This window comes from Cyprinodon tularosa, unplaced genomic scaffold (genome assembly GCF_016077235.1).
Source record: "Cyprinodon tularosa strain WSP-4 unplaced genomic scaffold, ASM1607723v1 ctg193, whole genome shotgun sequence".
Taxonomy (NCBI): domain Eukaryota; kingdom Metazoa; phylum Chordata; class Actinopteri; order Cyprinodontiformes; family Cyprinodontidae; genus Cyprinodon; species Cyprinodon tularosa.
Genome location: NW_024038694.1, coordinates 272,289 through 560,646, shown reverse-complemented (window position 1 = coordinate 560,646; position 288,358 = coordinate 272,289). Strand labels below are relative to the sequence as shown.

At 39.0% G+C, this 288,358-nt stretch overlaps 8 protein-coding genes across 16 annotated transcripts; 5 read left to right on the top strand and 3 right to left on the bottom strand.

Moving 5' to 3' along the window:
- The first annotated feature begins 53,614 nt into the window (after positions 1-53,614).
- On the top strand, positions 53,615-77,341 carry sema6dl (sema domain, transmembrane domain (TM), and cytoplasmic domain, (semaphorin) 6D, like). 5 transcript variants are annotated; one of them, XM_038283377.1, is made up of 20 exons: positions 53,616-53,793; positions 59,501-59,669; positions 60,084-60,195; positions 63,331-63,391; positions 63,591-63,653; positions 63,748-63,849; positions 63,974-64,064; positions 64,313-64,432; positions 65,672-65,760; positions 66,518-66,735; positions 66,813-66,944; positions 67,546-67,701; positions 69,591-69,764; positions 70,051-70,191; positions 70,379-70,456; positions 70,583-70,641; positions 71,173-71,229; positions 71,697-71,879; positions 73,327-73,568; positions 73,681-77,341. In XM_038283377.1, exons 2-20 carry the CDS (start codon positions 59,549-59,551, stop codon positions 74,806-74,808), a joined length of 3,327 nt encoding a protein of 1,108 aa, XP_038139305.1. In that variant the 5' UTR covers positions 53,616-53,793; positions 59,501-59,548; the 3' UTR covers positions 74,809-77,341. The 5 variants fall into 5 exon arrangements, with proteins under 5 accessions (XP_038139306.1, XP_038139305.1, XP_038139307.1 ...); XM_038283376.1 differs by lacking the exon at positions 53,616-53,793 and adding an exon at positions 54,324-54,577 and having other exon boundaries at positions 73,681-74,808; XM_038283378.1 differs by lacking the exon at positions 71,173-71,229 and having other exon boundaries at positions 53,615-53,793.
- A 35,629-nt stretch (positions 77,342-112,970) lies between these two features.
- LOC119782421 (E3 ubiquitin-protein ligase RNF128-like) lies at positions 112,971-115,702 on the bottom strand. 2 transcript variants are annotated; one of them, XM_038283384.1, is made up of 2 exons: positions 114,270-115,702; positions 112,971-114,227 (listed from the first exon to the last, which is right to left on the bottom strand). In XM_038283384.1, the coding sequence occupies exons 1-2, from the start codon at positions 115,328-115,330 to the stop codon at positions 114,149-114,151; spliced, it is 1,140 nt and encodes a 379-aa protein (XP_038139312.1). In that variant the 5' UTR covers positions 115,331-115,702; the 3' UTR covers positions 112,971-114,148. The 2 variants fall into 2 exon arrangements, with proteins under 2 accessions (XP_038139312.1, XP_038139311.1); XM_038283383.1 differs by having other exon boundaries at positions 112,971-115,701.
- Positions 115,703-123,244: 7,542 nt separating this feature from the next.
- slc24a5 (solute carrier family 24 member 5) lies at positions 123,245-137,226 on the top strand. Of its 2 annotated transcripts, none has more exons than XM_038283388.1 (9): positions 123,245-123,571; positions 125,293-125,472; positions 126,717-126,800; positions 126,898-127,001; positions 127,156-127,256; positions 134,128-134,411; positions 134,526-134,705; positions 135,686-135,787; positions 135,862-137,226. In XM_038283388.1, the coding sequence occupies exons 1-9, from the start codon at positions 123,409-123,411 to the stop codon at positions 136,182-136,184; spliced, it is 1,521 nt and encodes a 506-aa protein (XP_038139316.1). In that variant the 5' UTR covers positions 123,245-123,408; the 3' UTR covers positions 136,185-137,226. The 2 variants fall into 2 exon arrangements, with proteins under 2 accessions (XP_038139316.1, XP_038139315.1); XM_038283387.1 differs by having other exon boundaries at positions 134,499-134,705.
- On the bottom strand, positions 136,741-150,522 carry myef2 (myelin expression factor 2). Its single transcript, XM_038283386.1, has 17 exons — positions 150,413-150,522; positions 146,629-146,831; positions 145,763-145,815; positions 144,948-144,955; positions 144,753-144,846; positions 140,009-140,200; positions 139,779-139,932; positions 139,645-139,694; positions 139,493-139,553; positions 138,969-139,070; positions 138,751-138,792; positions 138,580-138,675; positions 138,426-138,497; positions 138,252-138,296; positions 137,681-137,859; positions 137,245-137,296; positions 136,741-137,081 (listed from the first exon to the last, which is right to left on the bottom strand). The coding sequence occupies exons 1-17, from the start codon at positions 150,520-150,522 to the stop codon at positions 136,918-136,920; spliced, it is 1,677 nt and encodes a 558-aa protein (XP_038139314.1). The 3' UTR covers positions 136,741-136,917.
- A 4,500-nt stretch (positions 150,523-155,022) lies between these two features.
- On the top strand, positions 155,023-157,712 carry ctxn2 (cortexin 2). Of its 2 annotated transcripts, none has more exons than XM_038283397.1 (2): positions 155,023-155,353; positions 156,261-157,712. In XM_038283397.1, the coding sequence occupies exon 2, from the start codon at positions 156,330-156,332 to the stop codon at positions 156,573-156,575; it is 246 nt and encodes an 81-aa protein (XP_038139325.1). In that variant the 5' UTR covers positions 155,023-155,353; positions 156,261-156,329; the 3' UTR covers positions 156,576-157,712. The 2 variants fall into 2 exon arrangements, with proteins under 2 accessions (XP_038139325.1, XP_038139324.1); XM_038283396.1 differs by having other exon boundaries at positions 155,027-155,380.
- A 5,533-nt stretch (positions 157,713-163,245) lies between these two features.
- slc12a1 (solute carrier family 12 member 1) lies at positions 163,246-181,786 on the top strand. Its single transcript, XM_038283392.1, has 26 exons — positions 163,246-163,755; positions 164,447-164,596; positions 164,831-164,906; positions 165,477-165,572; positions 167,007-167,146; positions 167,239-167,349; positions 167,447-167,558; positions 167,694-167,821; positions 167,908-167,992; positions 168,145-168,302; positions 171,933-172,040; positions 172,125-172,248; positions 172,987-173,088; positions 173,378-173,533; positions 173,617-173,716; positions 175,280-175,391; positions 175,559-175,699; positions 176,240-176,346; positions 176,454-176,536; positions 177,896-178,021; positions 178,617-178,745; positions 180,316-180,427; positions 180,550-180,636; positions 180,748-180,883; positions 180,967-181,034; positions 181,152-181,786. Exons 1-26 carry the CDS (start codon positions 163,498-163,500, stop codon positions 181,285-181,287), a joined length of 3,141 nt encoding a protein of 1,046 aa, XP_038139320.1. The 5' UTR covers positions 163,246-163,497; the 3' UTR covers positions 181,288-181,786.
- dut (deoxyuridine triphosphatase) lies at positions 172,491-192,378 on the top strand. Of its 2 annotated transcripts, none has more exons than XM_038283395.1 (7): positions 172,491-172,505; positions 187,173-187,391; positions 187,628-187,719; positions 187,806-187,850; positions 190,071-190,145; positions 191,171-191,241; positions 191,926-192,378. In XM_038283395.1, the coding sequence occupies exons 2-7, from the start codon at positions 187,225-187,227 to the stop codon at positions 191,980-191,982; spliced, it is 507 nt and encodes a 168-aa protein (XP_038139323.1). In that variant the 5' UTR covers positions 172,491-172,505; positions 187,173-187,224; the 3' UTR covers positions 191,983-192,378. The 2 variants fall into 2 exon arrangements, with proteins under 2 accessions (XP_038139323.1, XP_038139321.1); XM_038283393.1 differs by lacking the exon at positions 172,491-172,505 and adding an exon at positions 184,849-185,018 and having other exon boundaries at positions 187,247-187,391.
- fbn1 (fibrillin 1) lies at positions 192,365-277,133 on the bottom strand. The gene is made up of 66 exons (XM_038283391.1): positions 276,844-277,133; positions 276,382-276,674; positions 269,116-269,198; positions 267,303-267,401; positions 266,522-266,617; positions 263,926-264,021; positions 254,967-255,164; positions 254,025-254,150; positions 252,512-252,637; positions 251,001-251,153; positions 250,650-250,889; positions 248,949-249,101; positions 248,748-248,867; positions 248,421-248,546; positions 246,100-246,222; positions 245,152-245,274; positions 242,896-243,048; positions 241,633-241,686; positions 241,355-241,480; positions 241,136-241,261; positions 240,918-241,037; positions 240,548-240,685; positions 237,385-237,435; positions 237,147-237,272; positions 236,835-237,062; positions 236,617-236,742; positions 234,763-234,891; positions 232,400-232,525; positions 231,330-231,455; positions 231,115-231,237; positions 230,375-230,500; positions 229,775-229,900; positions 226,622-226,744; positions 224,255-224,377; positions 224,046-224,171; positions 221,943-222,065; positions 221,734-221,856; positions 221,456-221,623; positions 220,240-220,308; positions 220,029-220,154; positions 217,349-217,471; positions 217,097-217,255; positions 216,952-217,023; positions 216,749-216,874; positions 216,511-216,633; positions 211,850-211,975; positions 211,641-211,757; positions 211,431-211,556; positions 211,228-211,347; positions 210,460-210,585; positions 207,337-207,489; positions 207,166-207,228; positions 206,944-207,063; positions 206,725-206,844; positions 206,527-206,649; positions 205,916-206,047; positions 204,761-204,886; positions 204,071-204,277; positions 202,196-202,321; positions 201,904-202,026; positions 201,369-201,485; positions 197,581-197,709; positions 197,373-197,492; positions 196,731-196,962; positions 196,473-196,650; positions 192,365-193,841 (listed from the first exon to the last, which is right to left on the bottom strand). Exons 2-66 carry the CDS (start codon positions 276,570-276,572, stop codon positions 193,455-193,457), a joined length of 8,712 nt encoding a protein of 2,903 aa, XP_038139319.1. The 5' UTR covers positions 276,573-276,674; positions 276,844-277,133; the 3' UTR covers positions 192,365-193,454.
- Positions 277,134-288,358: the final 11,225 nt, after the last annotated feature.

Below are 288,358 nucleotides of genomic sequence, written 5' to 3'. Positions count from 1 at the left end.
CAGATCAGGCAGGAACAGAAACAGGTGGCAGGATCCAGACTTCCAGGCATCCACAGGCTCCCAGGAGGGTTCAGAGTCTAGTCCCTTGCTCACACTGGCTCCGGTGCGGTTACCGAGCCGACGGAGACCGCAACTCCCGCACACCCCCTCTCACACCGCCCTTTTGACTACGGTGCGGTGCGGCTCTGCGGCTCCGGCAACAGGTCCGGAGATTTAACTCGCGACAACAGAAGTTCACTTGAGTTCACGTAACTTCACGCGATAACACGGCCCAAATAAGGATATTTGCGAGAGCTTGTTGCGGAGGGCTCCGGCACACCGCAAGGATAGCTTTCTTGCTGAATTTTCTGCAGCGCCGGAGTGTCTCGGTAACCGCAGCTGGACAGCTCAGCAGCCGGTGAGAGAGGTTTACGTCTTTTTAATGACTTGGAATCACTGCGGCGCCGCACCCACTGCACCGCAATGGTAAGACCGGAGTCGGTGTGAGCCTGGGGTGACTGGGACCAGAAGCACAGGAGCAGGTCACGCACAGGAGCAGACAGGATCAGGTGCAGACAGGCAGGCACAGTGGAAGAGGGTAGCCGAGACAAGATGTAGGAACCGGAACTTGAAGCAGAACTTTAAACTGGTCTCCTCCCTGGAGCCAGGCTTACTGGATAAAAACTGAACCTCCCCCCATAATGAGCCCATAATGAGCCAAAATCCCAGAGGACTCTGTGGGGGAGGAACAGTGGACAATCAGAAAACGAGACAAACACTAAAACCCTCTTTCCACTGGCAGCTAGGATCCAGGACATGAACCATAAAATAAAAAATGAACAGAAAGACTGACAGAAAGTCAAGCAATGATCTGGCCCTGAATGCTCAGGCTGAACTGAATATAACCAACAGGAAACAGGTGAGAGGAATAAATTATAATTGAGACAGGGAGGGAAAATGACAGGTGAAAGGAATGACTAATTAAGGGAGAGCAAACAGGCCAGATCATGACAAAAAAGCCAGTAAGCAATTATACGAATTTGATTGCTGCAATCTAGATAAACATTTTTCCATTGAATATTAACAGAATATCAATTGTTTTCTATATACCCTTTTTAAGAAAATCTAAATGTGAACAATATTCTTTAGTTTTTTAATTGGTACTTCTGTTAAAGTAATTTGTTATCTTATGAGAGACGCCTCCCTCATTTTTCATCAGAAATAAGCTTCTTGGTTGAATAAAAAAATATCTGCCCGAGGTAAGAGCAATGTTTAGGCTTAACTGCACTTTTAATTATTTAGATTATTAATATTTCTTTTTCTTTCTTTTTTTAACGTGTCCTGTTTGCCAATGTAGACTTAGACTTAGACTTAGACTTAGACTTCTTTATTTGTCATTTTGTATGCACAGGGTGCATACAGAACGAAATTGCGTTACATACAGCTTATGAACGTTGCATTGATATTTCAAATGGCACGAGTTATAGAAAAATACAAAAAGTGCAGCAGTGGTCAAAGTGTGAACAGTGCAGAGGATAAGAGACAGTGTGCAAGTTGCAGTGGTTCAGTGCAAAATGGCATTTGTGCAAAAAATGCGTTATTGAAAAATACAATGAGATGAACAATTTAAAGGGCTAAAAGTTAAAAGTTCAGCAGCATTTGATGCCCGATAATGTGCAATAGGTGCAGAGTTCGGATTGTGGATCAAAGGTTCAACAGTCTGATGGCAGTGGGGAAGAAGCTGTTGCACAACCTGGTGGATCTGCAGCGGATGCTGCGGAACCTCTTTCCAGAGGGCAGCAGGGAGAACAGTCCATGGTGGGGGTGTGAGGGGTCTTTGATGATATTACGGGCTCGGGACACACAGCGCTGTGATGAAATGTCCTTAATGGAGGGAAGAGGAGCCCCAATGATTCCTTCCGCTGTCCTCACCACCCTCCTCACATTCTTCCAGTCAGAAGCTCTGCAGCCTCCACACCACAGAGAGAGACAGCTGGTCAGAACGCTCTCTATGGTGCTTCTGTAGAAGGTTGTGAGGATGGGCGGGGGCAGGCGGGCTCTCCTCATCCTCCGCAGAAAGTACAAGCGCTTCTGTGCCCTCTTCACTAGAGATGAAGTGTTTTCAGTCCAGGTGAGGTTGTCCGTGATGTGCACCCCCAGGAACTTTGTGCTGCTGACCACCTCCACAGCTGAGCTGTTGATGAGCAGTGGAGCATGGTGGGGGCGGTTTTTCCTGAAGTCGACGATGATCTCCTTCGTCTTCTCCACGTTCAGGATCAGACTGTTTTCACTGCACCAGTCCACCAGCTGCTCCACCTCCTCTCTGTAGTCCCGGTCGTTGTCGTCCCTGATGAGGCCCACCACCGTGGTGTCGTCCGCAAACTTCACGATGTGATTGGTGGTGAACCTGGGGACGCAGTCATATGTCATCAGGGTGAACAGCAGGGGGCTCAGGACGCAGCCCTGAGGGGAGCCCGTGCTGAGGGTGATGACATCAGAGGTGTTCTGACCGACCCGGACTGACTGAGGTCTGTTGGTGAGGAAGTCCAGCAGCCAGTTTCGAAGGGGTGTGTTGAAGCCCAGATGTTCCAGCTTTCCCACCAGGTGCTGTGGGATGATGGTGTTAAACGCTGAACTGAAGTCCAGGAACAGCATCCGCACGTGGGTGTTCTTCTCCTCCAGGTGGGCCAGGCTCAGGTGAAGAGCAGAGGAGATGGCGTCCTCAGTGGAGCGGTTTCGCCGGTAGGCAAACTGGAACGGGTCGAGTGTTGGGGGGAGACTGGAGACGATGTGTTCCTTTACCAGCCTTTCAAAGCACTTCATCATGATGGGAGTCAGTGCGACGGGCCGGTAGTCGTTGTAGCAGGTGACTTGAGGTTTCTTTGGCACTGGGATGATGGAGGCAGACTTGAAGCATGCTGGCACTGTGGCTTGCTCCAGCGAGGTGTTAAAAATGTCCGTGAGGACACCAGCTAGCTGACCTGCACACTCCTTGAGCACCCGCCCAGGTATGTTGTCGGGACCTGGGGCCTTCCGCGGGTTGACCCTCCTCAGAGTCTTCCACACGTCGGCTGTGTCAAGGCAGAGAACCTCCTCTTCCTGATGTGGGACAGCCTTCACTGCTGGAGTGCGATTTAGTGCCTCAAACCTCCCAAAGAAGTTATTTAGTCCGTTTAGGAAGTCAGCATCAACTTCATCCACCGGGGCAGGGGGCGTGTTGTAGTCTGTGATCGCCCGTATGCCTTGCCACATGCTCCTGGTGTTGTTGGCGTCGTGGAACAGATGCTGGATTTTCTGGTTATGGTTCCGCTTTGCTAACCTGATGGCACGGTTCAGGGTGGCTCTAGCTGTCCTCAGTGCCTCCTTGTCACCAGACTTGAAGGCTGAGTTCCGTGCTTTTAGCGCGTGGCGGACCTCCTCAGTCATCCAGGGCCGTTGGTTGGCTCGGGTGGTGATGGTCTTTGTTGTGCTGACGTCCTCGATGCAGTGGTTGATGTAGGCTGAAACAGTCATGGCGTACTCATCAACATTGATCTTGTTGTCATCATATGTTGCTGCTGATTTGAACATGTCCCATTCAGGGCATTCAAAGCAGTCCTGGAGTGCCTCCATGGCCCCCTCCGTCCAGACCCTCACCTGCTTCACTGTAGGTTTTGCTCTGATCAGCAGGGGTCTGTATGCAGGAATTAGCATCACAGAAAGGTGGTCTGAGGAGCCGATGTGGGGGCGGGGGGCTGCTCTGAATGCGTCTTTTATGTTTGTATAAACTAAGTCCAGAGTGTTCTCTCCACGAGTAGCAAAATCCACGTGTTGATAAAAATGAGGGAGAACAGTTTTCATATTCGCCTGATTAAAATCTCCAGCAATGATGAAAACGCCCTCTGTGTGTGTAGATTGCAGCTCAGAGACAGTCCGATAGAGAACACTCATGGCCTCCTTTGTATCAGCGCTGGGGGGGACATACACCGCTGTGATGGTAACAACAGTGAACTCTCTGGGCAGGTAAAAGGGTCTGCAGCTAACAGTCAGAAGCTCTATGTCCGGAGAGCAAAAACTTGTGACTATTCTAGCATTTTTACACCAGTTGTTATTGATGTAAACACAGAGTCCGCCTCCTCGGCTCTTACCGCTGAGTTCTTTGTTTCTGTCGGCGCGGAAAGTAGCTAGCCCCTCCAGGCTAATGGCGTTGTCCTGGGTTGATGATGTGAGCCACGTCTCTGTCAGAATGAGAGCGCAACAGTCCCTAAACTCCCTCTTTGCTGAGAGCTCGAGTTGAAGATGGTCAGTTTTGTTATCCAGTGAACGTACGTTGGAGAGCAGGATGGATGGAAGCGATGGTCTGTGGGGGTTAGCCTTTAGCTTGGCTGCTAAACCTCCGCGACAGCCGCGTTTCCTCGGCCGGCTGCACCGCTTTCGCTTGGCTCTCCTCCAGCGTGAGCCGCTCGACGGGTCCGCTGCATCGCAGGCCTCCGGGGCTTGATCCCGGAGCACTCCGGAGTCACGTAAACAGTCGAGCGTAGTGGTGGTTACAAGTCCAAATACACTGCATGATCGTAACTCCAGCAGGCGCTGGCGGTCCAGTGATGATCTGCTAGGTAGATAAGCAGTTTGCAGCGGGTTTGGCGGTATATTTTTATGAAAATCTCCGCAAGTTGGTCGGAGCTGTATGCCAGCCGCTGCCGCCAGGGGCGCCGCCATTATCAGATGTAGCACTGAGAGTTGATGTCCCAAAGCTGTATAATAGCCCAACAGATTTGCTTTCATAAATAGATCATCATGGTTGTCATAAAGTTCCACTTGGTAATTATGGATGAAATTTTATTACTAGTGGCTTTGGGTAAAAATCATAATCAATGGACACAGAGACAGAAAGGGGGAGAGAAAGGGGGAGGTGATAAGACTCAAGGGGACAGAGAGGAGGGAGGGAGGGAAATTAAAGACAAAAGAAAGAAAAAACAAACGCAGACAATACAGAATAACTACCAGAAATCTGCTTCCACACCTGCAAGAACAGAGGAAAATAATTACATGTTTCAATAGTTTTTAATTTAAAAAACAATTGATACTAGATAAGATTAATAATTAGCTTATATATTTGTCAAAGAAACAGATCAATTTTCATGCATCAGTTTTTTCAGCAATAATTACGAAGAGACCAGAAAGAAAAATGCTTGAACTTTAAATGGGTGAATGCACCTCATTACAAAAGTTATGAAAAAAGGATTACACCCAATAGTTGGATGATGATGATCAGTATTATTTGGTTGTGATGCGACTTTTAGTTATATATGTATGATCCACTCTTCTAAAGACATTGTTAATCCAGCTCTTGTTGAAATGTTAGGAATCTGCATGATTTATACCCTTTCAAGATTTATTGAGGCAGTTGGAAACATTTAGAGGCACACAAGGTCGGAATAACACAATGGAAAGTAAGCTAGTAAGGCTTTATCTACAGTCACATCAAAGCTACCAGTCATGGGGGATTTAAACAAACCTAGAGTATGTCATGGCTCATTACTGGCATGACTTGAAGAATTAAAGCTGCTGTTTAATGTGTTTCAGCCTTGGTAAAGTTTAAAAAATACAAACATCCTCTCTTTGACAATGACCCAGAGTTTGATGCAGTTGCACAACAGATTATGTGTCAAGACTTGTCAGATAATTTAGTCTGAGCCAAACTATCAAGCATGTTGCACAGAATATAACTTTTTTTTTTTTTACCATGAACTGCTTTACATTCGAGTGTGCACACATTTCACATTAATTACATTGTATTTCCCTTTTTTTAATCAATGTAGATGAAATATGAAAGCTGAAGAAAAGGACCCCTGAACTACAGAGATGAAGATTAATGTATTAAATGTTTGCTCACCGTGACTTCATAACTTAATCTTTTTTAACACAGTCACAGACCACATTTACTATTTGTATAATAATTCAAATTTGACATACTTAGCTTTTCAATCTATGTAGGAGTTGGCAGAGATCTTCTTACTGTGTTTCTCTAACTGGATGGAAAGTTCTCGCCATTAGAGAGGTCAGACCTCGGCAGTAAGTCTGCTAAAGCACAGATGGATGAGAATGCTCAATAGACGCGCTCTGTCTGAATGAATTAAATACAAAAATTTTCTTAAACTCTGCAGATATAAATTCAATAAAAACTAAAAATTGTTATGCATTAAGTTTTGATATAGGAAAATAGTTATTAGATAGCCATTTAAATACAGATAGCTACATTATTAGGCACACTTTTTTATATTTGTTGTACCCTGTTTTGCCTTTTCTATATAAACATGGAAGCTATTGAAAGCAGCCATCAGCAGATGAGTACAGTGTGGCCCTCCAGGGATAGAATGGATAGAATAGAATTCAGGGAGGCAGTGCATTTAAATAATGCTCATTTGGTCCTAAGAAAATATCCCCAGATCCATTGCACCACAACCATTAGTATGAACATTTGATTCAGTACAGGCAAATTAAGCCTCTACTTTGTTTATGCAAAAATCTAACCCTAAAATCAACAATCCTCAAATCGTTCAACCTTTTTTAACCTGTTACAGGCACAGTTTTCAGTTCAGAGCTGAGATGAACAGCACCTTGTATACATAAGCAGTTCTGGCCCAGCTGTTTTTAGAATTAAACTGTTTTGTTGCTACACCTTGCTAGACTCCTGATCCACCTTGATCTTAAACCAATTGGATGTTTTCTTCTTTTCTTGATAAATATGAAGAATAGTTGGTCATGAATATTCTTCTAGTCTTCTAGAAAACTTCATATCCAGGTGCCTAAATGGAACTTTTCACGCTTGACCATGACCTGGATGACTGAGAATCTTAACAGAGTTCCCCCTGCTATCCTGGAAGGATTAAATAGGTATGGAAATTAGATGAATAGGTGTGTTATTACAGTATTGCCTTTCAGCAAATAAAAAAAAACCTCTGATCTTTCAACTTCTCTCTTAGAGATCTAACCACGGACTAAATAAGAAAATTGGTAGGATAAAAAATATGGAGATGAAACAAAAGCTAGATATACTAACTCCCTCTTTTTCAGTTTGTTTTTTATGTTAATGTCAGTAGCAGATAATTTGTGAGAGATTGATTTTCAATTTAAAAAGTCCTTCAACTGTTCTGGTCCATTCAGAGCTGCAGGAAATAAGAAGCACCTTTCAGGCCACGTCTGAGACCAGATCCTATTAGGCTTGCTTCCTAATGACATCATCCTGTCTGGGCATGAGCTACGTAATGGACTATTAGCTGCTTTTAGACATGAAAACATAACCTTTATCTTTCCTCCAGCACAACTCTACAGACACTGAATAATAACACCTGAACAATATTGTCAGAATGCCTTCAAATTACTACAGTAAGAATATGTCTATGTTTTGGTAGTCTTGTTCAAATGTGATTAATTTGACTTGCATTAGGAAATTATTATCTCACATAACTAGACTGCAATGTTTAAGCTTGAGCAACTGGGGTTTTAACAAATGTTAGGTATTGTTAGGATCTTCAGCAAAAATATCCCTCAGAATTTGTCACTTTACAACCACACCATTTATAGTTCAAGATGTGACAGGACAACCCAGTAAGTAAAGTAAAAAAAAAAAGAATGATACAGTTTACTACATATATCTTTTTTTCTTTTTTTTTGTTTACAGATATTGATTGGTAAGTTTGAGTAAAACATATCTCCTTTAGCATTCATCAAGTCAGTAAGGTTTTTTTTTTGACATTTTAACAGCTCTACAAAACATAACTTTTATGACAAAACTCCTCTTACCTCAAATAAATATATGCAATGTTGAATTTTCCCCCTTCTCTTTTTTACTATAGATGGGACTAAGACCGTATAAATATATGTGACTACTCTAAAGCAAAATATCTTTTGCTCAATATTTACTTACAACCCTGCTTTATTAAAACGAGCAGAAAATATATAATCCAATACAATAACAAATTGAACATCAGTGACAATGCACCTGTCTATTTAAATATGCTACAATATGAGTTGATTGATTGATTGATTGATTGATTGATTGATTGATTGATTGATTGATTGATTGATTGATTGATTGATTGATTGATTGATTGATTGATTGATTGATTGATTGATTGATTGATTGATTGGACCTCAGTCATCTCACAGTTGAGAAATGTATCGGCTCAAATAGTCAAAGAGGAAGAATGGGCCAAAGGAAGAAAAAGGTGCATGGGATACATACAGTATATACAGTGCGTCCATATATGACAGCTTTTTTTTTTTGTAGTAGGATCATTATAAAGGGTTATTGCATAAAGTGTTCACAATGGTATTCATATAGATGGATATTTATAAATATAGTTATTGCACTGGGTGTTAAATATGGAGAAACAGGTTATTGTACAGGGTATCAAACAGTAATTGCGCATTATAAATTGCACAAGTTATTACTGTTGTAGTGTAGCATTGTAGAGTCTGGTTGCAGCGGGAATGAATGACCTGCAGTAGCACTCCTTTTTAATAGGGTTTAAAAACCTTTCACTAAATGAGCTGCTCAGCTCCTCTACAGTCTGGTGTAAAGGGTGGAAAGTGTTGTCCATGTTGGATGCAAGCTTGGACAGCACCCTCCTCTCAGAAACATCCTCCACTGAGTCCAGAGTGCAGCCTAGGACAGAAGCTGCCTTTCTCATATGTTTGTTCAGTCGCTTTCTGTCCTGCTCTGCACTGCAAGGGGCCCATGGAGTTCATGATGAACAAACGATACTCCAGGTTGTTCCCCTCAGAAACACAGCCTACAATGGCCGATTCGCCAGAAAACTTATAGAGATGGCAGCTGTGTTGTTGATGAAGTCCGAGGTGTGAAGAGGAACAAACTGGTGCCCTGGGGGGCCCCGGTACTGCACCTAGCAAGGGATCAAAGCCTATCCTTGTTGGTATAATTTCTGGTTTTATTATGATAAACATAAAATGTTGAATTCCATACCCAAACTGAACCATTTTTCTTTTTGTTTCAAATTCAGATGGTTAGAGGTTCAGAGGTTAAAAACGACACACAAAACTGTTGCACTTCAGCTATTGAAGTTTTTTTTTAAACCATAAATTTCACTTTGACTCCTGCTAATTGCTTTTGTTTTCAACATACAACAATAACACACACTTTCACAGAAGCGCACTCGTTAGTCATTCTGTCATAAACGCAGCGTCAGCATGAACAATAAACATACCTCATCCAAAAACAAGCATTTTTGTCAGTCTAAAAGAAAGTGTTGGCAGACAGCACCTCTAACAATGTAGTCCACCAAATCCACACACACAAACTGTACTAGATATAACACGGCAAAACACAGCTTCTTTACGCCTGTCTGATTATAGTAGATGATAAAGTAGTGGAGAATTAGCCTATCCAGCAGAGCATCTAAAGCTAAAACAAAAGGAGATTTATGAGAGAGAGGGATAAAAAGGGATGAAAAAACCAGAGGGTAGGAAAGAAATGAGAGACAAAAGAAAGAAATGTTTTGATCAGCTGGCTCTTCCTGCCCAGCCATGAAATCCTAACTAGAGGAAATATGGACATTTCACACACCTATGCACAGTAGTTAAGTATTCTCTTCTCTGATGTTCACACAATGCGCAGAGAGACAGCTCAGCGTGACGCCAGATGGTCTGAATTCTCACACACACGTCTGTGCACACACACTTATAGGACTGTGATACTGGTGAATTTCCCCTGGTATGCATGTTTAGACTCCATGCAAGTAAAGGGGGGCTGGTTCCAGTAGTGGCCCAATGCATAATTAACAGGCCAGGTTTGGCACCTGGCAGCCTCAGAGGTCGTGGCGTCCCCTCCATTAGCCCGGCGCCAATCAGCCTCTGGATCACCTGAGCATGTCCTTGTCCCAACAGCAGATTGCCCAGAGGACATCAGTCACATTATACAGCCCAATCAGCTACTGAGGCTCACACAAAGACTTAAGCAAAGACAACAAGAGATAGAGGACAGTGGTGGTGTCTCCCAAACGACGCCGAGCTGCCACTCAGGGCAGACAGAGGGCAGGACAAAATACACTCTGCACAAGGATGTGACCTTGTACATGTACAGGCACCCCATCATGAAGCAGATCTAACAGTCTGATGGACACAAACTAATTCCACCTTAATATTGTGGAAAATAAATCAGGTTCTTAGCTCTGTGCAGGTTATATTATTCTGTCTATTAAACAGGATTTGTTGCAATAATTTCTGTGATGGGTGGAAATATGTTTCTTTTAAATGCCATTCTCATCTAGGTCAGTCTAATTGTGTTTGTGAAAATGCCACAGTATGTGTCACTAGTTTAATTTATCTTAGACATTCCGTGGCATTTTGTTGAGACGTGTCGAATGAGTTTCCGCGACATCAATAAGAAGTGTGTGAACTTTTGCTGGAGGACCTACACCCCACCTCTGCTGATGAAGAAATAGAATCTAATGCAAAACTAACACCTCTGTCACCTCGGTGATATTGCCTCTGGTGCAGCAACACTAAATATTTTAATCAGTAATACCTTCAGTCTGATGTAAAATCTAAAACATCTTCAGAGGCTCAACAAACAAACGAAGAGTTTGCTCTCAGGCTGCAGCACTAAACCTCTGGGCACCCATTGACCTGGAATTGGGTCCCACACACAACACTGAAAGACTCCTTTGAGAGAGGCCGCTGTGACAGACAGGAGTAGGAGGCGTTTTAGGAGAAGACCAGGCCGGGGTTCCGAGTTGAGAGTCCCTTAGCTCCTGTTTCCCAGCTTAGAGTGATAGGCTCTAGAGAGATGAAAGCCCCTCAGTCACTGTGAATTAAGCTCTAGACAGGTCTCACAAAACTTGATGTGCGAACACAGGGCCTCCTCCAAACACTACAGAATGACCGCTTTCAATTGGCTGGCCTTATTGTTGTTTATAAAGCCAGTGGTTGACTTCTGCTGGGCAATAATAAACTGGACACATGCCATTGTTAAGGCTAAACTGAAGGCTTCATTCATGATGATCCAAAGCTATTTCTCAGTTTTCAAATGTAACTAGAGTGACACTCCTAACCCTAAAACATAAACACTATAGGATTATTTCAAATCGGGTGAAATAAAACATTACATCATCTCCCTGTAAAATCAGTTTCCTGCAAAAGTCTATTTTCTTATGTTAAGATTTAGACATACTATGGTGTCAGGTTAAAAATCTGTAAAAAAAAAAAAAAAAAACTTCACAAAATAAATTTCCACATTTAGTAAAAGAAGGGGTGAGGTGTTTCACATTATCTGCTTATGTTTTTTGTAGTTTTTTTTTTATTTATTTTTTTATTAAAGACAGATCATAAGTAAAAATCCATCTGAAATAAGTTTTACTTTACTTGTCTTCAATGGAACTTTTTGTTTTCTTGAGGAATAGGTATGATTTGACAAAGAGGTCCGTTTCTCTCCAGCTGAGTTCACAATGTGAAGTTATGGTTCATCTCTTTTATCAGAAAAAAATATCTCTGGATGTGAGCTTGAATCGGTGATCTGCAGAACAACCCCCCCGCCCCCCAACCCCTCCACACACACACACCCACACAACACATACACAAATGGCTATCAAAAAGTGTCTGAAAATCTTGAAGTGTGAATACTGAAACCATCACATTTTGCCCTCTTCTGCTTATGTATTAATGCTTTTAGCGCCGTCTCCTTTTTATCGTCCTTTTTCTCTTCTTAGTGTTCGCTTATTTGATAGTGTGTTAACACCTGTACCTTGCTGTCAGATCGACAGATTGATATGCCTGTCAGCTGTGTCTGTGATTCTGCTGCAGCAACAAATCTTTACTTATCTCCTTATGTAAAGCATGACAGGTATTATCATATTAACCTTAGTGTAGCATGTTTAAGTCTTGTACAGCCTTTTTTTTTTTTAAGATGACATAGTGTGAGCTGCTCTTTGACGCAGGGGGTAGCACTGCTGCTTTGCAGGAAGGAGATTCCGGGTTGATTCCCGGCCCAGGATCGTTCTGCATGGAGTTTGCATGTTCTCCCTGTGCATGTGTGGGTTCTCTCCGGGTACTCCGGCTACCTCCCACAGTACAAAAACATGACTGTTAGGTTAATTGGCTTCTCTAAATTCTCCTTAGGTGTGAGTGTGTGTGTGTGAATGGTTTGGTTGTCCTGCTTGTCTCTGTGTTGCCCTGCAATGGATGTACCCCACCTCACACCTGTGATGGAAAATGAATGGATGGATGGATGACTTAGGCCCCGTCCACACGAAGTCAAAACGAACACGAAACGCTGATATTTTCCAAAACGTTTGCCGTAAAGACGGAGACGTAAAATAAATGTGAGCGTCCACACGAATGCATGAAAACGCTGCAAAATGTATGCCAGGCCTGTAAGTGGCGCTGTGGTGCCAAAGCAAAAATAAGCGACGAAATGTTGGGCATGCGCACTAATATTTACACATGGTTGCCCTGCGGGTCCATTTTCGTGGTTAAGTCAAATTCAGGTGCTGAACTATGTCGTCGATATTGCTCTGTTCTTCCTGGAGATATTCCAGAAGAAGAAGATTCTGTTGTAAGCCCGACAGCAGGGTGAGTAGCATTAGCAGCAACGGCGCCATTGTTGTTGTGATACTGGTCGCGCATGCGTGTTAAGAGGCGACGCTATGACGCATGCGTGTAAAAAAAAATATGCGGTTAGGGCGTAAAGATGGAAACGCGAAAACGGCGTTTCAAAATCTTCCCACTCTGAAGGCTGAATAAAAAAAAGATCGTTTACAGACCCCCGAAACGCCGGCTTCGTGTGGATGAGAGGCTGGTTTGGTGAAAAATTTGTGAGTTTAGGCCAGGGTTCGTCTTCGTGTGGACGGGGCCTTAATGTGTGGTTGGCTTTGGCAACTCTAAAACAATGGGAAAGCCGAGTGAATATGCCAGCCAAGGAGGCAAGGTCTGAGTTGGCCTTCATCAATTAAGAAATTATAGCAATATAAAATAGCCTCTTTACCATATAATGTAAAGCATTTAGGCAGTCAAAGCTAAATTTGAAATTCTGATTTCAATGCTGGAAGACGATTGGAGTTTATCTAGGCATCAACAAAATTATTTTTCCTAAAAAAAAGTTACTTAAGTATTTAGTAGCTTATAATATCCGATTACCTGTTTGCAATGATCTAATAATAAAGACAAAAATAAAGTTTTTCTTTCTCACTTAATCACAAAACTTCATTTATAACCTACTTTAGCATATACTAGTGTTGCCTTTGATTCACATTTAAATATTAAGTTCTGAAAAACCTAAGTGTGACAAAAGAATAGGAAATTAGAAAATGGGACAGAGGAGGAGAGAAAAAGAGAGATAATATCTGTGAATTATCTAATGTAAATAAGCATGGATGCTATTATCAAGGCCTTTTAAAGAGATTTTAACCAGTTAAGTTAGAATATTATCAGCCTTTATGTTGTAAGGTTCATATGTATCGATGCTGTTTATCTAAAATCTCTCTTAACTACTCTTTTTCACATTTTTCAGAGTGGCAGCTGTGGCTTTAAACATTTGACATCCACATCCAAACAAACATCCACATTTGTGTGACCGTTTTTTTCTATAATCTTTTTGCTGCTGTAAACACCAGAATTTACCCATTATGGGACAATAAAGGGATTTTCTATTCTATTCTCTTCTAAACTATGACAGCAATAAAACAATCTGACAATGTTGTTTTGGTCATATTTCACTACTTTTAAGCAAACTATGTTGTTTTGCTGGATGAATTCTGATGACTTCAACTTATCTCAGCAGGACTTTGGAAGATGCCAAAGGATTTAATCTACGTAGACATAGCAGCATTCAGCCGCCTGCAATGGAAATACCCACATGAAACAGAGAAGGTAAATAAATATATTTCAGGAAAATAAGATCTTGACAAAAAGACTAGGGGACCCATGAGCACAATTAGCCGGAGGTGTCAAGAAAAACCAGTTAGCTACATTAAAACCTACAGGTTGCTGATAAATCGTGTTAGGATAAAAAATAGTCTATCTGTTCTAATCTCATAAATATTACATTAAATCTGTTAAATCTAATGTGATTTTATTTTAAAGCAAACACGTTGGTGAGGACCAACCTTTCAGCCTTATACCCACCTCGGTGCTGTGGGTCTGTTCATCTTCCGATATTCTGTTGAGGCACTTAAAATCATGACCATTTTGCAATTCCAGGATATTCCATGTAAAAATCTGGTGGGCTCTGTTGGAAACCTGACAATGGGTTATCACTGGGCCTATAAGCTGTATAATGATCCAAAACAATTCTCCATTGGCCATTTCAGTCACCAAGCCTAAATCCTATTGAAAAACTGTGGGTTGAGCTTGACAGAAAGTTAATAAATGAGGAACTGGGACTCTGTATGATTTAGAGCAGTGGTCTCTAACTCAAATCTTTGTCTTGCAACCTTTAGGTGTACCTGTGCTTCACCACACTTAACTCAAATATTAGTATTAGCTTATTAGCAGAGCTCTGTAGAGCTTAGCTGCAATCTTGTGGGGCAGTTAAGCCATTTTATTAGGGGGAGAGACATAAAAGTTGCAGGACACTGACCCTTGAACATTTAAGTTTGAGAACACTGATCTAGAGAAAATGCATAGAGAATAATGTATTTCTCTAGGCTTCAATATTGTAACATGTAAGAAAAGACTAATGCTATCCAGTAAGAAATACGATTGTAGAAAGTGTTAACTGCAAAGGTGCAAATAAATGTATCCTCAGTGATTATGATTAAAAAAATTAAGAATAGGGGATTTTTCTTAACTTAAGAAACATACTCAAATAACAGTAACAAAGGATAAACAATGACTATATTAAAGGCTATGGATACATCTATATGAATAAGATCTGCTAATTTAGAGGGCTAAATAACCAGAGTAAATCTGTCAATTATGATTAGAATAGATTTTAAGCATTGGATCTGAGCATTACTTATAGACAGATGAAACTTTCAATATCTGTTTGACATTTGCAATTATGTTTTCTCCCAGTTGGATCTGATGAGTATTGTCTTAGTCAATAATTTTCTCTACATTTGCAAAGTAGGCACCTGAGGTTCAGATTCAGTGTTCTGTGATTAACTACTCAGACTGTGCACAAAGTACTGGGCTCAAATTGTGCTTCTCCTGTTTTTTTTTTTCACCCGTTTGAGAAATTAATTTTATGTAATGCAACTATTACTACTATGCACATTTAGACCTCCAAGATTTCACTTAACCAATGAGCTCAATCTCCTTTTCATTACTCTAATAGAGTTGGGCATAACTAAAGATAATGTAACTATATGATATTTATAGTGTGTTCAGTTGTTTGCACTGGAGGAAAACTGCAGATCTTTATTTTCCTGTTTTGGTCATTTTAACCCATATGGCCCCAAATTTTACAGTCACAAAAGACAAATATAAAAGTCAAACTAAAACAGGAAAAACCAATGTCTGGGCATACAGACCTTAAGTGGTGATTACAAGAAAAACTGCGACTGTTTGTATCATGCTTTGTATACTAGATCACAAGTTATCACAACAATGAAATGTCAACTGACAAAGTACAAAATCCAAACAATTTCAGTTTTAAACCACATAGAAACAACTGTTTAAGAAAAATGAAGGATACAGATATTTTCAGAAAACTAGTCAGTGTGTTTGTGGCAAATTGATAAACCTATTTAAACATTTTGAAATAAATAATAATGGGAGTTTGGTTGCAAATCTATATGAAAAAGTATTTGCCAAGTTGGATTACGACTCTGGACATTAAACAAATGTCAAAGGTGAACCTCCACTTCTTTATGTTATACCAACTGAGACAGTTTTCTTCCAGGATTCCCCTTTGTTTAGCTCTACCTATCTTCCCATTAGCTATGACCAACCTCCCTGTTAAAGGAAAAACACAGTTTTTTTATTTTGGGCGCACAGGTCCAGGAGATTGTGTGTCAGATCCGAGAGCATTGGTACTTGCAAGAGGTGTCACGCAGGTAATGTAGACTGCAAACTGCTGCACACAGGTAAGACCTTTTCTATGAAGATATGGAGACAAACTGAGGTTCAGTGGTTGTTTGGAATAATAACAGAGTTCACATTAAAAGAGATCCACAAGCAGACAAATTTAAACAAGAATTATATTCCTGGTTTGGGTCTAATATATATATATATATATATATATATACATATATATACATATATACACTTTATTAGGTACACCTGTCCAACTGCTCGTTAACACTTAATTTCTAAGCAGCCAATCACGTGGCGGCAACTCAGTGCATTTAGGCATGTAGACATGGTCAAGACAATCTCCTGCAGTTCAAACCGAGCATCAGTATGGGGAAGAAAGATGATTTGAGTGACTTTGAACGTGGCATGATTGTTGGTGCCAGAAGGGCTGGTCTGAGTATTTCAGAAACTGCTGATCTACTGGGATTTTCTCGCACAACCATCTCTAGGGTTTACAGAGAATGGTCCGAAAAAGAAAAGGTCAGAGGAGAATGGCCAGACTGGTTCGAGCTGATAGAAGGGCAACAGTGACTCAAATAACCACCCGTTACAACCAAGGTGGGCAGAAGAGCATCTCTGAATGCACAGTACATCGAACTTTGAGGCAGATGGGCTACAGCAGCAGAAGACCACACCGGGTGCCACTCCTTTCAGCTAAGAACAGGAAACTGAGGCTACAATTTGCACAAGCTCATCGAAATTGGACAATAGAAGATTGGAAAAACGTTGCCTGGTCTGATGAGTCTCAATTTCTGCTGCGACATTCGGATGGTAGGGTCAGATTTTGGCGTCTACAACATGAAAGCATGGATCCATCCTGCCTTGTATCAACGGTTCAGGCTGGTGGTGGTGGTGTCTTGGTGTGGGGAATATTTTCTTGGCACTCTTTGGGCCCTTTGGTACCAATTGAGCATCGTTGCAACGCCACAGCCTACCTGAGTATTGTTGCTGACCATGTCCATCCCTTTATGACCACAATGTACCCAACTTCTGATGGCTACTTTCAGCAGGATAATGCACCATGTCATAAAGCTGGAATCATCTCAGACTGGTTTCTTGAACATGACAATAAGTTCACTGTACTAAAATGGCCTCCACAGTCACCAGATCTCAATCCAATAGAGCATCTTTGGGATGTGGTGGAACGGGAGATTCACATCATGGATGTGCAGCCGACAAATCTGCGGCAACTATGTGATGCCATCATGTCAATATGGACCAAACTCCCTGAGGAATGCTTCCAGCACCTTGTTGAATCTATGCCACGAAGAATTGAGGCAGTTCTGAAGGCAAAAGGGGGTCCAACCCGTTACTAGCATGGGGTACCTAATAAAGTGGCTGGTGAGTGTATATATATTAGTTATTGGGAAATATTCTCAGGTGTGCAGCTATAGGTGTTGGCCCAGCCATCAACAAAGATCCTCTCTGTGACAGGAAGCTCACATACATCAGACAAACAGCAAAACCCCAGAGACCGTAACACTTTATGGCAATAGTCCTCCAGATATTCATGGTAGCTTCAAAAAAAGAAAAACATTCTGAACCTTTCAGTAATCATTTAAGAAAATTAGTACTGCTCAACCTGTAGCGTTGTGTAACTTGAATTCACAGTGCTCTGGCCGCTCCTCCATCCTACATGTTGGCCCTGCTGTGGTGTGGAGTTTTTGTGTTTAATTTAAAAGTTCCTTTAATCCTCTGAAAAGTCCTAAGGCAGTCGGCTGGTCAGTCTTGATCATGTGATAAAGGGTCTTTTACTTTGAAGATTTAAATGTGGACTTATGGTAAGTGCAAACACATGGAAAGGTTTGCAGTTAAGATTAGCGAAAAGAGATTGTGCAGAAGAGAGATATGGATCACTATTTAAGAAAAGCATTTTACATGATTGTGAGGTTTTGATCTTTGAATGTGAGGTAAACATGCGTGAGTTTGCAGTTTAAGCAAAACTGATTATTCAATATAAAAGAATAACTACTCTTAATCCCTCTGCAATACTGGATATCCTACACCATGAAATTATTGTAATACAGGCAGATGCTGTACCTTCCAAAAATATTTAGAGATCTTCAAGTCTTTCACAGTATTTTCACAGTTTATCATACAAGAACCAGAATGTACTGCATGTATCTGTGTAAATATATCTCATAGACCAAGGCGGATTTGTTTTTAAATGGAAAGGCCTTATAGGTTTATCAAAGTCCTGCCTCGATACTGTGACCGCTGTTTCTAATATAAAGCAGGTTGTTATTAGCCAACCAGAGTGTGGGTGAAACATGATGTCTCTATAATATCAACAAACATAGATCATATCTTTACCAACTGAACTGATCTGTGTACTGAAGCATTTCCAACACCTGTTGGCTCTAGTGATCCTAATGTAAATACAGTTGTGAGAAAAGTAGAAGTTAACAGGGCTGGACCACAAATTATACTCAGATGGACATAGAAACTTTTCAGGGAAGATTTCTTTTTTTATCCAGGATTTGAAAAATATACATCAGGACAGTGTTGGTTGGTTGGTTGGATGGATGGATGGATGGATGGATGGATGGATGGATGGATGGATGGATGGATGGATGGATGGATGGATGGATGGATGGATGGATGGATGGATGGATGGATGGATGGATCCTGTCATACAATCGTTCAAAACCTATTCTCTTAATTATATTTAAAAGTTATTCAGTCTTCCATCCATCCATCCATCCATCTTCTTCCGCTTATTCGGGGTCGGGTCATGGGGGTAGCAGCTTCAGTGGGGAGGTCCAGATGTCCCTCCTCCGAGGGAATCCCAAGGCTCTCCCAGGCCAGCCGAGAAACATAGTCCCTCCAGCGTCTCCTGGGCCTCCTCCTAGTGGGACGTGCCTGGAACACCTCACCAGGGAGACGTCCAGGAGGCATCCTAACCAGATGCCCAAGCCACCTCAACTGGCTCCTCTCGATGTGGAGGAGCAGCGGCTCTACTCTTGAGTCCTCCCTGGATGACTTAGCTCCTAACCCTCTCTAAGGGAGAGCCCAGCCACACTACGGAGAAAACTCATTTCAGCCGCTTGTTCTCATTCTTTCGGTCATGACCCAAAGCTCATGACCATAGATGAGGGCAGGAATGTAGATCGACCAGTAAATCGAGAGCTTCGCTTTTTGGCTCCGCTCTCTCTTCACTGCAACAGACCGGTACAGCGCACGCTTCACAACAGGCGCCGCACCAATCTGCCTATCGATCTCCCGCGTCATCTTCCCCTCATTTGTGAACAAGACCCCAAGATACTTAAACTCCTCCACTAGAGGCAGTACATCCTCCCCAACCTAGAGAAGGCACTCTACCCTTTTACGGCTCAAGACAATGGTCTCGGATTTGGAGGCACTGATTCTCATCCTGGCCGCTTCACACTTGGCTGCAAACTGCTCCAGTGAGAGCTGTAGATCACGCCCTGATGAAGCCAATAGAACCACATCATTTGCGAATAACAGAGACGCAATCCTAAGGCCACCGAAACAGATCCCCTCAACACCTTGGCTGCGCCTAGAAATTTTGACCATAAAAGTTATGAACAGAATCGTTGACAAAGGGCAACCTGGTGGAGTCCAACCCTCAATGAAATCAAGTCTGACTTACTGCCGACAATGTGGACCAGGCTCTGACACCGGTCATACAGAGACCTAACAGCCCTTATTAAAGGACCCGATACTCCATTCTCCCAGACTACCCCCCGAGGGCTAGTCTTCATCTAACTAATTTTTAAGCGACTACATAAGTTAATTTTTTCAACAGAAAGCTTTCTAGTAATCTAGTTGGTTAAAATGATAAAATCACGGTCTACAAATCCTCTTTTGTAAATGAAATATATAGAGGAATAATCATTAATCTGTCATAAAACCATGGTTTTCTTTGTGTCTTTGTTCTCCCATCTATAAAAAGGAAGTATGTGGTTAAACAAACATTTTTTTATCTATTACCTCCAGTTACATTTTAGCAAAACTGTACTTTCACCTCATAATCGTTGCATCAGCTAACAGTTACATTTTTACAGTGTGACATGACTGGTTAGTTCCTTCTTTAAATCTCTGTTCATTGTGTTGTGTACGTGCAGCATGCCTTAATATATGTTGTGTCACCCGATGGCCTCCTGAGCCGGGGCTTTATTTACCGGCTCGCTTTAGTGTGCAGCAGGAACACAGCTGCCACAGATCACTACACGACCTTAATTATGTTATCAGTCAGCTCCTGGTGTAAATATCCCAGAGAAATGTATTTGACCCAGTGGAGAACACTGACACACAAACAAGTCACAAACCCAGTGAAATGTACTCAGGACTTTTGGTCGCCTTTGGTTTCAGTCTCTTTCTGCCTTCTGACTTATGTGTGTTTAATCAATATGTCAGAGAAGCCCTGATGTGTTTCTTATTGAAAAAGAAAATCTAAATGCTGCAGCGGATTTCAAACAAAAATCAACAACTGTGAAATGTTTATGAGTAAAGGTGAAACAGAAAAGACTGGAAAAGTATAGTTCAATCACATAATAAAGTAGAACTGCTGCAGGCAGAGCCGTTCAGTTATCAGGTATCCCACATAAACACACAATGAAGCATCTCAATATACTTCAATTTGAGAGACACTGTAAGAGCCTGTGTATCTAAAGAAGAAGATGAAAAACGGAGCTCGGCTGTATCAGGCAGCCCCAAGCAACGAAGCCCGGATCTGTGGGATAAATAAACGTCCGGTACCACAGAGAGTTCAGGTTTGTTTTAAAAGGCTTTCAAGCCAAGACTGTTGTTGTACCTCAGAGGGGCCTGCCCAGACCCATGCTGCAATAATAACTCACTAGAAGTATAACTTTCAATACTCTTAACCTTTACCGCTGAACAGCAAATCATGATGGGAAGGTTATTATAAAGCATGACATAGCATAGAAAAAAAATAAGACTCAGTTAAATCAAAGTGATTTATTTCTTGTTTTTTTTCCATGTCTGTTGCTCTTTAACTGAAAAGATGTGCAGTTTCATACTTCAGTTCAGTTTATTTATACAGCGCCAATGTACATGTCACTTTACAGAGACAACTCAACCAGATCACCCAGTCAGATTTGCCCAAAGTTTTCTATCTAAGGAAAACCAGTTGATTGCATCGACTCATTGACTTGACAGCAATCCTCACATCAAGCAGGCATGCTACAACAAGTGAAGAGGAAAAACTCCTATTTTGTAAAAAAAAAAAAAAAAAAAGAAAAAAAAAAAAAGACCTCCAGGAAGCTCAGGCTAAATTAAACCCTGTCCTTTTTGTTGTTGAATTACAGTCATGAAAAAAAATAGGATTTTATCATTGTACATAAGCATACATAATTTAAGTAGAAGAAAACCTGGTATGAAATGATGAATAATATGCAATTATGAGTGATGAAAAAATTTAGAACGCCTTTAATTTATTCCCAAGTTAAATTATTCAAAAACAGTTTAAAGGTAGATAAGATAGTTTGCGATTTGGAGGACATTAGGAAGAATTCCCACCCTCTCTCCGAGGCTGCCTAGGTTAATTTATCCGAAAAACAAACAGCAAGATGCTGCATGAAGTCTCCAATAACCCTAAAATGTAATGACAGCACTTACACCAGATTCTATGGGGTTGCTGTGAAAGGACAACCTATATTCTTACTGGAGTGATGCAGGGATGCATTCGCTCTACGAAGGCTAGCTCTGAAATGTTGCGACAATGACCAGGAACCCTAAAATATCATATGGATGAATGAGTCTAAAGATACATTATCTGGAAACCAGAACAAAGAGCTGTTTGGTTTAAACTACATTTGGCATTCTAGGATAAGTGCCACATACTATCTCTATCATGCAGTGACAAATATTCCTGTCCCACCACTCTAGGATCCATCATATGTTCAGCTGTGTAAAGTCTAAGTAAATGTTACATTATCTGAAAAAAATATTATAAGTTAAATTAAATTAGAACCAGAAAAATGAGAGGGGACCTAATCATGCCAATAAATCCATCAGGAACTGGTGAGAACTACCAAACAGACAATTCTGGGTCTAGTATAGGCCCAAAGTTGGATCTACTGGTGACTAAATATGGTCAGCACATTCTCAACAATAAGGTGAGGAATCTGGGAAACTTTCCTCAGACCCTCAGTTGTGCTTGAAAGTTAACTGCGACACACACGCAGACGACCTGGTTTCTGAGCATTGGTTTCTATACTGGCTTAAGACTGCTGTACCTGTTGACAGGTGTGTTGGTTCACTGTTCATGAGCAAGGTATTTGAGCATTTTAGAATTTTATCTAAATAAAAATCCAAAATCAATATTTTATTTTACTACGTTGTAATTTAGTACATTTGTATTTAATCTTACTTTTTGGGTTTTGTGTTATTTGAATTACCTGTCTGAATGTATTGTTTTCTTTAATGGGAGGGTATGCCAACTTTGAAATACAACTGTACATATATGAGAGACTGGAAGCATTTCACTTAAATGCTAAACATTTTCTTTAATATGGTTTACCATCGATATTTAAATAATTACGTTTATGGAGGCTGCATGCACAAAGCAGCCAAATATGACCAAAATCTGATCTTTTGCCCATATGCAACTCATACCTGACATTTTCAAGTCTGTCTTAATGGCTCAATTCCAATCTTTTCAACCCCCATATGTGGTACTAAACTGGATGGTTTTCAGATCATTTGCAGTCTGAACATTCATGTCCATTTTTATTAGTCTTTTACAGCTCCCACTACACATCCACACAGACGTTGCTTTGAAACCAGCCATTGTAAATAGTTGTGCTGGTATCCCTTACCTTCCTTCTATGTTAATGAGTGGGTCGGGATACTGCGAGCTAATATCACTGAGAAGTTGGATACTAACAGGGAGACACTTGCATAAACTATTGTGTTTTATGTTTTGTTTTTTTAAGGAAGCTTTAATAAACACTTCTAATGACTTACAAAAACAGTAGCCTGGCCAACCGGAGCTTAATTCAGTCTAGTAAACAGCCGCTGACTTTTGCTGGACCAATTACAGCGCAGGAGGCTGGACTTTATGATGCGGACTCTCAGCGCCAAACTTACCCATAATTCAGCAATGCTTTTATGCGAGCATAAAAACAAGCTGGCAATCGCAGCAGAGCAATATTGCAAAGACAACTGAGAACCTAATAGAGAGCACACCTTATATCCTCAGATTATTTAGGCAAAACCAGCAAAACCGTTCAATGTAACATTTTTTCATCGGATTGACATGTTTCATGGCCTACAAAATCACAAAAGCAGAGTGTTTTGCTCTAAGTTTTTGTGTCCTGTGGGTTGTTATCTGATTGGTTCTAACCTGGTTAGGCGGACCTGTTAGTCACGACTTTGAAATCAAGCTCTACAAGCTCTTTACCAGAAGAATGCATCATGTTTACACTGTATAGGTTTGGCTGGCCAGGCTACAAAACCAGTGTACCACTTTGTGTCATCAATGTCAGGGGTTCTTAGCCCTGGTCCTTAGGGTACACTGGCCTTCATTTTTTAGATGTGTCTCTATTTAAACACACCTGATGCAAATGACTGCATTACCTCCTTCGAGGCCAATAAATGTCTGTGTGGATACCTTTTCATTCAGTTCAGGTGGGTGAAGGCAGGGAAACACCTTAAGCATACAGAACAGTTGGTCCTGAGGGTTATGGGTATATTCACAACAGCTCTGTTTAGTCCCCTTTAATTGGACCATAGCATGTTTGTCCTTAAAGTTTGGTTCAATTATGGAGGTATAAATGTGCAATCAAACTTGGGTCCACCAAAAAACCAAGGTCTCTGCTTGGTTAAAGTCAACTCTGGCGCACTGTGAATAGAGATGTGAATGCCAAGTGGACTGTAGACCGATCCAAAAGCTGTAATTGTGTTGTAATAATACAAATTAAGTTATTCATATCTTAAAAATACCTTGCTGGACGTCTGTGCGGACTTAATATCAGTGCAATTAAGTCTAATGTGCCACTTCTCCCTCCTCGCCGCCTAATTTGAAGCCATCACTTGCCTTAAGTATAAAAAAAAAAAGACGTCTCTGCGGTCGTCTGTCTTATTTTTTTTAAATGCTGATCCATTGTTGAAAGATATTTATCAGGCAAACTTACCAAAAGAAAGCATAGTGTAATGGAAAGTTCAGTCACAGGAGTTTCTGTAGTGTATTCATTCGTTTACATAGTTTAATGATTATCACGTTCGCCTGACACATGAAAGGTCCCCGAATTAAAACTAGGTGGGAAACGCGATTTTGTAAAGGAAAGCTATGTTTACATCTTTAAACTTTCTCTCCCTGGCTCTTTCCTGAGAAGGGGCAACTCAGGATAGACTCTTTAAATGTTACTTCATAATATAAATGTATTAAATATGACAACAGATTTTGACATAATTTGTAATCTCTCTCAGACAAGCGAATTTGATTAGGGTTATAGAAGGCAACGCTTACCAAGAGGGCTTGTTTCTTGTGGAATTCGGCCCTGAATCACAGTTTGAGAAGCATTTATGCCAACATCATCACATCATACACGTTTGTAAATGAGCAGATATCCATGGCTAAAGCCTTCTCAAAATATTACATTATGATTTTAGATCAAGGACACCTCTCTCGCTCCATTCCTTGATTTTTGCCTTGTACATGATGGAGATGACTTTTTATCCTGACAGATGAACAGCTCTTATTAGATAAACTGCTTTGGAAAACATTAGATCTCACATGCAACAGGCAGAGTTTAACAGACTCACACATCATCAATAAAAATAACCCTAACAATAGCAATAACACTGCTGAAATCTGTTGTCGTTCTATGATGTTTTCCTTTTTGTGGACAAGGAAATACTTTTGTGTTGTTAATCAACTGTCTTTCTACAATGGTTCTTGGTGTAGTGCCACTGCGTGTTAGGGGGTAAATAGGTGGGTCAAAAGTATTTTTTCAGTTTGACAAAGTGCCTTGTTATTACAAACCGCACTAGATGAAAATAGTAACAATGTTTCAATTCGGTTTCCCAATAATCTGAGTCCACTGGACTATAAGGTGTGAAAACAACCCAAGAAACCCTGATCTACATCCTCCCTCTATGCTTATGGTGATGATGGTAGTGGTCTCTTTTAACAAGCAATTTTAAAAGACAGCACCAAAAAGATTGGTTTTATGAAAAAAAAAAAAAAAACACACACACAACTGAGCCTTAAGAACACATGTTTCAATATAGCCTTATATGCATGTCTATCCATTCTAGATTCATTTAATCTTAATGTTATATTTAAAGGTCAGATCCATTTTTAAAGAGGTTTTGGTGAGCCACTGAATCAGACAAGAACTTCCAATGACCCTCAGGGGTTCAGATTAGGCTCAGCCTCTGTGAGCTGCAGCCTCCGTTTTGGTGTTACTAGCTTCGCTGCAGTGACTTAGTAATTACAATGCGTGTGACCCTCTCCCATCCTGTGCTGTCCCGCCTAATTGTGGTTGTCACCACGACTTCCATTCAGCAGCAGATAAGAAGCTGCAGGATGCCGGAACGTGTCGATGGAGGGCCTTTTCAAACCGCAAGCATCAGGAAGATAAATGTGTTTACTAATAACTCTTTCACAGCTTCCATTTAGGCTGTTCAGCACACGCTGGCTGATGACTCAATCTCATCAGCACAGGACAGGCCTGCAGGTGTGACATTACTGAGGTCTGTTCAGCATATGATAAAAGACGGTGAGGCAAGCGTTTTTTGAAATTTGATTAATGGGAACAAAGTGGACACACTGTTACATCATACTAAGAATAAACAGCAGGTTGTTCTCTCACACATCATACAACATATATGAAGCTGCTAAGTGGGCCAGTCTGTATGGATAATTCCAGCTACAAGTGAGGAACAATGAATTTCAATGTCCATATTTCTACTCATCGTGGTCTATCAGCAAAATGCACCATTAAACTTTAGGATTACATAAAGAGCCTTACATAAATCCTGAAGGGAGCTAAAAATACAGAACCTGGGAGCCATATTCCCATATATAGAACTTCCAGTGAATTATTCAATATGGCTGAAATCTGACAAGAAAAATACACAAATTTACGCAACTGAAGTGCACTGCCTGCCTGCCTGCCTGGCTGCCTGCTGAGATTTGAGGCCACCGCTGTAAAGTGGTTTGAGCAAAGTTTGCAGCTGCAGTTTTTAGTAGGTAGTAAAAGGTAAAACAGAGCTGGAGATAAGCAGAATGTTTGGCTGTAAGAGAGAGGAAAGACCAAAGGCAATAAAAGATTCATGCTTTGTTTTCATTTGTTCTATCTGGTTCTGTTTGTCCGTGATATACTCACTCACCACATTATTGGGTTCAAATGTTTAAAAGCGTGTTAAAACAGATTGTAAATCATCCAATCAAATGGCAGCAACTGAAGGCATATAGAAGCTAGACATGGATCAGTCCCTCTAGTCACTTAACACAATTTTCATCCTAGCTGAGCATTATTACAGACAGCTCTATCATTTTATGGCTACATCCCACTTATCTTCTGATGGCTATCTACAGCAGGATAACGGGCTGAGCCACAGTTCAAATGATTTCAAACAGATTTCCTGATATTAATAGTGACTTAATTGAACTCTGACGGTTGCCGCAGTCACCAGATCTCTGTCAAATAGAGCACCTTTGGAGGTGGTAGAGTGGGAGATTTAAGTCATGGATATGCAGCCGGCAACTCTACAACTGTGTAAGGCTATTGCATTATTAATAACCATTGACTCACATATGAGCTTAAGTGACATCCCATTCCTAATCTATAGGGGTTCAGTATGACGTTGGTCCATCCTTTACAGCTATAAGAGCTTCTACTCCACATGGTTTTGGAGTGTGTTTATGGGAACATTTGACCATTCTGCCAGACGTGCATTTGGGAGGCCACGCACTGATGCTGACTGAGAAGGCCAGGCTCTCAGTATCTGCAGTAATTCATCCTATAGCTGTTCTATCGGGCTGATGTCAGTACTCTGTGCAGCCCAGTAAAGTTCATCCACACCAGATTCTGACATCCATGACTTCATGGACTTTGATTTGTGCACAGTCATGGCGAAGAGCAAGGGGCCAGCTTCAAATTGGTCCCACAAAGTTAAGGGCATGGAAATGTCCAAAATGTAACAATCTTTGAAAGATGAAGCATTGAGTGTTTCTTTCACTGGAAGTAAGGGGCTAATCCCAGCTCTTGAAAACAACCACTCATCATAACCCCCCTTCCAGTAGACTTTACAATTGGCATAATGCTGTTAGACAATTACCATTATTCTGGCAACTGCATAATCCAGCCTCGTCCATCAGAATTCCAGATGGAGAAGTGTGATTTGTCACTCCAGAGCTGGAGTCCAGTGGTAGTGTGCTTTATACCCAATTGTACTTGGTGACCTATGGATTGAATGCAGCTGCTTGACCATTGAAACCCATTCCATGAGGATCTCTGCTCATGGGCTAATCTAAAGGACACATGAAGTTTGGAGGTGTTGTGGGATTGACTCTGCAGAAAGTTGCCAACCTTCACACTATGTGTTTCAGTATCCGCTGATCCCGCTCCATCAGTTTACTTGGCCTTCCACTTTGTGGATGAGTTGTTGTTGTTCCCAAACACTTCCATTCTTGTATGATGAGGCTGATAGTTGACCGAAATATTTATGAGAAAAGAAATTTCATGACTGGATTTGTTGCACAGGTGGCATCCTATCACAGTTCCAGTCTGGTATTTATTAAGCACCTGAAATGGAACCCATTCTTTCACAAGTGCTTGTAACAACAGCCTCCATGCTTGCGTGCTTGACTTTATACACCTGTGGCCATGGAAGTGATTGGACAGCCTGATTCCAGTCATTTCTATGGGTGAGCAAATCATTTTGGAAATATAGTGTATTATTATTATAAATATTATGTTATATATTCATTAATTTAGCTGTTCTTTTTTAAGCTCAACAGGGGGGGAGAACATATGTGTTCTCTAAGTAACTGTCTGACCTTGTCACACCAGGAATGAATTCATCAGCTGTTGGCCTTTTTCAGCATCAACTTTTATTTATGCAAACATGAGTCTCTGGCCCAGAGGCCACTGAGCCACTCAAACGGCTTCTAAACCAACACAGCCGCACAGGAAAGTAGTCATTGGAGATTTATATCAATGTATTATGACTCAAACTTTCATGTACAGATCATATTTATATACAAGTCAGAGAAATGTGGGGAAAACCTGCAGTGGAAAAGAAAACTGTAGACTTTTGACATTTAGAGGTCAACTTTTCCACAGTTTTCGGATGGATGGATGGATGGATGGATGGATGGATGGATGGATGGATGGATGGATGGATGGATGGATGGATGGATGGATGGATGGATGGATGGATGGATGGATGGATGCCTGATAAAAATTCCAGATAAAATGCATTAATCAAAATAGTTAAATCAAAGAGTTTTTATATATATTGAAGAAAGGTCTCAGATCATTTTTGACAGAAAATCTGGGGATAATTATAATAAATAAGCAGGAAAGACATCTCTTTATTATGTAGAATTGCCAGGTTTATTTTCAGAATTTGTTCTAACTCAGAGATACTGCATATTCCTTTTTTTCTATGCTTTTTTTTCACTAAAGATACACAAATACAGATAAATACCTTCATCTTACATTGCAAATATGAGTTCTCTGACTTTCTTCTGAGGCTTTGTTACAGGATCTCAGCAGGGAAGTAAAACGCAACAAATACCAACCAGGATGTCCTGACAGAAAAATAGGAAGAAATCTGTCACCACACTATTCTGGCAGTCTATTGACTCACTGTTGTGTATGGCCTTTTATGAATAGCAAGATGACCCTGGATCTGTTTCTCATACCCAGAGGAGAGCTGACGGATTGGATGAGCGGTACACCACTTGGCCAAACTTGAAAGCTCTGTTGCTTGGAGGATGTTGGGTCTGTTTGTCACTTCTCAAAACAGTCTGTTTGGCTCTGTTTGCATGTACAAAGTGGATGTGTCCATTCCTGTGAGGGTTGAATACTCCAGTGCATTTTTGGATTGTGGAAAAAGTTCCTAAAAACAAAGGCTGGACATAAAGCGTTGCCTTTGATCTAGTTTGTGGTTGGTTAAATGAGGTATCTAGGAGAAAGTCTGAGAGAAACAGCGTCTCTCATCTGAATACAAATAAACTTTAGATTTACCTGTCAACTCAAGCCTGATGAGGGAATGCAATAATAAAATATAACCTTGTCGTAAGTTAAACTTTTGGAGTTAAACAGGCTGTATATTGCTGTATAAAAGTAACCTAAGGCAAAACAGAATGTAGGACTGGAAAAGAAAAGATTTTGGGAACATATCAGGAACTGTAATGGTTGCCAGAATGGGCAATCCTCTGAAAATTTCCATCTGGATCTCATCAAAGGGAGGCAGAAAGTGGCTTGCATTTGCTGCGGTGACTGGACTCACCACACACACGCACACACCTACTAACACACACACTATGAGTCATCCCAAGCAGGAAAAGGAAGTGGTGTAGTGCTGCAAAATCTATACCACTACCTAAAATAATGCAAAAATGTCAAACCTTGTAAAATTCCAGCTCAGAATTGCAAGAGCATTCCTGGGCAGGGCATGGTACGATTTACAAAAATCTGCCCCATTCAAAATGAACTACAAAACCTTAGAGACCATTTTTTGATCTTTAACCTGTAAATCGTTTGTGCCAGATTGAAAACAAAAGATCTAACTGAAAACATATCTCTCAATTCTGTTAGATGTGAACTCAATCACTCCGTTCTGACCTCTCTCCACTAGTTGTCTATGCTTTTTAGTGTAAATCTAAATATTATAATTTTTAGTTTTTTGTTTCTTTTTAATGTTGGAATGATCTTGCACTACTCTAACCTTCGAGGGTCATCATCCTTACTGACCTTCTTGGTTCCTCAGTTGAGCCAAACAGCCAATCAGGCAGGTTCGAAGCTCTAGGAAGCTCATGGGGGGTAGGGCCTTCTTTATTGTTGCCCCTCAACTACGGAAGAACACATCGCTGCTCTTTCACTGTCTACTTTTAATACTTTTCTTAAAAGCCATTTTTATTCTTTCACTTTAAACATCAATAGCACTTTGTCCTACCTTGTTTTTCTTTTTATTTTATTGTTATGCCATATTAATACTTTACTCTTTCAACATATGGTTATAGTTTGGAGTTATGTGCATTTCAGCTTTGGTTGTTGAATTTGGTGTAATTCCTATAGTCCATCAACTACACCCCCTGTTTCCACATCTCAATGGATTTGTAGTTGTTTATTATGCATCACCTGCTAGACACTAACTTGCATATAAACAAAAAACTGCACTGTGTATTTTCAGCTGAATGGCTTTAGGGAGATGTTTGATGAACTGTTTGTGGAATAAAAATGCATCATAAACACAGAACAAAGTATAATTGAAATTACTCATGTGAACCTCATATGGAGAACAGGTATAAATATAGACCCAGCCATGCATTCCTCTGTAATCTTTAATAGAAACATTGGTGCCCACTGTAAGGCTGCAGAGCTGCGGCCAGTAGAGGACCGGCTGGTGTAAATGATCATTTGTCAGGGCAGAAATTAGAGAACAGAGAGCGAGACAGGTGGAAAACATCAGCTCTGTTTGCTCTTTGCCCCAGCCACTTGACTTCAAACGCTGCACTCCGCTGTTTTTTTTAATAGAAAAGCCTAACAGAAAGATAAGAAGGGAGATAAAGAGAAAACAGATTGAAGTATAAAGCTTGTAATAAGGACAGAGTCCTTTCTGTATGAGAAAAATAGACTTAAGGAAATGGAGGCGGATAGATGCTGCCCCGCTCAGCACGGTACCTCCCTGACGGAATAATAATGATTGTATGGATCATCAAAGTGTTCCTTCCTCCCTACTTGCTGCTTGCTATAATTAGACCAGGTCTCTCTCTGACAAACCACCACCTACTTTGGGAACCCTCTGCCTTGAGCAGCTGCAGACACATGTTCAGATTTAGAGCCCCCACCCTCCCTCTGCACTCAGAGTGTGGGACCGGCTAGTTGATGGGAACCCGGTGAACTTCAAATCAGCTCTGTTTAGCATCATTACGAGAACTAACAACCCAGCTAACAGCCACATGGCTCTAACTACTGACCGGATCCAACATCACAATCATAACTCTCTCATCCACTCACATCTGCTGAAAAACACACACTCACACAATTCCAGCCTTCGAGGAGGGAGTAAAAAGCCCTACAGTTTAAAAAACAAACTGTGTGAGCTGCAGCAGAGCAAATTCCCATGTATCTAATGTGAGTGTGTATGCGTGTACATATGCATGCACTTGTGTGAGAGAAGGAGAGGAGGAGTTTAGGCTTTCTATAGAGCAAAAGCAAACAGTCCATAAAGAGGCCTGCCACTCTCCCATTTCAATGTAAATGAGACTAACTCTCTTAGGAGGTTAAAGAACTCTCTAGGGGCCTGGCAGCTACCACTGCTGGGGTCACACATGCACAAACACACCCATATGTGCACGAGGAATCACACTAGTTACAAACGTGCACACAGACACAAACATGGAGACGAATACAAAAAATCTGAGGCAAGAGGCCCAGATAAAGAGCTCAGAGAGCCTGTCAGAGTGTCAGCTCCCATTAGGCCAAAGGCTGTTGTGTGTGTTTGTGGCGGGTGTGTGTGTGTGCAGGCAGTTGTACGATTTTTTTTTCACGTTAATTCAGCACACACACACTCTTTTTCCCCCTCACACATCCTCCCTCAGCTGCCCTGCATGGCTGACATGCTGTTTCAGACAAGACACACAAAAGACGACGGAACCCGCCTGAAAAGACAAACATCTCCTACATTTCCTACATTGCACACAACGGGGGGAAAAAAGAGGGGAAACAAAACAGGCACCAAATGATTTCAGTTGAGCACAGGTTTTGCTGGCAATCTCAGCACTCTTAGAGAATCTCTTCACGATTAACTGCTCTAGTTCGAAAGACAAAAACACAGAGCAGAACATTTAATGTCTCTAGTTTGAGACACCGGCGTTCTGCATCTACATGATGTCACGTATTTTTAATGCTCAGTTTGGCTCCAGCTCTGTGTACTGCTGCAACAGTTTAGATTTGATTTCATAATTACATGATGCCAATTCATCCCTTCCTGTTTTCCATATCCTCTTTGAAGACATGTGGTTCCACTTCTCTTTTAATTGCTGTTAAGCATTTTCATAATTCAAGAAATACAGACCCCATTTATTGTATTTATGATTTTTTTTTTCTTAAGATTAAATATCACATCCTATTTTATTTATTTATTTTTATTTCTGGTGCCCATTTGGGACAAACAACCCAAGAGTAAGTCATGTGATGCAAGTAAAACATGATTCCTGATGGACTGGTTAAATTATATTAGACAGGCTAAAAGAAGGCAGAATCACTCCCTACCAAAATGCCAAAAAACAAAACAAAAAACAAAAAAAAACAAATGTACCTTTAGTTTCCTGATATCAATCTTACAACAATAAAATCTTACATATGGGAGGATTTTTTTTTTCTTTTTTTAATTTAGAAAGATTCCAACAAATCTCCTCCAGTATTTCTTTCCTTTTTTATTAGCTGGGTGCAGATTTTGGCAATAGTGATTAATTTTTCCTTTTCAATCCAGAGCTGTCTTTGTTACTCTAAGGTTAAAGGATTGTCTCCTGTGAGGTAATTGTTGGTCATTCAGAAAGTCTCAGGAACTACTGATTTTAACATCTAAACTAATAATGTTAGAGATCTTCCCAAACCTTTTTTAAGGCACTTTTGAAGGTGAGCTTTGTACCTTCAGACTGTTACAGGGTTTAATACGGATAACAGAGCCAGTTTTGAGTGAAAGCTATAAGCAGAAAATAGAAAACTATTTCACAGTCTTGATTGTTAAAGGCATGCTCCCTATGTCCCACAGCAGATGGCTCCATGTCATACAGAAGAAACAGCAAAAGTGGTTCAAAATAAGCAGCATCAACCTGCAGGCAAAAGGTGGAGAACAAAGAGAGACTTTCTGGGGCCGGTAAGATGCGGGAATGTGAAGATGCAAACCTAGAGTTAAGGGCTTGCTTTTACTCACAAAGCCTTGAAAAATATAAGCTATTACAACTTAAGGAGCGATAGCACAACAACACTCTGTGTGCATTGGGGGGACAAAGAGTGAGCACGCAAGCAAGGAGGAGAAAATCCTTCTAATCCCATATTCATTCCTAACTCCCTTGAATGACGATGCACACACCCATATTACTCCAGTCACACATGTCCTGACTCAGCTGACTCAGCCAGGTGTGTCAGGGATGCAGCCTGAAGCACAGGCATGCTGAGACAGCGATGTTGTCTGTCATAATCAAAAGACTCTATACTGCATAGAATGAGTTGAATTAATTACTATTTTTTTGTTTCTTGGGTACTGCCGTTAAGATCTCGTCCTTCTTTCCCTTTCATGTCCAGATCACAAGCTAACAGCTGTACCTAAAAACAGTCATCTGAATACACAGAATGCTTGATGTAGGGGAACTCCAGCTTACCACAGAGCATTCATCTCCTGCACACATCAGGCTAGTCATGCCACTGACACACAGATCAGTCTGCCTCTGCTGCCTAATCACGACTTCTGCTCAAAAGATTAAAAAAACCACAGGCCCAACCCCTTGGGCTAAAGGGTGATTCGCAAGCACATAGTCAGAACTTTGTTTCTTACACATTAGCTCATTTTTCAGCTCCATATGCTTCTCAAATCCAAAGGTCTGCCTCAAGATGTTAAACACTGGCAGAGAGACAAACAGAGGCACAAACATAGAAATATGATTTCCATTATGGTTAATGACATGCTAAATTTACTCATAGATAGATAGATAGATAGATAGATAGATAGATAGATAGATAGATAGATAGATAGATAGATAGATAGATAGATAGATAGATAGATAGATAGATAGATAGATAGATAGATAGATAGATAGATAGATAGATAGATAGATAGATAGATAGATAGATAGATAGATAGATAGATAGATAGATAGATAGATAGATAGATAGATAGATAGATAGATAGATAGATAGATAGATAGATAGATAGATAGATAGATAGATCTATTTCATGATCACTTTTATCAATTTACAAAATGAAAACTGAGTAAACATAAGACAAATGTTAATTCCATCAACATTAAATGTGAATACCCCTTCCTTCAAAACAGCATAAATTCTTACAGGTGAACTTGCAAGAAGTCAGGGGTTCTGCAGGATTATACCTTCACCTAGGTGGTCATAAGGGCACAAAAGCACATGTACTTCCTGCGGAGGATGAGGAGAGCCCACCTGTCCCACCCATCCTCACGACCTTCCACAGAAGCACTATAGAGAGAATTCTAACCAGCTGTCTCATGTGTGGTGTGGAGGCTGCAGCGCCGCAGGCTGGATGAAGGTGAGAAGAGTGGTGAGAACAGCAGAGAGGATCATCGGGGCTCCTCTTCCCTCCATTAAACACATTTGTTGCCCGTGCTTCATGTCCCGAACCCGTAACATCATCAATGACCCCTCACAACCCCCCCATGGACTGTTCTCCCTGATGCCCTCTGGGAAGATGCTTTGAAGCATCTGATGCAGGTCCTGCAACAGTTTTTTCTTCACCACCATCAGACAGCTCAACTGTGGAAAAAACTCTAAATCATGTCACAGACTCCATCACACTGATAACACTAAAGCAAAACTCTGCATATTTGCACCATATATTATGCTCTGAACTTCCATATCAATGCTTTTTTGCACCATGTTTTTTCACCCACAATTTTTACATTTGATCACTGCTGCACTTTAAGAAATGGAAATGTTCTGAAAGCTGTACAAAACCAAATTCCGTTTTGTATACACTGAGTATACAAAATAACAATAAATGTTGTCTAAATCTGAGTCTAAATAAACTGGTGCTATGGTCATCGATGTCATGTGTAGGTTTAAACAGTCATTAGCTGAAACACCTTTGTAGGAGCCTCAAAAGGGGGGGAGGAAAAGCCAAACTCTGTACCAATGTCAAGTTGTGAGAGACAGTTTCATGTCTCAGGTTATCCACTGTAGGAAGACTAAACCCAGCAACAAAAAACAAGGTAGTTACAGTATACTGCATCAGCAGTCTCTCCCAGACAAATATTTCAAAGCAGACTGGTGTTTCAAGGTGTGCTGTTGAAGCTCTTTTTAAGTAGCACAAAGAAATAGGCAACAGTATGGGTTTTAAGCACAGTCGTCAGCCAAAAAAACCTAGTAGGTAAAAAGACATTGCATTTATTTCCTTCAAAATTGGGAGATGTCGAACATTGCCATCAGTTGACATGGGTTTGTTTCTGACAGATGATCCAGGCAAATTTTTTGTCCCATTAAATGTAAAACTGATCCGAATTTAATGTCTGTCAATGATATTCTCACATTTGGCTTTACAGATCCATCCATCCATCCATCCATCCATCCATCCATCCATCCATCCATTTTCTGACACGATTATCCCAAGCCGGGTCGCGAGGAGTGCTGGTGCCTATCTCTTGCTGTCTAGGGGCGAGAAGCGGGGTACACCCTGGACAGGTCGCCAGTCCATCACAGGGCAAAACAGAGACGAACAGGACAAACAACCATTCAAGCACACACTCACACAAAAGGAGAATTTAGAGAAGCCAATTAACCTAACAGTGATGTTTTAGGACCTTGGGAGGAAGCCAGGGTACCCGGAGAGAACCCACGCATGCTCAGGTAGACCATGTAAACCCCATGCAGAGAGAACCCGGAACCTTCTTGCAGCAGTGGCAGCAGTGGTACCCACTGCACCCCCGAGCAGCCCGCTCTGCAGAAACAGTTTGGTTTAAATTTAAGGACACTATCAAAAATACAATTTTGAATTTTCACAGAAAACAAAAGTAGACTCCATACTGACTCCATCATTTTATCTGGTCCTCTGATTGATATGACCAGATGTTATCATTTAACCACTGGTTGTCTAGGCTGTATCCTAAACGTGATTTGTGCTGTAAATATACATGGCAATCATTTGGGGGAAAACAGTGTCCTATCAGGAAAAAAAAACATCCATCCTAAGTTGGATTTGTTTTTTAAAAGTTGGCACCGGAGTGATGTTTTGTTTTAAAGCACCTCTTTTCTGGCTGAACTTTTGAGTTGGGACCATCCATCTTTCTGTGAACAGATTGTGGATTTCAACAGGGAGAAATTTCAATTCTGGCTTCCGTAAAAATAAATGATGAACCCCACAACCCCTCCCCCCCACCCCCCCACCCCCCCGCCCCATTTCCACAACTCGTTTACACTCATCTAACTTACCACACAACTCCATCTCTCCACCCCCCGGCTTTACTGTCACAACAATACCTGTTGTTGCAGATGCTGGACTCCATACACAAGGACAAGCTATTACAAAGAAAGCTTCAATTCAGCTGTGTTTATAACAAGGGCAAGGCTGGTGCAGAGAAAACATGCTAAATCAGCAGCATTTGCCTTTTAGAGAAATGAGAAAGCACAGGGCACCGGCCAGCAGCATCCTCATCCCTCGCCTGTGACGTGGAGATAATTGTTTAGTGGGCCCCTGTCGAGAGCTGCTGTCTCATTTCCATAGCTCCATAGCATGATATGGTATAGCTGATACAATGATCCATGGAAAATGGCAGAGAGTGTAACACCCCACTGACAGCTACATGCTGCTAAGTTCTCCTCTATCAAGCACCGGATGTGTGAATTAGAGGGATTTTAGAGATAAAGGAAAAGGAAAAGACTAAAAAATAAAGCCGGCAGAGAAAATCCCTGAATATAAAAATGGGATTTCAGAGGATAAAGCTCATTGGTATGACTTATCATGTCCTGGGATCAGTGACTGCAGCCGTAACCTTTGGTAAATGACTGCTTGGTACGCCACGCAGCCCGATAGATGATAAAATTAATGTCCCTTAGCAGAAGTGCTAAGCCACCCACAAGTTCAGCTTCTGTAAAATTAAAATCTCGCCCTTATAAAGTACATTATAGGATTGAAAGATTCTATATTTACACCTTCATTATGTAAGAAACTGGAATAAACTTTAATTTATGTTAGAAAGAAAAAACACAGCCACAACTCGTGTAGAAGGAATAAAGAAATGTCTTTTAAACCTTTTTGATATAAACAACCAAAGCATGATTGGTATTGTTTGTGACAGATAACCTTAAAGTAGAGCATAATTGTACAGAAGGGTAAACATCAGAGATTATTTTCAATCCTTTACAAATATAAATCTGAAAACAAAAGCAAGGATGACTCAACCCATATTAAGCCTTTACTCTCAAATAACATCAAGCACAACCAAATCTCTGTAAAAAGTAACCTAATTAGAGAACAGAGTCCATTGGAGTGTAATTTAATCTCAGTATAAATCCAGATCAAACCATGAAAGCCTTGGAGGGTTGTTAGATAACATTAGTGAAAAACAGCATCATAATAACCAAGAAAAGCAAAAGGCAGTTCAGGTACAGATTGGACATGGGCAATTCATAATGGATTAACTACTGTCATAGCTGCCTCTTTTTATTTGTAATTTATGACCTTATTTTGAGGAATGCAAAATGCCAAAGTCTGAGGTAAGTAAATGTTGCAGTTTCTCTAAAAAAAAAAGGGAAAGACTACAACCTCACTATATGCAAGCTCTGTAAAACAAAGCGGAAATATTTTGAAATTTTTTGAAACACAGGGAACCATAAAACCCATTTCGCCCAAGAAGGATGAAAACCAGCTAAAGGTATCAATGTTCTCTCCTAATTAGGAAAAGGGGAAGCTGATTATAAAGTTCATTTCACTGAATGATTTGCATCATTGACATTAATGCTATTGAGCTTTCCTTTTTTTGTGGGATAAAACATCCCACCTCTTAGATATTTTAAAAACACTGTGGTGCCCACACTAACCATGGATTTCCTGATGCGTGGTAGCTTGTGTGTCGTCTGCAAGAGAGAGCATTAAATGAGCATTACAGTGGAGCAGATATGAATAAACTGTTGAAGAATGTATCACCAGAAAGGCAGACCATGAAGAAGGATGGAGTTTTAGTTACTGACAAAGTGAACAAGGTCAGCATTTTATGTTCTGAATAGGCAAAATTCTTTTTTTTTTTATGTATGCTTCTGTTTATGCTTACTTTTGGTTATATGATCTCTGTTTTGGTGGAACTAAAATGTGTTTATCTCTTTGTAATAAAAAAGGGTTATAAAATGCTATGTTGTGATGTGTGGGGGGAAAGTGCAGGCGTGGAATGGGACATGTAACATTAGGGGGGCTATTTCTGATCACCTCTTAGACTTCTGAGTCGAAGTGCCTCTAAAATCCATCCTCATAAAATACAGCAAAATACTGCAGACACTCAATCCTTCCAAGAAATGGACATGGTCCATACAATGATAGGCTACCCAATGAAACAATTAATGAGGGAAGCATGTAGGCATGGTAACTGTGGAGGAGCTACGGTGATGTACCGCTAAGAACAGAAAAATCCAAAGATGAAGGGCTATTAGTTGAACACTCTCTAAATCTGTGGAGGAAAAACATCCTGAATAAACCACCCCCCTTATGAAATATGATGGTGCTGGCATCTTATTATGGCCACACTTCTCTTAAGGGGGGGCAGAGAGGTTAACTTAGCGTTGATGGGATGATGGATGGAGCTAAATATAGGGCAATCCTAGCAGGGAACCTGTTAAAGTCTGCAAAAGACTTTAGACTAGAGCAGAGAGTCAGGTTCCAGCATGACAGCAGGTATAAACATCACGCCCGAGCTACAAGCAAACGGTTTCCATCAAGGGAAATGTATGTTTGAAAATGGCTAAAATGTTGATATGTAACTGAAATTCTGTGTGAAAGAACGAGTTTAAAAAATCTCAGATCTGAAAGGCTAAAACAGACTAACCCCAAAAGATTTACAGCAGTCTTAGCACCATAAATGCCGTCTACAAAAGACTGACTCAGGGGGCATGAATAAGAATGAATGTTGTTCTTATCACATCCACCAGTTTTTGTTTGTTTTTGTTTTTTTCAAAAAATGTTATTAATTTATAATTTATTGTGAAAAAAGGAATATATCCAAGCAGTGCAAATCATTTTTAAGGCATTGTGCAAACGGTTTCCATCAAGGGAAATGTATGTTTGAAAATGGCTAAAATGTTGATATGTAACTGAAATTCTGTGTGAAAGAACGAGTTTAAAAAATCTCAGATCTGAAAGGCTAAAACAGACTAACCCCAAAAGATTTACAGCAGTCTTAGCACCATAAATGCCGTCTACAAAAGACTGACTCAGGGGGCATGAATAAGAATGAATGTTGTTCTTATCACATCCACCAGTTTTTGTTTGTTTTTGTTTTTTTCAAAAAATGTTATTAATTTATAATTTATTGTGAAAAAAGGAATATATCCAAGCAGTGCAAATCATTTTTAAGGCATTGTAGTTTAGAAGGAAGTTTTGATTTAAGATCAAGGTATCGGGATCAGAAACTAGTGTGAGAGGTTGTCTGTTTTTTTTTACATGCAGGAGGCCACTTGTCTGCAGTGCCTGATAGGATAGAAACCCATGGCTAAGCTGCTTCAGCATCCCCTCCACCAGGAAAAGTGCAGAGGAAAGGTTTTCCCTCTAATGGAAGCCATTAATTACCATACACTCTTATACTTTCTAGCTATCATGACCTAAAGCCAAATCCTTCTAGGACAGGGGTCTTCTGGTCTGTCTCTCTGTCTGTCAGTCTGTCTGGGGTCTGCATTAATTGCCTGTACACACTTCAGAGCTGACTTAAGAAACTGGCTGATGTTTTCAACAGATGAATGGTCAGAAAGGCCAAAGGTCAAGTCCAGCTATGTTGTTGTGACTCCAAAGCCCTATGTGCTCACACAGCTTCCTCTCCTCTAATCCCAACCATCTGGATTTGTATGCTTACATGCACTTTTGTGTGAGGCTAATAGAAAGGAAGAAAACAGAAAAACTAAAGATGGATCGCGTGAGAGTTTTGCATTTCAAGCAGCGGATAAAACCAAACAGTTTAGCAGAAATTAGTCTGATTTGCTTCATTTAACACAGTCAACCTGTGGAAGACATAAAACTTTATATTTTATTCAGTATTATCTGGCATTCTGCAGGAGCCCAGAAATCTATAGAAATATTCATTTGGCACAACAGGGAGGACAAATCAATCCCATAAAAACAGAGCACTTAATAGAGTTCCATTAAAGGGACTCTAAAAGCTAGACAGAAATGGCCACTCCACTACTGCGAGGGCACCAAGAGGACACGCTGTTTTCACCAGGACACAATTTAGACTGAATAGTCATGCTCCATTTTCAGTCAGCTCTGACAACTGCTTTTTTAAATGACACCTGATACCATCACGCCCCCAACACTTCCCCCACGCCACCGTCACTGAGCCATGGTCTGTGTCAGAGAGAGATGGGAAGTGTGTGTGGGGGCCGATTCTGTTACTGTGCAGTGTGGGGTTTAGGAACGCCAGGGCTGCAACATTTCAGTCCAGTCGTCCACACAACTGACTCCAAGTGTTTGCTCGCTTTACAGTCCACTTTGCATGTCTAAGCAGACATCTCTTTTGAGGTTTCACAATTTAGTCGAACCAGATAAGGGGGTCTGTTTATAGCACCACAGATGAAAGAGTTTAAACAAGCAGTTTACGGCATGGTTAAAGCTGCATGCATTAATGGTTGCGTTCACTGATGCATGAGTGCATGGGTCTTAGAAGGTCTCTCTCAGAGTTAACTACATGCAGCCCAAAAATGTCAGCGCTCTTTTTAAAAGACAATAAATATCTGCAAAAATCAACACCTTTGAAATGTTCAAGAATTGAAAGGACAGAGGAAGTAAAAATGCATTCTGAAAATCAGTCCAACTATTTTCAGTTATCTTTACTATTTTTGGCTCCAGTACAAGAACAATGATCACTAAGATCGTGGTTTAAGACTCCACTTTTTTGGTCTAAAATGATAATGTTTATAAAATGAGAAAAATAACTATCACTGCCACAGAACAAAAAATATGCCATTAAGGGAAATAAAAAAATCTGTTTAATTTTCGGTATAATTTCTAAAACATTCAGTATGATACTGTACATACTAAAAGTGTATGGAATCCCAACACCCAAAAATAGAGTACGCTAAAAAATTATTTCTTGGTTATTGATTTATAAAACCATGTGCACCACAAAACCAAGCTGTACCTCAAAGTTTGCGTCAGATTTTCCACCTCATGTTCAGTCCTCTTCATGCCCACCTTCAGCCAAAAATAGTTCATACAAAGCACCGTATGAATGTCATTTCACATTTTAATAAGAGAGCTAATCAAGGTATTTAATGGCTACCAATAAATAACTACCAACCACAACCAAGATAGCAGAATAAAGTGCAGTTTAATGAGGAGTTGGTGTGCAAGGTGGAAGGTCAGATAAATGCTTGGTAGCCACCTTGAAACAAGAAAGTATTCTTAATGACACCTTTAGAGTGTGATGTGATCTGATCATATTAACAAGGACTTCCAGACAGCATTGCGCTTATTGCTGACTGTCATAGCTCTGATTTAAGGATAAACTCACAGAACTGCCTTGTTCCTTAAAGCAAATTCAGGCAGAGAGTAAGTTAAATGTTCATTGTGCTTTACACCTGTGGGGGAATTTGCACTGGTAAGAGCTTCCATGGATGGTTTACAGCCATAATTAATAAACAAAAAAAAACAAAAAATAACAAAAGGAAATCTGGAAAAGTAGCACACCTATCCATAAGATTTAATTTGGGCAGAAATTGGTTGCCTTTCGGTTATATTGTCATTTTTAGATATTTTACTAATCTTTTACAGATTGTTTAGGATCTTTATTAAAATGACTGCAGCACTAGCCTTGTCCATTTTTAGCCTAAATATTCAAATTAATATATTTTGAGTTCTACATGTACCCTAGATTCATATTTAATTGTGTCTATATCACTGATCCGTCATCCGGGTCAGGCCAAGGTAAATAGACTTTAATTCAGTGTTTCTAAAGACATTTTGACACCTCTCCAGGAGTCTTTTTCTATTCTTTTGGCTCGCACCAGAGCAATCTGTAGCTGGAGCTCTAAGCCTGTTGGTGGTCATATTTATTGCTTTATCATTAGAACCATTAGAACAAGCTACTCTTTCTTTCCTGTATTTAAGTTATGTGCACTGACCCCCTCCTGTTTAAAATCCTTGATAAACATGTATGGCATGGGCCCGTCAGTCTCTCTAATACTGGACCCCTCCCAACATAGATCAAATAGTAATGCTCTAAGAAGTATTCTCAGCTGATTAAACTATCTTCATAGATAGAGAAAACATTGGTATTTCGTGAAAATGCATTCCACCCAAATTCTCCCATTTATTTTTTAATGAGAATAATTATACAATCAGGCCACCTCAGTCTCCATCTGTGTCTCCAACCTGTGCACCCTCTGTACGGATGGGTCAGAGTTTGTCTAAGAGACCACACACATTTTCATGCCAAGTTTTTTTTTATGGACCACAATATTTGCTTGAAAGTCTGCATATGCATATGTTTTGTACTTTATAAATGAGATTCTGGAATGTGAAACTGCTGTTTAAAACAAGGAAGTGGGTCAGTAGCTCCACAGCTGCAGCTAGCATTTATTAAACACCAGAAACATATGAATAAATACAAGGGGCCCTTGTAAAAAATGTGATGGACAAAAGAACACTAACTGTGTAAGAGATTTCATTGAAAATACTTGTTCTTTTCATGGTCTATTCACTGTATGCTTTAAACAATCAAGATTAACATAGGTTAAGACATTAGAGCACAGAGCAGACATAATTTAAATGATTTTGAACAGTAGCCCTTTGAGTAAAATCCCAGAAACTTGAAGGTATTTTGACAGTATGCAGTTTAAATGTTATGACATGCCCTTAACAGACTAGAGGGAACCGTCTTACTGCCTTTGGGCTTTAAAGGGCATGTTAGTGTTAAACCCGAGCAATAAAACTTCCTTGAGTTGGCAAAACATTTCATGGCCTCTTTGATGTGACTCTAAAATAATATGTCCCGACATGAAAGCTCATTCAACACACTGCATGAATATGTAACAGTTTCTGTTTTCACAATAGCTCACAAAGTGAATAAATTGGAGATATCTGGCTTACAATTTCTCTCATACAAGGTTAAGGCAAAGATTTTATTTTTTTCCCTCAAGATTAAACTTTTCCAGTAGAGTTAAAAGGCCTTTTCTTCTTTGCAGCTACACAAACACAAGCTTTGTTTTATTCATATAAGTTAATTGGTTTTAAAGCTGTTTAAAGGTAAAATGTAATAACTGTTTTTGTGTTGGAAGGGTTGTCATTGTTTAAAAATAAGAAATTCAGAATAATAGATATAGTTCATAATGTAAGTGATGGCAAAATAATCTATTAATCTCACATTTGTATATTTCACACTTAGTTTTTAACTATGAGATTAAGTAACTTTCTGGTCCAAAAAAAGTTGGAGCTGAACAAAAATGACAGTAACAGGGACGAATGCATACTTCACACTTTTACAGACAGACAGATATTCAATGCATAAAGCCATTACAGTATGGAGCTCCATAACACAGAGCTATGACAGATTTCTTCTATGATAGATTGAGGTATTCTACAAAGCAGTTATCACAGATCCTTCTTCCAAGCATCATTTAGACTTTATAGTGAACACTGCTCCAAACCTTAACAATTTGTATCTCAGCTATCATTGGAACAGCCTTTTTTTTGTCTTGCAAATTGCCTTTTATGCATTAAAACACATACACATTTGGATATTTCTGCAAATAACTGTATCTAGCTGCACACTTCTTTAACTGTCTGATTAAACTGTTTTGAACAGTTAATTTCTGTATGATATGTTTTGCAAATTTGACCTTACTGCACAGTCTCTTATTATATACACCTAAATATTTTTTTAACCATCCTGTGTATCTGCATACTTCAATTTGCATTTTACATTGCTGTTAAGACACATCAGATCCCCCACTCCGGGACAATGAAGGTTATTTCCGCTTTTTTTTCTCTTCTATTGATTGGCTTATTGATTAACCGATCTACTGTCATTAGAGACAAATTCAGGCACACTTTGACGTAAAATGTTAAGGACATCATAGAGCATTACCTTTCTCTTATTCTGTTGCTTTACAAACTTTTTTTCACAAAGGGAATTTCACTACATGAATATGCGTAAAAAGATAAGATTATAAACATAGGTTAAAAATCTGTACATGCACACTGAGGGATCTCACTAGACTGTTTATAAACCCAGCTTAAAACAATGTATGTAACTATTCAACATTATTACTTTAACAAAGTAATTTGTAATATTGGTCAAAACTGGAGGAAGCATTTACAAACATTATACCTGCTGAGTATTATAAGTTAGTTATTATCACTAACTTCAGCTGTAAGATTAAGTGATATGATTTAATTTTTACTAAAGCTTTGACAGAACGTATTTTACTTATTCACTGTACTTCAAGAGAACAAATTATGTATAAAATCTGGCCTATTTTTACAGTAAAACGGCTGTGGTTTATGAAAAATATTGAATCTTTTTACTCAAAATGAGGTTTTAAAAAAAAACATCTTTAATTTAGAGTTAGCTTGACATCAGCTTATGATGATCACAGTATCTGGCTCAGTTCTCAAGAATCCTTCCAAAAAAAAGGTAGATAAAAATCATGAGTCACTCAACAAATTAAAGGGAAAGAATTTGATCTCGTATTAACATGCACGCACAAGTTATGGGCACAACACAAATTTCCCTGGAAAAAACAGACTCTTGCGTAATTAAATATCCTCGTTTATCAATGTTTTGTGATTCCCTGAGGAGGCATGACACAGAAAGCGGGGAGGCAGAAGCCAGAGCAAGTTGAAGCTGGTCGAACCCCTTTGCATGGAGCAAGGGATGCATTAACCCTCAAACAGTTGGTTGAAGGACTGAATGTGTGCATCTAAGTAAGGAAGATTTCCCTGTTGGAGTGTGTTAATTAGGCTGAAGTTAGCAGGGCCTGCTGCAGCTTGTGTGAAGCCTGACCTGGAGAGATTACCTTCTCCAGCTGCTCCTGTTAAAGCTCCCTGTCCTAATGGCACCTTTATTACAGGGACAGGAGATGCTGGCACTCTCTCCTTGTAACGGCGGAGTCCAAAGGTCTGTCACAGTCAACTAACTGAACACAGAGCACTATTAATATCAAGAAGCAAGGATAAAAAAAAAAACAAAGTCATAATTCACTTTTGTTCTCAGAATATATGACACCGTATTCCAGTCATTCAGTATTTCACAAATTCACCTGGTTCTGCCTGAGCATGTTGTCTCAAAACTGAAGGGGTCGTGTATTACACAAGAAATGGAGCTGATCCAGTGGATGAGGTCCATCGCAAGGAATAGCGTGACTTATTATAATGCAGGCATGCTTGTGAACATTTGCTTTGCTGTAAAATGCATGTGCATTCATATGGACAGTTGATGTGAAAGTGATAGGAGCTATGGACGGCTGCATAGCAGCTCCCCAGTTGTGAAGACCCACCATTTGCTATTGTCATGCAGGCGAGGTCATTCTTGTCATTTGCGGTAACAGGCAACAGCACAAAAGCACTTACAAACACACTCGCACACCCCTGCTGAGTATGTGTGGACACCTGGTCTGGATGTAAATGCCCACGGCATTCCTGAGATCTGGGAACTTAAATCCCCAAGATTAGCCTTTAAAATCCCCCTAAGGGTTAATCAGCAAGTAACATCACATCCCTGCAGCAGAGTACACCCACACAAGTAGAAATATCTGCAAGGATATTTAAGACATACATATTAATTAGTTTTATTATCTTATGACTAAATAGTTGCTTCACAATGCTTCTTATGGTTTGTTTAGCTAATAAAACTATAATCCTAAATACATATGTTTTTGCATCGGTAGAAAAAAATACCAGTGTGGAATGTTTGGACGGCAGGAAAGATGCCATTTGCAGTATTTAACGCATTTTGCTGACATGAGACGTTTTCTACATTCGGCTTGTGGAGAAAGTCAAGGATAAAGGGCTTTTCCCTCAAATCCCAGATAGTCCCAGAGCACCAAGGAGGACTTAACTGGTGAGTGACAGCAGGGACAGGAGGCTGGGAAAGAGCTGAGGTCCCTACCAAAGCTACTGTCATGTAAGCAGGTAGAGAAATCTAGGCCAGTTGTTACAGTAGGTGCTCTCTTTTGCAGCTCTTTGGGTAGAGTTGCAGGAAATTCCCTGATGTTACCGATAATCAGGAGACGACAATGGGGCTACATGGAGCAGAAAGATCTCGCAGTCAGTCTGGTTTGGTGCAGTTGCCTTTGGGGCCCCCCTGACTGGCACCTTGCAGCTGCCCTCTGTGCATGTGTCTGTCTGTATCAAAAGTTGAAGTCAGCGCTCAACTCCCAGCTGTTCATTGTACAGTCAGTTTAACACACAGCACCTGTCTGCATGTGTAAGTCGCTGTGAATGTCTGTATCTGTGTGCTTTCAGGACAGACTTAGAAATTGGGGATCTTATTTACGCTTTAGAATTAGTCACATTTTTCCTTCAAAATAGTTATATTTTTCTGTTTACTGGATGAGCTGAACAGTTACAGCTATGTTTAGAGGATTTATTAACAGGGTTTTGCCGATGGATTTTTACTGAGGCGTTAAGAGATCAATGCTGTAATAAAGGGCAAAGTGTGTGGGAGGAAGCATTCATTATCGTTATCAGACATAATAAAGTTTTGCCCCTGAACGTTGGACTCCCTCCTTCGAATGTCACCGTTAGCCATAGTCTGTCTAAATTGGTAGAAATGTACCTTAATGGTGTCAAGGTGGCAGAACATAATCAGGGCCCCATCATTCACTTTTTTCATGTGAAACAGGGTGGCCATGTCACCGTGAACTGAGTTCACTACTGCCTCACACAGCTCCCCCCATGGGTCAGACCTCGATGGCCCAGCGGATTAAAACATTTAGGTGGGAAAGGCTGTGAGATCAATAAATAATGAGTCAAAAAATGTCACGGGTGCCACTCAATCATCAGAATTTCACTGATACGGCCTCCAGCTCATCTGCTGCAGCAAATTGCCCACAGCAGCGGCTATGAATACGATTTACATTCTCATTTCCCCTGGAAATTTTCAGATAAACACAATTACATCACATCAGGATTTATTTCTCCCATTTCTGTGTATTTCCTGGAGTTAATGTGGCAGCGACGTGGTTCCAATATCAAGGCAAGCTGGAATATTGTAATTTTCTGAGATTCAGAGCATAAAACAATTTTAGCAATACAGATCTGCTTTTGTCTCCCCTTCAATCTAAGCGGAGGGAGCGATGTGGGGAAAGAGAGCGCAGGTCATTTTGGGACTTACAGACATGTTTCCCACTGCCCTCCTATCAAAGCATTACACAACAGGAAACATTTAGCCTGAATCTAGACCCTTCTGTAGCTAGTTATAAGGACTTGCTATTGACCTATAGCTTAATTTCACCAACAATCATTTCAGTTCTGAAAATGCAATAAACATATGACTGAAATTCAGGTTAAATATTTCCACTTCTTTTTTTCTCTTTTTACATTAGGAATATATATTACATTTTAAACAAGAATCAAGCTGTATAGAATATTTAGTTTGTCTGAAAGAAAATTTCTGGTAACGTCTGTCTGATGAAACAAAGCTTTGAGAAGGCATTAATTTCTATAGATTATCCCAAGGCTAATCTGGCTGGCCAGATTAATAACTCAGGGTTAGTTTTAATCATTACTAATCTCAAACTGCTCCCATCAAATGTTTTTGATAGTAGAGGCATTCTGGACAACCCTCCAAGCTGATTGGATGAAGCAATACCTAATGCCCCATACTAAAGTTTGGTTTTGACCAATCATAGAAACAAATGAAAATGCTAGCAGATGCTATTATAATCACAACAAACATGCATTTAATACTCTTGCTGTTCCTCTTTCTGACTAAACAGATTTGATAGCAGTGGCTGCTATATTTATTTAGTTGTTTTTTTGTTGTTGTTTGGCTTCAGGCTTGCCAGCTCTTTTCTGGTCACAGCCATAAGTCTAGCCTTAATGCCACAACCTGACCAGGCAAATGTTTGGGGTATGCCCCAAATGGTTAAAGCTGAAGTTGTACAAGATGGATTCTTGTGTTTATGAGCACACATATAACAGGAGGCGTCTGCTTCCAGGCAAGGCCACCCAATGGCCAGTTTTCCTCAAATTGTAGAGATCAACTATTATCCTCCTTGCATATGTTCAATAAAATATAATCTATCTAAATAAATATCTCGCCAATGTGAAGAGCCCTTTTTTTGTTTCTATTCTATGAACTATTCAAAATGTTTTCACTGCACATCATATGGAAAAGCGTAGAAAATTGAACTCTGTGATAACAGAGACACAATAAAAGCCTGAAAATTTTGCTTACATTTAACTTGTAAAGAATACAGGCAAATCTTTGCACATTATGTACTTGTGAATCATTTAAAGTCATGTACGTCATTAGAAATTATGGAAATATCTCTAAAAGTAAAAATAAATTAACCTCCCAGACATACCCAAAATATCCAGATAACCATGCACAGTCCCTACTTGGCTCTTTGGCTACTAAATTCACAATGGGCCTCTTATATGGAGTCCAGTTAGTTTTGATTAAATGTGACAAAACCAGCTGGCCACTTGATGTAAAACTGGGAAAATCAGGTCAAGTTACATGGTTCATGCAGGACCTACATGGGTCCTGCTTTTTATCAAGAACTGTTCTAAACCAAAAGTCAAGGTTACCTTTTTTGGGCCAGTTTCTTTCTTTTATCTTCGACCCCAAACGAAAATATATACCAAGCTTTAGGGCTGACAATAATAATTTAAATTTTGTGTCTTAAATTACAATTTCTATCATATTTCTATTATACTTTTCTTAGAATGAGACTAAATAATTTGTAATGGTCATCAATCTAAATGATATTTAAGTGTTTGAAATATCATTTGTTAATAAAAAGATAGCTTTCCAACTATATATCCTGCTAACTGGGATGTTTACTTCACTAATAATCAATTTAAAAATTCTTGAACAAAGACTTCCTGCTCACACAGGAATGCTTTGTAATATGAATTACTGATTTGCCTAAACTCATGCTCATAGTGTTCCAATAACCTCTGCAGACTGTGCATGCTCTCGTGCAATTCAAGTCTGTTAAAGTATTCAGTGGTTTGTTACCACTTTTCAAGCATTAAATACAGCTTTTACTCTTTTATATCAGATTCATATTGACTTTGAGCCTATTAGGATATCTGCAGTGGTTTATCTTTTATAGAAAAAGTAGGTCTTTGCTTATACATGTGTCTTTGGTACAGTGTATGCTCTTAAGCAAAATTACCAGAGCCACTGACCAGATTTTGACATGGGTGGCCCCGATGGAGCAGGGTGAGTAGAGGATTCAGTGAAAATGTCTACATGTAGACTAGAGGACAAGAAGCATCTTAGCAGAACTGCATAGTCAGGTGACAAATGGTGCCCCTGGCCGGGCGAGCGCCAGAAATGGTCTCTTAATCAATCAGAGGTCAGCATGTAGGCTCAGTCCAGACTGCCTCCACAGTCAGCCATCTGACAGAACACTTCATGCCAAGCCAAGAAGCAGGAGCTCACACTCCAGCCAGTGCAGCAATATTAAGGGTATTGTTTTTTGCCTTTTTTATCCTCCTTTTTAAGATTAACCTCAGCAGCTTTGTCTAATTAGTCCTTCTGCTATTATTATTATTTTTTTTCATTTATATTCATCAGCTGTTTGGTTTGCAGCTTAGAGGTGGTCACGGTTAAACATCATTCTCCACTCTGGCCTGAGCCCTATCTAAGGCCTGCAGACCCGAACCTTGACTCACAACCATCTGGGTGAGCACTGAAGGCAGTAAATAACGGACGGGAGGTTAGCACACCTCTCTTGTACACTCATCTTAGGGCCAAGCCCACACATTCTGGTCTGCACCCTTGGGCCAACCCACTCACACCCCCTGGGGTTGACCTACACACTGCAGAGTCCCACAGGGAGCTAATCAGAAAAGAGGGAGTAGCACAGACCTTCTGTCTTCTGTCCACCCCTCCACCCTCCATGCACATAACTCTACTTTCCCACCATCTATCTCCCCATCTCTCAGTATCAACACATTCATCTGTCCACTCTTACTATCTGTTTAAGCCTCCCCGGTTTAAAGACCTTTGTGATTTACCCATCTGTTTCACTTTTATAGCTGCCATGTTTGCAGTTGTGTCTCCATTTAATCATTGCATCCCCTGCTACTTTGGAGATTATTGTTTTGACTTCTTAAATAAAAGACATGAGGAGATTTCAAGTCAAAGTACCATGTTGTTTGTCCAATAATTAACTTTTAGTGCCTTGCAAATGTCTCCAGATTTTATTGTGTTACTTGCAAATGGCTATCAAATTTTATGACAGTTTAACACAACAGAGCAACATAATGTAGCTCAGAACCTCAAATGAGAAACCTTTGAATTTAACAAGTAATTTAAATGTGTTTCAAAAATTTTTACCAAAAAAAAAAGAAAATTGGAAACAATCTTACAAGCATTCGTATTAACACTCGCTAGGTTAATGCTTTAAAAAATATATTTTTTTAGGTATCCTTTAAAGGGGTCATAGAATGCAAAACCGAGTTTACATGGTCGTAGATGAATAAAGATATTTCAGTGGGCAAAATGGACGTACAGAGAAGTTCAAACCCCATCGACACCTCCTTTCTCTGAAAATCTCAGAATTCTAAACTCCTACCATAAAACGGGTGAATTCAAAAGAAGCACCGAATTGACGGTAACAGACATCCCAAGTTTCCCAGGAGTCTCCTTGCACTGTAGTCGACCAAAATCCCAGAAGACTTTGAAAATCCCCCTAGACATTTTTTTTAGGTATGAAAAGTAGGACATGTCCAGGAAAAAGAGGACGTCTGGTCACCCTACCTTATCAACAATTTCCATTTTTCAGTGAGTGAGTGCTTGTTGCTATGATGCATCTTTGCTCAGCAGGTTTGCTCATTGTAAACCAACCAATCAGCGCACATACCATCTAAATATTCATGAGCATGCCATAAAAGGAAGAAATCCTGACGTTTCATTCTAGGTCTTTTAACCAGGCTTGCATTAGGGCTCATAGAACCGCAAATATGCCATTTTCAGCCCAACCAATGTTACACACCCTATTCAGAGACCTTAAGGACCAGCACCAAATACCCTATATAATCATTCTATGACCCCTTTAAGAGCTTTTAACATTCATAGACTGACATTTTATCGCTTGTGTGTCTTTGGAAATTACATCAAGTATAGTCATAATACCAAATGCAAATATATGGAACAATTGTTGCAAAATGAAAATTAAACCAAACATAATTTTCCATTCATTTCCAAATTGTACTTTAAGGTGAGTGGATAAGAAATATGAACACTTGCAAGGTAAAAACTGTGTTTTTTGGAGATGTTCTTCCTGAGGAGGAAACAAAAAATCAGAGTTAAACAAAAACAAATACAGAAGCAACTGAAATACTATCAGATTGCCATTGAACAACAAATGAAATGGTCAATTCCCTGCAATACAAAGAGCAATCAATAAGCCAATTATTGCACACCCACAGGTCCATATATTTATTCATCCACTTTGACAGATACGACCTCCCTTTGCGGGGCACATTGATTTATCTATGCGATATATCCTCTCGTACGTAGAATCTCATGCTGATTCAGTCCCCGTAGGAGAGCGGGATGGCACACGGATGTAAGCAGGACTGACAGCGACACCAGAATGATTAGATGGTGCAGAGAAAGGCAAGAGGACACTGACTGAAAGTCACATAAACAAAGAAAGAAAGCACATCAGCCAAGATAACCTCCGTGAGTTCAGACAATATTTGAGAACAACAGCATGTGGCACCTTTGAAGAAGAAAGGCCCTGTAAAAGAACAGACAGAATGAAGAAGCGAAAAATGAGGAAGCGAGGGTGGAGCAAGCTAAGGCAAAAACATGCCAAACCAGGATCAGCAAGTATTGAGATGCAGATCAGAGTATTGGAGCGAATAATGGGGGATGTAAGGAGCGTGTGGACAAGGAAGTTCATGCGGGGTAGATTCTCACACATCTGCTAACCTGCTTCTCTAACACTGTGAAAATGGGCTTCCTTTGTCTGGTCTTGCAGACTGGACCGGAACGACTTGTCACTTTAGGTGACCACTTCACATTCACATGTAAACTAGAAGATACTCACACTGATGTTTACATAAACACAAAAAATGCATAAGTTGTAAAGCTGCTAAAAAAAAAAGGTTAAATGAGAAGATAGTTTAGCTTCTAACTATTGTTGTCTTCATTTAAAATAAACCTAGTCCTTGGGGGATGAGCCCAAGGTTAGTTCAGTTTATTTTATTTATATAGCACCAATTCACAACACAGTTCATCTCAAGGCACTTTACAGTTCACCAGATCATACAGTCAAATTGATTCAAAGTTTTCTATCTAAGCAAAACCAGTTGATTGCATCGACTCACTCATAGTTGATTAAATGGGTCAAATATCTTCAACCCTAAGAAGGAAAACTGTTTTATGAACCCATTAAACTATGTTAATGTTAACATTGGGTGCTATTTACAGAGATGGCGACAGTTGCATAGGAAATGCTGGCAGCAGCTAGTGAGACTCCTCTGAAAATATTGCTTCACTGCCACACAGTGATGTTAAAGTCCCTGAAATGCAACATTTTGAACAACATCAGATATGTACTAATATGAGAGAGAAATGTGGTCCTATTAGTCACATTTAGATCATTTTAGCTCACATTAAGATTATAAACGTTAATTTTGGTCTTGCCTGTTAACTTATCATTGTTAACCTGGTGTAAAATGTTCGGACCTATATCCTTTTTGAGAGATCATAACCTATCCCATATTTTAGAGTTGTTTGTGAATATGCAAACATAAGTGTGAAAATCAAGATCTTCTGATTTACCTTTAAATGTAAGAAAATCTTTCAATTCAAAAAAACTTTTTTGAATTTATTAAGATCGTAATATTTTTTATTTAGAAATGAAACAGAAAAGAGTAACTGGAAGGCATTGGTAAAACATTTACCATATATATTATTTTCTTTCAATTAACTAGTTACACAAAACTAGTTTCAAAAAAGAAAGCGCCTAATGTTCAAGGAGAAAGAAATTTGAGCTTTTTATCCAAACATGTCCTAAACTGTTTAACTGACTTGACAAAACTCAGCTGAAATGATTTTAACAGAGAACCCTTCTTTCTGGATTGGAGTGGGGGGATGGTGTTTAAAGATTACGGAGGGGGGGGGGGGGGGGTAATATAGGGTCACACAGCACTGAAATGGGGAGGGGGGGCAATTTTCCTTTCTCTCTTGGCTTTAGGAAAGAAAGGGGAGGAAGCCAGAGCAAGACATAGAGAAAGAAGCCCAAACCAACCGAGGCGAGATGGATGACTGGGGGAGGGACTGGAGCAGGAGCGCTGCTTATTGGTAGGCTGCACTCCTCGCACTGGATGGATTGACTTCGCTCGGGTCGAATTACACCATTTGCCGTGCATTAGTTTGTTTTCCTCCCAGCCAGAAGAAGTTGATTCACTACGACGCGCAAGAGATTTCCCCGTTTTCTGGATTAAACCCTGCAGCGCGTAAAAGGATATAAAATAAACATTTCCGATGAGGTGAGTCCCTTGCAGATGAGAAGTGGATGTACTTTTGTTGCGCCACACTGTATGGTGAAAGTCGATGGGGGAGGAGGGGGGCTAGAGAGAGGTCTTTACCTTTAAAACTAATATATATTCCTCCTGTCCGATAAGCAGTGCCGATCTGGGAAAACTGATGGTTGCAGGAGGAAGATAGTGGGATTATCTTTAGTAGAGGTCGCAAAATGAATCTGCTCAGCTTGGAAGCGTCTTTCCATAGTCTGTATAAGTGAGGAGGGATCACATTGGCTTAGATGGTTGCTTGTAAACTTTAGTGATATAACATAATTAACAGGAACCAATTATTGGAAATGTTAAAGGTAAATAGACCACATGGGTAGTCTGGTCAATGTGAGTCATTGTAGCTGTTTTTGCGCGCTGCTGGATAGTATAGGGGAGCATCAGTCCTGTGTGTGCCCTTCTTCTGGTTTCCAAAGTTAATCGTAGTGGAAGGGGCTGGTGTGTGTGAGAGAGAGAGAGGGAGGGGGGGCTGTGTGGTCGTGGCAGAGCTTTGAAGATCACTCATCAGAGAGCCAGGGGGGCCCCGGGAACGGAGCCCTAGTCAGAAGGCTCCTGAATGTGGAGATCGGAGCCGAAAAATCAGCCAGCGCATCTGGATGAAAGAGAGGGGAAAGAGTGGGGTTCTGGATGGAGCTGAAAACAACAGGAATATCAGGCTGGGCTTTTTTACGCACATGGATTATCAAAGGAATATAACATTCATTCGGAGTATCTCATTCGCGCGTCAATTCGGCTGTTTAAGGTAGGTCTGGTGTGATGTTTTTTATTTTTTTGTTTTATCAATAAGAATCTAATTCATTGGGTTTCAAATAGCCCTGTGCGCACATTAATTATTCTTTATTTAAAAAGCCAAATAACATAAAATACGCATGTAATGAAAGTAATCCTAGTTGGCAATTTGCTGTAAAACTAACGCCTGGTTACAGCCCTTTAAATCCGTGCGTAATCTTATCTTCAAACGTCTTTTTCATTCATAAAAAGTCATTATTATATTTTGTATTATTAGTTTGAATCATACTATTATTATTTTTAAGTTAATATGATTAAAGTTTTTTTCCCCTAATTTTATTTTTATTAAACCAACTTCTGTTGGCTGTGTACGCATGACGGGAATGGCTGTTAAACAATAAGAGGAGATGGGCGGACAGTTACCAGGAAGGTGTTTCCTTTTCTGATGCCTCTGCTATTTTTAAAGCATTTTTTTCCTAAGCCATCTTCTTGCAGAATAGTAAACAGCAGAAGCGCTCCGACCCAAATAGGCGAGGAAGCCAAGCTGTGGACATGAATAAAGCGCAGTTAAAGAAAACCAAGCCCCATCACCGCTGTCACTCCACCGCTGTCCCCCGCGTCTTTGTTGTTCTTTTGTACGAGTCCAACATGTGGACTAAAGGGCTATGAAAGGATTTACACGGACAAAACTCGGATGCCTTTATATTCGGGTTTGCACAATGCATCCATTAGAGCAAAGGGTTGGATTTTGTAGCCAGGACTGGGATAAAAGATTCACACTGAAAGTGTGCAAATTAAGAGTGAGAGAAGAAATAGTGGGATCTTAAAGAGGAAGGTTCTTGATTATTTAAAAAAATCTATTATATAAATGGGGTAAATTTGATTAAAAAGCAACAGGAGGTGTTTTTTTTTACATGATTATATTTTTTCTACATTGACAAGATGCCTCTTAAGTTTGAAATAAACATGATATTAATGCATGATCTAAGCGCAGGTTCTATATCTGCCAACCTGTGTTCTCTTTTAGAAATAAACCCAAATCCCTGAAGGATCTGAACTCTTGCCACTGAGATCACAGAGCTTAGCTCATACAGTAATTACAAACTGGATGTAGGAGTGGAACGCCACCATGGCCAGTTCAAACATAACAAGCCACAGTTTTTTCCTCTTTTTCCAACAGCACAGCTGGTTGAGTGTCCGCCCTTGCCTGGCTGGACACAGGGTCAGGGCTCGGTGACCAGAACGACCACTGTTAACCTCCTTTAAAGTCGGCAGTAACCCCGGAACGGCCGCCATTAAACCATCCAGTGATCACTTTTAACCCTGTATGGTTTCCCTTATATCAGTGATTGTTTGGGTTAAATAGACAGAGCGGTAAAACTGGGACCATGTGTGAAACATTTGGCTCCAGTTTATTTGTTTAGTCATAACAAGTCCCCTAAACATCCAATAAACATGGATCTGCTGGGTGGGGGGTGGGGCTCCATTGTGTTCTAGTGCCCAAAGCCCCCTTTTGTTTCTTGGTCACACCTGCAACTTAAAGCTTTTGTGTAGAACTACTGCTGAGAGCAGCCTTTCTCCTGTTTCACTCCTCTGCTCACCAAACTATTGAGGGCAAGTTAGGAAGCATGCATTGAGGGAGGCAAAGCTTCCCTTAATGACAAATTTCTGAAGCAACAAGTCAACCAAGCAAGTGAGAAGTAATTATGGTTTTAATAGCTGCTAGTTATGGGTAGTGCTCTCACTGCAGTAGGAAGGGAAAAGATAACTTGTTTGCCTGTTTGGTAGCTGCTCTAATCATCTGGCTGATTCAACCAGGCTTCATCTGGATTAATTTCCCGAGGCAAACGAGTCAGCAGACGAAAGCCAAGTTATAGGATGTACACAGCTTCAGGCCTAAAGTCACACATGCCTGCATGTGTTTTAAACATGCATAGTGTGTAGAGAAATGCCAAAAACTAAACTCCTGAGTTATCTGATTTCCTGTTTTAAGTTCACAGCTCGTGTTGTGCGAGATGACAAGCCGAGGAGCCCTTAGCAGCAGCAGGAGCAGCTATTGTTCTGCTGGGATTACATCCACCCAACGCATTCACACTCAATTTACAAAATCTCACGCTCTGCTGTTGTTTTCAATCCTTTTTATTATTCCCAGTTCCTCCCAGAAGTACCTCCCTGCAAAAAAAAAAAAAAACACAACATCCATGCAGTGCCACATTAGAGGTGAGGTTCTTGTGCCAGTGAAAACCCCTAGCTAAGAGGAGGATAAGTGTTAATCTGTCCCTTTAAGCTTGAAAAATTAAAGCTGGTGCTGAAACCACCATAACTGGACCAGAGACCCAAGTCACCCGCTGTCAGCAGAAACAGAAATCCGACAGATCCCTTCCCCCCTCTCAGCCCCTCTCCCCATGCTAGAAACTGTGGACCGGAGCCAGCGATATCGGCAGTGAAAGTGCGTGGTTGTTGGACACTGAAAAGCCTGTAATAACAGAGGCAGAGCGAGGCAGCGCTGAATGGCACTGAGTTGCGTGACAAGCCGAGCGTCTCTAGACTTCTATGTGCATGCATGCACATACACACCTTCCTGAACACAGACACATGCACACCCTGAAGGGTAGGGACCAGAAAGCGTGAAGGCAACTGAAAACAAACTGCCGTCATAAGAGCATGAGAGTTCATTTTTAATCACTGACCTTACACTAAAGTTTCTATGGAAAGCTTTTGCAAAACTCATTGGCTGCAGCTGTAAAAGGAAGATTGTATTTTAGGTTCAGCCCGGAGGGTTTTTCTCATGGATTGTTTAGTATAAGAAAAAAAAAAAGGTGTGAGTTGGAGTGCTTTTGAAGAGGCGACAAAGAGAAGGACTGTAGATTTTTGACAAGTCAGGAAATGATCTACCTGCGGATACCGCCAAGTTTGGGATATGTGAACAGCCTGCAGTTTTCATGAAAGCATTATAAAGTATAACTGCAGAGCTCAGTTTATTTACTTTTTATAGCTCCCCATTTTTTTTTTTTGCCATCGAGCATTTCGTATCTATTTCTGTCCGGTGTTTTTTCTTTGGAAACTCAGCAGTTTATTGCATTCGATTCTAAAATAGCACAAATTTCAATGGATGAGCATCAAAACCAGGTAAAAAATAAAATAAAAAAAATGATGTGATGCTTTTAAGGAAAACACATGCAGATTTATTTGTGGGGCAGTAATATTACTTCTCATTTACATTACGATTTTAACAGACGCTTGGCAAACCTCTGCGGCTCGTTTATGAAAACATCTCTTTGGTCCCCATAAATCTACCAATTTCTGTTGAGACATCAAACCCCTAATTTAACTATTATGTGGACTGATGAAGCTTAAGCATCATCTCGTATAGGCATTGCATTACTCAGAGTTAATGACACCGCTCTTTCAAAGGCCTCAGTATCCCACAGAGTGCTGAATAGCCATGATTATACACTGCTTATGACTAAAACACATGGGCTTTACTCCGATTCCAGCTAACGACCCTCCTCTTTGATCATCCAGCAGTAACTGTTTAGATCAACAGAGAATTAGGGTTGGAAAGCATCATGTTTTATATCAATGTGTTAGAATAAAGGGGGCTTTATGTGCTCTGCATACCCACAGAAGGCTTTTGTTCTTATAAAAAATCTCACCGTCTAATTGGAGAGTTGACAATCACGTGTCATAGGTTACTCGAAATATGCCAGGAGCGTGCGCATCAAATATGCAATTCTTGTGACAAGATGAAGTAATCAGATTTTGGTTTACAATGTCTTAACTTGGCTACAGTGATTGAGGTAAGGGCTATAGATTTTTCTTTTCTAGCTGCTGATCAGAGATGTTTCCTGTGTGGATCAATCAAAGCGCTAATGGCTTGGCGGGGCTGGGCTCACAGACAGCAGTGGAGCAGGTGTGCTTTGGGGCTAATTGAAAAATGAGTCAATACTTTGTGTGCGGGTGTGTGTTTTTATGCATTCGTGCTCCAGCGCTGTCTTTGCATTATAGCATTTGAAAGCATGATTCTGTATGTGCAGCCTGGGCATCTCAGTGGGCTCCCCCTGCTAATCCATTCCCATGCCTGTGTGACGTCTCCCAGTAAATTGTTTATATCCGTTCAGGCTTTACCTCCATGAATAATTTGTTTTCCTTATAAATATTTGAATGTACATCAGTCATTAATATGCACAGACACAGTCTGTCCCCAAAGTACTCTTCCATACACCAACTTACACACTTAAACTCCCCCCTGCCACAACCGTGATAAATTATTGCCAGTGTAGCCATTAACATAATATATCTGCAATCAGGCACGATGCAAACCATTGTCTAATAAAATTACAGCTCATCAAAACGACCCCATATGTTGTAATGCGGAAACAATTGAGGGAATCACTGTGCTGCAAGATTAAGAAGAAAAAAAAACAGAGACCAACCCCCCATAAAGGCTGGAGTGATCCCTGCCAGCAGAGTGCTGATAAAACTCTGCTAAGGTCAGAGCAGAGGATGCGCTACCAGAGGTGATGAAGCTGCAATGTGGTGATTAGTGCAGGGTCTGGCCAAGTAAAACCAATCAGAGCACAGATGTACAGCGACAGCAGGCCCACCGCATTTCTCAAAGGGGGGGACTTCCGCTGCATCCAACACACACCGAGAAGCCCCACCAGTAAGTTGGCTGACCTTCCCTTAGACAGCAGATGCAGCGAGAGGTTGTGGGTGAAGTGGCCAAGCCTCGCCACCGACTACCCAGTCATCAATAAATCAGAGGAAGTGTTAAGTTTTTATCCTTATGTCATTAACCAAACTTTAGAAGCTTTTAGCATGCGGTGTTTCACATGCTTCTCATAGGATCAGAGTTGACCTCGCCATGGAGCTAGAGCATAAAATCTATTATACGTTGAAAAGTAACAACCATGCATTTTGTTAATGTCTCCAGGTAACATCTCCAGGATTGTGAAACAGGAAGTGTCGTCTGTGAGCAGCCATGGGCCAGGGAGCTGCGCTTCTGCTCAGCGAGCTTCTGCTGTTACTGGCAGCTTCACAAACTCTCCTTGCAGTCAGCTTCCCGGAGGACATCGTGCCCCTCGACGTTGTTGATGCTCACTGTGAGTAGAAACTGGCTGTTGTTCATATCACCTGCTGAAGCAGCCCTCCCTTCTGCCTTCTGACATCCACTTTCTACTCATTTAACCTACCACACTGAATTAACACCAAATGCATGAAAAACTCATCCTTGTTGCTGTGTCATCAGTTCACACAGTATGGCGCCATATTCATAAAATCACTCTGCTGTAGGGGAAGTTGTAAAAATGGGGGCATTTTATTTCCATTTCCATCATGCACTTGTACAAAAAAAGAAAAAGCAAAAACAGCAGTTAATGATATAAGGGTTTGAGAACTTGCACATTATATTATTTGTTTGCATCATGTTTTCATTGCAGATCAATGTATTAATTAAGTTTAAACTGAAGCAAGGGGTGAGATTTAATACGTTTCTAATGGGTGTGATTTCCCTGCAGTCACACGGAGGTACCCTGTGTTCAGAGGCAGGCCCTCTGTCAACGACTCACAGCATCGCCTCGACTTTCAGCTGATGACCAAGATACAGGACACGCTATTTATCGCTGGCAGGTATTTTTAACGCACACACCTTTTCTATATTCCAATCTGTCGTCTTTCCCTTTTAAACCCCCCCCCCCCCAAACATCAATATATTCAGTCACTGCTTGGCAAGTGAACACAAGCACCAGGGTGAAAAAGCTCTTAGTGTTATTGGATCTGTGGCTTCAAGATCTGATGTATATGGCTGGTATCGATTCAGTGAAGGCGTCCATCATGGCGGTCTGACGTGCTTTCAGGGATTTTTTGGCATCTTTACTTGTCTTTTTTTTAATTTATGGGCAGTAGAATTAATGTGGCTCCTAGCACTAACATTGTAGCAGGAAATTACTTAAACATCAACAATATAAAGTGTTGCTCCACTAAAATCCCTGCAGCCACCAACACATGTTTGGTGTCGGGTGGATTCTATTCCTGACGGTTTGTGTTTTCAGTAAAAATGAAACAGGAAGTTTTTGACCCAGGGTTGATCATAAGTCATGCTGATGGCTCTTTTTGAAAATACATTATTAACATGAAAGTAAGTGCTAAATGTTTGCTGTCTTGCTTTAATCAAAGTGTTTCAATATTCTATATTCATCCACTAAAAAAACACTTGAATTATTACCTTTTAACCATCCACAGCCTCCTTAATTAGTACTGATGAACAGAACGTTCCCTCTTAAACCAGGCACCAGGACTGACATCCCTGCTGTTATTTGATCTAATTTATTGATCCTTTGTTAATGTGAATGCTAGAGCACATCCAGGGCCTTAAGAGAGGTCACATTGAAAATAATAAAAATCATTCTTTAACCTCTGTGTTTTTATATGTATATATAATTTTAACAATACTGGACATACAGGTGCTGGTCATAAAATTAGAATATCATGAAAAAGTAGATTGATTTCAGTAATTCCATTTAAAAAGTGAAACTTGTATATTATATTCATACATTACATAAAAACTCATATATTTCAGATGTTTATTTTGTTTAATTTTGATGATTACAAATGACAACAAATGAAAATCTCAAATTCATCATATCAGAAAATTAGAATATTACTGAAGACCAATAAAAACAAAGGATTTATAGAAATGTTGGCCAACTGAAAAGTATGAACATGAAAAGTATGAGCATGTACAGCACTCAGTATTTAGTTGGGCCTCCTTTGGCCTGTATTACTGCAGCAATGCGGCGTGGCATGGAGTCGATCAGTCTGTGGCACTGCTCAGGTGTTATGATAGCCCAGGTTGCTCTAATAGTGGCTTTTAGCTCTTCTGAATTGTTGGGTCTGGTGTATTGCATCTTCTTCTTCACAATACCCCATAGATTTTCTATGGGGTTAAGGTCAGGAGAGTTTGCTGGCCAATTAAGAACAGGGATACCATGGTCCTTCAACCAGGTACTGGTAGCTTTGTTACTGTGTGCAGGTGCCAAGTCCTGTTGGAAAATGAAATCTGCATCTCCAAAAAGTTGGTCAGCTGCAGGAAGCATGAAGTGCTCTAAAACTTCCTGGTATGTGGCTGCGTTGACCCTGGACCTCAGAAAACACAATGGACCAACACCAGCAGATGACATGGCACCCCAAACCATCACTGACTGTGGAAACTTTACACTGGACTTCAAGCAACGTGGATGAAGTGCCTCTCTTCTTTTCCTCCAGACTCTGGGACCTTGATTTCCAAAGGAAATGCAAAATTTACTTTCATCAGAGAACATGACTTTGGACCACTCACCAGCAGTCCAGTCCTGTTTCTCTTTAGCCCAGGCAAGACGCTTCTGACGCTGTCTGTGGTTCAAGAGTGGCTTGACACAAGGAATGCGACAGCAGAAACCCATGTCTTTCATACGTCTGTGTGTGGTGGTTCTTGAAGCACTCACTCCAGCTGCAGTCCACTCTTTGTGAATCTCCCCCACATTTTTGAAGGGGTTTTGTTTCACAATCCTCTCCAGGGTGCGGTTATCTCTCTTGCTTGTACACTTTTTTCGACCACATCTTTTCCTTCCCTTCGCCTCTCTATTAATGTGCTTGGACACTGAGCTCTGTGAACAGCCAGCCTCTTTAGCGATGACCTTTTGTGTCTTGCCCTCCTTGTGCAAGGTGTCGATGGTCGTCTTTTGGACAACTGTCAAGTCAGCAGTCTTCCCCATGATTGTGTAGCCTATAGAACTAGACTGAAAGACCATTTAAAGGCTTTTGCAGGTGGTTTGAGTTAATTAGCTGATTAGAGTGTGGCACCAGGGGCCATCAATTTTGAACCTTTTCACAATATTCTAATTTTCTGATATGATGAATTTGAGATTTTCATTTGTTGTCATTTGTAATCATCAAAATTAAACAAAATAAACATCTGAAATATATGAGTTTGTATGTAATGTATGAATATAATATACAAGTTTCACTTTTTAAATGGAATTACTGAAATCAATCTACTTTTTCATGATATTCTAATTTTATGACCAGCACCTGTAAGTCAGGACACATAAGTATATATACATAAGATGGGTCTTAATGTTTTTTCATGATTACAAAGTGTTCCAGTTCAAGTTTATAAACTCTCATTCAATGAGAAAACGTAAGATTTTAACACCTTCCTGGTCTCATTATTTTTTATATAGTTTGACTGGCAGGATGGTCCTAAATTACACCAAGTTCCAGTCAGCTTCTTCTATAAAATATGAGATATGGTAGAATATGCTGGACATTTGCTAGTAGTCGTTGAGGCGTGCTGTAAACCACAAGATATTATCTTGTAGACAGTAAAGTTCTTATTTCTAAGAAGTAACATGTTGCAGTAGTTATCTTACATCATAATTTAGATTTTTTTTTTTTACAATTAACCCAAGACATAACTGGTCAATCATTGTAAAATGCCACCTAAGATTATCCCTCCAACAATATGAAATAAAATGAGTGTATGTGCTATAATATAATTTGGAAGTACAATGCAAAAACTAAATCTGCACTAATGAAAATTAGTAGAGAATAGTTAAAAACTATGTAAATGAGCTCATACTTATCCATTGCATGTACTTTCTTTAAAGACTCAAAAACGATAAAGGATTCTTCCATAAAACAACCATTTGTTTTCTACCTCTCTAAGGGTATTCCCTGAGGTTTTTCTGACTGAAGTATGTGTGTTGTGTTGTTGTGTGTTTGCAGAGATCAGGTGTACCTCGTCAGCTTGAGAGAATCGTACAGGAATGAGATCATTTCTTACCGGGTAAGATTCTCACCACTAGCTGCTTTCTCAACCCACAATCTCTAAAAGGGCTCCACAGAAAATACTGAGCCATTCATCATCAACCGGACAGGTTGTAAAATGAGAGAGTGGAAAATGGGGAGGGGGGGTGTATTTGAGTGCAAGTCTGTGTATTTTGTTTGACATGCACGTGTCTAATGCACCGTGTGGGTCTTTACAGAAGTTAACGTGGCGATCAGGCCAAGGTGACAGAGACATGTGTGCTGTGAAGGGAAAACATAGAGTAAGTATGCAAGAAAAAAAAGGTTTTGGCAATGTGTCTATCATGAGAAAAGAAAGGTGCCAGATTTTATAAAATGTTGTGTGTTTGATTTCAGGATGAGTGCCACAATTTTATTAAAGTTCTGGTTCCCAGAAATGACGACCTGGTGTTTATCTGCGGCACCAATGGCTTCAACCCCGTGTGCAGATACTACAGGGTCAGTTTTAGTGTTAGAATCACATTCGACAGTGCTCATTTGACTGATTTATGCATCACTTGAATATGCGTTTGTTTCCCCTATATCTAATGTGATGTGTGGGGGATTTCTTTGTTTCCTTTAGCTGGATAACCTCGAGTTCGATGGGGAAGAGATAAATGGTTTGGCGCGGTGCCCGTTCGACTCCAAGCAAACCAACGTGGCCCTTTTCGCTGGTACGGGTCTAACACACACCCACCCGCAAAAGTATTTAGTCTTGCAGAAGAAGGAGTAATGTGTTTCTACTTATGTTCTCATTATCACCTCTGTGTCTCTGCCACAGTAAAACTGCCTGCAGTGATAACAGCTCAGCCAATTAAGCTTTATAAAAGAAAAGAAAGAAATGCAGCGAAGAGCAGTGATATGTGTGCGTTCTCTTTTTTTTTTTAAAGATTTTTTTGTCTTTGAATTTTTGCCTTTTTAGAAGGAAAGCTGTATTCTGCAACGGTTGCCGACTTCCAGGCCAGTGATTCTGTCATCTATCGAAGTATGGGTGATGGATCAGCCCTGAGAACCATCAAATATGACTCAAAATGGCTCAAAGGTAAGCCCACAGCCCTTTTTACTTTTCTATTATATGGCACAGTACAGGTCGATTTCAATTAAATGCAATTTTATCAAAAGCTAATGGGAAACCAGTAGAGAAACTGAGATATTATATTAGTTATTTCTCAAAGTTCACTATGTTTCAAGGCATCATTATATTAATTTTCATTCTAATTGATTCCAAATAATACAACTCCGCTTCTCGAATGTTAATATCACATTTGGCCCCAAAAAGGAACTTTTAAAACATAATACCAGCCTATTAAAAAGGATGTTTATTAAGTGAACACAATATGCACTTCTGTTCAGGTCCTTTAATGATATATTACTGCAAGAAAACCGCACCAAGCTGCAATGATCAGCATCCTATTCTGCTGAGGTGCTAAGAAAGCCCATTTTGGTAGAATCTGTAAGCTTATATTTTTACATGGAGTAACAGTCATTTCCTGTTTAAAATTATAAGTTATCAGTGTTTGATACTTATTTTCCCTCTGGTGTAACTGAGATAAATTTCTAACAGGTTTTATAGCATGCTAAGCTCTTTTACCTCAACGCACTTAAACACTTCCTTGTTTTATAAAAGTATTCTGGAAGTTCATTGTAAAATCTAAGACAAATTAACCAGATATGACATTGTGTAACTAATGCTTGCGATATTTTAATAACCCATGGACAGGAATTACAGATTCTTTTTGCATTTGGTATGGCTCTGTAAAATGTAAGATGATATAATCAAATTAAAGGAAAAAGACACTCCTCTAGTAAATGAATAAACCTTAGAGTAATAATTAAAATCATCTCCAAACTCCTTGATCAAACATAAAAAAATTAAAGGTGGTTTATGTCAATGGCTGATTTCCATCCAGCTGAAGGAAATAATGTTGAAGAGAAGGAAACTTATTCAGCAAAACCAGTTTACTTTATAAAAAAAAAAACTGCCATCAGTCATCCTGAATTCTCTGAAAATACATGCATCTACCTGCCAGGATACTAAATGCCCACAGTGCCATTGCGTGTACGTACGTGACTGTCAGAGCTTTTTTTGGTGTGATAGAGAACTCTCCTGCCTTGCCAAGCTTCACTGGAATATGGGTTGTTCTCTCCCAGGCAATCTAGGTCACCTCTGTCATATACGGCCGTGTACAAATCTTTGAAATATTCAACATGCACGGCGGTGGTGACGGTGCAGAAATACACTTTAACTCTCTGGCTTCATCTCTCCTTTTTTCCCCCTCAGAACCACATTTCCTGCATGCAGCAGAGTATGGGAATTATGTGTACTTTTTCTACCGGGAGATTGCCGTGGAACACAGCAATTTGGGAAAGGTAAGACAGTTCAACTGCTGAGTAAATCACCTTAAATATTCCTCAAAAATAGTGTGCAAGAATTTCTTTCATTGACGGATGTGTTAGAAATGCTGCCCTAAAGGAGCCTTGGGGGTGATGGCTGTAAATCACATCCCAACGCAAGGGAAATTTCGACACCCACCAGTTACTGGGAATGTCTTCCTAATGTAAAACCATTACACAGAAGAACGATTTACCCCCTACAGACTTTGTGTCTCCCTTACACTCCATCACACACAGTCTTGTAGAGGGAATTAGGACAGTCCGGGTTTGAGGCCGGCTTTGCGTTTGAGCATCTTATCCCGGGCTGGGCTTGCCAAGCCACAGGAAACCAGCATCTTCCATCAGTCACCAGCTACTAAATATTTTAACTCTACTAATGCTGGGGTGTCACCTGGCTTCTGATGGAGGTTTGCACTGGTAAATTATTAAAAACATCTAAGCCAACTCTTTCATGTACCTCATTTACGCTCTCTGCCTCTGTAATATATAAAATCAAACATGCTTTCACACGATGCTGCCTTAAGTACATTTTTAAATGTTTGTTTCAGTTTTAAGCGAACAATCTCCTCACTCTGAGTTAAATATTCGCGTGTGCGTTAAGTGATTTGTGCTGAGTCGCTACAGGATGGAGTTATTTATTATTCAGCAACCTGAAGTGTTTTTAGTGACACTCACGGAGATGCCTTCCTTTTCCGCTCGCCTCAGTCCTCTCTCCAACCTTCTTTTCTCGCAGGTTGTTTATTCCCGAGTGGCTCGAATCTGCAAAAACGACATTGGAGGGTCACAGCGGGTGCTGGAGAAGCACTGGACCTCTTTTGTGAAGGCCAGACTGAACTGTTCTGTGCCGGGGGAGTCCTTCTTTTACTTTGATGTCCTTCAATCTATCACTGACATCATCGACATCAATGGCGTTCCCTCTGTGGTGGGCGTTTTCACAACACAGATGAACAGGTGAGCCTGAAAAATCCAATTCAGGAAGGATATTTCTTAAATTATCCCATTCTTACTAGTCTGTTGTCCCTCTGCAGTATTCCAGGATCAGCAGTGTGTGCCTTCTCCATGACTGACATAGAGAAAGTATTCATGGGCCGCTTCAAGGAGCAGAAGACCCCTGACTCTGTGTGGACGCCGTTTCCGGAGGAGAAGCTCCCGAAACCCCGGTTAGAATTCGAGCTTAAAGCAATATTCCCACTTCTCAAAATATAATTTCAACAAAAGGCAGAAATGAGAAATGAAACGGTTAATGCATGACACGAGTTACTGAACATTGAATTTCTGTGAGCAGCAGCTGCTAACCACCTCGATTCTCTCTTTCTTAATCCTTCTTTGTCATGTTTAAACCCAGTGAAATCAAATCTTTTTCCCAAACAAGCCACCAGGTTATTAGCTTTGATCCAGCGCACACATTTGCCATCTGCTGGTGATTAAATTATTAATTTGGGATAATTAAATGCATTGAATATTTAGCCAGTTTACAGTTGGCACTTATATTGCCAGCCATGCCCTGCATCCAAAATACAAAGTCCACGTTGCACCTCATTACCCATGTAAATCATTGATGAGGTATAATCATGCATATGTATATTTTATGATTCCAGCTGAGACCTTTTCCATAGCCCAAAAGACACCTGCCACCCCATCATATCCCCACCCCAGACTCTCTCTGCACTTTGTCATTCATTTGTTTTCCCTGGTGTTTGATGGTATAGGCCCGATCTTTGACCTATTGCCCTCTGTGCATGTGCACTCTTCATATCTTAGACCTGGGAGCTGTGCGGGTCATGGTCCAGCTGCATCCTTTAAGAGCTCTGTGGAGTTCCCAGATGACACCCTGCAGTTCATCAAGTCCCACCCCCTTATGGACACAGCTGTGCCTTCGATTGGGGACGAGCCTTGGTTCACCAAGACACGTGTTCGGTAAGTACACATGGAAAAACATCTGTCAGTGGAAAGACAAGAGCCTAACAGATTTATGAGGGCATACGTCAGTACATTACACAGCACTGTTTTGTGTTAAGTACTGACAAATTTATATTTTGTGTGTGGCTATCTCTAACCTGTTTTAGACATTTTTATTCTTTTTTTTTACATATGTATTCTGGCCATTTATTAATGGAACTATTTGTAATTCAGGCTTTAAAATGTTCAAGCCTAAAAGACAAGTAACAGCAGCACACAGAGTCCCATTTCTTTATCTTCTTTACATAATGGTAAACAAGAGAGAACAAGAATTGCAGCAGCTATGCATTAATCTTAAAGCAGATGACTACCATAGATACTCAGCTAAATATCTATGGTAAAAGTAATGATTTCAAAGTTTAAAACGACTGGAACTTTGACAAACAGTGCTGGATGGCAGTTTAGTACACAAAACATGCATATAAAAACACAGCTGTGACCAAACTTATGCCTTTATAGACTAAATATCTCGACTCTTTTGTGCAATTAAATATTTGCAGCCCAATTTTTTTCTTTTTATCCCCAAACAAGAGGTGTTAATGAAAGTCTATTCTATTATATTCTATTAAAGTTGACAAAACCTTCACCCCCTAATGACGGGCATATACTGTCGGATATTTTAGATCATTGCACACAGCTACAGCTCACGATGTATGTTCTCACACTGTGCGACCTGACGCTCTGATGCAATATGCTCACACTATACGTCTAAAAACCACGTCAGACTCAGCTCCGCAGTGAGTTGATGCTATTTGGAATCGTTTATCCGGAAGCCAAATGAGTGGAAGAAGAATATGAAGCTCACTAGAGGGAAATATGCTGCCTTAGCAATTTGTGCAATTTTGTGTGCTGAAAGCCCTAAAAAGATAAGGCAACGACGTATTTGGACAAAGACATGGCTGAGCAAACGTGGCTACTACCGTCTGTCCATTTTACAGAAAGAACTCCATTTCACTCACACCCACACCATGCTTTTGTGTTTACGTCTGAGAGGAAGAAGAAGAATCCTTGTTTGCGCATTGGGCTATTTGCCCAAGACGGCCGACTGAATTTCAAACATGTTTGATTTTCTTCTGACCTCACAATTCCTGGTGGTGGTTGTGAGAGGCTGACTGCCCCTCGTTACTCCCTGTACACTACACGACGCATGATCAGGCTGAAAGTCTGCCAGACCGCAAAAATTCTAGCACAACTGGAAAATCGGCCCGCAAAGGGCAAAAATCGTACAGTGTAAGCCCAGCTTTAGACAAACGATAACACCTGTTATTTCCACTGGGTTGTATTTACTTTTATGTGGGATCTGTGATTGATCCCTATGGAGGTATAGATGTGTGTTGTGACTTTCCTGCCAAAGATGGTAATGTTTGACCCACATGTGTTTTCTATAGATCTAAGGTATTAATAAATTCTTGTTTAAGAAACAAGAGAAAGATCTGCACTCACTTGTTATTCAAACACTGAAAACAATGTAATTTTTTTTTTTATTATTTAACCTGTAGTTACTTTATTAAAAGCTATCTTTCTCTAAGAAAAGTGGTGTTAGGTTATAGGTAATAGTACGGCATAGTAATAGGTTACTATGTCGTTTTCAGCAGCTGATCAGTTAGATGACAACTATTGGGATAATGTTGCTCAGCATGTGATCCTAGACAGGAATTTAGGTACATTTTTTTGATTTAAGGTAATTGCACTTGGTTTTACATAAAGTTTTCATATCTGATTTACACCCATTTAACAGTTCTGATTAAACCTACTTCATTGGAGCTGTCTTCATTACTATCTTTAGAAATTAAATATATAATAATTATAACCATATCTCCAATGTTTCTCTAATGCTATTCCCAAAGGTACAGACTAACAGCGCTGGCTGTAGACAGTCAAGCAGGACCTCACAAGAACTACACTGTGGTCTTCATTGGAGCAGAGTCTGGGATTGTCCTCAAAGTTTTAGCGAAGACTTCCCCTTTATCCCTAAATGACAGCCTGTTGCTGGAGGAGATTGACGTCTTCAATAAGGCCAAGTAGGTCTCTTCTGAACTTCTACTGTCTCAATGATTTCCTTTTCTGTTTCTTTTCCTCTTGTGTCTTTCGGTTTCTTGAGTAAGAAAATCTTGAAATGAAAACACACGACAATGTTTACAGTGCATGTGATTATCTCTAGATAATCTAGATTATCTCAAGTGCTACGTGTAGAAGGTTTAATGCCTATTGGGCTTTGAGAGAATGTTTCACCTAATAGTGTTTCAGTTTTCTATGATTTAGGAAGAGGATTGAGTTGTCTGACAGGTGTCCACTTTCTCTTTCCAGGTGCCCATCTAACCGTGCGGATGACAAGCGTGTCCTCTCGCTGCATGTGGACAACAACACACACAGCCTTTATGTCGCCTTCTCAAGCTGTGTCATCCGTATTCCTCTGAGCCGCTGTGAAAGGCACTCGTCCTGCCAAAAGTAAGTGACACCGCTCTTGTTGAGAGGTTATACTGTCACCCATGGGTGTTTGACCTCATTGCGGTGTTTTTTGGACGAGGATCACAGCAGTTTAACTTTATGCTTGATGGTTAATGTTCAATTGTTAACAAAAGATAACGTTTTTTCAATAATTATTAAGCCGGGTGTGGCTGTGTTTGTGTGCCAGGTCATGCATCGCATCAAGGGATCCTTACTGTGGTTGGAAGGCCCACGGTGCCTGTGAGAGAATACAACCTGGTTTATTGTGAGTTCAAGCTTAGGCTGCAAAATATAAATGAAAAAAATATATTCAGAAATGGAGAAAAAAAAACTGTCCGACTTATTGGCAACTCTTATAGTAATCGCCAGGTGTTCTGCTATGTATTTGAAGGAATGGATACGAGCAAGATGTAGAATATGGGAAGACTGCCCACCTGGGAGACTGTCAAGGTATCTCTCTCATTTCCATCCTGTTCCACTGATCGCGGACAAACACACGCTTTTATGCTCACACTTATACACTCTGTACACAAGTAAAACACAAACTCATCTCTACATACACCATGAGCCTGCACACCCGTAACCACTCCAGTAACTTAACCCCTTACATGAGTCTATTCGCAGTATTAACACACACATCTACATACAGTACATGGCCGTCTGTAACAATGGCTTTCTGTGAGGCCCAAACATGGACATGTACAGTGAAAAGGTCATGTTCAGCTTATGCAGATGATAATTTCTACTCTTGTAATTGGAAAATTATAGTCTTCAAGCATCTTACTTAAATGTAGTTTTCACCTCATGCGTATCAGCTAAACATGACCGCAGCTGAACCTCCGTATTGATCAGAACCAGAGGGCTTCCAGTTTTTCCAGGAAGTGCTAAATATCTATTCTCATAGAAGATTGTGAGCATTTGGTTTTATTTGAACTTCTGAATTCCCTTATAATTAATTTCTTGTCCTTTTAATTCTTTTAGTGTTTTTGGGCACTACCTCAGCGCCAGGTGTCAAATCATTTGGCGACCCTACCTCTGGTTAGTTTGATCTTTTACTCAACTGGTTTCTTTTCTTGAGTTCAGTGAGTTCAGTTTTTCTTTCCCTCATTTCTACTTTTCATCTCCTGCACCAAAAAACTACTAACGCTTCATTATCCACCATCTCAAAAAAGGTGATCCACATAGGTGCTCTCCCCACAGCACATAGCCACTCATTGCATCATTTCCTTTCCTAATACATCTGTCTTTCCTTAAGCATGCCAGCAGTTCATCTCTTAGCCTCCCCAATGTTGTGTACCAACTCCTCAAAAACTGTGATTTCGTGTTTTTCTACCTGTTTAAAAATACTTAGATTTGTAATGTTTGGTCTTTATATGTAAAAAAAAAAAAATAAATAATAATAAATCTTTTTTTCTCTCAAAAATGCTCTGCTAATGTCTACTAACTAGGGTGACATGCTTTCCACTCACCTGCACTATTTGTTAACCGTTTGTTTGTCACCACAGACATGGAGTTTTCATCTGCATCAGTCACTGTCCAGCCCAGTGAGCCCATACATCCCCCAGTACTCATACCCAGTAAGAGCCCCAGCTCAGGGCCTCTACCAGAGCACTACGGCTCAGGCTTTGTGCTACAAGATGACCCAGCCACATCTCATTCTTTAAACTCTCTCCCAGGGGGGCCAGAGGGTAAGGCTCATAGGAAGACCATCAAACTTCAAAATCTAATAGTTATTAGCAACATTTTTTTCATAACAGAACCATCTTCCATTGCTATTGACACCCTTGGTAGAGATAATGTCTAAAGCTATTTTTTAATGCCTCTTCTTATGCAATAAGAACAACTGGCATTACAAAAAAGGAACAATTAGGCAATTTCTAAAAAAAAAAAAAAAACTGTTATATTTGAGTACATATGTTTGGTCTTATAAAATAAATTTTTTACCAAAAGGGGTTTCTTTTTTGAAGTTCATCTTAGCCTTTATAATGTTGCAGTGGTAATCAATAATTTTCTGTTTGTGCAGGGTATAAATATTTCATGACACAAAGCCCAATTTCTCTTAGCTTCTCTTTGGAATGGAATGGAAATGTAAGAGAACATGTCTGTTAAGTAAAAAAGATGTATGCTATATTTCACAAGTCAACAAATGGCTCCAGTTGATAATCATCTAAATGTTTGTATAACAAAAGTCAGATCAGAAATTAAAGATTGATACAACTTAACTTAACAATATCCGAAAATGAGAACAGGGAAGCAGTTAAAAAATGTTTGGGGGTTTTCTTCAAACAACAATTTTCAACTCCTACATGAGAATTGTAGAGAAAGAGGCTTATTTCTAATGTTTATCGTTACCAGGGATACCAATAACTGTGGAAGGTGCTCTATGCACATAATTTCTGTATTATTTACATTGCTTTTTCTATGTAACCTCTTTCATTTCTGTAAATCCTTGTGTTTTTATTTTAATTTTTTCCGTGCAAATGATTTACTTCCTATCATTTATTTATTACTACTACTATCCTTCTTTGTTGTCATGAACTCTGTTTTAAAACCTTTCTTTTTTTTATTTTACCATTATTTCCTCCATAGATATGTTAACTAGCTTTAGTGACAGTTTATCATGGCTGGTAGATCATTGACTGGGCCCCCTGTCCCAGACCACTGCTATGGCTGTACAGTGAATGACTAACTCCCTTCAATGTCTGTGGTTACTAACAAACCTTCGTAGAGCAGAAGCTTCACAAATAATTTGGATGCAAACATTACTTTTCTGTCCTGAACGATTTTCCACAGTGAAAAATAATTTTTCTTTGGCTCCATCACAAATTAGGGAGCACTTCTTACCTGTGGATGCTGTATGCATGACACATTCTCTTCTTAAAGGCTGATCAAATCAACACTTTGGAACTAATACGCTCTTTCTGTAGATGGCGAAATGGATTTGGGTGCAAAACAATGACTGTCAGTTTTCACCACCTTTGTCCTTAATCTGGTTTGAACTAGTTTAGAGATTTTAAACGTAGTGGATTTGTGTATAGTAGCTGCTCTGGGTATATTCTGGAGTAAATGTAATTTAACAGTCCCAGGGACCAGTGTTTGTACTGGGGTGTTCACAGGTGTATTACTGTATTTTAGGTGTATCGGATATCTATACAGGTGAAAGCAACCAAATGGTCCACATGAACATCCTCATCACCTGCGTCTTCGCTGCTTTTCTAATGGGGGCTCTCCTGGCCGGGCTCATCGTTTTCTGCTATCGGGACTCTGTCCTCCATAAACCAAGACATGCCCACAAGGACACAGAGTCTGCACCCTCCTGTTCTGACTCCACTGGAAGTTTTGTTAAACTTAATGGCCTATTTGATAGCCCTGTAAAGGTAAAACCAGACAATTTAATTTATCTTCCATCATGTTTTGGCAACATGTACTTCAAAATTTAACAAAGCTGTGTCTGATCTTGCCTTTTTGCATCCACTTTTATGTTCTTAGGAGTACCAAACCAACATTGATTCTCCAAAGCTCTTCACCAATCTGCTGAGCAATGGTAAAGACATCAATACGCCCAATGGTGACACCAAGACCATGATCTTGAGGGACAGCTGTCAGCCCCCTGAGCTGGCCGCTCTGCCCACACCAGAATCCACCCCTGTTCTCCAGCAAAAAGGCTTACAGCCCATAAAAAACCAGTGGGAAAAGGCTCATGGAAAAGTCAGCGGATCCTGTAAAGAGGTCAACCCATCAGCCAAGGGTCCACAGTTCCTTTCTTCACCTGCACCTACTAATACAAATCCCAACCACCCTCACCTTGCTCTGGGACACTCCAATATCCCCAGTGCAGTGGTGTTACCAAATGCCACACATGACGAGCCTAATCTGGACAATTGTGATGAAACTTTACCACATTCATCTGAAAAGAAACTGAAGAATCCAGATTGTAGGGGTAGCAGAAAAGAACAGAAGAGGTCTGTAGATGCAAGGAATACACTAAATGATCTTCTAAAGCATCTCAATGACTCTGTGGCCAATCCCAAAGCCATACTACAAGAAGAATCGGGGCCTTGTCCAAGGCCTCACCTCACACTGGAGCCCATGGAGGAACTAACTGAAGTACCCCCAGCCGTGCCCAGTCGTGAGGCTTCATTGTACTCTCCCTCGTCCTCTTTACCAAGACACAGCCCCACCAAAAGGGTTGATGTGCCCATGCCCTCTACACCCACTTCACCCACAGGAAGCTTGAGCATGGGGGGCACCTTGGAAAGGCAAAGAGGGAGTTACCAACTCCACCGGAGTGCCTCTCACAGGCAGTCCTTATCAACCCCAACAAACGGAGTAACCATGGGGGTATCTGTGTCTCGTCAGCACAGTATGAATAGGGGAGGATATATGCCCCCAACGCCCCCCTCAAGACTTGACTCTCATGGTGCAATGGTGGCACCCGGGATGCACTCACCTCACCTACCTTCTGTTTCCAGACAGAGCAGCTACAGTGGGCATGGCTCGCTTCCCCGAACAGGGCTTAAAAGGACCCCATCATTAAAGCCAGATGTGCCACCAAAACCCAATGGGTTTCCTCCACAGACTCCACAAATGAAAGTGTCTAATAAATACAGTTATTAAATTGGACAACTGTGGACATATCTAAGTAAGCTCTTGATCAGTAGAGCTTTGTGCTCAAGGGCTTGGGCTGTCTAGATGGGATAAGGCTTTGTGTGTGTTTGTGTATCAATTTGAGGTGCTTGTCCTCTTTAAATGATACGCCCATTCACTCGCATTGAAAAAGGGAAAACACCACATGGCCAAAGAAACCTACTGAGGCTCCCTTCAATCCCATCTGCTTCCCTGCACCCAGTGGCCACATGGAAATGAATAGCAGACAATGGTGAGTTTGCTGCTCACCATTGTTCCTGAACTTAGATGCTACCTGTTTCCACGTAAGGTACAAGGTTGCTCAACAGGTTGCTGTGACATACGTGGAGGGGCAAAAGTGGTGGAATACTTGGAGAATTGTTCTCAGTTGTTACTGCCCTTGAGCACTGTCTTCCCTCAAATGTGAACTGAACAGAGAAGAGGTAGGCGATAACTATGGTTGTGATGCGCCTGGAAAAAAGGAAAGTTAATTTTCATAATGTGCATTCTGCTTTGGATGCATCTGACCATTAAACAACTGAATAAAGTAGCAAGCAAAGAAAAAGAGGCAAATGCTTGAATGTGTCTTAGTTGACCAGATAAGCAGATATTTTGAAAGGTCTTGGGAGTTGCCACAAGTCAGCAAAAGCACCTTACAATGTGTTGGAAGACCTAAGTCACTGTCTTTTAATCCAATTTTATAATCTGAACCAAGTCTGAACAGATTTTTGTGTCATTCATTCATGATCATTTGGTCGGGTTTGGCTAAGGTTAGTTATGTTGGGATTATGCAGAAGCAGGGACTTTGTAACTCACTGGGAAATTTGACTTGACATTTATTGCTATGGGTTTAAGACAAAGTATTCATCATTAATGCATTGTTTTCTCAGCCTTGCTAGAACAGCTATGTGTGTGGACATTTGCTTGTCTCTGAGTATGTGTGTTATACTGTAAACAGAGGTGGAAAAGTACTGATCTAAGCACTTCAGCACACTGTTTAGACTAAAACATTGGGTTAAAATGTTTTCCAAGACTGAAATGTATGGTATTCTTTATTCCCCATATGTAGTAATTCTATTGGTCTTCTATCTACTAGTTTTATTAAAAGTATGTTTCTCATTGAAAACTTTTTAAACAATATTTTCTACCCTGTTGTTTTCCTTCTGTAAAATCTACCACTGTGAAAGTAACCAAAGTCTTTTATTTAATGACATTTCAAACAAATATTCAGTTAAGCTAAACCCCCTTATAAAACATGTCTACCAGACGTTTGCTCCTGCAATAATACTATTGCAGACTGACAAAACTGATCCTAGAACAGTGCAACAATATGATACTTGTGTCACAAGCTCCACAGCTTATGCTCCTGGTGCGCTTTTCCACCAATGGCCAGTGTACAATCAGCTCAACATTGACTAATATGTCCAAATAAGTCATGCTGGTAATGACAAGGTCCTGTATATACTTAAATAATATAAATAAGGAGTTTAAGTATTTTTAGGCAAGTGAACCTGAATCTGTGCATTGTGTGCCTTATTTACAAAACAAATTAGTACAGTATATGTCGAAGGCTATGTCAGTTGGTCCTCTGTTCATATCACATGTTTTTTAAACACGTTTTTTTATATAAACAATCTGAAATTTAGGACAAGGTCGTCAAAAGAAGCCATTAACTAATTAATTCCACCCAGGAGTTTAAGTCTCAAATAAGTCGAGCGAAAAATACTTATTAGGTTTCAATAATGTATTCCATTTTACTGCCAGTATTGCAAAGATTTGTGATATCCACAACAAAGTGATGCCATGAACTGAATGTACTTTCATAACTATGGGGTGTAGGGCGGTCAGCTGTTCCGCCGTCGTGTGGAAGCCTAAACACAGCCCATCATTCTCACAGCCAATGTATTAACAAAGACTTCAAGTGTTCTGATGAAAGCTCTTGGCAATGTAATTTCCAAAACCTAAGGGGAGATAGTTTTTTTTATTTTCTAAAGGCCAGAAAGGACAAATGTGGTTTCATTTCTTGTAGCAGTGCTTACATTATTTGGTTGACCTCTGCAGTCATTTTTTGAGTGTCAGTTGCCTGTTTAGCCCAAAGCCACATTTTGTTTACAAGTGGTGATTGTATGTAGAGGCTTTCTCCCCTTCATCTAACCAGTGTTGGGGCTTTGTTTTCTACACATGCACAGTGACATCACAGACATACACTCAAACACTGCTCAACTGCCTTGTACATTGCAATATGACCTGGGTCTTTTTGTTGCAATACAAACTAAAGCCTTTATATTTCAGTCAGTCAGTCTTTGATGTCTGTGCAGACCGACCATGCTATCTCACGTACGTTTATTTAAATGCTGTCCATCAATGCACAGCCGGCTGTATATTTTGTCTCAAGAGTATTTGGGCGTGTAGATATGTTGTACTGTGAATGTGTAAATAATTATGCTTTTTCTGGTTTCATATTTTTGTTGATTTTTTTTTTAACACGGCACGTATAGTTGAAATAAAACATTACTGCACAGAAATAGTGTCCCTGAATCTTATTAGCAAAATCATTTTCAAAATTGTGCTTAATGAAACAGGATACCATTAAATAAAATTATACATTTTTTAGCAATTTGACATGTTTACTGTAACATGAATAAGTTAATCATCAAATGAAAACAAGGGACTGAAGCTTTTTATGCTCCAATCTCATCAGGGAAATGATCAAGTTTGTAGATGTTTAATGTTTGAGGTCAGCATAGAGTTTGTGAAGCAACACAGCATGTGGGAATTCCTCCAAACTGATATGTTCTTCTGCTCACTAAACATCTGGACAAACTATTTCTTAAGGCCTAAGAACTAAGCCCCAAATGAGCTGTGGAGGAATTACAGTAAATGCATTTCAGATCATGTACTGATAAAATCTGGAGCATGACTTTGCAAAAATGTCTCTGATAGGATAAATTGTAAGTAACAGTTCAAAAGGCAAAATGGGTGGATAACTATCACTTTCAATCCATAGATTCTGACTAATTTAAAAATAATCAAATTATCTTCATTGACGTATCAATATTAAAGGTATAGTGGAGGATTTTCACGGAATTTTGAATAGATCCGCCCTCTTCACTTTAAAGTAAGTTTAAGAAGTAATTCAGTTTGTAGGTTTGCCCAAGTGAGTTTAAGTTTTGAAATTATAAACTTCAAAAATTAAGTTGGAGCAACATGATTCAATTACTTAATTTGCAGCACCATTTTATTTTTAGAGTGCAACTTTTAAATCTTCACCTCAGTGAAAGTAATACGGTGGGCTTTGTAAATACAAACAGGGAAGCAAAATATCTGCATTCATTTCAAGAGCTGAATATCATAGCTGAAAGGCAGTGGTGGACCAAGTACTCAACAGTAGTACTTTAGCGAAAGTATTGATACTCAGTCAAATCTTACTCTACTATAAGTAAAAGTTACTCGGTCAAACATCTTCTCAAGATAAATTATTTAAGTACTCACTTTTGAAAATACTTAAGTATTGAAAAGTATATGCATTTAACCCTGTAATGCCAACCGTATGTATCAAATATGATACATACGGTTTCTGAAATGTTTTGCGTCTGACACCTTTTGCATAATTTAATGGCAAAAACTTTGCTCAAAATCCTATTGTACACAATCAGATATACCTGATAACAGAGGGCAGAAGACTACACAAAAAATAATCTTGACTTATCGCATAGTAATAAATTATTAATATCAAAAATTCTTTTTACATATTTTGCTTAAAGGCGAAATAAGGACTTCAAACCAAAGAAAAGTAATTTTCTGTTTTGTTTTATTCTTGGATCAGGCTTAAAAGCGTTAAAAGTATTTAAGTATTCAAAAATACAAATAAGATTTTGTAATATTACGTTTCTGTCCAAATATCGGAGCAATTTTAAAGGACCTTTTAACGTTTAGAAACAACTGGATGTACTGATGAGTAGAACCACTCTGCTACCACATCTGCATCACATTGTGGCAGTTTTATGCTGAAGTTCTTCAGCATGAAAAAATGCCACAATGTGATCCAGATAAATGCCACAAAATATAGAAAAATTTATTTTGACTATTAATTCATTTAAAAACAAGCCTAACACTTTCTCCATGGAATAAAGGTTTAAGGTTCAATCTATTATCACAAAAAGCTACAACTCTGATAGGAGAACTAATCCTACTGAACAACTTGACCACAAGGCAACAACTAACACCTAAATAAAATGTAAAAACTACAAATAATATCTGCACTGAGTTTCTCACGTTTGTGGAATGTCATGCCAACCTCTACAACACTGGTGTCAAAATTCGGTCCTATTCGGTACTAACAGATTTCTATCAATGTAGTGGAGAAGAAAGTACAATATTGTAGGGGGGTGAAAGTTATAAGTACCCCTCCCAAAAAAGATCCTGAAGTAAAGATGCTCAAAAATGGTTCTTATGTACAGAAATCAAGTAAATGTACTTTACTACTTCCCAATACTGCTGAAAGATAACATAAAAAATCTGTAGAAAAGTACTGTATTACTTTAGAAAAGACAGCAAATAAAGCTACATTTCTGATACTAAAAATCTCTTAGCTTTACTGTAAAATAATTAAAAACCTGTTCCTTTAAAAGCATTTAAACATGTCAGTTTGCAAATACATTTTCAGAAAAATAAAAGCAACAGATTGTTTTATGGTGTGACGACTAAATGTCTGTAACCCTAAAGGTTGGTTGCCATCACGGTGCCCTGAGTCTTAGTTACCAAGCCTTCAATCTCCAGTGGATTGTTTGTAATATGCATTTTTACTTCCAATGTCATTTATTTAAAGTAAGAGATGCTGAGGTTGTTGCATCTGTATCATTTTTCTGACTATACTTAAAGAGGAGCAATTCAGTTTGTGAAGGGAAAAGGGAAAAACTTGCAAGCTGCATATAAAACATTGTGATTTTAAGCATAAAAAACAAAAGATCATTTTAAATTACAATTCATTAATTGTCACACCAAATATTGTTGCATTTGCCGCCGAGGAAACATGATGGAAGTACCAACTATATCACTTCAAATAAAACAAGGACTCCTTTATTCCTCAGCAGTTAAATCAGGAACAAAATAACATTTCTTCAAAAATGGAAGAAATCTTATCAAATTTTTAATAAGGATGGATGTGTCACAAAATTGAACCCTAATAATGCAAGCACTACTCGTCACCTGAAAGCCTACGTACAATTTATTTTATATTTCTATGTGTTTGATTATGAACTAATTTTATTTAGTTTTGTCTTATATTTGTAATCATCACCCTGAGTTCATGGCAAAAGTTGTATTTATTGACTGAATCAATATTTACGAATTATTTTTTTTAATAGCCCTCTGCCCCAGCAGCGGAAGGCAGGCACTTAAGATATATTATAATTAAAAATGACCAGAAAACATGTGTTGTGGAGGAATAAACTGACCTAAAACTCTGTAAAAGCTGCATATATATTTGCATAACAATTCTCAGCAAAACTCTGTCTTCTGTTGTTACAAAATAATCATAAAAAATAAGCTGCATTTGCAAAATCCACATAAGTGTTATATTATTATTATTTTCTATTTTTTCTTCTTTTTTTTTTTTTTTGTTTTTTTACACCTTTATGTGGACTTTGTAGTTACTTTATATAGGTCATAAAGTGTTATCACTAACAGAATAACTAGGTTATGGTTTTATGTTTGTGACAGAAACCTTAATCTCTTTCACGTTCTGTTCTAAACAATATGCTGACAGACAGTCCTTCCATAGAGGAGAAACCTGCTTTGCGTACTAATTTTCATAAACAGCACTGTTGTTGTTGGCTTTACCTCCGCAATGGAAATCCAAAGAGGAGAATGACATAGTAAAACAGAATTTTTTAGCAGTTAAACAGACATTTCCATGCTACATTGTCAAAATCTATCTCATCATTCTAGAAAAAGAGGGTTTTGTGTTTTTTAATCTTTTATGATAAACTCATAGGTTAGTTAGGCCATTGTCAGATGTAACATTTATATGAACTTAGTAGCTGTTCTTTATATGGTTTTGACTTTCAGATTTTTTGAAAATGTTGTAAATTTAATTTTTTTCAAATTGGTAAGTGAGCTAAAACAGAAAAGGAGAAGGAAGACGATGTAGGTCAAAGTGAGTTTAGGGGCAAAGTGAGGGAGCACCTCCTGTTTTTTTTTACAGGCTGCTGTTGAAGCCCTTCGGGTGCTCGGCCGGGATGGCGGGGGTTGCGGCTCATCACTGCCGTCTGAATGTTGACACAAGTACTCCTTCATTTGCTTTCAACAGGACCTCCCGAAAACTCACACCTCTTAGCAACCAGCTCATTCGTTTGCTCTCTCGCTAACACACACACAGACACACATATAAGGGAAACATTCGCCCCTCTGGGTGTTCTAGTGGGGGTTGAGTGTGATTTGCTTGTGAATGGGGAACACAAAGAGACGCCTCTTGCTATTCTGAGGTACATCCCATCCTCTCAATTTATCAGATGGTCTATTTGAATTAGTAGAGGCAAATCAAACAGAGCCAATGATTCTGTAGCCATTTCATTCATTTGTCCGTCCGCCTCGCCACACTTAGTCTCATTACCAGCTCCACACAGCATGCGCATGTTGTAATGCAGACGTTTCAGTGTTGACAAGTGTGTACTTTCTACCAAAATGCTTTAAAGCAGTTTCAGGACAAAAAATAAGAACACATCCCATCTGTTTTTATGAGAGGAAAGCAGCAAGGTCACTCATTTAGATGGAGCTAGATGAAAGGGATGGCATATTACAGGTTGAGTCTAAAATCTGCCTTACTTGGAAACATGTCACACAAACATAGGAATAAAGAAGGCACGCAAGCTCCAAAAAGCTCATTCAAAAAAAAAATACCACATTTCCACTTTTTGCCTCTACCCTCCCCAATTCTACATGAACAAATGACGATGATTAGAATAAAACTCATACAGACTACTGATCCTCCTCTTGCTCTCTTTCCTCAGAAGGCCCTAGGAAAACCTGCAATTACTTTTAGATGCTGCAGTGACAGTAAAACAGTTTCTTTTTGAGCTTAAGCAAGTAAACTCACTTTTTTTAGATGCATTAAAATCTGACTCAGTGTCCAGGAAATACTTTATTTGAAAGTGGCACTAAATTACAGGGAAGGAGATGCCAGAAGTCCTTTGGAGCCGGATTGAAAAAAGAAAAACTGACACTTTTGCTGAACAGTTTCTGCAGTCGCAAAAAGAAAGAAAAAAAAACCTATCACAATCTAATCCACCTTCCACTGACAGTTGGTTAATGGCAGCCATTGCTTTTAAAAGTGACTTTAAAGGCAGTCTGGCTGCAGGCAGTGAGGAGAGGAAGATCGTTCAAAAAGAGGAATGGAGAGCATAGAACAAAGAAACAGTGCTGCATGGACTTTTACAAGTTTAATGCAGACATTTGAATGGTAAATAAACCACAAACAAACCCATCTAACGAAGGCAAATAGCACTGCTGACATGCACATTTCTTACTTTCCCCTTAATGAGTGTCATTCGGGCAAAAACAATCAGTTCCTTTGACTTGACGGATAAAATCACCGAAGCAGAGACATCAGAAAAAAAACTGGGAGAAGGTTCTGTGTGGTTGCTTTGATTTTAACAAACAGTCTCAGTAATTGGAAAATATCAATCTTTATTAGATGTATTTCTGAAAATAGTAAATTTGGAGAAACGTGAAAAACAAACAAGCAACAACAACAAAATGTTGAATACTCAAGCTAACACCATGGGAAAGTAAAGAAGTTCTCAAAAGATCTGGTCCTAAACCAAATGTAGTCTTAGATGTGTATAACAGTTACCCATATGCTGCTGTGATTTTAGCTTGACTGCACCATGACAGACTCAGTTTGCATAGAACATAGTCTGTAGTTGAAGGCATTACAAAAAATGTGTGAAAATGGCTGCCTAAAAACATGCCAAAGATGGACAGCACAAAACATGATTCATGAAATGTTTGGGAAAGGTGCTTTAACGTATGAAAGGAAACAATTAGGAAATTATTTTCTTTATCAGTTGGATTAAAAACAGTTCTATCAAGGAACGTGCTGCACTTTTTAAATTATTTTTAGTTATTAGAGACATTAAAAGAAATATTTAATCTCTTAACAAAAAAAAATCTAATGGGCTGCTAAAACATTAAAGAAAAATGGAAACCAGTATTGGCTAGGAAAAGCCAATGCATGTTAGAGTGATTGATTGTTTCGTTCAACAGACTCATGGTCCACAAAGAGATGATGCACAACAACATGACACTAAAATGGAAAAATCTTATAAAAGACTTTCATATCAATGTTTCCACTGAGCCGACTGCTATCGTAGTGCACTGAGAGACGGATGTAAAAACATTTCACTAGACTGTTCAATGAGCAGCTCAAACGACACAAATTTGTATATCAGATTAGATATACATTTAGTAGCTTCTTAGTCCTGGTTAACTTGGGTAAATAGAGGATATGATGAAAGGCTTCTGAAAAAGACAAAAAAAAATCATATTGAAGCAGTTATTTGGTTGGAATTTTAACTATTAGATGTTAAGGTGCAATGCAATAAGCAATGATGTATACCAGGTGAAATGAAAGAACCAAGAGACAAAGCTTGAGAGCAGGAAGAGGGAGAGTGAGATTAATATCTGTCCAATGTGCTTTTTTTAAGATTCACAGAACCTGCCCCAGCACCTGCAAGCAAAGGTGCTTATCAGTCAGTTTTAATCTGCTCACCAAGATGTGTGAATGTGTTTGTGTATGATGAAAGAGTGGGTTTTGGAGAAGAGCTGGGCGAGCAGAGCATGCCACAGCAAGCCTATCAAGCATGCACACACAGGCTGGGACTCCAAACACCTCACAGAGTTTGGATCTTGTGGTGAGAGATATCCGGTGTCCACCTAAGTTAGGATTATCACAACACACTATCTATAAGATAACACCACAATCATTATCTGTTCTATTAAGATATAAAAAATCCCCCTTTTCCTTTTCTGGGTCTTTCTCTGTCCTCAAGTGAAGCCAATGCAGACCATTTACAGTGTGGGTGTTCTGAGAGCTTTGCTGGTAAACCAGTAGATTATCCCACTTGCTTTATGACTACAGCCTACCCTACTATTACAGGACTTTGTCATTGGGAAATTACATATTCCCAGACAAACACCCAAAAGACTCAGAGACACGCCTTGCCTTGAGGGATGACAGGAAGATTCATGCAGGCAATGGACTATCATCACTTGTAAAAACCTGTGCCATGGGAAAGCACAGGAGCACAAATAAAGAGCTTTTAATGTAGCCCGACCCTCAATCAGATAAATTGGGAGAGTGAGCTAGATGCCGAAATAAACAGCTGACAGCATAATAATTCCTCATCTAAAAAAGCTACACTCTGCACCACTGCACTACCCAAATGAATACATATAAGCATAGTGAGCAGATTGAAAATCCCTATTTAATAATAAATGAAAAATATATTAAGACCTAATTATGTCCAGTGGATTAGATTAAGTGGTGCAGTTGAAAATGTTTCCATCCGACTTTGTTACAAGGTTTAATTAAACATAGACCTGATATGCTGTTTGATAGAAAGATAAAGTTAGCTTCTTCCTGCATTAACTGTTGGAGATAATTTATTCTCCAATCAGAGGAGAGGAGAAATAAACTGTTAGGTCTACCAACACAGATAGTTTACACACAAGCTGCTGTATCCAAAACCTAAGCCTCAACTCTGCAGATGTCCCTGAAACAACCTCACTTATCACTGAGACAAAATAAGAGCTACACACTGAGGCAAATAGACATCTAACATCCTCAGACAGTTTCCATCTTATATCTCTTTAGCTGCAAACATAAACTTGCCCTAGCTGCACTGCCATGAAGTCCAGATCAATGTGTAATGGGCGCCACACTGAGCAGATGAGCCCCTTCTCGCTATTCCCACCCTCTCCGAACACTGTCTCTTTGTGCTGTTAAGGGACATCTACAGCCTCAGACGGTGCAAAAGACTGAGGGTAGCGTAGCTGGATTGAGAAAAAAAAAAAAAAGCAAGGACATGGAGGGAAGGAGGGGAGAGAGGATGGCACAAAAATGAGGGGAGAGCTGAGCGCCAAGATGTTGCACAACAAGCCTTAGTCTTTCCAACAGGCAGCATTATCATTCAGGGCAAAAGCACATCGACAAAGATCCAAAAACGCTGGGTGCACAGGATAGAGCTTAATTCCACCTCCATCCCACCTAGCACATACCCACACATAATCTCAATAATCTAAACTGCAGTCATTATGCATATATATATATATATATATATATATATATATATATATATATATATATATATATATATATATATATATATATATATATATATATATATATATATATATATATATATAGCTGTTAAGTTCCAAGGTGGAAAGGACATCTTTCTTTGTAGAGAAAAGGGAGAAGGAAAATATTACTGATAATAACCTTATTTCAAATAATCCAAACTAACCCTCTCAAGCCGACCACTAGCAGGGCTTGGTCTAAATGCTGGCCAAGGGGCAAAATCTGCACGCTGTGTTGGAATAAATGGGATCCATTAGTGGGAACAGCATCTGACTTTCTTTTTCAGAAAAAAATAGTTTGAAACCTAATGTCCTCACCAGGAAATCACTGCTAGCTCCCAAAACCCTGCTTTTAAAATATTTTTCATGCTAAATCTTCATGCTTCAAGTGCTTTTAAGAACTACATAATGCAGGGAAAATGGACAAAACCTTTAGGCCCTCACTGTATGCCCTTGAGTGCTGCTTTTACAATACTAGCAAGTGGAGTAGCGAATCTGGCTTGGCGTTTGTGCCTCTGCATGATGTGGAAAGTAAAAAGACTGTCGTCTGGCCTTAAGAAGACTTCAAAAGGCCCAAAGCAGTATGAGCTGCAGCACAAGTGACAGACACTTGCAGGGGGTCACGAGGCTTGTGTGCATGCGTGCCGTGCACTGTACTCGTGTGCTGCTGCACAGGTGCTTGCGTGGAGGCTGCGAATGTGTGTTGATGAGTGAGTGCAAAGGAAGGAGAGGCCTATTAAAAAGCTGCCTGAGGAGAGGACTTTCAGTTGGGAATCTATGGGAGGGCAGAGAGGATTGCAGGGCCATTGTGTGTCACAGTTTCATCCTGAGAGCTGGAATTAGAGTCTTTCTCCTCTGCGCGGCTGGAAGACCCCTACCAACACTGAACTCATATTTAATTAGAGCAGCATTTGAGAGACAACGAAAGAGGAGGAAGATGGAGATGCAGGAGCACGGCTAGGACGATAATAAAAACAAAAAAATATATAATGACAAGAGAAAACCAAAGAGGAAAAAAATCAATTCACACCTTTCAGAAAGCAATTCTGATCAGAGCTATGATGAGATGAATACAAAATTATGTGATATCTGATTAAGGTTGACAAAAATGGTAACATCCCACTGACTGAAAAAAGAAGCAACAATGATCGAATACATTCAACTTCCTCTTCAATTAGCCACCACTCCATCAGCATTACTCACATATAGGCAGTGTAGAGGTGCATTATATGCATGTGTGAAGGTTATATTCCAATCAAATTAGGTAAACAAACATTAATGGATGGTAATGAATGTGAGCATTATCTCAAAAAGTGGGTGGTCATTAATATTGATGTTTTTAATCCAGTGCATTTAGAAAAAACAACAACAAAGAAGCATCAATACATGTACGAGCAAACAAGTACGAAGGTGTACATTCATCAGCAATAGCATGACTTAATGGACGGGTGAGGGAGATAAACACAGGCTGTTATCTCACCCCTCCTCATCATCCACCCTAGCAAAGTTCATTTATGTTAAATAGGTTGACTGTAATGGTAAACAACATGTAAGGCTTTAATGCAGTAAAACTCATTCTGCTCAACAGTTAATGCTATTAAGGCCAGCTGGCACGATATTTTGTCTTTGAACCTGACCTTATTGCACTCCGCTGAGTTTCTATCTTCCTGCAAACGGGTGTTTAATGGAATTTCTAATTCCATGCTCACGTAGCAGAGAGGAATGTAGAATGGTAAAAGAAGTAATTATATTTGGAAACATCTGCCAGTTACGCTGAGGTGATCAGTATTAGTGTTTAGAATCCTTCAGGCGTCAGGATTGAGAGGAAGTATCCTCATGGACCACGAATTACTAATGAACCAATCACAGCGGGCCAGTCTTTTAAGGCATCTAGACATGGTTAAGGTAACTTTCTGAACAATCCTGTGGCTATGTGAATGACATCTAAACAAGAGTGAGACTTTCACTGATGATTTTTCTTAGACAACTAGGCAGGAGCTAGGTGTACTTCGTTAAGTGGCCTTCCTGCGAGTATAGCGGCAGAGACCATCTTAGAGGAGATTTTATTTACTTTAGAAATTCATATCATGCTGCTATCTCTAAATTCAATAACTAAGTTTTAGATCAAAGCTGCACATCAAAAACTCTTTCACCATTGGCACTAAATACAATTGTGCATTGGACCTGCCAACACACATGGAATCAAAGCACTGGCATAATAATTAGAAGATTTGTTTTTCTGAATATGTGCTTTCTTCCTTTATAGGTTTAAGTCTTGACGTATTGTTTTGTGGAAAAAGAAAACTAAGAAATACAAATTTAGTCCATCTATGCTGATGACATTGGTTGTGACAAACCAATTTCTTCCTCATGCCTCTATTTATTGCTACAAATTTATCACATGCATACATATGGATGTGTGATTGAAATGCAATAATGGTCTTGATATGTCATTTGTCACAGATGATCTGGGTTTTTCTCTCTTTGGAAGCCTGAAACAACCTACCGTAATTTTCGGACTATAAGCCGCGACGTTTTCCCAATTTTTCAACCTTGCGGCTTATATAACAATGCGGCTTATCTATGGACTTTTACAGCTAACAGCCACTAGAGTAATACCCAAAACTATGGATTTTACCATCCACCATGTTGACGTCACATTTGCTTCAACACACAATTACGGTAGCCGCGCGCAGGGGAATGCGGAGGTCCTCCGGAAGAAGACTTCTACCACAAGTGGTACGAGACAGAACGACAGCGAGAAAGACGGACATTAAACGTTAAAAATCCTGTGGCTTATAGTCCGGTGCGGCTTGTATATGTACAAATCATGTAATTTAGCTTCTGTGGCTTATATTCAGATACGGCTAATAGGCAGAAAATTACGGTACTTAGAGCTGTCGTGTTTTGAAACGTCAACCCAAGATGGCAGATATGGGAGAGGTGAGAAACAACAGTGACACACTGGCGATTTGAACTGATGCTTCATGGTGAGAAACATTGCAAAGTAAACAAATGGATAATTTCATTACTGCGACAAGTAAGGCATGGAATGGGCAAAATTGAAAGGGTGCAAAAACAGCAAATTAACCAGCGGACATGTTGAAAACAGCAGCATTGATGTTTATTGTATTTTGTATTCAAACATTATAGCCCACATTTGACAAAATAATGTTTATGTTATTTAGAAGATATGTAGAGGAATGAATGTATCAGGAAATGTTACGTTTTTTCCATCACTGATGAACCCCAGGGTGCAAACATGCGTTAATAACAATTGTTACGGTAGTCATTATATAGTGCAGCTCTGGTTCTTATGTGTCAGATACACAGGATTTGGCACCTGCATTGCTGAAGTAAGTCCATCCTTTTTAAACTGCAAATGTGAGTCCCCATCAGTAGAACGGTTAAGTTTGTAGTTCTTAGCCAAGCTTTAGCTTTCCACTCTCTGTAGCTAATCTGAATCAAACTATAAATCTTTTTTTTCCCTCAAAGGAGTCTCTCTATCTTTAAATATAACATTAGAATCTGAGCAAAGCTAAATACTGTTTGGAAGCTAAAACATTTACAGTTAAATTGTACAAACATTTACAAGATCAAGATTTGTAACAGACATCTGGTACAAACAAGTAATGCAGCCATTATTTCCTATTTCTGTTTGTCTAATTTTTCACTGATTCTTAAGCATCTTCTCAAGCCATGATCATAGATAAATACTTGTTACAATAAAAACAGGACTTTGCAGTAATAAACACAAAGATTTGTAAGAAATGCATCACTGCGCATGTAACTAAAAGGTCTACTGTTCTGTCTGTTCTAAAATGCACTAACAGGTGCCTGTGTTTGGGTTTTCCCTCTCCGCCACATCTTAATCCTGCTGCCTGCCTCGTTCCAACTGATTAATCTAATCATTCACTTCTGACAGGCCCATTTCTTACCCTTCCACGGACACACAATCTCAAAGTAAGTCATGATAGCCCACACGCACACATGCAATCTTAGTCGAAGGGCAAGAAAGCCGAAGGGAATGATGAGTTGGCCAAGTCACTCACAAGGAAAATGTGCCATCATAACCTGCAGTTACCACAGTTACAGATCACTTCACATGGATGCCCAGAAAGGCTGGCTTGTTTAATGTAAAACACACACACACACACACACACCATCATAACCAAAGATGATCAGTGTGTAAATGTCCCTCAGGAAAAGTTTTGAAAATGCGAATAATGAAACCGCATTTATTCCCCCGGGGGATTTCAACACAAATGCCTGGAGAGCCCCGAGCTCACAAGCAAAGAAACAAATGCAAATGCAGGAAGCTGGGGGTTTGAAGCTAAAGTCCTCATCTAGGGCCTGAACAATATTGCCCTTCACCTGCTGAGATCTGAAGCAGTAATCAAGAGGCGCAGGGATTCATAGCGACTATTTCTAGGCTGGAGACCTTGCCGAGTCTTGCTGACACCCTCAGGCTGTAGATAAGAGTGAGATTGTGTGTGTGAGCCTCGGTACATGTAAGTGAAGGATGTCTATCCTCCCAGCCCCTGGTGCCAAGCCGTCTCCCTCTCTCCTCTTTCTCTGTTGCTTCTCTCCCATTAATCTGGAATTCCAAACGGTTCCTCGATGACCAGCCTGCTGTTCAGGTTGTTGCCGTTAAAGTTGATTTAGTTGAGCTGGCTGTGCCTGAACTGAGAACAACTCTTGTTCTCAGCGGCTGTAAATTATGTTTATTTACGAAGACGATCAGGAGAAAGAGAGAAATGTGTGGTGCTATTTCTTTGTCCACATTGTGCGTGTGTGAGCAACATCAGAACCTCTTCCTAATAATTTAACCTTTTTGAAAGTTAATTTAGCTTTCTTGGTTCCCAGCTTGTGTTTATCTTTCTCTACTTTAAAAACCCACTTTGTTTTTGTGCAAAGTAAGTTAAAGAAACAGTTCAAGCTTTACAGGGACTTTTATGCTGCATGTGCATTATATAAAAAGGTATAAAGGTTTGACTGTTGAGATCAGTTTATGCTCTATATAGTGCTGCATCTCCAAAGAAGTAGAAAACAGACATATACCTTGTCTTCTTTTCAATCTAGATATCCTTTTGCTTTATACAGCGATAGTGTTGGGAGTGGCAGTATGTTGGTGATGATTCTCAATCATCTAAGTCATAGTCAGTCCAAAAAGTATAGGGGGGAGAAGAGCAGCAATACCTCAGAATGCTTTGCGAGGTGAGCTCTCCGTGCAAAGCATTACGGGATTTGCTCTCAAAACAGAGCATACACGCAGATAATTGGACTCATGAATGCTCTAGTACAGCGGTCCCCAACCTCCGGGCCGCGGACCGGTACCGGTCCGTGGGTCATTTGGTACCGGGCCGCACAGAAAAAAAAAAAAATGTATATATATATATATATATATATATATATATATATATATATATATATATGGCAATCCCAAGCGACAGCAACATCAAGAAGAAAGAACACGAGAAGCTTGAGAAATACCAAGGGCTGAAGGAGGAGCTAGAAAAGATGTGGAAAGTAAGAGCAGCAGTGGTGCCAGTGGTAATTGGAGCACTGGGGGCTGTGACCCCCAAACTGGGAGAGTGGCTACAGCAGTTTCCAGGTAAAACATCAGAGGTCTCTGTCCAGAAGAGCGCAGTCCTAGGAACAGGTAAGATACTGCGCAGAACCCTCAAACTCCCAGGCCTCTGGTAGAGGACCCGAGCTTGAGGATGACACATACCACCCCACAAGGGGTGAGAAAACAGGTTTTATATATATATATATATATATAGATAGATAGATAGATAGATAGATAGATAGATAGATAGATAGATAGATAGATAGATAGATAGATAGATAGATAGATAGATAGATAGATAGATAGATAGATAGATAGATAGATAGATAGATAGATAGATAGATAGATAGATAGATAGATAGATAGATAGATAGATAGATAGATAGATAGATAGATAGATAGATAGATAGATAGATAGATAGATATAGATATATATCTATATATAGATATATATCTATATATATATATAATTTATCGACGATCAGAGTCTGAGTGATGTTTTATTTTGAAAAATATAAAAATTTGCGGTATTCTCTCCAAATTACATCAGTCGGTGCATCTGTGCCTCTTGACACAGGTTAATTCAGTTCAAGACCCATCTTATCTAAAACATCCTATCTTTTTGAAGCGGGATTTTCTGCGGTTACAGCGACCAAAACAAAGCTACGGAGCAAACTGGACATCAGGAGCACACTTCGTCTGTCATTTTCTCCGATTACGCCTAGATGGGACCGGCTTGTTGTTTTATTTTTATGCTGTTTGTATTTGATTTTATGCCAGTCATATAATTTTACTTGATCGTAACTCCCCCACCCCACCCCCCACCCCAAGTTTTCAAAAATTTGTGAAAATTGTGCACAATACCTTTAAGTATTGAGTAAATGATCATAGCATCTGGTTTTATGTATAATACAATATAATCGGACAGATCAAAAAGATCTAAAGTTTGCGAGGAAATTTGTTTTAAAAATTTAAATGAAAGGATTTGTAAAAAAATGAAATCAACTTTGGAAAACAAATTAAGCCAATAGACACACAGAAAATGTTCCATTTCCACTGAGAAACTAATGCCTGACCATTTGTAACAATATATTATTTTCATTGTATATTACCTTGACGTTCATGTCATGGAAGACTCGGCAGATAAAAGTAACATTAAAGCAACAAAAATTATGAACAAAATAAGATTATTAATTCTAGTAAACTTTAAAGTAGAGCTCAGTCCTGTTGCAGAGCCCTACTCCACCTATTTGAAATATTGTTTGAAAAATATGCCTCCTTGGAGGGGGTGCTAGGTGGGCCAGGGAACATGGGGGGTGGGCTGGGTGGTTTAGAGACGGATCTATTGTATGATATGAAGGATTTCTCTCTTTAAACCAGAGACGGAGGAAGTGGGGTGGAAAAGAGAAATATTCTCTGAAGGAAGTCAGTGGCTTTGAGCCATTCCTGGTTTGAGCCGCTGGCTTTAGAGATGCCCGAGGCCACCGTTGCAAACAAGCCGACTGAGTTATCCCACCACAGAATGGAGAAAAAAATGGAGATATAAAGTTGGTGCTAGCGTTTTAGGGACTGTTATATGTAAATTTTAAAACTGTTAAATTAAAGTCTGTATCTAAACTCATTCAACCTCGCTATGGATGCAAGTTGGATAACGGTAGAGCCGATGCAAAGGCAGCATAAAATCAGATGCTGTGCAATTGTTAAACATGAGGGGGTACCATGCAGATGTTTTCTATACACAAAAGCAGGATTGCAGCAAATTTTCAAATTGCCAGGACATGTAGACCTAATTATAGGACAGCCATGTGTACAGATAATAGTGAAAAAAAGGAAAAAGGGGGAAAGTGTTGAAGTGAAATGGCCTTTAACCGTCTTTGTGTATCTAGTGCATTTTTTTCACTAATGGTGGGTATCTAATCCAGAATGTAATAATTGTCATAATAAATTTACTCAAATAAAGGTGAGAAGCATGCTGCAGTATATATAATCCTAAAGCTACACATTTGTCAAAAAGTTACACAATTATATATTACTAAATAAACATGTAATTAGTTACTAGTTTGGTGACACACTACACACAAATGTGTTTTGGTCTCTACATGGTCACTCTTCCAATTTTACTCTGGTCCTCCTTTTCTGTTTATAATTTAGGAATCATTTTGTGTTAATACTGTGAGGCTGTAGTGTAATTTCATTCTGGTTACAGCGATAGTTTATTAGATACAGACAGTATTAACAGCCAGTTTTGAAAGGAAAGCAAACCCACCCGTCATGAACCCCTCAGCTTCCTTTCTGACCCAAGATGGTTTCATTACTGGTGAAGCCACAAAAGGTGAAGAAACAGGAGCTGAGAACAACATCTAGGGGCAAAAATGTTATGTATTCAGAATCAGCCCTTGACTGCACACTGAAGGAGTAATTTAGACATTTAATTGATTAAAGAACATTGTTTTAATCACAATAATCAATGTTATTTTTTAGTCTGACATGGAAGCAGATTATGTTTCTTGTGTAAATGCATCAAAGTGCTGTTAGTTTTACTTAAGGTTGTCAAAGTCATGCTGGTTCATGTTTAGTATAATGTGAGCTTAAGACATTAGTCTGAGTATAATTCTTAAATCACATTTTAAGCTGAGCTTTGCAGAAGCAATTTTATACTGTCAAACATAAATAGTTAACTGCCAGGTGGTGGTATATTTTAATTAAGAAATCATTTCAGAAGACATTGATTCATAATTACATGAAAACCATGAGTGATGCGGTTTGAATCCTAACCCTAACCACAAATCCCTGTTCAGTCTAGGCCACACGTGACTCCATCACAAAGCTGTGGTTGTGGTGCAGAGAAAGTGACAACAAACAAACTTTGCCAGGTGACTCCCTCCTTGTGTGTCAGTGAGGTAACAATGCTTACTCCGCCTGAGGCTATGATCCTCGTCATTTATGCAGCATAACAGGGTGTTCTTATGATCCAACCTGAAGCTATCCATTTCCCAGATTTATCTTCACATCCCTCCCCCTGTGTGTTGTGCTTCAGCTTAGCCACAGACTAAGTCTCCCGTTGCTTGGACAAAGACTTGACTGGGAGGTATCATGCCTGCACATTTGAAGAGTGACAACAAAGTTTTTGAGTGTCCTGTAGGAACATCATGTTTTTGTTGAAATTACTGAAGAATAACATGCTTAATTTTACTAGACAAAAGCTTATTTCTCATATAAAACGGATAAAATAATACTGTTTATTTTCTGATCTAATCTCAGTTTCCCAGCTGCCATTCATCTGACTGACACATGAGTAATCTGGTGAGGAAAATCAAATCTTATGTGCTTATATATTTTGAGGTTATAAGGAAGCAATATAATGATAATGTCGTTTCCATAAACACGATAAGAACATTCAACTATGCCCTGGAAAATGTTTCTCAGAAGTGATTAAATATGAGCTGCTTCCCGAAAATGAACCAGGCGGTTATAGAAAATAAAACCATGACTTACAGAATAGAATAAAATAGAACTGTTCAATAGAATAGAATTCAACTGTATTGTCATTACACTTCCACAAGAACAGAACAACCAATTGTAGTTTGCATCTATCCAGAAGTGCTATACAGGATATAAATATTTATTTACATGTTTACAGAGATCATGTAAGTATTGACTATAAAAAGTATATATAAGTAGAGAGTAATTGTAAGATGCTATAAAATAAATAAATATGGAGGCTATATACAGATTATACAGGAAAGTTAGGATATGGATTATATATATATATATATATTTCCTTATAGTTGTTGTCAGAAGGCGTTCAGGAGCATGACAGCTCCTAAGTTAAGCCTCCTTCCCCCCAGCTAATTGTCTATTAACGTACGTGGTCGGAACTATACATTTACTATTACATCCTTCCTGCTAATTATGAGTGCTGATCTTTAAAGAGTAATGCGGGACTTCGCTTGCAAGGTATTTAATAAAATGATGGTGTCAACAATGGGTGGTGAGGTTGCTTGAGGACCCAGATGCAGAGACAAGAGAAGCAGGGATGTGTTCTGAAAGCTTTAATTGAAGACCAAAAAGCAGCCGAGGCAGAAATCCAGAAATCCAACTCAAAATATAAAACAAACCAAAATCATGGAGACATCAGGGTAGAGACGAGCCGAGTAGACAACACAGCAACAAGAAGGAACCAGCACTGAGTGACTGCAGAGGTGGAGTATTTAAGGACAACCAAACAAAGGAAGGACTAACGAGCTGAATGGGGAGCAGGTGTGGGTGGAACTGGCAAGAGGGAATCCAAGGGAAAAGAAAACAATCACAAGGGGGCAACAGAGAGTAACTAAAGAATGCTTGAAGATAATGGAAAATAAAAACAAAACAACTGATAACAGAAAACTCAGAGTAACAACAAATAGGAACCATAACAGTACCCCCCCCCTCAAGGGCGGATACCAGACGCTCTTGGAGCCCAAACACAAAACAACCCACCCAGGGTGGGTGGAGGGGGAAACCAGGAAGGAGGGCAAGAAACACAAAACAAAACAACCCACCCAGGGTGGGCGGAGGGGGAAACGAGGAAGGAGGGCAAGAAACACAAAACAAAACAACCCACAAAAGGTGGGCGAGGGCAACCTAAAGTCTCTAGAATTCAGCCGTGTGGCCGGGGAGGAGAAAGAGTCTCTGGAGGCCGGCCGTGGGGCCGGAGGCGAGGTGACAGAGTCTCTGGAGGCCGGCCGTGGGGCCGGAGGCGAGGTGACAGAGTCTCTGGAGGCCGGCCGTGGGGCCGGAGGCGAGGTGACAGAGTCTCTGGAGGCCGGCCGTGGGGCCGGAGGCGAGGTGACAGAGTCTCTGGAGGCCGGCCGTGGGGCCGGAGGCGAGGACGAAGGTGGGCCTCTGGAGGCCGGCCGTGGGGCCGGAGGCGAGGACGAAGGTGGGCCTCTGGAGGCCGGCCGTGGGGCCGGAGGCGAGGACGAAGGTGGGCCTCTGGAGGCCGGCCGTGGGGCCGGAGGCGAGGACGAAGGTGGGCCTCTGGAGGACGGAGGAGGGCCTCTGGAGGACACCGGCGACACTGTCTCAGACGCAGCTGCAGGAACCTTGGGGGACGCCGTCTCAGACGCAGCTGCAGGAACCTTGGGGGACGCCCTCTCAGACGCAGCTGCAGGAACCTTGGGGGACGCCGTCTCAGACGCAGCTGCAGGAACCTTGGGGGACGCCGTCTCAGACGCAGCTGCAGGAACCTTGGGGGACGCCGTCTCAGACGCAGCTGCAGGAACCTTGGGGGACGCCGTCTCAGACGCAGCTGCAGGAACCTTGGGGGACGCCGTCTCAGACGCAGCTGCAGGAACCTTGGGGGACGCCGTCTCAGACGCAGCTGCAGGAACCTTGGGGGACGCCGTCTCAGACGCAGCTGCAGGAACCTTGGGGGACGCCGTCTCAGACGCAGCTGCAGGAACCTTGGGGGACGCCGTCTCAGACGCAGCTGCAGGAACCTTGGGGGACGCCGTCTCAGACGCAGCTGCAGGAACCTTGGGGGACGCCGTCTCAGACGCAGCTGCAGGAACCTTGGGGGACGCCGTCTCAGACGCAGCTGCAGGAACCTTGGGGGACGCCGTCTCAGACGCAGCTGCAGGAACCTTGGGGGACGCCGTCTCAGACGCAGCTGCAGGAACCTTGGGGGACGCCGTCTCAGACGCAGCTGCAGGAACCTTGGGGGACGCCGTCTCAGACGCAGCTGCAGGAACCTTGGGGGACGCCGTCTCAGACGCAGCTGCAGGAACCTTGGGGGACGCCGTCTCAGACGCAGCTGCAGGAACCTTGGGGGACGCCGTCTCAGACGCAGCTGCAGGAACCTTGGGGGACGCCGTCTCAGACGCAGCTGCAGGAACCTTGGGGGACGCCGTCTCAGACGCAGCTGCAGGAACCTTGGGGGACGCCGTCTCAGACGCAGCTGCAGGAACCTTGGGGGACGCCGTCTCAGACGCAGCTGCAGGAACCTTGGGGGACGCCGTCTCAGACGCAGCTGCAGGAACCTTGGGGGACGCCGTCTCAGACGCAGCTGCAGGAACCTTGGGGGACGCCGTCTCAGACGCAGCTGCAGGAACCTTGGGGGACGCCGTCTCAGACGCAGCTGCAGGAACCTTGGGGGACGCCGTCTCAGACGCAGCTGCAGGAACCTTGGGGGACGCCGTCTCAGACGCAGCTGCAGGAACCTTGGGGGACGCCGTCTCAGACGCAGCTGCAGGAACCTTGGGGGACGCCGTCTCAGACGCAGCTGCAGGAACCTTGGGGGACGCCGTCTCAGACGCAGCTGCAGGAACCTTGGGGGACGCCGTCTCAGACGCAGCTGCAGGAACCTTGGGGGACGCCGTCTCAGACGCAGCTGCAGGAACCTTGGGGGACGCCGTCTCAGACGCAGCTGCAGGAACCTTGGGGGACGCCGTCTCAGACGCAGCTGCAGGAACCTTGGGGGACGCCGTCTCAGACGCAGCTGCAGGAACCTTGGGGGACGCCGTCTCAGACGCAGCTGCAGGAACCTTGGGGGACGCCGTCTCAGACGCAGCTGCAGGAACCTTGGGGGACGCCGTCTCAGACGCAGCTGCAGGAACCTTGGGGGACGCCGTCTCAGACGCAGCTGCAGGAACCTTGGGGGACGCCGTCTCAGACGCAGCTGCAGGAACCTTGGGGGACGCCGTCTCTGACACAGCCGCAGGAACCTTGGGGGCCGCCGACTGCGGCACAGGAACAGCCTCAGAGGGGGCCGCCGACTGCGGCACAGGAACAGCCTCAGAGGGGGCCGCCGACTGCGGCACAGGAACAGCCTCAGAGGGGGCCGCCGACTGCGGCACAGGAACAGCCTCAGAGGGGGCCGCCGACTGCGGCACAGGAACAGCCTCAGAGGGGGCCGCCGACTGCGGCACAGGAACAGCCTCAGAGGGGGCCGCCGACTGCGGCACAGGAACAGCCTCAGAGGGGGCCGCCGACTGCGGCACAGGAACAGCCTCAGAGGAGGCTTGGAGCGCCCGCTGAGGGGCCGTGGAGGCTTGGAGCGCCCGCTGAGGGGCCGTGGAGGCTTGGAGCGCCCGCTGAGGGGCCGTGGAGGCTTGGAGCGCCCGCTGAGGGGCCGTGGAGGCTTGGAGCGCCCGCTGAGGGGCCGTGGAGGCTTGGAGCGCCCGCTGAGGGGCCGTGGAGGCTTGGAGCGCCCGCTGAGGGGCCGTGGAGGCTTGGAGCGCCCGCTGAGCCTTACTTTAGAGAGCCTTTTAATAGTGTGCTCAGGGATATCAGGATGACTCTGAGCGGGCTCAGGGGTCCTAGGCGCTAGGCTAAACGGCCCGCTAATGGGCACAGGAGTCTCTGGCGCTAGGCTAAACTGCCCGCTAATGGGCTCAGGAGTCTCCGGCGCTAGGCTAAACGGCCCGCTAAAGGGCTCAGGAATCTCCGGCGCTAGGCTAAACGGCCCGCTAATGGGCACAGGAGTCTCTGGCGCTAGGCTAAACGGCCCGCTAATGGGCTCAGGAGTCTCTGGCGCTAGGCTAAACGGCCCGCTAATGGGCTCAGGAGTCTCTGGCGCTAGGCAAAACGGCCCGCTAATGGGCTCAGGAGTCTCTGGCGCTAGGCAAAACAACCCGCTAATGGGCTCAGGAGTCTCTGGCGCTAGGCAAAACAACCCGCTAATGGGCTCAGGAGTCTCTGGCGCTAGGCAAAACAACCCGCTAATGGGCTCAGGAGTCACTGGAGGAGCTGACCCGCTAATGGGCTTAGGCACTGGGGGAGCTGACCCGCTAATGGGCTCAGGCACTGGGGGAGCTGCCCCGCTAATGGGCTCAGGCACTGGGGGAGCTGACCCGCTAATGGGGACTGGAGCTAGGGAAACTGGACCGCTAATGGGGACTGGAGCTAGGGAAACTGGACCGCTAATGGGGACTGGAGCTAGGGAAACTGGACCGCTAATGGGTTCTGGAGCTAGGGAAACAGGACCGCTAATGGGTTCTGGAGCTAGGGAAACTGGACCGCTAAGGGGGACTGGAGCTAGGGGATCTGGCTGGCTAGGAGCTGATGGAGGTGGTAGGAAAGGAAAAAGATCTTCCCTCTCCCCATAAAAGTAGTGCCATAATTGAGACTCCTCAATATGGGGAGCTCTAACTGCAGGGGGTGTAATACGTGGACCTGGTTTGAGTTTTTTTGAAGATGGGACTAGCTGTTTGTCATAGAGGTGACGACTGAGACTATGGGAGACACTGACCTGGTTATGGGGGAAGCTAAGGCTAGCAGCTGGCTGACTAAAGGGAGTGGAGGCGTCAGGCTGACCCGCCGGAGGGGAAGTGGAGGCGTCAGGCTGACCCGCCGGAGGGGAAGTGGAGGCGTCAGGCTGACCCGCCGGAGGGGAAGTGGAGGCGTCAGGCTGACCCGCCGGAGGGGAAGTGGAGGCGTCAGGCTGACCCGCCGGAGGGGGAGTGGAGGCGTCAGGCTGACCCGCCGGAGGGGAAGTGGAGGCGTCAGGCTGACCCGCCGGAGAGGAAGTGGAGGCGTCAGGCTGACCCGCCGGAGAGGGAGTGGAGGCGTCAGGCTGACCCGCCGGAGAGGGAGTGGAGGCGTCAGGCTGACCCGCCGGAGAGGGAGTGGTCCTCTTCCCCCGGCGACGCTTGCGCCTGGAGGGAACAGTTGGCAGGGGAGAGTCTGTAGAAGGTGAGGGAGAAGTGGAAGGAACTAATGGAGAGGTTGAGCAGGCAGCCGCTGCAGGTGATTGAGGTTGAGGTGGTGGAGGTTTATTAAAAAGCTGAGCTAAAGCAGCCTTGTGATTCCACTCCACCTCTTCTAAAATGTCCAGAAATCCTAGGGATGACAGGAGATTTGTTTGGGGGGTTAGAATCTTTTTTAGGTCGGCTGCAGCACATACCCGTCTCCAGGGAGGGCTGAGAGTGGCAATCCTGTCCAGGGTGAACCGACAGTTCTCCAGGAAGTGTGTCATGCTTCCTGCCAAATTTGACTCTGCTGGGTCCATGTTGGCTGGTTCCTTCTGTCAACAATGGCTGGTGAGGTTGCTTTGAGGACCCAGATGCAGAGACAAGCGAAGCAGGGATGTGTTCTGAAAGGTTTAATTGAAGACCAAAAAGCAGCAGAGGCAGAAATCCAACTCAAAATATAAAACGAACCAAAAATCATGGAGACATCAGGGTAGAGACGAGCAGAGTAGACAGCACAGCAACAAGAAGGAACCAGCACTGAGTGACTGCAGAGGTGGAGTATTTAAGGACAACCAAACAAAGGATGGACTAACGAGCTGAATGGGGAGCAGGTGTGGGTGGAACTGGCAAGAGGGAATCCAAGGGAAAAGAAAACAATCACAAGGGGGCAACAGAGAGTAACTAAAGAATGCTTGAAGATAATGGAAAATAAAAACAAAACAACTGATAACAGAAAACTCAGAGTAACAACAAATAGGAACCATAACAGATGGCTTGAATGGGAAACATCAGAATTTTTGTTAAATACTACTTAGTATTTAAAAGTATTATATTCACCATTTTCTTAAGTTTTTGCTTGTTTGACATGTTCAAATGAATCAAACTGCAAACTGAGGTCATACCACCATAGCTTAATCTGATTTAAATCCAAACCTTGACTAGATTACTATGAAACTTTACTATATTGAGCCATCCAGAATAGCACTGGCTAAACTATCGTGGATTTCTGTCTTGCTGCATTGCCTGAGTATATTTAGGCTTAGGGTCACAAACGGATGATGGAGGGAGATTTTCATTCAGAATTTTTATCATTTTATAAGTTGTGATTACACAAATCACTGACTAGGTCCTGAAGCAACACAGAAGCCCCAGACCATTACATTACCACCATCGTGTATCAGTGTAATGAGATCTATTAACTTGACACCAGGTGTCATTAGATTTAGACTTTCTTTTAGATGCATATTTGTCCTTGCAGTCCACAGATTTCCTCCCTAAATTTTAAGGGATTTTTCTTTGTAGTCAGTAACGGTTTTGTCTACTGACCTCCAATGCTTCAGATATTAATCTGGATTATTTTGTCACCCCCTGGATAAGCAGTTAATGCGCTCCTGAAGTAATCTTGGTAGGTCGGCCCCACAATTAAAAGTTTACTATTGTTCTATGTTTTTTCATGTGTGGATAATGACCCCTTCATTTGTTGTCTCGAGGTACTAAACCTTGGCATTGGTTTCATAAACCTTTCAGGATGATAAATAGTAATCCCTGTAATTGAATTAGTTTGGATCAAAGTGAGATACGTTGCGTTTTTAGGGTATTTTTTTAGCCTCCTTTGTGAGCTCAGGCAGGTTCTATTTCAGTGTTTTCTAGATTCTGCAGACCCAACAAGAATAATTTCAATGTTTCTAATGGCATGGTATGCCAAAAAAAACATGTTAATTTCTCTTTCACATGAATCCAATTGTTTCTTTCCCATGATAAATGAAATAATTTAAAAACTGGTCTGGCTCTGGACCTGGTTACCCTTTGGCTGCTGTTTAAAATGTGTTATCTATAAGAGTAAAATATTGTTTTCAGTGGTGTGTATTTTAAAACTCTCTCACATTGTGGAACCATCTGCTGAATATGCAAACCTTACCCCCAGCTTGGCACGGCATGAATATCAGCACAGAGGAACCTGATATTGCTAAAAGAAACACATGGCAGATGCATAAGAGAGGGAGAGAGAGAGATAACAATAGAGGAAAAGAAAACGATATTTTGCACCTGCTTAAACCTTATAATAGGAAATGACTATTTAATAGAGTAGGCATTTTGTAGATCATACTGCCCCATGCAGTAAATTTAAAGTTTTACTTTCCACACACAGATTGCACAAAATAATCTGCCAATATTATACTTGGTTTATTGTGTAAATTATGACATTTAAACATTTGCTTTAGGAGGGTGTAGACAAACGTCATTCTGGTTATAAACATGGCTGTAAATATTAAAAGGACTGCTGATGATAAATAGAAGGACAACACTAAAACTGAGTGCAGCATACTCTACTCATCTCCCTGTTACATCTAATGAGCTTCTTTGGCTCTATTGAAGAAAACCGTTTTGTTCTATCACCATGTTTACTGTACGGAGGATGTTCAGATGGAGTTTTAGTATTTTGTGTGCTGAAAATTTCAGTTTGCATCTCATCAGAGCAGATATCTTCTCTTAGCAGTTGTCCTTTTGGCAAACTTCAAATTCTACATCTGGTTTTCTCTCAGAAATGACTTTTTTGATGCCAATTTTAGCACCAAGTCCAGATTTTTTTGAACGGCATAACTATAGATATCTTGTAGATTTTCCCACCTGAGCTGTGGATCCCTGTAGCACCTTGTCAATTATGACAGGCCTCCCTGCTTCTCTGAAAAGGGCTATCTTTGTCAGTTTAAAACATGGTTTAGCTGGTTTGTTTAGCCATACTTTCTGCATTTCCAGGTGCTCTATGAGATGTTTTAAGCTTGGGATATTGTTTTTAGATCTAACCCTCCCTAAAAGTTGTCCTCAACTCTCCACCTAAACCAGGCTTTTACATATCTCTAAGTTGATGGATGATTGGTGGGGTAAAACCAGGATAGAGCAATTACATCACACAATTGGACTATTAATTAATACCATAATATTACATCATCTTTATAGGCTGCAGAACTGCAGCCTATAAAAAATAACAAATAAAAAAAAAGTGAAGCTCTTGCCAAGTTGGAACGTTGGGTTAAAATACATTTCTAAAGGAACAGATGGACATGCTCATGGCTAAATAGAGGGCATCACTCAGGGTCAGGCCCTAGCAAGATAGAGGACGGACACTATATAAGCCACTGCTATTAAAGATATGCTACTTGGACACTATTCAAAGATGAAGATGGACAGGGAATCCTCATCTCCCTAACCTGCTGCCAGTCTCTAAAAAGAAACATGTATTTTTCCTCCAACAGGACAGGACACCTCTGCAGTGTTTATCACATACAAACTGAATCTTCCTTTATAGTAGTAGGAAGAATCCTCCTAAACTCATCTAAATATATGGTTTATTTTCTGGCTGGAAGCAAATGTGCTCTCGGTTTTAGTAGAATGTGATCATGATTAGGGCTGAAATAATTAATCGGATTAATCGATTATTGAAATAATCGTCAACTAATTTAGTAATCGATTAATCATTAGCTGGAGTAGAGACTGTAGAACATTCCTTTAGCTGACAAAAAAACCGACTAAAAGCAGTAATTATATCAAAACTGTAAAAACATATATATATATATATATATGAACATTTTGCATTCAAGCTGTCAATAAGCTTTATCCGGATCTCCTCAAGTGGAAATGTTTTAGTTTCACCTGGTTTAATTTTGTAAAAAGTCTTCTTTAAGGAACCTTTTCTCTCCAATTATTCATGGATTCAACGAAAACATAATAGACAGATTAATCGATTTGCAAAATAATCCTTAGTTGCAGCCCTAATCATGATAGAATAAAGGACCATACAACACCACACTTCAGAAAAGTGGACGCTGTAACCAAAATAAAGTGTTGTTTAATGGCGTGAAATATATAATTAAAATTTTACATCATGTTTTTAGGGACTGTTAATATGATTTCGATTTAATTATTGGGGAGAAAGTGTTTCCTTATTTTCAGTCTTTTCTAAGATCTGCATATCACCTTAAATAAAGTCCCGCAAACAATAAACTTATTGATCTTAAAAAGGATGCTTGCGGACACCCCTCACATCATATTAAAAAATAATTTTAATAAACTGCACACAGTATGTGTATTTAATCATGTATTGGCATTTAAATATAATTAATAATGCACCCATTCAACCAAAAATGGAGAAAATAATGCAAAACACATAATTGTCATCATCGTAGGGAAGTATTCATGATAAAGATGAACGATTAAATAAATGCCCATCCCAAGTGTGATTAGAATGGAATTATAAATGCTGAACTAATAAAGTATCATTTTAATGAAAAAATAGCATTAAGTCAGTTAAATGTGTGGCTTGTTATCGGGATGAGTTGAACAAATTATGATTCCACTTTTCCGCTGCTGTGCTGTAAAAAAAAAAAATCACTGGCAGGTTCACTAGTGGGGCAGCAATAGAGAGACAACCCCTGAAATAGGAAGGGTTTATGGAGACGCCTATTCTTACAGGTTTGTTCACTAGTGTGCAATTGGCATGTTCTGTTTCACTACAGTGAGCACCTGGACTGCACCCTCTTCATGCTTGCACCTTACAAGCAGGGCCTGCTGTCAGAAAAACATATAGTTCTTTAAATTAAACTTAAAAAAATAAAAAAATTAAAATAAAAAGCATGCTCTTTCTATACACCATTTTTGAGGTTTTGGATTAAGTAATAACAATCCAATCTACCAATATCACAATAAACAAAGGGTAACCCAACATCTAGGAAACCCTAATCTATACTTGAACCTAAAACTAAAGTTCAAACATTTCTTAGCAATGACCCTTACTGAGCAAAAATTAGGGCAAACTTTAAACATTTTTTTTTTTTTTTTTACTGATGAACCAAATGGCGTTCGCAGCTTGTGGACAAACTGTGTCGGAAAGCCCAAGCAGGCCTGCGACAGATGGTCGGAGTGAACGGGTGACATTTGACAATGTGTGCAGCTTTTGGAAAAGCACAATCAGCACAAAGACACACACTGAGAAAAACCTGAGGCTTTTAGCAGTTTCACAACAGACAATAAAAATGTAACACCCACAGCAAATCGAGTAAGGCTTGTCGGCACGCACAAGCAAGCTGCAACTGAAAAGTTCTCCATAGTGTAATCAGGAGGTTTTTTTTTTGGACTTGTGCACACCATTTAACTTTTTTGGCAGCCAATCTTAACTTTCATCCATAACAGCATCATCTCTACTCCCCCTTACAGCCAAACCCAAAGATAAACATTACCTTGCTAATCCCCACGCAGTCACTCGTTTGCCTTTCTCTTTGTCCTGCCGGCTCTTTTGCAATTAGGCAAATGGGTCATTAATTAATCGCTGCAGGCAACAGGACACACAAGCAGTTAATCAGCCTGGATGGATGGATGGACTACTGGGAAGGATGGCAATACACATACACACACTCACAAATGCTATTGACATTTCGGAGAAGTGAGCCTCCAGTAAGATATAGATGAGTTAAATTTCAGCTAATGGCAGGAGCCGATAAAAAGCAGCTTGATCATTGATTCTTGTTGTCAAACTGTGGTGAGTGGCAGTTTTTACCATGTGGAAGTTTAGCTGCAATCATTGCCCAAAGCCTTGGGTCAGTATTCAGACTAAGAAGTGGATACTTCTTAGTCTAAATTATTTTTATTAAGCTTATACAAATTAAGATATTAATGGGAAACACTAAACAAGATTTTTGTGGGCTGTATATGTACTGTTTAAAGTACAGCACTTGTAAGAACAGGTCTAGATCCTGGTGGGCTCCATGCTGAGGTACCAGTTTGGGATGGGAGGACTCGGAGGCTGATTGTTAATCCAGATGAAGCTCTTAAACTGTTTCACAGTTAAAGGTGGTTCTCTTTTGAGACTCACTGAGCAAAAATTAGTTGGAAAGACATTGAAAAGACAACATGATTTACATCTAAATCCAAATTGGTTAAAAAGTGAAAGGTGACAAGCTGGAATTTTCAGATAGTGGAAAAGAGTTTTTCAACGTCTATTATTGGGGAGAAAGTGGCGTTGGATGTATAGTTTCAGTTCAAGCCCCAGCTCCAGCTTTCGGTGTTATTGTGTCTTTGGGCAAGACACTTCACCCACATTGTCAATAGCCCCATTTACACTACCCTTGAAAAACCGATCCAGGCCGAGACCGGTCCGAGCTTGGATCGGTAACCAGGCCAAGCTCAGTTTTGACGACCGTTCACACGTCACACTTATCTCGGTTATCTCGACTCCTCGACTCCTCGCCTCCTAGTGACGATGTGCGGTATTACTGCTAGGATTGAAGGAGGGACTCAAGCAGCTGGTGGCGGTAATGCACCAAACGCTGTTTGTCAACCGCCGTAAAACCCAAGAAGAAGAAGACGAAGGAGGAGGGAATCAAGCAAATCAAAATGGCGGCGCCCGTCACATTCAGAAAGTTATGCTTGATTATTATTGCTGTACTTCCGTGTTTGCGGTGGGTCAGGCGAAGACGGCAACCTTGCGCGGATGTACTTGAGAAAGTTGGCTTTTGGGAAGCCGACTTTCTGGAATGGAGTGTGAATCGGCATGTTCAGCCAGTCGGCGATGACGCGTTCTGCTCATGCGCTCTTGTTATCAGAGAACCGAGCCAGGAAAAAACCGAGCCGAACCCACCTCGGGAACTGGTCTGCAGTTAGCGCGGTCCGGTTATGTCTATCTCGGTTCAGTTCAGGTTGTTTCCGTTCACACACGACAAGTTATCTCAGTTACTGAGCTCGGACCGGTCTCGGCTCAGTTTTTTAAGGGTAGTGTAAACGGGGTATATTAATGGTGCTCAGAGGGACAGGTGGCGCCAGTGTACGGCCGCCTCGCTTCTGTCAGTGAGCCACAGGGCAGCTGTGGCTACAATGTAGCTTGCCACCATCAGGGTGTGCCTGTGTGAGGGAATGGGTGAATGTTTGAATGTAGTGTTAAGCACTTTGATGAAGTGACTTGAAAAAGTGCTATATAAGCACAGGACATTTACCATTTTACCATTGGACTAAAGTGGGACAAAACCAGAATGACTGAACACAGCCCAGTTTTCAACAACTATTTCTGAATTTAATTAAGATTATGATTTAACTTAAAAAAAATGAGGTCTAAATGAAGTTTGGTGTTTTGAGAGATAGACCTTTTCTTTTGACGGTCTTAAAAAATGTTTCCTACTCATTCTTTGATGTGCATTGCATTTGTGCAACAAATGTGTTTGATTGGGACATATTTGGACAAGCAGACAATCATAGATGGAACCAATATCACACAAGAAGACAGAGTTGTGATCATTTCACATTTTGATGAGCTGAAACTTTGACTCAAAATAAACATCCTTAAGTCCCATTTTACTTTTTTCATCTAATGATCAGAAAATATGAATAAAAATGGAAAGCAGAAGTTTATTTATTGCTTCACTATTCCCCACATCCTTATATTTGCATACCCGTATATGTACCGAAACTGGGGACAGATTTACTGGCATCCCTGGAACAAGTGTTTTAAAATGTTTAGGGTTTTTTTTGCAAGTAGTAGCCTAAGCATGCAGAAAGTGTTAGAAAAAATACTTCTGAGTATTTTTATTTAGTGGGGGGAATTATCTCAAATTTAGAAACCAATGCTAAACAGAAGCAACTTGCCAAAAGACAGCAACTTATCATCTACTAGAACATTTTACAAGTCATGATGAGGAAAATATTTTGTTTTAGGATTACTTCTCCATCCTCTCTTGTTCTCTTTCAGTTCCATCACACCCAACAGGGTTTCTACAGGATTTCAGCATGGGGACTTGGAGTTATGGAAGAGGGTTGCTGCTGTGTCTGCTGAACAATTTTGGCGTTGATGTGGATAATCATCTTGCTAAAACAGTACACAATGCCACTTTTTCAGTTTACTGGCAATCCACCATGTTTCTATCTATGACATACTGATATTTTAAACAGTTCATGTTTTCACATATTCCTGTCATCTAGTTGAATTTCTTTTTTTTTTTTTTTTTTTACAAAAACAAACATTACAATGAGGTAGATCTACAAGATGTTATGGCTACAATAAATAAAAAAAAGTAGGGCTGCAACTAACAAATATTTAGTTGCAGTTAACTAACCGGTGCACGTCATCATAGATCCTTCGAAAAAACTCAACAGCAAACATTAAATGCCTTTCCACATTTTCCTTTTTTTGGTGTTTCTTTGTTTCTTCCTTTGCTTACTGTTAGTTGATTAAAAAAATCAATCATTGCCTCATCAAAACTAAAGTACATGGTCTAGTTAAAGTCAAGATATATTAGATAGATTGAAACAAACTTTACATATCCAGGTTTGTAAATTTTGGAGAGGAAAGCCCCCAAAAAACGAGTATTACTTATCATAAGCCGTGGAAACTTTGAGCAACTTAACACGAGGAATGAACTGAAATAAAATGTTTCAATTATGTTGATTTCAAAGTGACCAAAAATTGTACAGCTAGTTATTCAAAAGCAACATTACTTATTTGGTAATCTATAGGCTTATTTTGCAAATCAATTAATCCGTTGATTATTTCTTCGATTAACCTATTAATAATCGGATGACTAAAGGTTTTTATTAAAGTAAACCAGGCAAAACTGAAATGTTTCTTCTTAAGGAGTTCTGGATAGAGCATATGACACACGAAAATGTTTTTTTTTTATGTTAAATGCAAATTATTTATACATATTTCTTTACAACTTTTATATAATTGCTGCTTTAAGTGGTTTGCTCTGTCAGCTTAAGGCAGGTTTTACATTCTCTATACTCAAGTTAACAATTAATTGATGACTAAATTAGTTGATGATTATTTCAATAATCGATTAATCACGATTAATCCAATTTCTTGTTTCAGCCCTGGTGATCTACTTAAATACTAAACAAATATAGCATCTTTTTATTAATAATAATTATTATTAGTTGAGATACAAGGTTAATTTATTTCAAATTTTTTGAAACATCTTTACCTCAAGCCAATAAATTTCTGTTGATTGTTTGAGTTACCAATGGAGAATCATAGCAAATACACGTTGGTGCATATTTCTTATGTTTTCTAACACCAAGTAAAAGAACATGGTTCCCTCTTTCTTTAAAAGACAAGTTTATTAAATAAATTTGTCCAAATCTGCTTGTCAAAAAAGGTAGTGAATGCCTGAGGACCTATTTAATATCCAATTCCAGGTATAGTCAGACTGGACTTGGAAGTTAAACTTGTGCTATTCTTGAAGTGTGGTCAAAATTATCTTTAAGGGCTGCAACTATCCCCCAGGACTCACATTGGACACCCCAGCTCTAACACCTCCTTCCAAATGGCAGCAGCAAAAAGAGTTAATGAGAGGGTTGGAAGAGGCTTCAGCCCTATCCACATCAGGGTCTGCTTGTAGCAGGAGAGTGTCATGTCTATGGCTCCAATTATACTTTATTAGAACTTCACACTTTCTGTGTCAGATAGCTGACGACTAACAGGATGCTTTTGATGGCCCCTAAGAGGTAGGTGTCCTGATAAATTGAGATTTTCCTTTTTAATTCTGACCTTTCTGATCTTTCTAGGCGGAGGCTGTTGACACAGGAGTAAAAATCATTGCAGACAGACGTCAGTAACTTGAGTTTTAATATATTTCTTTCAGTGCAGTATCACTGATACTAAGTAGGGTGTGCCCATAAAAAAGCTTAGTTTCCCTTCCATTAGGAAAGAAATGGTTTTATTGTTTTGTTATCTGTGATAAGGCCTGCTGATATCATAGCATTGGGTGGTAAGATGATGAGGTGGGTTCCTACTCCCAGGTCAGCAGGGTGAACGAGTGGAGGACCTTTATCTAATCTATGTTTTCTAAAGTTTTATTTAATCCTGCCTGATATCAGCTTTTCTTTTCTTTACAAATAAGCGGACGTTAACAAAAAATAACCTGACGGACATCTGCAATAAGACATCTGCTACTATAAAAAGCACATTTCATTAAAAACTTATCATTTGGAAGCTGCATTTTGGTTATTCATACTTGGTTTGATGATGTGGAAAAAATAATTTGTGACCAAAAAGCAAAAACAAAAGAAATCTCAAAAGGTGGACTATATTATAATATTGTACTATATTTCTGTTATGGGGCCAGAAGATTAATGAGACAAAACAATCGGATATTCACAAAGCTAAGCTAAAAAAAATCAAAATACAACGTTGTCCTGCTGCTGTGCTATTCTGTTTGTCCAGTAGATGGCAGGATTGTAATCATTGCAGTCAAATAGGGACACCTATCAAACAAGATTTACCTGTTCTAATTAATGAGGAGCATAAACAACTACGAGAAGCCCACAAACAAGCAATGTGAGACGGGGTTTTTTTTCACCTACAGCTCCTTCATGTCACCTTGTGACAATACTTCCTTCCATTGAGTCAAAAGGGAAGAGGTGCCTCTTCCTCAAACATCCTCTGATTTACTTTGACCTCGCACTTCTGCTCTTTTGCTGTCAGCAGGAAAGAAAGAGCAGCGCAGGGTGAGCCGGGAAACATGTCAAAGCACAGGGCAGGAGGGGGAAGTAACAACAATGACACAGGATGAGATTTGCTCTGTCCGGTGCACTCAGCAGTATCTTTACACCCAGAGGGATAACAATGGGACAGGAGGGCTGAAAACATCAAGTGGAAGCTACCAGTTTCCCTCCAGGACAAAACTGTTTTTTCTGCATCTGTAGATGGCTTTTTAAAAGTATGCATTGATGATGCAAGCAGCAAAGCTAGAGTTTGCCTAACAACATGAGTAAAAGGATTGCATGGCAGATTTTGTTAATTTATTTACACACCTTTGCACTTCATTACTCAGCTAATGAAACAGAAGGTTGTTCAGCAGAAACAGGAGCTTGTGATCCATCAATATATCCTTGCAGCATACGAATGTCTTTTAGTTTGTAAATCACTGATTGCATGACAAAAAATGCATTCATTTACATCTTACTGCACCTTTATAATCTAGTTCCTCTGTCTCATTTAGATAATTACTGAAACAGCCTGAGACACGAGACGCTGAGGCAAGATCTAGTGTAACTTAATTAGGAATACTGTCGTTTTGCTCTGCACAAGCAGTACAGCAGGAAGAGAGACTGCATGCAAATATGGAAAGAACCTGTGTGTGTGTTTACAGAGAGAAAACAGAGGAGGCCTATAAACTAATTTAGGATTCACAGAAGAATGATAAAGACCATAACAGATCAATTGAACTACAAATACAATTAAGGTTTATTTCTATTGCAGATTTGTTTAACGATTCCCTGCTATAAGAAAAAAAAGCCACAGCAGAAATGTGACAATTTTCCACTAGGTGGTGCAGTAGGACTGCAATGCTTACATTCACACAGGAGGCCTGCAATCCTAATTTAAACCAATGACTTTGTGTCTATTTAGACATAAACAATGCTCTCCTTTCTGTATATGTCATTCAACCACTCGCCACCATTCAAGTTTATTTGTTGACAGTTTAAACATCTCATGTGTTGTCCAAGAGGAGATAAGCGACAGTGAATTCAAGTATTTTTGGCCCTTATCAGAAACTGAAGGTCAAGTTAGGAATTAAGGCACAGTAACCAGCCAGTGTGCAATTAAATGAAAACCTTCTGACTCAATTTTCTCCTTAACAACTCCAATAAATCAGAGGAGTGACGTTGCTGAGCAGAGCATGCCTCTAAACTTTGAGCTTGCCACTTGTTTCCAGCTGAGCCAGTTAGTTCAGTATTGATTCTCTGTCTTGATGTTTTGCCACTATAACCATCTGACCTCAGAGCACAGAAATTAAATTCAGTACATCCAACCATCTAACAGAGAGAAAGAATGCCGTGAGAGGTGAGACCCACATCTGTGCTTCAGACTGTAGTCTTGTCTCAGGGAACATCTTGGTCTGTTTTCTAGCTACTGCAGCACCTCTCACTCAGTGTTTTTCCTGCCCTTGTACAGGTAGGCCTGCTGCTGGAACAAATCAGCATCTGAGTTTTAATAAAATGCTCCGAGGCACATAATGTACTATTTAAAACTGAAACTGCGCATGCAAAGCTGTGACAGGATTTCTTAGAAGAAAGCCACTGGAAGATCACATTACAGCTAATTTTCCTAGACCTACTCTGATCAGGAATCGGCAGGTTAAAGACAAACCTTTTTTATCTTATCTAAAGGAATCCAATAAAAAAATAAATAAATAAAAATCTCTCAATTTTCAGTTTATGAACCAACAATCAACAGTAGGTACTTATTTTTATTATTTTTTTGGCAAATGAAGGGATACATTTTGACAAAGAGATAATCTAATTATTAATTTCTTTTTTTGTTGGATTCAAAACTCTAAATTTTTCAAAGACGTTACAGAACATCATCTTCTTATCTGTAAATTATAGTCCTGTTTTGGAAAACCAAAAACTGATTATAGCCAGGAAAAATGTTATCAGTTCACCTCTAATCTTTATGATTCTTTATCTTTCCCCAATAAAACTTTACCCTCATCTCTTCTCCTAATAACAACACCCAGAAATGTGTAAATATACCTATATATATACCTTTATTTTTACACTACATCGTCAGGGACGAATGGTAATGGGAACAAGAGTTTTCCAAAGGTTCCTAGCTCCACACTGAATGTGTAAAAACTGCCACTGAGGGAATGTACATGCAGTCTTAGCTGTATATAGTACAGTACAAAGGATTTGCTGCATATTTGTATCTATGGGTGTCACTGTTATATGGTTCTTTTAAGACAAACTTTATTATATTCTTTTAAAATAGTCGACAAGTTTATGAAGATCATTCTGCATATATATTTAGATTTTAAAGTACTATTCTTAAGTCTGGTAATGATCACGTTTTTTGTGTTGTTTATGAAGTGGAGGCCAAAAGAGGAAACATGGTAAATAACTGTCAAGAGCACGTGAACTGAATTTGAGAGTCACGCTCTTGCAAACTCGATCTGAAGAGCTGACACACCTTTTGATAGATAAGTCATCATTCAGTAGATCGTCTCCTGTGTGTTCCATTTTTTGGAGTAAAAAGAAGCAGCCTTTGACTAAATAAATGTTTTGCAAAACCAAACAAAAACCCTGGAGAATTGTTATTGAAGGCCAGATTAAAAGAGTACATCTTAATATGTCTACCTGAAAACAAACTATGAAGAAATAGGAAATTACTCAAGAGTTTTGCAAATGTATCTATAAAAGAAAATGCTCAGAGAGAACACATGACTTATCCTGATGTTGAATAAATTATTGTCAGAGGATTTTTTTAACAAGAGGCTTAACTGTGGGTGTACCCCGGAGCGCATGGAAATATTCAGAACATTCAGTCTCTGCAGCTGCACATCTCTACCTGTTTGGTCAGGCCCCTTACTTATAAGATGTGATGATTATCCAGCTCACCCTCATGATATCTGCTCCAAAATTGGGAGGGGTAATTACTGTAGCACCACCCTTCAAAGGTTCGGCACAAAACGCACTAAATAAGTAGAGACTTAACCACACACACCTTTCTAATGCACACGGCACATTCTTCCATTTTTTTTACAGATTCAAGCAAACATCTGTTGTTTAGAGTTAGCCTCATTTTGAGGGATTTATTGATTCTAATTAACATCAATGTGATTTAATACAGAAGTTGCATTTGTTTTGACATTTCAATTAAAGACTCCCGGAATCTATAAAACATCCATGGAAATAAATCAGCATTGGTAAAGGGACAGTAAGTACCGTTTTGAGCACATCCTTAAAGGTTAAGGAAAAAAAACAACTGTTATCTAAAGCGAGACTTGACTAATGCTGGAATTTTAAAAATATATATCTTCTAAGTTAAACATAAAGCAGCTCAGTCAGAGGTAGACCAGAAAAACCAAATAAATTGACAAAAACAAGGAAGACAAAGAATTTGTGCTTTGAAATCGGTTCTTTAGCTGTGGAAGATTGTTCAAACCCTTTTTCATCATCTTATATTAACAAAAACTTTATAAATTATAAACAGGTCTAGATATATATAATTTAAAAGACAGGAATGTTTTATTTCCCCACTATCCAAGAAAAATATTTTTTAAGCTCATCTAAAGTCTCAATGACATACATTCATTTCACTGCCCAATAAGGCATAAGCCAGTTCCAACAAGAATGTTTCAAAAGCTGCACAGTACTTCAGGGGATTTTGGTTTGTCATAGTAGTGCAATGTGAGCTTTCCTGCTGATCCAGTCAAGGGTGTGGTCATGCTGGCATGCATGTAAAACAAAAACAGCAGCTCAGCTTGAACGAAAATGGAAAAATCCAATCCAGTTTAAACACAGAAAGAAAGTGAAATAGCCAAAAGTATTTTGATGAACAGACATTTTTTTGCTCATAAGGAAGAGACGCAAGAAAGTGACAAAATCTACAGTAAAAAATTTGGCCCCAACAGTGTACAGATTTTTAACTCCCTTCCTGCCCTCTGTGTCCATAAACATGGTGCCTATGCAAAACAGAGAAGAGAACCTGATGTCATCTTGCAGCTTGTTTGTTTTCAATCATTTAAAGACACATCTGTGAAAACACGTGTAATTAATGCTTTATTACCAAGAAAATAAAATGACTGCAACCTAATTAAAACAGTTTTCTCTTAACTGATTCTAAGTTGGTTTTTAAATATGTCTGGATTGGAAGATGATTTCTCTGATTGGACCCTTGATTCAACTGTCCTGGTTCAGTGTAAAGGGTTATTATTGTTCATTGTTTTGTTCCTGCTGCAGTTCATTCTCTAGCAGCCTCGGAGTGTTCCTCAAAGGCCCTGTTGTCATAGAGATGCTGCTGTTGCTCTGGTTCGAAGGTCCTGTTGTCATAGAGATGCTTCTGTTGCTCTGGTTCGAAGGTCCTGTTGTCATAGAAATGCTGCTGTTGCTCTGGTTCAGGGCTCCTGGGCTCATTCAGCGGGACTTCATACAGTGTGTCTCCTCCTGCCACTGTGATCACAGTGACCTCTGGGGGAGAACTTCTGGACATGCTTACTTTGACCTCTTCCTCGACTCCCAGGGTCTTCAGGATGTCACACTTGCACATGGGGCAGGTCCTCCTCTCCAGCAGCCAGGGTTCAATGCAGGTTTTGTGGAAGATGTGCTCACAGGTTAGCACCGTCACCACCTCGCCCACCTTGTAGGATTCGATACAAACTGCGCACACTGAGTCAGAGGTAGTGAGCTCATCCCCTCGTTTCAGTGTGCGAACCTGAAGGCGCCCAATGGCCTTTTTGGCCTCATTTTTCAGCCTTTTCTCAGCACGCTTGTGCCTGTTCATGTTGTACAGACGGTTTGCAGAGATGAACACAAAGTAGGCAATGGAGGCAGCTGTCACGATGAAGAAGGCAAGAGAAAGGAAGTAGAGCCAGTACGTGTCCATCCAGGGCCCGTGAGCAGTGCCTACATCTATCACCATATGGACAACTGTCCCATTTTTCACTGACCTGGCGATCTCTGAGCCCTGAATGTTGCCGATCATGATGGCGACAATTTCGGCTGCATCTGGGTGAGACATATGAGTGGTGCCATTTCCACTGCCCTCCACATTGTACACCACCACTGCGTCTGCTCCTTGGTTCTTGGCAGCATTGATTTTTTCGCTGAAGGTACAGTTGCCTCTTTTCACCAGCGCTATCCATGACTGGGAGCTGTTCCGGCTGTAGGTGACATCTCGGCCACAGCCTGTGGGATCTCCTTTTGGAAGAACCACAAAGCCTGCAGCTCGTATCAGAGGAGAGTTACGGCCATAAACCCCACACTCACAGTACTTTGGCATGGTCTCATTGTTGCTGGAGGAATAGCTTGTCTCAATCAAGGATGTCCAAAACATAAAAGCAGCAGAACGGGGAACAAGCCCCGACAAACACAGCAAAATTAGCAGCAGCGGCTGTTGAGTCTTCTCACCCATGGTAAGTCTCATCTGTAAATAACAGGAAGTAGTCTGTCAGCAGTGGAAATCTTCTTTAAAACTCCTTTTAATAGTCCTGGTTCCTGTTTGACTTCAAGTCACAGCACTCTGGAGGCAGGTATAGTTTCAGCCAACCTGCTGTCTCCGGTAATATGATCCTCTGGTAACATAACACAAGCTCTGCGTCAGCCACTCACCTCTTGTTATCTTCCTGAACCTTGAACAGTGAGCAATCCACACAGAGGGAAGGGTGGTGCTATTCAACAAGTAGAAAAAAACAGTCAGCACTGAGCTGTCGGTGAAGAGAACGATGTTCTAGAAGAAAAGGTGTGATAAGAATGACGATAAGACAAAATTCATAATCAGTAACTCGGGGCAATACACTGAGACTAATAAAACCTCCTAACTTGCTTTTGTAAGAGTGAGCAATGCAACTCTACCCGTTTTTCTTGCCTGGCCTGTTTCCTTCCCCTTTTTCTCCGTACTCATTGTTATGTAAAGCAAACTGACAAGTAAAGCAACTATTTACCTCAGGGAGACAAATAAAGCCCCCCCTCCCCTTCGATTAGGGTTTTATTTAAACTCCTTGTTATTTAAATTCATACAGTTTCAGATCTCGGACACTGAAACACATAGAGACTCAACACAGAGGCGATAACTGATATGGAGCTGGGCTTTGTAAAGTTTCCATTGTATCGTCTTACACTCAAGTGAAAGCACACAAACAGGGTAGAGACACACGCGGAGGCTTACAGTGACAGATGAGATGGAGAGGATTCCTGCAAAGCTGATATTGTACCTCAGTCCACCGACAAGCACACAATCCACAGAATAAAGCAGGTCTTAGTAACTTGCCCTTAGTTAAGCATGATGAACAAATGAAAAAAAAGTCCCAAATCTATTGTATTCAGCTTAGAGCCCTTGATAACAGAAACGATGCTGATGCTATGACCCTCACATTCCTAAAATATTGACCAATCAGAGATTAGGTTACAGCGTACAGTGAATTCAGTGTAATTCACCATGTTTTTTTTTTGTCTTTTTTTCTGGAACGTGTTTGTCTTGTGTCGATTTAAATGACACCTTTTTCGATTACCCTTGGACTTTCGGCTGAAATACCGCGATCCACTGGGTTTTTTAATGGTCTGAAGTGGGGCAATTAACTCTTTCATAAGACAAGGGTTATGGCATACACTAATAACACTTTAGCTGATAAGGATCCATGACATAAGAGTGGTTTCGATGTCCAAATATTAAAGCCACTTCAGTTAGTGCCACACATTGCAAATAGATCCAGGCAAGAAAAGCAGACATTTATAAAGATAGCAGAAATTCCTCAGGGTAAAATATATAAATGTAGGAAAGTAGCTGACTTTCAGGGAGGAAATACTAGGAATGGAAATTTTATCCTTTTAAGGCATTTTGTTGGTTTAAAGAATGTCCATACACAGAAACCAAATCCAAAACTAGATATCACACCAACAGACCACTGCTTAAACTGACCCATATTCTAAGCCAAAACCAACGCAAAGGCAAGTGGATAAAAATCTTATAGTTAAACGATTTGATATTAAAAAAAAGGCTCTCAAAAGTCTACATTCCCCTGTTAAAGAAGTAGATTTTTTTGTAATGAAGGAATGTGCAATTACATTAGATGATATTAAATCTTTTTCTACCTTTGATGACATCTAAAGAATTCAACAGATGGACAAATTTTTTTTCCATATAATACAACAGTTCAGCATGGAACACATGTTTTAACCTTCCATAACATTGTTACATAAGATTGCAAACTCTGAGTCAAATCAACTTGTTAAAGCAGGAATCTCTTCAGCAAACCATAATAAATGTGTGGTCAATATTATCTAAAATTTTTAGTTGTAAGTATTTCCACTGCAAGAACATTTTGTTTGCAGGGCTATTCCTTGGTGCAAATGCACATAAAATGAATAAAATGTCACAGATAGAACACAAGAACTTTGGTTCCTATAGGCTCTTTAGTGCTAGACCTACTACTTGTTTTGTGGTGGCAATTTAGCTAAAGCAGGGATCACCATGGCTACCCCTAGCCAATCATTGGCCACCCCTGTGACCACTCTTAACCAGGTTAATGGGCTCTATGCACAGCTCCACTACTTCCTGAATTTAAGGTAGTTCCTTTGTTTCCTGTCTTTCATTACTGGACGAACTGATTAATCCAGGTGTGTCTGGCCAGTTACTTAGGTCATACACACCTGGATTAATCAGTGCATCCAATCATGAAAGACAGGAAACAAAGGAGCTGCCTTAAATTCAGGAAGTAGTGGAGCTGTGCATAGAGCCTATTGTTGTTCCCATGAGGACATAATTTACCAGGTCCGGACCAAGCACTTCCGATCTCAAACAGAGGGTGGCAGCAGTGATACTCTCAAGAGGACTGTCCTCACTAATTGGACATTGGACATAGACAGCACAGGTGTATAAATATTGTTCAGTGTTCTTGGCAAGGGCTTGATTAAAGTCTGGTTTGTCTTTACTGATTTATTTTCAATATGCAGATGTGCTGGAATGGATCAAAAGGCACAAACTGTCTGTGCACAGCAGGCAGGGTGAAAAAGCTGGACCTCTACACAGAAATGTGTAAGAAATATTTCATAATTTAAAGCAGCAAAACATTCAGGAAAAATACTTGAAAAACTGTTTTGTTTCATTTTGTCTTCTAAGAAACAAATAAACATTTTAAGTATGGACTAAGAGAAAAATAACTGTTCCACAAAATAAGAGATAAGATATATAAATAAATTTTAAAAAAAATTATAAAACTAACTTAAAGTATGATGCATGACTGATTTTACCCATCACTATCAGAAGAGCTCAAAGCAACAAATGTTATGCTGGCAGAAATAATGTCTTATAGAGAAAACCAAATCTAATATCTCTGCACTGGAAAAACACGCTGATTTTTCTCCTTCACCAGTCTCATCTTTCTCTCTTAAACTCTTAGCTCTTCTCATCTTCATTACTAATCTCATCTTCATTACTAATGCTTCACCGCTAATCATTTACATTTATACAAATTTCTTTCCACTGTTGCACCGGCAGAGGCCTCCTTCACCTGTGATGCTCCTGGTCTGTCCTTCATTCTTTCTTCTTCAGATCTCACAACCTTTTCTTATTTCTCTTCACTTATTTTTTGCCAGAAAAATTAGAAGCGCCAAGCAATTTTTTAGATGTTCTCCCCCTTTTATTTTATTTTATTTATTTATATATATATTTTTTTCCTACTTGCTTTGATTCTGTTTTATCTTCCTGTATTTTAATCATGTAAAGCACTTTGCATTGTCTTTGTACTGAATTGTGCTATACAAATAAATTTGCCTTGCCTTGCCTTGCCCTACAGATACTTTTGAAAATAGGGCTGTTGTAGACACTGGCTGCCCTCAGCGAGCTGAGCACCCCACAGCTACTACACTGGCGCTCTCGAAGCAACCGGAAAATGCATATCCCCACCAAATGTTTGAAGAGATTGGTGGTATTCTGTATTATCTAATGCAAATATTAGTACATTGGCCTTTTCTTTGCTAGTTTTTCATTTTATACCAGTCAGTGAATTGTAGGTCACTACCTAACCATTTATTTGCTTTCACAGGATGATTCATACTCTCCATCTTCTGGCATGCTAAAAATCAATAAATGCCCTGCACAAATGCATTCTTCTACGAGCTCTGTCCCAATCCGATTCTAGTTATTTCCTAGTTTCCCCTTCCGACAAAGGTTTTCCTTGTCTTTTTTTTTTTTTTTTTGTCTTTCTTTTTTCATACACCTCCAAAAATCCAAAGCAACTTCTCTGTAATCACCTGTGGGTAGTTCAGCGCAATGCTTTTGGTTACTGGCGCTAATAGCCTTACATTGGGCTGCCGTAAAAATGTTCGCCTTAGGGGAGAGCGGGGACTGTTCCAACATGTTGCAGCTGCAACATTGATTTAACCATTAAGCATTCAGCTAGACTACTCAGTCGCACCGCTGTCTTTCTGGAAGACAGCAGCCACATTCCATAATACCTTCAGAAAATCAAGGTTTAAATTATGATTAATGATTACTTTTTTTGTGATCAAATCCACAAAAGTTGCGATCCACATGGTCTGTATGCGGAACTTAACAGTTATATGGCTTGAATCAGAAATTTCTCAGCTTCTAACATTCAGAGGCATTTTGGGCCAAAATGAATGTGTTAAAAAGATGGTAATTAGGGCAAAGCTGTGTTGCAACTGTCCCTACGTTGTGATGAAACCGACCACAATGGTGAAGATATGACAGATGAATACCGGTAAAAGTCTTGCAATATCCGGGACCGGGTCACAGGGGAAGCAGTCGCAGCATAGACTCCCAGACTTCCTTCTTCGTAGACACCAGCACTGCAGAAGGGGGAAAACTGAGGCGCTCCCAGGCCAGCCGAGGGACAAAGTCCCTCCAGAGTGTCCTGGACTGTCCCCTGGACCTCTTTACAGAGGGACGTCCCTGGAACACCTCCTGAGTGAGGCATCCAGCGAGCATCCGAAAAGAATGTCTGAGCAACCTCAGTTGGCTCCTCTCTATGTGGAGGAGAAGCAGGCCTACTCCGGGCCTCTTCTGAATGACCAAGCTCCCAACCCTATCTCTAAGGAAGAGCCCAGTCACCCTGTGTAGAAAGCTAATTTCTTCTGCTTGTACTCAGGGTCTCATTCTTTCAGTCACGATTCCGATTTCATGAGCATAGGTGAGGGTTGGAACCTATACTGTCAGGTAAATCGAGAGCTTTGCCTCTTTTACTCAGCTCTGTTTTTTCTATGACAGACCAGAGCAGTGCCTGCATTATAGCGGCAGCAGCACCAATCCCTCTATTGATCCTCCGCTCCATTCTCCGTTCACTCAAACCATGGGCTCGGTCTTGGAGAAGCTCATTCTCCTCCCAGCTTTTAACTCAACTGCGAGCCGCCCAATGCATGCTGTAGGTCTTAGCAGGAGGGAGCCAGCAGAACCACGTGATCCGCAATAAGCAGGGACTAGAGCCGCTGGTCCCCGAACCAGACCCCCTTGGCTGCACCTCGAAATCCTTTCCATAAAGGTCATGAAAAGGACCGCTGACAGAGGGCAGCTCTGTCAGAGTCCAACATGCACTGGGAACAAGTCAGAATAAAAGTCAGATGCACTTTTTAATGTGATGGCATCTAATGGTCTTGTAATACAAATACTGATCCAATAGACATTACTCAGTTAAATAAGTGAATAATGTAAAAAAAATTGTGTAATTAAAGTTGTTTTTTTTATATTTTAATAAATGGGTATTTTAAGTATCCCTTTAAGTATCCGTTTGGCCAATTCTGTTCAACCCTGTAACTTACTTTAAATCAAGCTTCTAAATATTGCAGTTGCACAGTCGTTATGGGGCCATTTGTAGTTAGTAGTTTGGGCATAATTTTGGTCCATCTTGTATTCCAATAATTCAGTTCCATTTGTTTGCAGTATTTGATGTATACATGGACCTATAATCTGACCTATGTTTCACTCTGCCGCTGGTGGTGATAGGGAGAGGAAATCTATAAAGGTGTTAAGGTGAGAGGGCAGCGTGTTGAGAGCTGCAAGGTTTTCTGCATCCAGCTTTCTCTGTTCTCTCCACATGTTGAAGTTCCATCTATTTTGCATGCTGCCATAGATTTTAGTTTTCTAAAACCAGCCAGCAGGGGGCGATGGCAGACCATTCAATCACCTCATAGACCCTTAGGATTACCATCACAGAGACTAAATAGAAGTTATAAACTAGTGCTGCTTCAAATTTCTCCTAGTTTAACCTGCGATGTGTCAGTTTTAGAATTGAAAAAAAAAAAAATTATTACTACCAAACAACCTAGACAAATATGAAGCCAGAAATTATTTACCACATTCACAGAGGTCAGAGAAGCAGCTCTTATTTAGCAGAAATAGGCAGCCATTTTTAGTTTTATTCTATGTTGTAGGTGATATAAAACTATATTATTTTATATGTATTTTGATTAATTAATGTTATATTTGTAGTACGCACACTGCTTTGGGGGAAAAATTATTTTAGTATTAAAATATTATTGTTATAAGTATTTTATAGGAGGAAGCTGGGGGGAAAGGCTCAACAGAAATGGAGCTTATATCACATTAAAAGCATATATCCCTTTTATTTGATATCACATATGAAATTAAAAGTCATATGCATATATCAAAGCATATCACATTAATATATCACATGCATGTGAGCATATATCACATTATATATCACATTGATCACACAAACCGGACATTTTAACAGGGGTACGTAGACTCACTGTAAATAAAGGAAGCTAAAAAAAATTTGATTTGCTTTAAAAAAAAAAGAAAGAAAGAAAAGTGTATTTCAATAGATTACAGGCGGTAGTTGCACTACATACAATAATAAAAAACCAAATAAGAGTCAGCAAAACCCAAACCAGTATAACACCACTAAGGGGCGCCATTGTTTCCAACGTTTATAAATACGAGGAAAGGAACAACAGTAATGTTTGGAAACATTGTTACCCCATTATAAATAAAAGGGGATGTGAGGGAAATAACATGTGACAAGGATGCTAAATATAGTCCATTTCTTACCCTTTTTTTATTTATTTATTTATTATTTTTTATCTTTTTGCTGTTTCCATGCTCATGCAGTGTTAACTTCATGTAATCTTCAGAGTAGCTGAAGATAACAAACAAGCAGAGGAACTCACCGACCGGCTGCATGAATGGACTCAGTCCCTCTTTCGCTGGATATCACCTGTGGTCTGAACGTGGAGCTCAGAAGAGCCAGCTGCTCTAATTAGGGTGACCTGAGACATGTCCGAACAAGTCCATTAGAATCACCCCCCTCTACTGACACAGCCATTCATGGGGAATTATAGGATTGAATAAGAAATATAAGAAAGGTTTATTTTATTATCAGTAAGGTAGTGTTGTATGGGAAACCAACTCTGCCATATTTAAAAATAATAGAGAATACAATAAACAAACAAATAAATGTAGGTAGAAATGAAATTATACAGTGTGACATAAATGTACATATCTCTTTTAATTAGCTTCTTTATTTATTCGCCTTTGTAATAATTATCATATTTATTTAGAAGTTGACCCTCTAAGACACACCCCTTGCTCATTCGCACAATGATGCAGAAATGCATACAGAAATGGAAAAACGACAGGCAGAAACAAATCGCATTTAAGAAATATATAGGGTAAAAAATACAAAGGGAGAATAAAACAGATAAAAATATATCATGCACATAAATAAATACTTTAAAAAAAATAAGTACAAAATAAAGTTGAAGATTAAAATGGACAATAAATAAATTAGGTAATTATTACAAAGGCGACTAAATAAAGAAGCTAATTAAAAGAGATTCATACATTTATGTCTTGCTGTATGATTTCATTTCTACCTACATTAATTAGTTTATTGTATTTTGGAGGGCAATTAATTGTATGCTTATTTATTTATTGAGCATTTATTTATTTCTGTCTTTATTTTTAAATATGGCAGAGTTGGTCCTCCATAGTTTTGTAGGACGTCACCTCTACATGCCAAAATAAATTTCCTTCCTGAAGATATAAGGGCCGTAAATAAGTATTCATCCTCACTTTTATGGATTTATGCCACTGGATAAAGGTGAAATTATTATGGTTGGGAGCGTTTCTCCCAAAGTCTCAGCTCTAAGCTTTTCATTGTAATTTTGTCACCACTGAAAAAATAACAAATTTCCGCCTATTTAAGAATTGGCAGAGCTGCATTAGAGCCTGCTTATGGAGAATTACACCCCCTGATGCGCCTCAGGCAGGAGAACGTTCAAGTCAAGTGGAATGACTCGCAACTCGTGATTGGCCCCCCCTCATTCTCTGTAGTACCACTAGACTTTAAAGGATGCTTTCCCACTTTCAATAATCTCTCTGTGCAGCTTGTAGTTTAGTGTAGAGCTAGATGCAGCTTTTGCAAGCGGTTTCAGCCATTTTTAAATCTTTATTAAATACTTAAACTATAGAAACACATGAATCTTAGGACAACTTGCTGATTTAAGTGTTTTTTTTTTATCCTTTAGATGATTATGGATGCAGTTCCAGCAGTGCAAAAAAAAAGGAGAAGGGATTTCATACCTTACTTTTTGGGTTTTGTCCTTTTTTTGTATGCGTCTGTTCATCTTATATCATTTACAGCAAAAAGAACTCAGGAAAACTACCCTACAAGGGTGCGTCGGGCTCTTGGTAAGCACATGCAAATATTCTGGTTTATGTGGGTGATTAACGTTTTTGTTTTCTCACGAACAAAATAAGCTCTGTGTAATTAATCCAATAACAACTTAAAAAAAAGAGCAGCAACATATGAGCATAAATACAGGGAGTGTTTGGCAAAATCTTAATTTTGTCAATTTAAAATAATATTTTAATCTAGGCCTATTTTGTTGAGGCTACTAGTTGTTATGGAAGGTTGTTAGATGGAGTTTTAAAAAACTTTAAAAAAACAAAACAAAAAAAAACGTCAAGATACTGTCACCAAAGGAGAGCCATACAATTTTCAGTAATAAGAAAAATAATATAAACTGTGGATTACAAAAAAAAAATGGATGATTGATGGAGTAATATTTCCGCAGCTTTCTTGAAAAAAGGTAAAAAAAAATACCCATAGTTCATCATGTTGCCTTATAACTTTAATTCATGCTGCATAGCTGCAGTGGTTATAGTTAAAATATGTTTTTTATGTAACACATATAATTTCATGTACAAAAATATACAATTTTAGAAACGTATTCTTCTTCTTTTGCCAATTTTCCTCTTTGAATTTAGACAGGATATGATCAAAGGGTTACACACCCCTGTTGCAAGTTACATTTTCTTGATACCAAAAAACATATAAATTCAAAACCGTTTTTCACTTCTAATGAAACATCATTTTTGTAGATTTGGATCACAAGACTGATAAACTCACAGGAAAAAATCTGAAAAACAAAAACAGCAAAATTCATATTGGATGAATGTGAAGGTTGAACTAATTGCCTTGTTAAAGTCATTTTTCTTTTAGCCCAACAGCTTTACTTTCACAAGCAGACCAGTATGACTGTTGCCATAAGGTTCTGCTTGATACTTGGGTATTAAACTTTATTGAGCATTATTTGGGGAATAAAACGATATACAATGGAGAAAAAAAGGGAGCTGAGAAAGTAAGAAGGGATAAGAACTGATGGGGAGAGATAGAGACAGGAAAGAGTGCATGAAAAGAGTGAAAATAAAACAAAACTGAAAAAATAGACAACATAGAAGATATGCAGTAAGTTCTGGAAGTCTGCTTCCGCAGCTGTATGAGATGAGAAGAACAGAAAACAGAACATAACAGCAAAAAGAAGACAACAAAGAACCAACATAAATAAAATTAAAAAAATAAAGCTTCAAGAGGGTATCCCTTCAATGTGTATCGGAATCAGAACCAATGGTGATTCCACAATATTAATATTAATGTTAAAATCGATTTACTTTCAGCACTTATTTTTCTAACGATTCTTCTCCAGGATTTTGCTTTTATCTGTTCACTTATATTTGAATGAAAGGTGTTTAAAGTTAATGGAAACTGATCAAATTGAATTACACAGTGCAGAGATGCATCCTGGATATCAATGAGAGTGCAGAGGGGACATCACAGATTCTGCTTTTCTTTCTAACAGATTTGCTTTTCACTTGCTTTACATGTAAAAACGTGGCTTATTTTAGTGTTTAATATGATCTGTAATTATTTAAAATGCATTTTACATCACAACAGATTTGCATTTTAACAAAGAGGTTGTTAATACCTTCCTCAACCCTTCAGTATAATGTCTTTTCTATTTCCTTGATTCGTTATCAGCAGCTGTCAATCATCCCAAATATGCAAACCAAATGGTTTCTGCACACTGCTTGTGAATTATATGATAAAAACAGTTTTCCTGTCGTTTTAGAAAATGAAACAGAATGCATCGCGCCACAAGCCTCTGAGTTTCCTGAAGGCTTCTTCACGGTGCAGGAGAGGAAAGACGGGGGCCTTGTCATTTATTTTATGATCATATTCTACATGCTTTTGGCTGTTTCCATAGTCTGTGATGATTACTTCCTGCCTTCTCTAGAAGTAATAAGTGAACGTAAGTTCTTATCATATCTTATTTGATATTTGTGTGTTGTGCTGTCATTTATTTTTAATTTTATTTTTTAAAACTTTATACCAGTTGCACTTAAGTTATTAGGGAATGTAGAGTCCATAAGCTTTTTTTTTTATCAATTAAATTATTTACTATTTACTCCCTACTAAATTATTAAAAATACGTCTTATTTTGCATAATCCAAATGCAATTTTTTGGAGTGTGGTGCTTAGCTTTATTCTAATGTCGTAGTCACAGAGAAGACGATTAAAGTTGAAGCATAGGCCTATGACTTTAATCGATAACTGCTGTGCCAGGACAAAGGTACGCGCCTGTGTGTTTTACACAGGCTGATTGTGTAAGTAGCTCTCTGTCCTTGGCATTGTTTTAGGACCTCTGCTGTTACATACTCCTTTCTGTTTTACAGTGTATAATTGATAGCAAGTTTGTTATTACAAATTTAAATATGTGATATATTTAAAGACTATTAAATTATAATACTTTCAGAATAATCCAAAGTATTTTCACCTTTTTCATGTATCTGACTCGAGTCAGGCTATTTTCCCATCAAAACAGAGGTTTGGTGTGGTCCACGTGTGAAATAGCAGATTAGTTCCCTCCCCCCAACACCACAACAAATTGGGATCACACTTTATACGCAGTAGAATTAGTAACTACATTCATTTCAAAACCAGTTGCATATCAAAGACTGACCACTGCTGGTATAAATGATTCTAAATGATAAAGTTTACTTATCAAACCATGGCAATCTTCCTTTGCTCAGGTTCCTGGCTGGCACTAACTATAAATATCGAGTATTTCCACATAACTTAATGAATTACAGTAAAATCCTAAAGATCAACTTTAATATATATTGTTTACTGTTTATTCTTAATGCACCTTTTTCCTCCTTGTTTGCCCCTTCTTTGGCTTCTATGCCAATATGTGACAAGTGAATTTCTCCGCTGTGAGATCAATAAAGCTCATCTAATCTAATCTAATCTAATGCTATTTATTACACCAAAGAAATAGGTGATAGCTTAATTTAACTGTTTCTATTTAAAGCTAAATAGATAATTATAGATGGTGAGTGCGGTTATAACACACATTTCTTCAAAACATGAGCACAATAATCCTGAAACTGAAGTTTAATCTCTTTTTGTTAACAGTGTTGAGTCAGCTTTATGTTATATTTTTGTGATCTTTTTGAGGCTATCCTTTTTTCTTGTTTTCTGGGTCTCTCTCAGGTCTGGGACTGTCTCAAGATGTGGCAGGAGCTACATTTATGGCAGCAGGGAGTTCTGCACCTGAACTGGTCACAGCTTTTTTGGGTAATTAGACACAGGAACATTTTCAAGTATATCATACACTATGGATTGCATGTATTTGGTCCTGGATCTCAACTTCTTTATGCGCTTATTTTATCAGGTGTGTTTGTGACCAAAGGGGACATTGGTATTAGCACCATTGTGGGGTCTGCTGTATACAACCTGCTTGGAATCTGTGCAGCCTGTGGACTTTTGGCCTCTATGGTACGTTTTAACAATAAACTCAGAAATTACCCATTTATCACCCCCTTGTGTGTGAGAGCAGTTTTTTTTTTTTTTTTTTTACCACCCCAGAGATTGTCTGGCAGCATTGCTTTGTATAAAACATAAACCATTTAGTTTTTTGTTCCCTTATCAGGCAGGGTGTCTCACCTGTTGGCCTCTGTTCAGGGACTGCCTGGCATATGGAATCAGCGTTGCTGCCGTTATAGGGATCATTACCGATAACAAGGTGTTCTGGTGAGTTTGTGTGTTTGATTTATGTGCAGTGACTCAGCAGCTGATGGTTACATGATCTTCAGACCTTGCACAACATAAGACGATTGGTTATAAAAGACAAATACAGTTGTTTATTGCAAACCTATGACCTAGAGCATGGCAAAATAGACCTCAAAACAAATCCACAAGAGCCGTCTTACTATCTTTCATCTGTCACTTTGACAGTTTACAGCCACCTATCAGTCCAAAAATAAAACAATCAACATGACTATTCAAACATGTAATAAAAGCTTATAAGATACATAATGATTATACAAAATAATTTCTTCTCCGTCTATATATATATATGTCTATAAAAGGGCCAATTTTACACACATACACACACACCTAAATGTGTAGTTTTGTTTCTTTAAAGAAGCATGCAAAGGTAGCTGCTGGCAGTTTATGGGCTTATAAGTTTAGTTTGCCTCAGAAGCTCTTATATGGGAAGTGATGTTGCACCAGTGTGGATTTCCTATCCTTTTTTAACCTTTTTTTGCCAACTGATATTATCTGCTTTTCTCTATGTTGTGTTAACAACTAACAGATCATTTTCATTAATACAGGTTTTGCAGTACTTGACACTGTAGACCACCAGTTTTATATATATATATATATATATATATATATATATATATATATATATATATATATATATATATATATATATATATATATATATATATATATATATATGTATATATATGTATATATATATATATATGTATATATATGTATATATATATATATATACACTATATTGCCAAAAGTATTTGCTCACCCATCCAAATTATTGGAATCAGGTGTTCCAATCACTTCCATGGCCACAGGTGTATAAATTCAAGCACCTAGGCATGCAGACTGTTTTTACAAACATTTGTGAAAGAATGGGTCGCTCTCAGGAGCTCAGTGAATTCCAGCGTGGAACTGTGATAGGATGCCACCTGTGCAACAAATCCAGTCGTGAAATTTCCTCGCTCCTAAATATTCCACAGTCAGCTGTATTATAAGAAAATGGAAGTGTTTGGGAACGACAGCAACTCAGCCACGAAGTGGTAGGCCACGTAAACTGACGGAGCGGGGTCAGCGGATGCTGACGCGCATAGTGCGAAGAGGTCGCCAACTTTCTGCAGAGTCAATCACTACAGACCTCCAAACTTCATGTGGCCTTCAGATTAGCTCAAGAACAGTGCGCAGAGAGCTTCATGGAATGGGTTTCCATGGTCGAGCAGCTGCATCCAAGCCATACATCACCAAGTGCAATGCAAAGCGTCGGATGCGGTGGTGTAAAGCACGCCGCCACTGGACTCTAGAGCAGTGGAGACGCGTTCTCTGGAGTGACGAATCGCGCTTCTCCATCTGGCAATCTGATGGACGGGTCTGGGTTTGGCGGTTGCCAGGAGAACGGTACTTGTCTGACTGCATTGTGCCAAGTGTAAAGTTTGGTGGAGGGGGGATTATGGTGTGAGGTTGTTTTTCAGGAGCTGGGCTTGGCCCCTTAGTTCCAGTGAAAGGAACTCTGAATGCTTCAGCATACCAAGACATTTTGGACAATTCCATGCTCCCAACTTTGTGGGAACAGTTTGGAGCTGGCCCCTTCCTCTTCCAACATGACTGTGCACCAGTGCACAAAGCAAGGTCCATAAAGACATGGATGACAGAGTCTGGTGTGGATGAACTTGACTGGCCTGCACAGAGTCCTGACCTCAACCCGATAGAACACCTTTGGGATGAATTAGAGCGGAGACTGAGAGCCAGGCCTTCTCGTCCAACATCAGTGTGCGACCTCACAAATGCGCTTCTGGAAGAATGGTCAAAAATTCCCATAAACACACTCCTAAACCTTGTGGACAGCCTTCCCAGAAGAGTTGAAGCTGTTCTAGCTGCAAAGGGTGGACCGACGTCATATTGAACCCTATGGATTAGGAACGGGATGTCACTTAAGCTCATATGTGAGTCAAGGCAGGTGAGCAAATACTTTTGGCAATATAGTGTATGTATATATATGTATATATATATATATGTATATATATGTATATATATATATATGTATATATATGTATATATATATATATATGTATATATATATATATATATATATGTATATATATATATATATATATATATGTATATATATATATATATATATATATGTATATATATATATATATATATATATATATATATATGTATATATATATATATATATATATATGTATATATATATATATATATATATATATATGTATATATATGTATATGTATATATATGTATATGTATATATACAGGTGCTGGTCATAAAATTAGAATATCATGAAAAAGTTGATTGATTTCAGTAATTCCATTTAAAAAGTGAAACTTGTATATTATATTCATACATTACATACAAACTCATATATTTCAGATGTTTATTTTGTTTAATTTTGATGATTACAAATGACAACAAATGAAAATCTCAAATTCATCATATCAGAAAATTAGAATATTGTGAAAAGGTTCAAAATTGATGGCCCCTGGTGCCACACTCTAATCAGCTAATTAACTCAAACCACCTGCAAAAGCCTTTAAATGGTCTTTCAGTCTAGTTCTATAGGCTACACAATCATGGGGAAGACTGCTGACTTGACAGTTGTCCAAAAGACGACCATCGACACCTTGCACAAGGAGGGCAAGACACAAAAGGTCATCGCTAAAGAGGCTGGCTGTTCACAGAGCTCAGTGTCCAAGCACATTAATAGAGAGGCGAAGGGAAGGAAAAGATGTGGTTGAAAAAAGTGTACAAGCAAGAGAGATAACCGCACCCTGGAGAGGATTGTGAAACAAAACCCATTCAAAAATGTGGGGGAGATTCACAAAGAGTGGACTGCAGCTGGAGTGAGTGCTTCAAGAACCACCACACACAGACGTATGAAAGACATGGGTTTCTGCTGTCGCATTCCTTGTGTCAAGCCACTCTTGAACCACAGACAGCGTCAGAAGCGTCTTGCCTGGGCTAAAGAGAAACAGGACTGGACTGCTGGTGAGTGGTCCAAAGTCATGTTCTCTGATGAAAGTAAATTTTGCATTTCCTTTGGAAATCAAGGTCCCAGAGTCTGGAGGAAAAGAAGAGAGGCACTTCATCCACGTTGCTTGAAGTCCAGTGTAAAGTTTCCACAGTCAGTGATGGTTTGGGGTGCCTTGTCATCTGCTGGTGTTGGTCCATTGTGTTTTCTGAGGTCCAGGGTCAACGCAGCCACATACCAGGAAGTTTTAGAGCACTTCATGCTTCCTGCAGCTGACCAACTTTTTGGAGATGCAGATTTCATTTTCCAACAGGACTTGGCACCTGCACACAGTGCCAAAGCTACCAGTACCTGGTTGAAGGACCATGGTATCCCTGTTCTTAATTGGCCAGCAAACTCTCCTGACCTTAACCCCATAGAAAATCTATGGGGTATTGTGAAGAAGAAGATGCAATACACCAGACCCAACAATTCAGAAGAGCTAAAAGCCACTATTAGAGCAACCTGGGCTATCATAACACCTGAGCAGTGCCACAGACTGATCGACTCCATGCCACGCCGCATTGCTGCAGTAATACAGGCCAAAGGAGGCCCAACTAAATACTGAGTGCTGTACATGCTCATACTTTTCATGTTCATACTTTTCAGTTGGCCAACATTTCTATAAATCCTTTGTTTTTATTGGTCTTCAGTAATATTCTAATTTTCTGATATGATGAATTTGAGATTTTCATTTGTTGTCATTTGTAATCATCAAAATTAAACAAAATAAACATCTGAAATATATGAGTTTGTATGTAATGTATGAATATAATATACAAGTTTCACTTTTTAAATGGAATTACTGAAATCAATCTACTTTTTCATGATATTCTAATTTTATGACCAGCACCTGTATGTATATGTATATATATATATATATATATATATATATATATATATATATATTAGTGCTGTCAAAATTATCGCGTTATTAACGCGTTAACGCGAGGCCATTTTAACGGCGATAATTTTTTTAACGTGAGATTAACGCTATGTGGTTTTATGGTACAATTTTTCCAAGTACATCCCGCTGCAGCCTGCGGGAAGGCGGGGCTATTTTCCCCCAGTCTATGCATTTCTCATAGGCTTCAAGAGCGGAGCTCCTCAAGGGAAAGAGACGCTCATACACTGGGTGACGCTAGTGCCTTTTCTTTAAGCCCCACCACCAACAAACAAGTTGAGTGTAGTAGCAACCTGAAATACGCTGAGAAAACTGATTACTGAGGTGAAATGGAATCTCGTAGCAGCACTCTTGCCGTCTGTGTACGCAACAGGTCGGTATCGCGTGTGTGTGTGTGTGGGTGGGTGTGTCTGTGTGTGGGTGAGTGGGTGTGTGTGTGTTCTCATTTTTGTTAAGAGGCTGAAAAGTAACTTTCTAGAGAGCATAGACTACCTTCATCTAGTGATGTCGGTCTATTGATTTTGATGTATTGATTGAAAATTGTTCATTATTATCTTGGTTAATTAACATCTAATGTTAACTCTACTAAATTTTATAGCAGTAGGGTAAAATGCTTGTCTTTGTTCAAAAGACTGTATTAACTGTAAAGACTGTCTTTTACATCAGCCTGTTTTCAGGGCCTTTTTTTTGCCTACATATTTGTTATTTTTTGCTACATGCCTCCCCATCTTCTTGCCATATGTTTCTATGGCATAAATCAGTATCTGTGACCTGTTTTCATTTTAAAAAAAGAACATTGGCACAAACCTAGCCTGTATGTATTTTTTTGTATGTCATCGAGAGTATTTAAATGATTTTCAATCAGGAAAAAAATGTGCGATTAAAATGCGATTAATCGCGAGTTAACTCAGGCATTGATGCGATTAATCGCGATTAAAAAATTTAATCGATTGACAGCACTAATATATATATATATATATATATATATATATATATATATATATATATATATATATATATATATATATATATATATCTGCCTCAAAGTTCGACGTACTGTGTGTTCAGAGATGCTCTTCTGCCCACCTTGGTTGTAACAGGTGGTTATTTGAGTCACTGTTGCCCTTCTATCAGCTCGAACCAGTCTGGCCATTCTCCTCTGACCTCTGGCATCAACAAGGCATTTCTGCCCACAGAACTGCCGCTCACTGGATGTTTTTTATTTTTCGGACCATTCTCTGTAAACCCTAGAGATGGTTGTGCGTGAAAATCCCGGTAGATCAGCAGTTTCTGAAATACTCAGACCAGCCCTTCTGGCACCAACAATCATGCCACGTTCAAAGTCACTCAAATCACCTTTCTTCCCCATACTGATGCTCGGTTTGAACTGCAGGAGATTGTCTTGACCATGTCTACATGCCTAAATGCACTGAGTTGCCGCCATGTGATTGGCTGCTTAGAAATTAAGTGTTAACGAGCAGTTGGACAGGTGTACCTCATAAAGTGGCCGGTGAGTGTATATATATATATATATACATATATATATGCACACACACACACTAGATATAGATACACACCAGATGTCCATCCATCCATTTTCTGTTACGCTCATCCCTCCTGGGGTCACAAGGGGTGCTGGTGCCTATCTCCAGCTATTTACAGGCGAGAGGCAGGGTATACCCTGGACAGGTCGCCAGTCTATCACAGGACTGTGGGAGGCAGCTGGAGTACCCAGAGAGAGCCAATGCATGCAAAGGGAGAACATGCAAACTCCATGCAGAAAGACCCCGAGCCAGGAATCGAACCCGGAACTTTCTTGCTGCCACTGTGCATCCCCCACACCAGATATCTAGTAACATATTCCTAAAATGTATAAAGCTGTAAGGATTTGTCTAGGGAGTTTGATCTCAGATTCAGAAACAACATTATTCTGTTATGCATGTTCAAGTAAATGCAAACCAGCAAAAAACTGAGGGATTTGAGCATTGTTTTGGTGTAAACTATTATCAACATTATAATATAATATTATAATATAAACATACGTTACATATAGAGGTCAAGCTAACCTTGGCTGGAAAAAACAGGGTTCAGTTGTTTGCAAGAACTGATTTTGAATGTTGACTGGACCAGTTACCTTCATTTTGGACAAGAACTTGCTGATGTTCTTTGATGTCCTGCGGTGTCACCCTTTGCTTCATCTTAACACTACAGATCGATATTAGTCGATGTGGTTTTATGGTTTTATAAAATACAGCACACTACCAGGTTTGACAGTTTTTTTTTTAAGGCCTCCTTCTTAAAGTGGTGTTGTTTTGAGACAGCTTTGTAACCCTCTCCTAATTTATATATCTTTATAACTTCTGTTTCCTTGTCCCTTCATTTGAGACAAACCCAGTGGTTATGCTTAGTACCCCTGGAGGTATTTTAGAAGAGGACATTGCTTTTTGCCTGATGACAGATATTTCATTCAAGGTTTGCACCATGATTTAACTTCCCATAATTGCAGGTTTTCACACTGTTGGAAGAATGGTATGCATCCTAATAGAACCTGGGTGGAAAACATACAACTCCTGTGGAGGATTAGAATCTGAGACATTGTGGAAAAATTCCTGGAAAAGATTAAGAGAGTTGTGGATAAAACAACTCTATGCCCTCTTTTGGGATTTCTCTTATAATTAGTAGGTTTTTTGCAAATTTAAGTACCCCAGAATTAGGATTCTAATTGCTTCATTGACAGACCATTTTGTAAATCAGGTGTAAACTCCTTTGATGACATTGAAAGTACTGATTAATAAAGAATCTTTATAGATTTTTCTGATGGTGGCTTCCCAGGTATCTTAGACCATCAACGCCATAACTATCTGACTTTACAAGATGTATCCATTTTAAGCCTGTAACTGTTTGCAGGTATGAAGCAGCCAGTCTACTGCTGGTCTATGGGGTCTACATTGTGGTTCTGTGCTTTGACCTCCGCATCAGTGAGTTTGTCCTAAGGAAGCTGAGCCCATGCTGCACCTGTCTTGGTTCGAATTCTGTTGAAAAACCTGAGACACAGCCTCTAATGGGTTGGAACGATGACAGCAGCCTTCGAGTCCGCGTACGCTCCAGAACAGACAGTGGTATCTTTCAAGATGATTCAGGGTATTCTCACCTGTCGCTCAGCCTGCATGGCCTCAACGAGATCTCTGAAGGTATCTGTTTATTTTATTACAGAAGTCACATGTGATAGCAGCTCTAATCGTACGTTATAAAACTTTTCTCAAACTTTACCCTGCCAGATCAAAAAAGTGTTTTTGCTGTACCAGAGAGCGACCTAAAAAGGATCTTATGGGTTTTGTCTCTGCCAATCATCACTCTACTCTTCCTCACCATTCCTGACTGCAGACGACGTTTCTGGAAACAGTGGTTCATGATAACTTTCCTTATGTCAGCAGTCTGGATCTCAGCTTTCACATATGTGCTGGTCTGGATGGTCACTGTTGTAGGTAAGCTAGCTTCTACACTTCAAAGGATATTTAAAATAAGTGTATTTACCCTTAATTTGAGTAGGTAAATAAGATGATCTGTTGGTGGAATTAGTATTTTTACCATTAAAATAAGAGAAGATATTATAAGACACTGCAATTGTTTTCTAAATCATCTTATTCCATTGGTAAAGATTGTATCTAACATACTCAGTTTCAATAAAAATGCACTTATTTTAAGAAAAACAGATATTTTTTGGAATGGAGGTAATCTTAAAACAATTTTAGAGTTTCTCTGTTTAAGATGTCCATAATTCAAGTCGAAATTGAAAGGATAGTTTTGTTCTCCTTAGCTGTAGATGATCAGAATATATAGTAGGTGTAAACCAGCATCATACTAGCAAACCATTGTGGATCACAAGTGCTTAAGACTTGTGAGAAAAACGTTGCAGAGTCACATGTGGGTCTTCTGGTTAATTCCTGAGATGCCATTGTCCTGGGGAATTGGAGAGGGGGCTGTATTACAGTGCAGCTGTATGTGCGTGGCCAGTCATAGCAGGATTACAACCCTACCCCTGAGGAAAGCAAGTCATGTGAGCACAGAACGTACATACATGACCAGGGCACTGTTCTAAGAGATTCAGAATGCATTGCAGTGGGGATGTGAACTACAAAGCTGAAACAAGGTCCGGCTGAAAAGATATCATGTGAGAGCCGTAGGTCTGCTGATGCATAATGAGATTAGTATCCCAGCAGACATGAACACACGGGAGAGCTTAGACAAAAGAGCGTGAACAATAAATTATGTACAATATCTTTTAAACTAATGAGCCACAAAACTGATTGCTTCAGATGAAAAGGGACAATCAACTACGAAGACTGATTACGTGAATGTTTACATAGCAATCACTCTGGACAGTCTGTAGACACATTCAGTAAGGCAGTTCTTTCAAAGTCTGCATTTAATGTTTTATATTTCTACTTTGATATTCTTTTCTCAGGGGAAACCCTCAGCATACCAGATACAGTTATGGGACTCACTTTGCTTGCTGCTGGAACCAGTATACCCGACACTATAGCCAGTGTGATGGTGGCTAGAGAAGGTATATTTTCACAAAATACTACATCTACAAACGGGAAAGTTGTTCAGCATTTAACTACATTCTCTGTTCATTAGGGAAAGCTGACATGGCCATGTCAAACATAGTGGGCTCCAATGTTTTTGACATGCTGTGCCTGGGCCTACCTTGGTTCATCAGGACTGCCTTTGTGGACACCAACACCCCAGTAGAGGTCAACAGTACCGGACTGCTCTTCATTTCATCCATCCTACTTATGTCCATTGTCTTCCTCTTTGTGGCAGTGCACATCAACAGCTGGAGGCTGGACTGGAAGTTGGGGATTGTTTGCCTTATTTGCTACGTCCTGTTTGCCACACTGTCGATTTTATACGAGTTAGGGATTATTGGGAACAATCCCATACGACTGTGCAGTGATTGACACCTGACCTTCTCAGGATTGGAAGCATATTTCCTGAGACTAAAAGCCCAAACAGCTTTAAAAAAAAAACAAAAAAAAAACGTTAAGCTGCTGAGATCAAGAAATGTCAAGGAGCAATGGCACCAGTTAAAATACCACGCCAAAGTACGCCAGCTTGGCCATGACTCTAGACTTTACGTAAGATTTAACAAAAGGTGAAAATGTGTTAAACTCGAATAAAGTGTCAGCTGATAAGATTTTATAAGTAGGGTTGACGAGTCATAAATGGTAAAAATAAAGCTCTACTCATCCCATTACAAACAGCCTACTCCCTGACAAGTCAAAGTCATGTTTATGAGTAAAAATAAAAATCGACAGAGGGATTATAACAATGGGAGTTGACCCCCCCTCCCACACACACACCAATGTACAAAGCTGTGCAGTTTTTTTGTGCTCTGAAATATCTATGATAAACTCTGTGAAGGTGACAAACAGAAGAGCTGAGGATCGACACGCAGGTTGAATAAGTTTACAAGCATAAAGTTTAAAAATTAAAAAGTTTATTTCTTCAAATAAACCTCCTGACAAATTATAACTGGGTTTATAAAACAAAGGTAAAACAGCTAGCGGCAGTATATAAACAAAAAAAAAAAAAATGAAACCAGGGACACAGGAAATAATAGTGTTTTTAAAACAAAACAATGATTGGTACGGGGCCTCAGTGAAAAGTGTTGCTGGAGCTTCTACAAGGTCCCTAAGCGTTGCGATCAATGCGGACATCAACCTCTCGACCATTGATCTTGGTTCCATTCATCATCCTGCAGGCTTTCTCAGCGCTCTCTGGAGAATCAAATCTCACCGTCCCACAACCCTTTGACCTTCCGTTCTCCATTTTGATCTCTGCAAACATTACATGACCTGTTGGAAAAAAAAAAAAAAGAAAGAGCAGCAATGAGTGATCCCCAGCCAGAATCGTCCATAATAAGGGATGTTAAGGCTGCACCTGACAGATTAGTTCATCAATCATGATGAAATGTCAAAGGAGTTTATTAGACAAAAAAAACGAAAATGTAATTCATACCACAATGACTAAACTTGTCTTTCAACTTTTGCCACGTCAGGTCATAGGATAGCTGCAACACAAATGCCTCAAGTCAGGTTGTGGCAAAGAACAAAATGCAAATTCTGAACATAAGTAGGTCAAGCAGAGATGCACCAATCATTAAGCCTGAAATAGAGATCTGCAATTTGTTCCTTGTTCAGATCTGATCGATGATCGGTATGAATCAAAGCACCATTTTCTTTCTAGGAGCAAATCAATAAAGGCCAAGTAGTGAAACTAGAAGTCGGTCAGACATTAAAGAAGGAAACTGATACAAGGAAAGAATAGTTTGTTCAGAGCATCACTAATTAACAGATCACTTATAAAATGGCAGTAAATATGTATTAAGCTGAAGGCCCGCATTAGGATTCATCATTAAGATCAATTTAATGATTTCAAACCTTTAGCTACTTACATTTCGCACAAATATCTGACAGCCGCCTTTGGCTCCGGAGCCCCTGTCCGACATGCCTCCACTCATATGTCCGCCGCCTCCGTACCCTCCGAAGCCCCGGTTCATGTCCATTCCAGACATGCCGACACGATCAAAGCTGGAGCCCATTCTGTCCATGGACATACTGCCCATTCCACCACCTGTTAAAGAAACACGCCTAAGGATATGCCTTTTACATAGAAACATTTGGTTTCAAATTTCAATAAAAAATATCATCTGATAAACATTCCCAAAATGGCTGTTTATTATGCTTAAGAAATTAAGCCCCCCCCCTTACAATTTAAACTGAATACATGTTAATAGCTCCAAAATGCTTTCCTTTCAGGGAGAACAAAGTACAGGAAATGTGGTTGAGAATGTCAATCATTAATAAATCATGCTTAAATTACTTTTTTTATTTATTTAATCAAAATAACCCTGGATCTTGCTAGAACAAAATGACAGTAAAATACTATTTTTATAGTGATCAACTGTGTTTTATATTATGTTTTAAGGGACAGTAGTAAAACATGGTTTGAAATTCTTCACCTACCTAAACCGCTTCCCATGGGTCCCATACCTCCTCCAAAACCACCACCTTAAGAACAAAAGCTTAATTAGTCTAGATTTTTTTTTAGCTAATTTACACAACAAGTGATAGGTATGATAAAGTGAAATAAAGGCATAAGTCAGGAGGATGTTTGGCATTAATAAATCTCTTTCTTACCCATTCCTCCAAAAGAATCTCCAAATCCGCGGTTCATGGGCATGTCAAAGTCCCGATCCAATCCACCCATTCCTGATGGATACACATTACTACAAGTTAAAAGGTTACATCTCAGTGTTCAGTAAATCTTCATCTTATTGGTGGAAATGCTCACCTCCCATTCTGCCAACTGGGGTCATGTCTCTGCTTCCAAAGCCCCCCATACCACCCATGCTATCCATGCTACCAAAGCCTCCACCCCCACTCATTCCTAGTAAAAAAAAAAAAAAACATAAGTAGGGTCTTTGAATGGACAACAAAAATGTATCTAGAATATAAATCCTACCTCCTCCAAGTCTACCCATCCCTCCGTAACCTGAATCCATACCTGTGGCAGAAGGGAATCTTAGTGAGGCTCAATTAAAGTGCAGAAAAAAAGCATGCACTAGAATTAAATTAGTTTGGATTTGCATAAAATGAGTAGTAATATAATGAAACTACGAGCAATGAAAACATGCGCCACTGTGGCTTTCCCAGCATTTGTAAAGACTGATTTTGACTGACCTCCGGTTCCCATAGGGCCTATTCCTCCCCCACCACTGAGGCGGTTTGCATTTATAGGCTGCCCTCCTGGTCCAAGACCCATACCAATGCCACCTAGGCCCCCTAAAATGGAGCAAAATGGGAAGGAAAAAAAACATCTCAAGAAAAGGGTTTGAAACTTGCATCAACTATAACTTAACTAACTATACTTAACAACTATAACTATAACTGTGGTGAAGTTTAGGGATTTCCTGATTCAACTCTATGGACCGATACATATAATGGCCCAAAACAACATCAGAACAAAATCATACAAACTTTGATTACTTATTTTGTTTTGGAATGTTTTAAAAGGCTTGATCAATTGAATTTAATAAAACAGAACAACGGTCAACTACAACAGAGATGAGAACAACTTACTGAGTAATTAAGTTTCAGCAGAAGCTGAGATTTTAGATGCAGTCCAATATATTCCAGTATTTCTTCTTCGGCTGATGTCTGACTAAGTTTTTTTATACAGTGTGGCATTCAAAACTTTTACTTACGTGGCAACTGTGGTATTTTCTCTACTGGACCAAAATCGTCAGGAGGAAGAGACTTTTCATCCTACAAATCCATAAATAAAAATGTTTCACTTGTAAAACCTCTGCAAAGCTTTAGACATTGGAATATTCAGTAAACGTTTAAGCCAACATACAATTTTCACATGCATCTGCCTTTCAAAGAGCATCTGGCCGTTAAACATGGCTGAAACAGGAGTTAAGGACAAAAGAAAAACCTTAATTTGATGAGCAATGCTGTGTTTTCCATAAATGAGTTTTCAAAGGATACATATGGCCTGCACCGCCTCCAGAGGCTGCTCAAAAGTAACTGTTCCCATTCCGCGGCTTTTTCCATCTTTGTCCTCCTTTACGTCAGCTCGTTTTACAACACCTGCCATGCCAAACACCTCCTTTAGCTTCTTCCAGCCCACTTTGAAGTCCAGCTGCAGCAGAGAAAACACTGTATTTTAAATCAGCCCATTATGTAGATTAAACAAAGGCTCATTGCTTAGTTCTTACATTAGCTACAAACACTGTGTTCCCCAGTCTTCCAGCCTGCAGAGCGTGGATAACTTCAGGTGGTATGTTGGGGTTGTTCACAATTGAAGCAGGGATGTTCAGCCCACCAGGCCCTATGTCCTGCCCACGGACCCCAAGTTGGCCCCCTCCCATACGCTGCAGAGCACGTCGGGCGTGTTCACCATCAGGGTCCTTAAATAAGAAAAATGTAAAAAAAAAAATAATATATATATACAGGTGCTGGTCATAAAATTAGAATATCATGAAAAAGTAGATTGATTTCAGTAATTCCATTTAAAAAGTGAAACTTGTATATTATATTCATACATTACATACAAACTCATATATTTCAGATGTTTATTTTGTTTAATTTTGATGATTACAAATGACAACAAATGAAAATCTCAAATTCATCATATCAGAAAATTAGAATATTGTGAAAAGGTTCAAAATTGATGGCCCCTGGTGCCACACTCTAATCAGCTAATTAACTCAAACCACCTGCAAAAGCCTTTAAATGGTCTTTCAGTCTAGTTCTATAGGCTACACAATCATGGGGAAGACTGCTGACTTGACAGTTGTCCAAAAGACGACCATCGACACCTTGCACAAGGAGGGCAAGACACAAAAGGTCATCGCTAAAGAGGCTGGCTGTTCACAGAGCTCAGTGTCCAAGCACATTAATAGAGAGGCGAAGGGAAGGAAAAGATGTGGTCGAAAAAAGTGTACAAGCAAGAGAGATAACCGCACCCTGGAGAGGATTGTGAAACAAAACCCATTCAAAAATGTGGGGGAGATTCACAAAGAGTGGACTGCAGCTGGAGTGAGTGCTTCAAGAACCACCACACACAGACGTATGAAAGACATGGGTTTCTGCTGTCGCATTCCTTGTGTCAAGCCACTCTTGAACCACAGACAGCGTCAGAAGCGTCTTGCCTGGGCTAAAGAGAAACAGGACTGGACTGCTGGTGAGTGGTCCAAAGTCATGTTCTCTGATGAAAGTAAATTTTGCATTTCCTTTGGAAATCAAGGTCCCAGAGTCTGGAGGAAAAGAAGAGAGGCACTTCATCCACGTTGCTTGAAGTCCAGTGTAAAGTTTCCACAGTCAGTGATGGTTTGGGGTGCCATGTCATCTGCTGGTGTTGGTCCATTGTGTTTTCTGAGGTCCAGGGTCAAAGCAGCCACATACCAGGAAGTTTTAGAGCACTTCATGCTTCCTGCAGCTGACCAACTTTTTGGAGATGCAGATTTCATTTTCCAACAGGACTTGGCACCTGCACACAGTGCCAAAGCTACCAGTACCTGGTTGAAGGACCATGGTATCCCTGTTCTTAATTGGCCAGCAAACTCTCCTGACCTTAACCCCATAGAAAATCTATGGGGTATTGTGAAGAAGAAGATGCAATACACCAGACCCAACAATTCAGAAGAGCTAAAAGCCACTATTAGAGCAACCTGGGCTATCATAACACCTGAGCAGTGCCACAGACTGATCGACTCCATGCCACGCCGCATTGCTGCAGTAATACAGGCCAAAGGAGGCCCAACTAAATACTGAGTGCTGTACATGCTCATACTTTTCATGTTCATACTTTTCAGTTGGCCAACATTTCTATAAATCCTTTGTTTTTATTGGTCTTCAGTAATATTCTAATTTTCTGATATGATGAATTTGAGATTTTCATTTGTTGTCATTTGTAATCATCAAAATTAAACAAAATAAACATCTGAAACATATGAGTTTGTATGTAATGTATGAATATAATATACAAGTTTCACTTTTTAAATGGAATTACTGAAATCAATCTACTTTTTCATGATATTCTAATTTTATGACCAGCACCTGTATATACATTAAAAAACAAAACAGATATGCACTCAGTTTTTTTCCAGATCGATTCTGATATCCAGGCTGAATGTGTCGACCCACAACATAACAATAGTTACTGCTTTTGAATAAACGATCTATAAATCTTGTCATCAGGCTTGACAAAAATAATATTAAAAAGAGGTAAGAAATTAACACAGATATAAATCATCACTAGCAGCTGTGTGTGAAAACATAACATATTGCACACATAGAAATTAAGTGACTAGTAGGCCTACTGATGAAAAAAGAAATTAATGGACGGAACGTTGAAGTACCATCATTCGTCTGATAGCTGTTCAGGCTAACAAGTCAGAGCCAGTATCCCATCAGGGAGTTGGATTGCTGCATTTCTATTACAATATAGAGAAGAAAAAAAAGCTAACAGAAAATACAAGTTAGTGCAGTGTGAATACCACGGCTAGCCAACAGGTAGCTGCTAACAGCTGTAAGTAGCATCTAAATGAGGCTTTCCTGTTGGCACTATTCTAAAGCCTGATTTCAGCTTTTAATGAGAATGGACACCATTTGATAAAGTCAAGGTTTTATGAGCGCAAGAAGAGTTTTGTCTGCTTGTTTTGTCCACATCTACAGAAAATTCTTTTTTTTTTTTTTGTATTCAAAGCTTAGTTTGTGAAAAGTGTAATTTAAGTTCATCCAAAGGCACTATGGTGGTTGCTCTCAGAATACAAACATAAAAGGAAATCTACTTTGAGAATCAGGCATGCAGCACCTCCGATATTCATATTTATGCTGCTATTATGGCTACGAAACTATTGTGAGTACCTAGAGCAGCTCATTTAATGTAGATTTCTAATTTTTATTTAGTTTTTAACGGCACTAGTGGCTCGTTTTCTGGACAGTAGGCTGACAGGAAAGAGAGTATGAGAGAGGGGGAGAAACATGCAGCAAAGGACCACAGTTCAAGTTCGAACCCTGGGTCAGCCACATCAAGGACTAAGGCCTCGCTAACCATTGTGATTTTTCATTTTTTTTATTTTGAATTTTGTGACCATCTGCAGAAGAACCGCTGCTTGCTGGTAGCAGCATTGCTAAGCAACAGATAGTGAAACAGGTATAAATTGAACATATATATTACAACAGTGGCTTATTCAGTCCAAACAGTGACTGAGTTCGTTTTGATTCAATTTGAAAACAGCCAAGACCACCTCAAAAAGGTTGTGTGGTCCAGCCCAGAGCTCCAGCCCAGAGCTCACTGGTCTTAATCCACTCAGCACCAAAGGTCCAGACCAAGGAGGGAAACAAACTATAATCCATTTAGCAGATCTGAATGTGGCAGGTGTAAATATACCCTTGAAATTATAAATGTAAAATATCTGTCCATTCCACTACTTGCTACAGAATCACGCATGTACATTTAACACAGTAAAGGGTTCCACCACTGAGTTATGTATGAAGCATAAAAGTCAAGATTTATACAAAAGCAAATTCAGCAGCAAAAAAATGGTGGAAAACCTGAAAGCATTCTACAGATAGCTTATAATTATACTGGATGTAGATTACACATGTTAAAGCTTAAGGACACGTTGGCTTGGAAATTAAATTAAAATGTTCAGGAATCAAGATGAATTAGGAAAAAGAATTAAAAAAAAATATTTTTTCTTAAAGCTACAGTGTGTAATTTTCAGCGACATCTAACGTCCAGACTGCAGACCGCAGCAACATGAACATCTCCCCCCCACCGCGTCTCCCCCCCCAACAGTACGGCGAGCGTTACGGGACAAAATGTCTTCCACGACGTCCGCATCACCTACCTTCTCAAGTGATGAGGTTTGTTTACATAGATAATTTTACAGATAGTATTTTATTAGTCTGTGTAGGGTATAGATTTCATGTAGACTTAAGATAATAAATATACCCGTTATTTTTTCTACATCGTTGTGACGTTTTGGTGAGCTGCTTTGCATGGTGATATAAACAGACGAAGTAATTGTAGTCATTAGTTTAACAGCGAGATTTTTTTCGCTGGAAGAATATATATTCCCCGTTTACAGAGTCCAAGTCTTGTTTGTGGCATGGGGGTTACAAGGCGAGGAAGAGGGCAGAGAGGCCGGGGTGGGCGTGCAGCTAGGGCCAGGCGAGGGAGGGGTGCCAGCGGGGTGACTAGAGCAGAGGAGGAAAGGCTTGAAGATCTCCAAAGGAGCCGGAGAGAAGTAACCGAGGTATATATCCAGAAAATTATTTTACAGAAAATTACTGAATCATTACCTGTGAAACGTCAGGGACGTTGCTGAATAAGTATACTGGAGAGTAACAGCATCATCACGCAGCATGTTATTGTAATGGGCGATCTCGCAATCGCTAGTCTGTTGGCTCTCCGCTGCCGTAGAGCAAAGATGTCTGCTTCCATGGCTGCGAGACCCGCTCCTATGTAATTATAAAATAACGAATTCTAAGGCAACGCAAATATAAAGGTTAAGAGGCTGAGCTCGTAGATGATGATAAATAACATAGTTTTGTATAATATATTACATTTCTGACTGTATATCCTTGTAATTATTACACACTGTAGCTTTAAGAGATTTAATGTGGTTCTAAGAAGATAGTATTTTAAAGATGAGTTTTGAAAGCCGCAATATTTAATAACTTTCATAAAAACAACAAATCAAATGCTGATATAAATCTGATGTTGAGTTAAATAAGAAAAATGCTAAACCAATTAATAAAATTGTGATTAACATACACAAAGAAAGGTTTTTAGTCACAGCCACTCCTGATTGTTAGCAGTTGTGTTATCATTAACGTTTGTGGTGCTATCAGCATTGGGATCCTACTCAAAGTAAATAAAACATTTAGTAAAAGCTGTAATTTTGATGAAAAAAGAGAGAAAATGATAAACCTATTCTTTAATCTTACCTCTTTGATGTTTAGTGGTCTTCCACTTAAGTCATGCTTATTCATAGTTGAGACAGCCTTCTTCACATACTCTTCATCTTTGAACTCTACCACACTGTTACAGGGAAAAAAATTTAAAGCATAAAGAAAGAAACAGCTATATTAAAGATAACAAAAAATAAAAAATCTAATTCAAAGCATAAAGGAGATTCTTACCCACAACCCTGATCAGGAGCAGCAGAGAAATCCAAGTGGCACCCAAGAAGTGAACAAAACACATTTAATATCTAATTTATAATCAAATGTAATTAAATACATCCAGCATTTTATATTATTTATGTATGAATTCATTTAAGAGATTTGTCATGTTTGTATAAAACATGAAAAGTTGCAAAAATGAATTATTATTAATAAACATATCCATTATTAAATGTGTTTTTTTTTTTAAACACAAAATGTTACTTAGAAAGCATTCATAAGCACAGCATTTATTACCTCGCTTAATGAAAAACTTCAATCTGCAACTAAATAACAATATTAAAAGAAAATGCTTTTGTTTAATCAACTAAAGAAAATTACACCAGAATTGAGAAAAAAAACAGCAATGACAGAAAAAAAAGAATAAAAAATGTTCAAAACAATTTCACTCCACTGAAGAGAAAGCTGTGCCATATCGTGAAAAATTACGATTCTTTGAGATGAGACTCAATCAGATAAAAATCCCACAAACCAACATTCCAGTTTGAGGAAAAAAAGCCAAAACGATCAAACTTTTAAACCAATTTAAATGACAACAACAAATGCAAAGATTTACTCTTAGGGAGTTCTTTACACTGCTTTTCCAAAGGTCTACAGGACATCTCCCATTTATATGAAAATCTATCTTTATCCATTCATTAGGCTCTAAAGACAACATACAGTATCTCCAGTTCAATAGAGCCAAAGGATCAGAGCCTAAAAGAGCACATAATTAATGAGAGCCTGCTGAGGGCATTTAAAACCTCGTGCAGCAAGTTGGCCACATAACTTACCCTTGACTTTCCTTCAGCATCCTTAAAGAGCTCCACGTATGTAACCTCACCAACTACATGAGACATACAAAGGAAAAATACCAAAAAACAAAGTAATTTAAGTCACCGAGTCTTCAAGTTTCCGCTGGCCTTGGCAATGCCCGCTATGGATGGAGATGTCCCATTAATGATCAACAGTCAGCCCAGACCAACATCCCACCAGACAACACCATGCCTTTCTGGGCAGTGACTGAGACACCCAAAGGCCAAGGCCAGAGAGACACACAGCTCTAATAAACCTGGGAAATTCAAAACACTTCAACATGATCAGTTTAGCGACAGATTCCATTCATGGCTGTGAGTTTTAGACTGCCATTTAAGCTCCAATGGCTTCCAGAAATCCCCCTAGGTAAAAAAAAAGTGGAAACATTACAATGTTTTTTAAATTCACAATCAAGGTATGCCTTGCAGCAAATACAACAAATAAACATTCAACGATCATTTTAAGACTGGTTTAGAGTCATTATGGAGCTAACAATCCCATAAAATAAACAAGTGACAATATAAACAAGTGACAATGTAACCAAGTTCATCTCTATTTTATCACATATCAACACAAACTGAATTGGTGTCCATCCCAAGAAATTTGAATAAAGCAAATAACAACAACAATGACCCCAACAAACATACTATTCTGTTTCTTCATATTAATAATTGTTAACTTCATCACTGTTTTTTTTTTTTTATCGAAGCACTACCAGAAAAACTACAAACTAAAGAAAAACTGACACTAGCAGGAGGATCCGTCTGATAATTAGAAGATTGGAAACTTCTAATCAGATCAGATGATTGAAAATAAAACACCATCCCATCGCCGGGGACATTACCTTTATCACGCATGAGGTCTTTGATCGCCTGCCACTTCATGTCATAAGGTATATTGCTGATGAACACCCGGTTCCTATGAGAACTTTTCTTTTCTCCTCCATGTTTCTCTTTGTAGGGATGATAGCGATTTCCTCTTCTGGTACTGGATGACTTCTCTTTCCCATCATGCTTTTCTTTGCTCTGCTTACTTTCTTCACTATCCCTATAGAAAGCGGACAAGTGCCAAATGTTAAAATAAAAGACACTGTAGTCATTAAATATAGAAATTAGGTCAAATTAACTACATATAGAATATATTTCCAAAATTCCTTTTTTTTTTCTCAATCACGAAACTTATAAAAAAAAATTACTGCAAAATGGCTAACTAGCAGAAGATGGCTGGCTAACTATTTATGTTCAATGTGGTAATTTTTATATATAATTTACCAGAGCTGCACAATACCTTAGGGCTACCACATTATCGATATTTGCAATAATCTAAAAACACAAAGGACATTTGGTTGCAGTATTCGGTTAATAATTTTTCAGGTCCCATTTACTAACATTCTGCTGGTCAATAATCTACTGCATTGATGGAGTGTCCAACACCCACAGCTGCTGTACAGAGGGATGACTGAAATCCTAATGCTTAGGGAGAACTTACTAAACACATTGAAAAGGAATTAATGGCGGAAAATGTGAGATAATTGGAAACACCATTTTCTAGAAATTCATATTAAATGTTTGTTTAGTTTTTGAGGTCCCTCATCTCTACTAAAAGCCTATGAATGTGCCATCAAACTGTAAATTTTAGTTAAGCAGCTCAAAGTAAAGGAACTGAAGACCAGACTATAAAGTGTTCCAATATTATGATGATTTAATACTTTTAAAAAGCAAAATATAGATGGAAACAAATTACCTTATATGCATTGTTTATGGTGTCTGATACTAACACAGACCTGAAAAATATAAAAAAAACCTGTACTTTAACATTGTAGATGAGATTAGGGGTATGGGAAAAAAATGTATCTGGCAATATATTGCAATTTTTTGGACGCCCATTATACTGTGGATCTTTCAGCTCCTATTATCAAAATTAAAGAAAAACAGTGGGGGAAAATGCCCTACTTTCAGCAGATGCTCCGGTAGATGTGCTGTAGAGCCCTTTTGCTGTGTGATGCAGAGCCATTTGTGTAGTAAAAGCAGTCACAGTCTCAGATACAGACCGACTTAAAGCCCAAAGTTTGGACCTCACACACAATCTCTAAAAAGAAGCTGGTTAGATTGGCACCACAGTGCAGTGTCATTTAGCCTAGAAAACTAGCCCCACCCGCCAGCGGCCCAAATAATTTTTGGCTGCGAGTGGTCTAGCCTCGATCAATGCCCCAGGGCCTAGAACTGGCGGGCCAATCACAACGCAGAGATGTGTTTTGAATTTCTGGATGCAAAGCAGACAGGGTTTCGAGGGCGGGACGAAAAAGCTGCATAACGCTGGAGAAAGCACAAGGACGATGGCAACAACTATTGAACAGTTTTCGTTTGACTCAGATTTGGAATTAATTTTGGAAGGATTAGACTTGGGGTTTTCGTTGAAATGTGAGCAGGAAGAGGCTCTACGCTCCTTCATTTTTAAGAAAGACGTATTCAGCATTTTACCAACAGGCTGTTTGTTTACACTCCCCCACCAGCTTTTGTCATACTCGGTTGCACTCATTGGTCAGAGCGTTGGCCAATAGGCACAGAGATGGTTTGAAAAACAACGGGTTGTTCTCATCAACAATCTTCCGATGTCTCATTCATCGGGGCCAGACTAAATTACACATTTAATCTCACATTTCGTCTGATTTATCAGGCTAAGTGTCATTATTTTGCCCTTTGATCCTTGTGTGTTACTCTCGGTATACTGGCTGTGAACACTCTATGGAGACCCAGGGGGGAAAAAACTAAATTGATCTAATTTGAACTCTGAACAATATAGTAAATTCAATCCCAGTCACTTACAGTTGATGGCTCAATCCCACTCTACAAAATATCATACAGTGGGAGTGTTGGCCTAGTGGGTTAGAGCAATGTGCTTGTGCTCTGAGTAGGGATGGGAATCGAAAACCGGTTCCTGTTAAGAACCGGTTCCGTATTTTCCGATTCCATGGCATCGTTTGGCAGCTCGCTGAACGATTCTTTTTTCGATTCCCGCAGCACCAGAGCCTAGAGCGCCGGCTCTGGGGAGCATGACTTACGTCACGTTTTTTACGTAAGTTACGCAAGTTACGCAAGTTGGAAGAACTATTCGAGGAGGAAGACAACGAGCTGCGGTCACTTTGTGAATCAAAGCCCCGTCTTTCCTTAGCCCAGAGGGTAGATCAGGAAATCCAGCTCTGTAAAAGCTTGCCCTCCATCCCCTGCAGGGATAGCGCCACACTGTGGTGGTGGAACAAGCAAGATACGCTGCCCTTGCTATCTGGACTGGCTGAAAACTACCTCTGTGTGCAGGCTTCCTCCACCCCATCTGAGAGGGTGTTCTCCACGGCTGGAAACACCTTAAGCGCTGAAAGATCCTGTATCCTTCCAGAAAAAGCAGATATGCTCATCTTTCTGCAAAAGAACTGTTAATTTTCCCTACTACTGTTTTATAATTAGTATTTTTTGTTATTTAAAATAGGTTATTATCCCATCATTTGTTATTAGACATTGTTGGTTATTAAGTTTGTTCTTGTATATTTATTTTTCATTTAAACACAGATGTTACTCCAGTTTCACATTTCCTGTGGACATCTTGATCTTGTTGAGTTTGTAAGATTGTGCAATAGTTAAGTAAACAAAGTTGATGCTGATAATCAAACTGTTTGTTCTCCTTTTCCCCCCAAATTGGAATCGAAAAAATAATCGATAAAGAATCAAATCGTTTCATAGAATCGAAAAGGGAATCGGAATCGTGAAAATCTTTTCAATTCCCAACCCTAGCTCTGAGAAGGTTGCAAGAGCCTGATTTGATCCCCACAGCCTGCAGTCTGGGACCCTTAACCCCACACTGCTCCCCGGGTGCCGCACAATGGCAGCCCACTGCTCCCCAAGAGATGGGTTAAGTGCAGAGAGAAATTTCTCCAATGTGAGATTAATAAACTTTAATTATTATTATTAGAAAATGTGGTAAAAGGTGGTAACTTTAATAAAAGAGGGATACTCATTCTACAAATACTGAAATTTACCGAAATGGAGCTTCCTCTAAATGCAATGGGAAAATATTCAAAAATAATTTAATAATAATTAAGGTCGTTTTTTAAAACTGTTTTTAAATGTGTTTATGACACATTTATGACACGTTTATAAATGTTAGTTCGTCATCATTGGAAGCTAACCGTTACCTGACGGAAACAAAAGGCACACTTATGCCTTAATTATTGCATCTTAAGTTATATTCTCAGAAACATGTTAACTTCATGGACCCAATTTAAGCCAATGAATCAATTTAATCCAATTAATAAATTAAAGTGGCACCGAATATCCACAAACCGCTCGTAAAGTAAAGCAAACATTTAGCATAGCTAGCCCATCGCTATGCTATCCGTTACAAGATTGACGCGTTAAAAAAAATGCAAAGAATATTTTCTAGCCTAGTATTCAGTCTCAATAAATCCTCAATAAGGCGCGTTTGAGAGCATTATTGTTGTTATTGCCGTCTGTTTTTGTTTACAGCAGCAAATAGGGGCATTTGTGCTAACAACAGTTAGCATCCAGGAGCCTCCATTTTAGCTAAAGGGGTTAGCAGCTCCTTAACGGAGGAGCGCAGCCCCCATTGTTACTCACGTTTTCACACCGTTGGGTGTTTCCTGGGATGTCTCGTCCGTCTCGGAGGGGACGGACGCGGTAGTTTCTTCTTGCTTTTGTTCCTCATCAGCAGTTATAACGTCTGCCATACTGAGGTTTTTCTGCAGCTGTAACACAATACCCTCACAATACGCAGCTGAAATGTGTGCAGGCTTTGTTCTCCTTTTTCGTGTTGCATATGATGCGGGTTTGGAAACCAACTGAGAGGCTCATTGCTACCACCTATCGGAAGGAAGGTGACTTTATTTACAATAACATTTGAAATAAAAGTATTGGCCAAAGTAGCATGGTTAAAAGGGATATAAATGGAAATTGACACATAATGCGCTGTTTCATTTAGACATTAAATTATAAGCTTCTGGTAGAGGTTAAAATTAGGTGATGGATGTACTAAAATAATTAAAATGACACAGTTTCTTTATTTATTTGTCTTTTCAGACTCAGAGGAACACACTCTCATCCTGGCAATGTAACCCTTGGATATGCAACCACTCAGACCAAGCTGAAGGTCATGTTCTGAAGAGCCCCAAAAGGAAGAAAAACTTTAGAAAATGTTAAAATATAAATTCCCTGAGGTAGAAAGCCCATAAAACTATGACTTAAGAGCCCTTTCAAGAAAACAATAAAATAAAAATAAAAAACATGAAGGGAGCAAAGGAAAGCCCAGCTCTAGCTCTAGGTAAACAGGGACCAGAAAATCCATGATAGTCTCCTCTTCACCTCGTGCTCACAGTCAGTGGTAATCCATTCTATGTTTTCCTCACTTTTATTACATCATATTCAAGGTGCATTCCAAATCCCACAACTGGTTTAATTTTGATGTCCTAAATGTGCACTTGCTCAATCAGTGTCCCTCCACTCCTGTTGTATGCTGCAGATTTATATATGTGTGTGTGTGTGTGTTGGCTTTGCCTATTTGAACCGGTAGTCTGACCATTTTTGTATTAAATGTGTTCATGGTTTTTTTAATAAAATAGTTGCAAAGCTAAGCTTTAGGGAAGCACCAGGAAACATCCCCCAATTGTTTGAAGTTTGAGGTTTTGTAACATCTTTTTAAAAGTTCTGAGAAGCATAGATGGCAAAAGCTGTAGTTTCTGCACTCAAAGGGTCCCTTAGTTAAAATTGTTCAGTATCCTTATATACAAATAAAATCACAACCATATCAGTTTTCTAAACATAATTAATAGTTAATATTTAAAATTGTGGCACAAAGTCTAAAAATAACCTGACTTTTAATGCATATTACCTAACTGCACACCTGTTGGATTGTAGTGTTGTCTATAAAGACAGCCCAACCCTAACAGATTCAGCTGTTTACCAGTAGGACATATTCAGTAGCTGATCCATATTTAGGAATGTGCTTGTAATGTGGTTGGTAGAAACAAAACCAGGAAGTGAAGAATTATTCTCCAGTCATTGCTCTGTGCATAATTACTGTTTACAATAACCAACCCACTTAAAAGAAAATAAAACTACAATGCAATTATGTTATTTACTTTTTATTACCCACCAAAAATAGTTTTTAACTATGAGCTTTACTGTCACAAAGTGGAGGAAATCTATTCTGCAATGGAATAAAACTGCATATAGTTACTCCTTGTTCCAGCTGAGGTTACACTCGCCCCCCCCACCGTAAACTGCTTGTGTAACAGGTTGTAAATGATGTTAAATTTTTTATGTAAGATTTACAATAAAGAATTATTTTCATTTCCCTTTTGTAAAATAAAACAAAAAAATTGTGTTTATTGCGATTTATTTCGATTTGAAGTAATTTCCAGAATAGGCTCAGTAAAGTCTCAGGTCTACAATATTCCAGACAGCACAAATACAGTGTCAGATTTTTTATACCCCATGTTTAAACATCTTCAGGTAGCCTGTTAGACAAACCAGATAAAACTCCCGGGCCAAAGAAAGAATTGGTTCGGAGAAAGCAGGGTAACGTTTTGCGATCAGCTGCAAAACCAGCTCCAACTAACAAGGTCTACAGTCGAGTAGAAAAGTTAACCTTTAACATGTAAGGCACATCCACGACTTTGTGAATGAATTTGTAACAGTCATTAAACTGATAACGTGTTTCCTGAATCACAAGATGTTCTCTCAGTTTGTATCCTATAAATGATAGCCGCACACTAGAGTTATGTTGGCTTCCTTGAGAAATCATACTGGTTTGCAACACTGGTGGGACATTTAGTCTGACTGAAATTAAAGATATTCTCACATTTGCAGATGATTGGGTTCTTGTAATGTGGAGATAAACCCCAGTGAGTGATTTAAATCAAATGTTTCACTGTGTTTTGTTGGCAAAGCACTTCTCTATATTGGCCTCCTTGCAACTAAGTCTGCATAATCCTATTCCATTATAGTCATAGATCAAAATGTGGCACAGCACTTTTTTTGTAGAGCTATCCATATTTGATTAATTTTGACAAAGCTATTTGAATAAGGGCTTCCATTTGTTATGCATTTATCAGCATTGATATTCCTAAGAACATGTACATTGTCAAGGTTGCTACATACCGTAATGTTCTGCAGCTTTAAATGGGACTCTGTTGGTGCACCTTATAGGGATAAATGTTTTATAGTTTCCAGTATCAGCTTTGCTCCTGACCTGTTGTCTAGCTGAGATAAAAGTTTAACAATCTTTCTCCATGTGTCCTCTGGACGCTGAGTAACACTATAGTATGCTTACTGCAACATGATTGTGCCACTGCAGTTCCTCTTTCGGAGCCAAAAAGATTCTGATCTTTGTACCATCTGAGATGCCTTTTCCCTGCTAACAGACAGGGCAGGACCACAAGGTTGAATCAGGTCCTGAGCAGAATCTGATTTAGAAGCCAGCAACTCAGTCTTAAAGTGAGCCAGCAAGGAAAAACCTAAGCTGACTGACAATGTTCAACTGTATGCATTGTCAGTACAATTAAAAATATTATGTATGCAATATAGTTGCAAACTATAATTGATAATTGGGAAAATGCATTTAGATAAGGCACATTTATCTTATTAAAATAGGTTTTACAAACAGTCTAGTTTAATCGGCTTTCCTTCCAAGTAAATGCACAGCATTGAACAGAAAATGTCATTGACTTGGTGGCATTTATTTCTAAAAAAGTCACAAAGGTTTTTTTATGCCTGAATTTTGGTCAGATTTCATGTTAAATAAATAATTAGACTGCATCAGATGCAAAAAATGATGATGTTTGTAAACAGATCGATCAGTTACGGTATGAATTTTTCGACACTTAGCGTTTAAACATAGAGGACTTCTGAATTCTTTTTGACTCTAAAATATGAAATTATGTGTAATTATGTGCTAATTAGGTAATACAATGTTGTATTACCTAATTAGCTTTAAGGCACATTTTTTGATGAGTTGAAATCTACCATTCAGCCCAACTTCACCCCTATTCTGTACTAATGTGTTTGTATATCTTCCTGTTTCCTTTTCTTTTTCTTGTAAACAAATCATTTCATACTCCTGCACTCAAACCAGCGGTGGCCAAAGATTTTTCACCATCTTGTAACTAAACATAGACCAAATTTTGATTTATTTAAAAGCTTAGGTATAATAAATGTTATCTATTTTCTTAACATCTTCATAAAGTAACTAAAATAAATCGTATCTGTTATTTATTTGTTTGATCAAAGCAATAACAATGGACTATTACAAAACACTCTCTAAAGCTCACTCACTATAAAACATTAATGCATCCTGTAATCAGTTTTCTTATAATCATTCATCACTGCATGTAATAAACCTTAAGACGCATGACATCTCTGTAATGACATGACTGTGAATTACAGTGTCAAATATCCTTATCTTATTGAATGGAAATATCTGTGAGTTATATTTGAAATCAAAATGCAGCTAATATGTTCCCACCCCAATGCAGCGACACAGCAAGCCTAAAACTGCTGTTGAACCAAAAAATATGTGTAATAATTACTGAGAAGGCACATACACATGAAAGGGAATATTATATCTGAGTATTATCCAGTTGTACACATCTGAAAGATTTATGACGGTATGAATTATTGTAAATCACACCAATTGATATGAGCACCTCCCTTATGACGTTTAATCTGTGGAATCGTATCATTGAATTCCTACCGCCTGACAACAAACAAATTGCTAGGGAGTTCTCTGCTGCAATATCTTAGTGGGGGCAAACAGATGACCTGCTGTTTGTTTTCTCGTGCCAAGCTGCTTTTCATCCCTTTTCTTAATAATATTCCTCATCCTCCCACAGCAGGTTTTGGTTGCTTGCATTAATAAGTCTTTTAAACTGTGAGCTTAATTCAATTTGTCCACAGACAACTGCACCAATTACAGGCACATCATCAGGCATGGCTGTGCTGTACCAAAAATATCTTTGCAGCAGCCTTTTGTGGCCAGCAGCAACCAGGGATGCAATCTGTCCTGCTAGATAAAGCGTAATATTCCTGTCACACAATAAACAGAAGATGCAGGTGGCTTGTTCTGTGCTGCTGCATTCGTCCTGGCATTACTGGGGGGGGGGGGGGGGGGGGGGGGGGGGTGATCTGTTGTGAATGAGTGAGGCACAGAGCAGCTGAGTGAGACTAACAAGTGGTTGCCATGCAGCAGGAGCAAGCGTGCAAGCTTCTAGAGGGAGAGATAGAGAAACAGAATGATAATGAGCAGGAGGCAGCAGCAAGTAAAGCAGCGCTAGGACAGGAGCTGCATCTCTCAGGAGAAAAAAGGAGAACGGATTGATCCAGCCCCTCGCCTCTGTTCTTTTTTTTTCTTTTCTTTTTTTCTTTTACATTCAGATTTCTTTTACTCAGATGTGAGCGGCTAGCCTAGTGCATCCAGCATGCCAGGGATGGATGGATTGATGGATACATGTCTGAGAGCTCCAAGGAGAAGGAGGGAGAGTTGCTTGCAGGAATCCGCAGCAACAGGTCTGTAAGGATGGCACTGAAATGATGGTGAGACACCTGCATTTGCTCCCTCAGACATCCTAGAGAATCTGCCAATGCAGTCCTTCCCATCCACCCTGCCCTCACTCCCTCCCTCAGCATACTTGTGCAGTGTTCTCCTCCTTATTCTACTTCATTTCCTCTTCTTTCCTCGTGTGCATTTCCTCTCCCATCCACCGCTCCTCCTCTTACTTTACCCACCTGCTGCTTGCTGTAAAAATATGAGAAGATGTTGACTGACACTAGGTAGGCATCCACTCATGTGACCGAAAAAGTTTTTTTGTAATTACATGTGGTCAATTACAGTCACTCTCCTGCTGCCTAATGGAATTACTCTGTCTTGCAGGCATCTGCTTACATGCAACAGGTAGAGATGTGTTCCCTCTGAACTAAACACATGCAGGGCTGCATCTTATACAGATGTTGCATTTTTGTAATTTGCACATCAGCTCTGTTTGTGTTTTAATGACTGGCTGTGCACTGCGACACACTGCTATTCTAATCTGACCTGAAGGAATGTAAAGTCTCACAACCTTGGCTGGTTTTGCTGCACCCACTTGGTTGGAAGTATTTTTCACAGCCCCTCTATACATGCTGGCTGGTTGCAGCTTTCTGCAGAGAAATTCCCAAAGGTGCAGAGCTGGACAGATCTCTGGACATCTGCTTAATTCCAAAATCAGAAGAAGCTATTTAAAGATACCAGTAGTCCTTCATCTTTTATTCAGACCTGCATTTAAATGAGATAATGCTTCATCCCTTTTACTGTATCAGCACCTTTATTACTCTTTATGTCAGAGCTAATCGTAATTTAAGAGCTGCATTAAATAGATCTTACCCACACAAGAGACAAAACAGGACTAACAGAGGAAATCATTTAACCCCTGTCCAGGTAACATGCAGGCTTCTAAGCGCCTGACCCCATCCAAGGAGAGATGAGGCACCTAGAGGTGGGCTTACCATGAGCAGCGTCCACTTCAACCACTCCCTTGCTGCTATGAGCGGAAACGACTTAATGGCACACTCTCTGACTCTGGAGCAAAAGACAGCGTTTGCTTTTGTGGGGATGCTGCTGGTGTTCTTGGGACTGCTGATAATACGCTGCTTTAGGATCCTGCTGGACCCCTACAGCAGCATGCCCTCCTCTAACTGGGCCGACGGCATCGAGGGGTTGGAGAAAGGGACATTTGAGTACGCCCTCACTTAACGATGCGACAACGGGACACAAACACACACAAACATGAAAAACAGATACCCAAGCCTGACCGACCACTGCACCTGACACTCCATTAAGATACCTTCAAGTGATGAACAGAGCTAGAGTCAAAGCTGTGTATGCCATTTAATGTGTGTGAATTGTTAGGTCAGAGAACCTCTACTGTATATGAATTGTGTGTGTCTGGGAGAGAGAGTGAAATTGAGGCAGCTGCCGTGTCACATTGGGTGCCCTTCTGCCAGGAAGTGTGTTTTTTAGAACATCAGTTGACACAGAACTTGGATGTAGCTCCCTTTAACCTACAAGCTGAATGTCACGATAAGGTGGACGTCAATGAAACAGGATGGGAGACTGAAGACTCAGGGACAAGATTCCTCACATGAACTCAAAACAGAGGGTGGCGTGGTTGCACTTCTGCACAGCAGAACTGTTCAGCGCAAGAATGTAAATGGGTGGATACAGGGTATTTTCAAAATAGTGCTAAGTGACCTATTCAAAACAAGTCTGTTGGGAATCTTAAGGAAAGCAGGCACTTCTAGCTTTCTTAAGTCATCCAGCGAAAGAAAAACAAAGGCAAACTGTGACCTACATTGTGGTACTGCTGTTCCTAAACAATGCAAAGGGAACTCAGAGACTGTACTGCTGCTGCCTTGGAGGAATGGGAAACTGGTTGACTAATGAGAAAAAACAAATGAGACAAAATACGTTCTTCACTCAGAGCACTGATGTTTCAAATCAATGGGAGGAAATCGCCCAGCAGAGGTGTGGCAAATAACAAGGGCGGGATGAGTTTCAGCTCTACACTTGATCATGCTTCCTGACTCTCCTAGATCATCCTGAACCCTCCTGATCATTTTCTGATCAGACCGTGTGGTCTGGACTGTTCCTTTGCCAATTTTTACAGTTTACTGTTTCTCCTTAGTGCTGTGAATCTGCCTTACTGTGACCTTCAATGGGTTTATGTGCCTTCATCTAGAACCATTAGAGCACCCGTGTGTGGGTGTGTCTGAGTGAGCGTCATACTATAATGACAGGCCGGTTGCTTGCTCCACTGGTGATAGAGATTTTGCATTGATTTCATTCGATTTGATGATGTGAAATAAAAAAAAATGGTTTATTCACTTTAAACATTGATGTTCAGCTTTTTTGCATTTTGGGTCCAAATAGACACCTCTCCAAATAGATACCTGTCTTAACGTTAAATTCTGATTTGTTGCAGCGGAAAATCATTCAATTCAAAAAGGTAAAGAATTTAATCTGAGGAAATTATTTTTTTCTGTTTGGTCACAGTTGTTGTATTATTGATACTGATATTTTGTTCATCGATTTTTGCCAGTTTGACAGTAGTTAATCTTTTCCTACAACACTTAACAAGCAGAAAGAGTTTAGAGCTTTGAAGCAGATGATTATAACGTTATGTTGGAGAATTTCACTGTAAACACACCTATAGATCCCAGCAGGAAGATGCCACTTTGCCTTGATATTCATATCAATCCTGGACAATCTGCACAGATAAACAGTCTCTTAGGGAAATTTAGTCGTATCAAAGGGGGAAATGACATATGCCGTAAGGCAGTCTGCACATTTGCACATTTGTAGTCATTTATGTGACAGGGTTACTTACATCCTCCTCAAAGTTGCTTGGTGTCTGTGAAAGTGACGCAGACCCATGACAGAGGAGTACTTAGAGCACTTAGAAATATTTTATGAAGGTTGAGAAGTCAGTTAGTGTTGGGTTAAACTGATTTTCCAAAAATGACTTCCTAAGTTGCCTAACAGTGGCATTGAATGTAAGAGTTTGCCCTGCAAACGGAGGGTTGTTGTTTCAAGCACCGGCTTTCATTGTCATAGCGCCCTTTGGCAAGACACTTCACCCGCATTGCCTACTGGTGGCGGACTGGTGGCGCCTGTTAAACAACCTTGATTCTGTCAGTGAGCCCCAGGGCGACTGTGGCTACAATGTAACCACATCATCAGTGAATGGCTGAATGACTGCATGTAGTGTAAAGCGCTTTGGTCAAGTCTTTATCATTAGATTTTTAAAAGCAGCTTATAGGTTTGTTGGGAAAAGCTTGAGCTGAGTATTACTGATTAAAAGAAACATTTCAAAATTGATTTGTTTACCTTTGTAAAGTACGTAAAAGCATATTAAACATTCATTGTAAAGGCATTGATAAGGGTACCAATTACTGTAGGACAGGATATTTATTTCTGGGTATGAACATTTGGAAATATGCCTTTCTTTTGTCACCACCAAATAAATAAAGGGATTTTACAAAAACCTTTCAGTTAGTTAATTAGTTTAGTCAAATACAAATTTAATGTAGGGCTTTTTACACATATTTATCAGGGCTACCATGTAATGAGTACAGGAAAATATGTGGTGTAACGTACATTAAAATCTCACATCATGTCTTTAAATGTTTTTACAATAAGAAGATAGTGATAGAGTGTTTTTTATCATGATCTCCAATAGACTAAAAGTTCAAAAGCCTTGAAGTTGTGCCTTCTGGAGGAGCAGTAGAATGAAAGAATTCACAGAGGCCTGTGAAAGGACATATCATGAGGTGGAAAACCCACCGACTCATCCTCAGGTTCACCATAAACTCCCTCCTTAACATGCATCATTAGTTAGGAATGCAATTTTTATTGCTCCATTATCTTTGTCACCTATGTGACATCCTTATCTTGAAATATTTGCTGCAGAATATTTGCTGTTTTTTTCCTCTTCTGCCACAGGCCAGAAAAAATGAAGCTTAAATTACTTGTCTGTAAACCTCTTTCCCTAAATTCTATCTTATTATTATTTGATTTGAACCTTTGTTATTCATCCCAAAGGGGAGAAATAAATTTCTATATGTTTTTAAGACCTATTGAAATTTGGAGGGCATTACAAAGTTATCAAATATATGTTATTTTCTTTTTGATAAATAGGTTTGTGGGTTCTAAGTAATTTGGAAGAAGAAACAAAACTTTCACTTTCTGCCACCTATCTTTAAAAAAAGATTTATTACTCCTTTTATATCACTTTAAATTTATTTGATGGTTTTTGTTACTTTTTTGACACCGTGTAAAAAGCTCCTTAAATGAGGTGCGGTTAAAGTTTAACCCAGTTTTTTTCCAACCTTTTTGGCTTATTGTTAAAACCACTGAGCAGTTCAGGGTCACATTTATATTTGCAATAGAATTCTAATGAATTAAACCAATCATTGCCTTACTGCCTTAAAAATAAAAGCCTCACATATAGAAATGACACATGGAGTGAAATCATCTGAATGTGTAATGATTGCTAAGGTTGGCTGAAAGATTTTAAAAGTAGGAGCATGTTAACATTTTTAAGACTGAGTTGCTTTTATATGGTTACAATCTGCTCCTTTCTCATCACACATCAGGTTCAGCCGTTTCAGCAAAGTATTTGGTTTTTATCCAAAACTTAAATAATTTCTTGCTGCAGGTAAGATAGCGACTTTTTTCGATTTTTTCCTCAAAATCTGATAAAGGTTTAAAATGTTTTCTGAAATGAATTTAGGAAACACAAATTTGCTCGCTGTTAAAGATATTTCAATAACTGTATTTACATTCTTTTTTTTATTTTCAGGTAGAGCCAGCTGTTAAATCTACTCATAACTAAATTTTACAAAAGAGTTGTTAATAATTAAAAAAAGGGTTTTGACTAATCTTCTACAAAAAAAATTTTAAGATTTTTTTATTGACTGAATAAAAACAAAGAATAGACCTTTGCATGAAATAATTTTAGTTATAATCTCTCACTCTTCTGCAGACAGCAAAGGACTAAAATAACCTGAATTTTTAAAACCATTCACCCTGGTTTAATTTTCTTTTTTAGGGTTATGTTTAGGGATTATTAACATAAAAATATACTTTTGTGAGCGCTCATGAGAACTTTAAGACTTCTTGTAACAGTGCAGGTTGATGAGGTGGCAGATGATTGGACCTTAACTTCGCTGATTATCAAACATTAGCTTTATTACTTGTGGTCTTCGAACTTCCCATGCTTTGTCCTTGATGTTATTCTGATAAGACGAGCTGATACAATAACTATTTTATTACTGTAGTTAAGCAATGCCTCTAATTATAGATTTACCACTGTATTTAAAAAAGAATAGCTTTTGGCACTAATGTGATTGGTCCGCTGAATTGAGAAGTTCTGTAGTCAAAATTCTAAACTTTAATCTATCTATTCGTAAACAACTTACTGATTGTTAGATGAAATAACTTGAAATCTTAAATTGAATGGGACTATACTTGATCTGATGTATGAGTTGAACCCCTCTGAATTTCTCTGAAGATGAATACATGAATGCTTACCGACTCTAAGATATCTTAATCTTTTATAATAGAAATTAATGATTAGAAAGCTGTTAAGTTTAATTATTTACTTTGAGTTGCTTCAAAATGGCACCTTTTTATGAGCTAATGCATATTGTTCTTGGATTTCCTGCTATGTGCACAGTGTTTGGGTGTTACAAGACTTTTTAATTAATGATGTGAGGATAAAAAATTATTATTAGTTTATTATTATGCTGTATAAGGCCTTAAAATGACACCTCTTAAAATGCTTACATACACAGTGTGTCTAGTATCTGATGTGCTTTATTCAATGTGTTGTGTAATAATAGTATGTTTTTTCTGACCTACAGAAAGGAATATTTGCATAAGTTATGACATTTGCCTTTAAATTTTAAAGGTTTTGATATGCAGTTGCAAAGATAGCATGCCTTATTTTTTAATTTTAATTTTAATAGTTTAATTCAATTTTATTGTCACTACACTGTCACAAGTACAGAGCAATGAAATGAACTCTCTGCATTTAACCCATGCCCTAGGGGAGCGGTGGGCTGCCATTGTGAGGCGCCCGGGGAGCAGTGTGGGGTTGGGGGTCTTGCTCGGGGACCCAGGGTGGCAGTCTGTGGGAGTGGGGGATCGAGCTCACAACCTCAGGATTCAAAGCCCAATGCCCTAACCACTAGGCTGCCACTCCCCCCATAATATGACAGTGAGAGTGATCATTACATGTGAATTTATTTTTATATTTGTTCAAACAATAACCACAGGCCTTATTATTCTTAACTTCGATTTTATGCAAAAGACCATCAAATAGCTATAAAGTGTGTGGTGGAAAACCAACCCTTAATATTACTTTGAAGGGCCAAGATCATAGTAGCACACATTATGGTGTAGGAAGAATTTTAATTAACCGTCATAGCAAAGCTGGTAAAGTTGGTAGATTATTTGTATTTTTGAAATAAAGTCTGTAAAAGTATTTCAAATGCTTTAAAATGCAGTAGAAGTTTAACTCAGCAGGACAAGGACCCCAAACTTACAGCCAGAGATGCAGTTAAAGTTTTAGATCAGCAGTTAAAGTTTCAGAACAGCGGTTTCAAGTTCCTGTAATAAAAAAGCCATTGTCCAGCTCCTTATAAATAAATCTTTGATCCAATGCAGCTGAATCAAATGAATAGATAATTTAACCGGCCTCAGTAGAACTTGATAACATCCATCTCAGAATGTGTTATTGACTCAGGGGGGCTGAGAACATATTCCTACCACACCTCTTAGTTTTTAATTTTAGGACCATAAAGATAGTTGCTCAGTGCAGACACAAAACAGGCAGGCATAAGCAGAGCATACAAATCCAGATTTTGAAAAATGACCTGTTGTGATATGACTGAGAAGATAAATGTTAGAAGTTGTGATTGAACAGTTAGTCTATCATATGTTGACAATTTTCTCTCCTCAGCATAACTCTTGCAGCACCATAATGTTTGCAGGGAATCATTCCAGCTTTGTTTAAAGTCTGATGAGCCCTGCTGTTTGTCTTCTTTCAGCCTATACATAAAAACACATGCTGGAGAGTGTTTCTTTTGTCAGCAAACAATACAGCCAAGGTCAGATTTCAAGCCATTAGTCAGGCTTTCACTGCATGCATAAATCACTGTGGTGTATCAGTAATAAGGAAGTTTACCTGTTAAGAGGTCTTTTAATGGCTCTTTAGAAGTCATGTGAAGTGCCTCCGGCATATTCCTGTAATTTTTGGTCTTTTATTAACTCTCATTTTCTTCTTGAATGCTGCCATTTCGTCTGCATTAGCTAACCCTCTGCCTTTCTTCTCTAAATCTATGTGGATAGGAGAGCCATTACAGACATTTATTTAGACAGTTATATAACTATTATGAGCCCAATATCTTCTTACATGTCAGGATACTCCCCCTGATTTTATCTAATTTTTTTTATTGAGCATATTGAATATATATAGACAGAAATAAGAGCTGTTTGATATATGCTTTAAATGATCTGTTTTTAGTTGACATAAAACCTTAAAACTTTGTCCCTCAGTAATGTCTTGGCGTTTTTCTAGTGGAAATCTTCATATGTTTATATTTCCCAGTGATTCATGCAAAGAGCCTCTAGATCTAAGGAAATACTACTCACAGTGCCATAAAGTGCAACCATAGAACAACATGTGCCATTCAGCATATAATATTAGTAATCAATTTTCCAGAACTCGGGCAATGAGCACCTTTATCTTTCTCTTGCCGTTTATGACTTTGGTTAATGATTAAGCAACGCCTTTATGTCCCCTAGGATGGAGGACATATCTGACCCCCTTGGTTAAGTTTTCTGAGGGTTGATCCAAGGAGTTGACCAATAGCTGGCAGTCAGTGTATGACCATGAGTATAAAGGTAGGCCGTTGACTAGTAGGAACCTTCATGCACAAGAAATTCAACGCAGAAGAGGAGATCTTTTTAAATCCAGTCATTGTGTAGCTTTGCTTCAATGCTCAAGGAACCCTGATTCTCAGATCTGCACCCATTATTTGATTGTTGGTTTTCTGAAGACAGCTGTTTTATTATTTTCACACTTCAACTCTAAGAATCTCCAGCATTTGCAATGGAGAGGCGGAAGTCAAACAAAGAGGGTCATGTCAACTCAGCTTTTGATTCCAACCATGATGAGCCTCCGATCTATGAAGAGACAGAATTGTCCAACGATGACCATCGGACGATCAGGCCCTCAGTAATCAGTGCTTTCGGTCATGATACTTTAGACCGAGTGCCCAACATTAACTTCTACCGTAACGCCGGCAGTGTGAGTGGTCACCGAGCTATCAGGCCATCCTTGCAGGAGCTCCATGATGTTTTTCAAAAGGTAAGTGCACATCTGTTCTCATGATGCCTGAGAACATTTTATCTGAATTCCTTTCTCCATGTCTTTTTTTCTTGTTTTCTTTTCCCCCTTGTCTCTTAAATCTCCTACTTTAAAACTATCTTACGATAAGAACAGGAAATTCAGTTCTGCTTCTGAGAGACAGCTATTCCAGCGAGTGAATGACGCTGCTTGAATCATAAAACTTTACCAAAGCATCTCTGTCTGTCAGTGGCTAACTCTTTATCTTTAACCTTGTAAAACTAAACCAGATAGCAGATAAAATGTTATTTCTGGAACTGAACAGCATCAGTACACTTGACACACTTTATTTGTTTTTATTGCTGTTTATTTGAACCTATTGCCAAAGACATTAGGTCATGGTTCATTTAGGTTTATAGCTTTTGGACTAGATAATCATTTGTGAATGGATACAAAAATGGTGGATCTTTACAGAGTGGCAGTTTTGGAACTTTGATGTTTAAGTTTTGTAAAACACTGCTTGATTTAATGCTATTTTAAGCAATCAAGCAACAACCAAATATATACAGTTAAAGTCCAAGCCATCTTAGAAATCTGACCGATAAAGTTACTTTGCATCATAAAAACACGGAGAACAGCTATTTATAGGGCTTTCTATGTTGACAGATGAGAGACTCAAGTTCATTTTTCCCTATCAAATTTTCTTCAATAGAATGGTCCAATCTCTGTGCCCGAAACGGTGACAGATGATGGCGAAAGGAGCGAAGATAGTGAAGGATTCCCTTCGGATGATCTGGAGTCTGCAGCTCCACTTGATGAAAAAAAAGGAGCAGTAAAGTTTGGTTGGATTAGGGGAGTTCTGGTAAGTTTGCTACTGAAGAGCTCCTTCTGGATATTCCCATTAATATTTACATTAAATAGTGTTTTATGTAGAATGCATTACTAACTTCAAAACCAGAGCCTTGGGCTAATTTACATTAGTTTGTGAATATATTTACCGTATGATTATTGGTTGGTAAGAGAAAATAAAATAGATATAATGTGGCTGAAATAAAAAAAATCTTAATCTATGTTAAATTGCTGCTTTATTTTGCAGGTAAGATGTATGTTAAACATCTGGGGTGTGATGCTTTTCATCCGCCTGTCATGGGTTTTTGGACAGGCAGGTTGGGGTGAGTGAAAAATGTATTTTATTTGGTAATTTGTATTCTTTACAACACTTGGAAATACCCTCAACATGTATTTTTCCATTTGCTGTTTCAAGCCAACGACCAGGTTAAAGCTTTTGCATTATTTGAGGAAATTCTATCCGACCATCTTATATAATTCTGGCTTAATGCAAACTGTTTTATTACTCTCAAGCTCATAGTGTTTTCCATGTAAAAATCCTACTCATAAACAACAGTAAGAAAGTCTTGTTAATATTTGTAGCTAAAGAAGGGGCCAAAAAATCCCATATGTCAAAACTACAGTTGGTTTTACTTTAAGTTGTTAATTTCCATTGCCATCTCTGAGTCCTACAGCAAAGGTTAAACATGTCTTCTAATCAGGAAACTTTATCAAACATGTGTGACTGATTGAGAGACAGATCGCTTTAAGAATGTATTTAAGGAGCTATTACTAGAAGCTCCAGCAGATCAAGGAGGCCATTTTTCAGATAACACACTGTTTTATTATCAACTTGATTGGCATATTGGATGGAGTGGAATTCACTCTTATATTAAAACATGTTTACATTTCAGGTCTGGGAATCGTGGTCATTGCTCTCAGCTGTGTGGTGACCACCGTCACAGCCCTCTCCATGTCTGCCATTTGCACCAACGGGATTGTTAGGGGAGGTAGGTCAGCGAATCGGCTGCTATATTTCATATTTAGAAAGGAACTCTGATGAGATAAGTGAGATTAGATATTGACTAACCTTCCATGCTGGTATTTTATTCATAGCATAACTACGGCAGCCAGCTTAAGCAAGTAAAACATTCTTTATATATGTATTCTATAAGATAACACACATTCTGTGACACAAAATGCTTCAGTGGGAGAATCAAATGAGTAGCAGGACAATGTTTGCTGATGAAGTAACAAAGGCTAGACACGGCACCTGAATGTCACCTTCTCCAATCTTATTCGCTTTTTTACAACCTTGCTCTCACATAAAAATCAATCAATCAGTAATGTGGCGATTAATCATCCACCACAGATATTGGTCTTGAGATGTACCTTTATATATAGAAAAATACAGCATGTGGTTCTGTTGCAGATAACCTCAGCGGACTGAACCTTTCACTAGGAGAACTAAAATCTTTAAAATGAGTCAGCAACATAGAAAGCAAACATAAGACAAAAAGACTGCTGGTCATTTAAAACATTCCTGATCTTAAATATACAGTCCCAGCTGACAAAATGAAAATTAGGTTAATTGAATAATAATACAAACTATCAGCTGTAAGCAATTGAATTCTGATTGAAATACCCTAACAGAGCAATTGTTGAAAAAGCTTTCTCCCAATTTGACACAAAATGCAACTTATGAGAATAATGCATTCTTAACATGAGTGTCTATCCTTATGGCAAGCATCTTTAGCATTTAGAATAAAATATTTGCAAAGATTACCTGCTGGAAACACTATATTAAGAGATAAGCTCTTGGCAGCATTCCTGAGATGTCTAAGCTGTTTTCTCAGGAGAAAAATACCCTCTGATCAATGATATTGTTTGTTTTGTGTCCTGCAACCACCTTATTTAAAACATACTAGAGTCAGTCAGAGTTAGTCTTCAATTAAAATTGGCCAATGCCATTCTTGGAAGAAAAAAGCTTGTTAAGGACCGCCTGGAGACTTTCTCACAATCATCCATAATTGTATCACCACTGGTGTAAAGGATATTTCTAATTAAATAAAAAGTTATCTTAATGATTTGAAGCATATTAAAGATGATGCAAACAGAAGTACTATATTCACATTGTTTATTCCACTGCTGACAGAGCTGATGACTTAAGTACTTATTTAAATTTCCAATTGCTTCAGCTTAAAACTAACTTCACTTGTTTTGTTTTTTTGTTTTGTTTCCTTTTTTGCTCCTTTTGAAGAATCAGATTGTTTCTTTTTCTGTTTCTATAAGTTTATTTTTAATTGTATTTTTTTTTTTTTTTTTTTTTTTACTTCCCTTGTAGTATCATTTATTTCCACAATGGTTTTAAAACAACAACAACTGAAATTTTTGATTCACCAAAACTAAAATGGAATCCTTTAAAATTACTTTTGCCATAACAGGAGGAGCTTACTACATGATATCTCGCAGTTTGGGGCCAGAGTTCGGAGGCTCGATTGGTCTCATTTTTGCCTTCGCCAATGCAGTGGCTGTGGCCATGTATGTGGTGGGCTTTGCAGAAACAGTGGTGGATTTACTCAAGGTGTGTAATGTTACAATGAAGAGATGAGCAAAGTAAAACTTGACCGATTTCAAGATATCTGAATGTATTTATCTCATATTTGATGCACTTAGGAATATGCCCATCTGATGGTGGATGAGCTGAATGACATCAGGATCATTGGCTGCATTACGGTGCTGTTGCTCTTAGGCATATCTGTGGCTGGAATGGAATGGGAGGCAAAGGTGAGGCGGTAACAATTTGCGTCTTGATGGTTCGCTGGACCTTTTTTGTAAGAGATCCAAACTTAACTAAAAAAAAAAACACTTCTTTTTGACACAGGCACAAATCGTTCTACTTGTGATCTTGCTGGTGGCCATAGTGAATGTGTTTGTAGGAACAGCCCTTAACCCAACAGAAGACAAGAAGTCAAAGGGATTTTTTGGCTATCAAAGTAAGAAACTATCCTCTTTCCTAATCCCATTTTATCACAAAGATATTATGAACTTATTACAAGTAGCATTAAACTAACTCTATCCTCTTTTCACATATTTTTGTTAAACTTTTCTTGTTTGTTTTTCTCAAACAGCAAACATCTTTATGGAGAACTTTAGACCACATTTTAGGGATGGGGAAACATTTTTCTCAGTATTTGCTGTCTTCTTCCCTGCGGCAACCGGTATCTTGGCTGGAGCTAACATCTCTGGAGATTTGAGGGTAACCTTTAAATACAGACGTTTCTTGCAGAAGTCAGTGTGTTTTAGATTTTCTCAAACTGACGTATACCATATGTTAATTTACAGGATGCCCAGGCTGCTATACCCAAAGGTACCTTGTTAGCCATCCTGATTACTGGTGTCACCTACCTCGCTGTGGCCCTTTGTGTCTGTAAGTGAGCTGCACTCTTCCATCCTTTCTCAAACAGTGCTTAAATGTTTCTTTATTTCTTTCAACAAACTGAGATTTATTTGATAAGATCACAAAACTTTTGCCCTGAAAAACTTCTAAGCAAGACATGTGTTTCGTTTTTTCATGGTCAGCTGGTACTGTCGTCCGAGATGCCACAGGAAACACAACCGACCTCATTATTCCCGGTACGTTTTGTAACGGCTCAGCAGTAGCGGCCTGTGAACTGGGCTATGATTTTACTTCCTGCGAAACAGAACCATGCAAGTTCGGCTTGATGAACAACTTCCAGGTATGGAAACCTTTCTAACATATTTGCTTAACTGTAATTAGTTTTATTAATGATTCCCTGAAAGTGAGCTTCTATCATTTTTAAAAATCTTTCTTTTTTGTGTGTCTTCTAAAATCTAAAACAGCATTTTAGGCAAAAGCTTGATTTCAAGGAATTAATGCAAAGTTCCCCCCTGGGAACTACAGAGGGCCAAGAGGGGACAACATTAAGAAAAATGTCATAAACCTTCTAAAAGATGAAATTACAGGTGCTGGTCATAAAATTAGAATATCATGAAAAAGTAGATTGATTTCAGTAATTCCATTTAAAAAGTGAAACTTGTATATTATATTCATACATTACATACAAACTCATATATTTCAGATGTTTATTTTGTTTAATTTTGATGATTACAAATGACAACAAATGAAAATCTCAAATTCATCATATCAGAAAATTAGAATATTACTGAAGACCAATAAAAACAAAGGATTTATAGAAATGTTGGCCAACTGAAAAGTATGAACATGAAAAGTATGAGCATGTACAGCACTCAGTATTTAGTTGGGCCTCCTTTGGCTTGTATTACTGCAGCAATGCGGCGTGGCATGGAGTCGATCAGTCTGTGGCACTGCTCAGGTGTTATGATAGCCCAGGTTGCTCTAATAGTGGCTTTTAGCTCTTCTGAATTGTTGGGTCTGGTGTATTGCATCTTCTTCTTCACAATACCCCATAGATTTTCTATGGGGTTAAGGTCAGGAGAGTTTGCTGGCCAATTAAGAACAGGGATACCATGGTCCTTCAACCAGGTACTGGTAGCTTTGGCACTGTGTGCAGGTGCCAAGTCCTGTTGGAAAATGAAATCTGCATCTCCAAAAAGTTGGGCAGCTGCAGGAAGCATGAAGTGCTCTAAAACTTCCTGGTATGTGGCTGCGTTGACCCTGGACCTCAGAAAACACAATGGACCAACACCAGCAGATGACATGGCACCCCAAACCATCACTGACTGTGGAAACTTTACACTGGACTTCAAGCAACGTGGATGAAGTGCCTCTCTTCTTTTCCTCCAGACTCTGGGACCTTGATTTCCAAAGGAAATGCAAAATTTACTTTCATCAGAGAACATGACTTTGGACCACTCACCAGCAGTCCAGTCCTGTTTCTCTTTAGCCCAGGCAAGACGCTTCTGACGCTGTCTGTGGTTCAAGAGTGGCTTGACACAAGGAATGCGACAGCAGAAACCCATGTCTTTCATACGTCTGTGTGTGGTGGTTCTTGAAGCACTCACTCCAGCTACAGTCCACTCTTTGTGAATCTCCCCCACATTTTTGAATGGGTTTTGTTTCACAATCCTCTCCAGGGTGCGGTTATCTCTCTTGCTTGTACACTTTTTTCGACCACATCTTTTCCTTCCCTTCGCCTCTCTATTAATGTGCTTGGACACTGAGCTCTGTGAACAGCCAGCCTCTTTAGCGATGACCTTTTGTGTCTTGCCCTCCTTGTGCAAGGTGTCGATGGTCGTCTTTTGGACAACTGTCAAGTCAGCAGTCTTCCCCATGATTGTGTAGCCTATAGAACTAGACTGAAAGACCATTTAAAGGCTTTTGCAGGTGGTTTGAGTTAATTAGCTGATTAGAGTGTGGCACCAGGGGCCATCAATTTTGAACCTTTTCACAATATTCTAATTTTCTGATATGATGAATTTGAGATTTTCATTTGTTGTAATTTGTAATCATCAAAATTAAACAAAATAAACATCTGAAATATATGAGTTTGTATGTAATGTATGAATATAATATACAAGTTTCACTTTTTAAATGGAATTACTGAAATCAATCTACTTTTTCATGATATTCTAATTTTATGACCAGCACCTGTAAGCGACCAAACAATTATTACTTAAAAAATACAATAAAAAAACAACAACTTATAAGATTTAGTCAAAAAATACATTGTAAGTATTTGCATGCAAATGATTTAGGTCAAGTTTAATGCTGCAATGTCAAGTAACACTCGCTTGCCAATATCAAGTGAATTTTACTTTACATAAGACATAACAGTTGTAAAGAAATTAAGTAAAATTTACTTAATTACATCCAAGTTGTAAGTTGGATTTATTTAAACAAACTAAGAAAAGTGTTCTTGATTTTTACAGGCACAAAAGGATTTTACTTAATATTTTAAGTAAATATTAAATCCCTGTAATATTTGCTGTTATGAAGTAATTGAGAAGATATTGATTATTTTCTTGTTTTTCAAATATTGATTTACTTTGCTGCATTATGTTACATTACTCACTAATATTAGGTAATCATTGCCAGTTTTCTTTTGACAAATGTTACCTAATAAATGTATCCAATAGTCTATACATTTAATATACATTAAACAGTTTATTTTTCATTTTAAACAGATTAACAAAGCATTATATACCATATTGTATTAAATTGCCCAATCTTTCATGGGCCAAACAGAAATTTGACGTCTAACTGGAATCCATCCATCCATTTTCTGTCAAAAGTGTAGCATAAAGTGGGAGGGTATGCCAAGTTCAGGGAATTTATCATTCTTTGGCAATACTGTAGCACCCTGCAAAATGACAGAAACAGAGCAGAAGCAGTCCTGCTGTGAGCTACAGTGTGCATGTGGTGTGCGTGCGATTCAAAATGCTAAATTTTTAGAGTAAAGTTTATGTAGTATTTTGAGGTTTATGTGCATACTGCTATTAAACATTTAAATAGTATAAGGAAATGTAAGTAAAACTTACAGAGTAGAAATTATGACGAATACTCTAATAGTTTACTGCATCAAAAAGTATTTTTTTCAGTGTATATTTCATCATTATGTATTTTTAGTTGGCCCCAAGTTTGCAATCAGGGGGTGGGATGTCGGGGTGTCACCAGTTTCTGGCATTGTTGGAAATATGGTGGCCAACTTCGTGAAAATTAAATAAGGCTAACTTCTTAGCCACGCATTGTCTTTCAATCTACTGAAATTATGAGTTTATTTTTTCTTTTTCTTGTGTGAATTGATTAAGTAAACATTTAAATCACACCTGAAATACATTAGACACCTTTTTTTGTTTCTCAGCGCAGGGCAGTTTCTTAAGGAACAGTTGGCAACCCCAGCAGGGAATCTCACCTTAATCTGACTGGCAGGATGTTCTAAAGTATTATTACCATATTGGTTAGATATAGGGCTGCTCAGTGACGCAGTGGGTAGCACTGCCGCATTGCAGCAAGAAGGTTCCAGGTTTGATTCCCTGCCTGGGGTCTATCTGCATGGAGTTTGTATGTTCTCCCTGTGCATGCATGGGTTTTTGCTGGGTACCCCGGCTTCCTCCCACAATCCAAAAACATGACTGTTAGGTTAATTGGTTTCTCTAAATTCTCCTTAGGTGTGAGTGTGTGTGTGAATGGTTGTTTGTCCTGTTTGTCTCTGTGTTGCCCTGCGATGGACTTCGACCTGTCCAGGGTGTAGCCCGCCTCTTGACCGTAGACAGCTGGAGATAGGCACCAGCACCCCTTGCGACCCCATTTGAGATAAGCGTGATGGAAAAAATCCTCCATATAAAAAAATTGTTAATTCATCTTCATTAAGAACAAAAATGCTTTGTTCAACTATGACGCGCTCTAATTATCACCCTTGACTTAGGTTATGACCATGGTTTCTGGGTTCGGTCACCTCATCACTGCAGGAACCTTCTCAGCCACACTTTCATCTGCCCTGGCCTCTCTTGTTAGTGCTCCTAAAGTCTTCCAGGTAACGACTTTTTTCTTTGAGTTTCAAAAAAAAGGTAGTTCTGTTGCCATCAACATTTCTAATCAAATTTCTGTCTCACCCCAGGCTCTGTGTAAAGACAACATCTACACAGCTCTGCATTTCTTTGCCAAAGGATACGGAAAGAACAACGAGCCAATCCCTGGCTACGTCCTCACATTTATTATCTCTGTGGCCTTTATTCTCATTGGTCAGTAAAGGGCTTGGGCATTACTTAAACATCTTAACATTCTCACACTGATGTTATACTACTGTCATTTTTTAGCACACCTGGTAAAACTGAAATCCCACTTGTAGTATTTTTCCTATTACTTGTAGATTACTCCTCTGATCATGCATTACGAGGAGGATGCAAAAGAAGCTCCAACATTTTGAAACTGATTAATAGAAAGCTCCAGTAGCTATTTCGCTGTGAGATGATGTTCTTGCAATAAAAAAAAATATTTTTTCTTTTACCTTTACCAGCAGGTGTGCTTATAAATGTGAACATGGTTGCATTTTAACTTTTATGGATGCCTCGAGTTAAAAAAAATGTTTTGTTACGCTGTTAAAGAAAGAAGATTTTTATTGAGCGCAACAAACTCGACAACCTCCACTGAATATTGTTTCAGTTTCTTAGATAATTCCTCTTAAAAACACTAAGAAGGAATTGAAGTCTATTATCGTTTGAGATTCCCACAGATACTTTAAATCAGTAAAAACAAAAAAACATTTCATCTTACTGTAGTAGCGCTGGCTCTTAACTTAGCTAAATGTCTAAATCTCTTCTTCATATAATGTTGGTTCATATAATGAACCAGTACCAAACACCTCAAATAGAGGCAGTTTTATTCCTTAATTACTGTATGATTATACTGGTGCACTCACTGTTTAATTCAAAAGCTTCTATACACATTTTTTTAGATCTTTTTTTAAATTATTTTTACAGGTAATCTGAACACCATTGCTCCGATCATCTCAAACTTCTTCCTGGCGTCTTACGCTCTTATCAACTTCTCTTGCTTCCATGCTTCCTACGCCAAGTCTCCAGGTGAGTTTAATATGAAATTCTTTATTCAATATAATGACTATGAGTTTGTTTATACACATTTGGGGAATGGCGGCCTAGTGGTTAGGGCATAGGGCTTATGCCCTAACCTTGATCCCCAAGGGGATGGGTTAAATCCAGAGAGTTCATTACGTTGCTCTGTACTTGTGACAGTTTAATAACAATAAAACACTTGGAAATTTTTTTTTACTATATTATTAATATATTGTTTACAGCTACTTTTAAGGAGAAGAACAAATAACCGAGTTATCCTTTGTCATGCTTTTCCTAGGCTGGAGACCTGCATATAAATACTACAACATGTGGCTCTCTCTGCTGGGAGCCCTGCTCTGTTGTGTGGTCATGTTTGTCATCAACTGGTGGGCTGCTCTTCTCACATACGCCATTGAAATTCTGCTCTACGTTTACGTCACAGTCAAGAAACCAGGTGAACATGTTTGTAGGCTGAAAAGCTCTTCAGGGATCATTTAAATATTAGTAGAACTAACCTCTAATGAACCCACTCTGCAGAGGTGAACTGGGGATCGTCCACACAGGCGGTGACTTTTGTTAGTGCCGTCAGCAACTCTTTATCTCTAACCGGTGTGGAAGATCATGTCAAGAACTTCAGGTAAAAATATGCAGCACCTTTACTCCATTTACACTCACTGGTTGCCAGAAGTGGGTAGAGTAGAAAACTACTTTATCATATTTTTTTTGCTGAAGTAAGAGTAAAAAGTATTTGCTAAAAAGGATACCTAAGTACTAAGTAACTAATCAGAACATTTGATGTTTAAAATTATGTAATAAAGACTGACTAAAATGTAAAGTTATGTGTTCTGATATTTTATAGACTATAATAAAATTAAAACAGATAATGTAACTGAGAAAACATATGAAACCAGTAGCTCCAGTGACAATATTTGCTCCTTACTCCGATTGAATTGACCTTTAGATTTCATGGAAGGTTCAATTTAGCTTGTTTGCGAAAAAAAAAAAAAAAAGAAGCTAATTTTGACATAAACATTAACTTTGTCTTTTTGGAGCATTTTCCATTTTAAAACAAGCATGTTTGTTGTTCAGTTAAGTTACTCTCGACAGAGTAGCAAACATTTTGCTCAAGTAAGAGCTGCAATATTTTATAAAGATATAACTCAACTAAAAGTAAAATCTATGGCTCAGTGAAACTACTCCTAAAAGTACATTTTTGTCAAAAAGTTACTCCACTAACTGTAACATAGTAAATGTAACTAATTACTAACCACCTCTGCTGGCTGCTATATTAGGTACAGTTGTTATTATGAAGCTGGACCCCTTTTAGCAGTGAGGGCGACTCTGATTGTATGGAAGATGCTGTTACTCACCAGCAGCCAGAGGATCTCATATACATGTTGAATTCTCATTTAGAGCATCTTGATGCCACTGTTAAAAAGAATATTGATCAGATCAGGCAATGTTATTTGAATCTATCAGGGCAGGGGTCTTAAATGTTTTCCAGGCCAAGGACCCCCAAACTGATGGCGAGATGGAGCGGGGACCCCCTAATTATAAATATATTGCATGAAATTGTGTTATATCAAACTAGTCCTATAGTCACTCTATTACCGAAGGTGTCATATAACGAAAGTAATTTCTCCCTGGGATTATTAAAGTATTTCTCAATCTGATTCATGGTTGATGGGACAGGTGTTGTGAATAAAACGGCGCCCAGCTTGAAAGAGCTCCTGTGTGTCGCTGAATGTGTGCATTGATGACTTAAAGACATCTTCTGCCTCCATTTATCTGTTTACTACGGTATATATATATATCAAAAAGTCTAATCAACCAAAACTTTTGCGAATACCTCTATGGATTCCCTAGGGGTTGCAGACCCCCTGTTGAAGACCTCCGTATTAGGGTCTAATATTGGGCCACCAAGGTGAACTTTTTGTTCCTCTTTGTTTTATGTACTTTTCCTGCAGAAATCATATTCCTCATGCTTTGTAACAAAGGGCTATCCAAGCTATTTTTAGCTCCGATAGCCAGATAGACATTTAACAAAGCAATGTCCTTCACAAAACGACTTCTCACACTAGATGTTATATCGACATTGATTAGTTATGTTTGTGAATAAACGTGCTTATTCACTTAGCAGGTAAAAAGACATCATGGTTATCTGGAGAATAATAATGACACAGCTTTTGTTCTTACTCAGGCCTCAGATCTTGGCTCTAACTGGATCAGCACGGGCCAGACCTGCTCTCCTAGATCTGGCTCACTCCATGACCAAGAATTATGGACTCTGTATCACCTGTGAAGTTTTGATGGTAGGTTTTTATTGCAGTCTCATATTTACCAAAGCCTATAAAAAGCATTAGTGCTGACTTCACACAACTAATAGAACATCGAACAGTTACAGAGTAAAGAAATCTATTAACTTAGGAAACTTAAGTTTTGTCTTTTTTTTTTCCAACTCTGTTTCTTACTTTTTAAGGGTCCAAGATCAGAGGTCCTACCAGAGATGAACGTTGGGATGGAAAAGAACCAGCTGTGGCTCAATAAGAAAAAACGCAAAGCCTTTTATGCCGCTGTGGCCTGCGAAAATTTCCGGGAAGGTGCAGAGACTCTGCTGCAGGTCAGTGTGGACGTCATCTACACATGAAAATGAAGGAAAACGAAAACAAGTGACACAAATTTTCCACTACAATAATATGCAACCTGTGGGATCATATAACAGGAACGTGGCAGATGTGCAGAAGTGTGTGTCCCTGTTTTTACTGCCCGAGCACTACTTTGTAATGACCTGCCTCGAGAAACTTGTCAGGACATTGAAGAAACAGGTAGAAGAGGAGGGAGTTAATGAGACATTCTTATGGCTCTAACTATCACGCTCTGGGGATAAGGCCACTGTTCATTGTCAGGATTGCTCTCTTCAAACAGCACAGAAGATTAAAGGCTATAATTGATTAACGCTGCACTGAATAAGTCCCTGCAGACAGAGACTTATCTTCTCTGGTCATAACTTCTAGCTGTAAAACAGAGACTTGGTCTTCTCATATAAAGAACATTTTGAATATTTGGAAATAGTTTTAAGTTCATCAGACCTCCTGATCTTATAACAAGGTGTCTGTGTCCTGAGCTAAAGGTTTTACAAAAGTTTTTGTTTCTCTCGCAGGCTGCTGGTCTTGGTCGCCTGAAGCCCAACACATTAATGATTGGCTTTAAGAGAGACTGGAGGACTGCAGAAGCAGAAGCAGTGCAGGGTTATGTGGGGATACTACAGTAAGTATCCCAAATAAACAAGCAAAGAATGTGAAATCACCCTCAGCAGTTTCAAATACCCAAAAGATCAACATGATAATCTGATGAACTGTTTCTCTTTATGGCAGCGATGCCTTTGATTTTGAGTATGGGACAGCGGTGCTAAGGATGGAACAGGGAATGGACATATCACATATCGTTGAGGAAGAAGGTCAGTATAAGGAAGCTGTGTGTTTCATTATCCACACTTTCCTTCACCGATATTTTATCATCTACATGTATAAATAAATTTTGGTCTATAGGTCAGATTACTGCAATAATGGGACTTTTTTAATTGCTTAAACAACATTGTATTAGCAGCATAGGTTGAGTATGCCTACCAAGATGATAGTTGTTTATGTGCTTAATACAGTGAGGGCTTATATTTATTTGAAGTGCAGGTCAACCCGGAAGAAATAAATTAACATTTTTCAACTTTACTTATGAGATTAATGGGGAAAAATAGCAGAAAGGTTTAGAAAGGTTGAGAAAGAAACTAAAAAGTTTTTACGCCTCACACAAAACAAAGTTTACCTATATATGATGGAAAGATACTGAAAAAAATAAAATAATGAATGGAAATTTTTTTTTAGCTAAGCGTAAACATTTTGTTATGGGGATTTTCTGTCCCTTAGGATTAAAATGTTTTATTGGACCACAGAGTGTAGATTTCTGTTTAAGTACGAATAAAAATAGAAAATAAAATAAAGAAAAAAGTAAAAACAAAAAAATCTTTAAAATCTTGTTTATCTTTTTTGTAATCATTTTTTGACTTGAATCTTGTGTCTTTTTTTATATCTTTGAATAAATAATCTGATATGAACTTTGGTCAGAGAACTTTGATTTGTCGATTATAGAACATTTATATCGGTTTGTTCCAGAGAAACAACAACTTGCAATCATGCCATAAAACAATATCAGATGATACATTTCTCTTTGTGTATTCCCGATTTCCAACTACCAGGTCAATCACTGTCTTAAAAGAAGTTCCACTAATTCAGTCTTCAAAGTATTATAAAAAAAATTCTCTTTTTGTTTTCATGGAAAACAGTGAAGACTCTGATAAATATGAACTTTGAATCCTGTAAAATGTTTTTACAAAGCTCTTCATTTTAGCTGACCCAATGCAGCTTCTCTCCAAATCACGCCACTACCACTCATCAATCAGATCAGACACACCTGTTCCCTTTTCACTTTCTTAGAAAGGAAAACGGGGGTGTTTTATTGGAACTTGTGAAAATCATGGAAACATCTGATTTCCTCCCCTTTGGCTCCTTTGAATTGAGAAATTGCATCATTCCCTGAATAAGATTGTAACCTTAGCAGTGACACGCAGCAGGAGACATAAAAATCCTGCAAGTACAGTATTTCTGACTGAACCTAATAAGAATAGGGACAAAAAACATACGGTAGTTTAAATGGGACAGATAAATGCACGAGTTGCAACATTTATACAAATATTCCTCATTCCTTTTCTTGCTCTCCTTAATAATTCTTAATTACACTAAAGTTTTATTTGGTTATGTTTCAGAGGAAATGCTGAGAGCAGCTAAGGAGCAACATGCCTTGGATGATGAGATGATGCCAAATGGAGGAAAAGCCAAGGGACTCTTCAGGAAGTCCAGGAAGTCATCTCAGCAAGTACTCACAACCAGAGGTATCTACCCGCTGTAGTAGATGGTAATAATAGAGTCTCTGATAGCCCTTAATCCATGCTCTGACGCATAAAAAATAATCTGTGGATAACTCCTAAACGTGTAAAAACCCTCCTCCATTCATTTGCTTCAAATCAAGGGATAAAATAATATATATCTAACAAATGAAGTCAATGGCTCACGTCTTTTTTCTGTGGAACTTTTTTCCCTCACTCCCGTTGAGGTGTAATTGAATCAGCTGCTCCAACTAAAGACGTTGCTGTGGGTGTAATCCGATAATATGCTCCCATTTGTTCCACTTTGAGAAGCATCTTTTAAAAGGAGACTTTAAAACCAGATAGGAGTGGGTCCATGCAGCCTCCCACTCTATCAATCTATGTCTCTGCATCACACTGCACCACCAGTGTTCTCCATTCTGGCAAGACTGTAAAGCTCATTAGTACACAGTCTTCATCCTCCTGAGAAATGTCTGTACTTGTCTGTTAATGATCAGTCTGCCTCAAATGCCCCACTGTTCCCTTTTAAATCACCTCTCCGTGTACCCTTACATATATACTGAGCCTATTTTTCTGTCTGTTCTGTCTTTCTCTCTAACAGTGTCGGTATGTGGGCCCCCTCCACCGCAGGTCGCCAAAATGAACGAGAGGCTGATAGAGGCTAGTCGTCATTTTAAGAAGAAACAGCCTAAAGGCACCACTGATGTGTGGTGGCTGTTTGATGATGGAGGTAGGTGTTACTACCCAGGGAAAGCGTTCGGGCTGGCAAGCTACATGTCTCACTGAGTGAGACGGATTCATCGGCACTGACAAATGAATAATAAGTTCATTTGTTCTTGAATTATTGAGGCAAGTGAGAGCCTTTGCCAATGGAACAAGACAATTTTACATTAATAATAAGAAAAAAACAATTGCATTATCTTATTTCAAGTGCATTTTATCTACTTCTCTTATTATAAGAGTAAAAATATCCATTCCATTGGCAATCTTATTTACTCAAATTAAGGGTAAATACACATGATTGAAGAAATGTTGACTTATATTTAGATATTTTTTGCAGTGCATATCTTTTCTGAATACTGAAACAGAAAGAAAGAAAGTATCAGATTTAGTTGATAAAATGTAACTAAAAACAAGGTGGGGAAAATGTTCAGTCCAAAAAGAACTATCAATTATTACCATAACTGCCAGATGTAAATTGTCAATTTAACATTTGAGGCTCGCTCTGATGGCAGGAGATACAAATAAAAAACATTTAGATACTTTGGTTTTAGCAGTTTTGGCTTTTTTATCCTTCATCTTTTTGCTGGTTTAGCCAAATTTCAATTAAATGTCAGGCACACAACCATCATTCTTTTCGCACATGTTTAGTGCTGTGGAATAGGGGGGGCGCTAAGTGAAATAAATAGGATTTTTAACCAAATATGCTTGAAAAGCTAAATATATTCTAAATGTTAATGTACGATTTTAAAAATACTTAATGGATAGATCGATCGACAGATATTATTACAAGGATGTAAATTGAATTAGCCACAGTAATATCTCAGTACTTACAATACAAGCAAACCATGTCGAGCTCTAATATAGCTACTCTTCAAAAAATGCAGTAAATACTTTAGAAACATTTACTTAGGCAGAAGGAAGCAGAAAGAGACGAAACACAGCAAACAAAGAAAAACCACATCCTGTTGCAGTGCAATTTTAAGGGCCTTGATAGTAAGGTCTAAAGACCTTAATGTTGAGATAAGAAGTATACAAAGTCTGAGAAGCACTACTAACGTGTGTAATCAGATGTATTGTGCTGATATTGCATATATATATATATATATACAAGGTGTTATTATATTTTTATATATTTTCTGATTAAAATAAGCATAGATGCAGTGGGACTAATCCTCAGCATGCTTCAAATATATTGGATACATTTGAAGTCTGATCATTTTGGCATATCCTTATCAATAATTTAAATATTTTTCAAACTATATTTATTTTTCATTATCTCAGCTTTGGTATTATATATGTGTTGATAAGAAACACAATGCTGGGAATTGTTTACATACTGTGCCAAGGTATAAGGAGAAGGGAAGGTTCCTACGAAACAGGAAATGAGATTCACCCTTTGTCCCTTTTTATTGGAGATAAACAGATATAATAGGACATCAAGATAACAAAAAGAACTTTAGCTATGTTTTATTGTCCAAAAGATATAGGTCAGTATGGATAGACAAAGAGGACAAATGTCACAAGGTTGAACAATTATTACATTTTTAAAACAATCAACTTATATTTCATTCTCCCAGGTCTCACACTGCTGCTCCCATACATCCTCAGCACCAGGAAGAAGTGGAAAGACTCCAAATTAAGAATCTTCATTGCAGGGCAGCCTGGACGGACTGAAATAGACAAGCAGGAGTGAGTGAACAAATTAATGTTCCAGTATCAGTAGCAGTGACTTCTCACATCAACATTGAGATACAAAAAAATATCTTCATGCAATTAAACTAAGCTGAAAATCTTACATCATTATCTCACAGAATGAGGTCCCTGTTGCACCAGTTCCGAATTAAATGCAGCGACATCACCGTCATTGATGATATCAACGTTAGACCCAGGGATGACAGGTAAATGCTCTCCATCAGTTTTGGATGGTGCAACAGTTACGGTGAAGGTAGTAATCAGTAAGTAATCCATATATATAAGTCAGCTCATCCTCTCATCTGTCATCCATCCAGCTTAAAGAAACTAGAAGACATGATTGAGCCTTTCCGTCTACATGAGGGGTCCAAAGGCAGGGATCAGGCGCAGGGAATGCAAAAGGAGTATCCCTGGAAAATCACTGATGCGGAGCTCAGCAGTTTTGAAGAGAAGGTGGGGAAAAAATTGATTTAATTTTTTCATTGTAATTCAATTGATTTTGATTAATTAAATAAAAATATCATACTCTTTTACAGACAAACCTCCAAGTACGCCTAAACGAACTCCTTCAGGAACACTCCAAATTGGCCAATCTGATCGTTGTGTAAGTATAAGCAGCAGATGTCCAGATTCTATTCAATGACTATGCTTTATCCAATGATGGAAAGTAGATTTTCTTATTTAATGTTTTATTTTTTTCTATATGGTTAACCCTCTGCAGGAGCATGCCCATTGCTAGAAAGGGATCCATCTCTGATTTCCTCTACATGGCCTGGTTGGACATCTTGACAAAGGACCTTCCACCCACACTGCTCATCCGAGGCAACCACAAGAGCGTTCTTACCTTCTACTCTTGAGCATCTCAAAGGCCAAACTCCAAAGAACAATGTAGCTGGAAGGGGCATCACAAAGACATTACTTTGAACTATGTTTATAAAGGGTACAGTGATATTAGTGAGACAGTCTTCCAGACCACATCAGTCATGTGTTCATACTCTGATTATCAATTTAAGAAAAACAATTTAAAAACACGCAAGATAATAACCATGAATTATAGAGGGTTAAGAGTGTGAACTTTGGTTAAAATGACGGTTATATGAACTGCTTCATGAAGAATTGAAGCAGTTTCCGGTTCATCATCGTTATCTGTTAGGTTTGAGGCTGCTGTTTGACTATTTAGCATAACATCAATGTGAGCTTAATAAGAAATTTTGCAGTTTTCCATTTCAGTCCAGAGAGAGAACCAGCGGGCACATGACGCTGCTGGCGTAGTTAGAGTGACTGTAATATAAATGTAAATAAAACACTGGAGTAGACGTTTTTTAAGTCAAAAAGCTTAATAAATCATTACCAATAGGTTTTGATACTGGGTAAGTTAATAATAGTACTTTGTTCACTGTAGTTATACTTGTTTAATTCTTTTTGTACACATTCCTTAATTCTAAAATGCAGTAAAATCACCATATGGCATATTGTTTACTTATTCCACCCAATGCTGCTTCAATGTCTTCATTTCACTACCACAAAACACATTTTCGTTTGAGGAAAATTAAGTTACTCAAATTGCTATTGAATATTTTTACTTATTCATTTGTGATTATATGTAAATAAATTGGATTATTTGAAATAAAAAAGTGTAAAACATTTTTTTTTGTATTGTTGTTCTTGCACATTAGTAGTAGATTAACACTGACAGGTAAGGAATAAGGATATAGGAATGCTATTGTAGGGTTAGGATATTTGATAATAAGCTTCGAACATCACAGTGCACCAATCATTCTATAATCTGAAAATGAGTATAAAAAAAAGTAACACTGCATATTACCCTGAACAATGTGGTTTTAGCAAAATAAGTGAGTTATCGTGTCCAGGAAAAAAAAAAAAAAAGAATGATGAAATTTAAAAAGATACAAAGATGTTGATAATGGGCCAATACATGAAAAGGCAATTATGGCAGCAGCTACTAATGGTTTAAAGATTAAATTTGAAAATTGTTTTTATTCTACATTAAATCTGACTGATTTTAAGTTGTATACAGCTTTATTGGCAACTTACATTGACACATAAAAGGAGATTTGGCATTGTAAAATCAAACATTGTTAAATGCAACAATATAAAGCCGAAAATTGAAAAGTAAAACATTAAATAATTAAACATTCAGCTATTGGAATATCAATCATTTTCAGTGAAATTAAATGTGACTGCAAAAGGAAATAGTGAAGATAGTAAAAATGTATATATATGTATATATATGTATATATATATATATATATATATATATATATATATATATATATATATATATATATGTATGTATATATATATATATATATATATATATATATATATATATATATATATATATATATATATATATATATATATATATATATATATATATATATATATATATATATATATATATATATATATATATATTTATATATATATATATACGTTTCCAGTCGCTATCTTACAGACTTTCTGCGTTCTTTTGACGTTGGGGGCGGGGCTAAACTGAAGACGCATTTAGAGACCTCAGGTTCTTTTCCATGTTCTTACAGTAGGAGGAGTTGTCAAAAAATAGAATGCAATCAGCAATTAAAACGGTAGAAAGATGGTCACACGAATGGGGGTTTCGTTTGTCTGTTGAGAAGACACAAGTATTATGTTTTTCAAGGAAAAGGGATAATCCAACAGTAGATCTTAGATTATATGGGCATGAATTGAAACAGGTAAATATGATAAGGTACCTTGGTGTATGGTTTGATGAAAAACTTTCATTTAAGATACATATGCAGAAGATTATTGATAAATGTAAAAAAGGTATTAATATATTGAAATGTTTGTCAGGGAATGACCGGGGGGCAACTAGCTCATCCTTGAAAAGAATATATGATGTTTTAATTCGATCTGTGTTGGACTATGGATGTATTGTTTATAAATCAGCTGCAAATTCTTTGTTGTTAGATTTAGATAGAATCCAAGCCAAAGCGCTTAGGATATGTAGTGGTGCTTTTCGAACATCTCCAGTTCCTGCTCTTCAAGTGATTACTGGAGAAATGCCACTGGACTTAAGGAGGATGAAACTGTCAATAAATTACTGGTTAAATTTACAAGGGCATGAGGAAAATCACCCTACTAAACAGATATTCAGAGAATGTTGGGAATATGGCCATAATATAAGGAGTTTTGGATGGGAAGGAAATATTTATGCAGAGTATTCTGGGATAAGTAATATAACATACTGTAAAACTGTAAGTACATCTAAAATTGCTCCATGGTTTTTCGAAATGCCAATAGTAAATTTAGAAACTAAAAAAATAGAAGAGTCTTGTGGAGGTTTGTATCAAATTATTCAGCAGCATTTAGAAGTAAGGTATGAAAATATGACACAAATATATACAGATGCATCAAAAGAGGAAAATGGTAAAACAGGAGTAGCAGTATATATTCCAAAAGAAAATATTTCTATCAAGAGAAGAACAACAGATAATTTATCAATTTTTTCAGCAGAGATGTTGGCAATTATTTTAGCATTGCAATGGGTGCTGGAGGTGAAGCCTAGAAATGTAGTTATCTGTTCAGATTCAATGTCTTGCCTGACTAGTTTTAAAAGTGGAAAATCTGAAAGCCGTCAAGATCTTTTAGATGAAGTCAGTTATTTAATGTATGGTATAAGGCAACAAAATATAAGTATTCAATTCACATGGGTTCCAGCACACAAAGGAATCTTAGGTAATGAAAAAGTAGATAAGTTAGCTAAAGAAGCAGTTAAAGTAGGAGAAATTGAATATGATGTCCCGCTAAGTAGAACAGAAATAAAAGTAATTATTAAAGATAAAATAAATAAGGTATGGCAGAAGAGATGGAATTTAGAAAAAAAAGGAAGACATTTATATAAAATACATAAAGATATTAGCATAGGATATAACAGTATAATGAGTAGAAGAGAGGAAATATGGATAAACAGGTTAAGGATTGGGCATACTAGTTTAAATGCAGGTCTAAAAATAATATGGAAACATCCAACGGGTAATTGCTGTTATTGCGGAGAAATTGAAGGAGTAGAACATGTGTTGATCTATTGTAGCAAATATACAAAAGAGAGGAAAGAACTGGAAAGGGTAATGGGGAGTTCAGTAAAGATGGCAGATTTATTAGGGAAGCATCAATCAGATAAGATAATTAAAGCACTTATTAAATATTTAAAAGATACAGAATTAGCTGGGAGAATTTAGTGTGTGTATGTGCGTGTGTGTAAGTATAGATAGAATTTAGTTTCATGAAGATATAAAGATATACAGACATTATATTTCTGAATTACATCTCCGTCCAGTTGATGGCGGTAATGCACACAGGATGCAAACTGCCAGAAAACTCAATAGAAGAAGAAGAAGAAGAAGAAGAAGAGGAGGAGTTGTCTGCCGACAAGATGTGGGTTGAAACCAGGTGTACTACACGGAAGCTATTAGCAAACCAATTATGAAAAGGTTCAAGGACATTCAGCGATGCTTATCGGTGTTTGAAGCTTCTCCACGTTTTTCTGAAAAACAGTTTCACACGCAGATGTGCTCTAAAAACAAAGGCAAGGACGATGGCAAACAGTGCTAGCTAGCTTTGCTAGCCTATCAAACATCTTGTAACTGACTGCTTTGGTTTCTGTGTTGTGGTGTATTTTAAATTGTGTTGACAGTGTATGATCCCGAGATCTCTTGTTTGATTCTAGTATGATATTCAGATAAATCAGGGTCATAAACGATATGAACTAAGCAGTTTGGTGTTTACAGCTTTAATTATCGCGAGAACATGAAAAAGCGTCATAATAACTATAGCCGTGATAGTTACGAGTTTATTCGTTTCAGTTATAAAAGCGGCTTTCTAAAACAAAAAAATTGTTTATCAGCTCAGTTTGGAGGGTGATGGGGTTAAATAATTACGATCTTATGTTGTTAAATCGTGTTTTCATACGTAATCGTTTCTTCTTCTTCTAAGGTTTTATGGCGGTTGGCAAATTAGTTAAAGTGCATTACCGCCACCAACTGATGAGTTAAACAGGAAACAAGACTCATCCCCAGAAAAAAATTAAAATAAATTAATATTTTTCCGAACTGTAATTTAATCCAACATACTAAATAATCAAATTCGTTCTAATAATTTCTTATTTATCTGTAAGTAATCTGATGGTCCTTCTCGTTTTCCCATCAATTTCTCAGTTTAAATCTTTAACTTCAAGATACTTTTCTGCAGCTTTCACTACTATTTAGATTTTTTCTGTTTTCTTTGTCGTCTGAACACTACATTTGATCACTTATACCATGAAAAGAACAAAATCTGTTTTATAATGAATAGATCTTCTGCAATTTTGGGACATTGATCCAGAGGTTTTGAACTTGACATTTGCTTAACTGTTGGTTTTGATCTTTCTGACTAGGATGGGATTCTTTTTTGCAGCTTCAGCATAAGTTATTCCGAGCTCTAATTTTGCTTTTCTTATCTCTTCAGATCTTTTACTCAATTCACACCCTTGATATGCAGCAGTATGTTCACCACAGTTGCAGAATTTAATCTTTACTTCTTTCCCACATTTTCCATATTGATGCTCTCCAACACAGCTTCCACATCATCGTTTGCCCTTACATACTGCTGCTATATGTCTGAATTTTTGGCATTTGAAGCATCTCAGAGGTGGAGGATTGTACATTTTGACATTGTAGCTAATGAAAAACTTACTGGGTAAACTGCTCCTCTTCAAATTTGATCAACACAGATAAGCTTTCACACCTTTCTCCATTTCTTGTTGTTTTTAACCGTTTCACCTATTTTACTTTTGCACCACTTACATTTTCTAGAATCTCTTTATCAGCTAGTTTTAGAGGAGCACCTCCAATGACTCCCCTGCTAATATTTTTCTTCTCCACTGAACTCTTTTCCTCTCAATCTTATTAAATTGTATGGCTTTGCCTTGTTGAGCGCTGTCTCTGCAGTTTATTAACAAGTCTCCACTATACATATACAGGGTTTTGGCAAATCGGACTTCTCCTACAAGTTTATCGATTTTGTTAACTGAACCGATTTTGTTAACTGAACCGAACTGATTTTGTTAACTAAAATAGTCTGCCTGATTGCCTAGTTTGAATATTACTGTGTAATCATTTTGTTTTATATTTCTAATTTCTAGATGGTTCATCACTTGACTGTTCTGAACTTGATTCCTCTTCAATTGATTTTCATTTTCACTATTTCCTTTTTCCATCCCACAAGAATCGCTTCCTGTTTCCTCGCTACTCACGACTCAAGACATTTCTCCACAAGCAACTTAGAAACACACGGGATGCACATCCGACTAGGCCAAAAACCCATGGAATGATTTTTCGTTTCAATAAAATTATCGTGGAATAAAAATAAAAAAAAACATGGAATCGGCCAAGGATGGAGTCTTAAAGGAATATTTGGAAATGAAGGAAAATTTAAATGATATTCACAGATTAAGGAAAGCAGTATTTATCTACAGAATACAAGATTAAAGAAAATAGAATTTGATGTAAGGTAATGTTGCTTAACACTCATGTACAGTAGGTGGCGGTATGCACCTTAAAGTTTCTTGCGACTAAGAAGGAAACCGGAAGCGTGAGTGACGTGTTTCCTCTGCGCGGGAAAAGCGAGTCCGCCAAAGACCAGAGAAGCTCGTTAAAAATATATGAGAGTGCTAGTTGCGAACTTTATTTCAAAAATAAATAAATTTTAGTTGAATAATTTCGGGAGTTTTTATAAACTGTGTACACGTTCCCATCATGCCGGTCCTGGATGTTACAGATGCGTCTGCAGTTTCTCCATCCAAGAGAGCAAAGACAGAATCCACGCCTGAAGAAAAACATGTGCTTAGATTTTCTAAATTATCGGAGCATGCCACAGCACCTACACGGGGTTCTGCAAAAGCAGCTGGATATGACCTCTACAGGTTAGTTACAACATGTGCTCTGCTTTGGAAATGGCTGTTTATATTCCAACCACGTTGTTTTATTTCTAAAGCTCCTTGAATTTAACAGAAATTTCACTTTGTGCATGTTCTGCACACAGAGGGTGCACAGTTAAGCTGAAATCATAACTTAAGATGAAAAGCTCTGCTCTGCTGTATGCAAGATAAACTGATGCTATTCCTCTGTATAACTCCTCTCTCCTCTTTTGCCACAACAGTGCTTATGATTACTCCATCGGTCCTCTGGATAAGGCGATAGTAAAGACAGACATTCAGATTGCTGTTCCCCATGGACATTATGGTAGAGTTGGTGAGTTTGCTAGCTGCTGATTGTGCTTCTCAATTTCACTTCCTGTTAAGCTCGTGCAAATTTAAATGCAAGTATTTCTTTTTCAGCACCAAGATCTGGCTTGGCAGCTAAACACTTTATCGATGTTGGCGGTAAGTCTGGGTAGAAACATCTGCTTCCTCTGTTGATCATCTAAATCAAGCAGTGTTGTGCACGTTACTTTGAAAAAGTAATTAGTTATAGTTACTAGTTACTTCTCCCAAAAAGTAACTGAGTTACTAACTGAGTTACTCCACATTAAAAGTAACTAGTTTCTAGTAAAAGTAACTTTTGCGTTACTTTTGCGTTTCTCGCCCCCGTAACCCTCACCACCCGGCCCCCACCTTCTCGCGGTGTGTTTTCAAAGCCAGCTGAATAGAGCGGACGACAAAGACAAGAACCTGCAGAGAGTTTAGCATTTATTGCAACTCAACGTAAATGACATCAGGGGGGAACGCCATGGGAAGTTTTTTAACAGGGCATTCAGATCTGGTGAAATTAAAAACTGGGGATGTCTAATTCTGAAATCCTGTGTGTTTGGGTTGTTATAGATACTGCAACATCTATCTATCCATCTATCTATCTAGATGTATACTCTGCGTGTGACATAAAATATGGATCTCCATCCCTGCCACAAAGGCCATCAAATAATGTTTAAAATTAAAAATACAGTAGGTTGAAAAGTCAGAGCATCCATCCATCCAGATTTCTCCCTTTCTCCATATAGACTGTCATTTGATCGTTCACGCTCTCCATAGTTCTCCTGTGGCGTGAGCACAGGGCGACTGTTGCGCGCCTTTAGCGAGCATGCGCGTTTCCTGTCGCTTGCTCGGTGACTCGTGCCGCCTGCGCTGTGTGGAGATGCAGAGGAAACTGTATCTGATGGGGAAACGCAGCTCGACGTAACACTGGTATTTCCATCAGGAAAACGCTGTTTTGCTGCTGGAGTCATCCTCACTCTCCATCTCTCTGTGTGTGCTGCACGTTAACACCCACCAGCAGAAACACACACCTACCCAACTGACAGACGGAATCTCACTATTCATCAGCCATTCTCATCCTCCCCTCTCTCATGACAAGGCGCGCACCTCTGGGTGACCTAAAAAATAATCTTTAATATCTCTTAAACAAAAGTAGAACAAACAATATTTTTTTCTGCACAAATCTGCACTAACGTTGCACTAACCATTCAGTCTATTTGCAGAGTTTTTTGACGTAGGTGGGGTGTCAGCTTCACGCAGCTGCGCACGAGTCCTATCATTAAAAAAGGTTCATTGTGCGACCTGAGTAACGCGCAGTAACGTGGTGTCTGCAATGATAACTGCGTTATAGTTACAGTCAAAGTAATTAGTTATATTACTCGTTACTAAAACATGGTAACGGCGTTAGTAACGCCGTTACTTTCAACGCCGTTAGTCCCATCACGGAAATCAAGACGCTGCATCACACTGATAGGCGCATACTTAATAGCACTCCACTCAAATGTGGAAGAAAGTTGTTGGTTCGATTCCTGGCCTGGGGTGTTTTGCATGGAGTTTGCATGTTCTCCCTGAGCATGCGTGGGTTATCTCCGGGTACTGTGGCTTCCTCCGAGTCCAAAAACATGACTGTTAGATTAATTGGCTTCTCTAAATTCTCCTTAGGTTTGGGTGAATGTTTTTTTTTTCCTGTTTGTCTCTGTGTTTCCCTTCTATGAACTGGCGACCTGTCCAGGGTGGACCTCGCCTCTCGCCAGTAGACAGCTGGAGATAGGCACCAGCACCTCCCACGACCCCTCTTGAGATTAAGCATCCCAGAAAATGGATGGATATTTATTTATTTTTGCCCTGCTCTGAACCTTCAACATCAATGCCTTTTTGCACCACGTCTCTCCTACACTGTTTAAATTTTATTACTGCTGCACTTTATGAATGGAAATTTTATTTTTCACTGCTAAGCTGCTGCTCATTCACTGTGGGAAAGCTATATAAATGAAATTTTGTTTTGTGGGCATATCCTGAAAGCTCTTCATTTCAGTTTATTCATTTTTGGTGCGTTACCGCCACCAACTGGTTAGGGGTTTGGATCAAAAGGGTAAAAGAAAACAAAAAGTGTAAACACACCTGTGTTATTAAATTTAAGCCTGTTGATAGTAGTTAATTCAAGAAGTAATTTTAAATATATCCATGCTTGAAACACCTGGTTCATGTGTCTGCAGTTCAGTAGAAGCTTGTTATTTAATCATTGATTGATATCAGGTATGCTGAGAATCGTCCTTGAGGACCAGAATTTCATAAAATAAAAATAAACACATTAACCATCGGCACATTTGAACAGTTTCTGTGTGTTTACAGCTGGTGTTGTGGATGAAGATTACCGGGGCAATGTAGGTGTCGTGCTCTTCAACTTTGGCAAGGAAACATTTGAAGGTGAGATCTTTCTCAGCATTAAGGTATCTAGTGTTTCGTAAAGGTTCTAGGATGCTGAGGTTCTGTAACCTCTAGAGGAACACAGTGGCATAGCCTAAAAAAATTTTTACTGATCAAAAGCCTGACTGTACAAACACACCATGTGTAAATATGTTATAATTTAGGCTTGTTTGTCATCATATTTTATTCCGTGGCAAATAAACTCTCAATTTTACACATTTCTATCCTTAGAAGAATGCTTTCATGAAGAAACGGAGGAAAATTTGCAAATATATCACTAGATTGATCTATTAATCTATGTCTATTGAGTAATCTAATCTATTTTAGTTACCTCTGTATATCTCCAGGTCTTCAGCAATCTTCAGGTACTTATCACATCTTCCAAGAGTATTCTTCTCACTGCATATACATTAATATAATATGCATTTGTTAACTTGGTCCCAGCTGCAGGTCATTCATCATTTTGACGTCATCGGATAAGGTCTTGCGTCGGGCCTCAGAGGGACGTTATCAGTGGTCTTTTAAATTTTCCATTTACTACAATTGCTCCCTTAGTTGATTTATTCCCCAACCTGCTTAGCTATGTTAGCCGGTTGCAGGTCTATAGTTTTCTCCCATGTGTCCTTCCACAGCTCTTTGGAACTGGCCATGGTTGAGTTTGGATTCTGACAGTTTAAAACTATTGGGGGCTGTCTTTATACAGATAATGATGGGTCTAAGCAGATTTCATTAATACAGGTAATCAGTAATGGACAGAAGAGCTTCTTAAGGTTACTGGTCTGTGAGGGCCAGACATCTTGCTTGATTTAATGCCTATTTGCCAACATAATTTAAATTCAATCACTTTAAAAATACTACAGTGTTATTTTCCTACATTTTTTTTTGTTCTTTTTCATCTTGTCTCTGAAGGTCGAAGTGTACCTATGATGAAAATTACAGATCTCTTTCATATTTCTAAGCAGGAGATCTTGCACAATCAGTGGCTGACAGAAAATTTGTGTATTGTCTCGTGTTTCTCTTCACAGTGAAAAAGGGTGACCGGATCGCTCAGCTTGTCTGTGAGAAGATCTGCTACCCAGCTCTGGTAGAGGAAGAGGTAAACTGCAACATTACTAGCTTGATTTAATTAATCGCTTTTAAGTTGCCTCAAGTTGGTCGTAAATATGGCTGCAGCTAACAATTATTTTTCAAATTCATTTATCTGTTATTTTTTCGATTAATCTATTAATAATGGGAAAGCAAAAGGTTCCTTAAAGAAGATTTTTTACAAAATCAAACGAGGTAAAACAACAACTTTTCCACTTGAGGAGTTCTGGATAGAGTCTATTGACAGAAGAAAAATATTTTTATATTACATGCAAAATGTTTCCTTTTTTTTTTTTTTACAGCTTGGGTATGATTGCTGCTCGCAGTGGGTTCAGGAATGTTTAAAATATCTACACGCCAGTTAACGATTAATCAATTACTAAATTAGTTAACTATTTCAAAAATCGATTAATCTGATTCATCGTTTCAGCCCTAGTCGTAACATTGTTTGTGCAAGGTATGAATTTAAAATGTAACATAATTTTTTACTTTGGTTACAATTTAAACTTTCAGCTCCTTAGTGGTGCCACTGCTGGAAAAATAGTGATTTGTTTCAATATCATTCATACTAATAAATGTCTTGAAGTATTTTGCATTTGCATCTCCAACTTCTCCTTATGCACCAACATCCAAATTATATTATGTATTCGGCTTGATAAGTCACTTAAATTATTAAATTTTTTTCCCCCCCCAGACACTTGAAGAAACTGACCGTGGTGCTGGAGGCTTTGGATCTACTGGGCGCAACTAAATGGTCCAAATGTTACTGGAGTAGCAATAACTGTTTTTCCTGGTATTGAAAATGAGGTGCTTATAAAGTTGTAGTTTTTGGGTTTCTTTCATACAGGTAAATCTGGTTTCTCACTCCATGGTTTCTATAAGCAAGCAGTAGTAGAAGTTTTACAAATTTCCACATGGGGGCAGTACAGGACTGGAATTTTTACCAACGTTTTTAAACTACACTCCTCTGCTGCCTGCTAAGTGTTATAACTCTCTGATACAGGGTAAAATGTGAGATTTCTGTGTACAATATCCAGTTATTTTGTATCTGGTTTACTGTGTACCTGTGAGGTTCATGTTTCCAACTTTGTTAATTGACCAATGGGATAAATAAAGGCATAAAATCACATGCATACACAAAAAAGTATGTTTTATTGTGTGGATTTACAGCTAAACCCTCACTGATGTGAACAGAGAACAGGCTGGTCTGTAAAATGCAGCACTGATTCAACTTGTGAGACGTGTGGCCACAGAGACCTCAGTGCATAATCATGAAGGCCCAGGTTTGGCATCATCAAATGTGTATGAGTGTACACTGCATGTCTGTATAAACTGTTTAAAAAGGAAGTAGTTGGTCATTATAAGCACCATTATGACCCCTTCTAATCCTGGGGCTTCCTCTAGTTTACAAATGCTTCATAGATTAAAAGTGGCACTGATTATTACAGTATAAACACAATTTACATACACAGAAGAGAGCAGACAGGCTTTCAATGCTAGCTGTTGCAGCGGCAAGGACACGAAATCTTCAGAATGACCGACAGGATAGGATCGTATATGACTACTAAGGGTTTTGTAGTGTAGTGCAGTGCATTCAGAAGTCTATGCAGATGTGTTAGCACCAGTAGATATGGATTATTGGATCAGTAGGAAAGATGGAAAGAGTTTAAATAGGCAGTAGGATTCATTCAAGCTCTGATGTAGTTGCATCTCAATAGTCCACAGTGGGTTCCTTCACTCCTACATTTTTTCTTTTTCAACCACTTTCAGCATGTGGGAAGAAGAAATTCTTTAACTCTGCAAGGGAAGGACATTAATATCAAGACTATTGCGACTAAACCCATTCTTTCAACAAAACTGAGTTTATAAAATGACTTTTCGCAGCCCAAGTGGTATCTGATTCCACATATGACATTTAACACAACCTTTCACACCCTCGACAGCTTCAAACGCAGCTGAAGTTGGGTTTCATTAGATCGATCAAGCTTCACTTTGCTGCTATTCGCTTCATAGAATTTGTATCTATGATATGTAGAATCATCTTTGGTGATCAAATGGTGCTGTAAACCCCCACCCACCCCCCTCTTTGTCTCTTTGGTGGCGAGCCCCTAGTTGCCCCTACTACTGATCCACAGTCTCAATTGTTTTGAATTTAGCGCAGTGTGAGCCTGACGCTGGATCAGCAGCTGCCAGCAACATCTGCCGCTCTCAGTCTGGCGACGGTTAATGGAGGATGAGCTGTACCCTCATCTTCAGTACGTCTCCCAGCTGTCCCGTGAGGTAGTCTTTATCATGCTGGTCCTCCAGCTCGGCCAGCTCCTTCTTCCTGTAGAGAGGGACGCTGCTGATCTGAAGGTCGTACGCCCCCGGCGGGATGACCCTTTTCTTACTCAAATGCAGGTAGCTGACGCCCTCCCTCTGGTTGATTTTGAAGAAACTCTCTTCGTTCCCGTTGTCTATACTGTAGCGCAAGTGGTCAGTGAGTGTGGACAAGGCTGGGGTAAACTCGAGGATGTGGTCGCGGTTGGTGAGGTCGCTGATGTTCAGGTGCAGCTGGAGCGTGTTTTCGATGTCCATGCTGGCCAGGCTTACTGCATTATCCTCAGTGAGCTGAAGGGGGAAAAAAAACTAAATCAAAATTCAGATTTTACCAAAACAAACGCTGAGGTAAGATCACGCCTGGTCAATTACAGTTGTGCGTCAACATGAGGCAGTTTGTGCTCATTTGTAGTATTTTTTTAATGTTTTTATGAGACTGTTTATCCTAATAGAGACACCATTTATTTTTTTACCAAATTCTTAAATCCAAATTTCAGTCTGGTTACAGTAAGCTCATTCACAGATGTATCAATTAACCCTTTAATGCAGCCGCTTTTTTCCAACATTATGAGACCTCAGCAGCCAAGCACTGCAAAGGCCTAATTAGATTTTATATGACCTATACATAGTAGTGTCTACTTTTGAAGTAGAAAGAAAATGATACCTGGTTCAAAACATGTCAAGATATTTACCCCTTTTAATCTGATACCCCTAAATAACACCAAGTCCAACCAATTACCTTAAGATTTCACCGAAGAAGTGAAATCTGTGGCCTTTGGCTTTATGGAAAAATAGATATACAGGTGCTGGTCATAAAATTAGAATATCATGAAAAAGTAGATTGATTTCAGTAATTCCATTTAAAAAGTGAAACTTGTATATTATATTCATACATTACATACAAACTCATATATTTCAGATGTTTATTTTGTTTAATTTTGATGATTACAAATGACAACAAATGAAAATCTCAAATTCATCATATCAGAAAATTAGAATATTGTGAAAAGGTTCAAAATTGATGGCCCCTGGTGCCACACTCTAATCAGCTAATTAACTCAAACCACCTGCAAAAGCCTTTAAATGGTCTTTCAGTCTAGTTCTATAGGCTACACAATCATGGGGAAGACTGCTGACTTGACAGTTGTCCAAAAGACGACCATCGACACCTTGCACAAGGAGGGCAAGACACAAAAGGTCATCGCTAAAGAGGCTGGCTGTTCACAGAGCTCAGTGTCCAAGCACATTAATAGAGAGGCGAAGGGAAGGAAAAGATGTGGTCGAAAAAAGTGTACAAGCAAGAGAGATAACCGCACCCTGGAGAGGATTGTGAAACAAAACCCATTCAAAAATGTGGGGGAGATTCACAAAGAGTGGACTGCAGCTGGAGTGAGTGCTTCAAGAACCACCACACACAGACGTATGAAAGACATGGGTTTCTGCTGTCGCATTCCTTGTGTCAAGCCACTCTTGAACCACAGACAGCGTCAGAAGCGTCTTGCCTGGGCTAAAGAGAAACAGGACTGGACTGCTGGTGAGTGGTCCAAAGTCATGTTCTCTGATAAAAGTAAATTTTGCATTTCCTTTGGAAATCAAGGTCCCAGAGTCTGGAGGAAAAGAAGAGAGGCACTTCATCCACGTTGCTTGAAGTCCAGTGTAAAGTTTCCACAGTCAGTGATGGTTTGGGGTGCCATGTCATCTGCTGGTGTTGGTCCATTGTGTTTTCTGAGGTCCAGGGTCAACGCAGCCACATACCAGGAAGTTTTAGAGCACTTCATGCTTCCTGCAGCTGACCAACTTTTTGGAGATGCAGATTTCATTTTCCAACAGGACTTGGCACCTGCACACAGTGCCAAAGCTACCAGTACCTGGTTGAAGGACCATGGTATCCCTGTTCTTAATTGGCCAGCAAACTCTCCTGACCTTAACCCCATAGAAAATCTATGGGGTATTGTGAAGAAGAAGATGCAATACACCAGACCCAACAATTCAGAAGAGCTAAAAGCCACTATTAGAGCAACCTGGGCTATCATAACACCTGAGCAGTGCCACAGACTGATCGACTCCATGCCACGCCGCATTGCTGCAGTAATACAGGCCAAAGGAGGCCCAACTAAATACTGAGTGCTGTACATGCTCATACTTTTCATGTTCATACTTTTCAGTTGGCCAACATTTCTATAAATCCTTTGTTTTTATTGGTCTTCAGTAATATTCTAATTTTCTGATATGATGAATTTGAGATTTTCATTTGTTGTCATTTGTAATCATCAAAATTAAACAAAATAAACATCTGAAATATATGAGTTTGTATGTAATGTATGAATATAATATACAAGTTTCACTTTTTAAATGGAATTACTGAAATCAATCTACTTTTTCATGATATTCTAATTTTATGACCAGCACCTGTAGCTGCTCTGTGAAAGCATGTGGTGCACAACACTCCGAATAGACCATCCCCATGTGGAAACATGGTGATGAAAGAATCATGCTGTGGGGATGTTTTCTCTATTTTTGAAGGGATAAACACTAGTTAGATGTGATGCAAAGATGGATGAAAGACTATTCTAGAAAAAAAAAACTGTTAGAGGGACCAAAGGAATTGAGAAGCAGGACAAATTTAAAACGAAGCATCTGGTGTATTATAATGCATCAAACTCTGTAGTTGTAATATAAAAATAATTAAAGAGGTATAAACAATTTAGTTTTTAGTTTGATTTTCGGGGGGAACGTTGATAAGATTATTGGATCAAAACTGACGGCGTGCATTAGAGTGGAAGTTCTAGATAGTTTTTTCCCCCCTTATTTCTAGAAATAAAGAGAACCAGACAAATGGCTGATGTCTGTAACTGCTCATGTCCCCATAAAAGCCTAAACTGATGAGGTCCTGCTGTGTCCTCTGTCCTGAGCTTAGATTACCTGCATGTCTTCCAGGGCGCCATCATGTGTTGAGTTGACACTGCGGCGTTTACGTCCTTTGTTTGGGTACCCGTTTATCTTACACTCATAACAGGCTTCTGGGGAAAGTGAGTTATCATCCACCTCCCCTCCCTGTCCGCCATTAACACTGGTAAAGCCGAGACCTTTAACACAGTGCCTGGAACAGAAATAAAGTAATACATCAAACAGAAGCAAACGCAGGTAAGCTACTGTTATCACAGCATTGCTTGGATGTACCCTTGTCCAGCGCGGTAATATCCTGGCGGGCATCCACAGAGGTAGCCCCCGTCTGTGTTTGAGCAGCCAAACTTGCATGGGTTGTGGGTGGTGGAGCACTCGTTGATGTCAGAGCAGCCTCCAGAGGACTGCTCATAGTTGAAGCCAGTGGGACACAGGCAGCGGAAGCTCCCCAGGGTGTTGTGGCATGACGCTCCCCCGCAGATCTGGCTGTTTAGACACTCATTCTCATCTGGGTCACAGGAAGTTAGTGGGAAGTAAATAAACAAGTACGGATAGGGGGGGTCATTCCAGTGAAAGAGCACAAACAATACTGGGAAGTCTGTTCTAAATCTTATCGATATGTAGAGAGATTTAAGGTAGACAGGGGCCCCTTTAAAACGATGCAACATTTTCTTGTGATTAATTTGAGCATTTATTAAACTCTGGAGCAGAAAAATAGCTTAAATTGTTGGTGTACATTATTTTGTAAAGTTTCAAGAGATAAAGGATTTACATGTAACAGGAAAACAGAGAAGTTTTTATTATACGAAAGAAAAAAAAGGTATGGCTTATGTTTTAAATACTGTGTTTCTTTGATATTTTAGCAACTACAACATTAATGGGTTTTAAATGTTCAATAATGAAATCCACGGAGCTCACCAACACACTGGTTCCACTGGTAGTGCTGCAGGTAGCCTTGGGGACAGCTGCACCTGTATCCGCCCACCAAGTTCTGACAGCCATGCTGACATCTGTGGCTTCCGTCGCACTCGTCCATGTCTGTTAGGGACCAACACACAACACAATGACTGAAAGGGTTTCATTTCTGTTACCAATCAGTTGGTCGTGCTGTCTTTTTTATTCAGACCTTCACAAGTTTGTCCGTTGGGATCTAGTGAGAATCCCCGCTGGCAGTCACAATTGAAGCTACCCGGGGTGTTCTGGCAGACCCCATTGGAACCGCATAGATTTGGGTCGGATGAACATTCATTGTTGTCTGCGCACAGAGGAGGCAAAGTTCAGGTGAGGGTACAAACTGGAAGATGACTGAATTGGAGTTACAGTTGATCTATTCTATGGAAAGACTAAGAAAATGTGACCCTTGCAGGGCAGTTAACGCTTTATAGGGTCCCCAAAGAAATTCTTTGAAATTCAAAATTTAAAGTCAAACGTGTTATTGGAAGAGAAAAAACAGATCTTTTTAATTTAGAAACAAACAAAAAGTATTTTCATGGCAAAAATCAAGGTCAATGTAATTACCAAAAACAGATACTTGCTGTCATATTCTAAAAAAAAAAAGAAATCGAAAGTGTGCTCATTTAAGAAATTTGTGAAAAACATGGAAAGAAAATTGTCACTTTTTTTTTTTTTCTAAATTAGCTTTGTAACTTAATAAATTTTTTAAATGTAACTTATTCACTTTTTTTCTAACTTAATTAACAGTAGGTCAAATATCACACACAGTAGGCAGCATTAGATAACTGATGGCAGGGGCAGATTTAGGAAATTTGGGGCCCTAAGCAAAGACAGGCAGGGGGCCCTCTGATACAGAAATTTTAATAGAATAGACAAACATTATTTTGTTCTATTTTTTGTCCCTCTCTTTTTGTCCCTTTTCTTGCTGTTTTCCTCTGTTTTCTTTTGTCCCTTTTTCTTTTTATGCTGGCAATATGCTCAGCTGACTTAAATGCTCTCTCAAAAGGGAATCAAAGAATTTATAATCACTAAACCTGTTCTAAATTAGCTGATTGCTCCTTCCTCTGTTTCCAAAAAGGTGACGGCAAAAGTTAATAACCCAGTCCTACTTTCCACTGTAGACAAGCCATGATCTGCTTATCTGTTCTCCAGTTTTCATTTAAATAAAAATAATTGCTGCATGAATCATTACGGCAGACAAGATAGAGGAGAACAGGAGGTGGGGTTACCAATCTACTTGCTCTAGAGAGCAGAGTTTGCTGCTTTTATATGTTGTTGTTAAAAGTCTCCAGTAATAGAAAAAAAGTCACTAGATTTGGCGCTAGGCACTTTTTTTGTAATAAAAGTGTTAAAGGGGTCAGAAAAGTTGCTAAATAAAGCAACAAAAGCACTAAGTTGGCAACACTCTTCGCATCGTTTGTTTTCAAATGGTTTGCTGCTGTCTGTTTGGACCTTTCTGAAGATGTGCAGCAAATATACTGATCCAATGTGGTGGAGACTAAAGGGGAGGGGCTGAGGCACACTTAATATTATGAGCGTTCTGATGGCATTTTAGCAAAAGGATTTTTATCAAAAACATTATCAATCTGCACAAATAAGATATAGTTGTAATAACCATACATGTAAAAGGAGTTTTATGGGGCCCCCAGGAACTTGGGGCCCTAGGCAACTGTCTAGTTTTGTCTGTCTTTTTCTTGTTTGCTGCAAAGGAGTATTTATAACAAAGTTACCAAAAGTGGTTAGTTGAACTATAAAGGGAAGAGAAAAAGGTTAGAAAAAAGTATTTCAGCTTGCGACAGGATAAAAACACAAGAGAAATATTTTAAAAATATTTTTTGCAATGTTTTCTTTTTTTAAGCAGCTGATCCAGTACATTCTCGGCTGCATTCTATTTAGAAGAAAAGGGAGAAACCTTGAAAGTTTTAAATCACCATCTCAACTAGAAGAACTGAGTTTAGAGCATCAAATTATTGGGGTGATCTAGAGCAGTGGACACTCCTGCGCTCAGTAGACGGGTATCACTTCAATGAATACTTTGGTAAAGTAACCTCTGTGCCTGCATTTAATTTCCTTTTGGGATCGACCAAGTGAATGGAATTTGTAGAACTGATCAGGCTCTAAAAATATTAATTATAGTTTTTTTTCCTTCTTTTCCTCATTTTTTAAATACAAGAACTAAAAGATGGTCTACTTGTTTCTTAACAGGACTGTTCCTGATCAATTATCACTTGTAAATGAATGAAAGTTATTTCACAGCAATATAAGTTTGCAAAAAAAAAAAAAAGTTAGGAAAAATCTTCTAACTGACCCTGAATGATTTAGCACATTTTAATTTGCTTGACTATTTTGAGTAGAATCAACAGACATCTGAAAATAATCTGAAGACTCCAAAGTACAATTTTATGCATTTTCATGTTTTAACAGCTGGTTAGGATTATGAAGGGATCCACAAAAGAGCACTCACACCGATGACCCTGGGTAATGCTTCTATCAAACCTAAAAACATGACGTTTTTATTATTCATGTCACACCCTTTTCTCTCTAGACTATTTCACCGTGCATTGCTCATGCTTCAACATCTCATCTGAGTCATTGCCTGAGGTAATCCCTAATGTCCCAACTGAGGATTCCCTGTGCTCAAAGAGAAATTAGGCAATGAAAGCTGATGCATGTTCAAGGAAACAATATTGTACACTTTACATTAGTATCTCAAAGTGCTAAAAACTAAAAGTAAAAATAAATAAAGATACAAAAAGTTAAATATAAATACTAAAACCTGGACAAAATTGTCATTGTCCGATCCTTTAGTCACCTCAACAGACCCCCCACCCACCGACAGAGTAGGAGCCACAGTCAGATTTCTTCCTGTTGAAACTGACTTTTTCCTTTCCACTGTCGTTGCATGATGGCTCAGTTTAAGAGCTGACTGCAGTCAACGACACAATGCAACAGCATGTCTACAATCGCCACATGCTGTTTCAGGAAAAGCGAATCCTGCAAAGTCAATAACTCGATGCAATCAGCTGGGTTTCCTTTGATAAAAAATGAGACTATATGACAGCTGAATTGTCTCTGTAGAGTGCCTTTAGAGTTGGTATAACCCAAATAAACTCAATTGAATTGAATTTACAGAGAGATTAGGCTGGACAACAATCAGCTGGATTTATCTCCACCAACTGCTACCCCCCAAACATAGAAAAACAACGTAGGCCAATAATATTTTCATAAAACATCAGTGCACTTCATGAGGAGCTTTTACAGAAACACTGAGGGAGAAAAAAAATATCTATGAATATCAAATTTGAATGGGCCAATTAGATCTCCATATATAGTATAAAGGACAAAAAGCTTTGAAGATGAGGCCCTAAGTGTATTAACTCATGTTTGTCCATGTGTCACCTTCGCTCTCTCTGTCTGTAGCTCTTGTAAGATTTTTGGGATAAAGATAACCTTACAGACAGGTGATTGTGCATCAACCTGAGTTAGGTAGCCTGGCGTTAGTTTGGAGCCCTATTACTTCACTAATCAGCTGCTAACGGTGGATACTTCTTAAGTATTTGCAGCAACAACTAAACTCCCGTCAAACGTTTGGGTAATTTGGAGGATCTAAAATATTGTTATAATTATTTTACAGTTTAAATGATTTTGAAAGTAATAGAGATTAATAAAAAGCTATTGGGTGACAAAGGCGTGCCCAGACTCTTGACTGGTTTTTATATCGTAACAAGGATCTTGAAAACTGTCTTTCATTGAATAGCTCTCAGTCTTAGACTCCCCCCACTTTTAGATTAACATTACCACTAAATACGGGATACTGAGGAATTTTTACCCAAGGTAATCATAACACAATTATCACATCAGAAAATTTCCAACGTTTATTATTTGGCAATTAATGCGTTATCATGACCAAAACACAGATGGGTGGTGATTAAATCATCTTTCTGAATATGTTATATTTACCAATGCAGGCTGTGTGATGCTGGGTGAAGCCAGGGGGACACTTGCAAGTGAAGCCACCGATGGTGTTAACACACAGGAACTGACAGTTATGCTGTTTGGTCGAGCACTCATCCAGATCTGAAAGTGAGAGGTTCAACATGAAACATCTGCTTTAAAAAAAAAAACTAGAGGCTGCTCAGACGCTGAACTAATGCATTCGAGATAGCCTGATAAGACTTTCAGGCTTTTTTCTGAGCTGAGTTCCTGTGCTTGTACAGCTTTTGGCCTACAAGTGAACTGCAAAGGCAGCAGACACCGGACACACAGAGGGGTACTGCAGCGGTGGGGGAAGTAAAGCCACAGTAAATAAAGATGAAAGAGGCCCTTACAGAAAGGAACATCGTGAATATGCTTGTTTAGACTTGTGAAAAGGCTTGATAAACCCAGACACAGGCACACACGCATGTGCTCTGCAGCTGATCTAACCTGTAAACTAAATCATGGAGAGGTCCTTTAAATTTGAATGTTTCACTGCACAGCGTGTTTTGTGTATCACCTCTGCAGCTCTTTCCGTCCTCCTGCAGGATGTATCCTCGGGGGCAGGAGCAGAGGTAGCTTCCCTCTGTGTTCTTACAGATGAAGTTACAAGGCTTTGGTGCCTGTATGCATTCGTCCACATCTAGAGTGTAAGCATGAAAAAAGACAGACAGAAGAATTTAGATGCTTCACACAGCAACTCCATAACAAGAGATCATGAGACAGACCCAAAGAGTTTCCTCTCTTTACTAGACAGCAGGAAGAAGGAAAGAGTCTGAGGATTAAACAAGGTAAGTGAAGGTCAGGCTTACCCACACACTGTGTGCCGGTGATGTCAGGGGTGTATCCTTGTTTGCAGACGCAGTTGTAAGAACCCAAGGTGTTGATGCAACGACCGTTCTTGCAAAGGTTTCCCATCACACGACATTCATCGATGTCTGGAAGGGAATAAGAAATGTTCGGCTCTATGGGAGTAGTATCCAAAATTTCCAAATAATTAATTTCCTTTTCTTTAGGTGCTGCCTCTCAAGAGTCATAAAAAAAAAGAAATATTAATAGCAAGTATTTGAGGTAAACATTTATATTTATTTTATTTCTCTGGCTGTCTCAAGGTAATTTCATTTAACCCACATATTTATTACATTATAAAAGTAACCAATTTTAAATGGGCGGTTCGAGTAATCTTTACTATTATTTTTTACTATAATTTTTTCAGTGAAAAAAGTGTAACACACACATTTTTGTTCCAACCTAGTTTCTATCAAATAAATATTAACTGAAACTTCACATACTGTAGAAGATTAAAGGACAATACATCTCTTAGGTACCGTTTGGGATTTTTGGGGGGTTGCTAACCTTAACTTTATTTAAACCATCCCATCTCATTTGAACATTCAAATGGGGACTTTCTGAATTAAGAATTTTATGGGAATAATAAACTAGATATAAACTGCCTTTCAAGATTAGGAATGCTAAATGATTTTAAAAAGGATTAAATCATCAACAGATCCAGTGAAGTTCTGCAACATTTTAGAAACAAACAAAAAATTAACATTTAACAGCATGAAAAGGGTTAGAAAGCTATTTTCAAAGCTTTCAGACACTAATGAAGCACAGTGAGAGCCATTATCCTTAAAGAGAAGAAAACATGGTGCTGTGGTGAACTCTCCCAGTTTTACCAAACCTACCAAGGTTACTCCAAGCATTCACAACTTATTCAATTCAAAAACTGCTTCAATTGGAAATATTCAGAAATTTCAGACTCGGCTTTGGTCACCTTACCTGGCATAAGCCGGATTAATACGGGTCATTTATTCTGAATGGTATCAATCTGAAAATGCTCCTGCAGAATGTGTTCGCAAAAGGGAGGGACATTCAGTAAAAATCTTCAAGCTGATGGGGTACCTGCCTCATATCATTCTGGTGATAGGCTTATGTAAGGCCGTCCTATGTGCTCATCCCCATTTTCACTTACCTGTGGTGACATAGAGGAAAAATTGCAAATCTTCTTTTGGAAAGTAAGCTTGTATTAGCGATGCACACGGCAACTGTTAAACTGAGTGTGTAAAAGGAGAAATGGTCGTGCTCTCGCATTTTTTTTGCACATTTCTTTTTAAGTGGGCAGGTCTTTTAAAAAATTTGCGAAAATCGTCCACTATATCTTTAACTGATAAATCAAACTTCAACTAAATACGGTCAGGAGGAACGCACAAACATCTTCCCATCCACAAAGGCAAAAATCCTGTCCTTTTGCTCATTTTTTGAATGTAGTTTATTTCTTGTTTAAATTACATGGTTGGGATGTGTGTGTCTTCTATATTTTTCCTAATTTTAACATAATGTCTTTGTATCGTCGTTAGTAATTTGATGTTTTTTTTTAGTATTCTCACATCTGATGTAAAGCGAGGTTGGATACTTTAATAAAAAAAGGTGATTGATGTAACAATCCTATTGAAAAAGTATAATAAAAGCATTAAGAGTTTATATCTATTACTTAAGTTTTCATAGCATTGATGTTTTAACACTATTTTCTGTTTTTTTTTTTTTACTAAGGAGCACAAATTTTTCCAACCAGTTTGACATACATATGTGATGATACTTTTGTTTAAATAATGTGCAATACGGTGTCAGGTTTCTTCTCACAAACTCTGATTATAGATTTACTTTCAGTTAGTTAGGTGGAATACCTCTCCCATCAGTGGTGTACCCAGGTCCCAATGGACACATCTTCTTGTACTGAGTGGTTCCCTGCAAGGGGCACAGCTCGCAGGTGCTTCCCCAGCCTCGGCCTCCATCACAGCAGCACTCTGACTTGGTCACCATGTTCCTGTTGCTGGAGCTCATCTGACATAGGGTGGTCAAAACTTCTGTGAAACAGAAGCCTTCGCGGTAATCTGAACAATGAGAAAGGAAAAGAGAGGGGGAACATGAGGGGGAGACCAGCAGAGCCTGTAGAGAGCAGACGATACCACCCAGACAGGACCCGACTTCACACGCCAGACATAGATAGATAACCAACACCGCTCTATCTATGCCGTCTGTGAGGGGAAAGATAGCCACACAGACAGGAGGTTTTAACATGTCTCTCAGGAGCTTTTCTCACCAGGCTTAACATGTTGCAGCTGCCCAGATGTGTACATTTAGACAAGTTACAAAAGATTTTCCCCATCTGTCTTGATAGGAGCAGACACTAGGGAAAAAAAGCTCCCCTTCCCACCAAGCATATCATCCCAATGTATATTAAGAACACACAACAACATAAATAAATAAGCCAGAAATAAGTTTTTCCAAACCTCAAAGTCTAACCAAAGTGGTTAGATAACAACATGAATGAAACTCAACTGCTGGGGGTGAATAGAGTTTCAAAAACTACATACCAATACATTCAGTTTGCGTTGGGTTAGCGACGAATCCCTGGTCACATCTGCAGCGGTAGCTCCCAATCGTGTTCTCACAGCGGCCGTTCTTACAGATTCCTGGTTTGGCTGTACACTCGTTGAGGTCTAATACAGACATACATGCACAGCGAAAGGCAAAGATTACACTTTGGTTGTTTTGTGTTTCTTTTTGTTAATGTATCATATTTAATCACTTTAGCGTTCAGAAAAGGAATTTCGATTGTATTTTCCTGGGTATTGATAGAAAATCCATCACCTTGTGCTGCATTGACTAAGAAAATCTTGAAAGTATGTAAAACACTTGAGAACGGATTAAATTTTTTCTTACTCCTTTCTGGATTGAATCATCAAAAAACAAAAACAAAACTGATGCAGCATTTACCTTTGTTCCTCTGTTGTTTCTCCTTTAATAGAAGGTGCCCCTGGCTCAGTCCTTCTATTTAGATTTTTTTCCCCTCATTGGGTGAAATGGGGACCTAACTATAGCTTATATTATGTGAAAAAAAGGATTCCTTATTTATTGAGTCAGGTATTTTTTTCACCAGTCCCATTCTGTCCTTCAGTCCTCTCAGCTGATAGCATTAGATGGCTGCTTATCCTGAGCCTGGGGCAATTAAAGGTTTACTATCTTCTTAGATAGTTTTCATGCCACTATTTGGAATCATGATGAAATGTATTTAAATGCGTTGTTAATTGAGGTGCAACATATGGTGAATTATTGGATCTTAATCTAACTTTATGACTGGAAAGATTTGGTTTTATTAAGATGAAATTTGGACCAACATGAACAGCATATTAACTGGTTCCTTTTTCACTTTTACATCAATTAATGCAAAAAGGAGGGCAGTTAAATAAACAGATCTAAAATAAACCAAAACTGTATAATAAACTAAAAAATAAACCAAAACTTTGATGCCTTGCTCCTCTTTGTTTCATCTGTTTTTGGACATTTTAAGCATTCTACCAACAGGTTAGATAGTCTGTTTACTTCTTTTTTCATGATAGTAGCAAATGCTGGTTAGCACTTAAAAAAAAAAAAGACAGGATTAAATTTTAAATTGCATATGTTTGTATCAGATAACAATAGATGGGCATATATTGTTACTAAAAGCAGACTGGAAATCAGATAATTACCCATGCATCCATCTCCATTTGGCTGCCGTGTGTATCCGGGCGCACAAATGCACATGAATGTACCGATCAGGTTCTTGCAGGTCATTCCCTTGCTGGCACAGTCATCTATACCGTCTTCACACTCGTTGTGGTCTAGCAGTTTGGACAACAAGCTCAAAATTAGATGATGTAGATTTTTCTAAGAATTTAATTTCCTAACTCAGACACTCCTTAACATATTCAAACACTGATGTCTTCTGGTTAAGCAGGCATAAAGTTGCAGATTTAACGGTCTGTTTGAAGTATCACTCTAAACAGTGACGTTATAAGTGCTGATGGGCTCCTCCTGTTTCAGTGATTCTCTACAAATACATCTGTTGCTATGGCACCAAAGCCATATTAGAGAGTAGAGGTATAAACAGGAACTTGACTGGTTACAGTTGTCAGACTGCTTTAAGTTTATCCTAGACAGAGATCCTCTGAGGATCTCGCTTAGATAATGAGTTGCACAACTTTAATCGTGGGGCCACTAAGTCTGAGGGCCTCAGAGAGTTTCCAACTAACACTATACTGCAAAGTAAATGGACATTATCAGAGAACAGTGTAAGAATAAATGTTTTTTGCTTTGGTACCTTTACACATCCTCCTGTCCTCTCGTAGTACGTAGCCTGTGGGACATTTGCACTCATACGAGCCCACTACGTTAACACAGCGGAACGCACACAGCAGAGGATTCTGGGCACATTCGTTGATGTCTAAAGACGTTAAGAAAAGATTGAATATCAACACTACAAGACTGTGGATGGACTTTTAGGCGCAACCTCAGGTACCTTCACAGGTCATCATTGCCCCGGGCTCGAAGCCGTCGTCGCACGCACACTCGAACCCACCGACAACATTAGTGCATGTGCCGTTGCCGCATGGATTTCCAATTTCACACTCGTTCATGTCTGTGTCCATGGGAGTTCATTAGATCTTAGTTAACAGTCGAATAAACAAAGGGAATGTGAGAACTAAATAAAATGAGGTTAAACACCTAAGGAAGTTACCTTCACATGTGACTCCTGTAATATCGAGCCTGTATCCCATTGGACATTCACAGCGGAACGACCCGTCTGTGTTGATACACTGACCGTTAGTACACGGATCAGTGAGGCATTCATCGATATCTGGAATGAAACAACAACAAAAAACACAAAATCAGCACCTGCTTATGTCTCATAGAGCACATGTACAACTAACTGTAAAATTTCTAATTGAAGGGCATGAACCTGTTGTTGAATCATTCGCATCAAGCTTATATCCCTCATTAGGACATAGATCACGATAAGCATCTGCAAAAAAGAAATAGGAAAAGTTTCCAATGAAAGAGAAAAATTATTGTGCCCATTACCAGCATCTATCCGTTTCAGCTGTGTGTGTGTTTGTGAAAGACAACACACCCTCGTCTTTCCTGGGGCAGATATCACAGGGATTTCCCCACCCTTGTCCCGGCATGATGGTGCAGCAGCATTCTGCCTTTGACGTGTTCATAGGCTTCGGAGCGAGGCAGCGTCCATTTTCGAACTTGGTGTAGCAGTAGCTCACACGCATATCTGTGGAAGAAAAACACATAAAATACTGAGAATGTCACATGTTAATATTAAAGTTTAGATTCTATTTTTTTTCCCAATGAAGAAACGAGTAAAATTTCCCTAAAGTAAATCTAACTGACATCATCTAAACTTTTTCTGTTTTCTAGATGGACCTGCAGAATAAGCTGGTGCTCCTATTAACTCTCAATAGGTGTGACTTCCTTGAATATTACTTTGAATTTTTTGAACTTTCACGGATTGAACTTTCTTTTCTTTTGAGTTGATTGCACAAATATATTCCTGTCTGCGGCACTGTCAAATTTCCGCAATTTTGGTCATAAAAACAAAACAAGCCGGCTTCCTGTCTGCGGCACTGTCTGCGGTTAGCTACAATTTGGGAGAGGTGCAGCGGAGTGTCTATTGCACTGCACTCATTGGACTGATTTTGTGCAGTATTTTTTTTGATGCAAGGCAGGAGCATCATTATTTTTCAGTGAATGAGGTTTTAATAGGAATAGGTGGAGTGCAACTTTTCTACTTCTATTATTTGCTGTTGTTTCTCAAAAAAAATGCTTAACAATATTACAGCTTTCATTGATTTATTTCAAATTTGAAACATTGTCTAGCCTGTAAGGTGTAAAAAAAAAAAAATTTGAACCAATTAATCTAATCAAATCGTATCGTGGTGTATTCTTGAGTATTGAAAATAATCGAATCGTTTGGTCAGGAAATCGATCCTGAATCGAATCGCCATGATGGATGTGATTTACACCCCTACTAAATATATGTGTCTATTTGTTGGCAAAGGCTGTAGGAAAGCATAGTTAGTCTTTATTTGGAAAATATGGATGTTTTGCCTATTAATTTTACTATCGGAACAGTGTAGATTGACCGTAAGGTTCTGGTGCCTATCCGCTTTTGGCCGCCCCTCAGTGTACATTGGTTATTGCCTGGCCACCCTTAGAAAAAATTTCTGGCTACGCCTCTGCTGTCCGCGTAGTTACACATTTTCCAAGGTGCTCTGAGCGAAAATTCTGTCCGCACAGATGCCGTACGTGAATGTCAAAATTGCTGTAATGTTGCTGAGTGGACCTCGCAGACATGTCAAGCATAAACCAAGCTTAAGGTGGCCAACGTTTCTGATTGGCAGCTTCTGATTGGTGGTGACGTGAACCAGCAGAGAGACTTTTTACAATACAACTCAAAATGTATGAGATTTACAGAGCTTTGAGGAACATCTGGTGGCATTAGGAACAACTTAAAATAATGTTGGGTGTTGAAGAAAGGACCCAGACATAAACAATCAGATATAATTTGGATTGTAATAAATTGAAATTAAACAAACAGAATATGGATTGATCTGAATTCCTTGTAACCGGATATGGACCAGACTGGTAGAGTGCTTTGAGGTGACATTTGTTGTAAATCAGCCCTCTGTAAATAAACTGAACTGAATTTTATTGAACAACCTCTGGTCTCAGACGCACGCTTCAGGGACCCAACAGAAGGCTATTGTTAAACTGTAAACAAGAGGTATTTTGATTGTAACCTTGATTATAATGATCATCTATGTTTATCTTTAATGAGTCAAATGTGTTTTTATGTTTTTTTCCATTAAAAATATAAACTGCATAATTATCTGCACACTTTCTTGTTTCTCTTTGATTAGGGAGCAACTTTTGTAGTGATAAGCATATGGCCTTGCCTTCCTGAGAGGTTTGGTCTTCAGTGAACTTAACAAAAATAAGCTTTCTTCACACACACACACACACCTGGCTTAGAGGCAAAAACCACATACATGAACACCTGGTGCTCTGAGAGAAAACGCTGAGGAGTTTCATGTTTCCTTTTGCAACCAAAGTCATTTGTCAGGCTTTTGTTAGGGGATGGTGCTCTCTGCATATACTCTTTGTGACTATGTGGGGATCAAAAATACCAAGAAATATTTTTTAACATGAGAAGCAGAAAACAAACTCTAAAAGACTAGAAACAATCAGGAATAAACAACAACAAAAAAAGGTTTTTAAAAAGGCAGAGTGGTAGAAACTGATTCGCACAGATTTATACAACTTCCACTGCAACATTATCTAAAAATATATTTAACAAAGTATCAGGGAAAGCTCTATACATTACTGTTTGTTTTACATTTTTCTCCTAGAATACACTGATAAAATGTTGAATTATTACTCTTTATCTTGTGTAGAGATTTATGGTTTGTGTGTTAGGATGAATGACTCTTTAAATTGAAAATATAAAAAAAAAGGAATTTCACCATACTTTCATAAAAATAGTTTTGAACATCTAGTTTGATTTATGAGGGTGCTTTGAGGAAGGTCAACATATTTATCTCTTTTGCTAAAGGGAATTATGCAGGGATTGACATATTTACACAAAATAAATCAAAGGGATGTTTTAAGCATAGCTGTGACTCAAGATTTGGACTAACCACCAGAACTTGATGTCAGAAAAGCTGAAGAAACTTAAAAAACAAACGGTGAATGTAGGATATAAAATCTACAATAAACTTAAAGATCTTGATCTTAGTGGATTCATCTTGTCATTATTAACAAAAACAAATTTTTTCAGCCAAGTAGGCTTAGATTTTATCTTCCAAACTTCTGTACTTTCTGAGACTGTAGAGAAAAGTAAAAAAGCAAACTGATGAAGTCATCATTTCAGTGTTTAGAGAGGGAACTCCCTTACAGAGAACTCTGCACACCCCCACCCAGCCTAAAAGCACACACCAAGTATGTGTAAAGGCTCACACACACACACACACACACACACACAAGTGAGGAAATGGAAAACCGATCTGCTCAGAGCCACCCTTGGTGTCGTCAAGGCAACAGAACCAGCTGGAATACTGTTTGTTATCACAAAAGAGCCAAAATATCTAAACTCCAGAAATCAGGCTTCTTTATTTTGTGTAAAGTTAGAAGCTTAATGCATGCATTACAGCTCCTCTTTTCATGCAATGATATGCGCCCTCACCTAAACATCTGCGTCCAGACGCAGAAAGCTTGAAACCATCGGGGCACTGACAGGAGAAGCTTCCCTCGGTGTTGGAGCAGGTTCCAAACGTGCAGATCTCCGGAGACTGGGAGCACTCATCGATGTCTGACAAAAGACAAAGAATACCACCAGGCACGGTGTTTACAATCTAAATATTTTCTGAATTGATAAAAAGTTGAATCTGACAAAATATTTAGACCCACAATCATTTTGTATAGTCTGAAACTGTTTTCGAAAATGTAATTTTATTCAAATTGATATCAATTTTACCTCAAATTTATTTATTGTTTTTGTTTTAAGCTGGAATCACTTTTATTTAAAAACTGAAGAACCAAAACTAAGAAAAACAACTTTAATAAGGAATATAACAGAAATGAATACCTTTCAAAATAGCTTCAATAAATAATGGTCTTGGAATGATGTGTTTCTAGTCAAAATGAATTTCTGATTCTGCTGCAGAGAACTCATTGCAGTTCCTCCCTGCTTCCAAGAACAGGGCCAGAAGCAGGAATGTGTTGAGGTCTGTTGTATATCCTTTAATCAAACCCGCTGCATAAACACTCCAAGTGTTCTGACTCAGGCCTGCTCAGCAGCGACTTTTTCCCCTCTCAGCACAGCTTGTCTGAGATCACGTTTGTCCATGTGTAAATCGACGCAATCAGATTTACAGCTCTATTTGTTTACTTTTTAATAATTTATAAATTCCTGCTGTCATTTGAACATAATGGCCCTATGAACCTACTGTACCTTCACACGTTTCCTCATGGAGATAGTAGCCAGGCGGGCAAATGCACCTGTAGGTGCCGTCCATATTCAGGCAGGTTCCTGCTCCACAGGTGCCTGGATTTACTGCACATTCATTGATGTCTGAGGAAAAATAGGACATTTAGAAAAAAAAATTGTGAAGCAAACAGGAGTTATAGTTTGAAACAGAACAAAGCAAAGATTACCTGTGCAGAGTCGGCCATCTAATGTAAGCTCATAGCCATCATTGCAAACACACAGGAAGCTTCCCACAGTGTTTATGCACTGGCCGTTGCGACACAGACCTCTCTGCGTGGAGCATTCATCGATGTCTGATCAAAACAAAAGGGCATCAGTGAATGCAACGTCTCTCTGATATCCTGTTATTCCTACTCAGGTGAACCACCAGTGCACACCTATGCAGTCGCCGTTGTGCGAGTTCTGAAATCCAGGGTAGCACAGACAGTTGTAGGAGCCCACAGTGTTCTTGCAGGTCCCGTTGCCACAGGGCTGCCTCTCACACTCATCCATGTCTGAAACAGTTTCATTATAGAGCTTGTTCACATTTCTCATCTGAATCCAAATCAGAACAAGAAAAAAATACAATCTAAAAAGAAACCCATACCGACACACATTGACTGGTCCCGGGTTGTTTTATATCCATTGTGGCAGATGCAACGATAGCTTCCCAGAGTGTCAATGCACTGACCAGGATTACATATGCCTGGGTTCTCCATGCACTCGTTACGATCTGAAAATAGTAAATGGCATGTGTAAAACACTGTAATAAATTGGGGGTTTAGTAGGAAATAAGCTCTTATTTTATTTGTATTCTTAAACACAAAGCAAACTTTAGATTGGGGAGGTACGCCTGGCAAAATGTAGGAAAGCCCTAAAATAGGCTTTTTTATTGCTATGAAAGAATTTTCTGACCCATCAAGAAAGATCTTTCAGAAAAAAAAGAAGCTAGAATTAGTGGCATCCTAAGAAAGCCCATAAAATAAATGTTAAGGAAACATTTCTTTTACCTGTTCTTCACTTTTCAATTGTATTGTTTAATCTTTATTCAGTAAGACATGTCTTCCTATTTCCCAGGGAATAAATGTGAATCGAATTGTAATTAGGGTCAGTTTGCCACTCTTCAAAATGGGAAAGCTAAGAGAACAACCTAAGAAATCTAATATTCCTGTAAAAAAAAAAAGCAGCGATAAAAGCCATTTACTCATTTTAGCAGTAAAAATCAATGTGTAAAAAAAAAAAAAAAACTGTAACTGTGATAAAAAAGGTTATCAGGATGGTGAGGTTTAAGAATAGATTCCAAGTATTCACTTTCAGTACACCATGAGACATTTTGAGTGTTATTATGCAAATATGGATAGAAGCTGAATTTATTTCAAGGTTTTATTTGCCCCTAAGTATACACTTAAAATTACTGAGCATAAAAATCAAGGTTGATTAAAACTACGGAGACCGTTTTAACTGCCGTTAACACAAAACCCAAGACAAATAAACATTTAGCATTCTGACTTTAAAGCTTTTATCACAGGTCTGTTTTTAGTTTTTTTTTCGCTTGGGAAACTCATGAAAAGCAGGAAGCAAAACAGGGTGTTGATTTAACATTCCCTTATCACCCTGACAGCAACACGCTTCAGATATGCTAAAGCACATGTTCACCAGCTCAACACATGCTTCACATTCTCTCCTCCTTAATATCAAGCCCACCATGAAAAATTCTTGCTTGGCCTCAAATGTCGCTCAGCTGCCTCTGCTGCTTTAACTTTGGCTTATCACACACAGGAAAATAAATTTCCAAAAGAAAGACAAGATAACTTAACAAAAAGAGACATAACTCAGCCTCTACTTTATCTCACTATGGAAAATGCGCTTTTGGCAACTTCAGAAGATAGGGAAAATATAAGTATCTGAAACAAATCAAATGTTAAAGGATGGAGACACATGTTCTAAAGTTTCTTAGGTCAAAATGGTTTGATTTGATATTTACATGCCATGCTTGCTTGACATATTATTTCATTCATTTGAGCAGGACACATGGTCCAAAGGTTAAACGCAGTATCTTGTTGATGCATTAGTATGGAGTATGGACTACCCAAAGCAAGCGCTCTAAAACTATAGTAGTCTGGATTCTGTCTAGGCTGCCTTTTGTCTCTGCTAAATATATATGGCATCAAATTTATTTCAAAACGCCCACGAGAAAAATTTACATAGTCGCATGTATGTTAAACTACTTCTTTACATGGTTTATCTACCAACGCACGACAAAATCACACATGCACGAGAAACTGCCGCTTTGAGAGGAAATAATCAAACTCCCCGCACGCCACTTCCTCCCACGCACACTCCGCAGAATCGTGCTCAGGATCTCATTGCACACCTAATTTTCTATCCAGTGGCCACGGTCAAGGATGAATGCGCTCTCGAAAGTGTCTCTTCCCTCGGACTGATTTTCTCCTGGTGCAAAGGAAAATGTGTTTTGACACATTTTCCTCCTGATTGGGCCTTGCAGACACAATCACACGGGAAGCAGTGTCACGAAGCCTTTGACTGAGACTTACCACTTAAGGGCTGGTTATACTCCCAAAGCAGTGTTTCACAGTGAGCTTGTTGCAGATATTTTTGATTTATGCCCAATTTTCAAGCGTGGTCTCCGCTATGTTATTCCACGCCACAACGCAAGAGGGACAATCACGAACTAGCTGTGGGTCTAGATATAGTCTAGGCGGTGAAGAAGTGGGGGCAAGTTTGTGCATCAACGGAGGGACATGAGGGCGAAAAAGAGTGGGGATCCAGGTGGAAAAAGGGTCCCAGCGTTCTCGCGCATCTTGCTCTTCTAGTTGGTACATCTTCATGAGTCGTTTTCCAAAATGGCAGTCAAACAAACAAAATAAGATCGTAAGGTACCAAACAGGAAATACGCATAGTGTAGAGCGGATGTAGATTTGACCAATCAGAGGCCTCCTGTCTACAGCACTGTCTGCGGTCACCTACAATTTTGGACTAGATGTCTGCAGAAGGGCCAGGGGCATGTCTGCGTTCACTGCGACACACATGCAGACGACCTGGTTTCTGAGCATAAATCAGTCTTTACCCCACGTACCACAAACATTGGAAAAGCCTCCGCCGCTGCCCCACCTCTAGTGGTCAACTTCATTTATGGATTACGAGCTGTCAGTCAAAGGCTTCCTGCCCAACCTGTCAAAAACCAAATTTTCCTTCGCACAAGGAGAAAATCAGTCCGTGGGCAAAGATGCTTTCCAGAGTGCAGCCGCCCTCGAGTGTGGCTGCTGGATAGAAAATCGTGCGCACTGTGAGAGCCCGAGCACGATCCGAAAGCATGTGGGAGGAGCTGGTGTGTGCGGAGAGCGATTTTCTCCTCTCGAATCTGCAGTTTCTCCTGCATGTACGATTTTGTCCTGCGGTGGTAGATAGACCATGTGCAGAAGTAGTTTAAAATACATGCAGGTATGTCTATTTTGCTCACGGGTGTTTTGAAATAAATGTGATGCCATAAATTTACCTGAATAGTATGAAGTGACAAACCATTGGTCAACCAACACAATCAAAATATCAGTTTGTAGAATAGAGATATTTCTTATAATTATAGAAAAATTTGCATTTCAGTTAACCCTTTGAAACCTAACGTGTCGCCCGCGACACATTTCACAAACCAACTTCAACTTACCGTAACTCTGCAACGGTTTGCGCTATCAGAAAAATTCAAACTGTCTTTGAAAGAAAATAAATTGCACTTTCAGACCTGCATAGTGTTATTACGGTAATTAACTTCCCGCCGCTCCAGGATGCCCGCGAATGCTAGTCTGTGTCTCCCTCTGCTGCACGGACGAAGAGTGCAGAGTGAGGAGGAAAAGATGAGCGACAGAGCGGAGAGTCAGAGTGAAGCGCATGATAATATGAGTAAAAAACGTCCTTCAAGAGATAAAAAGAGACCGAGGAGATTCCTGGATGGTTTTGTGTTTGAAAAAGGAGATCCAGTTTTTTCTTCTGAAGAAAGGTAATGTTTGATCATTGAATAACTTTTTGAATTTTATTTCTGAATGAATGGGGCTTGTTACTTCATGGATAATAGCTTTTACTTGGTACACATAATTGGATGTATTTATAGATTTATTTTCTATTTTATTTTGTTTTTGGAATAGTTTAGAGAGTATAAAAAAATAAATAATAAAAAAAAAGAGTATAAGTTATTATAATATTCATCATTATGTACTTTGTGTAAAAGTGCACTTTTGCTCACTATATATGACACTCCTAAGTACAGCACCACACTCTTCATGTATTCATGTGTAGCTTACTATGACTTTTTTTATTGCTTAGTGTGGATTTGAGACCAACTTTATTTATTTACTACTATAAATAAAAGCTCATCAATAAAATCATCCAAGGTGGAAGACCCACGAAGAGCCTTATGAGAAAGGCTTTCAACCCCTAAGGTTCTTCCCCAAAAGAATCCCTGGTGTTCAACCCCCTCTAAATGTAGGAAATCCACAACCAGTACTTTTTTTGAGTACTTTTTTGACAATGAAGTCCTCACATTAGTTTGTGATTTTACAAACAAGGGGGCAGCCAGGAACCTGGAGAAAGGGAGGAAGTTCTCCTGGACTGAAATGCAGAGAGGGGAAAATCGCCTGTAAATAGTTTTAATTGTTAGTCTGTTTCTTATTTGTAAAAATAATTGAGAATGAAAAAAATATTGTAAATATGTTCTATAGTGTTGAAATTGTCAATTTGTGATGCAAAATCTGTACTTCATGTTCAAATGCAGTGTTTTATTTGCATAAAATCTCCAAAATCTAATTTCGATTTTTGTTTTTTCTTGATATCAAACAGTTTTAATAGTGGTTTAGTATCAAGAATAATGTAAAATAATGCATTTATTGAAAGCTCTAAATGATTCTGGAAAAATGTGCTGAAGCACTTGGCCACAGGACTTTTTCTTCCTACTTTTTACTTTAAACAAGTAAAAAAATGCCAGGCGGACTTTTGAGTGACAGGCCTAAAAGGGTTAAGTCAGTAAGTATCTCAATGTGGTAAAAAAAAAAAAAATAGTGGGAAATTAATTAAGCAATCTAAATGTTTGAAATCCTGAAGCAATGGTGATTTAGATTTTAAGAGTAAGACTGGAATCAAAAAACAGCGCTTTTTTTCCAAGCAGCAGTATTAAATCTGAGATTTGAGTATTTTGACTACTCAACTGGCTATTTAAGCGTTAGCCTCCCAAAAAAGACATTTAAAGCCATGCAGCCTTACCCATACATTGTCCAGTGGGGGTTAAGCGATACCCAGGTTTACAATCGCAGCGGAAGCTTCCAGGCACATTCAAGCAGTCTGCGTTCTGCTGGCACACCGGTCCATTCTGACACTCATCAATATCTGGCATCCGTAAAGAGAGAATATTTATACAGATTAAAGAGTCTAGATTAACTGATGAATTTGGCTTGGTTTGTTTCTAGCACTGCAGCGTTTCTCAGAACAATGTAAACATTACCTTCACAAATCAGCAGCTTGTCGTTGTAGACGAAGCCAACGGGGCACTCGCATCTGAAGCTGCCAATCATGTTGATGCAGACTCCGTTCTCACACACGCCTGGGATTTCCCTGCACTCATCGATATCTGTTACATGACATCAGGGCGAGGTTGGTTTAAAAAGTAACTTTCTATAAACCTGTGTTAGAATTGTAAAATCTTACCAATAACCCGCCCAGTAGTGATGTCTATATAATATCCTGGCCTCTCACTGCCGCAGAGGATCCCAAACTCAGCTGAGGGGACAGAGGATTTATTAAATAGAGCTGTTTTTATAGTACGGGAATAAATGCTGGCATCAGAGCTCACCAGTGCTGGGAACAGGGCATTGTTCACATGGTTTATTCCAAGCACGGCCAATGTTATAGGAGCAGCAGCACATCTTTTTCGTCATGTTAAAGGTCAGCTCTCCATCACATGTCCTGTTGTCTGAGTAAAAGTTCCTGTAGCAGTAGCTCTTTCTCATATCTTCGAGCGAGCATGGGGAGATAAGAGAGAACGTAAACGTGTGAACCATAGGGGAAAAGCGTTTTGCTCATCCTGGGGAGCGAACAGACTCACCCATGCAGTTGTGACCACCGTTGACCTGCATGTAGTCCGCAGGGCAGATGCAGGTGTAGTTTCCGATTGTGTTGTAGCACTGGCCGGGGCCGCAGATTCCCGTCTGTTCGCACTCATCGATATCTTTACGGGAAACACAGAGGAGATTTGTTAACACATCTGGTTTAACTTGTTGAAATGTATAAAAGATAATCAATAAAGAAATATGCAGAATCAATAACAATGTGTTTTGTTTTTTTTTTATTTAAAGATTTTTGCAGCAGCAATATTTATGAAAGTTTTAAAACTACATTTAGGATGACAAACAATTAATAAGATTAATCGTGATTAATTAACTAAACTAATTTAGTAATCAATTAATCGTTAACTGGAGAATAGAGACTGTAAAACATGCCTTTAGCTGACAGAGTAACCCAATTAGAGCAGCAATTATATCAAACTTGTACAAAAAATATATAAAGGTTTTGCATTTCAGAAAAAAAAACATTTTCCTCAGTCAATCTGCTCTATCCAGAACTCCTCAAGTGAAAAAGTTTTAGTTTCACCTGGTTTAATTGCATAAAAAAAAACTCCTTTAAAGAACGTTTGGCTGTTCGATTATTAATCGTCTAACAAACGTATAACAAAAAAATAGACGTACACATACCGGTAACCATCTATATAGATTTTTATATGTTTTTGACTGCCATGTTTTTAAAAATATTTAAAAGCAGTCAAATCAGATTGAAAAATCATGTAAAAAAAAATCCCTTCATGAATACAAGGGACAATGTGTCTGAAATTACGTCCAGATGCTTCTTGACTCTTCCATTTAACTTGTTCACTCTGTGTTTGTTAGTATTTAGAATCTATAATATATCAACATTAAGAAACAAAACCCTAATTCTGCAAATGCTATCTCCTCGGTGCAAAAGCAAATGATTTTTCCTTAAAGGAATAACTGGTAAAACTACCAATCAGCAACTGAGAAGCAAGACTAAATGCTAATAATTCAAATTGAATATGAATTTGTTTACTTATTGTGACTAGGAGGCCTATTCGGCTAGCATCATTTCTCAATCAACATTATTGCGGTCATTTCATTTCAAGGAAAACAAATAAACTAATAACTATTTTTTTTTTTTTTGAGATTGAGAAGATGAACAAACTCACATAAAAATGTCAGTCACCAGTCACATGTGATTCAATCCAAGGTTTCCTCCTTTACCCTCTGGGCCAATTGCTGTTTTCTAAACACCCTTTTTGTTTGTTCTTTTCCCTCCATCTCACATTCCTCCCTTTTTCTCTCATTTTTGGCCAGCCTGACACTGACTGTACCTCCCTGAAGAGAGGGTTGACCATATCAGAGTCTTACCCCTCCTCTAAACGAAGGAACAAATTCAGCTGCTGCTTTATCCTCCTCGCCAAGAACTAATGAGTTCACAGACAGGAGAAAAAAAAAGACGCATTCTCGGATAGATTCTTCTGCTTCGGGACCACATGCACTGCAAAAAATTTAAAGTCATAGGGAAACGGCTTTTCCAACCATTGCATTTCCGAATAAAGTGAATGTGATTGGTCATTTATCAAGGGGGGCGGGATTGTTGGGGCGGAAGGTTCACAAGCAAGTTTGATTGTAGCCGGTTTGTCGGAAGCATTTTGCTAACCAATTAGCAACTTAGTGCTAGTAGGTTCCCAATGGGAAATTACATTGGGACCAAGTAGCACTAAATTGGTGACGTAGAAACTACACTGTCAAGGAACGCTATGGACAGCAGAAACATGCAAGAGGAGAGTTTTGTGTCGGAGGTCGTGGATGAGTCTCCTCCATCATTTATGTTTTATTGAAGAGGAGCCAGGGCGACAGAAGCTTGGTTTGGTGTAGAAGGCTTACAGCCGTACATGTTTGAATCCTTGCCTCACAACGCTGCCAGTTCTGTTAGCTCTACGCCTGCTGAAGACACAGACGTCCATCCCCATGAACACTGGGACGGAACTCAATGGAAAAGTAAATGGTTATTATTTCTTATTTCAACCGTTGCATGTATTAGCTGCGACATATGAATACAGATGACTATTGGTATATGATTGGCCGAATTTTGGTTTTTTAGGTTGACATATAATTAACTGGCCTGCATAAAATAACGGAGAAAAAACAACATCGATTTTAAGACAGGATTTTTTTTAAATAGAAATTTTGGGACAATATTGTCTGATAAAGAGTACAATTATATACATGTTTAAGCCAGAATGATTTGACATTTAAATATGATTTCCCTATGACTAAATAAGTGATTTTTTTTTTCTTAAATGAGTGCATTGTTTATTGAATTAATGAGGTAAGTAAGACAGTTTGCCAATGGAACAAGACAATATACATTTAAAGAAAGACAAAAAAAAACAATTGCATTGTCTTATTTCAAGTGCATATTATCTAATCCTAGTATTTTAGTATAAATACTCATTCCATTGGGAAACCATCTTATTTACCTACTCAAATGAAGAGTATTTATGAAAGCTTTATGTATTTCTAGATGGTTTTAGCAGTGTGTTCTTTCTCATTTGGCTGCTCTCCATGATTGGCTTCATTTTTTTCCCCAAAAAGGAGTATTAGACCAATAAAGTGAGAGTGATAGATCAGCTGTCTGTGAGTGTTCCCTGCCTGTGAGGGTGGGTACATGTAGGTGCACACGTTTCATACCTTCGCAGACTCTGGTTTCCAAGTTCAATGCAAAACCTCTTGGACATTCACACTGGAAACTGCCAAATGTGTTGATGCAAGTACCCCCCTGACACAGACCAGGCAGTTCTTTACATTCATTGATGTCTGCAAAAGAAAAAGCAGGAAATATTGAGTGGAAGTCTGTGTAGCTGTGGGCTTGAAGACAAATGACAATATCTTTTCATCTAACCTTCTAGGATGACTGTGATAGGGTTTGGTCTGAAGCCTTCTCCTCCAGGACACAGCGTCTTGTACTCACCTGCAACATATAAACCCAAAAACAATAAACACCAATGCCTTTTGCTTCATTCCAGGATTTGTAATGAACAGTTGCCTGAGACTAGGTAAAATAAAGGAAGCTTTTTTCTAAATCGCACGTCTAAGATCTGCCAGTGATCATTGGAGTCTGGCGCACGGGACATGACTGCAACTTCTCAGAGATAACTTTCTGTTCTTGTCCCAGCAGTGAGCGTTTCCTCAAGCTGAAAGGGATGAGTCACTGCCTGCATTGTTTTGAACCATCTGGTGGTAATTTCCATGTTAGAAGGACAAGCCTGTCTCATCTTTACCAGCAGCAACAATTACAGCAAATCTTCATCGCACGGCATGAAAACATCTAACTCAGAAAAAGAAAAAATGACTGAACTATGGAGTAAGCAGCTATAAAAACATACAAGTTCTTTTAAATCAGACTGCTAAAATGTCCTCAAACACAACATTTTATGTATAACAATCAGTACAAAATGCCTACAAAGATTAAACAAAACTCTGTTTCCCCTAAATAAAGCACAAAGAAAAAGGTTTCCCACAGGTTTTCCATTTTCATCAATTGGTGTTTAAGATGCTTTTTTATCATTTAAACATCTGAGTTCAAACCATTTATGTTTTTGGGCTCATCTGAACATTCATCATACTTAAAGCAATAGAACTAATGAGTTGGCTTCTGATCCAGCACTGTGGGCTATCTCACAATTTATTTCAAGTCAACTTCGGTACCAACTATTAAAAAGTCAATAAAACAGCCTAGAATAGACAGTCAATATATTTCAAAGCAGCTAAATTTTTCTTTCTTGTAAGCAAAGAGAACTGTGACATTCTTTCAGCCAGCTGACCAGCACTGTGCAGCAACAGGTAGAAAGTGGGGTGCCATGTTATTTTATGCTCTATACAGACAGAGATCAAACTCTGGTCATCATGGTACCCTCTAAAACAAAATATGGGGCAAGTATTATCTTCTATAGCACTTCAGGGATGATAAATATTGTTCTGGAAAATAAAGGGGACAATTTTTTCTCATATCTGAATATTTTTCTCCAGGTAATAAAAAAAGGAAACACAAAAAACAGCTGATAGGTGCCATACAGCTTGGTCTCATGTCTTTACGTCTGTACGAAGTGTTGACTCACTTGAATTTGCAGGCGGGCATAATTCACATGGACTACCCCAGCCCTGGCCGTCGGAGCAGCAGCAGGATGCCTTGGAAACTCCAACTCCAATCTCATTGGAGCAGTCCAAACTCTCAGATGCGTCTCCTCGGGAACGAACATCCCGGTAGCAGACTCCCGTACGAGTGTCTGCCCATACACATATAAACACACACATTTAGGAACATTGCTACATTTCAATCCAGGCCGACATGAAAACCAATACCACTGATCTGTAGCGACAATGTGTTGAGTCTCACCTACACAGCCCACCCGAGTGGGGTTCAGCTCAAAGTCAGGTGGGCAGTTACAGATGTAGCTTCCAAAGGTATTAACGCAGATTCCACTCAAACAAATAGCCCGATCTGCACATTCATTAATATCTAAGAGGGAAACAGATAAATATTAATAAAACACATGGATTCGTCCTAATCTTGCTAATTAAGGTTAATATTTCAATGTGTCTTGCCTGTACAGTTAACTCCACTCCTGTCCAGCTCAAAGCCAATGTTGCACTGACATCTAAATAGTCCTGGCATATTCTGGCAGCGTCCATTGATACAGATGTCCTCAAAGGTACATTCATCTATGTCTGTGAGAGAAAGAAAGACAGAGATGAACTCAGCAGTGAGGAATTTATACCTCATTTTTATACCTGCTATGTGTACCAATTTATACCTGTATCATTTAATTGTGAATGATTTTTGATTTATGTATCCCTCTAAAACCACTTGAATGACTCAAAGCTTAATTATCAACAGATATTGTCTAGTTAAATAAAAGTCTTTGGCTAAAAACATGTGTAAAGCAGATGGACAGTATGCCTTAATCATGTTTATAATAATAAAATTCATCCATCTTTTTTAGAAATTGCCTGATTGGTGCTGATATACTGTTTCAGATTAAGAAAGGCTGGTAGCAATAAAATGCTTCAAAGATCCAGAGAAATGGGTCATCCCTTTTAATTAAAACACTTGACTGCCTTATAGTTAAGAGTTTAAAGACTTTAGGTGCTGTCACTTGTTTTTTTTATTTAAGTGGGTCTTAAGGTGAAGATTTCATTTTTAAGGAAAGTCCAGTCCTGTCATGTTGTGTGTGTTTGTGGGGTTGCGTGTGTGTACTTGTTTATGTAACCTATTTAGGATGGTTTTTGGTATATTTGCTGACTTTCTGAGGACCAACAGGCCTTATGGTGACCAAAGGCTGCTCCTAATGTGGCAGACCCCCATTTTTCACGGTTAGGGTGTGAATGAACTTTAGGTTAGGGTTAGGTAACTAACATGAATGCAATGTAAAGTCTCAATATGGATAGAAATACAAATGTGTGTGTGTGTGTCTGTGTGTGTGTGTGTGTGTGTGTGTGTGTGTGTGTGTGTGTGTGTGTGTGTGTGTGTGTGTGTGTGTGTGTGTGTGTGTGTGTGTGCTGCTCTAAAAACTGTGTGTAAATTGGAACCATGGGTTCTTTTTCATTTTTCATGCATTTAATTTTTTAGAATCTACCCGACTTCTAGAAATAATATTTGAAAACTCCTTGGTTGCCACAAAGAGGTCGGTTAATTTAAAAAAAATTTGCAATTTGAAATACATGATCCTGTCAGTTTAGTTTCATTTTAAGCGCAAACAATATCAAGGTAAGAGGATTTTTTGAGTAGCATACGCAGATCAAATATTTTCTTGGGTAATAACTGCTATATATGAGTCAGACACTAGTCAAGTTTTCTAGCAGTATAAGACTGTATGTGTGTAAAAACTACTGCATACATGGTGTGTGAGAATGGTGGGGCTAATTAGGTAGACATTTTTTAGCCAAATTCTGGATAATTTGGTAATCAAACTGTGTAAACTACATGTCAAATGTTTTGTAAATCGATTTAGGATCATTAATTTCTATCACGAGTTCCAAATATGGTAAAATAAAACAAGAATCACATCGCAGACAGCACTTTGATGGAAGTATTACAAATCACCCCTCTGAAAATAGACTCTGGTTTGAAAATGATGAAAAAGCTGCAAAAGAGTCCCTGGAAACTGAAATAAATAAATAAATCTACATAAGATTTAGAAAAAAAGCATGTCTAATTTGGAATCCAGGAAAAAAAAGTTTAAAAGAAAATTACATTGATGTATAATTAACATAAAACAGACATTGCAGTTTGATAGAATTTTTTTATCTTTACATGGTAAAAATGTGAAAACATCTTTCACAGTTTATCGATAAGTTATGATAGGACTTTTCCATGATCAAAGTGATCTTTTCCCAGCACTGAGTTCGATGCTGAGACACCAAATCATCCATATTTCAAAACGTAATGAGGCAAGATGCACTTCTGTCACTCCCAAATAAACTAAAACCACTTTGATACTAAACACATTGCGTACTTTCTTTATCCAAAACATTGTCTCAAGGGTTATTTGAAGGCACTGTCTATATTTGAACCAGCTGTTGCTCTTAACAGAAGAACAAACAGAGATTGACAGGAGTGAACGCAGGACGTTTAGAGTATTTATCACAGATCTGGACACACATTCAGTGGTCCTGGCACCAGAACAGCAATATTTAGCAACGTCTTACCCTCACAGGCCTTCCCATCAGCAGTGGCAATAAAACCCATGTCGCAATCACATCGATAGCCTCCGGGGAGATTCAGGCAGTGGCCACTTTCACAAAGGTTGCTGTTCTCTGCACACTCATCGCTGTCTGCAGAGGTGATCAGACACATTGTATCGTTATAGGCTTTTATAAAGAAAGAAAATATACATAATTTGTTTTGCTTTCAAGACCTGAGCAGTAGAATCCATCTCCTGAGAAGCCCTCCTTGCACGCGCAGCGATATGAGCCCATGGTGTTGAGACAGTCGGCATTGCTGTTGCACATGTGTGTCCCATTTGAGCACTCATCCAGATCTAAAGCAATGCAAGTTATAATAAAACTTTTACATATAATTTTGTTGAAATCTCAAGTTCTTATAACCTTTTTGTTTTCTATGAAATATGCAATATGTCCATCAATAATTAAGCTGATATGTTTAGTGTCTCTAATTATTAATTAATTATTTTCATGTTTTATTACCTTCTAGGCCTCATCTATACAAAAATAAACAAATAAAAGTGCAAACTATTATTTTTTTATTCTCAAATGAAGCTTACGCAAAAATTCAATGTGGAAGATTCTTATCAGCTAAACCTGAACCCCCTATGATGACTCTCATCAGCTTCCACTAACAAACTTGGGGTCCACACCTTCTCCGAAACCAATTATCTTGCTATATCCCCTTCATTTAGCTTCCTAGCTCCCGGCTGAGCTTTTCTCTCCCACACACAAGCCACTTTCCTCCACCTTACTCACCCTCTGGCTTATTCCACCACCAGTGTCGGGCCCTGGGGGAAGACTACTCTAATACTTTTCCAGGTTACTCATCCAAGTAAATATTGATCCACAGCATTGAAGTCTCCTGCCGAGGTCCAAGCGTCAAAGAACTTATTTTATTTATGATATTATCTGCATCATTCTCCTTGAACCCCAATCGGCCTCAGCACATGGCAGCTCACACTGAACCTGGTTCTGCTGGAGGTTTCTTCCTGTTAACAAGGAGTTTTCCCCTCTACTGTCACTTCATATATGCTCACTCTCAGGGATTGCAGAGAGCCAGTGAGTTCTCGAAATCAGCTGGTTTTCCTTAGATAAAAACGTACCTGTGTAAAATTCTGAGTCCTCCAGGTCATGACCACCACAAACAGGCTTAAATTAGAAGGCAAGCGGACTTTCGCTCAAATTATGATTAAAAAGACCAATCACATAGTCAATGCACAACAACGACCTTCAACAAACCTTTAGAACAAAGGGTGGCTATTTGATTAACATCTGACTTGGAATGTGCTCAGGAGGTCGGTCATCCATGCTGCTTAAATACATCAGTGCTTCAACTAGAGTTTGCTCTGATGCTAGGCAACAGAATTGATAAAGACTCCTGAATAGGTGTGCAAACTTATTCAAATAAAACTGAGCAAAATTCCGGTTGCCTTCCAATTTAAGCCTGTTTGTGTTTGCTTAGATAGAAATATTCTGAACAATCTGAGCTGTGCTACCTGTATAAATAAACTGAATTCTAATTGCAACTTTTCTCTGTGTGAGTCTCTTCAGGTTGAAATAATTATACCTGGTGCATATACATAAGCATTTTAATCAGTCAAAACATTAGTTTAAACTACATTTCTTTCTCTAATTGAGTCCGGAAACTTGAGCTCTCATTTTACAACAATGCTGTACTGACATGATAACATATTTCCAGTGATTATTTCTGTTGACTAATGGTTCACTAAAAATAAAAACCGACATATTAGTTTCTAATGGAATTTAAATATTTTTAAAAAATATCAGGAGAAGAAAGGGGTCCATTTGAGTGCTCCAGTGGAATAATTTTGATTCTCTTTTACTCATCTTTTCCAGGGAGTTTGATTCTCAAATGAAATGTAGGTTTACTTTAATCTGAAAAGGCACTGGAGCACTGGAAAGCAGTCCACTTTTTTAACGCTGTATCTGGCTAATAGGGACTAAGAACTACTCCCGTGGAGTGCAACTCTGTAGCTGTATTACCATATTTGTCCGTGGACTTTTCTACAAGTTTTTCCTTCCACTCAACTTTCCATTAATGTACTTGGATAGCATGCTGAGAACAGCCAGCTTCTTCAGCAATATCAAGCTTTCTTGTCCTTGGCTGTATAACCCCTGATTGTGTAGATCATACATCCTTCATTTTTCTATGTAATGATCAAACTTTTAGATAAAATTGTGTTTTAATTCTATTAGCTGAAAGCCAGTCATCACATCTAACAGAATTAAACTTTGTAATATATAATTTGAGTAAATGTTATGAGTTTTACTTCTTATTAAATCACATTGATAACACTTTTTGATGATATTATAATTTAGAATACAATACAATATCCCTTTATTGTCCCAAAATGGGGAAATTACAGCAGCAAAAAGATTATAGAAAATATGGTCACACAAATATGGACCTTAGTAAAATAAGAAAAGGAATAACATAATAATGAAGAGTTAAAAGAAAAACAATAAAATACTGTACTTACTGAGATACATAAAACATAAAAGTAGTTAATAAAAAATATCCTATTTAATTCAGTTACCTGTGCACTTTATGCCGTTCCCAATCCACCCTGGAGCACAGTTGCATTTGAAGCTGCCTGCTGTGTTGGTGCATGTCGCATGTCGGTCGCAGTTGTGGGCTCCAATCTCACACTCGTTGATATCTGATGAAAATAATACAAAGCCCAAGTAAATAAAAGAAGAACAAATCAAGTTCTGATGGTCTGCTGGTTTGAGTCTGCTTTCTTATTACTCTGGGGTTTTTGGCTCTCTAACCAAAGTTGATGCTTGGCTTGAACTGCATAGAGATGTGCGACAGAACTAAATCTTTACTGGCTCGCTGGTTTAATCTGATGAAAGCGCTATTTCAGGCCACAAAGACATTTTGGCTATCCTCTGATCCCCAATGGTAACAGCCATACTATATGAGGATTTAATGAGCTGGAAATTCATTGTTAAAGCATGTCCAGAAAGATATAAAAAGGGACATTTGGAAGAACGGTGCCCCGAGGCCTCGTGCTGTCTGCTCTCTCATCAACACTGGCTCAGTTGGTGCCCTGGATTCTATTAAAAAAACTCCCACTAAATAATGGAAACAATTACTTTTGACTCCTTTTAAATTGCACCCTTCCTATAAAGTTGGGTACATCCTGTAGAGTGCAGTCAATAAAGACCTCACTGCAGCCGCTTCTGGTGATAAGATCCCCTCAGTGTGTAACTCTTGCATCACAAGGGTCTCTCAGTGGAATACCTAAACAACTCTGTGGAAATAAAGCGCTATTTAAGGTGAAAAACAACAATAATGATTCTTAAACTGAGTCAAAACAACCTTGTGAAATGTGACCCAACACAATACCTGGCCTTCAGAATAAGGGAGCAAAGCTATGGCTTTAAAAGATGTGTGACCGAATGTCTTCTTGCATTTCAAAGCGATCAACGCTGTGAACTCAAACAAGATGTTAGAATTTAACAGCCAAAGAGACACGCTCCTCTCTCTGCCTGTCGGTCATTGAGAGGGTAGTAATTCAGAAACACTGTCAATTAGAGATTATAGCGCTGCTGGATTACATTCTTCCTGAGGACAGAGTATGGTATATTTACTCTACATTTGATCACGGAGTTAATATGAGGGTTGGCAACAAACAAATCTCTCTGGATTACAGATGGAATTAATGATCGTTTCCCTCCCTAGTCTTTGATGACAGAGAGAGCACGGCAGCACACACACACACCCTCCACACACACCCACACAAGCGAGAGGAACAAGCAAAGTGAAGCTAAACGATTGCAGCATGTGAAAAGTGTGTCAGCAGATGCAGATAGTGTGTCAGAAGTTATATTTAACCAGAATAATGTCTGACAGATGAAATGAATGAATGAAAAAGGGTGCTGGTAAATTATACTTTCTCCTTCCTTCCCGACTGGCTGTCACCCAGTTTGAATTACTGACCAATTATCTTCCTGTTATGTCTGTTTGCTATCTGTTTGCCACTTGGCTCAAATGACAAAGGTTTGCATATTTTACCACACTAACAACCGTTGGATTATTAATATTTCATAGCTATATGGAAACCCTTATGTAGCAGTATCCAGCTAAGGCCTGCTACGTAATAGTGTGGAATATAACCCCAAACTAACTCTGGAAACATAATGCTGCAGAAGAAGAAGACTGATATTAAAACTCCCAGAATCTGGTTAAAAAACACCCAAAACTAATTTTTTTTGAGAAGGTTCTCAATCATAAAATGAAATTTATTCAATCTTTAAATGTTAGAATTGCCGAAAAAACTAGTAATAAAGGTATGAAAAAACAGCTCCATGTCTGAAAACTAAAACATAATGTAAGGTTCCTCAAACCTTTTTTAACAACAGGTACCTGAATCCTCTATTAATATTTTATTCTTATAATCTACATTCTTCATTGCTTGTAAAGCTAATGTCCGTTTTATAACAAACTAGAACATGAGATACACGCAGGGCCAGGGCATATCAATTCTAAAACAAATGTCACTAAGTAAGTGTGTGTAACATTTATAGGTCTCCATAAAGTGATCCAACTATCTGAGAGGCGTCATCTTAAAGGCAGATGAAAACAGCAACCTTACTAACAGGGGCTTATATAGATAAATATAGGACCTGCATTTTAATGTATTAAATGGAGTGGATCCACATATCTTACTTTAGGGTAAACATTACAAAAACATAAAAGTGGTTGAATTTAAAGAGAATAATGAAAAGATTCAACCATCAGCTGGATCAAATTTGGGTTTTTCTTAACCTTTACACAAGTCAATGGAGGTTAGGGGATCTTTTCCACAGAGAGAAGTTGTTTTTTTTCTGCTTGTTGGTCCGACATCTTGCCTCGCTGCGAGGAATTAAAGTCATAATTCTCCAGTCTGGAGCTAAATTCCAGACGAGTGATTCAGACCCGACCCACTCAGCTGCAGCACCAGCTTTCTCAACACAGGAGAATACTATGTGGACATTTTAATGGGATTAGAAAAAGAGCCAGAGTGTGTGTCTCTGTTTGGAGGAACTCGAGTTTGAGAGTATATGGGACAGACGAAGTCCAAATTCTGACAAAAGTGTTTATTTGCGTCTTAAGTGAGACCTGCTGCTGCCTGACTGATTTTAAAGACAAGGCCAAAGAAAAAAAATATTCCTGACTTAACTTAGAACTAATTTTAATCACATACTAAGTGGCGTTATAAATCAGGCCTAATTCCTGGTGGACAGAAAGTAGCTCCAAACTAGCAACGGGGCACCCTTTGTATTTATGTTTTCTGGAGCCGTTACAGGTGATTACGTGGTGCTGAAGCGTTCCAACAATCATGTAATGTTTAACAGACCTTAATGAAAGACCAACACAGGAATAAACAAAGGTGCAATGTGATGCATGCATCTGATGCAAGATAGTGATCTCACTGCTTCTGTTACAGAGGGTGGCCTTGTGCTTTAACTCGTATGTGTTCAACTGCATGTTTCTCATCAAGTAAGACAGAAGCTTTTGAAGGAGAAAGGATGATGTTAGCATTGCTTCTACTTAGTCAGGAGACTCTCCCAGGATCCTGGTTTTCCCAGGTGTTTTCACTCACGCAATGCAACAAATAACCACACATGCACACTGCTCAATAAGTATCAGACATTTGATGATGTACAATCGTCCCTTTCATTGCGAGGCATTTTCCACTCACCTGTGCAACCAGTAGTACCCTTGCGTACGGAATATCCCAGATCGCAGTGACAAATGAACGAGCCTTTGGTGTTCTCGCAGTTTCCACTCAGACAGATGTTTGGGTTCAGCTCGCACTCATCCACATCTAGATGAGAGTGGGGGAAAAGTTACATGGAAGCAATGAAACATGTCAGTTTGTTAAACAAAACTACAAAAAAAAAAAGTTTAGTATGATTATTAAAAGCTTTTGCCGATAAAATTTGCTTTGAAAAACTGCAGCTGCATGTTTGCTGAAATACATGTCTTCATATAATGGGTAAGTTTTTGTTTTCTCACACAGCGAAACCAGACGTCTAAATGTCAACCATTCCTCTCGCCTCGGCGAAAATAACACAATGCACACTGGCCTATAAATCAACAACAACAACATTACTCCCTGCTCTGTGAAGCACAAAATCACAGAACTGAGTCATTAAGACTCATTCTCATGACTCATATTTCAGATAACCCTTTGAAGTGGATCATTACGTTGTTTCATTAAATCCCAACGAATTCAACCCTGCTGGATCTAATAATGTTAGAGCTGCGGAGGTTGTACTTCTAATGTTAAAGTGTTTACCCAGACAGGTCTTCATATCCTCCGATGACATAAAGCCATCAAAGCACAGGCACTGGAAGGTCCCAGGGGTATTGGTGCACTGGCCCCCATCACACACCTCAGGGCTCTCCTCACACTCATCGATATCTAGAAATACACACAAAGGAAAATCTAAGCTTGAACACAAACCACTACAAAAACATTCGGATTGATTCATATCATTAAAAATAAAACAAATGCCACGATTGAAACGTTGCAATTAAACACTGCTTTTAAATTACAACTGTAAAGCCTTGATTTCAGTTTGGAAATTAGAGGAGTACGACAAAAACTGTGAACAGCATATTCAACCTGCAGTTATATAAAGAAAAGAATAAGCTTTGAAACAAGAGAGAGATCATTTTCACAGAACATCTTTCATTGCCTGTGGACTTTTCAAAGTAAAAAGAAAAGCAAACATTATGGTTTACATTTTGAGAGTAGGTTTCCTTTAACCACATAACAACATAATCACCACAGTGTGTTGTGCTATGACTGCTTTTTACACTTGCTGCCTTAGAAATTAAGAGCTTCTCTTATAACTTTGTTAACAAGGAAAATGAAATAGAAGAGGTCGGTGATGATCAAACAGATTTTAAAGTTACAGCATGGGACAAGGAGAAAAAGGAATAAATGTTAATACTGTACAGTTTAAATGTAAAAAAAACAAAAAAAAAACTTTAATACTGTATGCATGAAAATAATAAAATACAATTACTTACCAGTGCAGGTTCTTAGATCAGGCATGAGTGCATAGCCGCTGTTGCAGCTGCACTCATAGCTGCCCTCTGAGTTTGTGCAGAAAGTCTCACAGCCTCCATTTTCAATTGTACACTCGTCAATGTCTGAGCAGCAGAAAAAACAGAGTGAAAAAATATTCAACAAAGCCAAATGATTTTGTCGTCACAAGAGACCAGTTCAATGTTTAGCTACGTACCGACACAGTCCAGCCTGTCCTCACTGGATTTGTAGCCCGTGTTGCAGGTGCACTGGTAGCGGCCGATCATATTGACGCACTGGCCGTTCCTGCATAACCTGTCACTTAACTCGCATTCATTTATATCTGTAAAAGAACAAACCCATGATGAAGACTAGAAAACTAATAAATCAAGTTTATCTATGAATCTTTTTCTTTTGTTTATGAAGATTTTTTAAGAGATTTTTTCTAGCAATCGACTCATTGGGCTTCCATGGCTCAGAGTGAAATCAGTTTATTACTTTTTGTTCTTAGATGTGAACACATAACTGATAAACTAGCTCCCTGTGTGATACCAATAGTTGCAAACTTTAACTTTTTTCACAGCTTAAATTTTGTTGCAATTTAAATTAAGTTAAACTCCCAGAGGGGATGATTGAAATAAAAGCACATTTTTCAAGCAATATTTGTATTTGTCATTTTTGTTATGAAACTTAACTGAGAAAAAAAAAGAATCAAAAATGGAATGAATTTGAGATTTTATTTTTTAAGCCATATTGCCCATTAGTTGTTAGAATTGAAAAAAATATTTTATGATTCATTAAGTAGAATTGAAAAAAAATTATTTCTGTTGCAATGATGGAAAACAATGAAAACTGTACAGATATAGAGATCTCAGACCTAATTTTAAGGCTTATCTACAATTGCTTGTTGGGATTTGCAAGATACTTTGACTTCAAAGGACCGGAAAAATAATCTAAACTTCTTAATCCTTTTCTTAACCAAATTTTACCTTCACATCACGATCCATTTACTTCAGATCTGTTGTTAATGACTTTTTACCTCAGCTTTCAGATATATCTACAATTGTTCAGTTCCAAAACCTTCAAAATTGTTTAAATATCATTATTCTGATATGCTTTGACTGCTTGCATTCTAAAACTAAACAAAAAAGAATTGAGGTTTTATAAAGTAAGGTCAACAAAGTCTTAAGGCCACATATACAAAGAAAAAAAAAGCAAGATGATCCAACTTCTCTTTTCCAAAAAAGAAGAGAGAGAAAAGAAAAATAAATAAAGAAAATTGCTTACCTAGACATGCTGAGCCATCAGGAGCGATCTCATGTCCCTGGGGGCAGATGCACTGGAAGCTGCCCTCAGTGTTTACACATTCACCTCCACGGCACAGGAGAGGGTTCCTCTCACATTCATCAATATCTGACAGCCAAGGAACACACACATCAAAATCACATATAAACTCAGAGCTCTGGCTGGTGTGCTAAAATATTGTTTTCACAGCATAAAAAAATATCTGCATTTTGAATTGGGCTACACATAACAAAACAATACAAAGAACATAACAAAAAAACATAAAACATGTAAAAAAGGTGGATATAATAAAATTGTAGTATTAATGCCCAAGTTCAGTTAAATCAAATTTCTAGTGGAAGCAGTTCCCAGAGTTGCAGTGCGACAACAGAAAAAGCCCAGTCACCTCTAGTTTTGTACTTTATAGCCATCCAGCTGTGTGTAAATACTGAATGTCTGACGTCAAGGAGCTTGTGAGAATTGAAAAGCTCATTAGGTTTTGCTTTGATAACAAATATACATGTTGAAAACCTGCTCTGAACATGTTGGAGGTGATAAACAGATGACTCGGGGACGCTTGCATAGTTGCATTAGTAAATTCTGAATAAATGAAAAAAAGCCAGAACAGCATTCTCCAGGCTTGATTTTAGTTAGAGAGCATAGATGATAAAAGCTAGACCGATCATAAAAGTAATTTATTGATCAAATCCTACATTCTTGCCAAATATAATCCAATGGTTATGGTTATAATCCGATGGTCACACATTATATTATATATGCAATGTTTGAAAGATGCACTTAGATAGACAATGTTGTCAATAACTGCAATGAACATTGACATTATGCAGGGTTATGATAGATCCAAGTGGCAACAAATATTCAGGGAAAAAAGCAGGGGCCCTACATTTAAACCTTGAGGTACCCCACACAGAAAGGGACACCAATAAGCATGGCAGAAAAGGTTCTGACAGAGAGGCAAGATTTGAACCTCTTTATAGTTTTGGATATCAATCTGGTCATAAAGGTGAGAGAGCAGGAAATGACTAGCCTCGTGAGACCATCCTGATCTTGCGAGCTTTCAAGGTTTCACTCGCAAATCAGTCTGGCTACTCTACGTTAAAGAAAATTTGGAGCAGTTCACCAAACGAACGTCCAATCAGCGTTGGCTTTGAGGCGGGTTGAGGTGTGACGCAACGAGAAGCGCAACAGTTCAGTCTAAAGAACATGGCGGCTTCAGCCAATGAAACTAGCGTTAGCGTGGCTATCGAGCAAGTTTTATCGGAATTACAGAGTATTTCTTTAATGAAAGAAGAGCAAAACACTGCTCTGGAGGCTTTTCTCAGAGGAAAAGATGTTTTTGCTCTTCTCCCGACTGGTTTCGGCAAGAGTTTGATCTATCAATTGGCTCCTCTTCGTCGTCGTTATGTTAGTACGTCATATGCTTCGTTGATCTGATTGGTTTATTTGGCCCGTCTATCACCAACATAGGCCAATCAGCTAACCAGTATTTTCGCCCCTTCCCAAAATTACTTCAACGGAAGGTTTCCAGATGGATATGCGGAGCAAATCCATCTGGTGGAGTCAGGTTAGGAAATGACAGCCTTTTCAAAGAAAGTCCCATGGATTAAAAAACGGAAGTACTTACACATTACAACACTGCACTCATTAATAACCTCTCTGCATATAAAGGAACAGACATAGTTTTCATCTTGCTCATATTTCTGCATTTTTTTGCATAATCATCAGCAATATTGAATTGATTAGCATCAATGACTGACCAGAACAGATAGGTAACACGCAACATTTTGAAAACTCTCATGGAATCTAGCCGAACTGCTTTATTTGAAGAGCCAATACTGTGGGTTATCTTCTAACTATGACACTGAAACAAACTTGAGACACTTGTGGCAACAGTTTAGGAAACCCATACTGGAACTTTCCCAACCATGTATCAACTGGCAGAATAATTCAATTTCTCAACTTCAAAAATCTATCTATATATGAGTAAAAACAGCCTGTAAATATCACTTACATCAGCCACCGGAGGAGTAGGCTGTTTCAGGTCTGGCATTAATGCTTAAAAGCACCTCATCAGCGGTTTACAACCCTGAAGGGAGTGTGGATGGCTGGGTTGGGATTTAGTGTTGTGTTGTAGGTCCTCCCTCTCGCTGAAAACTATTAGTGGCTGTAAATATTCCCTAGTTTCTGATTTTAAGGCTGGATGTGTGAGGGAAATTTAAAAAGATCACTCCAGCTCACAAACAAAATGATCTTAGATACATGATCCCTTTCTGTAGATTATTCATACATTCATCCATCAGAGGCGTTGATCAATTGAGTACTTAAAAAAACAGGTTCCTACTTACCCATGCAGTTTTTCATCATCATGAAGCCACTCTCATAACCCTCGAAGCATTCGCACTCAAAATCTCCTGGTGTGTTAACACATCTGCCCTGACCACAAAGATCCGGAGATATTCGGCACTCATCGATGTCTGTGAGAAGATAGAAAAAAAGGAAAATTCCAGATAAGAGAAATAACTTTGAACCCAGTACATAATCTTATGGGATCCAACACGTCAGATCAATGACCATTTATTTGCCAGTATTAAAATCCTTCTTCAATGTAGGGTTCTGCATGTAAAAACGTTCATAAGATTGAAGTCAGGAGCTCCTATCCTACCCTGGATAGTCTTCTTACTGTTGACCCCATGAAAGGTGAATGCACAGGAACTGGTAACAGCAGATAGGAGCTATAACCTGAGGTATTCAGAAGGCGCCTATGTGTTCTATGGAATTAAAAGCCTTTCTGAAAACACTGCAATGGCAAAGGTATTTGGTAATTTGTCATCACTCACATATAAGCTAAAATGGCGTCCTATTCTTAATTTATACAGATAAATAAAGTGTTAGTCAGTTGGTGGGTTTAACCTGATACTGTCTGAAGTCTTTAGCAGCACGTTGGATAACTGTGAGCTCTATTATGACCCCTTTAGGCCCCCATAGTTTTTCACAGGTCAATAACGTGGGTATGGTACTAATAGAGCCATAAAGCTGAGCTTTCCCACTACACAATTAAGTTTGATTTATTTTTGGTTTTTTTAGGTAATGCCTGTGTGCTAAACAAATGTTGAATAGATTTAAAAGTAAGAAAAACATTATAAAACTTCAATTTACTTAATATATTTTGTGACATTTAATGTTTTACAAGCGCAAAGCCCACTTATTTAGCCATAAAAAAAGAAAGAAAACGGTCAGTTCAGGTGTCTTATAAAATATGTGAATCAGGAAATTGTCTATATACCAATATAGCTATCTATCTATCTATCTATCTATCTATCTATCTATCTATCTATCTATCTATCTATCTATCTATCTATCTATCTATCTATCTATCTATCTATCTATCTATCTATCTATCTATCTATACCTATATACCAATTCAAAAAACAATTTAGATTTTAAAATGTTCTATGTTCTATTTTTAACATGTTTTATGTATAAAATGGATGCATAAACACCTCATTTTATTTAAGTGTTAAATGCTGTTTAAAGTAACAAATTATATTTAAAAATGTCTCCTTTACTGGTTGTTGATGATTTTCTTTTTGTTATTTCTGATTTTTAATTGGTTACCCAAGCACTAGGGCTTGGCTTTTAAATATAAGATTGAAGGCCTGAAAGTACTAGCATATAAGGCTGAGGTAGTAAGTTTTCATGTAGAGAAAATGGATAAGAAAAACTACAAACCATGGAAAAGAAAACTGCGGCTTGAAAAGGAACTTTGGCCTTTTAAATTTTAAGCTGCATTATGGAACACTTTACTGAAAATTTATCCTGGAAACTCACCTACAACGTTAAAACAGTTCAAGTACCATTTACTAAATCTGATCCTTTGAAATAACCCAGACTACATAAAACTATGACGTCATTTCAACCCTCCACTAATGTGTGCATTTTTCAAATCAGCAGCAACACATTTAACTAGACAGCTTAGGACCACCACCAGCAGATGCACAGCAGCCAGATCCCCATTAGATTGAAAGAGTTGAAATAAACTGTAGACTCCTGAATTAAATATACAAGCTGAACACACGTCTCATTCTTGAATATTTACCACATTGTACAAAGATTTTAAAAGATTTTGGTGTTATTTTGCGCTAGTTTTATTTATTCTTTTTTTTACTACACAATGTCTGATAACTTTCAAAATCACTTACCAGTACAATTCCTCTCATCTGAGTCCAGAGCATACCCGTTATCACAGCGACAGCGGAAGCTACCAATGGTGTTCCTGCACCTCCCATTGGAGCATAGGGTGTTTATCATCCTGCATTCGTTTATGTCTGAAGCATAAAACATAAAAAGGAGATGCTGTTTACAGTAGGGTCCATTGGTAGGATCTTTTTTAGTTTAAGCCCTACAAACAGTACTATACCTTTGAGGAATGGTCTGCCATTCATGAGGTCCCCTCTGTGGGCGAAGCCTGGGCCCCGGGGGCATAGCTGGTTAAATTCTGGTGTGCCCTGTTCTGGACATTCATCGCATTCAGGACCCCAGGCAACACCAACTGAGCAGCAGCAGGCATCCACCCTGTGCTTCCCAGATATTGGCGTTCCACAGCGCTCATCATCATGAGTGAGATAACAATGCTCTGTACGCAGGTCTGTAAATCACAGAAGCAGTGTGAATGCAAATCAAAATCTAAACTAGCATTCTTCATTCTTCAAGTGACAAAAGAAAGGTTTACCGATGCACATCCTTCCACTGATATCAGCAGTCATTCCTGGAGGACACTGGCAGAAAAAGGAGCCCTGTGTGTTGATGCACTTTCCATTAATGCACACACCCGGAAACACCTGGCATTCGTCCACATCTGAGGGTCAGCCAAGAGAAAAGAAAGCACACAACACAAGCAAGTTGAGTGCTTAATATTTTTTAGACAGTTAAAGCAGATTATTTCACATTTTGTTATAGCAGCCCATTACCTTCACATTTATTTCCTCTGACTCTGGCAAAGCCTTTATCACAGATCGGATCTGAGGAAAGGAGAGGACAGAATGCAATTCCAGTCAATGGAGGTATTAATGTAACCATCCTGGCCCCCTTAGTGTGGGGGTTCAGATAAACTGATGGTCTTTAGCTTTGTGTCTAAAGGCCGGTGTTCTGTCTGATCAGCATACCCCATCAGACCAGCATACACATAGTCAATACGCATGTGCCAGACGTCACATTTACATACGTTTTTTGTACCAAAAATACACTTTAAACTACCTCAAGGGGTGTGTATCCATTTAGTCATGTACAAAAAAAACTATGTAAGATCAGATCACCATACGCTTCAAAAAACACCGAAAAGTAAGTAATTAAATTGGGGGTTTTTGTACATGACAAAAGGGATACACTTCCATTGAGGTAGTTTAAAGTGTATTTTTCATTCAAATCTAAAGGGATAAACTAAAAAAAAAAAAAAAAAAAAAACTAAACAGATAAACGTGTATTGACTACAGGTATGCTGGCTCATCTGGTAAGATTTTGTTGGGAGATTTTCAAAAATTTAGAGACAGCACAAATAAGGCTAAATAAATTGGACATAGGGCCACAAGCAAATCCCGCCACATGCAAGCCTATTGCCAGCAGAATATTTAGCTGTCAGATGGGAAATATTGCCAAACATATAACTGTATCTGGATTAGAGTACTGCACAGACTCAGAACCCACAGTACAGATTCATCTTCAGGTAGAAAATCTGATTATATTATTTCAATAATACTGGCACAGCTATAAACAAAAAAATATACAATTAATAACTTATTAACTCTACATCTTAATAGGTGAATCCATTCAAATATAAAAGGATAATGATTATCTTTTAAGCATGCGATGAGGCTTCCTGAACTTAATAGGAGGCATCAATGGAAAATGCTTCAATGTTTTGCTCTGATAGAAATATCCAGAAAAAAACATTCACTAACCTAGTACTGATAGCAGATAATATTCTGCTTCTTATCTGCTTGGTTTGTGATGGAGATTATATTATTTTACTGTGCAGCAAATCCAAGAGCAAGGCCTTAATGTCAGTGAATAAACACCATAGTAAAAAAAAAAAGGTTATTTGAGCTCATGAGGTAATTTTTAATAGCCTGGGTGCCATTCCGAACTTAGTCCCGCCCACAAAGTTTGAGGTCGGGAAGTTCGGTCTGGCTCTGCTCCATAGTAGCGCGAGTATTATCGCCCACTGTCAGGCGATCCAATCAAATTGTCAGGGCGGGCTTTATACGATGATGGACAGATGACCAACAGTAACGTAATCAACCACGTGACCAAGGCGCGCTTGGGTGACAACAATAATGGCTGCCGCTGGAGAGTTTAGGTGAGTAGATTCTGCTTTAGGTCTGTTCTAGAAGATATCGACAGCAAATTAATTTTAAAAGAGGAACAGAGAAACGCGATCAAGTCTCATCTTCTTATTATAGGCGTGCAACTGCACGCTTTGATTTTTGTGGACAACAACTATGCCTCGCTTAACATACGTCACACACTCCGTTGCTCTTATTGGTTGTAGGTCTATCCAATTGTGTGCAGAGGCATTTTTTTCCCTGGTCCGTTCGAAACACGCCCCATAATCATTGCTCTATGGAGCAGTATCAGACTCATATTCTGACTAGAATTGAGTCGGACTACTTCAGGCTAATTTTTTAAAGCCCCAGGTGAATATCAGAGGTGAAATCCTATAGTTTTAAATTCAATTTAAAATCAAGCTGTTTAAAAAGAGGCTTGTTTTAAGTGATGTATTGTGTGCATTTCAGTGTGAGTGAGTGCATGTTTGCATTTGTGAGAGAAATACAATAACATTTGACCTTTGCTTGTTCACCACTGGTTTTTTTATGTGAGCATTAGCCCTCTGTTGTAAAGACACGGAATCAACAAGAATAGAGGACTTTGTGACTAAAAGCACTTATAAAAAATGAGCAGCTGTGTATACATTGTAATTACGGGTCTGGTCGGGCTCCATTATTCACTGGTTAGGGCACAGTTTTAAATGGGGGTAAATACAGGTAAAACAGGTCAGTTCTGAGCTGTACGGTGCAAACAGGTTGAAAAAATCTGACCCATACAGGAGTGCAGATCAAAGTGGAGCTAACCGGGAATGCTCATAATGAATAATCTAGGATGCCATTATGGAACGTTGGACAAAAAGAATCCAAAATGTTGGATTTCCTTCATTTATTAATCTGAGGGGTCTCAATGTTCCACCTAGCAGAGCAAATCACTCTTATCTCCTGATTATCTGTGGCTTTCTAAAGGGGAATAACTGGGCAGAAATCAGCATGATCTATTTACTGTATGAACCCCCTGCTATGGAGCCTTATATAAGCTAGATTAGGAAATTAGGATTGTAGCAATAGATTGTAATGATACGTTAACAATGAAGTCATACTTTGACAGCAAGGCTGTTAATGTATCATAATTGGTACTTGTTAAAATGGTTGTAACAATGATGAACATAGTTAATCATAATAGAGTGAAATTTATTCCATATGCTGATTTTGAGGGAACGTCATTTACAGCAGCTATATAAGTGTTCTTAGTACACTGAAGCAATCTTAATGAAAGTAACGAGATATACGTTTATTTTATGTGAAAGCAGAAAATGTAAAAATATCAATTCATTTTTCAGCTGTTACATTATTACAATTAATTACTATCTAACTAATTATGAACTAGTTTTAATAACAAATTAATTATGTAATACTCATTTTCTATAATTAGCTATTCATTTAATTAATTTCATTATACAAGGAATATAGAATTTAATTATAACTAAGCTGCTTCTATTCTAGGATCTCCTCCTTCTACCGAAGGGTAGTAGGCTGTGCTACAGACTTTCTCTACCCTTTTTGAGTCCCATTTTCAGGATGTCAGTAAAATTGTAAAGCCTGCTGTATATGTTTACATTGAATATCAATATTGCCCAATATTATGGTTATGTTATGGCTGATTAATATTATAGTAATTAACCATAGATGTCTAACAAACAGCATATGAAAAATAAGATTGTTAAAATGTATAGAAGCTTTTTGTTGTAAATTTGCAAAGAAGAGATTGAAATCTGCACAATATGGTAAAATTATGGAAAATATTGTTCACCTTTTTCACATTTAGAACATGGGCTGTTCCAGGCTTCTCCCAGAGTGGCACAGCAATGAGACTTGAGGGTAGCTCCATTGATGTTGACCTCGCAGCGACCGTTAACGATCTTCAGCCAGCAGGTGCTCTTAGTTGTCTCTTTATCATAAAATTAAAGCGCAAATAAGTACACTCTTGAATCAAGAAAGGTGGCTTTAAATCTGAGAAGATGTGTTTTAGCTACTTTGGTGGATTTTTTTTTTTGATCAAAAGTGATAATTGCCTACAGTCTAATCCAGGAAAATTACTTTAACTTGCAGAGAAAAGGTGCACTTTTTTTGTACAAACACTTGTGGTAATGGTGCTGAAAGAAAACCTGACTTTTGTTTACCAATGCACTCCAGTCCAGTGCTGTCCAGCTTACTGCCCACTGAACATATACAAACAAAAGACCCTTGGCTGTTTCTGCAATCTCCATTGATGCAGGGGCTGGACTCACATTCATCCACATCTGTGGGCATGAACAGATATTTTACTTTAATTCACCATCAACAATGAAAAGCTGTTAAATAACGATGCATTACACCAAAGAATGAGCATTTGTCTGACCCTCGCAGACATCTGTTTCGGGGTCAAAACGAAATCCCTTCGGACACTGACAGGTGAAACTCCCGGGAGTGTTCCTGCACAGGCCATTGTCGCAAAGCAGCCTGTTCATTAGACACTCATCAATATCTGAGCGAAAGAAACAACAAAAAAACATATTAGATATTTAATTAACACAGCTTTTATTAAGTTATGCTTAAGGTTATACTGAAGTACACCTACCAACACAATTTTTCCCTGTAAGGTCCACTTCATAGCCTTCATTGCAGGCACATTTGTAAGTCCTAAGCATGTTCTCACAGACTCCATTCTGACAGATATCAGGGTCCAGGGCACATTCATTTATATCTGAGAAGGCAAAGAACAAACCATGACCATGTAAGTAAAAAGATCACATCAAACACCACTTTTAAAGGCAAACAGCTCTGCCTGTTTGAGGTGCAGTTGGTGTTTCTGAACCAGGACGGCACTTATGGATGAACCTGAGCAAATCTCCTTACCTCTCCCATCACCTGTTATGCCGGTGCCACTGGGACACAGAGCCAGAAACTCAGCTGCAACAAAACACAATTTAGTTAAAACAAAGAATCCGTAACATATAAGAAAACATTTCTTCAACGAAAGTTTACAAAAAAATGTAAAACCATGTCATTATCCGGTCACATGCATTGTAATTTAGCTTCAGTGCATATTATCCACCTTTTTATGTGTGTTTTAGTGGTGCCCTTTTATTACATTTTTTTTTTACTTGAAGAACTAATGAGAGGCAACTACATAAATGATGTGTCAGTATATGCCTTGTGTGTCAGGACTCTTAGCGCAGACTTCATGACATGATTCAATGCCATTCGGGCAGATTAAGCAGTAGGATTTGTAATAAAAGACCCACTGAACAATTGCTTATTTCAGGTGAATCTCATTGACATATTTAAAGTAAATAAAGTCTGTATATACAGCTATGACATAGAAATAAGTATGTAATTCAGGGCTTAGACTAAACTAACTGATCATTTCAAATCAAAACCATATGATTATCACAAAGCAAGTCTTTACTGTAAATAAAGCTAAGGTGTCAGAAGGCATGGATATAAACAGAAAACATAAAACTGTTGTTTTGAAGCATTTCTTGTGTGAATGTTAAGAATGTTGAATTTCAGCATAATTAAATCTTACAGTTCATAAAGGCACAAATTTCCTGATGCAAAATAAGGATTTGACATCAGACCAAAAAAATGAATGAGGGATTGATAGAAAGTACATTTTGAACCTGCTTATAGTTCATTATAAAAGTAGTTATAATTTCATAAACATCAATCAAAATGACACATATTCTAGTTCACTGAACATGAATAGATAAAATATTGATAGACTGAAATATATAAAGTCTATTAAGAAAGAAAGAGAAGAACCTTTAAAAAGCAGGTTAACAGTTAAATTCCAGCTTTGGAAAGGAATATTCAGAATAAGAAATGTCAAAAACTATGTATACCTATAAAACATGTCTTAAAAAGCTATTTCAAATGTTCTTTACCCAAATGTATGTTAATTTTAACTTTGGAGCTTTTATACATTGTTTAGTTGGATTTTCAATAAAAGAACTAACTGAGGAGTGTTACAGCTGGTAATTGAATGTAGACCTGATTTCTGTCAAATTGGTTAAAGCAATGTTTGAAAAGGCCTTAAACTCTTAGAGAGACCTGTCTGTCTGTCTGTGCAGAAATATGGTAGTATAGTAAAGGGCAAATATATTTTAATTTCTATACCAGAGCTTTCCGGTGGGCAGGGTTGGCAGGGCTCTCCATAGGCGTACATGGTGCTGGCACAGCAGCACTCTGACTTGGTCACGGCTCCAAATAAAGGCCGAACACACTGCCCTCGATTGTAGCCACCGTAACAAGAACTGCGCATATGTGTGTCTGTTTTAGGAGAAAAATAAACATGTAAGAGAAACCAAAATGAGCAACCAGATCTTAAATGTGGATGGAAATAGACCAACACGGAGTGAAAAGAATAGCATCAGTCAGCAACTCCAATAAACATCCACACTAGCAAAAACAAATGGCTACTCTATCTGAACTCTCTAGGGATTCAGGGCATTCTCCTGCACTGATATCATCCCTGTGAGTAGCCACCCTAAAAACAACAGCATTTCAACATGGCTAAAAATAATAATGCAATGTCATTTTAGAAAATTCTGTAAAGTTCAAAACATAAAGGCACAATAAAAATCTAGATTTCAATAAACTGGGGCAGCATTGGCATCTGATGTAGCAGATTGCTCTGCAAGGGTTGTCGGTTCAAGCCCAGGCTCCAGCTTTCAGTTTCTTTGTGTTGTCAGGCAAGAAGCTTAGCCTCCTGACTTGACCAAAGCGCTATATAGTTTCAGGCCATTTACCATTTTACCCTTTAACAAACATGTTAGACTTGAGCATAAAGAGGCACTTAAACGTAAATCAGCACTAATCAACCAATTGAGATAGCTGGCAGCTATCATTCTCACTCATTCTCCTTGTCCAACCAGAATACACTATAGCAGAATGGTCACAAATGTTAAGATAGATTAATTTCAGTGGGGAATGAGAAAAGCAGATCTGCTTTCATGGTTTTGGTGTGTTTTTAAAGGATTTTCTTAAAAATAGTGGCAAAGAGGATGCAATGGAACCACTAAAGGTGCGTTCACATCTAATGTGAAACCTGCAAAAGTTTTGCTAGGTTGGTCTGCTTTTGCTCGCCTTGAAATTTGCCTGGCCAGTGAAAGTCTTTTGCATGCCAGGCAAATTCGCACAGCAGGCAAAAGGCTGCAACATCATTGATTCTTCTGGTCTTTAGTTTCACCTCATCATGGTGAACATGGATGTACAAAGCGACTGGCAGTGATTTTTTTCTACTTTACACAGCCTAACAAAGCTGCTGGTGTTCCTAGGTTCACCAGATCCCCAGAGATGGAACCAGTATGGAGAATATCACCAAATCCTCCATAGCCTAGGTCTGGATGACGGTCATTTTCAGCCGTACTTCCGCCTACATGTGACCCAGTTTGGGGCCCTAATGTCCGCAAAGGGGGATGAATCACCTGAAGGGTTAGGTGAGACAGCATTCTGGAGCTCAGACAGGAGCAGTGGGAAATCAGTGAGAGAACACCAGCAGTGAAAAAACAAATCTGGGACCAGACTGCCAGCCGTGTAACCATCTGGAACTAAAGAACCACAGCAGTAGATCGGAGGATCCCTCTACAGAATCAGCGCACTGAAGCCTGCTTACAACAGCACTATTGGAGAGAAGCTACAGCTGGTCCCTGCTTACTATAGAGGCTAACTTCAGAAAAACACAGGACCGCCTCGAAAGATTATATAAGTGCACCAGGAAGAGATTACGACTTCTGAGGAGTAGGACAGGACTAACTGCAGTGAGATTCCCAGTCCCAGTCCCTGAATGGATTTTGCAACTTGAATGTAATCAAAAGTTGTTTTTCAACTTCATTCGCAGATGAGGCTGCAATCAAATGTTGCCAACTTCGTACCGTTCACTTCCCTAAATTCACCACCCTCAGCTTCGCCCCGCTTTGCTAGGCTCCGGACCCGCCCTTCTACATAGCGGAAATGTGAAAATCATTCAATCCTGTTTGGCTTGAAAATCACGTCCGGTGTGAATGTACCTAAGCAACTATCCATGGGGTGTGGGGGATCTGTTTTTTCAAGGAGTCATGACAGCTACTCAGGTGTGGAAAGTCCAACAATTTATTATAGCTTAAGATTCTAACAGTAGCAGATAATTTTAATATGCAAAGGCAAATCTGACTTTACTTCTCTACATGGACAGTAAGTACTTTTGAATGCAAAAAGTAAAACAACTAGTAAAAGCTTATGTTTATAGCTTTAAATGTAGCAAGAGAAGATTTCTGGCTGCACGAAGTGATGATGACAAGAAAAAATAGTGTTAGATTACTGCTTGCTATAATACTTTATAACGAAAGGAAACAAATCGCCGTTTTAATTAAAAACTCTCATGTGGTAACTCACCAACGCATACTCGTCCATCCAAGCCCACCGCCATCCCAGCCATGCACTCACAGCGGAATGAACCCTCCGTGTTGATGCAGTGCCCGTTCATGCACATGCCTGGAGTTTCACACTCATCAATATCTACAAATAGAAACAAAGATGTATTTCATCTTTACAAAACAGAAGCCTGATTACTGAATAACTGGCTACATAAATAAATCCACCCTGCAGCACAGATTCCATAACACTTTTCTCAACTCCCCATAAAACAACAACCACAATAATGATTATAAACAGTGATGTGGCATATATGTAGCACTCTGTGGTCATGTATGTAAAGGGAATTGTTTATTTAGGTAACTCTGCAGAACAGCTAGACTTACTGTGAGACAATGAGCCCCCTGAGACACATCTAGGTGACATATTTCATTAGGGACTGCACACATACTAAAAGAACACTTCTTCCACACCCTATTTCAGTAATTATTTAATGAAATTAACACACTCTCAGTGTCTTTTGAGATCAAACGTGTGTATGTGAGTTTAAACCCGGAAAATATACATTTGAATGACAAATCTTTATATTAATCAACAGCACATAGAAACTCATTTTCTGCAACCGATAACGTCAAGTAAAAAAAGTTAATCTTTTCTCTTAGTTTTGATTATAAAGGCAATACACCTCTGACCTTTCTTCATGTGTGTTTAGATAGACTATTAGAGCTGGACAGATATTTGCAGATCCCAGCTACCACCAAGTCTAGAAAGCCATCAGGAAATCAAGGGGGGTTTTCCAAGACTTCTAGGGGGATTTTTTTTTTTTTTTAGCCCATCTGTTTAGACTCACTTAACAGGAGCAATAAAATGCCAGAGCCAGCCACCCGGCAAACTACATAAAACCTTTAACGCAATAGGAAAAACTGACTGAAGGTTTTTGCAAAATGTTAAACCATTTCACTAACACACCTACACACATGCGTCCGCTGGAGTCCAGCAGGAACCCGGGCTTGCAGATGCATTTGAAGCTGCCGTCATCATTGATGCAGAGTCCATTGAGGCACATGTTTCTGATCAGACACTCGTCTTGGTCTGTGTGGAAGTAAAACATGAATTATAGGTTTGTTAGCAAAACCTCCAGGTGACTTCATATAAACCAGTGTTTGCTCCTTCATCCATCCGTCCGCTCATCCATCCGTCTGTCCATCCATCCGTCCATCCATCCGTCCATCCATCCATCCATCCATCCATCCATCCATCCATCCTCGTCTAAAGGGTTACTGGACAAGAGGCAGGGTACACCTTAGGCAAATCACCAGTTAATTAGAAGACAACAGAGCAGCACACAAGACAGACAATCATGAAAACTGAAACTTAAGAGTAATTTAACATGGCAAATTAAAAAAACAAGCAGCTTTTTTGTATGGTGAGAGCAGCAGTACTTGGAAAGAACCTACTGGAAGAACAAGCAAACCTTGCACGAAAGGAAGTTCGGAGACGTCAACATTTATCACTTTTCTTAGATCATCCGCACAAAACCTCTGTGCTGTTCCATGATATTGGTGTGGAGATTGAGAAGCCAATTAAACAACAGGCTTACAGAGTAAGTCCAACAAAGTGTGTTTTAATGCAACCTGGTTGCCAATGGTTTAGCAGTGCCTAGTAAAAGTGCGTGGAGCTCTTCCTGTATTCTAGTACCGAAACCAGATAATACATCTCAGTATTGTACTGATTACAGAAAGGTTAATGCCGTCACCAAGCCCGATTCTTTTCCTTTTCCTAGAATGGAAAACTGCATTGATCGTGTTGGCTCAGCTAAATTTGTGACAAAGTTGGACCTGTTAAAATGTTACTGGAAAGTCCCATTAACGCAAAGAGCGCCTGAAATTTCTATTTTTGTAACTTCGGATTATTTCCTCCAATATACCTTCATTCCTTTCGGGTTGTGTAACGCACCTGCTACATCCCAGCGCTTAATGCAAAAGGTATTATTTCGAATGAGAAATTGTGAAGCGTATTTGGATGATTACTAAAATCTAAAATCAAATTCTACTTAACAGCAACATAAATAACTCATTCATCCAGGATAAGAACTAACAACTATACAACCTAATGGCTTCAAATATTATCTTGAAAATGTAACTTTTACCAAATAAAAATTTTTTAAGTTGTTTAATGCTCTAAAACAAACAAATATCTGACATGTCACGAGTAATGCAGTGGGAAATGGAGAAAGAAGCCACTAAATTCAGGGAACAGGATGAATTTAGTTAACTTTATAAATGTGCAGTTTGAAGATGCAAAGAAAACAATTGATTTCCTTGGAAAACCAGTGAGACCTAGAGTTTTTAGGGCTTCCCCTTTTCCTTGGGTTAACAGCGCTCAGAGGTGCCCTGAACAGAAGAGAAATCATCTCTGGTCACTGCAGAGGCTGACATTACAAACCTACTGTTGTGAATAATGACAACAAAGAGTATAAACTCTGACACTCTTCTTTTTCTCCTCTGCCTGCATCTTATCTGCCATCTGCACACTCCTGTAGCAAATTACTGCTGCTTTTAGAAAGCACAAAATACTCTCAGACAAGTAATTACTGCACTGATTTGCTGCCTTAGGGAATGGCACAGATGTAACACAAATGTAATGCAGCGTTGTAAATTAGCTTTACATGGAAATATAGTGCAGTTTTAAAACATGAGGCATATATTGACCAGCATTGTTGGAGGAGGTATTGGAGCAAGGCATGCAAAGGTATTCAAATAAGAGTTTTTGTTATTGCCCAGCTGCCTTTTAGTGTCATTCCAAAAAATCTTTAAAGCTACTTTTCTCCTTAATTTTCTTTGCAGAATGTTCAAGTGGTCTTATCTTCCTCATTTCCTATTTTGATTTACACAAGTTGGAAATTGTTAAAAAGCTTAGACTTCACTCTCAGCATCTGTGAATAACTCAAAAGGCCCTAGGTAGACTTACTTGGATTTAAGGTTAGTGTCACCTTCAGTCACAAATACACACAGATACATTTTGGGTACTTCTTTCTAAACATGCTAATTGCTAATACCTAATATGGTAATAACTTGTCTTTTCTTTAAGAACATTAAAATCATGTTTTACAGGAACTACTCTCTTACTTGTTTTGACATTGTCTCCTATCCTAAAATGTTTTTCTTATACATTCTGGTACTTATTCTGGTACTTATTCTACACCTCCAACGGTTTGTATTGTTGCAGCTAACAACATGTGTTTAAAATCTCCTCTACATCATAAAGACAGATGTCAGAACTTAACAGACCTTGGCAATTTTTGCCATCCGGTGATATCTCGAATCCGGCGTTGCAGACACAGTGGAAGCTGCCTTCAGTGTTCACACAGCGCCCGTTATTGCAGATCCGCCCATTGGCCACACATTCATCCAGATCTGAAAGTAGCAAAGGTACAGTCAACGCATGCAGCTTCTTGAAGACCACTGCAAATCTACATAGACCCGGCTGTTCATCTAAACTTTCAGCTTAAAGAAGAACACTGAAATGTGGCAAAAGGTAGAAAAGTTCAAGGGACGAATACTTTCGCAAGCACTGTGGCTATGGTTTATGGGTGGTTGGGGGGGTATGATTGTCACCTCGACATTCTGTCCGAGTCGCTGTTGTCTGAAATCCAGGAGGACACTGACAGATGTAAGAACCAGGGGTGTTCATACATTCTCCATGTACACAAGGACTTCTATCACATTCGTCGTCATCTGTAGAGCAAACAATTAGTTTAAAAAAGCTTTCAAGTGTTCACGTAAGCTGACAAAATAAAGAAAATAAATGTTTTTTACCGATACATTCTCCCCTGGCATCCAGCTTGAATCCCATGTTGCACTCACAGCGATATCCACTGCCCGTTGAGGGAATACACCGGCCATTTAGGCAGAGGTTGCGGACGGCCTGGCAAATGTTTGTGATATTCTGTGTCTGGATTATATTGGGACCTGACCAAAACAAATAAAATTTAGAAGCTGAAGTGGGCAGAAGGGGAAAAAAGTCTAACAAGGTACATTGGCGCATTCTACAGATTGAATATAACAGGGGTCGGCAACCCGTGACTCCAGAGCCGCATGTGGCTCTTTAATTTCCCCCTGGAGCTTTTTCAAAAATATATGTATTTTTGTTTAAATATGGTGTGCAGGAGGTAAATAAACATTTATTATGTTTCCAATGCTGTAAAATTTTGTATAATAAATACATTTAAACAATACATTTTGACAATTCTGTCAATAAAAATCTAGGTCATAGCCTGCAACGGTGCCAGGCAGGTGTCTGCAATAAACAAAGCAGCGGGTTTGTCTAGGGGCATGGATCCAAAGGGGGAAAAAAAGGAAGATAGCTGATGAGAATAGAGGATTCGAAGAAGAATTTACCAAATCAATTGCTTTCATTACCAATGCAGAAGGATTACCTGCATGTTTGCTTTTGTAATAAGAAGTTGTCAAATAATAAAGAGTCACTTGGAAAGGCATTTCCAGGGAAGGCATGTTAAATACGCAGCCAACCACTCCCTCACATTCTCTCACTCCCAACCAAGTTGGGAGTGAGAGAATAAAGTGCGATAGCAGAACTTCTAGATAAATTAGAGGAGCAAAAAGATAGATTTAAGAAGTGGATTGCAACTCAAAACTCCACTACTGCTGCTAGTTTTGCTGCAAGCATGGAAAACTGTCCACAGATCGAACAGGTAGCGCTCTTATGCAGGTATGTGAACTTTATGCCGTTTTTTTCTCAAATCCTCAAAATAAAGTGAAAACAACAAATCACATTTCTTCATTGTGTTTCCTTATAGAACTTATAGAGTTATATATGTATATATTTATATTATTTTGTGTGGTTTTGTTGTGTGTGTATATATATATATATATATATATATATATATATATATATATATATATATATATATATATATATATATATATATATATATATATATTATATATACTATTGTAATATATTATATATACTATTGTAATGGAATTTAAACTTTTAAACCAAATATTGTACAGCAGAGAAGTCACATGATATAACATTTGCAAGATCTAGGATAAACATTCAATCATGAATGCTTATTATATATTTAAGCCCATGTAGTCGTTTTCTATAGTGGACTAATACATTTAGAGCCTGCGTTTCCATACGGGGCTTATATAAGACATTTACATTTTTGCGGCTCCAGACAGATTTGTTCTTTTTTTTTGGTCCAATTTGGCTCTTTAGATAGTTTAGGTTGCTGATCCGTGGTATATAAAGTAGTCTATAGTTGCAATAAATCTTAACTCAGAATATGTGGTTTTGTGTTTTCAACAGTTTATCTTAGAAACGATATTCTGCACATAAAACTGTAATTGGTGTACAGTTTAAATGATTACAAAAACAATCAAACACATGATTTATGGTTCTTAATGACAAGGTCAGCAGCTTTTTCAAGTATGACTTGAAGAATGTTTTGGTAAATTTTATGAGAGAGAAGCAAAAAGCAGTTTGAGTACCTGATGGGTTAGGCAGTACGGGTATTTGTCCAGGATATGGTACTGGAAATTGCCCTGGAATCACAATCGGTCTTTGATCTGGGAACTGACCAGGACCTTGCCCAGGAAAATCTCCAGGTCCTTGGCCGGGTATTGTAATTGGGTAGATGCCAGGTGTGTCATGAGGCCCCGGTACAACCCCAGGAATTACCACTCCATTGTTAGCATCAGTTATCTGGATGCAAAGTCTCTGGTACTCCTCTACAATTATTACATTTAGAAATGATAACAAAAAAAAAACAAGAAAAGTAATTTTTTGTTAAGGGAATGTGAAAGACAAAAATAATCCAGTGAGATCACTCTTAACTCCACCTGTTCCACGAATGGGGCACATCTCCGGCGTTGAGCCTTCAGACCAGCAGCGTCCACTGTCACAGCAGCACTGCATTTTAGTCAAAGGTTGTGAGTTTTGGTTGGCACAGCGTCCATTCAGCAGGCTTCCATAGCAGTATCCACTGCGAGCATCTGTGAAAAAAGACACAGCATGAACTGAGTTAAACAAATCATGCTGCATAGCGACCTCTGCTATCTGCATGTTGAGAAAACTGGCAAGAGTAGAATCAAGTAGAAGTAGTTGTTTCAGACTTTCCATTATTTGGGGAGATGGTGGCTGCTTCCATGAGTCATAATTTTATATTTATGAGAACATTTTCTTCATGCTGCAGTTTCTGGCTCCATGTTTCAGCATGACTCAAGTTGCCTATTAACATAAAAATCCGCGTTTTTATTTTTAAAGTCAGTCAACCCAATGTGTTGGAATCTAGAGCCTTACATATGACACCACCTTTTGATTAGTCGATTTGTAGTATTCCAGGCTTACATAAAGTGACAAACAAATCTCTTCTTCAGGGCCTAGACCTCTAGTGTTACTGCATGGGAAACAGACTACCATTTTTGGCACAGCAGCTTTTTGGCACGGAAGACTCAGACATTCCTTCTTAGCATGCTCTCCTGAGGGGGTAATGCAAGCGTGTGTTTGCATATGTTTTTGTGTGCATGCATGCATGGAAGTGTAATAATGTGCATGAAGGTCAAATGGATTATCCAAACTTGCATTCTTCTCTGGTCTGTTTTGGTTGAAACTGAGCTTAAGGAGGGACTTTTCAGCTTTTCTGGAAATCATCATCCCAGTTCCAGTAGACTGACAGTCAAATACACGCACATTTCTATCCATCCAAAAGTCAACCTCATCTTACCTCACTCATCATATGTCTTTTTTTTTGTCAGATGAGTATTTACATAGCTTAACAAAATTTTAAAGCTGTTCCTATTTATTATTTCATTCAAAATCGGCAGTGACTGTTCTTTTACCCGACGTGGTTCAATTCAGGGTTTCTAAAGGTCAACCATAGGTTTTTCTTAGACGTAAGATGTTGTTTGGATTTATCTCTAAATTCATTTTCAGCCTGAATTAAATTGTTTTTTGGGGGAAACAAAGACGACATAATTTAGAGAATAATTTGGCGTGGGACAAAGAAATTCAGTACAATATCAGCAAAAAGCTGTTTTCTAAAGAAAAACTTTCAGTGGACCTAAAGATCTTTTCTTTAAGATCGTTTAAAGCATTAAACAATAGTTTGAAGACAAGCATGTAAAAAATAATAAATAAATAAGGAATGACTTGACTACTGACCTAAATTCTTCCAGATGGAAGAATGGAAGCTTTTTTTAGTTTTGTTTCTTCTGCTTGAGCCAAACAGAGAAGGAACCAAAGCAATGTGGAAAAATTTTGATTTGGAAGCATCACCATATTATCTGAAATGTTGTGTGCGGATGACACAATAAACACTGTCCTATACGGAGTGTGGAGTGTGGAAACTCACCTAAACACCTGGATCCATCAACAGAGGTGTAATATCCCTGAGGACACTTACAGAAGTAGCTGCCAACGGTGTTATAACATTCACCCACGCCACAGAGACCTGGAATGTTTGAACACTCATCCAGATCTAAGAAGAGGAGAGGATGGAAACGAGACACGGTCACAAGATTTTAAATCCAAAGGCCACAGGAGATTCTCCACTGTGAGTAAAACTAAACCAACCTTAAAACGCTTATAATCAGGCACAGTGTCTGTTAAGAAACATACTGTAACTTAGACGTGTTTGAAATGTGTTTTACACAGTCCAGAGGTTTTCCGGCAATTATTACTGGGCATAAAATAGCACATATTTCTCTCTGAAGATGAGTGCCAAAATAACAGATTTAAAGCAGGTCTGGAAATCATCAAATTTGTATGTTTATGAGCCAGTATTTCCCACAGACTCACTGTTTTTGTTTAAATGATGATGGAGATTGGAAATATTTAACACGTTTGGAGACTTTTTGAAGCCAAATTCCAGGAAAAAAATAAATACATTGAAAAATCAATATTCAAAAACTCAGTTTTATCCACACTGAGTGTTTTTTGATCTAAGGTTGCATAAACAGACCTACAAGTTTGTCAAATTTTGATTTTTGAAATCATCCACCAAATTTAGACACCAGACAAAGATAAATGGCAAAAAAAAAAAAGAAATTAAAAGTTGACGTTTGGTTACAGTGTCCACATATATGAACAACTATTGTTGTTGCTAAGTAACAAAAACAAAAATGGAGTTAAATAAAACATGAAAAAAAGCAAAAAGATCTAAACCAAAGAACAAAACCTGACCAACTCTATAGACATATCTGATCAGATGAAATACAGTCTCAAGGGGTCACCAAAACACCCAGAACAATATCTAAAATTATACTGTTTAATACTAAGTTAAACATGGTGGCTGCAGTGTGATGTTTTGGAGATTCATTTTGAATTGATCTATAATAAAAAAAAAACATGGAAGGTAACTATTGTCATTCTTTTCTGACCTTAAACTAAAACAATTTTGGTTAAATACAGGGCAATGAACCAGTAAGTTCATCCAAATCATTGTTTTGTTTGACATTTATACTGGTTTTAAGACTTTAAATTTTTTAGATATGACAAAGTGAAAACAGAAGCTTCATTCTGCAACTCTGTAAATCTGTATCAGCACTCCAATACAGTGCAAAGACAAAATTAAGCCTGCATTTCTCTTCAACCTCAAATTTAAGAGCTGTACAGCTGACAGTAAAATACACTGCTACTTTGATTTAATAAAACTTATTTTAAGAGAAAAGTGTGTGGTCTTTTCCCCACAAAGTAAAAAGCAGAATACCACCATTGAGACGAAGTGAACCACAGAGACGGATGTGGTTCTCTCTTAACTTTTAGGGATCTTTTAAATATGTTTCAGTCTACTCTATCATCCAGGCTGCCTCAGAAAGCCAGCCAGTTCACGGCCTCACCAGGACAAGTCAAAACGTTATTCTTACCGTCGCATTTCTGCGAAATCTCATTGAATTTGTGCCCAGCGGGGCATTTACATTCAAAGGAGCCCACTGTGTTGATGCAGTTGCCACCTTGACAGATCCCAGGGATGGCCTGACATTCATCCACATCTAAACAGAAAATAATAAGCAGTGAACGTTTACACCATATTCACAAAAATAAAACTAAGGCTGTACAGGTCTTTAATGTATAAGTTGTAGGTTTGAGCTTTTGTTTTTTATTCTTTTTAAAAGGAATTACAGGAGGAGAAGAAAGATTTCCTTTAGGATGAGTGTAAAATTAAGACAAGTTTTAGAGAAGTACATTTTTAGAGTACATTTTGGACATATGTACTCTAAATCAGGGAGATTACGCAGTGAGACACAACGTTTATTCAGAACAATAGGTTTATTTGTTATGCTTATAACTCAGTTTAATTCATTTAATAAATTTGGGCAAATGAAATCAACAAATCAGGCAGAAATTCTGGAGGAGGTTTTGACCTTCTCTCTTCTCAAAGAACTCCATGTTCCAGTAGGTCCCTGGCTCAGGTCCGCCTCCCCTGCAGAGGTTCTGATGTTATTGGGTCTGAGGCACCAAGGCACAGGGCCATCTTACCAGAAATGAACTCTCCCACGTGGCACTGCCACTGAACCGTGATACCGAGTCTGACAGTCCTGCCGCAGCAGGTGTCGCTGGGCATTCCATACACATGTGGGAGGCACTGCCACCCACCCAATTTAACCCAATTAGAACTAATCCTTTGGAGAGGGGGTTGAGGGGATGACAGAGCAAGAATGGAAAGAGTACACAAGGACAGAAAACGAGTTAAGTTGGGAGGAAAGCAAAAAGGCGTCTGGGAAAAGTGTCAGACAAAAAAGAAACACACAAAGCAAAACAATCAAAAAAATTCCCAAAGAAATTCAGCGTCAGACTTCAGACTTTACCTTGGCAAGCGCCAGTGCGGTGGTTTGGTATAAACCCTCTTCGACAGGGGTGAGGCTGAGCGGGGCACATCTCACAAGGGTGACCCCACGCCCGTCCTACTGTGGCACAGCACAAGGTTTTCGTGCAGACAATTCCAGTGAGCTGTCCTTGGCACATCTGGTTATTCACGGAGGCAAAGCAAGGCCCAGTACGGTAGTCTGTCAGAAAACACCAAGCTTTCATTTTTAAAATGTACATTTACTTGTTTACCTTCAGCACTAACAAGGTACAAAATATCATCCAATTCAGTGAGCATTGAAGCATGATAACAAAATAAAGGAAAAGTGTAAATCTATCTGCATTAAGGCTGACTGAGGAACTTAGGCTACGTTCAGACTGCAGGCCTTAATGCTCAATTACGATTTGTTTGTGAAATCCAATTTTTTCACATTTCATTCACATTTCCAAATATATGCGACATGTATCTGAACTCCTGTGTGAACTGCATTCATACAACTCAAGTGTCCCGCATACACAGTAAAGGACGCAACGACGTTACAAGCAAGCTTGCTCTGTGTTTACGGAAGTAAACATGGATGGTAGTAGTGGATCACATCTAGTGATTGACAGACTACCATGAAAAGATCAGATCCAGGTCGCATATGGGCAAAAAAATCTGATTTGTGTCACTTCAGGCTGCAGTTTGAACGTAGTCAAAGTGGTGCAGTAGATATTAGAGAAAGTGAGCTAAATGTTTGAGCAGTAGGGAATTTTCATTCAGAAGTTAAGAAAACAGCAGCTCAGTGGAAAGTAGGGGTGAGTATTGGCATGGGTGTTGCAACACGATATGTCACGATACTTGAGTCACAATACAATATTATCACGGCATTATAAAATTTTTCCCCACCATTAAATGTCACTGCTTCGCCTACAGATATGGTGCTGCGCCGCACAGCAAAAGGGCTCGTTGATCTGTGGTTGATCAGCGGTGCAGAGGAAGCCCATCTTCCTCTCATTGATTTAGGTAAAAATGTATTGGTTTTGTTTTTTTAAATCGATATTAGGAACTAAAAGATCAATATTATACGGGGCACCGAAAATCGTGATATAACACTTAATCGATTTTTTACCGCACCCCTAGTGGAAACCATATGAGAGAAAACTTCTTTTATCTAAAATTAATTAATTTAAATAATACCTTCCATGTGATTGAACTGTGAATGAAATATTAATTTGTTAAACTATTTTCAAAAAGGTTAATTCTCTATTAACAATAGAGGTAACATATATAGTATACTATAGTGTAATATTACACTATATATATAGTATACCACACTATATAGTATAATATATATATATATATATATATATATATATATATATATATATATATATATATATATATATATATATTTATATATTTATATATATATATATAGTATACTATATATATATATATATATATATATATATATATATATATATATATATATATATATATATATATATATATATAGTATTTTCATTTTTTATATTTTTTAACCCTTTATTTAAAAATTCAATATATAACATGGATGTATAAACACCTCATTTTATTCCAGTGTTAAATTCTGTTTAAAGTAACAGATCATTAAAAATGTCTCCGGACCTTTACTGGTTGATGATTTTCTTTATTCTGACCCCTTTGATTTTTAATTGGTTACCCCTGATATATAGTATATACTGTTTCTCAAGTCAGCTAATCAATCAATAAATCCATCCATCCATCCATCCATCCATCCATCCATCCATCCATCCATCCATCCATCCATCCATCCATCCACAAATAGAACACTGTGTATGTCGCAACAGCAGTCACTTCAGCATCTGCACTTCCTGTTAAAACTGTTATTTTGCAAGTTTTTTTTTTATGATTCTGAACAGCTGCTGAGTGCCATACTTAGTTGATTAAATCATAGTTCAACAATAAACAGAGAGGTAAGAAGAAAAATTCAGACATGCTAGAAACCAACAAAAAGCCCCGTCCCATTAAAAACGCTGCTGGAGCTAAAAGAGAGAATTAAAAGAGAGAATCAGCACAGCGATTTATCAAGTCCGCTCCAATTAGAACACAATGAGTAAAATGTTTTACAATGTGTTTTTTTGTTCGAAGAAACAGTTTGCGTGACCGAAAAAGTTCTGTCTCTGACATGAGACATATTTAAAGTCTATTGGAGTAATCAGTTGACTGGGGGCTGAGATACAAAAGGAGCTCTGCTGTAGTCAAGTTTTGATAACAAACTTCACATCCTACTCTCTAGAACAAAGCATTATTCAGGCCAATACTTAGAATACACAGTGCAAATATTTTGGAAACCAGTTAAGTTGTAAAATAAAGTGAAACATATGTGATTTGAATCGAAAATAAGATTCAGTAAATCTATTACGCCAAGGTTGTACCCTGTAATTTGTCCAATAACAACTAGAGATATACACTGAGACAGATCCAAAGCAACGCTGTAATGATAAAATGTATCAACATCAATGGCTTAGTATTTTTTCAAAGCTCTTTGTATTATAAAAAATGTTCCTTGTGTGAGAGTTTAAATAAATCAAAATTGAACATCTAATAAAAAAAAAAATAAGCTAAACATTTCACAGCATAATTTAGAAACAAATCTATTTATTTTTACTAAAGGGCAAAGCTACAGGTTCTTTATTAGGATGAGGGGGACCAATCCAGCAACAGCTTTTCTGCAGCAAAAAGATGGACTGGTGCAGCATATGCACAACTAAAGCAACCTAATAACCTAATGGTTTTCATACAAATCCTGCAGCATGATATGTCTCTCCACTTAGTTTAGGTGTTATGAGAATCTTATTACCATAAATAAAGAATTTTAGGTTGAGTAAAGAATAATCCCCTTGGTAACCAATGTTAGGGTGGCTAGTTGGCTTTGCCGAGGCTAAACTAAACTAAACTAAAGAAGGCAAAACTACTGGAGGAGGCTATCTGAGGATATGTGATTACAATGAATGATCCATGTTACTTTGACTTTTATTTTATCTGATGGGGAAGTTTGAATTTGAAGTTTTCATGGATTTGTTGTAGAACGGGCTTATAAAAATTTTTAAGTTGACCAGACAGTTACAAGTCTATGTTGTTCAAATAAATCACTTTAAAAACATGCAAAACTGTAGTGATAAATGTGATTTGTGTGCAACAAACTGTTATTTTGATGCACAAGAGGAGCCTCGGAAATCTTGGATAGTTGTGAGAGGGGTAGCAGAAAGTCAAGTACACCAAAAAACATGTGCTGCTTTCCACATATCTTCTGATCGTATAATATTTAGGCCTTGGTGTTGTGTCTAGTGGCAGGGTGGGGCTGGGGGCACGTGTATCGTGCAATTTGGCACACTTTTATTTTCCCAATCACACACAATTCAGGGGAGAGGTCCTTAAAGGCAGCAGAGGCTGACTGGCAGGGTGTGTTTCTGGAACATAGAGGGTGATTTCCAGACTAACTACAGCACCCTAGAGGTAAAACTAAATGACTTACAACAAATATGATAGTGTGAAGAAAGTCCCTCCATCAAGACCACTTTATTATTCTCCTCCCTTTCAAACCTCATTGCCCTGAGCCAATGGCTGGTATGCATTTGTTCCCTCAATGTATTCTCCCTTTAAATGCCACTCCTTAGTTGAAAACTCCCAGCTGATTAAAAAAATCACAGACTTTTATCAGGTAAAAGGTTTGAAAGATGGTAAAACACTGATAGAGGCAAAAAGGAGAAGGAAAAACACATCAATCTCAAAAAGAATCTGGCTATGATCCAGAAGCTAGAAATCATTTCCACATTTTCAGAGCTCACAGCAGAGCAAGAGGAAAGAGGGAGACAGACTCCAACAGCACAGTCATTTAAAATAAACGAGACATTGTGCGTTTCCCGTGTGGACCGGGGCCCAGCCTAGACCCGTCACGTGCACCACAGCATCCATGCTCTCTCTTCCTCTGGCACCAGAACTGTGTGAAACAGAACTGGGTCATCTCTCATTCTGTCCCCCCTCCCTTCTCCTCAGACTCCACTGGAGTCCAAATGCTTTTGATTTTTAGTCAACTTTCCTTCCAGCTAGAGGTCCATCTGAGAACAGCTACAAAGTAATGGTAATTCAATCGTTTTCTCCAATCTATTCACATCACATTTAAAAAAAAATGTCACCCTAAATGACATAACTACATCACTATATATCTACCAAAGCATTTTTAAGTTTTCAGTTTACTTTGAGGTCTACAGTGTCAATCCTGTTTTCAGATTATTCAGGTTTTATTTATTTGCATATTTATTCACATGTCAGAATGACTGCCTTCGATCAGAATGTTGGGAAATAAAGAGAAGCTTTAATATCAGATCTCTTGCCATGAAATCAAATTGCATCTTTTGAGATCATGGCTTGTCTTTTTAGCAATGTTGCTGTGTTTAAAACATGATACAAAAGAGTAAAGATTATTAGGGTCATTTGTATTTATTTACATTTTTCTTTTTTCAAGTGTACGTACAAAACAACAACAAGAAAAGCACTGTATCAGAGAAACTACAAATGCTCAAGTTCGCAAATGGCACCAATGTGAGCCAAGTACAACAGAAAATTGGTCTTCAAATATTTGTTTTACTGTCACACATACATATCTGACATCAAACCAATATTTCAGCTCTCAGTGTAAAGGAGAAAAAAAATTAAATGTGAATATGAGCAGGGAATGAATAAATATAAGCACAAGACTTGGAACAGTTGGCTGAGGTAAAAACGGGAGAGGCAGACAGCTGTAGGGTGAAAATGGTGTCATTTCATCCGTCATCCTTCTGAGTCTCTGTGTGCTGAATACAGCTGGGGGGACGCGCCCGAGTCGTGTAAGTACATCTGGGAGCAATCGCAAATCTGGACACACAAATACGCCAAGAACACACACTCACATACGCAGAACTGCAGCTCATTACAGCCCAGAATTGGCAAGCAGTAATCTCAAAACCCACCACAACTTATAGAAATGTTGGAAAGGGGAACATTTGCGGTGACTCTGTACAGCAACATTTGCTTCAGTGTGAAGTTAGGAAGCCTGCTTCAAAGTGGGTCAAAACCTGAAAATCTGAAAGTCACAAAAGAAAAACATATAACCTTCCGAATTATTCTAGATTGGGCACAAACTATATGATTTCCAGTTTGGTTTCCCAGCACAAAGATAATTTTGAACCATGTAACAGTGTGTATGCATGTGTTTTTGTAATTTCCGTGTGTTTCCTTTATAGGGTTATATAGCTGGGTGGGGTTTATTTATTGGCAGGTCAACAGATTTCTCCATTCTCCCAGAACAAACTAGCTGAGCTTGAGCTCAAATACAGATGGAAACACACACACACACCTACACACAAACACACATATTCAGTTATCTATCCACTGAGATTTGCCTCAGAGTAAAACAGAGGCTGATAGAGGAAAGTCAGTGAGACATTAAGACCAGAAAGCATCCCTCAGCTGACTGATCGACTTCCCTAAGGTTCTCTTGACTGAGTAGCTCACGTGTTTCCACATTTTTGGCCTGTCTTCCTCCACAGTCCCAAGTGAACTTACTGGCGTCATAGCTATGCTTTATTTTATTGCCGTGTTGCCAAGATGACTGCAATAGGAGGCAACAGCCCTGAATGCAACAGCAACTAGAAATTCCACATTCCAAACCAAATCGCATTTGCAATCAACAAAAAAATAACAAAACAATGAAGCACAAGTCAGCTTTTCCCAGTCAGCAGATCAACAGTCACTTTGGCAGCATGCACCGTGCTGCAGTGATGTCTTCGTACCATTTTTCTACTTCCAAGAAAACCTCAAGAGTCCTGTTTTCGACTGCAGCTCCCCTGGCAGGATCACATGTGTTTGGAAACCTCGTGATTCTGCTAATGTGATAAGATCAAGCCATAATGGAACACAGTTCTGTAAATTGCATTAAAATCAAGTGGGGTCTGCAAACACATGTGCTTTATGCATGTGCTAGTGTTTATGTGAGAGCACAACGGCATTCTCTCAGGAAGGTGATGGCGTCATTCCAGAGAAATTCCAGAAAATAAAGTTAACTGAAACTACTGAATCCCTGTATAAATCCATCAGGATTTTTTTGTTTTTGTTTTTTTGTGACACAAATGTTACACACCAATAAAAAGTTGTGGTAAACTGCAGTAAAGTTTTCAAATTATTTCAAGGGAAAAAGGAATTTATGCAGGTCGGATTTTTGGTAGAAAACCCGTTTAAATCATATGTATCATATATCAACTATGACTTACCGTATTTCCTAGTTCAAATCCACTAGTCGCACCAACCTTGATTATTATCAGACCTGTACAATCAGAAAATCACTAAAACAGAACCTGTCAAATACATTGAAATGGCCTAAATATCTCAGAAAGCCAACAAATAATGAACTGATCTAAAGACAATCAACAACTAGGAGATAAAAGTCATTGAGATCTATCAGCCTGATAAGAAAGCCATTTCTATGCCATTAAGATGCCAAAAACTCACAGTAAAAAACAATCCAGAATCAGACAAAAATTAATCCCATTAGAGAATCCAGACAGTCACAAAAGAACCACCAAAAGATTTCAAAGCCTATCTGACATGCCAAAAAGCTAATTTCTGATGCTTTATTTTGTTAATATTAATACTTGAATTTAATTGTATCGAAAGAAATATTCCCATCCCTTATTTGGATTATAGAAAGTAATCACAATAGTTAATCATCTCATAAAGCACTGTTTAAGTCATAAAGCGATAAAAAAAGAGTAAGCATGGCTCAATCTAAACCTACCAACACAAGTTGTAAACCTAATCCTTGGCATTGCTCAGAAAATCGGATAAAATGAACAATTTAACAAAGGTAGAGGAATCTACCAACAAGGCAACAAATGTTCATTCACTCTGCAGATCTGCTACTTAAAGATGTATGTAAATGGACCTCTACAGTATGTCTTACACAAAGCTATAAGAGGTCATTTTTGTAATTTGCCAAAACCATGGCAAGGAATGGGGAAGCATTTCAATTTGGCAGAAATCACAAAAAACACTTGATCCCTTGATCAAGTATTGTCAAGGATTTTTTTAAGACCTCCCCTCTCCACTTAAATAAAAAAAAAAAAAAAAAAAAAAAGCACATGCACAATCCTGTACAACTCCTGAGAGGGAACGCCTTTTAAACGCGTGCAGAACATGCAGAAGCCCATTTCTCTGTTTAAAAGTTGCTGTTCTCATCACTCATACAAGCTTACTGTGCCCAAAAATCCACCCTAACCCCTAAATGCCTCAATCCCTATATAGAGCGGGGACTATATAGTGGTCTTTATAGTGAACTCAGTTAACTTATTGTTTGGATAGATGATTATTGCTTTTGGCCTGCGCCATCTTTATTATTAGTCGCTGCTGTCGGCAAGTGAAAGTCTATGGCAACAGCAGGCCGCTGTGACGGAAAAATCCCATAATAATCCAATAATTCCTGTATATATCTGCCTCTTCTAAAGCCTTTCTTTACTTTTCATACACTTTTTAGACACTTTTTCTCTTTCGACCCTCTGCCATTTTAAAGAACGAGGGTGAGAAAGGTGAGCTTCAATGACTGTCTGAAACCGTAGTTAACCACAGATATACGCGTGAAAGTGTGAATGCTAACGGGACGAGGACATAGGACAGCGTTATGTAAACATATCACCAGAATGATTGACAATTAGGGGGACCACTTATTTAGGTGATCCACCCGGAAATAAAAGATTGTCTTCTATACGTTTAATTGCAGTCGATGTGTTACTTTGTGTTGGTCCGCCACATAGTATTCTTATATATATAAAATGTTCAAGGCGCCTGATTATTTTTGCAACAAACTGATTATAAACTCACTGAACAACTGTGTCATGATGAATGGAACCAAGACAACCAAGACACTTAAGCCCACACTGCTCCCCGGCTGCCGCACAGTGGCATCCCACTGCTCCCCAAGGAGATGGGTTAAATCCAGAGGTGAATTTCTCTAATGTTAGATCAATAAATTCAAATTGAAATTTAAATAAATTTTAATAGATTACATAAATAGCACTAAATTGTAAGTCTGCATTCTCTTCACATTGCTAAGTATTTAAATTTTTTTTAAAATATGCCATTTTATATCCTTAACAGAAGATTTTAAAATTTCAAATATTATATCATTTCAAATATCGTCTAGCTAGAATTTCACAAGGATGTGCAGGAGCATGCTTAACAAGAGAGAGCGTGGCACTAAACTTTGGGGCAACCTGATTATGCTTTCTAGTTAGAGAGTTTAGAGAGGAAAGTAATGTAAACTATAACAAAAGTTGGCTGTCATATTGACAGAGAGGACCATGGACTTGTTAAAAGGATGTAACTAATTAGGAATTCTGCTGTCAATCCAAATATTAGTGTAACAAGGTCAATACACTGACCCCTACAGGTCACTTTCACGACACACACACACAGACACACACTCAGAGCACAAACCAAACAAGAAAAATCTCGAACACATGCACGTTCAGCCCAAGCAGCACTGATTGCCCTTACACAGCTTGTATACTGAGGAGTCTTTGCTTTATTGTGCCAGAGATCAACCACAGTAGAATGGGAGGTCTTCAGTTACCAAACAGTACATGATCACAGCATCGCTACACTTCCCAGAGTGTTGTTTCAGAGCAGATGTGGAAAATAATGGTCAATACTGACTTTGAGCCTGACGTAAAAATGTTCTTCAACAAACACGGTCCCTTTCTCCATGTGGCATGACTGAGTCAGTTAGAGGAAACAACAAATATTCAGCGCGGTGTCACGTTTTCGCAAAAGCAGCACGTGCTGATCTGGAAACCCGTGCGGCAGCAGTGGGTCTGGAATGTCGAGGAATCAAGAGTGTGATGGATGTAACAAGAGGGGGCGCAGAGCTGTGTGGGATTCATTACCTCTCTCACACTGAGCCCCGGTGAAGCCATACGTGCAAACACATCTGTTGGGGGCCACACACCGTCCTCCGTTCAAACAGCCATTTTCACAAACCGCTGAGGAAGAAAAGAGACACAAAACATGAGACAACAGGAAGACCTTATTACACTGCAAAAACAATCCAGAAATAAGTAAAAAATGGCTTAAATTAAGTATATTTAGCCTTAATTTGAGCAGGTAAATAAGATGATTTGCCAATGGAATGAGTATTTTCACTCTTAAAATAAGACAGTTAGATAATATTTACTTGAAATAAGACGATAAAATAGTTTTTTCTTATTTTAAAAGGAAATTGTCTTGTTCCATTGGCAAAGTGTCTTACTTACCTCCTCAAATCAAGGAAAAACACACTTATTTTAAGAAAAAATAACTTATTGAGATTTATATTTTTTGCAGTGTAGCTAAATCACATGCAACTTTCACTAATATTTGCTCTCCCCAAGAAAGAATAACCTTTAAGAATAATTGTGAACATGTGCTGAGAAGATAAGTCTTGTTTTTAATCTAATGACATGGTTTGGTACTGTATTTCTGAAAAAAAACAAAAAACTCTAAAGCATTTCTGTTTGGAAGTGAAACATTGCTCAATAGATTTTAGACGTTAAGTACAATGCAATTCTTTTAAATAAAGAAAAATAGAGCATTTCTCTGTTTGCATAGCTAAAGTTTAACACTAAGCAAAACAATTAAATGTTTTGCTTCAAATAACACTTTTTGACCAACAAACATAGTTTAAGGACCTGGAGAATTTCAAACATACTGCCATTTGGCCAGTCTAGTCTCAATGACAAAGCCCTCCATTTCCTGACAAAGGTAAATCTTCGCTCTGGCCCAATAAACATGTGGAGAACCAACCCAATTTTTTTTTTTGTCCTGTGGAAGAGCTTTGATCACCAAAACAAACAAATGCTATAAATGTTGTGTTGTCTTCAGACTCTCAAAAACCCTTTGTTGTTGCTGTTTGCTGAGAAATATGCGGTTTAAAGTGTATGATGCTAACAGTTGTTAGAGCAGTCATTACAACAAGTACTTAGTGAATCCCACTGACTTTCTCACTGGTGACTAAAAAACATTTTGGTTAGAATGGAAATCGTTTCCAGATCCAAATTCTAAAAAGAGGAATATGTCTGTGATGTGCACTGCAGCAGTTTGGAAATGAGAGTTAACCTCTCTACCTCTGAGTCTGAGGCTTTTAGGTAGAAGATGGTGGATTTTCCTTCAAGCTTAGGGGTCAGTCTTTGCTTTATGTAAAATATTTTGTGTCTCTGTTGCACCTATGCAGGTGCCTGATTCAAGCCAGATACTGCACCTGCTACAATACTAAAGAACTAGATACTAGTGTGATTTTTGGAAAATTCATTGTAAAACTTATCATGTAAAACCTAATAAGCCTTCCTCTCCAAAAACCGGAGTTGATAGGAATATGGAATTGGAATCGAAACCAAAATGGTATGGATCATGAGCAAAATCATGGGATCTTGGATGTGAGAATCTGAACTTAGTTAAAATAGAGTTAGGAGTACCATCATTTAAAAGGAGTGTAAAATAAATTCGCTAATGCTTGAAATTGAAAGAAGTCAGAAAATGGATGGATGGATGGATGGATGGATGGATGGATGGATGGATGGATGGATGGATGGATGGATGGATGGATGGATGGATGGATGGATGGATGGATGGATGGATGGATGGATGGATGGATGGATGGATGGATGGTATGTAGTTAGCACAGCAGTATACCTAGCAGTGATAGAAAGAAAAGTAGTATTTCATTGATCTCAACAGGCCTTTAATAAGTAAGCTAAGACTTAACGGATCTATTTACTGATTTTGTCCGAATGAAACCATTTAACAGAAAAATAGTTCACTGCTCTTTCATTTCAACACTGGTGTTGATCAAATATTTTTAAGATGTGTGATCAATGAACAGTTGCTCCAGCAATGATTCATAAATGGGCTGAATTGTCTTTGAATACTGCTCTGCAGATAGCCTCTAGCCTTTAGCAGAATAACAAATGTGTGACTGCTCATCCTCCCCATTCTAAAAGAAGTCTGTTTTATCTCCATGTATTCTTGCTTTTGCCAAAATATGCATTATGATGACGAAGTCTGTAAAAGTATGAGCTTAATTATCTATTGATTTATGAATTCAGTAAACTGGACCAGTTTCCAAAACAGCACCATTCACAGTTAAGTGGATGCTGAACTGTGTAAGGCGAACATTTTTTTATTTTTTTTTGACTGACAAGCTATTACTTTACAGGCATGAACTCTGTTCATATTCTCTGTAGGGTCCTGTCCTTCCTCAATAAATCAATAGCGACAGCCAAAATACCAAAACCACAGCTTTAACTCTGCCATCCAAAAGCCAGCGGGCGTCGCCTCACAGTGATTTCGCCCATATTCTGTGTGAAGCTGATGGTTTCGTTTAATTAACAAAATAAATGTGCTAATTACTTGGCACACATTTTGGTTGAAAGCTGTACTTGTGAGTTCTTGTCTAGATGAAATTATAAGCATTTCCAGCGAACATCGAAGCTATAAAGTAATCCTTACGTTGACCACAGTGGTTTCCGACGTAGCCCTTCTGACACTGACAGCTGTCCTCTGCGCACGTTCCCCCGTTCATACACCGAATGTTACAGTGCTGGACTGTAGGGAAGGAGAGGACAAAAATAACACATTCAAACCAAGGCTGAGCAGCATTAAAAATACTTCAAACATGCAGAACTTTGAAAGATGTTTAAAAAAACAACAAAAACAAATGAATTAAATATAATATCCAAGAAATTGTTGATATGTTAAATAATCAGTACATCGGTATGAGAGAGAAAGATGGAGGATAAGTTGACTATATATTTTCCAAAACACAAAAACACAGACAGTCCACTCACACACACAGGCACACAAAAGAGTCCACGTGATTGCAGCATATATCAATTGCTGCAATCTGGAGTTAGTCTCATGGATGTGTTCAGGGGGGATTCTTTGACCTAGTATCAGTTTTGCCACACTTTTAAGTGTTCATTATTTGCGATTAAAATAAAAAAATCATATATCTATCACATCAATGCATAAAAATAGTATATTTTTATCATGTACACATTCTCTGTGTTTGTGAGTTGATTAAAGGCAATATTAAAGTAATTCAATATAAATGAAAATATAAAGCCATGGGTGGGGTTTGGGCAAACTTGTCTAAAAACCATTCCATGTTCATCTTTTGGCAAAGACTCAGTTATACCCTGACTGATGCACTAAATATAATTAAAAACACACAAAGCTTCAAAGAAGTAGGAAACATATGAGTTGTGAAAGAGGTGGTTTTGAGTCTGACCTGACTTGGATCCACAGGTTGTAGCAATCTGTCCATTGGGACAGGTGCACATGTTGGGTCTGGAGCAGAAACCATCTCCACATGAACTCCTGCAGATTGCTGAAAAAGGACAACATAACACTTATCTAAACAGCATAGAGAAAAACAACACAATCTTAGTGTTGTTCTCAAACTCTGGCACCAGGGTTTGACTTCATTGTGCAATTGAGAAAGAAATCATAAAACGGGTCTGGCTTTTGTGAAAGTGTGAACTGCCATTCTGCTGTAAATTTCAACACAGACCATGATCTTAACAGCAGACTGAACTTCCATTGTAAAAATCTCAAGAAGGATCTTAAGAAGTTGTTTATAATTGACAAAGTGCACCTGGCAACAGTGCTGAGTTATTTTATGCTTTGGGTTTTGTTGCCATTAATCTGTGCCAGCGACTGTTTTTAGTTGTCACTGTCTGTTCATTTGTTCCTTTTCCCCCCAGACTGTTTCTGGCAAGGTCCACTGCTCCCAGCTGCTGTCAGGTGACGTCCTGCAACTGACCCCTTCTCTATGAATCCCACAGCGAAACCATGTCATCAGAGCTGGGAGCGGCATGCCCCCAGCCGAACGGCCAGAGCAAAGTCATTCCCCTTACTCGCACAACTCTTCTGTCTCCAGAGAGAAAGACAGAAAGAGAAGGGAGAAAAAAGAAAACCTAACATCAAAACCTAACATCAGATTGCAGCATAAGGAGCTAAATTCATAACCAACTTCAGCATTTTTAAAACTTTACCTAATGCATTAATTAGTGCACATCACAGTGATGTATCAATATGGTGCCTTTTCTTCCTGTTTGTGCATGCAACTATTGCGAATGTTTTACTTTCCCTTTCCAAAACAACTTTGCTTTTCCCTTTTCTGGCTTGTTCTTTTCTGTGTTTTTCATGTCCCTTCTCTTTCCTGTCACCGTCCAGCTGAAACAGATCAACAAACAGACGTTTTATTTCTACTTTCTTCTGGAAACCTATGCATACTCATCATAGGACAACGTATCAGTAAAATTGATGCAAAGCAGTCAATTAGCTTCCCTTATCCTAAATATGTTTTTCAGAGCACTTAATCAGGTAGTAGTTCCTTAATAAAGTGAACCAAATGAAATAATTTTTAGCCTTAAATCTGATCATAATTAGATTTTTTTGTATTTAATTTCCTGTTTTTATTTATAAACAAAGAAGAAACAATGATTAAACAAAAAGTAATAGGGAAATAAGTGAGTATGAATATTTTAGCCTATGTCTACAATTTCAAATACAATCATGCAGACAGAAACACTTCACTTTTGTTTTAAGTTAATGTAACTAATTAGAGTAAATGGGTCAGTTGTTCTTAAACCCGTTGTTGTTGACAATTGTTCTCTGTTTAACATAATCAATCATTTTCTATTAAACCACACTACAAAGTAAGGGATAAAAGTATATATGAACTATGCTTATATTGGCCGATGCTCAAAGGTGCAATGGGGGGATCATATCTCAAATGAAAACATTCAATCAGGGCCCCCCTAATTGTCACAAAAAATCAAAGCATCACACCAGTAAATAGGATGATCACAGAACAACAGAACTCCTGAAAATCTGTATAGACTTTAAAATTACTACATCTCAAAATCTAGAGACTGCTAAAATAAATTTGATATAATTGAGCCTACGTTCCTGCTACTGCTGATTATTGACTTGAGCGCGTGATAGAATCAAAGAGCTTGCATGCTTTGCCTATACTTAAAGTTTTTTTTCTTGTCTTCACATGTTGAATCAAATGAGTGATGGGAGGTTATACTTACGAACAATGCACTGGTTTCCTCCTGTAAGAGTTTTCCATCCTGGGCAGCAATAGGTATTGCTTCTGGAGCCACACACATTTGGTCTGTGGAAAATTAAGCACCACAAGGTCAGTTTAATGTTACTTGATTCAAACTATTCAAAATATCAGGTTAGCTTCCTAAATATTTGAATTCTCAGCTTTTTTAACCTCTTACACCCTAAGGGGGTATAAATAAATTTCTGCCTGACAAAAACACACAAAAGTAAATAACTTATAGCCTCAAAGCTATTAGATTTAAGAAGAAACTTTTGGTACGTCTGTAAAGGTAAGATGTCATAGAATGGTTTTCTGGTGTCAGCACCATTGTAGGTTTGACCCTGCCTGAAATATTAGGGACAAAATACAAAATATTTTGCATTTTTTGAACCTCGCCAAAATTTTCTTTGAAATAAACATTGCAAAACACTACCAAAATATTATTTATAGCACAAAAAAGTAGTACAGACTTTCAAATCTAAATGTTGTGTAAAAATATACCAAATTTGGACTCAATCAGATGAATCATATTTATTTTAGAATGGTATTAGTTAGAAATTTCTTAGGCGGAGAGGCCATTTTGGCACATTTATCCATAAATGTCACCAAACTGTGCCAAATATGTTTTTTACATCAATACTGGGGGTTTGGTAAAACTACGAGGTCATGTAGCAGCTGGACCCGCCGGTGGGTCCGTAGGGTTCAAGGGGCTAAGCATGTTAGACACATTAGACAAAAAGCCTTAGAAGGTTTGATCCAGCTGATTCAGCCTGCTATCTCAGTCCAAATTTATGGTGTCGGGATTCTGCCAAATATCCACACATGCAACAAATACGAGCATTTTTACTTCATACAGAAGCTCATCAAAGGTATATTGGAGGATTTTTTGCTAATTTTTGAAAAGACCCACACTCTCCACTTTAAAAAAAGATGCACATGCACAACCCTGTACCTGCTTCCAAGAGGCAACGCCTATTAAACTAATGTAAGAGCGTGCAAAAGTCCATTTCTCCTTGTTCACGCTCTGTTTAAAAGTTGCTGTTTGTAAAGAAGATTTGCAATTTCTCTGTTATGTCAGACTCACCACCTGTAAGTGAAAATGAGGACAAGCACGTAGGACAGCCTCATGTAACAATATCACCAGAATGACTGATAATTAGGACGACCACTTATTTTGATGATCCACCCAGAAAAAGATCATCCTCCACTATACCTTTAACTTAACAGTGTAATAATAACATTGAAAAAAGAGAACTGGTTTTATATCTGGTTTCTTTTTTCAGCCTGCCCCAACTAATAAACTCCTTGTCAAGATCGACTCTTGCTTTTCCTCACACACGATCCCTTTCACGTTTCCTGTTTTTAGTCTCCTCAGAAAGTTAAAACATTTTCCTTGCCTCAGCCATGGCCAGTAGTAGAGCAGCGGAAAAATAGAGCAAAAGTCTTAGCTCCATGACTATGTAAGAACCTGTGGCTGTAAAGTGATACATTCATCCAGGTCACATGACCTGGCCAATGATGGTGCTTCTTCTCCCAACTTACATAATTTGTATTCTTAAGAGAGGAGCCCTGCTTGTAACATTAATAGTGCCAAACGCTGTATACTGGCCTGAGGAATCATTTAAAGTAACTCATGTGCGTCAACTCTTTAGGTCAAAGAAATTGCGGGGAGCCTTTAACTTTGGTGAAACAGTTTAAAAATAACTAAATGAACTAAAAATACAGCCTCTATTGTCGATGCGGCTGCCCGTAGCTGTGACCGTAAAGTTTGCGGTGCCTGTCGTGGTGGCAATCCCCAAACCCGATGGTGGACACCGAAAGTAAGGGATGCTGTTAAGCTGAAGAAGGAGTCCTATCGAGCTTAGCTGGCTTGTGGGACTCCAAAAGCAGCAAGCAGGTACCGTGAGGCCAAGCATGTCGTGGCCCGGGCGGTTGCAGAGGCAAAATCTTGGGCCTGGGAGGAGTTCGGATAGGCCACGGAAAAAGACTATCGGTTGGCCTCAAAGCGATTCTGGCAAACCGTCCGATGTCTCCGGAGGGGAAAGCAGTGCTTCACTAACACTGTTTTCAGTGGGAGTGGGGAGCTGCTGACCTTGAAGGAGGATATTGTCGGGCAGTAGGAATACTTTGAGGATCTCCTCAACCCGACAGACACGCCTTTCGTGGGGGAAGAAGGGACGTGTTGCTTGGGGGTAGATTCGTTCATCACCTAGGCTGAAGTCACCGAGGTGGTCAAAAAACTCCATGGTGGCAAGGCTTCAGGGGTGGACGAGATCCGTGCTGCTTATCTTAGAGCTCTGGATGTTGTCTGGCTGTCATGGCTGACACGTCTCTTCAACATTGCGTGGAGGTCGGGGACAGTCCCCCTGGATTGGCAGACTGGGGTGGTGGTTCCCCTCCACAAGAAGAGGGACCGGAGGGTGTGTTCCAAATATCGGGGAATCACACTTCTCAGCCTCCCCGGAAAGGCCTATGCCAGGGTGCTGGAGAGGAGAGTCCGGCTGATTGTCGAACATCGGCTGCAGGAGGAGCAGTGTGGTTTTCGTCCTGGCCGTGGAACAGTGGACCAGCTCTACACACTCTGCAGGGTGCTTGAGGGTTCATGGGAGTTTGCCCAACCAGTCCACGTGTTTTGTGGATTTGGAGAAGGCATTCGACCGTGTCTCTCGTGCTGCCCTGTGGGGGGTGCTCCAGGAGTATGGAGTCGTGGGCCCTTTATTTGGGGCCATCCGTTCTCTGTACAAGCAGAGCAGTAGTCTGGTTGGCATTGCCGGCATTAAGTCAGACCTGTTTCCAGTGCATGTTGGACTCCGACAGGGCTGCCCTCTGTCACCTGTCCTGTTCATAACTTTTATGGATAGGATTTCTAGGCGCAGCCGAGGACCGGAGGGGGTCTGGTTTGGGGACCAGCGGATCTCGTCCCTGCTTTTTGCGGATGACGTAGTTCTACTGGCTCCCTCCTGCCAAGACATACAGCGTGCGCTGGGGCGGTTCGCAGCCAAGTGTGAAGCGGCCAGGATGAGAATCAGCTCCTCCAAGTCCGAGGCCATGGTTTTTCAACCCTTCAGGTTGGAGGAGAGTCCCTACCTCAAGTGGAGGAGTTCAAGTATCTTGGGGTCCTGTTCACGAGTGAAGGAAGAATGGAGCGGGGGATCGATAGATGGATCGGTGCGGCTGCTGCAATAATGCGGACGCTGTACTGGTCTGTCGTAGTGAAGAGAGAGCTGAGCAAAAAGGCAAAGCTCTCAATTAACCGGTCGGTCTACGTTCCTACCCTCACGTATGGTCATGAAATCTGGATCATGACCGAGAGAACGAGATCCCGGATACAAGCGGCTGAAATTAGCTTTCTCCGCAGGGTGGCTGGGCTCTCCCTTAGAGATAGGGTGAGGAGCTCGGTCATTCAGGAGAGGCTCAGTGTAGAGCCAGTTCTCCTCCACATCGAGAGGAGTCACTTCGGATGCCCCCTGGATGCCTCCCTCGGGAGGTGCTCCAGGGACGACCCAGGACACGCTGGAGAGACTATGTCTGGGTATGGCTGGCCTGGGAGCGCCTAGGGCTTCCCCCAATAGAGCTGGAGGAGGTGTCTGCGGAGAGGGAAGTCTGGGAGTCTCTGCTTAGTCTGCTGCCCCCGCGACCCGGTTCCGGATAAAGCGGGAGACGACGAGTACGAGTACGAGTACATTCTAGTACTTTCAGTTTTTACCACAAACCTTAAAAATGATTCATACTAACTTCCAGCTGCTACAGTGGAAGTGGGAGATCCCAGACAGTATGGACGGCTTCAGATAGCTTTCAATAGGGAGTCCCAGCACTGTCCCCCGTCGGTATGCTGGGAATCTGCCACTCAGGACAAGAACTGCATATTTTAGTAGGATCATAATCTTGATGACCTGACTGTACAAAAGATGTTTTGAGGTGAACTGTCTCACTTCAAAATGTATTAAATCTATTTTTTTCTCCAACTCATGGAAGTAAATAAATCCAAGCAGCTTTCTACCTTCTAACGACAGATAAACAACCAGAGAGCAGAGCATCCGAGCATCTTTACCAGTGTTTGATCCAGCGTTCAAGTTTCGGCGTTAAAGCATTTTTTTACGAGCGAAACAGTGTGGATGGTGTGAGAGCCCCATTTTATATATTTCAGAACCCAACATGCTGAAAATGTATTTCAAAACATTTTTTTTTGTTATTTCCCCCTTTTACTATTAAAATAATTGGCTTTATAGTAAAAAAAAAAAAACAGCAAGAAATTGTCTAATCTTGCTGACTGAGAAGAGGCCAATCAAACATCAAGGTTTCTATGGAAGTTTTCTAGTTCCGCTTCCTTGACTTTGATGGATGTATGACAGTTTAAATTAATTCTTTGTGTGCTTTAATGCAGAAAAATTAATTATTTATTAAATCATGAAATACTTATATTTTTTCATAAAATAAAACCAATATATTTAACTATGAGCCATTTGATTAATTATATATGTATTATATAGATTCAGCATTTATTTTCAGTTTTAATGGATTGAAGGCAGATTTAAATAATCATTTACTAAATTCTTTATTTAATACATCGTGGAACTGTCCATAATAAAGTACTTCTAAGTTGTTTTACTGTTAAGTCAAAGCATCCTAATGTAAACCAAGGATATCTTTTTGACACCGCCTAAAAATATTCTCTAACAGACACACTTTTTATTAGGTTTTATCAAATCATACAAGCAATTACAGTAAAAGTAAAGTACAACCCTGGAGAGGCAACAATATACTTTCTAGTTTGTTTGTTTTTTTATGCCCTGACCTGCGGATTTTGACCAACATTTTCCAAAAGGAAAGTTAAGAATAATTTTAACACTATGGACTGTTGAGCACTGTCTGTAGACCAAACCAAGTGTGTGCATATGTGACAAAAGACACCTCTTTCCAAGTCCATTTAGCTTTTCCCCTTCCCTTCTCACCTGTTTCCTGAAATATTAATTTTTGCACAGGATAAATACACAGCTAGCCCCACCATTGTTTGTAAAAACATCCAGTGAGGGATTATAAAAATCATAACTTTATATCTATTATGTGTTATTCTAGTTATTTTCTTTTTTTTTTTTTTTTTTTTTTTTTTTTTACAGTGTCCTGTCTAGTTATTTTCTATTGTATTTGAGTTCTTAGCCATTTCTTGTTTGCCCTCTGTTGCCCTCTTCTCTAGTGTCAGTCTCCTTTTCCCTAGCGCCCTTCTAGACTACTCTGTTCACCCCTGCTCCCAATCGACTTATTAGCCTGGTTTTTCTTTCTCTCTCCCATATATGCACCTCCTGTTCAGTCACCGTTGCTGGTTTTTCGTCATTTCTTTGCCCCCTTGTTGTGAGTATTCCTGGTTCTCAGTTTTTGTGGATTTTTTGGATTTATATTTTTGGATTTTTGCTGCTGTTACCCCTTTTTGTTAATAAATATGCGTCTGCATGTGTCTGCATTTGGGTCCTGTCAAACCTCCAGCCCACTTGACATTTACTTTGGCAAACAATCGTCTTTAGATTAACGTTTCAATCCACTGGACAGACTTTTCAACATCCTAGTAGGGAGGAGCTAAGCTCTGAGAGGCAGCTGTTCACATGGAGGTACATCCACATACAGCTAGCCTGACTTGTAAACCAAAATCATATTTATCACCTAAGGGGCGATTTATATTCTTCTTATTCCATTTAAATTCTCTAAGCCTTTATCACTGCTCAACAAAAGGCTAAATCAGATGGGCTAATTTTTTATCAGTCTGTTAAATAAAGGAATACTAAGAAATTTAGAGATTACCAGTTTATGAATTTACATAGCAACTGTATGTGCAGTGTTTTTTAAAGTTAGGGTTTTTCATTATTTTTTCCTGACTTTTTGTCAGATTTAAAACTGCCATCTCTTTTCATCGGCAGCACATTTTTCTGTTTGTTTTATGCGTTATATTTATTCCTTAAAAAAATTATATTTGATCATAATTGAAATGATTGGGTTAGACCTCAAAGTTAGCATTGGCAGAGACAAAGCCTGATTTGTGCACCTATATTTACATACTGCAGAACCAAAGTTCTTAACACTGCATTAAACCATTCATATACTGATGGTGGTAAGCCACACTGTAGCCACAGCATGCCCAGGGCAGACTGAAAGAAGCAAGGATCCCATGAAATCAGAGCCACCAGGTCCTGTGATAACCAACAGCAGACAAGTCAGTTAAATCATTTTGCCCAAAGACTAGACGGAACAAGGGCTCCAACCAGCATCCCACCAGTTACGGGATAAACCATACATCCAAATAGCCTTCTGACATGAAAACACCTGGACCATTCTGCCATCTACAGGCCTGAAACATGTCAACATGTGGTAACTTGTGATCACTCAGCATTCACTGATCCAGAAAGGGTGATAAGCATCATAACTTAGAAAATAACCTTGGGTATATAACTAATATACATAGGGGTTTGTAACATTGGTAAGTCAGCGTGACACAGTATCCAGGCTGAATGCACTTCCTGCCTTTGAAACCAGATGTTGCAACCGATTAACATGATCCGTGTCAAATAAAAATGCCTGCAGAGAAAGCTCATAGAGCTGTCTGCTATCTGACCTCCATCAGCTGTGTGCTGTCATCACTGGACACATGCATTTGTTCTTGTCTTTATTGCTTTTCTTCTGTCTGACTCTCTCTCTCCCTCACATACACAAACACACCTCACACAAAACCTCTCCAGCAGTGACCCACTGTGAACAGCTGCACATGAGATTTATCCACAACTGGGGTGTGGTGTATTTGGCTAAAAGGAGGATCAGGCTGTTAGTCTCTTAGCGCCCCCCCCCCCCCCCCCACACTTCTGCCACAGCCACACAAGACCAATGGCCCTCTTTGTTTGGAAGTAATTTATTATTGCAGTCAGCAGGAATGTGGTATTCCTGCCAGTATTTAATTACTAAACTTCTTTCCAAACTTCCCATCACACACAATGTCATCCATGGGTCTCAGCATCCCTTATTAAAAATACACAAAGAAGCAATTGCTGACCAACTGTTTTTCTTAAGACACCTGAAGAAGACACCTGTTTCAATGTCCAATTAAGACTAACAGGATGTTCAGCTATATACATATATATATATATATATATATATATATATATATATATATATATATATATATATATATATATATATATATATATATATATATATATATATATATATATATATATATATATATATATATATAAAACGGTCACATTACCCTCTGAGGGCATCTGTCCCCCCTCTCCTCTTGGCCCTATTGACTCTTGTGTCCATGAGTCTGGTCACCGGCTGGCTGTCCTCGTTGTCCACCTCCTCTGCAGCGCCTGTGAGTCTGCCAAAAAGCGACAGCGAGGCCAAAAGAGCGACGGCCAACTGCAGCAGCCGTCCTGCGCGCTTTCTCCCCGGCATGTCCTCTCCAAAGAGCGCAACTCCAGTGCTCGCTGAAATAAGGATTTTTTTTAAACTACTGGTTTCCCAGCAATGACGGACCTTCGCAGCCTGGAGTCAAAGCTAAAAAAACAAAAACAATATAGTAGAAATAAATACATAACATATAATGGAGGTAAATGAATGAAAATATACATATAACTGATATGGATTAAATTTATTTTATGTTAACAATATTTTTCTTACCTAATTTTTAAGATTAGAAGAAAATGTAATTATGTTGGTTCTTTACCTTGTCTCCAAAGAAGGAGATTCGCCTGGGACTCAACTCAGGACTGCTTTACTCCAATAAACAGGTAACAGCTGAATAAGCCTTCTGAGCAGAAAAAAAACAGCGCACAGGAGAAAAAGTTAGTGAAAGCCTTCGCCTGCAGCTGCTAGGAGTAGATGCGCATCGTAACCTTTGGAGACTACTCATGCGCATGCAGCTGAGCGTTGGTTTTTGCGCTGGTAAGTTGGAGGAGCGGATGCATTCCTGAGGATGGGAATGGTCAAACTCTCTATGTCTCTCCCCCTCTCTCTGCAAAGCTCTTTCCTTAGCCCTGCTCTACTCAACTTTCCCCAAAACTTTTTTTTTTCGTCTTGCGCTCTGCTCTCGCGATACAAAAGAAAAATGACTGAGCTCTGGAATGTGCTGAAAACTCAGCACCTCACAATGAGGTGAGGAAACCAATTCCACTTATTAGGAAGATGTATCTTTCGAATATGAGACAATCAAATCATATTTACAATCAAATTAAAATTTCCATAACTTTTCCAATGTTATGGAAAAGTTCCTTTATTCCATCAGCTCAAGTGAAACATTCTAGATAAATTACACACAGATAAACCAACCTGGTTCCTGGTTTCTACAGAGCAAAAACACCTTAATCTTTCCCAAAGTAGAAGATTCAAATTTGCTGTGGAGTTTCTTTTAATATTCGAAGAATTATCAATAATCAGTGGCAGAAACTTTAAGATCTCATAACATCACAGTTTTGATATATAGGCAAACTTAATTGTTTTTTAACTTAACCACTGTGGAAATGAAACCCCTTACAGTGTCACCAGGAGACTATAAACACATTCAAGCATTAAATGCAAAGTAAAACTTAATCTTCTCAATTATACTTTCAGGATATAAGAACCAAAGTTTCAACCAGATCTTCAAAAACGTATCTATGTGTTTGTATAAATTACACCAACAGCGTCGTCACAGGTCTGCCCTGAAGACATCTGCAGTTTATCCATAATGTTGATACCTTTGTCATTAATGACACTAAACCATCAGAGTACATCACCCGAAAGCCCTTACCCTGGGTTACTGTGTCTCAGACATTAAACTTTGAAATACTTTTGTAAGTCTAGAATCTTTAAATAGCTTAGCTACAAAGTACATCAAATATATCAACTTTCAAGACTACTTAGGTCTTCTGGTTCAGGTCTACACAACATCCCTAGAAACATGTAGCCAGAAGCATGTAGCCTTATTTAGCTCCATTTATCTGGAAGATGCTCCGAGGTAAGTGCAAAAAAAAATTAAGTTCTTTAAATATGGATTGAAACCAAATTGATTAGAGTTTCCCTTGGTTGTTCTATTTAAACTATTAACTAAACTATCATGTTTAATTGCTAGAAAAAAAAACTTTTCTTTACATGCGTTCGTAATCCCCCCCAAACACCAGACGTCATTTAGAAGTTGTTTTTTTAGGCTAAATCTAGTCTGTTCATCATAGTCTTGATTTAGTTCTGAAATATTTGTTTAAAATTTGACTGTTTGGTCAGTCTGATTTTATCCCACCTTAGTCCAATCATAGACGTTGAACAATTGTTGAAGACTTTTCAACGATCTGCAAATTAAGGCTTTTCACCTTTCACTTTTCAACCAAATGTAGACGTCATTTGGATGTCTCATGTCATCTTTTCAAAGTCTTTTCAACCAATATTTGCCCTTCAAATACCTTGGTACTGTAATATACGAAATTACCTAATTTCAGTCAGATAAACTGATGTATCAAGGCTCCCATTTAACTATTAGAATAAATGATAATTGCAAACCACAAATCAGTTTCAGAGTTTATTAAGGATATTTATCTTACTGTTTTCTCCTTTAAAACTGATTGTGTGCAACAGATTAATATTTAAGATCAAGGTTTAGCTTAATTTTAACTTGGCCATGTGATTTCTTTTCTCATGAACACATTCTACATTTCTTGTTAAATATTACTCAAGTTCCAAAAAGTACCAGCTTTGATGGTCTTTATGTAATTGAACTAAAAGCATTGCACCTGTGGAGTTTTACTATGAGCCATTTTTATACAGAACCCTCGGCAAACGTCTTACTCTGTGGAAAGCTGCACCAAATCGTAGCTTTAATGCACATCTGTTCACAAAGTTACCACAGCTAGATTTTTTTATTGGGGCTGTTTTCTTGAACTTGAGCTGTCTCTCTAAAAACGTCCACATCAAACCTTCTTTAGATGTGCTACTTTTTTATCTGCAACCAATGCAATAGAAAAGTATCCTTGATGCTGCTATATATAAAGCAGAAGGTTTGGCAAATATTGAGCATCTGAAGACTGTGTGATTTGAGGAATTTTATTCAGTGTAGTGATAGTTTTCACACCCTGCCTAATGTTAGTAACCACACCCTGTAAATATACAGTCGGCTTGTTTCTCTCTGAAGTTGGCTTTCTGAATATACAGCAGTCACCTTCAATTATGTTTCACATCAGCTTCCCTGTTGGCTTTTCCTCACGACAAACTCTCTCCAACATCTTTCAATCACTCCAATCTGTGCTTAAATTCTGGTTTGATATCCGAAGGTTTTCTTAAAATGAAATATGAGCCTTGTTTTACACATCTACCACTTATCTGACTCGAATTGGCTTTTTTTTTAAATCAAATCTATGTTTAGCCAAAGATTTCTTCTGTCTTTCTCTCATGGAAGTCTGTTCACTAACTCAAATTTAGCCTAATCAAGGCTGTGCTGCTCTCCCTGCTTTTATTGCTGCTCTCTGCATGGTCTTTCACTGCTGACAAGACCTTGTTTCCGAAAAGACTGCCAAGAATCTTTCTGTCTCAAGACTGCCTATTGTCAGACAGTGCTCAAACCTGTGTGCACTTCCGCTGCTTTGCCTAAACCTATTTTTTTAGCAATACTTTAGTCAAGTCCTGTTAAAGTCTAATGTCGAACTGTTTTAAATCTTTAATAACTGAGGTTACCCCTTCTTTACCTTATGCTATTTCACTGTAATAGTGTATAGATAATGGATGAAGACATTTATTATTCACAGAAAAATCACTCGGATCACTCTGTGTTTCTGATTAGAAATGACCTAATATGATTATGTAAAAAATAAATAAATGCTGCTTTAATTACTTTGGATTTGTTTTGGTATACAGAAAATCCCATGTATTAGCTGGAGTTGATTGCATCTTGGAAGCATACCCTGTGGGGAAGCACACCTTCAGCCGGGCTCCTCTGGAAACAGTGCTGATTATGTGGTTGCATGTTTAGCTGTGTAAAGACTCTAATAACATTTATGATTGGCTGAATAATACAGACAGCCTGGTTGGACTTAAGGATATTTGTTTCATTACAAGTTATTACAAGTTATGTTTACCTAAAGTTTGACATTGTTTCAAGTGAGAGATTTCCCATTTCTTATAGCTAAGTGAGGAACCATAACGTTCCTACTGTCAGATTGGAGGGATAAATGTGTCTGGAACGTACCATTCTCCAAATTATTCTGCAAATACAGGTTCTGTATGTATAGGGTTCAGAACTAGCCAATTTTGTTCAATAGTTTTGTGGACATTACTTACTCTTCAGCTCTTAAATACTACAGATGGAATTAGATTTGGGACTAAGAGCACTATGGATATTTTCATATTTTCAGTCTTTTTGCAGATGCCAGCACTTCACTCAGAGAAGAAGCAAAGGGGAGTTTTGCTGATTTAATAAAGACTAACAGGCAACTTAGACAAAAATCTAGAAAAAATACAAAAATTCTGAAAACCAAACAAAATCCAAAAACTTCAGGGAAAATACTCAAGGGGAGCATTTTATTTTAAAATAGTTCACTATGACACCCACAGGCAAGGTTCCTATGGCTTTTGTAAGAGAGCAGCCACACAGAGTGACAGATTCTCAAATATGTTTTTACACATTTCCTTTGTTTTACCTCAAACTCATTTGGTGAAACCCCAGTCATAGACTCTTCTAACCGGGGTACATGGTTTTAGTTATAGTCCCACTACAGTTTGGAAAGTGTAACACGTTTAACTGTGTTTTTTTGAATAGCAAAAAGTTTTCTTTATTTCTTTCCATTTCTATGTGGGACCATTTCAAAAAAGTTTATTGAAAAATAATAATCATAGTAGTTATGGTGACTTGGAACATTTCTCAGACAGCAGGAGTCCCCCTTAGCGTTCTCCTCGCTGGTGGAAAAAAACATCGGTGCTCATCCATTCTAGCGGCCAATGAGAATGCAAAACAGGCTTTGGCTTCAAGTCCAATTTATGCAGGAACTTAAAGCAAATTTAAGTTGTTATAAACTGAAAGGACAGTTTTTTGGTAAAAAAAAAAAAAAAAAAGAATATATATGCTATTGCAATAAAATATATAATTCTAATCACATATTGTCTCTGTGATGATCATCTGTGAAAGGTATATTGTTAATTATTTATATCTATCAGGGGGTAACTGGACAGTGGGGTGTTCTATGAAATAAATACATCTTTAAAGGTTTATTTTTATCTCTCTTAGTGCAAAATAGGAGGTACAAACTTAAACCATTTTTGATTTTAGTACTCAGACTAATATACAGATGTTTTGTATGGCGAATGCTTTCTTTATTGACGTTTTGCCATTATTTAGGATGCCATCAATACTGTATTTTTCATTCCCTTTTTCTGTCTGTAAGAACCTAATTAACTCTCTTGTACTTTGTAAATTATAATGGAATTGTCTCTGAGGTATTATTTTGACCTATGTTCCAAAGCTCAGTGCTGATTAAAAGCTCTCGCATAAACGAGGAGTTTATGCTTGAGTAATAGAGGTGTAAATGAGAACGGAAATGTAACTCAACATGTTAAGCGCTGTAAAATGCAAACAGATTAGTTATCTCAAATGGTATGCATGAGAGGCTGGGGATCTTGGCAGAGGAGACAGCTGCTCAGAGGATAAAAGGTTTAAAGTTGGAATGAGAGAATTTGAGGAACTGTGCATAGAGGGGTTGTTTTGACAGGAAGAAGGGCTCTCCCTCCTCATCTCAGAGCCTAATCTTTCTCTCTATGCATTGTAAAGATCAACATGTGGAACATATGCATGAACTGAGTGGGAGTAGAATAAGAGTACAATAATAATAAGTGAAAAAGAGCAGCAGATAAAATCTTCTAAATGGATAACAACCTGCTTCTCATGCAGGCTGTCCGAACTAAATTCTTTTCAAAATGAATAAAGGTACTTTACTGTTCCCGTTAAAGAGAAATGTGAAAAATTAAACATCAACTGATACAAAAAAGGAACAAAGGCACAAATAACAATGTTGTGATGGAAAGTTTCTCTACTCGCTCATCTTTGCAACATTAACACCACGTATGCTTGCCTCCTACTGCAGAGGACACCCCCTTCAGACGACTTCCACGCCCCTGTTCACCATGTGGTGTGCCGATCCTAGCTCCTCACTCGCACCATCATTAGCCTTGTCTGCTTAACTCAGCTCTGGCACACCTGAAAAGCTTTAAAAACATTTAAAGCTTGTCAAATTAAGTGTTGAAGAACAGCTTTTCAACTCCCTTCCTCCCTTAAATGAGTGAAGAAATTAAAAGAGGTGGAACGGAACTATGAGTAGCACTGAGAGACTTTTATGGCTGCCTATCATCTTCTCTCCCACGTCCTATTTGTATGCTGTTTCAGCATCCGCCACTTGTCTCCTGATTTCGGCTGTAGACCTTGCCTCATGTCTCTTGAATGCCAGTGCTGCACCTGCTGCTCCACATCGGTTCACACCATTGAAGGTCTGGCTGATGTCAAAGTCTACTGCTTGAGAGTTTGCTCACCTTGCATTTCAGCTTCGGAGAGCCTAAGAACCTGTACAGTGCTCACAGGGAACCCAATAACTTTTCAGCATAACAAGAAAGCACAAGAACCTGGTCGGAGCTCAGAGCCAGGTTATCATCGTCACCAGCAACTGCACTATTGGTTCGGCCTCTGCACATCCTGTTCACTATATTAATTTATCCAACGAGGGGTCCAGATGGATCCATCTTCTTGAGTTCTCTAATAAGGGTGTTCAGGTGGGATTTCCTCATGTTTGTTGAATGTTCTTTCAAAGGCTCCAGATTCATTCTTCAAAGTCAATTCATGTCTCTTAACCTTTTGATTTCTGTCCTGGCTAATTTTCCAGGACATCATCAAGCCCCCTTGTCCCATCATGATTTTGTGTTTAAATTATTCATTAGTTTCCATTTCCAGTGCCCTCAACTAATTAAGTCCACAATGCTCAACCCCAGATCAAGTGTGCCAGGTTTAAGGTTAATGTTCTTCTGCTGCAGACAACCATCATGTCTTCACCAAAGTTGACTTTGCAGCTGGCTTCTAGCTCCCCATCTTTGCCTCAAACCTCCAAGTCTTAGCACTGACAGACAATTGGCAATTCATGTAAACTCTTTGCACACCTATGACGACCTCCGGGTCACCCACCAGATCTCTGGTTCTTGGCTCAGTTTCTCACGCTTTCTCCTCCACCCTGATTGTTTGATACATTCATTAACACCAAATTCTATTTTATTGCACTATACTGTAGACATACTCTTCTTAAATAGTGTAGGAAATTCTAATTTTGTGGTCTGTATATTGTAAGAAATTATTTTGATGGATGGTAAATAAAAACCAGATCCTAGTAGCTGTGAGGTCGTTTGGTCGAGGATCAGCAAGGCGAACAAAAAAAAAAAAAAAAAACAGCATCAGCCACTGGTTCCAGATTCCTCTGAGGATTTTTATTTGCCACTTTTCCCTCTGACAACCATCTCCCTGCGCGTCCAAGAACTCTGTGCTTGTATCACTAATTGGCAACACACCTGTACTTGAGTGGACCAAGTCACAATTAAACAGGTAGAAAAAAAAACAAAGTCTAAACAGAGAAACAAGAATAAATGTATTAATCTAGTTTACAAACTCATCTACATAATGAAATAGTGATGCAAGATAACTCAAAAAGTCTTTTTAAAGAAAAACAAAAAAAAGCATTATTCCAAAGAAAACCATCTAAATGGAAGAACCCAGCAATGTAATCAATGACATCATCTAGTCAATTTAGCAGGAAACACTGGGACAAACAATGGTGAGTAAAAAGGAAAACAAATACCCTGAATATACAAAATACACAAGTTCAACCAATAATCCAAAAGCAGTAGCTTTAACCTAAACATATACATAGATGGAACTGCAACATAATGCTAACACAAACAAACCCAGGATAGTAAGTGGAGTAAAGTTGCAAACTAATGTTTGCAACTTTAATAATGTAAGCATTATTAGTCAGAAATAAAAATAAGGGAAGAATGGTGAACCGAAAGTGAACCACTTTGTCACAGTAGCCAATATCTAAAAACATCTATCATCACAATGTGTGCATGTTCCAGAAAGTTGCTGCTCTGCTCAACCATTCAGAACAATTCAATTCAGTTTATTTATATAGCGCCAAATTCACAACACACGTCATCTCAAGGCACTTTACAGTTCAACCAGATCATACAGTCAAATTGATACAAAGTTTTCTATCTAAGGAAAACCAGTTGATTGCATTGACTCACTGACTCAAATACAATCCCTCACACTAAGCATGCTTGTAGCGACAGTGGAGAGAAAAAAGTCCCTTTTAACAGGAAGAAACCTCCAGCAGAACCAGGCTCAGTGTGAGCGGCCATCTGCAGAGGCCGACTGGGGTTCAAGGAGACAGAAGCAGAGATACAAATGCAGCTGTAAAAGGCGGCCCCATCCAGGAAACACACAGCCAGGCAGACGAGCTCCGAGCCAGCTCCCATGCCAGAGGACAAAGAGAGCACATCCACTCAGTCACGGTCAGAACAAGAGAACCTGGCAACAAGAAAACAGAGATGATCAAAATAGGTTCATTAAATCCAACTTTTTTTTTATTTTTATTTTTTTTTAGAAAAAGTCTGCAATTTTACTTGAGACTAATTGTATCGGCCTCATTAGTATGCCATCTAGTAGACCTCTGCTTATGAGCCCACATTGGAATCAGGTGTGCTGGAGTAGAGAGGCACTAAAACTCTGCAGAGTATCAATGACAGGAGTTTGAAACCACTGGTTTAAACATTAGTTCCTGTGGAGCTGAAAATGAAAAAGCTTGGAACTAATCTCTTTACAGGCATTTAACTTTCTGAAACCTGATTGCCCTGCTGTTTGGACAAGTTTTGGAACGTGCTTCTGTGGAAAAATGTAAACACTTGAATTGTGTATTTTAACCTGAAGCATTGCTAACAAAACATTTCAGAACGACAACAACAAAAATACATGCAAAATGTGTTTTAGTTTAATTAAAACCATACATGGCATTAAATTCTTACATCTTAAATTCATACTAATCTTAAACCAAGTGGCAGGAAGGTTTGGGGACGTTGGGTTTAATATGTTTTTGCAAATGCAGTAAATGTAGATTCATTAAAAGCTCTGCACAGAGGCAAAAGAAAGAGAAACAACAAACACAAGATCCTTTGCAGAGCACATCCCTATGGCGACTACAAAAGACCAATTAACAAACAACGTACACTTGACACAACAGCTCCCACAGCACTGCTGGAGACACTGCAGTGACGTCAGACATGAGAACACCGCACAGTTTTTTTCTTTGGAAGCTCCAGGTTATGCTTTTCTTCAACAACATGTAGTGTGGGAGAAAGCTGATGCCTTCTGCTCTTCCGCTACAAAGAGTGTCATTTGCTGGAAGATACACACCCCTCCTATTTCACTCCACCCACCAAAACGCCCACTTCTGTGTCTCCATCCTTCTCTCACTTAATCTCCTTTCCTTTAGGGAAGTAAGCGTGGGGTTCATTTTAGGATATGTTTATTCTTGGGGGCCTAAAATGGCAGAGCTAAAAAGTCTAAAGAATCAAACAGAGTTTACATAAACCTCTTTAAGCAGCTATTTGTTTGTGTTCAGAATTTCACATAGCCCAACATCCCTCTTTTATTGGTAATAACTTCTTTTATGTGTTTGACCTCTTTTAGTAAAAACGGTAAAGAACACAGCTGTTCTCTTGCTCTCAGTTAACTAACCTTATACATATAGCTCAGACTGAGACTCTCTCACAGTTTTAGGAGCAGCAACTGGAGCAGACTTTCTCACACTGAGTGTTGTGTTTGGCTCCAGCAGCCACGGTTCATTTCCTTTTGTCTTCTGCAGCACAACTGCTGCCAATATTCATGTGAAATATTTCAAGAAATGAGCTGCAGCAGAAACAACTCTCTCCCCTCTCCTCTAGCTTTTTCCCTGTGACCCACATGCTCTAAATCTGTGTAAAATCACGTATAACTCAGTGAAAAGGAATTTGGTGCTTCCAATAGCTTATATGAGCAATGAGAATAAAATATTAAGATAATCTGTGAAGAGTTTAGGAATGTTCTTTTAGTCTCCTTAAAGCTCTCATTCATTAAAAAAGTAATACTTATAGGTCCAAGCTGCAGCATGTACAAAGCCTTGACAAGACAATTTTATATTAAGCTGCATATGTAAGTATGAAGCTTATGCACCTGCATAAGCTTCATGCACTCATTAACCCCAAACAGGGTTTCCCCGCAGGAGTGAATCCGATTTACTGTGAGGTGCCCAGATGATGTTTCCAAAGAACAGAGGAATGAGGAGGAAGAAACAGTGAGTCATCTCTGAGAGCATTTGGCTTAGGGTATAACTGCAGCTACACTTACTGTAACCTGGATGTTATTTGTCCTTATACACACACTTTAGATGGATATTTAATGTGTTTCACTAGAATCTAGTTTCAGATGGATTAAGGCAAATCGAGTCAATTAAATCCACATTATTTCATATATAAGTTTCAGGTTGGGTGGAGGCTTTAAGGACCCAAACGCAGAAAAGAGGAGGCAGAGGTGATTTTTGCTGATTTAATAAAGACTAATTCAGAGAAATAAAAATACAAAAATTCTGAAAACTAAACAAAAAGGTTAGGGAAAATCAGTGGTGTCAAAAGTACACACATTTGTTACTTAAGTAGAAGTATAGATACTGCAGTTTAAAAACACTCTGGTAAAAGTTGAAGTATTAACTTGACCTCTTTACTCAAGTAAAAGTGAAAAAGTATAAGCTCCAAAAACTAAAGTATAAACGTTTAAAGTAACCTTTAAAAAAACAGCCAGCTGCCACTATATGAACTTAAAGCTCAATTTTTCGACTATTTTGTAAAATTCTTTGAGATAGGGCCAAGGATGAGGGAGGTCTTGTTGGTCTCCATCTCCCGATACGCTCTCAGCTGTGTCCGACCTTTCAGACATTTCAGCATCTTTTTCTGAACCCCACGTTGTAGCACAGCATAGACAATTCACGTTTACAGTTTGAAGAACACCTGCTTGCTTCTGATGATTTCCTTTAGCTAACCAATGAGTGTTTGCGTTATATGACTCATCCAATTACACTAGTTTTCACTAGATGTGGATGGCGCCAATGATCTGCATCGGATGGCTTACATGACGTCAAATAAATATTTATAAACATTAAACTGAAGCCAAGAGTAACGGGTAACGTTTGTTTTAAAAATGTAAGGAATAGAAAGTACAGATACTTTTGTGAAAATGTAATGAGTAGAAGTCAGAAGTAGGAAGAAAAATAAGCAATGGAGTAAAGTATAGATACCTAAAAAGGAAAGTATTTGTACTTCGTTACTTGACACCCCTGGGAAAAATACTCTAGGGAAATAAGAGACGAGGAAACAATGAAACATAAACAAAAAAACGGCACACAGTGAAGGCTCTGCTGCTCTTTAAAGCCCAGCACTCTGATGAGACTGATGAGCTCCACCTGTGTAGACTACCCAGGTTCTCCTAAAAGATCCTCTCTGGAGGAGATGCATAATTTGCACTCGCACTCACACATGCACGGGAGACCTGACAATTATCCATCCATCGATCCATCCATCCATCCATCCATCGATCCATCCATCCATCGATCCATCCATCCATCCATCCATCCATCCATCCATCCATCCATCCATCCATCCATCCATCCATCCATCCATCCATCCATTCATCCATCCATCCATTTTCTTTACACGCCTAATCCCAAATGGGGTCGCAAGGGGTGCCTATCTCTAGCTGTCAACAGGTGAGAGGCGGGGTCCACCCTGGACAGGTCGCCAGTCCATCGCAGGGCAACACAGAGACAAACAGGACAAACCACCATTCACGCACACACTGACTAAGGAGAATTTAGTGAAGCCAATTAACCTAACAGTCATGTTCTTGGACTGTGGGAGGAAGCTGGAGTACCCGGAGAGAACTGACAATTAGCTTTCCAAAAGAACAAAAAACAGTTATTGTGAGTGCAAATGTTAATTTTTCTTTTTATCCACAGACAGAAAACAAAAATGTCGAGTCTGTAGCTGTTTTTTTTTAAGATATTTATTCATTAAAAATACATATATACAGTTGTGTAATAATGCATGGATGAAATTTGATTTACACCTAGGCCAGGGGTGCTCAAGTCCAGTCCTCAAGAGTTACC

Excerpts from the sequence above, each read along its gene's own strand:
- myef2 (XM_038283386.1), bottom strand. The coding sequence starts at position 150,522 with ATGGCAGACGTTATAACTGCTGATGAGGAACAAAAGCAAGAAGAAACT. Across the intron at positions 139,071-139,492 it reads GAAAATACCACAGTTGCCAC|GGGGCCTAGGTGGCATTGGT; the intron begins GTAAGTAAAAGT and ends GCTCCATTTTAG. Across the intron at positions 138,498-138,579 it reads CCCAGTTGGCAGAATGGGAG|GAATGGGTGGATTGGATCGG; the intron begins GTGAGCATTTCC and ends TGTATCCATCAG.
- slc24a5 (XM_038283387.1), top strand. The coding sequence starts at position 123,409 with ATGATTATGGATGCAGTTCCAGCAGTGCAAAAAAAAAGGAGAAGGGAT. Across the intron at positions 127,002-127,155 it reads GTGGACTTTTGGCCTCTATG|GCAGGGTGTCTCACCTGTTG; the intron begins GTACGTTTTAAC and ends TTCCCTTATCAG. Across the intron at positions 134,412-134,498 it reads CCTCAACGAGATCTCTGAAG|ATCAAAAAAGTGTTTTTGCT; the intron begins GTATCTGTTTAT and ends TTACCCTGCCAG.
- LOC119782421 (XM_038283383.1), bottom strand. The coding sequence starts at position 115,330 with ATGAGACTTACCATGGGTGAGAAGACTCAACAGCCGCTGCTGCTAATT.
- dut (XM_038283393.1), top strand. The coding sequence starts at position 184,916 with ATGAAAAGGTTCAAGGACATTCAGCGATGCTTATCGGTGTTTGAAGCT. Across the intron at positions 187,392-187,627 it reads GCTGGATATGACCTCTACAG|TGCTTATGATTACTCCATCG; the intron begins GTTAGTTACAAC and ends TTGCCACAACAG. Across the intron at positions 187,720-187,805 it reads TGGACATTATGGTAGAGTTG|CACCAAGATCTGGCTTGGCA; the intron begins GTGAGTTTGCTA and ends TTTCTTTTTCAG.
- sema6dl (XM_038283377.1), top strand. The coding sequence starts at position 59,549 with ATGGGCCAGGGAGCTGCGCTTCTGCTCAGCGAGCTTCTGCTGTTACTG. Across the intron at positions 64,433-65,671 it reads TGACTCAAAATGGCTCAAAG|AACCACATTTCCTGCATGCA; the intron begins GTAAGCCCACAG and ends TTTCCCCCTCAG. Across the intron at positions 70,457-70,582 it reads AGAATACAACCTGGTTTATT|GAATGGATACGAGCAAGATG; the intron begins GTGAGTTCAAGC and ends ATGTATTTGAAG.
- slc12a1 (XM_038283392.1), top strand. The coding sequence starts at position 163,498 with ATGGAGAGGCGGAAGTCAAACAAAGAGGGTCATGTCAACTCAGCTTTT. Across the intron at positions 163,756-164,446 it reads TCCATGATGTTTTTCAAAAG|AATGGTCCAATCTCTGTGCC; the intron begins GTAAGTGCACAT and ends TTTCTTCAATAG. Across the intron at positions 175,392-175,558 it reads TCACCTGTGAAGTTTTGATG|GGTCCAAGATCAGAGGTCCT; the intron begins GTAGGTTTTTAT and ends TTACTTTTTAAG.
- fbn1 (XM_038283391.1), bottom strand. The coding sequence starts at position 276,572 with ATGCCGGGGAGAAAGCGCGCAGGACGGCTGCTGCAGTTGGCCGTCGCT. Across the intron at positions 249,102-250,649 it reads CGTACTGCCTAACCCATCAG|GTCCCAATATAATCCAGACA; the intron begins GTACTCAAACTG and ends TGTTTTGGTCAG. Across the intron at positions 211,348-211,430 it reads AGATGGCCGACTCTGCACAG|ACATCAATGAATGTGCAGTA; the intron begins GTAATCTTTGCT and ends ATTTTTCCTCAG.
- ctxn2 (XM_038283397.1), top strand. The coding sequence starts at position 156,330 with ATGAGCAGCGTCCACTTCAACCACTCCCTTGCTGCTATGAGCGGAAAC.